General features: G+C 47.9%; 22 protein-coding genes and 4 long non-coding RNA genes across 53 annotated transcripts; 8 read left to right on the plus strand and 18 right to left on the minus strand.

Moving 5' to 3' along the window:
• Window positions 1-5892: 5892 nt before the first annotated feature.
• Window positions 5893-6861, minus strand: mc4r (melanocortin 4 receptor). The gene has a single exon (NM_001032560.1). It carries the CDS (start codon window positions 6859-6861, stop codon window positions 5893-5895), a length of 969 nt encoding a protein of 322 aa, NP_001027732.1.
• Window positions 6862-12332: 5471 nt separating this feature from the next.
• LOC115251209 (uncharacterized) lies at window positions 12333-71285 on the minus strand. 2 transcript variants are annotated; one of them, XR_003889771.1, is made up of 4 exons: window positions 70657-71285; window positions 70166-70315; window positions 69678-69843; window positions 12333-12835 (listed from the first exon to the last, which is right to left on the minus strand). It is a non-coding gene; the product is annotated as an uncharacterized lncRNA (long non-coding RNA). The 2 variants fall into 2 exon arrangements; XR_003889770.1 differs by lacking the exon at window positions 12333-12835 and adding an exon at window positions 31926-32452.
• LOC101064770 (cadherin-20) lies at window positions 44973-73797 on the plus strand. Of its 2 annotated transcripts, none has more exons than XM_003968171.3 (12): window positions 44973-45379; window positions 64891-65169; window positions 66998-67292; window positions 67527-67646; window positions 68585-68752; window positions 69683-69870; window positions 70009-70262; window positions 71301-71437; window positions 71663-71784; window positions 71863-71980; window positions 72148-72390; window positions 73144-73797. In XM_003968171.3, exons 2-12 carry the CDS (start codon window positions 64960-64962, stop codon window positions 73662-73664), a joined length of 2376 nt encoding a protein of 791 aa, XP_003968220.2. In that variant the 5' UTR covers window positions 44973-45379; window positions 64891-64959; the 3' UTR covers window positions 73665-73797. The 2 variants fall into 2 exon arrangements, with proteins under 2 accessions (XP_003968220.2, XP_029698551.1); XM_029842691.1 differs by lacking the exon at window positions 44973-45379 and adding an exon at window positions 62343-62396.
• A 4961-nt stretch (window positions 73798-78758) lies between these two features.
• Window positions 78759-93727, minus strand: rnf152 (ring finger protein 152). Of its 7 annotated transcripts, none has more exons than XM_011608130.2 (2): window positions 93588-93727; window positions 78759-80937 (listed from the first exon to the last, which is right to left on the minus strand). In XM_011608130.2, exon 2 carries the CDS (start codon window positions 80834-80836, stop codon window positions 80204-80206), a length of 633 nt encoding a protein of 210 aa, XP_011606432.1. In that variant the 5' UTR covers window positions 80837-80937; window positions 93588-93727; the 3' UTR covers window positions 78759-80203. The 7 variants fall into 7 exon arrangements, with proteins under 7 accessions (XP_011606432.1, XP_029698556.1, XP_029698554.1 ...); XM_029842696.1 differs by lacking the exon at window positions 93588-93727 and adding an exon at window positions 93255-93273; XM_029842694.1 differs by lacking the exon at window positions 93588-93727 and adding an exon at window positions 81634-81685.
• An 11152-nt stretch (window positions 93728-104879) lies between these two features.
• LOC105417017 (uncharacterized) lies at window positions 104880-108111 on the minus strand. Of its 2 annotated transcripts, none has more exons than XM_011608129.2 (4): window positions 107707-108111; window positions 105309-107180; window positions 105112-105213; window positions 104880-105036 (listed from the first exon to the last, which is right to left on the minus strand). In XM_011608129.2, the coding sequence occupies exons 1-4, from the start codon at window positions 107945-107947 to the stop codon at window positions 105008-105010; spliced, it is 2244 nt and encodes a 747-aa protein (XP_011606431.2). In that variant the 5' UTR covers window positions 107948-108111; the 3' UTR covers window positions 104880-105007. The 2 variants fall into 2 exon arrangements, with proteins under 2 accessions (XP_011606431.2, XP_011606430.2); XM_011608128.2 differs by having other exon boundaries at window positions 104880-105039.
• Window positions 108112-108829: 718 nt separating this feature from the next.
• On the minus strand, window positions 108830-111539 carry LOC101064549 (uncharacterized). Of its 2 annotated transcripts, none has more exons than XM_029842599.1 (7): window positions 111323-111539; window positions 111065-111214; window positions 109575-110882; window positions 109410-109505; window positions 109243-109332; window positions 109111-109173; window positions 108830-109042 (listed from the first exon to the last, which is right to left on the minus strand). In XM_029842599.1, exons 1-6 carry the CDS (start codon window positions 111327-111329, stop codon window positions 109142-109144), a joined length of 1683 nt encoding a protein of 560 aa, XP_029698459.1. In that variant the 5' UTR covers window positions 111330-111539; the 3' UTR covers window positions 108830-109042; window positions 109111-109141. The 2 variants fall into 2 exon arrangements, with proteins under 2 accessions (XP_029698459.1, XP_011606429.2); XM_011608127.2 differs by having other exon boundaries at window positions 109246-109332; window positions 111323-111536.
• Window positions 111540-111801: 262 nt separating this feature from the next.
• kbtbd2 (kelch repeat and BTB (POZ) domain containing 2) lies at window positions 111802-117064 on the plus strand. 2 transcript variants are annotated; one of them, XM_003968162.3, is made up of 4 exons: window positions 111802-111956; window positions 112633-113180; window positions 114160-114325; window positions 114406-117064. In XM_003968162.3, exons 2-4 carry the CDS (start codon window positions 113008-113010, stop codon window positions 115963-115965), a joined length of 1899 nt encoding a protein of 632 aa, XP_003968211.1. In that variant the 5' UTR covers window positions 111802-111956; window positions 112633-113007; the 3' UTR covers window positions 115966-117064. The 2 variants fall into 2 exon arrangements, with proteins under 2 accessions (XP_003968211.1, XP_029698458.1); XM_029842598.1 differs by lacking the exon at window positions 111802-111956 and adding an exon at window positions 112048-112276.
• Window positions 117065-117217: 153 nt separating this feature from the next.
• Window positions 117218-125338, minus strand: avl9 (AVL9 homolog (S. cerevisiase)). Its single transcript, XM_003968169.3, has 16 exons — window positions 125030-125338; window positions 123232-123352; window positions 122143-122228; window positions 121935-122006; window positions 121751-121840; window positions 121604-121670; window positions 121462-121502; window positions 121346-121384; window positions 121200-121269; window positions 120650-121119; window positions 120390-120524; window positions 120085-120304; window positions 119866-119983; window positions 119693-119746; window positions 118228-118316; window positions 117218-118155 (listed from the first exon to the last, which is right to left on the minus strand). Exons 1-16 carry the CDS (start codon window positions 125111-125113, stop codon window positions 118034-118036), a joined length of 1878 nt encoding a protein of 625 aa, XP_003968218.2. The 5' UTR covers window positions 125114-125338; the 3' UTR covers window positions 117218-118033.
• LOC115251193 (uncharacterized) lies at window positions 123719-124747 on the plus strand. The gene is made up of 3 exons (XR_003889756.1): window positions 123719-123817; window positions 123949-124057; window positions 124639-124747. It is a non-coding gene; the product is annotated as an uncharacterized lncRNA (long non-coding RNA).
• A 527-nt stretch (window positions 125339-125865) lies between the features above and the next one.
• Window positions 125866-127341, plus strand: lsm5 (LSM5 homolog, U6 small nuclear RNA and mRNA degradation associated). Its single transcript, XM_003968161.3, has 5 exons — window positions 125866-125999; window positions 126531-126626; window positions 126794-126821; window positions 126891-126963; window positions 127032-127341. Exons 1-5 carry the CDS (start codon window positions 125963-125965, stop codon window positions 127062-127064), a joined length of 267 nt encoding a protein of 88 aa, XP_003968210.1. The 5' UTR covers window positions 125866-125962; the 3' UTR covers window positions 127065-127341.
• Window positions 127232-129633, minus strand: psme2 (proteasome activator subunit 2). Its single transcript, XM_003968160.3, has 11 exons — window positions 129437-129633; window positions 129186-129218; window positions 129018-129080; window positions 128580-128666; window positions 128348-128390; window positions 128171-128268; window positions 128036-128104; window positions 127893-127960; window positions 127711-127765; window positions 127528-127614; window positions 127232-127454 (listed from the first exon to the last, which is right to left on the minus strand). Exons 1-11 carry the CDS (start codon window positions 129482-129484, stop codon window positions 127374-127376), a joined length of 732 nt encoding a protein of 243 aa, XP_003968209.1. The 5' UTR covers window positions 129485-129633; the 3' UTR covers window positions 127232-127373.
• A 319-nt stretch (window positions 129634-129952) lies between these two features.
• Window positions 129953-136989, plus strand: LOC101064102 (E3 ubiquitin-protein ligase RNF31). Of its 3 annotated transcripts, none has more exons than XM_003968168.3 (24): window positions 129953-130106; window positions 130603-130808; window positions 131074-131220; window positions 131303-131458; window positions 131537-131593; window positions 131718-131838; window positions 131931-132080; window positions 132172-132319; window positions 132424-132569; window positions 132645-132790; window positions 132863-133063; window positions 133138-133479; window positions 134241-134426; window positions 134504-134710; window positions 134796-134969; window positions 135058-135156; window positions 135313-135402; window positions 135472-135586; window positions 135713-135825; window positions 135901-136014; window positions 136104-136152; window positions 136250-136346; window positions 136432-136597; window positions 136675-136989. In XM_003968168.3, exons 2-24 carry the CDS (start codon window positions 130605-130607, stop codon window positions 136720-136722), a joined length of 3276 nt encoding a protein of 1091 aa, XP_003968217.3. In that variant the 5' UTR covers window positions 129953-130106; window positions 130603-130604; the 3' UTR covers window positions 136723-136989. The 3 variants fall into 3 exon arrangements, with proteins under 3 accessions (XP_003968217.3, XP_029698461.1, XP_011606427.2); XM_029842601.1 differs by having other exon boundaries at window positions 131094-131220; XM_011608125.2 differs by having other exon boundaries at window positions 129953-130088; window positions 130601-130808.
• Window positions 136990-137250: 261 nt separating this feature from the next.
• irf9 (interferon regulatory factor 9) lies at window positions 137251-141346 on the plus strand. The gene is made up of 10 exons (XM_029842602.1): window positions 137251-137388; window positions 137699-137759; window positions 138065-138187; window positions 138273-138453; window positions 138658-138785; window positions 138886-138982; window positions 139059-139115; window positions 139196-139567; window positions 139673-139788; window positions 140358-141346. Exons 2-10 carry the CDS (start codon window positions 137703-137705, stop codon window positions 140502-140504), a joined length of 1278 nt encoding a protein of 425 aa, XP_029698462.1. The 5' UTR covers window positions 137251-137388; window positions 137699-137702; the 3' UTR covers window positions 140505-141346.
• On the minus strand, window positions 140920-142965 carry emc9 (ER membrane protein complex subunit 9). The gene is made up of 6 exons (XM_003968159.3): window positions 142793-142965; window positions 142363-142562; window positions 142042-142118; window positions 141869-141938; window positions 141703-141797; window positions 140920-141587 (listed from the first exon to the last, which is right to left on the minus strand). Exons 2-6 carry the CDS (start codon window positions 142555-142557, stop codon window positions 141407-141409), a joined length of 618 nt encoding a protein of 205 aa, XP_003968208.2. The 5' UTR covers window positions 142558-142562; window positions 142793-142965; the 3' UTR covers window positions 140920-141406.
• Window positions 142966-143286: 321 nt separating this feature from the next.
• On the plus strand, window positions 143287-147355 carry LOC101061646 (neutral cholesterol ester hydrolase 1-like). Its single transcript, XM_003968158.3, has 5 exons — window positions 143287-144005; window positions 144773-144995; window positions 145073-145142; window positions 145256-145427; window positions 145500-147355. Exons 1-5 carry the CDS (start codon window positions 143724-143726, stop codon window positions 146118-146120), a joined length of 1368 nt encoding a protein of 455 aa, XP_003968207.2. The 5' UTR covers window positions 143287-143723; the 3' UTR covers window positions 146121-147355.
• A 111-nt stretch (window positions 147356-147466) lies between these two features.
• Window positions 147467-152745, minus strand: LOC115251195 (uncharacterized). Its single transcript, XR_003889758.1, has 3 exons — window positions 152540-152745; window positions 148150-152454; window positions 147467-147877 (listed from the first exon to the last, which is right to left on the minus strand). It is a non-coding gene; the product is annotated as an uncharacterized lncRNA (long non-coding RNA).
• A 130-nt stretch (window positions 152746-152875) lies between these two features.
• LOC101061420 (tumor necrosis factor ligand superfamily member 10-like) lies at window positions 152876-157186 on the plus strand. The gene is made up of 6 exons (XM_003968157.3): window positions 152876-153067; window positions 153709-153834; window positions 155537-155582; window positions 155655-155771; window positions 155843-156087; window positions 156182-157186. The coding sequence occupies exons 1-6, from the start codon at window positions 152960-152962 to the stop codon at window positions 156389-156391; spliced, it is 852 nt and encodes a 283-aa protein (XP_003968206.1). The 5' UTR covers window positions 152876-152959; the 3' UTR covers window positions 156392-157186.
• Window positions 157034-162825, minus strand: LOC101061190 (E3 ubiquitin-protein ligase MSL2-like). Its single transcript, XM_003968156.3, has 3 exons — window positions 161533-162825; window positions 159043-160412; window positions 157034-158959 (listed from the first exon to the last, which is right to left on the minus strand). Exons 1-3 carry the CDS (start codon window positions 161672-161674, stop codon window positions 158660-158662), a joined length of 1812 nt encoding a protein of 603 aa, XP_003968205.2. The 5' UTR covers window positions 161675-162825; the 3' UTR covers window positions 157034-158659.
• A 3213-nt stretch (window positions 162826-166038) lies between these two features.
• LOC115251313 (uncharacterized) lies at window positions 166039-172020 on the minus strand. 2 transcript variants are annotated; one of them, XR_003889882.1, is made up of 4 exons: window positions 171835-172020; window positions 170692-170832; window positions 166793-166895; window positions 166039-166696 (listed from the first exon to the last, which is right to left on the minus strand). It is a non-coding gene; the product is annotated as an uncharacterized lncRNA (long non-coding RNA). The 2 variants fall into 2 exon arrangements; XR_003889883.1 differs by lacking the exons at window positions 166039-166696; window positions 166793-166895 and adding an exon at window positions 169481-170401.
• Window positions 172021-172378: 358 nt separating this feature from the next.
• Window positions 172379-183122, minus strand: LOC101063434 (vasoactive intestinal polypeptide receptor 2). 2 transcript variants are annotated; one of them, XM_003968166.3, is made up of 13 exons: window positions 182808-183122; window positions 180753-180852; window positions 180071-180178; window positions 179871-179968; window positions 176071-176168; window positions 175550-175688; window positions 175018-175168; window positions 174419-174479; window positions 174209-174278; window positions 174019-174110; window positions 173764-173902; window positions 173637-173678; window positions 172379-173566 (listed from the first exon to the last, which is right to left on the minus strand). In XM_003968166.3, exons 1-13 carry the CDS (start codon window positions 182868-182870, stop codon window positions 173393-173395), a joined length of 1335 nt encoding a protein of 444 aa, XP_003968215.1. In that variant the 5' UTR covers window positions 182871-183122; the 3' UTR covers window positions 172379-173392. The 2 variants fall into 2 exon arrangements, with proteins under 2 accessions (XP_003968215.1, XP_029698948.1); XM_029843088.1 differs by lacking the exons at window positions 180753-180852; window positions 182808-183122 and having other exon boundaries at window positions 173393-173566; window positions 179871-179996.
• A 274-nt stretch (window positions 183123-183396) lies between these two features.
• LOC101080201 (disco-interacting protein 2 homolog C) lies at window positions 183397-205774 on the minus strand. Of its 4 annotated transcripts, none has more exons than XM_029842950.1 (38): window positions 204854-205773; window positions 199543-199614; window positions 198888-198992; window positions 198438-198563; window positions 197129-197419; window positions 196903-197025; window positions 196466-196612; window positions 195913-196032; window positions 194767-194964; window positions 194274-194365; window positions 193608-193718; window positions 193350-193473; window positions 193055-193164; window positions 192876-192978; window positions 192726-192790; window positions 192465-192558; window positions 192260-192379; window positions 191591-191705; window positions 191211-191350; window positions 190518-190654; window positions 190223-190431; window positions 189812-189926; window positions 189496-189697; window positions 189280-189380; window positions 189079-189159; window positions 188757-188880; window positions 188556-188677; window positions 188297-188408; window positions 188077-188186; window positions 187845-187975; window positions 187498-187666; window positions 186983-187153; window positions 186779-186840; window positions 186507-186564; window positions 185484-185558; window positions 185234-185408; window positions 185021-185144; window positions 183397-184854 (listed from the first exon to the last, which is right to left on the minus strand). In XM_029842950.1, exons 1-38 carry the CDS (start codon window positions 204930-204932, stop codon window positions 184602-184604), a joined length of 4866 nt encoding a protein of 1621 aa, XP_029698810.1. In that variant the 5' UTR covers window positions 204933-205773; the 3' UTR covers window positions 183397-184601. The 4 variants fall into 4 exon arrangements, with proteins under 4 accessions (XP_029698810.1, XP_029698813.1, XP_029698811.1 ...); XM_029842951.1 differs by having other exon boundaries at window positions 184602-184854; window positions 197129-197398; window positions 204854-205774; XM_029842953.1 differs by lacking the exon at window positions 195913-196032.
• A 727-nt stretch (window positions 205775-206501) lies between these two features.
• On the minus strand, window positions 206502-214908 carry LOC115251261 (histone-lysine N-methyltransferase 2A-like). 3 transcript variants are annotated; one of them, XM_029842858.1, is made up of 4 exons: window positions 214783-214908; window positions 212989-214353; window positions 206938-207001; window positions 206502-206728 (listed from the first exon to the last, which is right to left on the minus strand). In XM_029842858.1, exons 2-4 carry the CDS (start codon window positions 214341-214343, stop codon window positions 206579-206581), a joined length of 1569 nt encoding a protein of 522 aa, XP_029698718.1. In that variant the 5' UTR covers window positions 214344-214353; window positions 214783-214908; the 3' UTR covers window positions 206502-206578. The 3 variants fall into 3 exon arrangements, with proteins under 3 accessions (XP_029698718.1, XP_029698719.1, XP_029698717.1); XM_029842857.1 differs by lacking the exons at window positions 206502-206728; window positions 206938-207001 and adding exons at window positions 212239-212632; window positions 212842-212905; XM_029842859.1 differs by lacking the exons at window positions 212989-214353; window positions 214783-214908 and adding an exon at window positions 207085-207356.
• Window positions 214909-216423: 1515 nt separating this feature from the next.
• On the minus strand, window positions 216424-217646 carry LOC115251288 (uncharacterized). Its single transcript, XM_029842993.1, has 3 exons — window positions 217007-217646; window positions 216860-216923; window positions 216424-216650 (listed from the first exon to the last, which is right to left on the minus strand). Exons 1-3 carry the CDS (start codon window positions 217528-217530, stop codon window positions 216501-216503), a joined length of 738 nt encoding a protein of 245 aa, XP_029698853.1. The 5' UTR covers window positions 217531-217646; the 3' UTR covers window positions 216424-216500.
• Window positions 217647-221453: 3807 nt separating this feature from the next.
• Window positions 221454-224324, minus strand: LOC115251270 (uncharacterized). 2 transcript variants are annotated; one of them, XM_029842917.1, is made up of 4 exons: window positions 224101-224324; window positions 222214-223674; window positions 222067-222130; window positions 221454-221857 (listed from the first exon to the last, which is right to left on the minus strand). In XM_029842917.1, the coding sequence occupies exons 2-4, from the start codon at window positions 223662-223664 to the stop codon at window positions 221708-221710; spliced, it is 1665 nt and encodes a 554-aa protein (XP_029698777.1). In that variant the 5' UTR covers window positions 223665-223674; window positions 224101-224324; the 3' UTR covers window positions 221454-221707. The 2 variants fall into 2 exon arrangements, with proteins under 2 accessions (XP_029698777.1, XP_029698776.1); XM_029842916.1 differs by lacking the exon at window positions 224101-224324 and having other exon boundaries at window positions 222214-223754.
• A 1667-nt stretch (window positions 224325-225991) lies between these two features.
• On the minus strand, window positions 225992-228362 carry LOC115251263 (soluble scavenger receptor cysteine-rich domain-containing protein SSC5D-like). Its single transcript, XM_029842865.1, has 3 exons — window positions 226929-228362; window positions 226782-226845; window positions 225992-226572 (listed from the first exon to the last, which is right to left on the minus strand). The coding sequence occupies exons 1-3, from the start codon at window positions 228353-228355 to the stop codon at window positions 226423-226425; spliced, it is 1641 nt and encodes a 546-aa protein (XP_029698725.1). The 5' UTR covers window positions 228356-228362; the 3' UTR covers window positions 225992-226422.
• A 1627-nt stretch (window positions 228363-229989) lies between these two features.
• On the minus strand, window positions 229990-238640 carry LOC101063211 (gamma-aminobutyric acid receptor subunit rho-3). Of its 7 annotated transcripts, XM_029842679.1 has the most exons (13): window positions 237015-237033; window positions 235669-235781; window positions 234668-234881; window positions 232858-232925; window positions 232644-232772; window positions 232428-232540; window positions 232100-232323; window positions 231917-231999; window positions 231682-231819; window positions 231213-231365; window positions 231046-231107; window positions 230784-230915; window positions 229990-230632 (listed from the first exon to the last, which is right to left on the minus strand). In XM_029842679.1, coding segments are annotated over exons 3-13 (1407 nt in total). In that variant the 5' UTR covers window positions 234670-234881; window positions 235669-235781; window positions 237015-237033; the 3' UTR covers window positions 229990-230329. The 7 variants fall into 7 exon arrangements, with proteins under 7 accessions (XP_029698539.1, XP_029698538.1, XP_003968214.2 ...); XM_029842678.1 differs by lacking the exons at window positions 232428-232540; window positions 232644-232772; window positions 234668-234881 and adding an exon at window positions 237732-238640 and having other exon boundaries at window positions 237015-237229; XM_003968165.3 differs by lacking the exons at window positions 232428-232540; window positions 232644-232772; window positions 234668-234881 and adding an exon at window positions 237732-238640 and having other exon boundaries at window positions 237015-237251.
• Between the last annotated feature and the right edge of the window lie 37780 nt (window positions 238641-276420).

A 276420-nucleotide genomic window follows, 5' to 3' on the forward strand; every position in this document is an offset into this window, starting at 1 on the left:
AGTTCCATAACGAGAACATTAAACCACATCTCCTTCTGCTCCGCTGCTGCAGCTGCAGCCAGTTATGAAGCCTCCATTTTAAAAGTAAATGTTTACGCCATTAATATTGATTAGTTCTGTCCTGCAATGGTTTGCAGCTGTGCGTCTCAGGAAGAGACATGGATTTTCCATTAGAGATGAAACTGAGGATAATGTCCCCCCCCCATCCCCCCACCCCCCCTCGGGTGGCACCGAGAGAAACAGTTAAATCAGAGCGGAGACACTGGAGCTCATCTGTATTTCGCACCTCGCTGCAAGCCGCCGGGGAGTGTGTGGCGCCCATCTGAGGTCCTGGAGACGTGTCCCCCACCAACACCCCCCCCACCACCACCACCACCACCTGCCACCGGAGCTGCTCAGGATTCAGCAGCTACATCTCTGAGGGACAGAGCTGAGTTTTTAATGATTTAAAAAAAGGCCATTTTGTGTTGAGAGACGGGATTAAGCCTGGATTAATCTGGGAGGATGGAGGTGACGATGCTTGAATAAACTAGCTCTGATAAGATAATTATCATGATCATAATTGATAATTGATCATATGATAATTATCATCATCATATCAGAGGGCTTTTTGTGGGTTCGGTCCATTATAGATCAGCACCGGGGTGGATCCCGTGGATCTGATCGAGCTTCCAGGGACAGATGATCACTGACGGTCTCCATCATCGTCTCCTTCCACGCTATTTTAATGACCACCTAAAGGTCAAAGTTCACCTCTGTTGGAGGAAGCAAGCATGCGGGACCGAGGGGATCCATGTATGCGTGTTGCTAGCATCAGCTAACTAGCAGAGCGCTGGTGCTAGCAGCAATGGTGGGGGCGTCGCATGATTCAGAGAGGCAGAATTTCTCACAGAACAACAATCTCCTCTTTCCAAGGGCACCGTTTAAAACTTTACAATGGTGTAATGACTCATGTCATTAAAAGGCCTTTCTGCAAATATTAACTTTAACGTGCGTTGGGCTGCTGAGGAAACATGTGTCCTTGCACCTCTCCTCCCTTGAAGATGGAGCTCAAGGCAGATGCAGAACAGTCAGGAGTTAGATGGAGCACACCTGTGAGTGGAGCTCATTACAGCAGTCGTGAAATCTGGACACGCTTGGTTAAGTTTGATCAACACGAGCAGTGAAAACAGCCCGATTTCCCTCCCACGTTCTACCAAAATGGATTAATTCACCTTTTCATGCATGAACTGTGTTAACCTCTAAAGCTCGTTAATTAGACTCAGGAGTAAGGTTTGAAAACCAAAACAAACTGTTGATGTAGAAATGTGGAATGTTGGGGTGTAAACATAATAATAGTCCGGGAGCAGGAGGAGTTAAAGTCCATGCAGCCTTTTTCCTGTCGGAATGGTTTAGCAGGCATGAAAAGAGAGCCGAATGGGGGCCTAGCTTACTGAAAGAGGTGCTAGCATGGGGTCCAGGTGATCCTTCACAGGAAACCATCCGTGCGGCGTTTATGGTGATGTTGCGCTGTAATAACAAAACACAAGGTGGGAATGACGAAGGACAAATGCGGAGAGGGTTTCTCCAGGCGCTCGATGGAAGAAAGGCAAACAGGCACTTTCACCCCGTGGAGTTTCATCAGGACCCATCGATCAGCCTCCGCGAGCACGTTACAATATTCTGCCAGTGTTCTGTCGACTGTACCGGTGGGACGATGCATTAATGCAAATAAATAGGTTGTTTTCTTTGGTGGCACCTGAGATTCATGACTGTTGTTATGGCAACCGGCCCCAGCCGGCAGCCTTTAGGACGGCTGTGATGCATCTATTTAGCAATTAGAAAGGCAGGTTCTTGACACACAGCTCAGGCAACCCTTCCTTATGTTTGGTCAGTTCCAAGTGCAGCTTCAGGCCCTCGGATCGAGGTGCTGATGGGAAGTCGATCCTTTCTGCCGTCCTCTTGCAGACTGGATTTGCAGATTTTCTCCAGATTCTGTCTCATTACTGTCGGAGGTGCTGCCGAGGAGACGGAGGACGGGCGTGTTGTCATGTCAGCATCTCCAGTTCGGCCATAACCAAACAATGGTTCTTCCTTACAGCCGCAGGTCCCACATGTTGAAGGAAGAACTCTCCAAAGGTTTATTTTCTCTTTTCTGGCTTCCCAAAAACACTTGACAGAAGAGTGCCGGTGCTCTAATAGCCTCCCTCCCTCCCTCACTCGCTCACTTTCTTCCGAGTGTAAATCTACAGATAAAGCGCACGTGCCATATTTCCATATTTCCAAAAGTACCAGGAACTAAATGACAACAACGGAGGAAACTTTCCTCGTGAGTTCCCAGATGATCTTTCAGAGGCTTCACTTCCAACAGTCTTTGTGTAAGATAACTTCATTTAAAATAAATGAATATAGCGCAGCGTTTCAAGGTCCTGTTGGAATTGTTGCATTAGCCTTGAAGATTAGCATGGCTGCTAGCAGCAGATAAGATGCTAATGCAGCCTTTGTTGGCAGCATCGGCGACCTCAGAATGTGAATGTTGAAAACTATCTGCATTATTAAAAGTCCAGTTCAGTTTGTTAATTGAACCCAGAGGTGAGGACATGCCTGGAGAGTAAATTCCAACATTATTTGTCTGGCTGCAGCCGGAGAGAGCCGAGCCAACAGGCAGTAATGAGATTCAAGCAGCTCTGCGCCCAGATCCTGCAGGAGGGCAGCGCGATAAGGGCAGGCGGAGCCGAGGTAAGCCACAGAATAAACGCAGCCGCATACGGTGGCTGCAAACCAGCGATTGTAGAGCAGCTTCTGAAGCCCTTCTGATATTAGTGTGTTGGGTCTCGACCCCGCTACACACTCATTAAGACTGGGAAAGATCCCCATCGATCAGCAGTCTGCGTTACAAAATGGTGGGTTCAGTTGAATCTGGGAGGAATCGGGCCTCCAGAGAGCACGAGGGTTGGAGGTGTAGCCTGGTTCCACACGCATGCGTAGGGCTTTAGTTCTCATCTGGACCTAAATCACAGGCTGGGACCAGAACTCACCGCTAGCACTTCCTGACCGTAGCTGCATGAATCCAATAACCATTGCGTTCATGTAACATTTCCCAGCCACTTTAACCCACTTGCGCAATTCATTTTTCTGTCCAGCAGCTTCCCAGCAAAATCGATTTTCTTCGTCAGGTTACGAAATGTTGTTTTTTTCCCCCCCTCTTACGTCGTTTTCAACACCCGATTGTTTGAATAAAGCAAACGTGGCGGTTGGCGAAGCCTGGCTGCATAGAGCTGCGACGGAGGGGAGCAGATCGATGGAAAGTGACGTTGTGGAGGAAAGGCATAAATCCTGAGTGGAATGGGCTCCATTCTTCACCCTCACGCTCCTCAAACAGCAGCTGCGTTATTATCAGCACTTCTACATGTGCTGCTCTTAATTATTCAGCACAGTCGATGACCCAGGAAGCAGCTACAGGCGCCCGTCCGCTCCGCCGAGTGAGTTTTTGGAGCGTGTGGACGTGCAGAAGGGCTACAGTGACACTACAGTAGGTTACGGACACCTGTCGGGATCTTCTGAACTTCCTCTGCGGAAGTCCGATCTCGACCACGTTGGCTTTTTATAACACCGCCGCCATGACAAGTCCCGGCATTTAGGTCCAGATCGGACCCATGAGGCTTCAACACCATTCCCCCAGACAGTAACGCTTCCGGATATTCCAAGACTCCCAGTTAAGGGACCAGGTTTCAGGAGAATTGCGACGCCGGCGCCCAAAAACAGCCTCCAGTTTAAACACGGACAAAGTAAAATTGTACTTTAAACTCCTGAAATGTTGCTTTTATCTGATGGACACTTTGCTAGAGCTGCAAAGTTGCCAAAGTCAGTCTGAGCGCTAATGCACCAAAAACAATGGAGTTTGTGGCTAATTTGGGGTCGGCGAAGCTACCGGCGTGGGAGGCGGGCCCTAATCGCATCCATGGTGGGCGACGCCGACCCGACTGTCATGTCAGAAATGTTTCTAAAAGCTTTTGTGAAAATAATGTTTTTACTTTTTGCCAATCATGTGTAATTAACGAACCCTCGGCCTATTATTCATCATTGGATTGGTAATTAGATAAGACTCAGACGTAAGATAATTATATAATATTAAACAAAGCTGACAAAGGCACATCTGCAAAGAACAAAGACGATCTAACAAAGAAGATGGCTGACTCAAGCATTCCATTTGCACTTGGAAGTCGGAATTACTGACTTCGAGCTGCCAGAATTCTAAAAGGAATGACTAGTTTAGGATGCGAGACACCCGCAACTAGCACGAACTCAACAATCAGGCAGAGATGAATGTGTTTATGTGCGTATGCCTGCATATTAAATAAGTGCGATTCCCTTCTCCGCCAGAAGGGGGCGCACGCGCCGTAAGGAGGCGTCGCCCAGGAGCACGCAAACCTCCGACTGAGAACCCCAACGGGAAAAGGGTGTGAAGGTTGATGCCCAACCAGATAAGAATGACACTCAAAGATCCACCCTGGTAGTTGGAACACGTACATAACGAGAACACACACGTGCAGGTATTTACGCTTTGGGTCCTTCCTCCTCATTTTGTGGAAACCCCCTCCAAACAGACACTCGGATTTAAACTTCCTTTATTTAATGTGTTTATGTGCACGTTAGGAAGTCAGCTTAGATTGGCAGGGTTGTGATCTCATGCTACAAATGTGTGTATTATACATTCCACTCACACCATCCATCTGTGTGTGTGTGTGTGTGTGTGTGTGGTGTTTGCTAATATCCTCTCAGGCGCTGCAGCCCTCCCTGAATCTTCTTGATACTGTTTTGATATTAACACTCCGATATATTTGCTGTCGTAGCCGTTACAAAACTCTGTGCACGTGTTCATTAGGTGGCAGGAAAACCGTCATTTTTGAGCATAATAAATAGTAAAGACAAGATCAAAGCCCCCGACAGAGACCAAAGAGAGGCGACAGCGGCGTGGCTGGAGTTGCAGTGTGATTTATTGAAGTGGCTTCACATCATTGGCCAAGCGTTTACATCAGCACACGCCAGGTAAAGCTTTCAACACACAGCGGGAGATCTGTTTCAATTCAGATCATTTTTTAGGAGCTCGGAAATGCCGTTCAAGCACCATGTATGTCGGAATAAGGCAACACTGAAAACAGCACTTTTCACAGACAGACTGAAAAGATTTGATCGTGAAGTACCGTCACAGGCTTCCACAGCACAGAGCAGCATGTTTAAGGCTGGTTGATAGCGATGGCTCACACAACAATGATACATTCATACAGGTTCGTGCTGTTACGTGACGCCGCATGTGCACGTGGGAGTCTGAGCGGACCCCCGCCTGTGAGTTGTACATCTACGGTGGCCCACGAGGGCAGATGGTCTGAGATCAGCACGGAAACTGGGGTCACGTGATCCCTCTCAGCTCTGGCTGCAAACAATGATAAAAATACTGCAGCTCAGCCGTCAGAAAAAGTGCCTTCGTTGTTTAAAATCCGATATATAATATATTCTATAATTAACAAAAAAGCTGATCAAGGTACGAACGTGATGATTTCAGACTTAAAGTCCTGAGCTGGTTTTAATACGGACGCCTTCAAACTGTAGAAAATCCCCATCGAGTTAATGAGACCAGTGAATCAGGCAGAAACTCTGGAGGAAAACGTGCGCGCTCGCAGGTGTGTTTATTTACACGCATGCAAATCACATTCACCACAGGACGAAACTACGCTGGCAAACACGAGTGCAGCTCTGGTCCAACCTGCCTCCCGCGACCACGTTGGACAGATTTGGCGAAGCGGCTCGGAGGGAAACACTGGCCGACGCTAGCCCGACTTTTTGATTGTTCTAATTAGCATCAAAGCCCTTTTTGACGTCCACCTTTCAAACCTTTGCGGCTCTGTTGGGTTTTCACATGCACACCAGCATTTGGGAGCAGCAGAAGATCTCCTTGAAGGTTTTTCTCATCTCCTGGCTGCGAAAGGCGTAGATGATGGGGTCGATGACGGAGTTGCACATGATGAGGATGAGGTACATGTTGAAGTGGGACATGAAGCACGTGCAGTATGGGTTCTTGGGGCAGGTGATCATGAGGATGAGGTGAAGGAAGAAAGGCGCCCAGCAGACCACAAACACTCCCAGGAGGATGGTGAGGGTGATGGCGCCCTTCAGGTTGGCTCTCTGGTGGATGGGCGCGTTGCCCGGCATCGCCGCGATCCGCTTCATGTGCAGGCGCGCCAGCAGGAACATGTGGACGTAGAGGGAGGCCATGAGCACCAGCATGGTGAAGAACATGGTGATGAGGCAGATGAGCACGGTGGTGCTCTCCGAGTAGACGATGAAGAGCACGCCGGACACGGTGCAGCACGTCCAGATGCTGCTGATGACCAGCGAGGCTCTCCGCAGGGTGACGATGTTGTGGTAGCGCAGGGCGTAGAAGATGGTGATGTAGCGGTCGACGGCGATGGCGAGCAGGCTGCAGATGGACGCCAGCAAAGAGCTGCAGATCATGGAGTCAAACACGTTGTCCATGCTCTTGATCAGCGTGGCGGGGATGGTCAGCGTGCCGCTGTTGATGAGCGCTATGACGATCGTCTCGGAGGCGTTGGAGACGCTCACGAGCATGTCGGCCACGGCCAGGCTGCAGATGAAAAAGTACATGGGCGAGTGGAGATTCTTGTTCTTCACTATAGCGGCGACCACCAGGATGTTCTCCAGCAGGCTGATGATTCCCAGAGTCAGGAACACCTCCGTGGAGATCAGCATCTGCTCGTAGCATCCCGTAGACGATTCCTTCTCCTCGTTTGGAAAGTCCGTCTCCGGGGTTTGGCTCCCGTTGCTGAAGTCCTGCACCCTCCCAGGGGGATCGGTGGCGTTCATTCTCCCTCTTCACGCCGTCGTCCTTTTCCTTTATTTGTCCATCGTTCAAATCTCAGGGCTCAGTTGTCTAAAGAGCAGCACAGCGACCTTGGAGGGGGATGAAATCTCTTCTTTTTTTTCCCGTCATTCGTCAGCGGCGGACACAGAAACGTCCAGGTGTCCCCGCAGCATCGCCGGAGGGAAAAAACGTGACGGGAAAAAAGTTAAAAGATGCGAGAGGAAAAAGGAGGAGTGAGCCGGAGATGCTGCGAGAGCGGGCAGACCATCGTAAGCTGCTTTGTAAGCTGCTGTGGTCCTCTTCCCTTCGCCCCCCCCTCTTTCTCTCTCTCTTTCTGTGCGGTTATAACACACACACGCACGCACACACAAATACCTCCAGGCTTCACTTCCATTCACTGACTGATCAGGTTGCAGTGGAGCATGAATGAGCAACCTTGAGAACAAGTTGGTCTTCAAAAAAAAAACCACCCTGAATGAATTACAAGTGTTTTACATGCTGCGTTGAAGGGGACAATTGCAGAATTAAAAGTGAGCTAAAATCTGAAGAAGGGCAACATTAAAAATGTGGCATTAGCATTAATCATCTGGAGGGACATCAGGAGCACCTGCCTGGAGGTGTGGCGGGGTAACAGCAGACCCTTTAAATCCCTGTGAGGCAGGGCCCCCACCCAAAGGTGCTGGAGGGAACTGAGATCCGGGTCATCAGGACACGTCAACACCTCCAGTTCTGCTCCTCAAACCCTTCCTGAGGCAAACAGATGTCATCATCCTGCCAAAGGGGCCAGGGAATACAGCTGTGGGGCGGCTCGGGGAGCTGCACTGGTACCATGCTGGTCATGTGACCAGACCAGTTTACCTTCCACTGATGCTCACAGGTCCACGGAAGGGCGGTGGACAGGAGCTGCTGCAGCTTTGGTCAAGCCCAGAGCTCCGTCCTGTTCCAGAGCTGTTCCCCTCCCTTTATGTTGGTTTGCTCCTGCAGGTTTTCCTGGTCTTCCCTGTTCCCGGGCGGGCGGGGCTGACCGATCACCAGCTTCCTCTCCTGCTGCTCGTACTGGTTAATTAGATCAGCTTTAAAGAGCTTAATTAGTTAATTAGATTAGCTTTAAAGAGCGGCTCATTTCTCTGTTCTAGACAAGCTTTGGAGATTGAACCCTCACTTGCCTGCTTTTGTGCTTTCTTTTTACCCGCCTCACCTTTGTTCTACAGATTACTGCCCTTCAGATCAGCCCCTGACCGGGGCATCACAGCTTCACCTTTTTGTTCCCTTTTGAAATCAAACCATTGGACAGTCTGTTTTGCCCGTGTCTGTAGTTCCCGGCTTCAGTCTGCTCAACAAGAGCTTAATAAAGCGGTGACGTTTGGACAGGACGTCCTGATGCTGCCACTGAACGTCCTCGTTACCTGTTCTTTATTACCTGTTCATACAGATCCAGGGTCGTTGCCTTTCATCGCCCCCCAACGAACATCAGACGGTGCTTGAAATGATGGAGATCGATTGGAGCTCTTCAGGCTCCTTTTCTCTTTCTCAAAGGCACCAAATAAAAGGAGACATGGAAAGAGGGAGACGTGTAACTCTGCAGGGGACTAAAAGACCAGGATCTGGAGCCCTGAACAAGTCATCAAGTCATCTGAGGAGGGAGGAGGAAGCGAAACATGGGAATAACCCCCTCAGGCTGCACAGCGCCTGACTCCGTTCATCAGAATTTTGATTGGTCTCCGCTTCTGCAGCTCCGTCAAAAACACTTGATCCAGGGAGGCGATTAAGAGACACGCCTGTCCTGACGTCTCTGTCCAGCCCCAATGACAGACAACCCCGGGGACGCTTGTTTCTGAATCTCCTGATTCCTGCTGAGTTTTTCCTGTCGCCTCAGCTTCAGCCAGCTGGGCCGATCCCTTCAAACCTCCATCGGGGACATTTAAAACAGACCTGCAGTCTCCAGGACGTCAGGCACGTCCTTAAAGGTCAAAGTGTGAGGAGGGACGCTGAGTATGTTCACGTCAGACTCATAAAGCCGTCGGTCCGCTCGCTGTAGATCGAATCTCGCTGCGCTGGATTAAATAAATAAGCAGGCGGGTCATTTTTGGTCCTCGTCGCTTAGCAGCCAGACCGGGAGGACGTTTGTCTCCCACGGTTTCAGCAAACAAACAAGCCGTCGTTGGGGTCAGAGCGGACGCAGAATCATTGACCCGGGAGCAGCGCAGACAGAACTTCTGCGATCCGAGCCGTGTGTCAGAATCAGACCGCCGGTTCTGCCCGTCTGGGTCCACTTTTCTTTTATTTCTTCTATTAAAATAAATGACAAACTCTCCCTGTGAGGTGGAGGCTTCCGTGGCGTCCTTCATCAAAAGATGCGCTGCGTTATTTCAGGTCCAAAAAAACACAAAAACACACAAGAATGTGGAAAAAAGAGAAAGAATCTCTTCATGTAATTGAAAAGACCTGCAGACCTGCGTATTCAAGAGGGAGGAAAAAACATGTTGTGAGGGCTGTTTTTTGGGAATATTTCAGTACTTCAGAGCACTCAGTACGTCTCCGTGATGGATCAGTTCGATTTTCTTACATGTCATTAATACACAGACCTCCGCCACCGGGCTGAGAACGACTTCCTGTTTGCTCCTCTCTCCTCCAGCACTGGTCCCAGTAGGAGGTTCAGGCTGTGAACTTTCCTTTCTGGCTGCTAAAAAGTTGCATTGCGAATGTTTCTGACCCAGCAGAAGCAGGTCGGCCTCTCGGCGGACGTACGTTAGGGAAGGTGGTCAGTGCGACCTCGGAAACGCACGATTATCTCCCGCCGGTGTAAAAATAGAAAAGTGGATGTTTATGAGCAAGAGACGAGTCAGACTGGACTGGATGTTGTTCCATAACAATTTTAATTTCTGAGGACTGAATGACCGTCTGAAGCTGGAGAACTTCGGTTCTGTTGGGACGGCGGAGGTCTGGGTCATTCACAGAACCTGCTGTGTTTTGGTCCGTCCCAGAACCATCGCCACAGCCCTCTCTCTCTCTCCCCACCCAACTGGGCGGTGGAACAGCCACCTTCAGAGGTACCTGGCAGGAAGTTCAGTGGTTTTAAATCCCGTTCTCTTTTTAAAAGGGAGAAGATCCAGGAGTCCAGCACCATGCCCGGGCTGATGGGGGCGCCGTGTGGCTCCAGGACTGTCACTCTAAAGCAGCCGGGCCGGCGCTGGCTGACGCCTGAAGGAGGAACCGAGCCCGACCCCACGGACGCCTTCCCTGACCTCCAGCTGAGCCCTGGCGAGTTCAGCGGTCCTCTCCGGAACGTCTGCTCCAGGAGCAAACTGGGCCACCACGACCCTGGAGCTCTCTCTCTCTCTCTCTCTCCCTCTATATATATATATATATATATTTAAGGGTTTTAAACGTTCTAGTCTGAAATATTTACAGAAACCATCTCCGACAGACTTTCTTTTGTTTCTCGCTGCTGAGAAGGTTAAACATGTTAGTTGTAAGTCAGCTTTGTGTGGTTGCCATGGCTACACAGGCTGAGATGCAAACATGTGTTTGCGTGTGTGTCCGGAGGCTTTTCCAGCTCCCCGCCGCTCACAGACCCTTCGGAACTTTTGCTTGGTGGGGAAAATAAAGTTTGTGCGGTCGCTGAACCCCGAAAACCCATTTTGACTGTAAATTCTGCTCCAGGAACCAGATCTGGACCCAAATCATGGCGTCGGCCCCAGAACCGCCATTAATGAGTTATTTCAGATCAGAATATTAATGCGCGCAGCAGCATTACAACGACAACGCAGGGAAGGACCACACAAAGAGCAGCGGTTACCACGGTAACAGCTAATGGACCAAGGAATTATTGGAGAATGATGGAAAAGTAGCTTTATATCAGTTGAAGCTCTGGGTTTTTTAATTGTTCGCTTTAATGTCACATCAGAACCGAATGTCCTGCCGTTCTCCACGCGGTCACATGACCTGCGGCCCGCCCGGAATTTCATTCAGCACTGCTGTGGTTGACCCGACGTTGACCCGAGTTTGTGGTGAGTTTGGGTTTATCCAAAGTTCATTTTAAAGCAATGACATCATATAGAGCAGGTCGTCTTTCCCAGAAAAAGCAAGGGGAAGCACATTCCAGCTTTCCGATGACATCACTCTGAGTTGGGGTTCAGAACCCGGGAAAAAATAGGAGAAGATGAGGCAAGATAAAGGATTGGCGAGACTGGGAGATAATGTATGGTGGCGAGGAGCCGGGGAGCAACGTCGTGCATTAATGGAACAATGAGATGCAACAGACGTGCTCGGAATATTGTCCACTTAGTGGGACGTGGTCCCTGAAAGAGGAAGCAGCCTCAGCGTCGGATGCAGAGAGGGGAAAAAAACAGGACGACTCCCCCGATTTTCTCATTCATTTGCTGGAGTTTGGGTTGAAAGGATGAGGGGATTATCATGGCGGGCACGCCCGGCCCGTCCAGGACATTACTGTCACAAACACGGCGCTAATGAGAGGGCAGCGCGGACGTTAAGGAAGCGTCAGCCCAGCTCCAGCCTCATCGTCCAGGTCGCTAATTCAGGGAAGTTAATTCATCACGAAGAGCGTCGCTGTTGGTTTTACTGGTCCATTTTGCCAGATTCTTTTTCTTCCAGACCTTTTAGTCCAAACCAGTGTCCAAACGGTGGTCGCCCAGTCTGTTGGGAGCTGGTTCGAGTCCCAGTGCAAAACATGGACGGAGTCCTTGTAGTAGGGGAGGGTGCCAGAACACCTTCAGAGCACTGCCGAGGTACCCTTGGGCAAGGTCCTGAACCCAAAAATGCCCATATAGGGTCCTGTGACCCCAAAACGGATAAAGCGGTGAAGAAGACATGAGAGGGTCTCAACACAGCTGCAGCTGCACTACTGAGACACTAGGTGGCGGTGTTGTCAACAAATGTGCAGAGCTCCATTCCATTGCAAGGTTCTGGTGGTTCTGGCGGTTCTGGTGTTCAGGGCAACGAGGGAAAGATGGGGTCCTAGAGGGGAGACGTTCAGTCCAACTCATCCAGGCATTGAGGAATCGTCCACTTTGCCCAAAGTCGTCTGGATTTATCAAGGCGAGCAAGCGATTAGGTGTCCAGGAGTGACAGGATAACCTCCCTCAACCCTTCAAGAGTTGTCATGGAAACCTGGTGTGAAAACTTCATTCAAGGTCTCCTAAAAGTGTGTGTGTGTGTGTGTGTGTGTGTGTGTGTGTGTGTGTGTGTGTGTGTGTGTGCGTGTGTGTGTGTAATTAGTGCCTGTTTTACTTTGAAAGAGACACAGCTGAAGAGCTGTTTCCTGTCATGAAGCTAATGGGCGTGTTCGTGGTGATGGAACAAAGAATAGTTGCATCTTGGTCTGATTTCATGAAAGAGTAGAAAGATTTTCCTCCTCGAAGTCTTGTTAAAGGGCTCCATCTTGCGTTTAAACCGAGAACTACAGTTGATGTTGGACAAAAACGGGGGAAAATGTAATAGAAAAAGTGTTTTATTCTAACAGTAACAGTTTTTTTTAAGTGAAGGGGGAAATAAATTACATAGATTTTCAAAAAGGACATTAGCTTAGTCTTTTCTGATGTTACACAAAATTCACCATCCTTTTCACGCTACCCGAATCAAAACAATGACCGTTTCCACGACAACAACATGCCCCGTCTCTTCCCCATTATCAAAATGTGTCAGCTACCTGGGTTCATGGGCCGAACAGGCGGAACCCTGCTGGGCTGAAGGGCCCTGCCACCTCGACGCCTCATTCCATGTTTATTTTATTTTTAACACTTTAACCACAGTCCGACCTCGTCCCTGATGCAGGATTCATGTCTGGAGTGGATTCTCTTGTCCCGCCAACAACAGCACGTCCATATTTCATGGTGACAACAGGCGCAACCACCTCGAGTGGATCGAGTCCCCTAATTAGGGAGGCGACAGTTGAGCTGCAGTGACAGCGCCTGGACAGCAGGGGGCAGTGCAGCCCGCTGCGTCTCGCTGCTGGACCTGGTGGGTTGAGATTGGAAGAGTTTTCAAAGGCAAATCTTTCAGGCAACGTTTGTTGTCTGTTATTGCTGATGGAATCAAAATTTAATTCACAAGCCAGCGCATTTACATGGAAAACCGCGGCAACTCCGCCGGGTAATCCAGAATTCATGACCCACGATGCGATGCTGCGGGGAGGTGACCGCCCGCCCAGCGTTAAGGTCACACGCAACATCACCCATGTGGCAACGAGCCCACAGCAAAAACCAAAACATCACATTTGCTATTTTAATCAGTGGAATTTTGTCTAGCTCAATATGATAGAGTGCAACAAAATAACGTGCAAAAGCACCACCGTAGTCCTTCCTCAATGCTAATTTTCTCGGCTCATGCTAATTAGCACCAGTGAGCCAGCATGTGACTAAAATCTGAAAACCTTGTAATTTATCAGGGTGCGTTTACAGTTCCGTTAGCTAGCATCACCAAACACCACCGTCCACTAACATAAGCAGCGATCTTGATTCGATATTTTCACGTTCTGTCACTTATTTATTCAAACGAGTGCTGAAACGTCCCAAAAATGAGTAAAAATGAAGGTGCACAAAGTGCAGCTAACGCGAAGCCAGGCGGCTTAGTGGTGTAACCTTTAACAGAGACACACAGGGCTCCCGAGCTAGGCTAACGTAGGAGATGGAGGGATTAAAGAAATGAAAAATGAAAATCCAGGAGAGACAGGAAGGCAGACAGGGAAGACGGGCGGGGGTGAGGGGGGGGGGGGGGCGCTGGTGCCTTCAGGGATTTCCGCTGCGAAGGTGACCTGGGATTACTCCAGTCCCATCCCACAATCTCAGCCTGGTATCTGGAGCTCATCGGCCGGCAGAATGAGCACAGCCGTCCACATCCCATAATAAGTCCGCGGCTAAACTCTCAATTACGGAGCAGAAATGTAAGATGGAAAATAAATCTGCATTTACTGCTGCTGTGAAACCACCAAGAACGTCCAAACTGCAACGACTCGGAGTCCCTCAGGGATGTAGTTCGGGCCCACCCTCAGTCTGGGAGGAAACAAGCATTAGCATTGGCAAACTCTCCCGACGTGGCTATTAATCGGACGGGAAGTTGCTCCAGCGCCGCCTATGCGGAATAATGAAATGGGGTAGCGTTACAGAAGTGATCAGTTTTAGTTTTGCAGTCTTTCCTCGAATGGGAAAGAAAAATGGCCACATATCGAGTTTCCACAGACGTGAGGTTCCCTCAAACACATACATTAGCGCTCAGAAAGAAAGCTCTCAGCTAACAAGGACTTTGGCAGGAGCTCAATCATTCGCCTGATTCCAATTTCTACAGACTAAATTGCTTCTCTCTGCACTTATTACAAATTCATAAATGATTGCTTTGTGTCTGTCGCTCTCGCCTGGCTTAATTGTGTTTCCTGTAACTTTTGCCGACAATTCCGGATGCACAAAAAGCCTTTCTTTAGCCACTTTCTTCTTCGTGTGAGTGATTAAGGCCGCCCAAAAAAAAGCGGGCTAATTTCCATTATTGCTATCTTTACACGGACTCAAGGTGTTTTCAATTACGGCAGCTTTTATCTGACAGGCCAAATTAAAAACCTGTCAGGATTAAGGAACGCCGGCTGCTGGAAAACTTCTGCCTCGCTAGCTTCCCTCATGCTAAGCGGCGTGAATTAATTAGATCAATAGTCATGGAGAAAGCACAAAGACAAACTGTCTTTTACAAATGGAATTACTGAAATGGAACAGGAGTTCTTTTTCCACTTCACTCCCTTTTATTCACGACGGCTTCATTACACGGCAGTCGGAGCGGCATTATCGCCACGCAGCCCATAATGATTCCCCTGTTCCACGCTGATTCAGGAACCCAGAACTCCAGGAGAACCCTCGAGTTACGTTGTTGGATGCTTCTTTCGTTAGCCTCCAGAGCTCAGGTCAGCGGCAACCCGCCAATCCAGCGTGTCCGGTAGGATTGGGATCGGAGAACTGCGATGGGAGCGCAAAAAGTGCCGATCTGGGTCCACGAGGTGGGGGAATGTGGGGTGTGGGGTTTTTTTATTAGGTGGAAAAAAGAGAAGAAATAAACTGTTTGTTGTTCTCTGCCTGACATTAAATTAACGCTGCCGTCGGTGTTTGGAGTTGGGGTTTTTTTTCCCGCTTTTCCGCCAAAACTGTAGCAAAATGTCAGGAGGTGAGAGGCTCAACCTTTAGACATTTGCAGGGGTAATCTATCAGGGTGCCAGCCGGCAGGGGCACGGCTGCGATGCCGGGTGCTTGTAGGGTGACAACGTCAACTCCCGATGGCGATTAAGGTTACAACGTTGTTGTCACAGGGACTAATTAAGGAAAAAGGTCCCAGAGGGTGGCTAGCAATTACCGTTTCAGTGTTAGCTGGGTCATTAGGACTGCTGAGGAATGTTTTATCCATCAGTCGGCTCAAAACTTAGCAAATGTGAAGCGTCCCTCCAGTGGGGAGTGCTGGCTGCCCCTGGTGGTCGGGTATGGTACTGCGGCTCCTGGCATCCAAATGGTGCAACGCGTAAAAAAAAACAAGAGAAAAAAAGAAACTCTGAAGGAATAACTTATTATTTTAAGCTGTTTCTAGACACACGCGATCAAATCCCATTGAAACCGCACTGACATTTCCGCGCTTTTGTCTGAAGTCATTATTTTTCACTCAAAGTTAAGATGAAACGAACAAAAGCAAAGACGCCCGCAAGTCGGCGGCTGTTTGCTGTCGGGGGAGCTGAAGTTCTCATACGTGACTAATTTAAGAGTCGGGGGTGCAGAAGCCGCGCTCGTCGCCGCCACGTTCACGTGTTTTTGATTCAGGCAGGTAAAGTCCTCAGAGCTGCAAACTCATCTGACAACTACAAAAAGCAGGAAGCTTTGAAGACGTCAGCGGGAGGAAATAAGGAAACGGAGAGATGAAGGCTGAGATTTAAGTGTGTTGGCATCGTCTGAGCAGCGCCCGGACCACCTCTTCAAAACTGCTAATCTCAGTCTGATCAGATTAAATCAGAACCAGTTTAAACAGACACTCCTGGTCTGACAGGGAGTCCTTCAGTGGTTCTGACCTCTGACCTCCACCTTACATTTTTACCATTTTCATCAGACTAAATGGGTTTGAGACCCAGTCTGAGTTCCTGCTCTGCTGTCACTGACAGCGGCCTCACTCTTTTCTCTTTCGGGTCATCAGACCCGACAGACCCGGCGGGAGCTGATGGGTCGTGACGTCATCCCTAGTTTGATCTTCAGTCAGACAGGAAACGGCCAGACCAACAGGGACTTCTTCACTCTGCCCACATCGTCTCCTCTGAGCCGAACAAGCGCTTCAGGCAGATGGGATCTGGTCAACGCGCGCAAGCGCACGCGCACGTGCAGCATCTGTTTGAGCCGCTGTGGTACAAATCAAATCACGGCGGCTGCGGCTGAACAGGCGGCGCTGCTCACAGAAGACGCTGACACAGAAACGCGGCGTGATTGAGTGAGTGGCTGCCGCGAGCTGCGAACGCGGGCGGGGAGAAAGGTTAAGTGTTGCATTTAAACGATGGAAGCACATCAAAGCGCTAATGTTCTGCCAACAAACACGCTCTGACGCGATACAAACGAGCTCGTGTGGAAATCTGATTTATCGCGTCGCCGTTGGACTCTAATGTGCCGGAAGGAAGATATGATGTTCCGCTTATGGCCACTAGGGGGCAGACTAAAATGCTATAATAAGGTGATTAAAGGGTCCGCATGTCTACGGTCCTCAGAGCTTCCACTCTTGTCGGAATGGCGTCGCTAAAGTGGCGGAGAAGATTCGGATGAGGACTTTCCAGGAGCGCCGTCCCACGTGTTTCACGTCATTCAATTTCACAGCGGCGCGCGTCGGCCATATTGAGCATATGTTTGATTTTATGACAGCTGCTGCCGTCCCGCCTGAAAACATTATTGCATTCGGGTTTATGGGCTTGGGAGGCAAAACGCCGCCGCCGTCCGCGATGATGCGCTCTGATTTACGGCGTTTCTAACTCTATTCTCCTCCTGGGACGACGCCTGCCTCTCATTCCAGACCTCATCTATCTCAAGGTTCTCTCAATGACGTCTCCAGGCCAGGGCGAGTGGATGAACGAGGCGGGCGGACACGGCGAGGACGGAGCGCGGAGAGGCGGAGCGCAGAGCACATGTTAAGAGCTGTGACTACAGGTGATGGAGAGAGCCATCAAAGAGAAGAGAAGGAGATGGAGACGCGGCGAGGCTCGCTCCATCATGTTCAGCGAGCGGATGACCTTCGCCTATCTGCTCGCGATTGTGCGCCCACCATCGTTACTCCGGTGCCGGGCGACAGGCAGGCGGAGCGGTTTAAAGGAGTGGAGGCGGGGCCCAGTCCACCACCACGGGCTCCTGATCGCCCAGGACAACCTCCTGGTTCGCTCCGCCTGCTCCTGCTGAACTACAGCTCTGCCGTTTGTTCTAAGTTGAGCACAACTGTTGGGCGGCGAGCGGCCAGCGCTCAGGTGCGGCCCCTCGCCGCCGTGGACAGAACGCCAAGAACAAACCCTGGTTGTGGAGGCTTTTGCAGTGTGTCTGGAGCTCTGGACCACCATGCAGGGGTTTTCTCTGCCCACGTCCTCCTTCTGGAGCTGGGTCACATCTGGGAGGGGTTTACGTGTAGAGTTGTGGGTTTGAATCCCAGGCGGGGCCAAGTTTGGGGTCAAGAACCCACAAACGCTGCCGTCGATTCCGTCTGTTCTACGCCTATTTGCGGCAGCGTGCAGAAACGTGCGCCGGTTCCGCCGGCGTTCCTCTACAAAAGGGTCCGTCTCCGTCACCTTTTCTTCTGCCGCGGCTCTTATTTTGGGGGACTTGGCAGCAGAAACGGAACATTCCGAAGCACGTTACGTGAAGAACGTGTAAATGTTTCTGGAAAAGGTCGGATTTCTAATCTCAGCACGCAGGAGTGTCTCCCCTCCCTCGCTGGCACGTCTGTAAACCACACGGCAAAGTTTGTCCTTTTAGTCGTTGCTAATTGTTGCTTCTCGTCAAGCTGAGAGTAATTCAGCCCCCTGGGAGCCGGTTCCTGAGACCCTCCAGAAACGCCCTCGTCCCTCCCTCCTCGCAACTGTTGCAGCAGTTTCAGACGCGGTGGCTGTTAAATGTCACCTGCCGTTGCCGCTTGGCTTCAGCGGGAGAGTCGCGGAGCCTAAAATAAAACGATTAGTCTCGGCTTTCCATTTTTCCGCGGAATAAAACGCCCGTTCTCCCACCGCGGGAAGAAAATTAGCAGCGAGTACGAATGAAGGGTCTCTAATTTCCTGCGATGACTGCGTGCGTTTAAACCCGGCAGCCTTTGAGCTGCAGGGAAGCCCGAAAGCTCTCACCTCGCTCTGCTCACTCCTTAATACCCCTCTTGGGACGCCCCCCCCACCCCCAAGAACAGAATTAACAGAACTTCACCACCTCCTCTTCATTCCTTCACCTCACTGCATCCGGACAAATGAAGGTAATCTGCTGATGGTTCTGCAAGGTGAGCTGAACATTGGGAGGAAACGCGATTCATCATCGGGCTCCTCACGCCGGTGCAGACGCTCGCCTGGCACAGCTGTCGGAAACGGCCGCGCTCGCCTGCGGACGCTGGGGAGGGGGTCTTTATGAAGACGCATGAGTCGGAAAACACACCATTAAAGTTAGTGAGAGCTCATTAACCTTGTCAAAGTACATGCTGGCTGCCATAAAGAGCCATATTTCAGGGCTTTCTCTGCTCAGGTTTTACTGTAAGTGCTCTCGGAGACCAGGTTACAATTCACACGAGGCTACCCTCGATTCCGTCGGCGCCGGGGACGCTAATGACCCGGTTTCTGACCTCTCATCAAAGAGGAACTCAACCTAGATCCAGAGTCGACAATTCAGGCGAGCGGGAGGCTTCTTATTCCACTCTCTGAATTAGAAAGGCCACAAGCTGAGCTCAAATTATAAAACTGGGAAGGTAGCTGCAATCAGGAGCGCCACCGCGGCACTAACACGCCTAATCACGGCCGGTCGGGGGGGGGGGGGGGGGGGGGGGGTCCGCGGATCGTTATGCTCTGTGGTGAAAATGGAGGCAGCGAGGCGGCTTTGACTCGACGGTTGTGGTTCCTCGACCGCCTGTTTGTGTCCCCATCCAGACCGCCTATTGATTACCGAGTGTTCGGCGGACTCTTAATCCTCCCGCCTTTTCTTTTTGTGGTCTGACACGAAGACGCAGCTTCATCAGACAACCGACCCACCTTTAGGCCCACCTGTGTTCTATGAATCACAGCCTGTAACTGAGCAACAGAAGGACGTCTCGCTCTCGGCTTTGAGAGGAGGCTTCCTCTCACCGGGCTGGATCGGAGAGGGTGACCTTCCACCATGCACATACGGGCGTCATCAGCATAGATCCAACACATCGCACCCTCCAACCAAAGGTCGTTTTTCTCTTTTCACTGGCAAGAAGAAACCCAAGATGGCGGCGACTCGATTTCTTTTTTTAACCTCGAATCGTCTCCAAACAAGGCTTCAGAACCAGCAGGAACCTGAAGAGACGCACCCTTGCACAAGGTTCCCCCGCATGTTCCTCGGGCTTGAGCCCGTAAAATCGGAGCATCTCAGAGAACAACAAACCCGGTACGGCAGAATAATCCCGCTGGTGCGAACTGTCATTACAGGAGAGCGAATCAGGCGTCCTGCTGCACCGTGTTAACACGAGAGTCATCAAAGGGAACAACAACAAAGCTGTTTACGGCACGCCGCCGTCCACTCGCTTCCCTCACGCCATTTAAAGTTCCTTGTTGTTAATTGAGAGCTTCCGCTGGAGAGCCGGCTCTGTTTGTCCCCGTCCGACGGTTTTCGGCGCTCGTCTCCGCCTCCCTCGCCGGAGCTGCCAGCCAACTCGTTACGAAAATCACTGGCGCTCATTTGCGTGAAATGAGAAGATGAGAGGAATTACTTCCTGTCTCCTTTACACCAGCAGCCCTTTCATCCCATCCTTCCGCAGGAGCACAGGAGCGAGGGTCCTTTGAGGGCCCATCTGTTTGTGCCGGGCCGCCATCTGACTGGGGGCCAGAAAATTAGGCGCGTTTCCAGAGCGATCCCAGGTAAGCCTCCAACGCCATGAGCGGCCTATCAAAGACGGCCAGGAGACGGCTCTTTGACCTGGAGCCAGCAGAGGCTTCAAGTGATGATGCAGAAGGTGTACAGAGGGAGATTTAGAAGATTCCGAAGCACCAAAGACAATCAGAGCAACATTAAGGCTGCTTTTACTCTCATGTCCTTCCTTCCAGATGTAACCAGCTGGAATATTTGCCACCAAAAACATATTATTCATCATTACAAGCCTTAAATAGGCCAATGACAGCCTGTTTAGAATAACAAATGAGGGGGCCGTGCTGAGAATTACCCAGCCTGAGTAATCTGCTTCAAAAGACCCTGAAAACCTTCAAAATCAGGAGCAAAGAAATCCTATTTTTTTTTTATCTCCATTTGTGTGCTTTGGTTTTTACCCCACGCATCAGTTCCGTAAATGATCCGTAAAACAAGACTTGAGAATAAAAACTAACCATCTGCAGATATTAAAACAACGTGGCCTCGCCGTCCTGCCCCTCATCTGCTGGAGCGTCAGACCAAGACCTCCACTTGTTTCCACCCGCCCGCTCAAAAGGGGAATAAAACACCTTTCTGTCTTTTAATCTATCACCAGATCAGACCTGTCCAGGCGGCAGACACCCAATTCTGCTGGTCAGCAGGAGCCCGATTCACCGCATCTGCAGTCAGAGGTGCTTCGGCGTGCACGGTGCTGCGCACGTTCCCTGCAGTGTCCCAGGATTCGGATGCAGGGGGCCAATGGTAACACGCTAACCACGCCGAGACGTTTTCTCAGCTAGCTAGCAACAGTGCTAAGGCTCGACGCATCATCACAGCAGAAACTTGGGGATTTTTCTGTATCTTCTGATTGAATAATCAGGAGCAGATCAGGCTTTAAATGGGCACAAATGGAGGAAATTTCTAAGCATTATGTGCATTATGTGCAATTGTAGCTTGGGTTCCGTTCCCATCTTGGAGGAGGTCAATGCTATTGTCAGCAGGACTGCCTTGATGAGCATCTTCCATTCCTCTTGTAGAAGAGAGTCTTTGTTGATGTTTAAAGCCCTACTGTCAGTATCTCCTGCCTCATTCATCCAGCCATTAAAATACCTCAGTTATATTGATCTCTGTTCTTTTCCGCTCAGCATCTAAATCCTCGTTTTTCCGCCAGAAAAAACAAACCTCTCAGCTGTCTCTATTCACCATCTGTTCCCATTGTCAATTTCTAGAAATTGAACCCAAAAAAAGCATCTTCAGAGTGAATCAGTCTTGTTTTCTCTGTGGTTCTGAATCCACTTAAAACTCTCTTCGTGGTGGATGGAGATCAGTCTTCAGATAAATCCATGGCTGCGTATCTGAGGATGTGCGCTTGGCTTCCGGTGCCAGCCATCAGATATTTGGAGAAGTGACCGCCTCCCAGAATCCATCCCTGCAACCTCAGGGTATCAGGACTAGCATCCGTACACAACTCACCTAAGATGTAAATCTAAACCTACAGCAACGCCATCATCGCCTTCAACATCACAGTCACGGAACAGGAAGCAGTTTAAAAGTCCTGGTTTGGTTCAGCATCACACATGAACATGTGGAACTCTTGTCCTCCAGCCTCGTTCTCAGGAGCCGGAGCAGCATTAGCATCTCGCCATGCTAAATGTGCATTTGCAGAAGCAGCTTTGGCTACACTTAATTCATCCCTACAACTGTTGACACGAGCAGAATCCTGCTAAAAGGTTTCTGGAGGTTCTGTTTTGTTGGTTCTCGGTTCCCGGCTCTGCAAAACCTCCCAAAGCTGCTGCAAATGTTACAATTGCGTGACACAAACAGCGCTTGTTTACCTTCCAGCTGGCAGCAGCCGCTGTCGCTTTGTGATTTCAGCGGCAGAAAATACATTTGTGTCGATGCCCTGAAATGTTCTCCGCGCTCCCCTGTAGGCGAGGGTGTTAGCGGCGCGCACAAGGCCAGATTACGCACCAATCACGGGTTGCCGCCGTCATCTTCTCTAAATTTAAGAGCCTATTTACCATCAGATAATGCAAAACAATAATTCGAGGGCAAACAGCTTGTTTACAGTGATTTCTGGAGCATCTGATCCCCGCCGCTCCGAACACGGAGGGGGGGTGCGATGGGTTTTATCCCACTTCTGTCTGTTCTCGCCGCGCCCGTTGAAATCGAAGCTCATTATTCAGGAATCCGAATGAGCGTGAGGTTTCTGGCGCGTGCGACCTGATGTGGCCCCGCCCCTGTCGAGCGGGATTGGCCTCTTTCAGCGGAGGGTGGTGATTGACAGGGGCCCCTGGAGGGCCTCCTGAACCGGTGGGAGTCAGATTTGCTGCAGATGAGGGGGGAAGGAAGGCAAGGCCCCGTTCTGATGCCCTCATTGCAGAGTATAATCTGCACACGGAGAACCACCTCCCCCCTGGGGAGGCGGGTTTGGAGAAGGGGGGGGGTCAGGGAGCCTGATCAATACCAGCATTTTCACAATAAATGTGCTGAATATTCATGAGCCATGATACCTTCTTTATTTAAACGTTGAATTGGCGACTGCGCCCTGGATCCAGTAAGGCTTCCCTTTGAAGCGAGTCGGCGGAGCAAAGCCTCGACACCCACGGCTCCACGCTAGCTGCAGCATCTCGTATCGATTAACATCCCCGCACAAATGGCATCGCGGGAGAGACGCGGCCGGGATCCTTCCGCTCATGAGTAATTGTACCTCTCAGGGTCTGATTGACCTTTATTAGAAGGTTCTGAGCCAGCGGAAGCCAAGTTTATCACGGTTTTACTTTCTCACCTCCAGAGGCTCTGTTCATCCAGCCGGGGGCCACAGGGCAAAAACGTTAAGCGGGCCCCCTCAGGTCCTGTTCTATGATCCGAGATTCCAACCCTGCAACTTCGGGCTGACGGGATTAACGTCAACAATGGAATCAGATGGTGTTATTTTTGTTCTGCTGTAGCTGACGAGCGGATGTGAAAGTGTGAAATAATTACACGGTTATTTAGGTTCTCATTGGCAAAAGCAACTTACACGCCAATAACTGTCCCGGTACAGAACCTTTTAGAGCCCTCACACATTTGTTGGAGTTTTGACCTCAGGGTTTGTTGTCCAACCTTTAGAGATAACTGCAGGAAGTTCTGACCTCCCTGGGACTGCCCCCGGGACACAGCCAGAACTCAAGGCATGGACGAGATACCCCCCCCGGAAAGGCCCAGGAGCCTGGAGAACTAGCCTTTGGGGCTATGTCAGACCAGCCCAGAGTTTGGGAAGCTTAAGAATGTCCACAGCCCACAGCTTTAATGACAGTTAGCTACAACGTTGACGAGAGCTAATCACCGGCCCCCCGACAGTGTCTCTCTTGGCATTTACAAACCAATCAACCTGTGTGAAACTTTCAAAATATCACCGGATTGGAAGAGAAAACCCCCTGCAGGTGTCGCAGCGCCGTGCGCTGCACCACCCTCGCTCCGCACGTCTCTGCAATTTCCATATTCCGCGCCGCAGGCTTTTTAATAAATGAATGAATTATATTGACATTGTTGAGTCTCCTCTAACTTTAATGGGACAATAAGAGCGTCTGCTCGTCTAAAAACTGGTCTGGATTGTTCCCGTGTACACGTGTGGACCTGCGGGAGCGGCGGGAGCCTGTCGGAGGATGTGGATGCTCGCTGCGTGGGCGATATTCAGCATCTGGAGGCCTGTCTTTACACACACCAGGTCAACAAACACAGTCATTGTTCCTCCATTCTTCTAGAAACCGTCAACCGTGCACGGCAAAAGACATTAGGCAGACGACCTCGGGAGTTCTGAGTTTGGAGGTTCTGAGTGTCCAGATTTCTGCCGGAAAAGTAGATCCATCTAAACTGGGATTTGACTATGAGGAAATAATTCACTTACAACAATACAAAATGCATGAGATGAGTTAATTAGGTCTGAAACAATTCAGCCTCCGGAGGTAAAAAAAACGGGCGCATGAGATGTGCAGAGAATCTGTAACGGCCATTAAATATGCAGGACTTCATTTTGATTCACTTTTATGAGAGGACGGGTGAAGTTATGGCCGAATCCGAGAATCTGTTCACAGATGTCAGACGCTAAATTCTGCCCTGATCAAAAAGAGAATTCAGCTATAAATCACAGGAGAGCGGGGAGGGGGGTGAGGGTGGGGGGGGGGGGGGGTAAAACACCCCCTCCACACTCCCAGAGTGTAACATTGTAAGTTCACACTTTTGTTTCTGCAGCTCTCGTCATCACGTTGATGACAGACAAGATCAACAACGTCACCGCTGCCGGATGCGACCCCCTAAAATTAGCTTTGGTTGCTAGGACAGCCTGCTGCCGCCTCCTCTGACTGGGCTGCCAACAGGTTCCAGATTTTGCCAGCAGGGGGTCGCAGGTGGGGGATCCGATTAGTCACGCTCTTCCTGAACTTTGCTAAGTATGACGGACTGATCTGGTCTCTGTCACAACTTCCATATTAGCATCAGGTGCATCTGATGAGCGGGCGGGGCTCGGAATTTTCTGGATAAGAGTCACTTTCAACGGGAGATTTAACGTGATTGATGACACCTTGTTGTAAAAACGTACTAGAACGATGAAAAATCATCAAATCACATGAAACCGGGATGGATAATAAAGGTGGCCAACGAAGGAAAGTCTGAATCTGTCCCTTCAGAACCTCCTTTAAACCTCCACACCCCCTTTCTGGGTCAGAGAATCCATCTCTCTGTATTCCACAAGTAGCGGCAGGTAATAGGCATCTTGGGGGACATCAGATGGGGAATAACAGCGGTGATTATCTTCTCTACCTCCTTGAAGTAGTAGATGAAAGCTCGGCCGTCATGTAATGGGCTACTCTGAGTCCATCACGGCAGCAGAACTTTCTATACGACGTGCCTATTGGGCCGGTTCCCCTGGCTCGGGGCTCTATTGTGCTTAAGAGTCTTTGTCTGATCAAAAAAGCCTTCTTGTCCTCCGACACAATAATGAAAACGCAGGCGTGCGTTTAGCCGCCTTCAGGCTAAACCCCTGCAATCACCAGTCATTTAGGACATGAGACATCACGGCGCTAACGTGCCAACAGGCCGGAATAATCAGGAATAATCGTGCTGTGTCGTCCATACTGACATCATCAATGAGGCGAACGCACGGGACAACCCGAGGAGGAGGAAGGGCAGATAAATGGCCTTGTTTTTCCCACGAGATGATCCGCCATCGTCTTCTTCCGCGATCCTATCATTTAGCCCTCAGACCAGACCAGCGGGTGACACCTCTGGCGTCGCTGCGGCGTTGATCCGCCCGGTTGAAAGCTTCCTCTAATGGCTGCCGACACTTCACAACGTTTCATTTGCATCGGGCTCGCCGCGTATGCTAATCCTTCGGCACCTGCGACATCTTTGCATAATGCTGCGTAAAGTCCTTATCAGCCCATACGGAGAGATCCTTTCACGCTTTTGTTTGGCAAACACAACCCGAACATGTCGGAATCAACTTCCCGGAGCAGATGAAAGCGATCTAAATGCAAATAAAGAGCAGAAGTTTGCGGCTGCTACAGGACACAGTTTGAAATCGCTCAGAAGTTGGACGGACGTCGCCTGGTATCGCTTCATCGGCTCCGGTTCTGCTTTAAAGGCAGACGAGCCGAATTTGTGCGTGTTTATTCTTCACGGCGTCTGCTGGATTTGCTGTTTATGCTTGTTAGCATCACAAACAGCAGAGCTTCAGCATCTTTCAATCAGTTCCCAGTTGGTTGATGTCGGTGTTTTTCTCAATGTTCCTTTGGATCTTTCAGTTTCCACAAGTGTCTTTTATGTTGTATGCTAGGCGCTAACTGTATAATACTGCCCCCTACAGGTTTGGGGGTGTTTTTAGATCAGCCTTTTAGATCCAGCATTCAAATGGATGCTTATTCAGCTGAGATGGCGCTGACATGATGAACAGTTTCATCAGTAAAAGGGCAGCGTGAGACGCTTTTGTTTGTGTTTTTGGCTCTTCGTGTCTTGTCAGTAAAAAGCATTAAATATCCGAGACAAAGAGGCTGCTTGTTAAAAATTCACCCCTTCAGTTGACGATGTGAAGGCGTTTGTGAGCAGTTTATGTGGTCTATAAAACAGATTATTGTCTTCCAGGCGCTTGGATCTCTGCAATGATACGGCCGTGAAGAGATAACTGCGCCTCTTATTACAATAACGCTTCCCCGTTAGCCTAAATTACCTTTTAGCCACGAAACAAAGAAAACCTCCCCCGTTGTTCAGCCGAGGGGCAATTCTCTGCTGTTGCTCTTCATATTCATAACTCCTCGTGTTCACGAGATCACCGCTGAGGTTTGTAAATGCGGTTAAATGTCTTTTGTGCTCCAGCAGAAGATCCGAACAAGGTTGAAGGTCTGAATCCACGAATGGCCAGTTTTATTTTTGTCAGCTGAAGGTCGAGATCCTCAGTTCTGAGTGTCTTGTTGAAGTAAATCTCTCGTTTTAATGGGAAAAAAAGACTTTCATTAGATTATTAAAATAAAAAAATCTGAACAGCAAAGCTCGCCAACCAGTGATACAAATCAGCTCACTGTTAAATACTACAAATTAACCGACTTTTTTTTATTCATGCAGCGACACAACTCATTCAGCTCAATGGTCTTTTTTTATCTCCATTTTATCAGAAAAGCAAAATACCAAAACAGGAGATAATGACGTGTGGTTGATGCTTCTGGCGGTGCCCTCAGCGGGGGGGCGTGGACGCGGCGGCAGGAGGCCACGATGAGGACCGATTAGTCTCGTCTCCCGGTGACATGAAGGAACTCTTGCGGGATTTGTGGTTTCATGAGCAGCGTTCCAAACAAAAACAGATGTTCTGATAACGGCCTCTCGCTGTCATGGCTGACATGAAGTCTAGCTAACGATTATTACGGCTAGAAGCTAAACGAGCTCTTCTCACAGCACGCTGAACTTCATCAGCTTTACATCGAACCTCATGTCGCCTCTTCATAAACAACTGTGGCGCCGCTGTTCACACAGGTCAAAATGTTCAGCCACACCAGAACCAGCCAGCAGAGGGTCACAAGATTGGTCTGTGTAGAAAAGGTGTTTTGTTGCGTAAAGTTGGCAAATTAACTGTATAAACGTGAGCTTCCCTTGAGTCTTTTAAAGACCAGAGTTTCACTACATCATTAGCAATTAATAATCGCATTCGTTCGCACATGAAGAGCTTCTCTGGGGTTCAGAATTCCGCTCCAGGACACATCAGCTGCTGAAGGCACCGCTCAACAACCCGAGCTCCAGTCGACCCAGAAAACGTTGGAAAACATGCCGCTTGGTGCAAAGACAACGGCTGCCTGTTAGCACAGAGAGGTATAATAGCTGCAGGGGGGATGGTATCCATCCAGATGTTTGAGAGCAAAGCCTGATGATCCTGCAGGTCCGGATCAAACGTCAAGGAGCAGCTGAAGCTTTGACTCTTCCTGTATTCAAACCCTTCCGACCCAACCTTTGTCCAGTCTTTGATCGGATGAGGGATCAAAACTGAGTGAGTCAGGAAGTGGAGGAGTGTGAGTTGAAGGCTGCGCTATTAATGGATAAAAGAGACTGACAAACTGACTAATTGACAACAATTTTGGACTTCGTATGTGTTAATTAAGTGGGGAGTTGTGTGTGGGATCTCGGCCAATGGCCTATTGCCCCGGTACGATGGTATTCTGCAAAAAAAAAAAAACGATCATCCATCCTGGCAGGCAGTTAGCAGGAGCTAAAATTAGCTGGCCAACATTTCCAACAGTTTCTGCTTCTATCTCGAAATAAAATTAGCCGAGTTCAACGTAGTCAAAAACTCCAAAGGCTTCGTCAAAATCATTATGGACTCCGAAAACTCAAGAGTAGAATCGCCTGCAAGAGAGCTGCAAGAAATCAAGGCGAGTCTTTGGTACCCAGAAAGGGTTGTGCACCAAAACAACCATCACAAAACACAAGCTAGCAGCTTGCTAGCTGTCAAAGCTAAGTTGGGACACTTGCAGGGGCAGTTAGGGCCAAACAAGCTGGTCTTCGGTGTGATAGAGGAACCACGTCAAGCAGGGTAGCCTATAGGTGCCACATTAGCCTTTACAGTTTACAACAGCAACTATAAGAGAACCACCATGACCAGAAATATACCACAGAGGGATCAGGACAGAAGAGTCCTAAAAGGTAACCTCTTATCTCTTAAGATAAGCTGTTATCTTTTATGTATATGTTGAAGCAGATGTTGAGAAGGTCGAGACTGAATTCCTGCACTGGTCCGCTTAAACATTTCTGCAGAAAACCAAAGGAGATCAGCAGTGGATCACAAAAGCTTTACAAAATGCCTGCAAAAAGAAAATCACTTTACGCAGACAATTTATTCAATATAGAACCAGAGAAGCAGAACAAAAGTATGAGAAATACAAAAATTACCCAACATCATCGGAATTGGTGTGAAGGAACATAACAGCAGTTTAGTAGCTATGAATAGAAAAAATACTAAGAGACTATTAAAAAACATCATTAGAAATGGCTCACGTCGGTGCAACTATCCTAAATGTTTTATTGATTAAGATCAGGAGCAAATCACCCCCTGATCATAATGACACTGGTGAATCAAACCAGTCAGATCAACAAACCTGAAAATGTCTTTTTAGACTGTCCAAATACTGACAGCAAAAGTCCTGAGGAAATCTCAAAGACTACAGACAACAACAAATATGTGGAACAACTGTCCAAGTAAGCATCTGACACGAAAATCCATGAAATCTTAATCAAGAAACCTGTCATCCTGTCTGGGTTTTGCCTGCGGTGTTCCTCAAGGGTCACTGCTTGGTCCAAACTATTCATCCTATACATCGAAGCATGCAAGACAATACTATTAAAATTCTTCTTTGCTTTTGCCAATGACACAAATATCCTGGGGTGAGGTGAGAGTGTGCAGCATCTTTTGGACAGATCCCATTAGAAATGAGTCAAATATCGGCTCGATAACAACAAGCTAGCACTCGACCTTGACAAAACAAAAGGCACGCTAATTTAGAACAAAAGACGTGGATGCATGTTCAGGGTGTTGACCAGTACATGAAGGTAAAGTCCATTTAATCTATTATTTCTGAGACAACTTGAGCTTCAAGACGTTGTGCATGTCTATCTGTGGAAGTCTATCGTTCTGTGGTCTGTAGCTGTCGTGTGCCTCACCTTCGTTGTCAATATGGACGCTAAAGTCGTGGATATGTGGCTGAATTTAATGATGTTCTCTGTATGTGTGTGTCATCTATTACGTGCGCACGGATGGTGTGGAACTAGATGTCCATTCTTATTTATTATCTATCCCTCATATTTGTTTAATCGCCTTTGTTTAAAGTTCAAAATAAAAGAAATATCCTATCAAGCTAGCAGAAATCCCCCCCCCCCTCCTTCTTTCTTCTTCCCCAGTTTGATCTGGCTGAGTTGGGATGAAGGTTTCATTATTTTAATTCCTTTCCAGCAGCCCTGCGTCTGTGTTCAGATGAGAGGATTAGCGGATCGATGGCTAACACGATTACGTACAAGTACAGTTGTAATGAGCTCTGCTGGGATCCAGGCGGCATCACTCACGACCTCGTGTGACCTGTTGACGAGGGTCCGTCTGGTTGCTGAAACGCGTCTGTGGAAAGTTGTTTATTGGGTTTAATTGTTAAGGGCAGTTGGGATAACGACACCTCGGTAACGTCGTTACGTCACAGTGAGCTGCTTTTATTTTCCCCGAGTTTGCTTCTGTTCATCTAGACGAAATTACCGAATGTTAGCGTGTTTCTGGACGAGGGCGATGCGTTTTATTCGATGACTGTCAAGTTGAAATTCTAACGTTTTACTCTGAAAGATGATGATTAGAAAAAGATGAGTTTGTACTTTCTGAGTTTTTCTTTACGATACGTTTATTACGAAACTTATTTAGCCCCCCCGTGTCCGTCATGCTGCGAGAACTTTGGATCTCGTAAATGCTGACAAACATGAGTGGCGTCATTAAACGTTAAATAAACGCAGTTAATTCATCTTCCTGTTTCTCTTTTACAGAGTGTTGGAGTAAATAATCAGATTTTTTTTTCCTTCTTGAGATCTGAAATTACTTCGGCCCTGGACTTTTTCTGACATTTTCGGCCCCATTTGAGGGCGTGGCCACTCGCTTCACTCCGCAATCTCAAAGGTTGCGTTGCGCTATTAAATAAAATTGAGTTGCACTTTGGTGAAAATCACCGTCGGAGTGGTCCGCCTCGGGTTCAGCTTGCTAGAAAATTGACTCCATCGTCGCATCGCGGGACAGATTCTCGCCATCGGGGCTGGAGAAGATGACAGAAAGAAGCTGTGGGAATCCGCTCATCATGTCCTTCAGACCTTCAGCTGGAAGGAGAAGCAGGAAGCCCACCAGAGAGGACCGATCACATACATGTAATGTAGTGGAACTAATTAATAACAGCTGTTATTAATTATTGTTTGCTCTGCACGAACTGGAATAACTGACGTCTTCTGGAGTCGAACTAGATTTAAAACCGATTTAATTGTCCAAAAATTGAACGTCTTCTGAGTTGCGTGGACAGAAAAGGACTGAAAAACTCAGGTTATTAAGAATAGAACATGCATGTAAAATGACACGTGTGGGGGAATGAATTCCTCAGAAAGTAACAAAGAAGAAAAACTTGTGAGAAGAGCATCTTCAGGAGATTAAAGGGAAATTACCCAGAAGTACTTTCCAACGATGCCGCGGCTGCGCGTGACCCCTCTCAAGTCCAATTACATGCAGAGAGGATCACGCCCAGATCACCGCCAACGTTAAGCCTGATCTGCATTGGTTATGCGGGAGGTGTTTGCCTCCGGAGAGCCTCCGACATCTTTGCTAATTACCCCCTCGTCTTCCTTCTTACATCTGAGATTGTTTCACGCCGACGTGAGGAGGGAAAGTGTTCGTCTTGAAGAGGCCAATTACTCCTCCTCAGATTCCTCTGGTGTCAACCATAGCCAACTCTTACCAGACTTTTCCAGACTCTTTCCAGACTTTTCCAGACTCTTTCCAGAACCGTTTGATCGCCCAACACTTGTGATCATGAAAACGAGAACATAGCGGAAATATTGCCCGTTCTTAATGTTCCTTCACAGTTCGTGTCTGTTCCAATTCAGAAAGACCTTAAAACACAAACGTCTCCTGTCCACTCCTCAACCCCTCACACACACACACACACACACACACACACACACACACACACACACACTCACAGTGAGGACAGCACTTGAGTGGCAACTCGGAATCTTCTTGCCCCCCACAGACGGGGTCAGGGCCTCTTTCCCAGTCCACCTGTGCTCTCCACCATTTGAAGTGGGATTTATTAGAATGATCTATTATGAAAATGTCCTTTCATCCCTGTTTAGACAAAGGATTTGACTAACGAGCCTCTCTGTGACACACAGCTGACGGCCGTTTTCCCGCATTTGAATTCCAAAACCGTCGCCGGTGGTGTTTGTTTAAAGGCGCCACTGCATCAGGAGGAAGGAACCGGTTCTGACACCGGCTCGGCTGCGGCGCCGCCGAGACCACGGCCGCGGCAGCAGGGGGTCGTCGCGTTAGCTTAGCGTTAGCATGTTCTCGGGCTAACACGTCCCATTAGCACCACTGCTGGATCTTGGTTTTCCCTGAGGTGCGTCGGAACAGTGGGTAGAGTGGGTGGCAAAATAGGCACTTCTAGGCAAGGACACGTGCAAGGCCGATAAATCATGGAGGTGGAGCGATGGCGAAGTGTGTTTACTCCTGACGGCTCCGCGGGTGTGATGTTTTCTTCTTTTAAACCTCTCTGTCTGCAGAGGGACAATTAAAGCAGCTCCAGCCTCTCCAGTGATGAAGGAATACTGATGAGAGGTGATGCCCAGCCAATCTTAACAGGGTTTCTCTGCATTGATTTTTGTTTCCCTTCAACTTTTTTTCATTCCCCCCCCCCCCCTCCTCCTCCTCCTCCTCCTCCTCTCCCGCCTGGATGAACAAAGACTCCGGCAGCTGACAAGACTGATAAAGAAAAAGAGTGAATTTGTTTGGGTTTGATCTGGTTGTGGGTGGGAATTCTGAGGAAACGTCGGGCCGAGGAACGTTTCGCTCGAAAAGGGGGAAAATATCTATTTACATTCCACAGAACTTTTGTCCTGAAATTGCTCTTTGTGCAGAAAAGCCCGAGTTTACCAGAGAAAAGAGCTGTGTTGAATCACGTCTGCTCGCGGGACCGATGCCCACCCACTCTTTAAATTTCAGACTCCCGACTTTCAAAAACACCATAAAGATGAGCACATTTTCCAAAAAGACTTCCGTGCTACCTTGATGTCTGTTGTTTCAACAATAATCCCATAAAACCACGTGGTCACGGCGGCCGTCTGGGTCTTTAATTACACTATGTGGCAACAGCGGCCTGAATCGAGGTGAGAGTGTCCACGTCTCACGTCCGGAGTGTGTTTTGCATCTTCCAGGAACATTTGCCAGGATTTGTCTCCTTCGGAGCAGGCAGGTATCCTACAGCCCAGTTAGCCTCTCTGGAATTTCTCCCTGGAAGACGGAAATCTCCAGTTAGGAGTCAGAGTTACTCTTCCATCCTGGACTCAAGCCATTAAAAGTAGTGTGTGTTTGTGTGTACTTAGCGTTGCTGCCAGAGATACAAGAATCATTTCAGAGTAAACAGACCGTAAAGTATCGTAAAGCTCCCCGACGTGGCGATCATCTCCTTTGTCCTGTTTAATCACACGCCTCTCAGCTAATCTGCACAAACGCGTCGCGCTGATTACAGCTGACCCTAAAAATAATTGGTGGGCTTCCTGCCAGGACAGAGAATTAATCTAATGTTCCGGAGCGACCCTGAATCAAAAGCATTCAGAGGAGATGAATCGCAAGAGGCCAAACAAATAACGCGCTAAAATAATCACGGGACTTTGTTTCCTGTCGACTAAAACGGACGGTGAATCCCTCGGAGCCCGAGTCTTCGGAGTTCGGGAGTTTAAAAGACCAAAGCACACAGAAAAGCCTCCGGTCCTCATAATAATGGGGATTTATCCGCAAATAGCTGGAATAATTTTCTGTCGGCGGCCATTACAGCTCGCTGGTTCTGTCACTGCTGTATTTTTCTGCCCAAAAGGAAGATTTGTGGGATCTGAATAACCGTGAGCTTCAAGGACTGAAGCCGTTGGGATCGAAGAATGCGCCTCTGCAACGCACAATCTCGCTGAATTGACCGTCACAAGGTCGCTGCTGCCATCCCGTCGCCGTTGCTGACTGCTGCTCCAGCCAACTCGTGGAGTTTTATGGAAGAAGATGTGGTTTTTTTGCAGCATTAAGTCAGTCAGGGCCGATTTGCTGACTGACCTGGGCGGGTTTTTGAGGAAATCGCACCGCGAGGCTGGAAGGACAGGCGCTTTAATGTCCTTCCAACCCTCCAACATGGAGGTTTACTCAGAGAAATCGCCGCCTGTGATTCTTCACGGGCCTCTGAGCTGGCCCCGCCGGTGGGATTTGTTTGCTCAGACGGGAGACATTTGGACAGGAATTATCAGAGGGCCAGACCTCCGTGTCCTGGCTCCATGGGACAGGCTGCCAGAGGAGCTCCTTCCTGCCAAACTCCTGCAAGTCTGAGCAGAACCGAGGTGCAGCGTCTACAACCGACACTCCTGTTTAAACAGGCTGGTGGGTGGTTTCTTCTAAAAGCTTTGCCTAACACGAGAGGGTTGAATGGCAGCTGTATCCGTGCTAGCAGCAGTAGCGTGTTCTGATGCCATGGTTACAGCGAGGCGGGCTGGTAGCTTAACAGAAACAGCAGCATTTTCAATCACTCTTAGCAGGACGTTGCTGCTAATATCGGAAAAAAGGACTGAAAGAGCCACGTCGTCAGAGCTTAATGGAATAACTGGTGCAACCATCAGAACTGTCAACATCAACTTGTGCAGTTGCGTCTCAACCATCTGCTGGAAATGCTGATTAAAGGAAATTTGCCCTCTTTTATTCAGAGATGACAGAGGAGTTTCCAGCTCAGCTTCCATGAAAGGCACCGAAAACAGGCTCGATTCAATCAGATGTCCCTTCAAAATGATCAAACGCACCCACCACGTGGACTCTCTGCCGATGCTCGAGCAGCTTCTGGTCTGCAGGGTCCTTCTCTTCAGACTTCTGAGCTGCGCTGTTGTGGAGCCGCTGACCCGAAATGCACACAAAAAAAATAAAAACACCCAGAAACAAAAAGAGAGCCAGATCTGAAAGCACATGAGAGCGGAGAAGGAGAGTTCTCCGGAGGCGTTGGTGGCATTGAGTGTGTTTTTGTTGGGCTCAGGCGCCCTACAGACGTACAGGAGCAGACGCGGAGCGCAGACCTGGAGGAGATCATGTTTGCCTCATTAAAAACCAGCCTCTCACCGAGGTGAGCGCAAACAAACCGACAGCGGAGATAATAAGAAGGCCTCCAGTCATCCACACATTCAAACGTGTGTGTGTTCCAGCCAGATCCCGGCTTTTTTATTCAAAAACCTCGCATCCCCGTTCAGGAAAGGCGAGCCGCTCTTGGGATGGAATAAAAGCAGGGCAGAAATGAAGGCGTGCGGAGCTGCGGTGCTGCGAGGCCCATTAGCCCGTTGTCAATTAGGACGCACGTCGCCTTCAATGCGCAGCGCTGGGCAGAAGCCTGAAAGCTCAAAGCTGAATTAATCAGGTAATTATTCAGTTTTCCTCTCTGATTTACACACAAGTTTCAACAAAAGAGATGAAATAAAGATGTGAGGAGTGTCATTAGCGCCGCGCACGGGCTCCTTTTTTTTTTTCTAGATTCATTTATTTCTCTCCAGATTATAATTATGCTCTCCACAATAAATTAGCATGAGTGCACTGGGGGTGTTGGTGCCTCTGTGAGGGAGCCCGTAAACCAGTCTGGACCTCGGTGGGAGGAACATCAGAGGTTTGATGCTGCTCTGTGATGTCGTGAAAGACGCAGGTTCTGCCGTCCAGCACCACCACCGTCTGCAACTGCAGAAGAGGGTTCAGGAGGTCCGCGTCCCTCGGGAACCCGACATCCCATCAGCCGCCGTCCAAATCTCCACCTCAGATTTCCTTTTTTTTATTTTTTTTTGTCTGTTTTTATTTGGTTTTGCTGATTTGTTTCGTCGCCGTCTGACACAAACCGAATCTGGATTCAGGCGGCTTTCATCAAAAATAGATTTTCTGTGGATGCTCAGCAGAGCGGAGCAGCTTCTGAAGGCTCCTCATGCGGCGCCGACGACCCCAGATTACCTCCGGCTGTCGAGGAAATGCCACATGTGCCGCCCGTGTCTGCGGATCACATTACACATTATACTACACCTTAAGTATGAACACCCAAGTTCTACTTTTGGGCCAAAATCTGTCTGATTGTTCTAGTTTCTCATTAACAGAGCAGCTAACAATGTTGCTGTAGCTATGGCAACAAGGCAGCCTGCAGGAGGACAACTGTCCCGATGCCTGTCGCTGTTTGTTTAACCCGTTAAATGTGTTATTTTATTGAACTCATGAACTGTAGCCGATGAGGAATGTGAATGAGTCCAGTTAGCTCCTGCGGCGCCATGGCGACGCTCCGGCTGCACACGTCTGATTCCAGAACATTTATTTGCCACCGCTGAACTTGTTTGGACTCGGAGAGTAAAGTTCTTTTCAGGAATGTTTGTTCGAGCTCAGCTGTGCTATTCAGAAATCCCAAATGTGGCTCCATTGATTGAGGGAACGCCTGAACTGGATGCACGTTTGAGCCGCGTGAGCGTGCGCGCACGTGCGCGCGAGGGAAAGCCGCAACCACCAAGCGTTGCCGGCTCCAACTCTGGGCGTTACAACAGAATTTCACTCAATATGCTAATTCTTTCAGCACGTTTTTCAAGGAAACCTGGAGTACGCTCGACTATTCCCTCATCCTGAATATGGATTTTTTTTTCCTATTGAATGGAAATATGTTATTCATTTTGTAGTTTTACGGCTTCCAGGCGGAGAAAATGGGACGTATTCAAAAGGCGCGGGCATTATTGGGGTTGTAAGGAAACAGTTGTCACATTAGAAACTAAATGTGTCTCTTCATATTTCATCGCATTTCGCTTCCTCCCAGCTGAAGTTAGTTTCCACGCGAGAGGCTGCAGCTCCTGCAGGCTGACAACCAGAACAAATCAAAGACGTTAGCCTGCGCGGAGCGGCCGGATCAGTGTTTCGTGACAGAAATTCTTCACCTTTAAAGAATCGAGGCTCACATTTAATGTAAAAAATATGATAACATATCCATAAAAGCAATAAAGGAATGTGTCTCAGTTCATGAGCTGAGCTATTTCCCACACACACACACACACACACACACACAATGGTTTTACTGCTCTGACACAGCTAGCTTACGTTAGCTTGCTGTCAAAGACGTTAGCCTGTTCCAAACCTTCCTGAACAGGATCTGGTCTGGGTAAAGTGCCTTTGAAGGAGCTACCAGCAGACGCTGATGAATTGGAGGCAGCCGTTTATAAAAAAAACCTTCTATTTTGATAAGGTGTATAATTAAGGTGAGTAGGGAAACGCTCGGTTCTGCTGATACAGGCCCAGAGTACTGAGTGCTCCTATATTACACCCCCATATCTCCCTCTCTTACCGCTCTGTTCTAAATATGTATCTATGCATTCATGTCGCATAGATGCACATATTGCTACCAGAGCCTTTCTTGTTTTCTCTGGTCGTGCTGATCCTGGATGTGGTCCGTGGAGACCTGAAGGTGGAGTAGCCCAGAGCTCCATGTGAGGACATCTGAAGATGGTTCCGGGCCCAGAGAGTTTCCTATTACAATCAATCCCTTTTTCCATGGACAGATGATTCACCAACTTCTCTATTATAACGAAGTGAAGTCCAAAATGTCCGTCCTGGCGTCCTCTGTGGAGTGGCATTGGGGAGGCCTCAGGCAGTTCACCACAGACCTTCTCCATCAGAACCCCTCCATCAGAACCCCTCCATCAGAACCCCTCCATCAGCCCGTCTTCTTATCTGCCCAGGCTCCATAAGTTCCTGCCCTGGGTCAGAAAGCAATCAATGGACTTTTTCTGCTTTTTCTTCAGTCTGAAAAAGAAGCTAGAGGGAACATCCATTTCTGTGATGTCTTGGATCTGGGATCGGACCAGTGAACCCTGTACTTTGTCTAGAAGGTTGGCTAAAACCAGTGTTTTGGACCTGAGGCTATCAACACTTTCTGGATCTCCTCTGGAACCACCACCACTGCCTAAGACACGTGCACTCAGTAAAACCCCTCTAAAGCCATTAACAACAGTTAGTGTTGAATCACAATGCCAATATGTGTTCTTAAAATATTATTCTTAGTCACAATATCACATAAAAACCAAAGAATAATCTGCAAAACCAGCTGGTTTTAATTTACAACCCTCCAAGACATTGAAATAGTGTTTAAAACAATAAACCTGGTCACGTCTGGCTACTGTCCTCTGTCAGGTGGCAACATGTCCTCCTCCACACGTCCCTGAGAATAAACCAGCTGCTTCAGACCGTGTTGAGAGGCTGCATGAGGCTCTGCCTGATTACAGGCTAAAATAGACTCTGCACCGTTAAAATCCTCTGAGCCGCAGCAATTCAGCCTAGCATTCATTTTCCTCTAGAAAGCTCATCCTCTTTGTGCGGTTAGTCAGACCACAACTGTTAATAGACGGTCAATAACTGTTAATAAACTGTTAATAACTGTTAATAAAAACCAAGGGCTGGTCCTGGAAGCGTGCTTTAGCTAGCAGAAGTGTGTTTTAGCTAGCAGGGTGTAGCTTCGCGGCTCAAAGCTGCCTTCAGCGATGCGGAGCTCTTATAAAAACAACATCAATATGATTCATCCTTTGGCATTTAACGTCCCCAATCTGAAACAGCCCACGATGGCGGAAAGGAAAACAGCAAACGAAAGCAAAGGACGGGCCTCGTCATTAAATGCTGAGTGGTTCCTTCACTTAAAACATTTGTTTCTTTAATCTAGAAATCTCTTGATGGGGGGGGGGGTCTGATGTTGCTGTTTTATCACATGTCTGGCAGACTGATAAAAAGAAGCTTGTTCTGTAAAAGGCTGCTCCAGATCAAGGCCCTTCGTGCCTTCAGCCTGCTGCACGAATAATTTGTTTTCGCAAGGTACAATTTTATTCTTGACTGTCAGTGTGTGTGTGTGTGTGTGTGTGTGTGTGTGCGTGTGTGTGTGTGTGTGTGTGTGTGTGTGTGTGTGTGTGTGTGTGAGACAGCTCACTACAGTCAGAAAGAGGCTCCGTCCTTCCTTCTTTAGCTTACTATGCTGCTTTAGGAGCGCTCAGACACCTCACCTGTCCACCCTGTCCAGGAACAGCCAGCGCCGCCACCTCCTCCACACCGAGCACTTCCTGTTCAGCCCGGCCAAGCCGCCGTTGGCCGCCACGAGGGCCGAGCACACCTGGGAGTCTCACACACTCCCTCACAGGCACTCACACACTCCAAACTGACACCGCGACTAGCTAGATCCAACAACTCCAACTCAAAAAGGGATAGAAAGGATTGGGAAAACACACCTTTTTAGGGGATCACACACTCCCTCCTCTGCTCACACACCTCCTGCCAGAAGACAATGAAACACTGCTGGCTTACATTAATTCAACAGTGCTCGAAGGCTAAATAAGAGAATATTTTGACATGAACAAAGGTTTGAAAGTTGAATCCGCCACCATTTGGGCTCCGGTTTCCTTTTCTTTTGTCTCCCTAACAACAACGCCTGTGGCACCACGATCAGCTTCAAGGTCCCCACCAGCAGAGCTGAAAGCCACCAGAAATTAAAGCTCCAATTAGTTTTTTTTTTATCCTCCTCTTCTCATAATTTGTTTTCAATCAAACAAAAGAATTAGCGTCCTAGGAGGCGCCACATCTGTGACTTCCTGTAAGTGCTCTGAGCAATTTGACGCAAGTTTACGCTTTCCTCTAACTCGACGGGAATGCTAATGACAAACCCGGATGAGCGTGCAGCCGCTGAACACACACTGGATACGCCTATTAAGGAAAAAAATCAACTTTAATAATGTAAAATAATTTTGAAAAGGACTACGTGAAGCATGAACGAGACATTTGCAACAATAAATTTAGGCAATAAAACCAAAAAAAACAAACATATTTGCTCATTAATCATCTGAAAGCACCTAAAAGCTGCATCCTGGTGTCTGTTCGAGGCTAACGATGACGCCTGGCGCTACGATGGTAGCCCATAATTGTCCCGGCCCGTGTGGGCAACCGCTGCTGTAGAGACTTGAAGTTCTGGGGGACGTTGTTATCATCTCTCAGATACTCATTCTCACATCTGCACGTTCCAAATTCTTCCCGATCGCTCGTTTTCAGCGTCTCCGCGGATGCTGCTTTGACTTTAATGTCATCAGGAGAAAATGTCAAAAAAAAGAAAAAGAGCCAACGATTCCTTTCAGGCCTCCTGCGACCGTCTCCAGGACGTAACCCATTTGTAGGACTTCAGCTCTTCCCGGTCCTGTCACACGTCCATTTCAGCCCGACACGGACGGCGTTTGTCCACAGAAAACTCTGTCTCCATCGGCTCGATTGTGGCGCCTGGTTCTTTCCACAGGTGACTGCCCCCCCCCCCCCCCCCCCCCAGAAGATTGCTTTCTCATATTGGAATTCCAGCAGCTCCGGAGCGATTCTTATCTCCGGCCCGCTGGACCAGGGACGCCTCATGCTGGGCGGCGATGCGGCGCCGGGTGAAAAGCTTCAATCGTTGGTTTAATCGTTGCGACGTCTCCTGGTCTGATGAATGGAAACAAGAGATCAAGCCCCCCCCCCCCCCGCTGAGAACGCCGAACCGGTGTGAGCGCAGCACAGCAGGAATTTACACTCTCTTAATGATGCAACCCACTAAAATTACTCCCCCCCCCCCCCCACAACCTGTTTGGCTCCTTTATTCCCAGAAATAATTAAGAGACCCTTTTTCCGTTTTCAATTAGCAGCTTTTTCCAGCTCTTTCTTCCCATCCAGTCGACATTCCTCCTAATTGTGGAGGATTCCACTTGAAAATATTTGTGGGGGGAGGGGGGGTTCCACCATGTTTTTCCTGTCAATCTTCCACATTGCGCGGAAGAAGTGAGGAATGTTTACAGATAATTATTGCAGGAATAACCTATTTCCGCTCCCATTCCTCCTGAGGGGTAATTACACGACTCCAGATTGTTTTATTGCTTTAAAAAAAAACTGAAACTGAAATGAAAGCGCTGCTCTGCGACCTGATGCTCTTCTGGGCTCATCTCATATTAAAACAAGCAAAGAGGCTTAAAGACGCTTCAACCTGGTCACCAGATTCCGATAAAATGGTTAAAAGCCATTTCTGATCAACTTTTTCATTAATCCCACCTGATTAGCGCTCTAATGGACAATGATGGATAATTAGACTCAACTTGCCCCTCCTCACCCCCTCCTCTCCAGGGTTCCGGTGGGGTGAAAACAGGCTGCGTCCCTGGAGGGACAGCGGCAGATGTGCACGACATTCGCCCTCCCCAGCACGTCTGTGGCTCACATACTAAAGCAGAACGCTCTCCAGGGCTCCGTCTCAAGCCGAGCCAAGACGAGGAGCCGGGCTAATCCACCGGAGTGCTCCAATCTGCCACCGGCGCTCCTTCTCAGATCCTATTGGGTCAGAAAATCCAGAGAGCAACTGGGCCACCGCTGCGGGGAGGACGTGGGAGGCGCGGTGGAGCCGTCCCAGCGGAGAAAGACTTTCAGACCCCCAGCTGTGACCGACACACGGTGTATGTTGGCGTCCCCGGGGCTCCGGCAGCGCGCCACGCTCCCGTTACACAACCATCACAACATCGGGCACACAACAGCGCCGCTAACAGCACCAACAAAACCCTCTTCTGTCTCTCGTCGATGCGCCCTGGAAGCTCGACAGTGGATTTGGACTAATCCACCACAGCACGGCGGTCATCACACCAGGCTGTCGGCGCCGCGCCGGAAGGAGAGACACTCAGGTTCCGTTTGGTTTCCAAAATTTGTCAGTAATTTCATCTTTTAGTGATCTTTTGTGTGTCCATGTTCAGGAGGACAAAAGTCCCCGTTTAAGTATTAATTCCCTTACGCTGAAGCTGATGTGGGCGGAGCCTGGAGGGGGCGGAGCCTGGTGAACCTGCAGGTGGATCTAACGAGGAACCCTTCCTAAAAACAGTAATATGTGCACGTGTGGTCGCGTCCGAGTTCTTTCAACGGATAACTGAATGCATGTGTCCAGCTATTAATATTTTATAGAATTCCGAAGCAAAAATGCCCACTGAGTAAATAAAACATCAGCCTGGCAGGTTTGACCCTTCGGAGCACAAAAACATCCAGCAGCCAATTATGGAGGATTTGTTGGAACAGCTGGAAGCAGATGTGGTCCACCGTCACAAAATATTTGCATCTAATATCCGTTTACACTCTGCAAACTTGTGGAAAGGCTCATTACCCCCCCCCACACACACACACACACTCTCTCTCTCCCCCCCATGCAAAACAAGCCAAGTTCAACATCTGCTCACATCAGCCAGGGAAATGTCAACACTTCATTTACTGTGTGGTCGATTATTGGAAATCTTAATAAGGTCAGAATATTTGACTGTATAAGCAGCAAAAAAAAAAACAAAAAAAAAAAATAAACACGCTCCAGATGTTCAAGTTTTCAAAGTTAACTTCCTGTTTCTAGCCAGATGCCACCGAAACCTCTGTCACATTTGTGCGGCTTGACTCCTTCGTGCGACCGAATCCGTGAAACGAGCTAGCTCACGATATTTTTAAACGCTTTGACGATTAAATCACGTGACCATAAAATCCGGCGCCCTCTAGTGGACAGTCGAGGAGTAGAACTGCTTTGACCACTTATGGCCTCTTTCTCACACTTCTGAGATCGCGTGGAAACCGCAGCGCTACTTCGCCGATTGCTCGTTATCCCTGGAAACACACAGATTACACACCATAAGGTCATGTGACCTTTCTTTCTTTCATGTTCCACAAACCAGGAAGAAAAAGAATCCAGAGATTTCAAAACTCCGCAGGAGGATTTTTTCCCTTCCCCCCTCCCATATGAGCCTGGTCCTGCTCTGGGCTTCTCCCTGTTCAGAGGAAGGAACGTTCACCTTCGTGCGTTCGTTCCAGCGGACGCGAGTTACCGCCTCAGCAGTGTGTTTGCGTGGCCGTGAGGAGGCGGCGGCTCCCGCCGGGAGGGCGTCGCATAAATAAAAACACAGCGAACCGGAAACGCTCGCTCAGTCCTGCTGGGATCCGACTGACAGGAGGAAAATGAGGGAATCCAGCATGTCGGCCGCTGACTGGCAGGTTATTGAATATGTGCTTTGTGAGGGAACGCGGAACACGACCCGACTGGCTGCAGCGGCGCGTCAGGATCAAAGGCGGCCCAAGTTCGGATCGGATCGTTCCGGCTCTTCTCCCGCACGATCCATCGAGGGGGGGGGTGAAGCTGCTAACCTCCCTGGTAAATGTTTTATTTCTTCCTTGCAGCCCTGCTGCGGCTGACTGGTGAATCAGACAGCCAGGACCTGCAGCCCGCTCACACGTCCATCACGGCACAAATGAGGGTTTTGCGGAGCGCCGCCAACGACCGCTGACAATTAGGACGCCGTGGCTGTCACTCACTCCCAACCAGCCGCACGTGAAATAGAGGATGGTCCACAGTGCACGTGCGTGCGTGCGTTTTGTCTTTCACTGATGCGTCTGTCCCCGACCAGAGGGTGAACTAGTGGAAAACCGGGAGCACGCTCCGGAATATTGTTTAATAACCTGCAATAAATCAAAGGCTCAAAAAAAACCAAGTCTTTGATGTGTTTCTGATGTCACTGGCTGCAAACTTAAAACAGAAATTAAAGTATGGGAGAAAATCAGGATTAATGGCTGGATAGGGAAGTTTGACCCAACGCCGACACACACGGATACACACCCACGGATACACACACACGGATACACACCCACGGATACACACACACGGATACACACCCACGGATACACACACACACACACACAGATATTTTCTTTCACCTCATTATTTGCTCAGTCTCATGGTTGCAGCGTCCCTCTGGACATCATTACCCATCAGTGGACAGGCTGGTTAGCAGGGTAACATCATTTAAAGGGACATTTCACCCAAATGTGACGTCTGTGTAAACCAGCTGAAAAAGCTCCTGATCCAAAGCCGGTGACAACAGCGAATCCATGAAGCTGCCACAACCTAAAAGAAGATTCCTTAGTTTGGACTAAGATCCAGAAGTGAATGTGGGCAACCCGGGCCACCGGTTCACCTCACAAGCCCCATTGATCCCATTAACGAGCCTGATGATACAGAAAACACCCACCTGACGTGGTGAAAATGGGCTTTAAGTGCTAAATAATGGATTCTGCCTCAGCAGAACCGACGGCGTTGTCGCACCGGTACAGAAGGAAAAGTTGCCTTCACTTTCTGCTCTTTGAAAGTTCCTCCCGCTTTCTCCCGCTTCCATCTCGCTCTCTTGTTGCTTCGGTTCCGCGCGGCGCCGCCGCCACGCTGGCGCTCCTTTAATTGTTTTCTCGTCTCCCTCTCCGGGGACGTGTTGGCGCGGCCTTATTATCCCAGCTGATCGATGGGATTTACAGGTTGAGGGAGCGGGACACGCCGGCCCTCGGCTCCCCTGGGGTTAAACCCAACAGATCGACCGGCGCCGCTCGCGAGGTCGATCCGGCGAAGCACCTTCAGAAGCCCCTCGGAGACGCAGGAGCTGCTCAAACAGGCTTTCTCCACCCAAACAGTGCACTTAATATTCACGCCAGGATGATTCTTTTAGGGCTAAAAATATCCTGATCCTCATTGTTATTCCGTCGAAACAGAAACGCATTCATCACTTTTATCGTTCTCCACAGAAATTCCTCGTTAATGTAATCACTCCGGCGCTCGTGAGGGCGGCCAAGAAGTATATCAGAAAATCATTCTTAAACTTTATTATTAAAATTAGTGATGGATTGGGATCTGCACCTTCCAGACAGGCCAGCCACCCCCGGATACAGAGTTCCGGCTTTCGGGCTTCCCGTCTGGCATTTTTTGTGGAAAAGTTCCCAATTTTATTAACATTTCCAAACACGTTAAGCATCAGGACCCACATTTGTATGGTGCCGACTGACACGCGTGTGCTGGACGCGCACGTCGTCCATCGTCGGTCCACATCCTTCAGGGACGGATTCTATCTGATTCCAAATGACTCCATTTATTCAATTAGCATCAATTAGACAGCGACACTCATTAGAGGAGGAGGGTGGGAAATATTGACTGATTCACTTTTGTCTCACTCGTGATTATTTTATGAACCGGTTTCGTCTGAAGTGCTTCATTAAAAAGGGCGAGTGTTCCCGTTTCTTAAATGTTTGACTCTTTTATTCCCTCCGACGGCTTCATAAAACAAAGATGGGCGTTCCATTTTCTCAGAATGGAGCTAATTTTTAATGGCATTTAAATACGATGAGTCTCAAAACACGACACAAACCGTTTTTAGAGGATCAAAATTAAGGAGAGGGAGCCCTCAGTCCCTCTGTGCCACCAAGGCCACGTGAGAAATAAACCATGAATAAAGTGCGATTTTTACTACATTTGACTTCAAATTCTGAGCAGAAAATGGCCACAGTTGATGGAATTTGCATAACACAGATGGCTCCAATGTGTAGAGAACCTGCCCTGATTGGTTAATGGAGCAAAAGTCCTGTGAGGACAGACCCGAAGACCCCCCCCCCCACCCCCACCCCAAACAGTCCTTGGATAAAGTGCAGCGATGACCTGGCAGCTCAAAGTTCAGAGACTATTAATCCCCGTAAAAGAGAAGCGGGTGTACGAATGTGAAGGGTCAGAAGGTCGAGGACTGTAGAGGAAAATCAACTGCAGCTAAAGTCTGTTTGTTCCCGCAGGTTAATTCAGCCTTTCAGATACAATGGCCCGGTCTCAATGTTCCGTAGAGGGAGGAGGGAGGGAGGAGGGAGGGAGGGAGAGAGGAGGGAGGGAGGAGGGATGGTCTTAAGAGGAACGAGGGGGGCCAGACGGAGCGAGAGCGCAGCGCTCAGATATGACACAGAGTGTCAGTGAAGCAGCAGCTGCGCGAGCGCTAACGCTAACGGCTTGAACAGGTAGAGCGAGCAGCAGAAACACAAGAGAAATCAAAGGGAGAGAGAGCAAAGGGAGGAGAAGGAGCGTATCGGCCGCCACCTGAACATCACTTTGTGTCACACTTCTCTCGCCCCGACGGAGCTGGACGGAGCTGACGGCTCGGCTGACGCTCCCATTTATTCCTTCTTTCGACTGGACTTTTGTTATTTAAAAAATAATATTAAAACAAACAAAAAAAGAAGCGGACGATCATCAAAGCATCAAAGAGACGCTGAAAAAGTGCAAGATCTGGAGCGGATGGCTTCCGCAGGAAGGAAGGACTGAAGAGCTTCGCAGTACAGGTAGGATTTATTCCATCGCTGTGTGTGTGTGTGTGTGTGTGTGTGTGTGTGTGTGTGTGTGTGTGTGTGTGTGTGTGTGTCAGACTGCAGAACAACCTGTAACCAGGTAAGTCTGGACGCGCTCGTCCCTCTTCGGCGTCTCGTGCGCGTGACTCACGTGGGAGCAAAGTGATGAAAAGATGAGAAGCAGGAGGAGGTTAGGGGGGTCTTTGAGGGGGGGTCTTTGAGGGGGGAGGGGGTCTTTGAGGGGGGGGTCTTTGGCCACCACCTCCGTAACCACGGCAGCTGAGGACTCCCAGAGCCAACGGGGGACAGTGGGATTCTATTTTCACCCTGGAGCCGCGGTCCTCTGCCAAGTCCTCCTGCTGGACAAAGGCGTCCATTGTGCCGGCGGATGCATGAGTGTCCACACGAGCCCCCGTCTTTACTCTTCGCTGAGCTCCAGCTCCTCATCCTCGCCTCGCAGCCACGCCGCTCGCGTTGCCCCAGACAGACACGAGCGGTCAACAGGGCAAAAGCTGGACGCATTGATTTTGTCTCCTCCACGTCGGGGTGTCCAACCTGGGGGTGTCCTTAGATGCTCCGACAGAGCTGCTACGCTAACGGCGGCGCCATAAAGAGGAAAAACAAGCGCTCGTTCATAAATAATACGCATTCATCTTTCCCGAGTGGTCCAAATCGATGCCTGCGTAAAGTCGTGATTGGATGGCTGCAGCTGGAGCCTGGCGGTGTTTTCTAAACCACCTGACGTCCGGGACACGGGACCCTGTCAACCCCGTCACATTTGTCCACCTGTTGTGTTACTGGTGGTGTTATTGGTCTCTAACTGGTTCCGGTGTTGAAGACCAGGAGACGTTCTCGCTAGTTCTTTGCCTGCAGCGTAAACAGGAAGTGTGCTGCTGTCTTACGTTAACGTATCTGTTGGACTCTAGATGTCTCCACATTGTCCAGTGCCTGGACTGGTGATACTGGGCAGCTGGTGGATCTGCAGATGTCCCCTGGTCGCTTTTGTTTCCTGCCAAGTTTGGTTCCGTTCTTTGTGAAAGTTGTGATTTATCCGCCGTCTGTTTCCATCTTCGTCGGGTTATTGATCCGCCAGTCGTCGCCCTGCGGCCGGACGGCGTTTTTGCCACATTTTGACACTAATCCCATTTTCATTAGGCACAGGTGAAGCAACTGGGACCGTCGCTCTTCTCCAAACACACTTTTTGCCACCGCGAGGATCCGAATCCTCATGAATTCATGTTTCAGTAACCTTAATCAACATCAAAAGTGCATGTTTAGCACCACCACTGTTGCAACAGTCGGTAAAAAACGGCCCATTCCGTACGGTCAATCGGGACTTGATCTGCTCTTATTCCGGAATTTTAACACGGAAACTAAATTTGGCTAGTCCAGAGGGGACTGGGCTGGCAGGTAGAGGGTTCTTGGGTCGAGCCCCAGTTGCAGACCAAAGTTGGAAGCAGGAGAGGTGCCAGGACACCTTCAGAGCACCGCCGAGGTACCCTTGAGCAAGGAGCTGAACCCCCGACTCATCCTCCGAGTGTGAGGGAATGTTAGAAGACGGAGAGATTTACGGCTCCTATAACGTTCTAAAACTGTGGAAGTCGATAGCATTTATGCTATCACTCAGATGTTTCTAACGGACCGTGGCTAATGCTAATTGCTAAAACAACAGAAGGTCCTTCAAGAAGCTAAATAATAAATCTTAAACGCAGGACACATCCTGGCTCCCCTCCCAGGTTGGTCCCAGTGTGTGAGTCGCCTGCACACCAGCACACGCGGCTTTTTCATTTTATTAAGCTGCTTCTTAAATTCCCTGGAAGCTCAAAGAGTGAATTATTCCGTCCCCTCTTGAGTTGAAGAAAGCAATCATGTTTTTCATTTTCCGGAGGCCCGACGCCGGGGCGCCGAATCCGCCGAAAATGAGTGTTGCTCTAAGTAACAGACAGAAACACCTCAACTCTGAAATTAATTTTAATTGATTCTCTCCAGTCCTTTTCCCGGCGCTCAGACGGGCATTTTGGTAAAGAAATCTCTGAACACGGAAGCCATGCGTGGAAATCAATTTCTCCATTAGGCCGATCCGGAGAGGAGGCTTCCTCGTGCTTCTGGAGTCCAGGAGCCTGGAGAACCTGCCTGTGCAGCGGCGAGATCATTTGTTTTTGCTCAGCGATTGATTTCCCATCAACACCGCTGTCCGTCTTTACTTATTTAAGCTCCTGTGAGTCCGGCTGGGATTGAACTACTTTTACTTACATCTCCAAACTCCTGCTGCCAAAACTATCGTCAAACTGGTTCTACTGACTAACAAGCTCGTGATAGCTTAGCTCAGCAGAACCGCAGCCTCTCAGATACAGCAAATAAATACAGTGGGAGCTCTACTTATGAAATTAATTGGTTCCGGAAGTTGTTTTGTAACCTGAAAATTACGTAAGTAGAGACGTGTTTTCCATGTAAATGCCCTAATCCGTTCCAAGCCCCCAAAAATTCGGACATAATTTTTTTTATAAACCATAAAAATGCATCAAAACATGTAACAAATGCATGTTACAATTAGATTACCGCACAATAAATGTAGGAATTCAGTGCAAGGCTTCTCCAGGAACAAAATGAACTTTATTACAGGCTAATCTTACATTAGCCGTCATTACTAGCAACGAACGTTAACACTTGTGGTAACACCGCCATCTAATGGACAAACAAACGAACACCCACAATAAATCCCGAAGACGACGAAGACGATGCTGGGATACACACAAACTTGTACATATTGACGTCCCTCCTAGCCAATGGGATTACAGGAAGATGCTAGGCAATAGCCAATGGCAGAGCAGCTACAAGCATGTTTGCGTTCACTATTCGCTATTTTTGCCTTTCATATCCTGAAATTTCTTTCGTAACAAGAGGAAATATTTTCCTGTTGAGACGTTTCGTAACCTGAAAATTTCGCATGTAGAGACGTTCGTAAGTAGAGGTCCCACTGTATAAAGATGGAGAAGCCGTCTCCTGGGAGGAAGGTTTCGTTTTAGCTTCAGTCCCGGCTAAGCTAGCTGAGATGTTGCTACACGTGCAGCTGGAGGAGCTCGCCGTCCACGACAGCCACGGTCAAACGTGATTGGCCGGCAGAAAGCTAACAGACACGCGGCAAACAGAGTCGCCGAGGAGGCCGTGCAGACGTAAATGTGCTTGTTGTCAATCTGTTCAAACATGCTAACGACGCGCGCGCGGGGGGAAGTGACATATTCTTCGTATTTCCAGCAAACTTTGAGCCGAAACCAAACAACACATATTTAACTTTTTAATAATCCGGCTCTCCAGCACACGCGGAGAGTAAACAGCTGATCGACCTTCAGCGGAGGCCGGAATAATCGCAGCGGCGCAGGAAAACGCGCTTTGACCTTGGTCCTGGCAGACAGCGATTTGGTTTTATTGGCGTCAAGAACGAGCCGGATACTTACAAATGTTCTCGGGCTGAGTAGAAGATAGGAATGAGTTACGGTCTCCAGAGCCTCAGAGCTGCAGTCAAACTTTCCTCCTTCTACAGCGGCGGAGAAGAAGAAGAGCCATAAATCTGACCCAGACTTCCATTAGGTTTCCAGAGTGTCTCTGCGGTCTGCCAGCAGCATAATCTGCTCCGTTAATTAACTTTACTCCACATTTTACACAACGCCAGGCAATATTTAACCCAAAGTTCCGAGCTAATCAAAACAGACTTGTTGTAATCGACCAAAACACAGGGTTGAACAAGGATGAACCTACAGTTATTACTGCCTTGAAACCGGACGTGAAGACGAGCGCCTATTAAAGATGCAGCAGGATGTGCAGGACACGGCCACATGCTAACCATGCTAAATAATTACCGACCTTTGTTTGCTCCCAATTATACGTCAGCCTTCACTCTCGGTCAGGAGAGCCGTGAAGGACTGTAAAAAGTGGTCAGGAACAACTGTTGCCTCCTAACGAGCTGAGAAAAAAGCTAAAAAACAGACGCTAATCATCCGAAGGGAAGCAGGTCAGGGAATTATGAGTTTTGATCCATCGGCCGTCAATCATAATGAATAATCAAGTCAAACAACTGTTAATGAGGGGAGATGCTAACAATCAATACTGCAGCCAACCACCGGGGGGGCTCCCAACCCCCACCGCATAAACCTTAATGACATATCGAACATTGTAGCTAACCGATGTCCACAAATATCATGAATATTTTAGTATTTATGCCTAAAGATTTTATGCCACATAAGTGGGAACGCCGTGCCACCGGCGGTGAATACTGAGCGAGTTTGTTTTCGGCTGTTCCAGCGTTCCGGCTGATCTCTGAACCGTTCCGGACACACAGCTGCCTCTATTGTCGCGTTCGGGCTTGATGTGAAACCTGCTGCTGTTGTAGGCGAGCTGTGGCGTGCGTGGGGGGGGGGACGTCTCGGATCGCCCGTGAAACATGACCTCTGGAACAAAGTTACCCATCCATTATCTCCAGGTATCAAATTCCCTCCAACAGGTGGAGGAGGGAAAAGACGTGATGAAAGCACACGGGTTTTACAGGTGTTACGGGGACCAATCGCCGCCACGTTCACCCGCATCAGCGACAGAAGTTTCGTGGATTTTCCCCTCTTTTTTTGTTGCGCAACGTGCGACTCAAAGTTCGCTCTGCGGCTGACGGCAACGCGATCATCCCAGCGTTCCTCAAACATCGTTTTCCTTTCACGTCCTGATGCTTCCGATCAATAACAGCCGGAGTCGTGGAGATAAAGGAGGCAGAGGAAGATAAAAGAAGTCTTACATCTGTTTCTTCCCCGCTGCCTTCGGACAGTTGGCAGTTTTAGGTGTAAAAATATTCTGGTTTATTTTCTGCCCTGAAGTAGAAAGAAGAATCGGGAGCAAACGTGTCAATAATCCCTGATCACATCCTCCATCAGGCACGACAAGAGCGTGTTGACGACGGGCTGGGGGGGCTCCTCGGGCGGGTGGAGTCGATGTTACATTAATATTCCATCAGATGACGCGTGGAAACAAATGAGCGAGCTAGCTCGCGGTCGTGCTAATCACCTGCGTGGGTCGAACGCCTGTCAAAACGCGTCGACGACGAGCGTGCGAGGGGGCCGCCGCCATCCGTCGTTTAGCGATAAACCGCCGCTACGCGTTTAATTTCCTTTAGGTAAAATACAAACGTTTCAGCCAGAGGTGGAGTCGAAGCCGCGCGAACGGGATTCGGTTTCAAAGCCTTGTATTTATCTTCTCTCGCTACAACGGTCCCGTGTGCGCGCAGCTGCTTCTCAGCGACACCCGACATCGTCGAGGCCTCGCCGCAGCGGCGGGGGAGAGAATGCCCCCCCCCCCACCCCCACCCCACACCGACAGGCCGTTTGATCTCACCGTGCGGCGGTTCAAAAGAGATCTTTTCAACCGCCCTGACAACACGCTCCAGCGGCGACCCCCCCCCCCCCCCCCTTTGAAATCACGCTACCTGTGACGAGTGAGACGCACCAGATGAGTCGGAATGAAACATGGGGAGGAGGAGAAAACGGAGAGACTGACTCCGGTTCCAGATCTGACGCCGGAACTCCCTGTGCAGCCAGGTGACACGTTGTGTTTGATTTAGCTAACATGCTAGTCTGTCCCGCGGAGCTAACGAGACCGAATAGCTTAGAGAAGAGACTCAAATTCTTCACTCTTTTGGCGAGTCGTTTACGGGCGGAAAACCGTTTGATTCCCTTCTTTAACCTGAGAGATGAGCTCTGGCGGCCGCATGTTTGAGTAAGCGCCCGTCGTGTTCAACAACCCGGCCAGCGCCGCCTGACGGCGCCCCGGGAGCCGCGTTTGCGGCGTTCTACCTTTCAATATTTGAAGAGCCAGACACAAATTAGGGACGAGAGGCTGACGAGGAGTTGTGGGAATGGAGGAGCATCCGTAATGACGGCACTCCAGCTCTCTCGATTTACGTCGGGGCCAATGAGCAAAGCGCCGGGGAGGAAGCCGCTTTGATTATTTAAAGTGAAAATTGCAGGAAGGTAAATTTAAACTGGAGTTGAGAGGTCGGGCCTGTAGCGCCGGTCCTCAGTTCCGACATTAGCCAGAACGTTTCCGGAACGTCTTCCTGAAAACGTCGCCTGGCTCAGATTTGTTCGGTCCTATTTCACACACTCTGTGGAGGCTCTTATCTGTTATTTTCATTATTTTACATGAATACATGTTTCCAGTTTTACCAGATAACTCTGAGTTTGGTAAGACACCACCACTAGGTGGCAGTGTAACTGATCTGAGGCTCTGTTAAGTGTAGCCTTATGCCTATTGACATCATTTACTAGATGCTAAATGCTATCAGAGTATTTCAGCTAACCGGGGTTTGTTGTTTCTGAAACATCTCGAAGTTAATCAGCAGATAATCGTAACTGCAGACGCCCGACTGGGACGAAGCGCCTGTTTGGGCTGTTTTCACCGGAGACCTCCTCCTCGCCTGGTTCAAGTCAATTGTCAGGATGATTTATGGAGACGTGAGCCATCTCCAGACGGCCTCCTCAATCTTCCGCTGACAAATTGCTACCATCGGCGCATGTAACCGCCATTTGTTTTCTTCAGCGGCCAATTTTCATGCGGGCTAAACAAATTAAATTGTCTGCGGTTTTTTTTTGTTTTTTTTGACAGAGCTATTTTCCACCCCGCGCTTGACCCGCCTGACTATTACTGCAGACGTGAGACTGACAGCCAGCGCGGGCTTGAAGGGGCAGTTTTTCCTCCGAGGATGCCATCTTGAGTTTTTAATGGAGGAGGCGTGTCGGAACATTTAATGGCTGAGGGACCAGTTTTGAATGTTCAGCACTCACAACACTAGATGATTAATACGAGGCATTTGTGAGCAGAATAATCAGCTGCGTGTGCACGGGAGGCCAGTTAAATAACCCGGAAAACTATGTTAAAACAATGGGGGGGGGGGGCTCGTGATATGCATCAAAAGACTTGAGCTAAGCTAACTGAGGCTAACGCGTGAGGCTGCGAGTCCGTACACAGGTAGCTACACTGCACAGGAGAGAAAAGTAATCTGGATAAAAGTCTTTCTGGCTGCTTTAAAATGTCAGGAGACAGGAAATGAGACACTTCATGCCCCCCTGGATGCCCCCCCCCCCCCTCCACCCAACCCCACCCTCACACTCCCACGCCACCAGTCTCACTCCTCAGCATCAGCGCTCACACCTCCAGCTGAGCGAGACCGACTGGTTTCTGATTTAGTCCGCACAATAAGGTCGACTTGTTTCCTCTGAGGAGCCTCTCAGAGCATCATGCCCCCCCCCCCCCCACCCCCCTCTGAGCAGTAGATTGCCTCTGTTTTCCTGGCGTGATTGTTAGATAACCGCTAATGGATGAGGCTCAGGGCACATTTAAGGAAAGAGGATATGCTGCATTAAGGCTTTAATACGACTCAACTGCTGGAACACATGTCAGTTCGGTGGACATGGTCTTTCTCAAGATGGGAACATTTCCTTTTTGAGTCACGTCGAGGCTGTCGCAGCGAGGCAGCATCGATTTTATCTACTGCACGCTAAAATCGAGAGATTCCTCTCAGCCCGATATCAAGCGCGAGACATTCAAATGACATTAACTCTTGGAGTCTTGGAGGAAAAAGCTCTCGGATCTGTGGAACAACCTGCAGCCAGCAGACGGAGGTTCTCCTTGGGCTCGGAAAAGGTTCCGTCTGGAACCAAAGAGGGTTCCCCCGCAACCGAACCTGATGCCATGCGAGTTGGCACCAAAAAAATTCATACATGCAGAAACAAACACGTTGAACAAATGTGCTGTCAAAACTGCACTTTAAGGAAAGGAGGGGGCGGGAGGCGCAAAGTCCCTGGGGGGGGGGGGGGGGGGGGGGGGAGTAAACACGGCAGGCAGCAGCGACAGTCCCTGACATTTGGCTGGGTCGGTTCCTGCTAGTGGAGGAATGATGGATGCCCTGATGTGGGGGGGGGGGCTGCAGTCGAACCAGAAAGTTTTCTGGTTTGAGTTGAGCAGCCTGAGGATCCATTAGACTTCGATCCAAACAGGCAACAGCGGATGCTGCTGGGGGAGGGGGGGGGGGGGGGGGGGGGGGGGGGGGGCTGCTTAAGACGCTAAAAGCACCAGATCTCAGCTGCTATTTATAATTTAGCATGTTTTAGAAACACTCAGCTCCGGTCTGAACTGGAATCCAGCTCCTGACCATCTAACGGGGGGGTTCTAAAGGCCAGAGGCTGCTGGATCGACCGGTTCTGGTGCGTTTTCACTCGGGCTCTGTCTCCGTTGGCCCGCTCCCGTTATCAAACGCTCCCACGGTGCCAGAATTCGGTGCTCGTGCCCGTCCTCCTTTAGTGGGCAGACGGGTCAGAGCGGCGCTGGTCCAATTATTTCACCCCTTCACTGGTGGTTCCTCTCCGATCCAGGAGTGTGTGGGTGGAGAACTTTGATGTATTTTTATCTGTTTCATCCGTTACCTCCTGAAAACCGAACCAGCGTCGTCCGCCAGGCTGCGTGAAAAATCAACGATGCCAAGGCGAGCTCGCCGTCGCCGCTGACAACCGCCCCGCCTCTGCGTCGCCCCGTTTCATCAGCGAAGGGAGGGGTGTGGCGTGAAACCGAGTTCTATTGTTTGAAGGTGGGTTTGTGACACGAGGCAGCACCCTCGGGGCGACAGGAAGTAGGAGGCGGAAGATTCGGCTCCTCAATTTACCGAGGAGATCAGAGGCGGCATCGGAGCAGCACGCCAGGCATCTGGGGGAGGAGCTTGGGGTCGGCGTTCCTGTCGCCCCGCAGATGTGCCTCATCCAGGCAGACGGCTGGTGGAGCCGCACGTCGTGAGGGATGAGGAGCGGCCGCCGTCACGCTCCAAGATCAACACAAGGTCGACGGCCATCTGGACCAAGATTCCCGCCGCAGCTCCGGTTCCGTCTGGCCCAAAACACGGCAGACCAGTCACACCAGAGGAGATGGGATGGAGCACAGTCGCTGGGGTGGGAGAGTGGAGCCTCCTCTCTTGTCTATGGGCGACATTCCGAAGACTCGGAGGCCGGTTTGGGAGGCAGTCGAGGCTGCGTGGCTCCGGTCGCCCCGGACCAACAGGACCACCCATCATCCCTGCTGTAAATCACTTTAACCACGATGGAAACGCGCACGGCGGCCGGCCCGCCCTCCTGTCGGTAAATGTCACATTAACGCTCCGGAGTTGTGCGCCGTTATGACGGCGCGGCCGCGCCGAGGCTGATGGGAGCTCGGCCCCAGGGCGAGGACGGCTTTTACAACGACAGCGCCGTCATGTGACCTGCAGGGAGCGACGCCTAAACGGAGCTTTATAATCCACACAAAACACGTTCCAGCCACGTTTGTACTTGCTGAACTTCCATTTCAGCGAGTGGGAATGTTTCCCTCTTCGGCTGAATCGATGGGCCGCGCTACTTATTTCGCTCTCTGTAGCGTAAACTTGGCGCCGCCGCCACATCAGCCTGGCAGGTCTTCAGAAGTAAATAAGTTTCAGGCCTGCGCTGCGGTTAATTTGCTAATTTCCTGACACCAAAGGTCTACAGCTTTCAATTTACTTTCCTCTCGTCCCAATTAAGACAAATGAGTGCCAGTTTGGGGAGTTTGGGAGCTCGAGCGGGCTAATTTAATACATTTATTGCTACAACACGGACTGTGCTCGTCAGGCCAGATGTGGAAACGTGTTTGCATCCTCGCGGTGGACTGCAGAGGTCTTCATAAACGCGTCCCAGTGAGCAGATATAAGAAAAAGCCATTTGGTTGTGGTGTAAGCTGATGAAATATTGAATCCAGCAGGCTCGTCATGTTTCACACCGTCTACGTTAAAGTATGCATTTGTGTAAAGTGCACTCATGCAAATGAGCCGCACGCTAGAGCGGAACAATCCCCGCTTTGGATTCTGCCGCATGGAGACAAAGACCAGCGGCGGTCCTCTATATGCCAAACATTAGCATAAAGAGCAGCGGAGGAACAGTCGGGGATTCTGTTGTTCGGGATGTAGGACGTGTCATCTTGAGTTAGGGACGTGTCAGCGACGGGGGGGGGGGGGGCTTCCTGCGCTCCCTCGTCACCCTCCACAGGACCCAATGTGTCCATCCACCCTCCTTTTCCTGCTCCTCTTCTCTATTCAAGCCTAAAATTCCATGTTTTCCTTGCTCCCGGCTCAGCTCATTGACCAGACCTGCCTGTTTAGCTAATTGTTGGCAATTGGAAGTGGCATTAAATTCATTCCCAGGTGCGATCCATCAGCTGATCGATGGCGTCGGTGAGCGCGGGCCTGTGATTCCCGGTTTGTTTGTCGCGGGGGACACGGAGCGCTGCTGTAATGGAAGGATGCAACAGCCCGACTCCCATGACAACCGTGGCCTCAACCATGGACACCTCTGCTCACAAGTTGGTCCTGAGCCTCACAGCAGGGGACAGTGATGCTAAGCCTGATCCTCCTGTTCATCACGAGGCTTTCAATAACCCGAAGTGACGCAGGGATAATCGGCTCTGTCGTAGCCTCAATAGTCAATAACACCGCTATACATGCAGGGGTTGAATCAAATGCAACATCTGGCGATAGCGGGGGTGGTTAAAGTGGAAAAGAAGTGTAACGCAGCTTTAAAGGAAATCGGTATTTTTCCGTTGCGTTAAGGGACAACCTGCAATTCCGAGAGTTGAGTTGCTCTGGACGCATTGACTTCCTGTTATAAATGGATGAATTTAGGGTTTCAGCCGTTCCTGCACCGACAGCCTGCTGCATTATCGCCTAAATGTTTTATAATTCCCCCATTTCACTTGAAATCCATCTGCTAACGCTAGCAGTTATGAGAAAATCGGAGTTAATAAATGGACTCGAGAGTTCACCACAAAAAGAAAAAAAAACATGTAATTATAAGATGAAAAAAAAAAAATCTGTTTTCCTTTATTTGTGTGCCAGTCAAAGAGGAACTAAAGAGCGGGAAAAGGCGTCACAAGGCGAGGAAAAGCGGAGGAGAGCAGAGACGTTTCTGTCTCAATGTAGATAATTACTTTTTACCTTTCCCTGGCAGTTTAGCTTTAATGCTCCTAATTAATTTCATTATTTTGGGTTCTGGCTGCCGAGCGCAGATTAGTTCTCGGCGAGTTGTGGGGATAAATGCGCGGTAATTACGTCGTGAATCCGCATTAGATTTGACCAAAGCCAGACAATTAGGAGGCGACCAATCACCTACAGCTGTGACTCAACTTGCCGTCATCGCTGGTTTCTTTCATTTGTCCGGCACCTTCCGAGGGGGCGTCACATCAATGTTCCTCCTCCTGCTCCTCAGCAGGGTTTTTATTATCCTCCACCGTTTACTAAAACACACGTTTCTCTGCCCACGTGATCTCTGAACTGAAAATCCGTTTCATGCTCAGCACAAACGAGCCTCTTCTGTTGTCCCTCTGACTCAACCAGGCCTTCTGCTATTGGTTCTCTTGTAGTATTTTTAGAAAGGTCACCAGAGCTTTCCACAGTCAACAGACAACAGTCAGAGACTCTGACAGGTTTGTCAGGTTTCGGGAGGAACCTGAACACAACCCCAGACCAGACACCGGGTAATTAAAGTGCAGCTCCATCAATTATTGAATAAGTACATGAAAATATCAGCTCGGGCTGTGTTTGGTGTCTGATTCCTCCGCTTGATTCATTTTTGTGACAAATTGATAGATTTTGTGCAACATGTCACACGTAGCTAATGGGCAGTGGAGCTGAGGGGCGGGGCGGGGCGGGGCGGGGCGGGGCCAGGTCGGGGGCGGGGCCAAGCTGAGTGATATAAAAGATTGTCTAAACGAATGAGCTGGTGTCAAGCAGGACTTGTGATTTAATCACGCTGTATTACTTATTAATTCACTATTAATTCACAGTTGACCTGAACCTAAAAAGTATTTAAGGGCCCTAAAAATCTTAGAAAAAAAACAAGAATCTGACAGTGGTGGTTTTGATAAAACTATAGTGGAAATAATTTGTCAGAAGTGACAATCCTGTTGACTAAAATGAGCGCCCGACGGAATAAATTGGATGTAATTTTGTTACTGCGTCAATGTTATTTGGGTTTTCTTTAGTGTTTCTTCTGCCTGGACAAAAAGGGTCACCGGTACCAGAGAACATTTAAGGAAAACATCTGCTTATTTATAAGTAAGCTGCAGCTAACCGGTTACCATTATATCAACATCAAACCTGACAGTGATGTTTTTGATCCTCATTTAAAGTGAGTTTAAGGTCTGTAATCCATTTAGGTGGACGCACATGAGAGCTGAGGTGTGGATTACATGGAGTGAAGCTCGGACCTCAGCTGAGCCGATCACCTCAGATCCGAGTCTGTGGTTACTGGAAAACCTCTGGTTTCTCCATCTGAAAGGAGACGCGTCTCTAATCTGTGGTGTGTGTGTGTGTGTGTGTGTGTGTGTGTGTGTGTGAAACCCAGCCTGAGGAGCTGTCAGAGTGTTCTGAACAGATCATTACTGTAATCAGATCCCACACCTTCTGTTCTGGGCGGAGGGGTAACAATGGCTCTGTGTACCCAGAACATGTTGAATGTGGCCTGTTGAAAAGGCGGCGTAATGAGATCTAACAGGCTGCAGATGAAAAGCCGAGATGACAAGCTGGAAAAACAGGAAGAGAAAGGAGATCTTTCTTGATTTTACTGCATCCCTGAAGCCTTTCGCTTCCATAACGGGTGACCTCACAAAAGGTAGCGTGAGAGGAAAAGCGCTAAACACACATTAGCCTCTACAGGTATCCAGAAGCATCTGGTGACTTCATGGTTTCAGCTCAGAAAATGAGCTGCAGGGAAATCTGGAGACCTCCTGGGGCGCAACAGGGGCGGGGCTGCGACACTGAAGCTCATGAGGTCACACCTGCCTCAGGTACCTGAAGCAGCCACAACTTCAGCTGAAGGCGACTGTCGTGGAGATGGTGTTCAGTTCAGTTCAGTTCATCTCCATTAAAATATAATCTGTTATAACCCGTCCTCCGGTCCGCTACCCCGTCCTCGGGGCCGCTACCCCGTCCTCGGGTCCGCTACCCCGTCCTCCGGTCCGCTACCCCGTCCTCGGGGCCGCTACCCCGTCCTCGGGGCCGCTACCCCGTCCTCGGGTCCGCTACCCCGTCCTCGGGGCCCCACATTAGTCTCTTTGTCTTCAGTTCCCATTGTCTTTAAACTCTTTTGTCCTTTGATGTAAAACTGGAATCAGCAAATCGGCGATCAAATGTTTTGGATTTTGGGGGACAGTGGACAGCAGGACAGTGGACGTTCAACAAAGAGACATCAAAGAACTCCAATCCAAAGCCGTAGTGTGTCTTTTCTGGGTTTTAACACCTTGGGTGTTTAAACTGCAGTTTATTAGCGATTAAGCAGTATCGTTTACAAAGTGGGACACATTTTGACACTTTGTCACACAGCCTGAAAAATTAATAGCATCTGCAGCGGTGAAAACAATCCGCACTTTGGGAGCGCTGCCCTGTTTCCGCTCACTCGAGACAGTTTTGTCAGTTTCATAAAAGTCTGACTGTTTGGGTGCTAAACTCTGCAGATGAAGAAGTCAAAGAGGATCCCAGGTCGGCCCGTCTGGACCCAAACACTAAATAATAGGGTTAAAGCAGACACAAAACTCCACCTTTAGCTCCTCAAATCAAAATCCACCTGGTTTGGTGCTGGAGCAGCGGCATGATCAGCTGGTGGTGAGAGGAACCCCTCAAACTTAGATATAAAGAAAATTAATTTTGTCAAGCTTAAAGTGAAGATTGCTCATAACGCCCCCTAGTGGCGGCCTCCGCATTTAAACACTTTCTCAATTGCCAACTTGCCTATCTTCAACTATATCTTGTTTGTCATAATAGGATTATTCATTTTCACAAATGGCGGCCTCCTTCCACCATGTACTCCCACAACTGCCTAGAAAACCACATTAAAACCACACAGCAAAGCAAACCCCGACCAACACCTCGCTAAAACCCAGGTCTTCAAACTGAAGTGCTGTAAATGCACAGGCAAGAAAAACGGATTCACCTTGTGGAGTCGGAGTTTCTTTTGACCTCAGAGTCTTTGAAAGACGCAAGACGGCGGCAAAGCAAAGAGTTGGGCATCTCAGATCTTTTCAAATAAATGGATCTTTTGAAGTTTTCAGTTGAAAGGTGACGGGGGGGGAAAAAAGGGAAAAGCTGAAATGCACCATTTTGACCGAGCACGCTGCGGAAGACCTTGAGCCAGGCTCCAGGTGAAGACGGGTCCGGTTCTGCTGGCTTCGTGTTCTGGTGGCTGGAGGAGAGCGCTGACAAGAGTCTCCACTGATCACTGGACCGGCGTGAGACCACAAATACTCAGAAACCAGGTTGTTTCTGTCTGGCCGTGGTCGCCTACGCAGGCCCATACCAGCGATGTAACGGAGCGTCACCCCCAACAGCCAGGCGCACACACCAAAGCCGCCGATACGTGCGCACGTGTGAGCGGAACACGACCCCCAGCTGCTGCAGACCGATTAAAGGTTCCGAAAGCTCTCTCCCTCAGGTGATCGTATGGAAGCCGCATTGATCCAGCTTCTCAGGAATCACTTTAAAAACGCTGCTGGTGACAACGCAAGGTCGGGTCTTAACCATCAGTCAGCAGCGGGAGCCAGCAGAGGTCGCGACCCACGGGGGGGGGGGCACTGCTCCAGTACCTGCAGAAGCCCTGCAGGACATGTGTTGTCACTTAGGTTCTGCGGAGAGCTTCCCTCTTTCATTTAGGTTTCAACAGAGGATCTAAGAGTTAAGCAAAGACCGGTTATTAGGACTGACGGGGGGGTGCGGGGGGGGGGGGGGGTATCAGAGGCTGGCACGCTCTGCTCCTGAGGTTTGTGGTCCTGCTGCTCGGGGGCCCCCACGACTCCTCCACTTCTGTCACCTCATTAAGACCAAGTCCCTGTCTATCCCCGCCGGAGCGCTGCATCAAACAGCCCGGGGAAGCTTTTATCTGAACCACGCCGTCTCCGCAGAGCGGCGCCGCAAAGTTTAACGCGGCAAAGCCAAAGTCAAAGCTCGGCCGAGGTGGCATAAAGAGCGCGGGCGCCGGGGGAGCCGGGATCACGGTGAAAAGGTCGCCGGTGAAAATGAGAGCCAGATGATGCCGAGTCAGGCAGTTAATGTCACGGGCCGCTCTCTCGACCCCGTGACAAAACATCTTACAATTAAAGCCTTTTCCCCGCTCTGCCTCGTTCGCCACCAATGACTGCAAAGGTTACCATCTCAGCCGTGAAGGTGCTCCGTGTTTGCAGGTTCCCCGGCTAATTTTCCTTTTGTCTCAATTCGTGGGTAAAAAAAAATGTAAAAAAATAATCAGAGATGATTTTACACGACAACGAGCTCTTTGTGTCGAGGCAGAGCTCCTCCTCTGATCTCTGTCGTCTGCTGCTGATGAAGCCGAACCGTTTCAAGCTTCTCCCTGAAGAGAACAGCGGAATCCTGCTCAGGTTAATCCGTCTGACGGCTGTTGTGAGGGCGAACGAGGCCCGACGCCACCTCCAGCGTGCCTCTGATCGTCTTATCCAGTCACCCGGAATGTTATTTTTAATTAGCAGGCGAGTTTGCAGCAGCCTTAAAGAGGTTATTTTATCTAGAAAGGCGCAACCGGCTGAAATGGAAGTTAAATCTCACTTAAATCTCAACTTTGACAAATGTTTAATGGTTCAAAAGAGAATGCCGCGCACACTTCTTCACGTCTAAATATTCTGATGTAGATGAAATAAGTGCTTCACGTTTTAAATTCAAGCAGCGCCAGATGTAAACAGTGTCTACGTCCTTGCAGGTCGGCGTCGTGCGCTCTATCGAATCCAGGATGCTAATCGCTAACAGGTGATAATGGCTGGTTACAGCAGGGATAAATCCTCCGGGGGTCTTGAGCTCTAACACCCATGAAATTTGCTTCCCCAATAAAATCTGCTGGACAACCTAAAAGCCCGACCTCAACCCCGGCCTTTTGTAGGCCGCCATCGATGATCTAATGCGTGAAAGCACCGTGTCCCTGCAACACGCCGCGCGCCAAAGTCCAGAGATGTGCAGAGCGCGACTGTAGCAAATCTATTTCTACGGCGGATCCGAGCTATTGTGGCGGGATCCACAAGGACCTCCACACGCACTGCAGCTTCAATTTGTTCTGCCAATTATCCCCCCGCCCCGGCCACAATGATGGAAGGTGGCTCTCAAAGAGCCACAGAAGAGAAGGAGGCCCCCCAACTCTGTTTTCTGGGGGTCCAGTCAGGCCTGTGCTGACAGACTGACTGTGGCGCTAACCAGTCAGGTCTTCAAAGAGACAAAGACAGAGGGGAGGGCAGTGGGGGGGGGGGAGAAGAATGAGCTGCCAAGGGAGAAAGAAGACAGAGTGGGCGAAGGAGAAAACAGATAGTGAAGGATAGAGGAGTGCAACCTTTTGACCATCTGGCTCGGTGGGTGACAACAGCCTTCGTCTGTACGTTAGAGCTGAAAAACAGGCAAATTAATCTGTCAGGAAGATTAAGGAGAGTCGACGGGTCGTCGGGTGGCTGAAAGAGAGCAACCCCCCCCCCCCTCATCCACGGTTGGGATTTAGACCAAAACCTTGCTGGATTCTGCCGGTTCAACAGTTTGTTGAACAACCTCAACTTCACATGACTGAACCCCCCCCCGATGGAGGGAATCACACACGAGGGACATGAGAAAGGAAAACTAAGTATTCTGAGGGGAGAAAGTCAGGATTCTAACTTCTGCAGTCTCATTTGGACATTCCTCCCCCCCCCCCACCTCAGCTCCCCGCCTCCCTCCAGGGGCCCTCTGGCTGCATCAGGATTTGTGGATGGTTGGACCCGGGGAAGGAGGCTGTCCTGATGTTCAAGAGACCAACAATTGGTCCTTCAGCTCTTACGCCCCCCCCCACTCCAAAACTGAGGGGTGAAGAGTGTGGAGGCAGCGTAGGGAGAGATTTAGCCTGGAAGAGCGAGAGAGGACACAGGGACGTGTGTGGAAAAGAGAGGAAGACGAGACGGGAGGCAACAGGTAAGAAGAGATCCGGACTTTCAGGAGGCTTCTGAACTCCATCTTGAGTTTGGTCTTTGATGATCAAAGAAAAGTTGTGATTTGTTCCATTTGTGACCGGTTGATACGCAATTCCGCAAATTCTGCTGCAACTTCAAACGTGCGGAGACGTCGGACGGACATCCGGACCAGGGACGGACATCCGGACCAGGGACGAACATCTGGGGGATCGTTGGAACACGTTTGATCTGGGACGTTGACAAACTCTCCGGGGTTACGGCAACATTTCCCCCCTGCGTCCGTGTGGAATGTTAGCATCATTTTAAAATAGCAGTAAAACCTCGGGGTGAAGGTGGTGGGTTCCAACCCAGCATCCCGGGATGGAGCTCAGGCTTTCAGGAGTTTAACCGCGATGTTGAGTCACTTTCCCACCGTGTAAAATCAATTGCAGTTAACAAATTGGCCGTGACGTTTTTTTTTTTTTTGGGTGCACCGTGGTGGGGGGGCCCCGCTCTCCACGGGTCCGCCCATTTTAGTGAAAAGGTTTTTATCCCGAGCGGGAGCAGCTCAGACACGACCACTGTGAAATTAACAATCCATAATGCCGAACATCACAGTCAAACGGGCGGCGCCACAAACCGAGACCACCCGGACGACCGTGGGGGATTGGGGGGGGGGTGGGGGGGGGGGGGGGTCCAGGGGTCTGGGTCAGGTGTGCGGCATAACACAGGTGATTTTGCCGTCCTGTTGGAGCAGTTGAAGGTTCGGTATTTGGCTCAGATCCTCACACGGGGATGAAGAAAAGAAAAATATTAGTAATAATGGTTAAACCGCCGCCCACTCAGGTGCATTTCCCTTCCACGGAACAGTGGAATTCCGACTGGTGACCAGTTTGAGGCAGCGGTCTGTTGTCGGAGCGATAATAGAGCAGCAGGTGGACTCCGACTCGGATGATGCGAGAACTCGGCCGATGGTTGAGTCACGCCAGCTGCTCCCGCTGGCTTCGTTTTCAGGTTTTTAAGAGAAGAACTTCAGAAATGGGGTCCTCACGCCGGTGTGCCTGCTCTAAATTCTCCTCTCGACCTCCAGGTTCCATTTCCCTCTGCTCCTAAATCCCGATGGGAACATCCGTCTCCATCTTGAGCTTTTCCGTGCGATTGCTCCTCATCCCGTCATCATTCACATCCTTTTACAAGATGAACGGCAGCTGCTTTTTCCCCCTCTTAACCAGCCGAAACGCTGCCAGACCAGCACAAAGGAAACTAAGAGGAGGGCAGGATGTTCTGATGTGGCGCGTCAACTCGTTAGGGGCGACAAAACGCTGGGGCACAAGCTGTGACCTTTTGAGGGGGCGGGGCCAGAGAGAGGAAGCAAAGAACCGGGAGCTAATTTTACTTCATAATGGCTGAAAAAAAGGGGAGCAGAGGGGTCAAGTGTCAGCCATCCTGCCAAGAGGCTCTAAGCAGGGGTTCAGCCGACAGCAGACACCCCCCCATCCCCCCCATTTACTGCCTTTTGTGCCTCTTCAACAAAGATTAACTGATTCTGCAGCTTCAGAGGCACAATGAGCTCTTACAAAGCATAATGGAGTAAACAGTCTCTCATTCTTCTGATTTTCTTTCTTTGAGCCAAAAACTTTGCTGCCCTCTTGCCAACAGCCCCCCCCCCGCCACCACTGAGAACCCCCTCAGCACAATCACAAAGATGCTGCCACCCCCTCCCAGTGCAGACAAAAAGAATAAGTTACTCTGGCCTTGCAGATAATCAAAGAGATCAGTAGCTGATGAAGTTGTGGGTGCAGGGGATCCGTGATACTAAATATCACGCTAGGGAGGTGCAGCGTATCGGCCACCGGGGCCGATTGGATACGCAGCCACCGGGGCGATGCACTAACGACGCAGTGGAACCCCTCGTCGATACGATGCCACGCCCTTCTTATGGCGATAAAACGTGGTTTAACAGTCATTTCAAAGGGATGCGGCTTCATGACAAAGAGGTTCGGTCCTGTGTGACGTGATCCAGTTTGAGTTAGCTGTGGTCCTCATCCCACGTCAGGTTTCTTCCCTCAACAGGACAGTTTGTAACTTGTAACAAGTTTGTACGTGTTTTAAAAAAACCTGAAATATTGCCACGCGTTTGATTGGTGCATCAAATATCTCCTCGCCGCCTATTTTTTGAGCGTGCTCCCGGTTTCCCCTTCAGATCGTCTCGGAAACATCATGAGGCAGGGAAGAGATAGAAGAAGATATGCACATTTAATCGATTTAACCACGGAATTTACCGATGCCGACAAGAGATGCGCCGCAAATTCACCCCTAAATTACATCCGATGCGGCCGGATTTTACCGGTGCAGTAGCATGGGAATCGGTGAAACTCGCCATCCTTAACACACACACAGGCACCCCGACCGTGTGTGTGTGTGTGTGTGTGTGTGTGTGTGTTATGTTCTTCAGACCTTCAGATGAACCTCAAATTTTCTCCTCCACTCATTTATCCATTTTCTGTTTTAAACAGTAACCAGAGAGGAGAGAAGCAGCAGATATTCCCCCCCCACACCCCAAGTCTCCAGCTCCAGGTTCAACGATGGGACACCGGTTCCGTCTTCGGAGCCTCCTGCTCACTGTTGTCCTCAGCGTCCTGTCCCTCCTGCCCCACAGCCTTCTGGGTAGCCCTGGGGAGGAGACGGCGGCAGGAAGGTCGCCGCTCCTGCGGAGGGTGAAGCGAGGCTGGGTGTGGAACCAGTTCTTTGTCCTGGAGGAGTACACCGGACTGGAACCCCTCTATATTGGAAAGGTCAGCGCCGATCACACGCACGTGCATGTTGTGTCCTGTGGCCCTCAGAGGCGGCGGCTTTTCTGCGTGACCTTTCTGCTCTGGCTGCCTAATGTGAGAGATGCTCCACCTCCAGAGGAAAACGGCGTTTAGAGCTGCTGCGTTCAGAACCTGCGTTTCCAGCCCGACGCGCACGGCTGTGGCGCCTGCATTAAAGCAACAACGAGGGAAAACTTTCCCAAAAAAAAAACCCAACACAATTTAATCCTTGAATGCACCCCAACAGCTTCTCTTCTGTCCACTCTGAACCGGAGCCAGACAGCAGCGATCGAGTTAATTGACTCGATCCGAGCCTTCGCTCTGTCCGGCGCTCCGACAGGGAGCGAGCGAGCGAGCAACAGCATGTGGCGGAGCTTTGACTGCTGAGTCAGCAGGGCGACCCGGACGTTTGATCGATAGTTTTGCGAGGGAGGGATCATCAGCGGAGACCACACACAATAAACCCCTCAAAAGAAATACATTACTCACTTGGAACATTAAGCTAATTACAGATCTAAACGGTAAGGTACGATAAACAAGCATGTAAGCTACGACGCTAGCTAACCCAGCTAACCTTCTGCCTTCTTTCACATCCCAAATAAAGTCACACAAAGTACATTAAAAGTTGGAAATGATGTGATCCCACCTTACTCTCTGGAATGCTACAGTATCTGATATTTGGGAATTCCGAGGACTGTAATTCAGAATGAGCCGAGAGGACAGGACCCGGTCCTGGGAGCCTCAGAAGGCCCTCGGCTTATGTTCTTTACATTAATCCTTCCAGTCGCTGCTTTTTTATCAGTTCCATTTAGCATTTGCTCCTTTTTTAAGCTGCCCGCCTCTTTCAGAGGTGAGGGGAATCCGCCCCCCCCCACGCCGTGGCGAGATCAGGGGTAACAGCGTTCCTCCTTTCTCTGGCTCGGGGACAAAGCCAGGATCAGAGCAGGAGCAGGTGGATGAGGCCGAGCGGAGAGGCGCTGCGAGACAGATCGCTAGCAGACGCCAGGCTGAACCTCACAATGAGGTGTTGATTAAAAACACGGATCCCGGCCTGAGCCGCCGGCGAGGGCGGCGCGGCGCCGAGGAGAAGCTGAACGTGCGGCTGCAGCAGGGATGACGAGGATTGTGGAGATTAGCAGAATTAGGAAAGTTGCACTGCGGTGTTTTGACTGTATTAGACTGGAAACAGCAGCGGCGTCTCTCTTCCAGTCAACTGGGACTCGAACACTCTCCAACTAATTAGCGCAGGAGTCGTCGGCCCGTCACCTGTTAGCAACTTCCTCTTAATCTGAGGTTGCTTTGGAACAAAACGGAGGCAACAAAACGCCGAAGCGAAGGCCTGAAAAACAGGCTGTGTTTGATGCGGCCGAGTGATTTCTGTCGACGGGCCGTTTAATCCCGCTCTGACGGCAGCTTTCATCACGCCAGCCCATAATATACACACACAAAAGCGATTGCACGTCTACAGACCGGCGTCATTAGAAAAGGCCACGCGGGGATTGTGATTGCACCGCAGGGCAACAATCGAGCCGCGGAAGGTGATTACGAGTCTATCGGTGGTATTAAGGTGCACAAACAGCCACGGACCCCCCACGGAGAACCGCCGCTGGGTCAAATGACTTCCTGATATCGGGATGAAAAACAAAGAAACAAACAGGTCCGTTTCCACGCAGGAGTTCCTGGTAAATACAGGGGGCGCCGACTCGCTCTCGCTGTTCTAGTCCCTCCAGCTCCGCCCAGAGCACCGCCCCCTGCTGGCAGGCTGCAGCACAGCTCTTAAATACTAACGGGTCCTTGGTGTTGTCCACAGCTGCACTCGGACATGGACAAGGGGGACGGCTCCATCAAGTACATCCTGACAGGCGAGGGCGCCGGCACCACTTTCACCATCGACGACAACACGGGCGACATTCACGCCATCCAGAGGCTGGACCGAGAGATGAAGGCCCAGTACGTCCTCCGCGCTCAGGCCAGGAACCGCCTGACCGACAGGCCCCTGGAGCCCGAGTCCGAGTTCATCGTCAAGATCCAGGACATCAACGACAACGAGCCCAGGTTCCTAGATGGACCCTACTGGGCCACCGTACCAGAAATGTCCCAAATAGGTAAGAATGGAGAGAAGCGGCCCGTGAAACGTCGGACGGGTCTAATTACAGCGGAGACGTACACAACCGCCCGCAGTCACTATTGTCTGCTTCATCTCCCATTCATGAACCACTTTTTTTTGCTTCCTGTCGAGTAAATAAGCATTTCTGGACCAGGTCCAGCCACTCAGAGAATTACCTTCGGAATAACTTATTAGATTTAGAAGAGTTTTAAGAAACCCCGTCTTTGTGCAGGAACATCTGTGATCCAGCTGACCGCCACCGACGCCGACGACCCCACGTACGGCAACAGCGCCCGGGTGGTCTACAGCATCCTGGAGGGGCAGCCCTACTTCTCAGTGGACGCCAAGACCGGTACGCCATCACCGACTGGGCCGCAGTTCTCCCGCCTGCTCGTTTCCCTTTCAAGGCCCCAAAATTGAGCTAAAGACAGGACTTGAGCACCTCTGTGGCGGTGACTGACAGGCGGTCTTTGCCGGCACTCGACTCCCTTCACCAGGGTCTGATTTCAGCCGTGCACGTTTTGAGAGCCCCAGCTCTGAGTGCATGTGGCTCAGCATGATGCCTGTTGTTGCTATGAGACCGACAGAGGTTGTTGTGTTTTTTCCCCGTTTTATTACAACCTGCTTTGCTCCAAAAAGGTGGAGAAGAAGAAATAAAGCCCACAGACACCTGAGCTGCTCCTTAATGTTAGTAGTTGGGCAACAGAATGTGAAAACACCAAACTTTTCCCAAATAAATTGCAATCTTCTGCAAATTAACCTTAACACTAACACATAAATAAATAAAAGGCTAATTCTCCTCTAGCGCCAGACTCAGTAAGAGCAGCTATAACTCAGGCCACCTCCAAATCTCCATTAGTCTCCTGAAAGCAGAGTTTTTACTGCAGCTGCCTCATTTCCTTGTTTGTGAAATCTGTTGCCAATCCTCTCCGGCTGCCCAGCAGCTTCATCCATCACCGGAACATGAGAAGCTCTGCAGCTATCAATCAGCATCGCCGCCGCTTTTATCACAGGGAGCAGACTGGGAAAGTTCCTGTGTGGAAGACTGAGGACGGATCCGCGCCACGCTTGCGCTCAATTCCGATGCACCGAAACTTCTCGTTGTCATTCCTGACGATTAGCTTAGCTTAGCGCTGTAAGAGCAGCACGATCCAAATCTTAATGGCGACTGCCGACATTAAATCCTCCGAGTTCTGACCAGCTCTTTCATTTACAAGCAGTTCTCTATGATTTTAATTGTGTCTTTCATTTCGCCCCAAACGCCACGCCTGACCTTTGACCTGTCCACAGGCGTGCTCCGGGTGTCGCTGGCAGACATGGACCGGGAGACCAGAGAGAACTACTCCGTGGTCATCCAGGCCAAGGACATGGGGGGGCAGATGGGAGGTCTGGCCGGCACCACCACGGTCAACATCACGCTCACCGACATCAACGACAACCCGCCCATGTTTGACCAGAGTAAGAGAGCGAGCGCTCGTCCTCGCCGTCTTATCGCTCCCAATGTAGCGCGTTTCCTGAAGCACTTTCCTCTGCGGCCGAGCCCGAACTCAGGTCACCTTCCTCTAATCTCTGCAGGAGTAAAACGTCGTGAGAGGAAACGTCCTCCTTGTAGAACATCCATCTGTCTTTTTGATCGCTGCGGCTGAATTGTTCTTTAAGAATACCCAGATTTAAAACTGATAGCAGATTAGCTCTGGTTGATGGAGCGTCTGAGCTATTCACGGTGACACCGACACCCGTTCGCCCTCCACCTCGTCGTTCTGGTGCTCCACTCCCCTGGCATGTCTTCCATATCATCTCCTGCACCCCCACCCCCCCCCTGCTGTCACCAGCGGCCCCATGCTGCCTCTCTCATTATCCACGTTTCTGCACGCCATTACAGGCTATCGCAGGTCAGGGGTTGCCTAACGGTCCGCCGTCATCTCTCCCTGCTCGATGGGTGGTTACCCGCCCCCCCGCCTCCATTACTAGCTGTCCTACCAATTAGAGCCATCACTTTGCTGGAACCTCCATCATGAGGGGGTCTGACGAGCACAAAGTCCAGACAGGTCTCAGTGGACCGCAGGGAGCGCCACAAATTGGGCAGCCGTCACCTCTTTTTTAAGCTTAAACAGTAGATGATCAATAGACAAACAATAGATCAGGACAGTGCGTAACCCAGCTGTGAAGCACTGTTGGAACTTTTTGAGTGAAAGTGTGTCCACGTGTGTGAATGTGACAGAGCGACCGTGGAGGTTTTAGAGGGCTTATGCCTCCCTCTAGTGGTGGAAACGTGTAAAACGTGTGTGGGGTGTTATACAGTCATTTCATAATCTCGGGACACAATTTCTATCTTTCAGTCGAACATATTTCGTGTTTCCACACTGACAGTTGCTGGTTCTACCTCAGGGTTGTACCAGATGAGCATCCCGGAGGCGGCGCCCATGGGTTCGGTGGTGGGTCGCATCTGGGCAAAGGACAGGGACATCGGGATCAACGCCGAGATGAGGTACAGCATCATCGATGGAGACGGGAGGGACACCTTCGACGTCAGCACCGACCCCACCAACCTGTTTGGCATCATCACTGTAAAAAAGGTGCGAGGAACCCTAACCCGAGCCACTTTGACCTATTTAGCGCCGACGTTTTCCACGAATTCTCAGGTGGACGTAAAATTCTGGGAACAGAGTGAAACATTTGGCGGCTCAAAGCTCCTTTTTGTGTTCAATCTTCAGCCGCTGGACTTCGAGACCAAGCCCAGCTACACTCTGAAGGTGGAGGGCGCCAACACCCAGGTGGACCCCCTTTTTCACCACCACGGGCCCTTCAAGGACGTGACAATAGTGCACGTGAGCGTGGAGGACGTGGACGAGCCCCCCTTGTTTGACTCACCTGGGTACTACATCGAGTTGCCGGAGGACGCCGAGATCGGGACGGTGGTGAAGACGGTGTCGGCAAGAGACCCCGATTCAGCCAACAACACAGTGCGGTGAGGAGGGGGTTACCACGGCAACTCAGGTCTCCTCCACAGGACGTCATTAACTGTTATACAACCCAGAGGTTAAAGGTCAAGGAGCGACTCGTCACACTAACTGGTTATACTAAGGCAGAGATGGTGAATGGACTGGTTGTACTGGGCCTGGGGGGGGGGGGGTAACTGGTTCTACTGGGCTGGATAGGTAAGCAGAGGATAAATGGACCTGTTGCTATCGTAGGCCAACATTTATTTACTATGATTTAAAATGTCGGTAACGTAAATATTCTTACATTTATTTCCTTTACGCCACCAGTCACCAGCTTCAACAACATCGGTATAACGGAACACGCGAGAATTAAAAAATTTAAAATTACAATTAAAAACATGCAGACATGGAAATCCATACCTGTGTCAGCTGTGTAAATGTCACTAAACAACAGGCGCTGTCGGCCATTAAGTTATTAACTTTAACTTGATTTTAAAAGCGTCCTTTCTGGAGAAAAGAGGTCCAGCCATACCTGGGCAGCAGCGGTTACACCTGAAGCCGTTTAGGCCAATTAATGGTTGATTCACGTGCTGTTGAGAGGCTCGTTCATCTCCGGCGTGTAAGAAAATTAAAGTAAAAACTCCTACTGCTGTAATAAATACAACAACAAGCTCCGATTAACTGCCTACATTTTATTACAGCACACAGTTTCACGAAAATAACGTAATATAACACGGTGGCGCGGGTGTAGTTCCGGTTTGCCACCACACGGGGGCAGAAACTCACCGTGTTGGCGGAAGAGCACAAACGCAACAACCTTGACAACGATTTCCAGTAATTAGCCGCAGCAACGTTTTCATACACAGGCTGTCCAGATGTTGAGTTGTTCTGATTAAAACTATAAATGATTATGCATTAAGGCTTTCATTAAGGCTATCAATCATCTGGGGAGTCGGACAGCAGGCTGCAGCCAGTCTGTCAGGGTTTACCAGCTGGAACAGGGATGGAGCTGGTGGATGGGAAGCTCTTATGAATGGTTGCATGTGTTGTTTTGGTGTCTGCAGATATTCCATTGAGAGGACGAACGACCTCGACAAATACTTCTACATCGACATCACATCCGGGGCCCTCATGACGGTGCGGACCCTGGACCGAGAGGAGATGAGCTGGCACAACATCACGGTCCTCGCGATGGAGATGAGTGAGTTTCATCCGGGTACAGGACAATGCCACTCAAACTCTGTTTATTTTACACCTTGAAGGTGAAAGACCATTTTGGTGGAGCATATTTGGTTCTTAGGCCTTCGTTCCGGAGTTGAGCGCCACATCAAAGCATCAAAGAACCAGGATTAGGACCGGGAAAGTGCACTTTAGCGCCACTCTAGTGGCTCTCTGGTTATCCGTGTGTGTGTGTGTGTGTCCACAGATAACCCATCACAGATCGCCAGCGTGTCTGTGGCCATAAAGATCACGGACGTGAACGATAACCCGCCCTCGCTGACGCATTACCTGGAGGCCTACGTGTGTGAAAACGCCAAAGCCGGGCAGGTACGGACCAGTTTACGGGGCTGCGCGTGAATAACCGGCCTCTGTGGTTGATTGGACGTGTCTGCTGATGTCGCCCAGCTGATCCAGATGGTGACGGCCGTTGACGTGGACGAACCTCAGGGCGGACAACACTTCTACTACAGCCTGGCGCCGGAGGCCGCCAACAACCCCAACTTCACCCTGAGAGACAACCAAGGTACACGCTGGTGGCGCGCTGCCCCCTCAGGCCAGCTCTGGTCATTGCACCTCAACAGAATATTAGTGGATTAAAACGACAGTGTGTATTTGATGTGGGGTGAAACAGGCTGTTTATTATGAATGTCCCCCCCCCCCCCACCGCCTCCACCCCCCATGACCATCCAGACAACACGGCGTGGGTCCTGACGCGCCGCGGAGGCTGGTCCCAGCAGCAGCAGACCGTCTTCCACCTTCCCATCATCATCTCCGACAGCGAGCACACCAGCACCAGCACGCTCACCATCCGCGTGTGCAGCTGCGACCACGAGGGCAACGTCCTGTCGTGCAACGCCGAGGCCTACAGCCTCCCCGCCAGCCTCAGCAGGGGGGCGCTCATCGCCATCCTGGCCTGCATCTTCGTCCTTCTGGGTGAGTGGCGAGCTGAGTCCGAAACATCATCCGCAGCGTCACGCCGGCGTTTCAGGCGTCATCGGCTGGATCGTATCTGACGAGTTTCTTTATTTTTCCCCACTTTTTCCTCCCTTAAATCCTCCTAAACCTGGAAGTTTTTCCTCCCTTCATTTAAGCGAAAGAGAACAATTAAAAGTTTCAAACGAGCCATTGAAATCATCCTCGTTCCGGAGTGGGATTTGGCCCCGGGCTCTTTGAAATTAAAGGTCGGTGATGTCACAGGTGAAGCTGGCGGAGTTGTTTCAGCAGAATTTATTGCTGCGTCTGAGCGGAGCGGAGTGAGTCGCCCAGCGGAGGGTTTACGGGTCTGCGGGGAGCGATAACGCACGTCTCCATCGGCCTCCGAGGGGGGACACGGAGCGTGATGCTGCGGAGCAGCTGGCGCTAATGAACGCCAGACTTTTACTGGGACCAGGAAAGAAAAAGAGACGCGTGGTTAATCCAGTGGCTGTGGAATCGCAGCAGGAGGCGGCTGCTAACGCGCCTTTGTCAAACTGACAAAGTGTTTCTGAGGTTTAGACAGAAATTCGTCTCTTTATTGCTGGAAAATAGGAAAATGAAGGAAAATAAGTCTGCTTTTCCCCCTCCAGGTGATTTAAGGGTTCATTTTTTATTTAAGATGAATGCGTTTTTAAAATATTGGGGGGTTTTTTTGGCGAGTGTCCAGTATTATAAATGTCCTAACGCGTTTGTGTGTCCTCTCTGCTCCAGTGATGATCCTGCTCATGCTGTCCCTGCGCACCCACCGGAAGAAGACCTTCCTGTGCGACGAAGAGGAGAACGTCCACGAGAACATCGTGCGCTACGACGACGAGGGCGGCGGCGAGGAAGACACCGAGGCCTTCGACATCGCTGCCATGTGGAACCCGCGAGAAGCGCACCATCACCCGGGCAAGATGAGACAGGACATGCTGCCGGAGATCGAGAGCCTGTCCCGGTACGTCCCTCAGGCCTGTGTCCTCGGCGGCGGCGGCGGGGACAGCAGCGTTCACGGATACGTGCTGGCGAAACTCCTGGAGGCGGACCTGGACCTGTGCGCGCCGCCCTACGACTCGCTGCAGACCTACGCTTACGAGGGGGAGGGATCTGTGGCCGAGTCCCTCAGCTCTCTGCAGTCGGGGACGTCCAACACGGACCACGAGTACGACTACCTGAACGACTGGGGCCCGCGCTTCAGGAAGCTGGCAGAGATGTACGGCGTGCTGGAGGCCAACAGTCCGCCGCTGTGGTAGAGCGACTTCGCCGTTCAGAGCCGGGCAAAGTTTCACCACGGCAAAGCCGACCAGTGGGAAACGTGCGCGGCAGAGACACGACGGAGCGGAGACGTCCCGTTAGCGAGGAGGTGGAGACGTCCCGCAACTGTTAGCACTTGAACTTTGGCGGCCTCGACCAGGCGAAGGCCTTGAGCAGCACTGTGAGCCGGGCTTAAATCTCCCCGAGAGACGGCAGCTCCCAAAACCCCCACAAATGAACGTCTTCAAAGCACACGTTAACCCCTCCCTGCCTGATCCCCCCCCCCCCACTCCCCCCCCACCCCCATGGTTCAAAGAGTTGAGAGCGGAGACGGCTGGGGGGGTGGTTACAGCCCAGGAGTCACTGCTTCTTTGAAGGGTTTTAATTTATTCCTCTGTCTCCGGTGCTGTATTTATATTTTCTCTAAGTTATTCACACCTTCCTGCTCACATATATGTTGTGACCTATATGATGTAAAGGCCATGTTTCTTGTGTGGGTGGATCACGCGATACACGTGTGACGTGTTTATTCTTCTCGTCTCGTTTGTCTTCACACGTTTTTACGGTAATTCCGCAGTTTTCCCCCTCTCGAGTGCGTAACGGTGGCCACTTCCTGGACGCGTTCTCCGTCCTCACGTCTGGGAGAACGGGTGTGGAAAAGCACACGACACAGCTGCCTTTCATCGTTCCTTTGGATCCACCACCGTGCCGCCATCGCTCAGCAGCTGAGGAGGCCCCGCCCGTCCGGGTACTGGTGTTGTCCAACCTGGGTGGCGCCACACTCACGTGGGACGCTGCCTCCATCCCAGCGGACTTCAGAGATAATCTGACTTAAGTGCCAAATGTAAAAAGGTCATTTTGGATTAAAAAAACAACAACTCCAAAACACTTAAAAACTGTGTTTTGCCAACTGAGGGAGGAAACGTTTTTTTTTTATATATATAATTTGATTAAAGTTTACTTGAAATTTCTGTGGTGAGTCAAGCTACGGTCAGTACGTGAATGTAGATATGTTTTTGTATTCTTGGTAATAAAAAAGAAAGAACAACGAAAAGTCTCACGTCAAAGATTACTCTGCACATTATTTCAGGCCCAGACGGGAACGAAGCAAACGTGTCCTTCAAGAGATTAAGCAGCTGCTTAAATACGCAATCACGGGCTGAATTGTCCTCTAAAGCGTTATTGCGGTTCATTACTGTTCCCGGGCGGTTTTACCGCAACATTCACGTCAGAAAACGGACCGCGGAAAGGTGGAAATCAGGTAGAAACACGAAGAGTTTCCACTCTTCGTGTTTTCCTGCTTCTGGGAAACACCTTCCTGATGTTTGCAACCGGAGCTCTTCCCTCTCAGCTCTGCATGAACCAGGCCACCGTTTGGGGGAGTGTTGGGGTCCCCGCCCCCCCCCAGGCCGGTTCTTGGCTGAAGCGCTGGCATCCCAAAGTCGCTGAGGGGGTAATTTGTCTTAAGCTCCAGCGCTCTCCCTAACAGACGGAGCCCAAACGCAGAAGATAATAAGGAGCCTTCCAGCTCTAATCCCGCTGAGGATAAGGCCGGTGAATCGTCCCTAATGCCAAGTGGAAAAACACACTTCTCAGGGCTGGAAAGTCAAATTCAAGCTGGTCCCCCCAGTTCCATGTGGAGTCAGAGGATCAAACACCCGTCGGGCGTTTTTGATCCGCTCCGGTCTTCGGCTCCCGGCCTCTCTCACCACACCGACGTCCTCCCTGCTGCCCTCCGCTCGCCGTCCTCCATCGTTCCCTCCACCTCCCCCCCCATTAATCCGCAGCAGGACACGCGTGTCTCTGCCTCGGGGTCGGGCTGCCGTTCCTCATTCCGATTATTTCTTCTGCAGGAGAAAGCCATCCTCGGGATCTATGAGCTCGTCACTAGTCCCAGATCCAGACACATTGGACCATGTCTGAAGGACGGCTTAATGAGGCAACCGTCTGCTTCCTGGATCAGATCCCACGTTCACCATCCTCCTATTGTACTTCATTGCGTCCCCTTTCATCATCCTCCCCGTGACCTGGTGCCGCGTCCCGCCGTTACTGCCCGGTCCAGGAACATCAAAGAAAAGCGCTTTGATCTCCTGCAGAGGACGTCACGACTTTGAAGTCTGGAACAGAGGAAGAAACAAAGGAGACGGTTCCAACGTCCTCCCCGAACGAGCGTTTCGCTTCATTTCAAGCGTGAGGAGAAGCTTCAGCCTCGGGAAGACGTGCACACAGGTCACGCACGCACGTGCAGCTCCGGCTGCGCAGAGACATGCGCGTGCGACCTGCAACCGACCTCAGGCAGCAGCTGAACGGGATAAAAGGGAACCATGTTCGCTCCTCACGTTTTCCAGTCAGAGCTCAGAGGGAGGCGGCGCCTCCGCGGGCTTTGATCTTTATCAAGAGGTTTGGAATTGGAAACCAAGACTGATAAGGAAGCATCTGTTTCAAACATCTGCATTAGGGCTCATTTAGTCACTCAATCAAATATTCATCGCCGACTTCTGTTGGAGACTAATTTGATAAACAACCAGAATTAGAATCATCAGGGGGGGAAAAGGCAGTTTTCCTTGGAGACGCTCGTGGCGGAAGTTTGAAGGACGGACTGGAAAAGATGAGCCAGGATTCGGAGCAGAGGACAGATTGGGGCCAGAAGATGCCGCCTTCTGCTCCTAAAAGAGTACGAAAGGCACTCATCTGTGCCGGTGACGTCTGCTGATGACATCATCAGGGTGCGACGGCGTCACGTGGATGTTCTTGTCCGGCTAAAACGCCGGATCAATAGATGTAAAGCGCTGGCCGCTCCCAGATCGTTCCAGTAGACCCCCCGCAAATCCATCCCACAGGCGCACGCTCGCTCAAGCCTTTGCTCAAGGGCTCTCGGCACAAGCGCGGGTAGAGCGGCGTGCGGCGAGGAGACGCTCCTCCGCCGTGTGTGTTTGGGATTAGACGCATTTGTTTTGAGTTAAGTACGACCTTCCATTATCCGTCACGCCGGCCGCTCTCTTCGCCCCACAGCCTCCATTAAAGGCCGGCAGGCGTAAACAGATCGATGCGTCCAAACAGGTAAAAACAGCCTGACGGAGGGTCGGGGGAAACGGGAAAAACGGCGAGGTGGCGAGGGAGGAGGGCCGCGGTTTAACCTCAGGGAGAACAAACGTGTCGAAGCACGCGGAGGTCCGTTCCTGAGGGTATCGATCCAGGCAGGAGAGTAATCTGGCCCAAATCTAATCAGACAGAACCTGACGGAGGATGAAGAGTTTAACCGCTGCAGGAATACAGTTAAAGAGCCTCCGGGGAGCCCCGGGGGTCTTCATGGAGTCCGGAAGGACACGAGCAGACCCACATTCAGAGGTCACGTCCTCTCATGTTGACCTCAGAACCGCCGAGTCAGAGGCCTGGTTGAACATGAGGGAACCTTCAAATGACTCGACGTGCGGGAGCAAGAGCCCTCCGACTGGTGCACGAGGAGAAGAGCAGCTCCGGCCCCGTTAGCGCCGTTAGCTTCTATTGATCCAGATGGTCGCTAACAGGGAATGTGGGATTCAGAGCAGCGGCGCTGCCTCATGCCAAGCTGTTAAACACGCACCGACGTCCGTCACTGGTGTCTAACCGGAGCTCCGGTTGTTGTTGTCACGGCGACACCGGTGCCGGTCTCCGTCGTCTTTGATCCCGTCCCGAGGTCCAAACCAAAGGAAAACCCAACAACGCCATCACGTCCTCCTGATTTATGCCGACTCATGGCTGCGGTTTGCTGTCTTTGATGCTTTCATGTCAACATTCAGGATGGTTTATGAGGCATAAGGGAGCGATTCGCCTCCGATTACTGGCTTCGGATCAGGATCGACTTCTTTGAAGTGGCGGTGACAGATTAATAACACGAGAACATAAATTATTACAAAAAACCTCCGAAAGCGTTTGAATTTTGATGCCAGCAGTCGATTCTCACACGTGGGCCGACATCCTGGAACGCAACGGCCGTTAATTATTCTTTACCCGTTAAATTAGCATATTAATTGGCTGTTGTGGGAGTTCAGACCAACAGCCATCGGTGACCTTGGCGACGCCGTCACGCTTTCGCACGTCCGAGTCTGGCGAGCGGCTGCTGATTGATAAGCTGCACGTCGGACACGCCGAAAATGCAAACGCGGCCGTTTCCGAGCCCCGGACGCCAGCTGGCGAGCGACGCGCACGCGTGCGGCGGCTAATTAACCTGTCATCAAAGACTTCAAACGACCGATCCCAGCATTGATTTTCCGCTCCGCCGACGGCGCTCGCGAGGGTCACATTCGCTACATTTACGCTACCGCGCGCTAAGAGCTGAAATATCGAGGTTGCTTTGACTCCGTCGCCCAACGCTGCCTCCAGACAGGAAGCAGAATTAAATCAGCCCCCTGGTGGTGGGCAGCAGTAAAGGCTGTGACCTGCCCCCCCCCCGTGGACCACACCTGGTTTAATACTGTGGAGAAGGTGGCGGTTGATTTGTGTTTAGAAGCGGCGCGAACGCGCTCGAGTCCATTACCCGCGACGGCCTGTGAAGAATTGAGGCGTTCAGCCCCTGAAAATGCTCCCCGGGGAGCCTTAATTACCTCCGTTCATGCTATATCAATAAATATTGGAGAGGAAAAGAGGTTCCTGAGGGTAAACAAAGGCAGCCAAGTTCTCCCGACCATGAAATACGGCTCTTCAGTAAATAACAAGACAAGGAAATGGCTTCTTTATCTCCCACTGGAGTCAATTTCTTTGAGGAAAACAACATTTCAGGGGAGCTAATCTCTATAAATCGAGGCTCTGCTCATGCTCAAAAGCTCCATAATCACCCGTATAAAACACTTCGGACTGAGAGACTGCCGAGATCCACGCTTCCCGATTCAAAGTTTAATATTTCACAATGAAAAGGGGGGGGGGGGGGAGCATCTCCATGGCGACACAAACTGGAAGACGGAATCAAGACTTGGGAAAGAATCGCGAGGTTCCAGTCGATATTTTGGTTTCTGCTTCCTGTCTCGTCCACAGACCTTCTCAGTCTGGAATTTTTTTGGGAAAAACACGCTGACGTGACCTCAAGTCAGAGGAACGAGGGCAGAAATAGTGACGAGTTTCATGAGTTAACGTCGAAATTTATTAACACAAGCATCTGAAAAAGGGGACAGAACATCCTGCTGTGGTACACAAGTCTTTACCTCTACAGACGTGAAGAGAAGCTACAAGCGCTACACGCTGCAGCGCTACGTTAGCACACGGGATGCTCGCCACCGCCTCAAGGAAGAGAAACGCGCCTCTAATTAGTCAGAAACAGACGCCTCCGCCGGTGGTCAAAGCTGGAGATCCAAGGATGGAGGTCAGCAGGTCGAGGAGAGAAGTGAGACTAATCGATGAGAGGTCCCACACGGGGGTCCTGGGAAGGCATAAATATTGACGAACGCAGGGAAAAGTTAAATTATGAGGTGGAAATGTTGCCAGAAGCTTGGACGGATCAATGCGAGAGCAGAACGTGTGTTAGCATGACGCTGGGGGTAAATCACAGAGCAGTCCGGAGTCAGGGAATGTCGTGATGCGGTTAGCTTGAATTAGCTTAGCCTCGAGAAATGAACCGCAAGGACTCGGTTAGCCCGAGTCACTTAACATTCAAAAACCATTAACAACATTTCTGCCAGTCCGGTTCAATCATATATTTACTTTCAATGACTTAAATTTGAAAATCAGCTTTTGCATTTAGATGTTTTAAAGTGTGTAGCATTTAGCGCAAATGCTAGTCCTGCACGAAAGAGAAATAAGAGAAATAAACAAACTGTGAGAAGGGACCATTTTTCTGAGGGGTGAATAAACCCTTTAGCTTGATGTAAATATGTTTTAACTATATGTGAGATTTAATGTAGCCGTTGCCTGCGTATGCTAATGTAAACTAATCACATCCCAGCTCAACAGCTACAGCTAACAGACAGAAAACAAATGTTAAAGCAAATAAGACAAAGTTGTTTTTTTTCATTTATATCGATATTTCCCCTTCGTTCTGTACAGTTTCTGCGGCTAACATCCTGCTACATGCTTAAAGGATTCCTGCCACATTCAAAATAAGACGACATCTGTTCTACACCGCTGAGACTAGCCTGTAATAGCTTTCGTTGCTAGCCGGATGGAACCACCCTTTTACGACAGAAACTGGTTGTTGTGTTGTTTACGTCACATTTAGAGCAAATACGCAGCTCGACAACACGATCACAGACGTACGACAAACCACAGACTAAAGAAGCATTCCAAACACCGACCGAGTGTCCCGTCAGTCACATCAGCAGCCCGCAGGGAATTTCCCGAAATTCCCGCCACGGTCCAGGAAAGCCTTTGATGTCGGACATTCGTGTTTTTGTGTCTGCGGATTATAAAAGAGGATAAAACGGCAGAACATTTACGGCTCTCCTCCTTTCACCCGTGTCCATCAACGTCGCTCCACAGTTCCCGCAGGAGAGTCCGCTGCCCCCCCCCCTCAACAACGGTCCACAACGGGGGGGCGGGGCTGCTGGGGGGGGGGGGTCCGCCACGGCCCTCAGCCACAGGAGATGACGGTGAAGCGTTTGGAGATGCAGGACATGTTGTGCAGGACGATCCCGAGGAGGAAGAGGAGCACGCACGCCACCAGGATCACCGTGCACACGCCCGACCACGTGGAGCCCTTCCCGCCTCCTCCCACCGGCCCCCGCCTCTCGCCCTCGCCCGCCTCCATCCCCACGCTCTCCAGAGACATGCCCAGGCCCAGCGGCCGCTGCTCGGGTATGGTCAGCACCGTCACCCCCTTCTGCTGCCCTCCGGGCAGGAAGCGGCACCCCAGCTCCCCCGGCAGGCCCAGCGCCCGCTCCTTGGCGACGGGCAGCGGCACCATGTAGCAACCGTTGCTGGGGAGGCGTATGAAGACGGGCGTGTGCTCGGAGGCGTGCGGGATGGCGATGACGGTGATGATGTCCGGGTCGTCCGGCAACTGGGACACGGACAAGCCCGGCGGAAGTTTGGTGACGCAGCGGCACCACGGGCAGCGGATCTCCTTCTGGGTGCTGCTCATCTGCGACAGGCAGACGGAGCAGCACGTGTGCTGGCAGTCCAGGAGTTTGGGCCGCCGCCGGGGGCTGTAGTAGTTGAAGCAGATCTGGCACTCCAGGGCCGAATCCTGCGACAGCGTCTCCATGCTCTCGAAGCGGGCGTGCGGCTCCACGGCGGCTGGGGGGGAGGGGGGGGTCAACGGCTGCGGCGAGGTCGTCAGGCTGCGGCGGCGGCGCGGCTACTCATCTGCAACAGAAGACAGCGGACGTTAGCGTCCCGGGGAAAACGTGCGCGGCCACACGTGGAATCATTGAGGAGCCGCGGCCGGTTTTAGCCGACAAAGCAACAGAAGTCGATCTGGAATGATCGATGGGGCCTGCGGCTGCACGCGCGCTAACGTCTCCTGGGGGCGCTCCGGCGCGGCGCCGCCCAGAGGTCGTCAATCGCTGATGGTTAGAAAGCAGCTGTGCAGCCAGGCCTGCTGGGAACTGCTCAACATCTGGAGCGGTTGGAATGACGGTGGACATGTTGGACACGAAGGAGACGCGCGTCCTCCTTCAGGAGCCACAGACATCACCTAGGCGTTAGCCAACGGCTACAAAGCGCTAAAATGTGCGTCCGCCAGCCACCAAGTCAGGAACGGGTTGGTAGGAACGGGTTGGTTAGTCCGGCTCAGAACGACGGGTTCACGTGGGAATTAACAACAAAAGCTAATGAAGTCGACCGTGACTTCCAATAAAACACGCTAGCTAAAACTCGCTAATTTACAGAGTTACTTCTAAATCCAACAAGTAGTACCAATAACTGTAGAAGAACCAGTAACTGTAGAAGAACCAGTAACTTTAGAAGAACCAGTAACTTTAGTAGTACCAGTAACTTTAGTAGTACCAGTAACTTTAGTAGTACCAGTAACTGTAAACGAACCAGTAACTGTAGTAGTACCAGTAACTGTAGAAGAACCAGTAACTGTAATACCAGTAACCTTAGTAGTACCTGTAACTTTAGTAGTACCAGTAACTTAGTAACAACCAGTATCAGCTACTGTAGAATAAAAGGATCCTTTCAGCTTAGATCTCTACATCATCTTAAAAGCATGATGCTAATGCCGCCTTTGATGTAAAACATCAAAGGAAACTAAACAGCTAGCTAGCAACAGCATGTTTTTTTTTAAAGGTCATGACCCAACTGTTGTCACGGCAACATAGAATAATAACGAAAGATGGAGATCGTTTCCACAGAAGCAAAATGTGACGTCATGGCGGGACAGGGAAGGTCAGAATGGAGCCGTGTGACTTCACACACCCTGGAATGCACACACACACACACACACACACACACACACACACACACACAGAACTGTAAAACACACTTCCCTGCAGGGCCACCATACAATGAGCTGAGGAGAAAGTTCGCATGTCCCAGCAGAGTGAAGTTAAAAATAACCTGCACAGCCTGAAGTACACACACACACACACACACACACACACACACACACACACACACACACACACACACACACGGCTCTATATGACAAACTACCTGGAAGCAGCAGGACGAGGCGAGCTGTGAGCGCCGGGGCGAGATGTAAATCTGCAAAGCTTGCGGCGCTCCGGAGCGTCAGCCAGACGATGATGCAACCGTGGCGCCCGAGCCGAGCAGGTGCAGCACAGCGGCCCCGTGCACGCCATTATTTTTAGGCGCTCTTACGTTAAACGTGTCACGCGGAGCCCAGCTGGTATGAGACAAACTGTCGGAAACGTGAGAAAGGAGCAGTGGGCGACGCCCCCTCCTGGTCGGCCACGGTAACGGAACAAGGACCGCCTCCACGCGGTCAGCCCAAGAACGTTGGAGGTCGGGCTAGTTAGCAACAACCGCAGCCGCGACTTTTGTAGCTTAGCTTAGTCATCTACATTATTAGCGTGGCTGGTATCGGACCAGCTACCGATACGATTCCGATACTTCGCTCGTCCCTACTGGTGCCACACAGCACAAATCCCAACTCCGCCCAACAGGCGGGCGGAGGTGGATGTATTCAGCGCGCCTCTCCAGCCAATATTTGTCTCTCATCTGGACATAAAGGACAGCAGGCACGGATGTGGACGACCGTCAGAACCTCCGTCAGAACCACCAGGTCGCTGATGAAAGCTCTCGCCAGGGCACATTTCAAAGCAGATCAAAGCCTTGATTTCCATCCCGCTGGAGGCCCAAAGTCAGAGAATATCCCGGAGACGGGAGTTGGAGGAGTGCAGCGGCACCGCCCACACTTCAAACAGCATCCACGTTTTTAATTAATCTGGAACGTACAAACGAGGGCTGTTGAGACGCCGCTGGGACGTCCGCCGGCGTCCCGACGCTTCACAGGTGATGTTTCCTCTCGTGCCAGGAGCCGTTTGTGTCAGAGCTTCGCCTCATTTCCTCGGATGAGGCGAAGCTTCGCCGCCATTGGAACGCCTCAACTCCCTGATTGAATCCGAGTCTCCCGCAGAGACGGCGACACAATCGAATCCAGCGGAGAAAAAAAGAAAACCCACACGTTTATGAGGAAAAGCTGCGGCGCCGGTCCGGAGGTGTTTTGACGGTTGGACCTCGGTGGCTGAAGGGATCCGATTACGGCAATATCGGCCGGCGAAAAGGTGCAGCCGCGGCCTTACACGTGCTAGCATGGCCGCGTCAGCCAGGGCACCCAAGGGCATTCGCGCCTGGTGGCCGGCGAACCGCACAGGTGTCACTCAAAGCAGCTCCTGCTGGTTTCTTGAGGCGAACAGCAGGTAAATGTTCATCCAGGAAGAAGTGTGGGGGGGGGGGGGGGCAGCTTTGGGTGGAAAACCGCCTCATTAGAGTTCCGTCGCACGCAGCATCTCAGCTAAAGCGCCTCACTGGAGGCGACGCCGCGAGCTAACGCTTTCATGAGCCAGTCGGCTGGAGATGTAGCATGTTGCTAAGAGACGATGGCTGTGGCGTGGAGAACGAGGATCCTTCACCTCCGCGAGTCAACCTCAGAAAGATGAGGAGAACATGTGGCCACTCCTTCAAACCAGAAACAAACGGTTTAGCTGCCATTCAACATTTTTAGCAACCTGCTTTTCTTGTTTTCTCTTTATTGACCCCGAAGGGAAAAAAAAAATATTTAAGAGGTATTTTCTCCTAAAGAGAGGCGACGCCTCTTTGTGAGTGTTTCTAAAACCAACCACAATTAAAGTACAATTAAATATAGGCTTTGTACGCTAGAACTAGCTTAAACTACAGCGACCCACCACAAAAACAAGGCGGAACAAACTCGTTACAGCTCCGACTGGCGTTAACTTGAAGCTGTGTTTATCTACATTTTTGCCCGAGGCTAAACGCAAGTTTAAACCCATTTGTCCGCAAATTCCAGAACCTCAGACACGCCTTCAGCGGAGCAACTTTTCCAGGGGCTCAGTTTTATTTTCCCTTGATGTAAAAAATGCAACATTAGGAAATAACTTTGCTTTGAAGCTAATTTAATGTTGTTGCCAAATGCACAACTGCAACACAACTATTAACGTTTTTTTTTGTTTTTTTTAAATCCACCATAGCTAGTGAAAAAAAATGATCATTTTATCAAGTTATTTTAAGGTGTATAATGAACAAACTAATAAAAAAACTGATGAAAAGGAGTTATGCTAGCTACATTTTTGAAGATTAAGCTAATAACCTCACAGACCCTCTATAAAAGTTACAATAATAGCACTATTTTTTTTTAAAAAGATGCAAATGAAAATCATTTTCGGTTCCTAATTTCATCACCGTAGTACTGAAGTAAAAAACATTCCAATATAATCCGAATCCACCGAGCTCAAACCAATTAAACATTTTAATCCCTCCTTCCAAAGTTGTAAATTAAATGGTAAAAGTGAAGAAATGAGCAGCGGAACCGCAGGAAACAGGCGTTAGCGATCAAAAAAACTGAGCGTGTTGGAGGAAAAACGCGCGTCGGACCAGCTCGTCTATTGCAGCGAGACGGGAGACAAATGTTTCAGCCAGGACGGCATCACAGATGGGTCGGTACTGACCAGGAGGGTCAGAACCGCCTGAGCCGAATCCATCAGGACAAACCGCATAGCGACAGCGAGCGCGGACGCTCAGCAAATTAGCTCCAGCAGCAGAAACCAAGATGGAGACGCAGAAGCGTGTCCCGTCCGTCACAGAAATGGTCGGTTGGCGAGGACCGAAACAGGTCCAATTAGTGCAGGTTGGAGGAACCCGGTACATCAAAGGGCCGGACCGACATCAAAGACAAGGCAGCGAGATCTTGCGAATGCTAAAACGTTTGTTCCCCCTCTGGAGAACGCACCAGGCTGGTTTGGGAACAGTGAACATACGGTAGCCGCCGTTAGCTCGCTCTCCCCTCCCCTGGAGGAACGCCAGTCCGTTAATTCCTCGTTTAAAATACGCCGCTTTCAGAAAATGTCCCCTGGCGCAGCAAAACATCTAAGCTCAGTTAATCCCCCGGGCCTTATCTGGAGCGCCGCATGTGCGACAGCTGAGCGGGACCCCACCATGGCAATAACGGCGCCGCCGCCGAAAAACGCGGATACATGTTAGCGGCAGATTACAGAGGTTATTCAGCAGCCCCCACGTGAGACCGATTACACATCAGAACGGCGCCGGCTGATGGGTTCTGTTGGCCGCTCCTCCACAAAGGCGCGCCTGCTGTAGGTAACAGATTGGAGAGGGAATCTTGGCCGCTCCGACGCGCCGCCGGATGCTCGGGCGAGGCAGATCAAAGCCTCCGATAAAAGGAGAGAAGCTCCAGTTTGTCGGGATCCAACCTGGATCACAGGTAAGTGATGCACCTGTCGGTACGTCTGTGTGATCCACGTCTCTCCCGGATCCTCTGAGAGACAATTCCACGCCGACGTTAGCGGGAGGAAAACCGATCATATACTGTAGAGTTCTGTTATTGCGCTTTAAGCTAGTAATTAGTCAAACCTGTGCCAAGAAATCAAGCTGAAGATGCTAACTAAAATAGTTGCTAAATGTTCGCTTGCAAAACCTCAAATTGACAAACTGGTTTGAGCTGCCTAATCCAGCAGGGCTGTGAAGCTAGCAACGTGAAGCTAAGCTAGCAACGTGCGCTAGACTTCACCGTCATGCTGTCAGACATTAGAAAAGCTATGTCTGAGTTAGCTATTTAGCAGCTGAGGTTTAAATCTGGGAATTTTTTTTTTGAGGTGGCTAAAACAGAAACAATCTTCTGGGACAAGCTCGTTGGTAACAGACCGTGATATAAAGTTACATCGACTCCTGAGGTGACACTTTTCCCCGTTTCCTTTATCACACCCCCAACAGCAGCGCAGGTGTGGACGGACTCTGGAACGCTAACATCTGGTGCTAAGCTAAACTGCCAGGGCTCCGGCAGCTGGAGTGCTAATTGGCACGATAACGAGCTCTGATGAGGCCTGTGGAGTTAATCGACGCCGCTGACATCCGATGGGGTGTTTGTAGAGGAAACGTCAGACGCACAAGGGCGCGATCAATTCGAGAGGCTTCGATGAGAAGCACGGCGCTAGCTTAGCGACTTAGCGCGGATTAGCCGACCGTTTCACAGGAGGGGGGGCTGTGGTTCAGGAAGTGGTAAATCCAGGTGACCTCATGTATGCTAGCTTGAAACCATTACGGTCACAGACGGTAACCGAGAACAAACTTGATGATCTATTAATTGACTCCTCTGATGGGAACGCCGCTGTAGGGAACGCTGGTGATGGGAACGCTGCTGAAGGGAATGCTGCGGATGGGAACGCTGCTGCTGTCAACTGGAACAACGAGAAAACCGAGACGCCCGTTTTGATCCAACTTCAGCTCAGGCTGCCAGACTGATCTCAGACAACTTTACCGGAGGGAGGGAGGAACATCCAGAGGACGCCTGAAGGTTCGGAATTTCAGTAACGTTGCCCCAAATATACAAATTTAACCCCACTCCTCCATTCCAGACCCACCTGAACCTTTCCGGTTACCTGCGGGAGCATTCGGGAAGGCGTCACCACACGGTCTCTAGAAGTTGACCTTAATTTTCTCTGATCAAACATCTGCAGCTGAAGGTCAATTGTGATCTTCACCTCCTCTTCCTCCTCCTCTTCCTCCTCCTCGCCATCCTTCTTTTACTCCGCAGCTTCCTCCTCCTCTTCCCCTTCCCACTCCTCATTTTCCACCTTCTCCTCATCGTCCTCTGCCTTTTCTCCCTGTCATCTAAAGGAGTCGAGTGAGGTTCCTCAGCGAGTTCTCTCATCCCTTCATTGTATAAACTAAAACAAGTCTCGGCCGACTCCGACTCCGAATCCGTCTTTAACGGATCCAGACTTCCTCCGGGCGATAACCTGATAACCTGCTCCTGGAGGAGGTTAAAGGTCGCCGACAGCCCCGTGACAACGATGTAAATGGCGAAGAACGTTAACGAAGACACACACGGCGTTAGCAGGAACACGCAGGACTTCCTGCTTCCTCCAGGAAACATCCCGGCGGGGGGTAAAAATCCTGGAAAGTCACATTGTTTATCTTCAAACGGCTGCGGTGTCATTCAGGCGCTCGGCAGTTAATTACCGGGTTCCGGCATGCTGGTGAGCACCGAGGCAAACACATCCTCGGGGCTTTTTTCTCATTACCTGGTGCAAACGGTCCGGTGCCGGCGGAGCGCCACGGAATTTTAATGACGTTTAGCGTTCCGATTAAGCCGCTGCTCAGGCAGCCGTGTTTGTCCTGCAGAGGTGGATCTATTGACGATCCAATTAATGGGATTTCTCTTTGTTCCGCATTAATGTGACGAGCCCGAGACGACTCCAGCTAGCGCTGTTAGCATGGGAAGCTAGGTAATCGCGCACTAGCGGGATCTGGAGGGGGTTGGTGGACGTCTGCACTGTGAGGCCTCAACTGGATTTGCTATTTCTGAAATGCATTTGCACGGGGTGAAATGCATTGTGGGATACCGAGCTGTCCCAGAGTCCACCGTGACCGAGGTCTCACGAGGACGCCGGGACGGACGGATTCGCCTTTTGAGACAGGGCTAAACAGGAGGAGGAGGGGGAGCAGGAGGAGGAGGAGCGGGGGGAGGAAGAGCGGGGGGAGGAAGAGCGGGAGGAGGAGAAGGAGCAGGAGGAGGAGGAGGAGGAGCAGGAGGAGCGCGTGCGGCCCAGTTTTCTAACGTCTGAACTGATTCTTCAAAACAGGTGATGCAAAAAAGGCAGGAGGAGGAGGAGCGGGAGGAGCAGGAGGAGCGGGAGGAGCAGGAGGAGCGGGAGGAGGAGGAGTGGGATGAGCAGGAGGAGCAGGTGGAGCGGGAGGAGCAGGAGGAGGAGGAGCGGGAGGAGGAGGAGGAGCGGGAGGAGGACGAGGAGGATGAGCAGGAGGAGGAGGAGCAGGAGAAGCGGGAGGAGGATGAGGAGGAGCGGGAGGAGAAGGAGAAGCAGGAGGAGCGGGAGGAGGAGGAGAAGCAGGAGGAGCGGGAGGAGGAGCGGGAGGAGCAGGTGGAGGAGCAGGAGGAGTGGGGGGAGGAGGAGGACCGGGAGAAGCAGGAGGAGCGGGAGGAGCAGGAGGAGGATCCGAGTACGTTTGAGCAGAACTAGGTCAAATTAGGTTAAAAAAGGATTACGTGGGATTCGACAACCAACTGGAACGCAACCTTCCCCCGAGTTTTGCTAACAAAGAAACCTGGAAACACGGATGAAACGTCTAATCCAGGCGTCATTGATTTGATAACCGAATCCGAACACGTTCGTCTCTGTTCCCTCCGTCGTTCCGGGCCGGAGCTCATGGCCAAAGATCCATCAGGCCCCACCTGCCCTCAGGGTTTGTGTCCTTGTGCGCACGGAAAGAAAAGGTCTCAATCACAGCGCCGCTGCTACGACTCCGCTCGCCTAAAGTCACAACGCGGCGCCGCCGGGGTCGGACGCAGAGGTCACCCTGGAAATAACACCAATAGTCTCCCGGGCTTAAAAACACACGAGCAACTCTCCCCGGGGTCCGCAGCCTGCCAGAACCACTGAAGCGCAGCATGCTGGGACACGATTCACACACTTTTACACTGGAACGCCACCAATACCACCGAAGAAGCTTTCAGCCAGGAAGTAGCCAACCTGGTCGCTCACCTGAAAGCTAATTATCCACCATCAGTGGTGCACTAGCTGACAGCCGAGTATGCTAGCCGACAGCGGCTAATATCATTTATATTTAGCCAACAGTGCTTTTAGTTGCCTTGGCAACGGGAAACTCAGATTGCTGCCGCGGCGTAAAGATTTACAAGTCTGGGAATATTTGGTTGGTGAGGTCCTCTGGCGAGGCGTTCCTGAACAGCCTCGGTCCCGGATCGTATCCCGTATTCCTGATGAATTATGGAGCCGCGCGTGAGTCGGCAGGGCCGCAGATGTCGGGATTGAATCTGGGTCAGGTGTCTCGCCGATGCTTCGCACGTCACAGGCAGACGGCGGCGAGAGCCCGGAATCAAAGCGCATCCGTGGCGCTTTAATCTGCCATTTCCCAACAGACTCCATCTTTTATCCCTTTATTCCCAATAAAAGATTCATTTACGCCCGGAAAACCACTTCCTCTTGAAATACCGACCCGTATTTTCGATTCCACGTGTCCGATGTCACCTGTCCGAAATGCCAAAGACCCGCCCACCTTACCTGTGGCCCCGCCCACTTCCAAGAGTCCACCATTACAACATTTACGACGTTTATGACACGCTGTTAACATGTTGGCCTTTATTACACATGCTGAGGTTTATTACATCTGACGCGTTTCGTTTATGACTACGGCTGATTTTATGGATACAGTATTTTCTAATTCCAGGAGGGGGAAAAAAACGACGTTTTCATGAATAAACGGGGAGATTTTAGAGGACGCAGTCAAACGTGGCGAGCGTGGCGTGCGTCCGACCCCGGCCCAGACCGGAGCCTGTTCCTGCACACCTGTCTGCACACTCAGACAGGTGAGTGGCTGTTTGGAGACAGCCGCAGCAGACGGCGCTCCGAAGGCATCGACGCCACGGCGTGAGGACGTGACGGAGGCGGGAAACCACAGCTGGAACCGCCGAGGAGCTTCGAGGGAAGCGGCAGTTGGAGCCGAGTTACGACCAAAATCATCCGTCAGCATCAGACGTTAGAGAGCTAACAAAGAGCTAACAAAGAGCTATCCATCCCAGTCTAACGGGAATAACGGCATCATTCATCGGAAGAGACACAACAAAGGAAAGGCTAACGGCGTGTCGGCTGTAAACAAGTGTTATCAGATTAAAGTAATCCTATTAAAGTAATCTGATTGGAATGGGGGGGGGATGTTGTCAGATGTCCGTTACACTTGAAGTTTAAAAATGGACGTTTTTTTTTCCATTGTTAGAGTTCCTTGGTTTTCCGAAGCCTCGGAAATTGTCTGAATTTAACCTTGAAGCTCAACATTTCATCGTCTCCCTTCTGTCGCCGCTTTAAACCTCATCTTCTCATCATTTAATCCCATTTTCTTACTAAATTAAATTGTTGCCAGCGGTGCAGCCAGTATTCCGGTCTCCGGCTCATTCATTCTTTCTCACCTTGTGTGGAGGAGAATCCCCCTGCAGGCGGGTACGGAACCCTCGCCTCGTTACGGAAGGTCAAGGCCGGCGAGGCGGCAGTCTGAGAGGAAGCGTTCGGAAAGGAAGAGAGCTTAGAATTTGATTCATCACCTCCCAGATGAAGTGACAACGATGAATAAAGCAGCAGGAAGGCAGAGCGATGAGGAGGAAGTTAGCCGTTGGAAGTTAGCCGTTAGCTAAAATTGCCCATCTTCAAGTCCAAAAAGTCAGGGTCAGGTTGGTGCGGATGAATACCAAAAACAACGTTAGTGTCCTAATCAATAATCACAACAGGACCAATACGAGCGGCCAGAAGCTAGCTCCTGTACTCGCACTAGCTAGCTATATACTGTCGAGTGAGGAGAACGTTTTTACATCCAAGCTGGGAAAATCAGGGGGAAAAGAGACACATTTCCAGCTGTATAAACTATGCACCTACATCCAAAATCAGTGATCTAAAGAGGAAAAATATAGCTTATGCTAGTTAGCTTCAAACATAATGCCCGATGGTCATTTGGTTGCGAACCACCATGGGCGTTTCTGTCCCGTATTATCCCCAGTGAACAAAAATCCACACTTTAAATACCCCTCATTTTCTTACTCCGTAGCAACACAAACTTGAAGTGAGCATCAATCAAACGGTCGTTAGCACGACTAGCGCCGAGCTGGTTGCACGAGTCTGGAGTTCTTTTAAAATGACATATCCAACATCGACTGCGCACTAAATTTTATTTCTTTTTTTTTTCCCAGCTGTCCGTGACCCATCAAGAAAGGACCTGTGACCCAGCAGTTGAGAACTGCTGTGCTAAATTAATCATTATAACAGGCCATGGAATTGTAATCTGGAACTAGTTGTTCTGGGTGATGAGATAGCGAGATTCCTGAGGACGCCACAGGACCGAAGGCCCGTAAACAGACTGGCATTTCAAGCATTTCCTGTCACTTCCTCTTTCTGCTCCATTAGACCACTTCCTGCCCTCAGAGTCCTGTGAAATGAAAACCTCAAATGCACGTTATCTTTGTTTAAGCTGCAGAATCAGGAAGTGATGCATCAGCACGGCGGCGATATTTCATCTCTCCTTCACACCCGACGGAGCAGCAGAATAACTTCAGAGCATTTTCTGCTTTTTAGTCCACAAACTCATGAAAAGAGGCCAGAAACACATTTACACGAGCTCAAAGTTGCTACGCTAAAAGGGTTTGGCGTCCATGGCGGCGTGGCTAACCCAACATAAGCAACGTAGAGGGTTAAGACACAGGTATTTTGCAAGTCATCACGTTGTTTTGTTGCAACAAAAAGTTGAGCAACCAAGTGAAAAAGAGCAAAACAATGTGCACAAATTGCCAAAGATCCTTTTCAGGACAGATGGGAGCCAATTAGCCACCTGACTCCAGAAAACACTCAAGCAGCCACGTGGAGCCAAAATGCAAATGAAGCGGAGGGAAACGGCGGACGCGGAGCCGCCGACGTCTCCGGAGACGCGGAATTAATGAAGGAGCTGGCACAGGTGCACTGTGGGAAAATGGAAAGACAATAAAGAGGGAACTGATGTATGAAGCCGGACAGGTTACGGGCGGAGGACAAAAACACATCATCCACTCCGGAAGGCTGCGAATCCTCCGCCAGAGCGACGTTTTCCGTTTGAGGTCACCGCGAACGCATCGATCTTGCTAATGAACATCTTGTCATATTTATTTATCGGGTGTTCTGATTGGAAGAGCTTCCCGGAGCCGCACAACGCCGCGGCTTCAATCGCCGTGATAAAAAGTAGCCGCGCTCACTGCTGACAGAGCATTTTAAAACACGACTCCCTTATCAGACCCACTTTAGCCTCAAACTCCATTTTACAGCAGTCTGATGAGAAAATAAGTAACTTTTACCGGATGAACTGAGGAGACCGAAATGTTCCTGCCATTTCACAAACAGCAGCTTTTGAGATAACACATGTAGCAGTTAAATAGTGACCTTTTAAAAAGAATCAGAAGCTAATTTTCACAACGGCTCCAGCAGTTACTGATATCACGTGACATTAGCCGCTTCACAAATAGGCCGACGTGCTAATCCAGCCCCTCATCGCCATGTTCGTTCACGCAGGATGTCGTGCGTTAATATGCAGCAGACGTATGATTTTCCTTCCCTTTGACGGTCCCCGGATCACACGACAGGTCTCCGATGTCCTCCTCGTGACCCGATCCACAAATACAAAATCTAGGAGCGGGGAAGAGGAGATCGCCCTCAGAAAGAGGACCAACCAGGGGACCGACCACGGGACCGACCAGAGGACCGACCAGAGGACCGAGCAGAGGACCGAGAAGAGGACCGACCAGGGGACCGAGCAGAGGACCGAGCAGGGGACCGAGCAGAGGACCGAGCAGAGGACCGACCACGGGACCGACCAGGGGACCGAGCAGAGGACCGAGAAGAGGACCGACCAGGGGACCGAGCAGAGGACCGACCAGGGGACCGAGCAGAGGACCGAGCAGGACCTTTATTGTTGCTCTCGCATCTCCATCACACCTGCTGCCGCTAGTTTTAGTGTTGCTCCAGTTGTTGAAGCAACATTAGTAGCTCAGCTGAGCCCAACTTGTCCCGTTTTGTCCTTTAAATCAGAGCTTTTTCCCTGAAACACACCAACCACAGAAGAACCAACGGACAATCAGACGGTTGCAGCGTTGCTGCTTTGTCCTTGAGCGTTAAGATTGCTGTAACACAGCTGTGAGCAAACAATCAGTGGCCATAAATATCTGGACTACTAATAATGAGGGGGGGGGGGGGCTCAAAGAGCAAGGATTTACATCTGGAGGAGCAGGAAACCAGGCTGGCATAAAGTCTGGTTCCTGCACAATAATCCTCCAGAACTGAGTCCAGGGTCGATGGTGGATGAAGCTGCAGCTGATAAAATGTAATAAAACACTTCGATACAATGAGATTAAACCCGACAACCTTTGGGCGAATGTTGCTGAACGCAGAACAAGAGGAGACGCGGACGATGTTTCACACCTGAAGCTGATCTGAAGTCGGATTCAGACGTGTCCGCAACGCAACTCGACGTGAAAGTTGCGTCCGTTGCCCCAGTTGCGCAACCCTCCACATTAAAACAATCGAAAATACATTTTTAAACGCCTTCGCGGAGGGAAAAGGAGCCGCGGCTCGGACGATCCAGCCCCGCTGAAATTACGCGCACGAACAAAAGCCAAACAGGATGTTGATCTTCTCTTTGAAATCAAAGCAAACCCTCCTCGCGGAAGCAAGTTTGCGCGCCGCGACCCCTCCGGCAGCCCGCGCGCACCCCAACCTGGCGTTTGCGGGGCAGAGGAGGCGCGTGCAGCTCACCTTTTGTCGTCCTCCTCCTGCGGCTCCTCTCCGCGCTTCATCCGAGCCCACTCGGCGGTTGCGCAACTGTTGACGCGCGCCTCGCCTTGAATGGTGGGCGGCGTGTTTGCGCTGTTTTCTCGCTCCGCGTCCAAAAACAGAGGACAAGCCCCTCCCCCTCTGACCCTGCCTCCCCGTGGAGACGCCCCCCCCACCCTACCCCGCCGGAGGAGACGGGAGGGGACGTGATGTGATGTCTGGTCGGAGATGAGCAGCTGGATCCGGGGGACCGAGGCGCTGCCGCACCGCTGCCGCTGACGGAGCTGCGACAGAGGCGCGCGGAGAGGGGCCGCCCGCGGTGCCCGGTGCCCTTCTGGATCACCCTGACGTGCCTCTGGGGTCCCTGCACTCACGCGGGACTTTATGTTTGCAGAGGGTGGCGCCAGCAATAAAACCACGTTCTTTGTGCACTGGAACGCGTGGAACAACATCGCTGTGACGGGCGGTAGAGGGCTGATACAAAGGTTGTTGGTTCAAGCCTCTCTCGGTCTACATGCGCATAAGTATTTCTCCTGAAGGGCAGATTTGATCGTTAGCTGGACATTGAGAAATCTCTTTGTCACTGATGAGTAGCGCCCCCTTGTGGGGGTCTTCAGCAATAACGCACAATACACACAATTGTCAAAGGTTAGCATAAATGAACCATATAACAGGCACCTCTGGGACCACAGCAGGCTCCGCCTCAAGTTCAAGGCCCCTAAACATCAAGTCCATCAGGTTCATTACTTGTTTTATTTAGTGAAACGACTTAAACTTTCACTCACCTGTAGGTTTATTCTGAAAAGCAGTTTCAGGCCCGATCTTCAGAAACCAGAATCTAATTAAAAGCAGAAGCCATTTCATTTTGCACAGGCGGCGTCGGGGCCGCCTCACGTTTTTAGGTTAAATAATTAAAAATGGAGCCTCGAGGATGTTATATTTACACGTGTTTGCAACTCCCAGAAGACACCTGGGCTGCCGGCCTGAGCGCTGCTACCTCGCAGCCTTTCATATATATTTGCTTTAATTAAGGAGGATCATGAATTTAAATCTCGCGACGCATCCCGGCTCTTAAATGGCAGCTCACCCCAGGAGCCGTTGAACGCCTGATGGCGCTCCGGGCTCCTGGGGGATCATGGGAAATCTTACCGCTGCAACCGAGCTGCCTGTGAAATGCTAATCTTGACTTTTGGTGGCTAAATGTTGCAGCGGCACCGCGAGACGCTAACCTTTAGCTTAACTTCAGGAGAAACACTGAACTTTTTTTATTAATTCAAGTTTAAAACAAATGTTGCATCGAGGTAACGAGTTCGTGTTGCTTTTGGTGGGATGTTTCTGCTCGTTTCTTTTTAAATTTAATTATTTAACCTCCTCCGACAGACAGCAGCTTCAATCTGCATCGAGAGAAAGAAAAACCCTCCGCGGGACCTCTTCTGCTGTCTGTCCACATCCATATTTGTCGCGTCCGCCCACGTGCGGTCGAGCCGCTGGCGAGTAATTAAAGCAGCGTGTGCTCCACTCGTCCGGCCTGTCAGGCCTGTCACTCACTGGGGGGGGGGGGGGGGCACAATAATCTGACCGGCACTGGATTCATCAGCATGCAGAGGATGTGCTCCCGTCCTCGCTGTGGGCTAAACCAACACAGCAGGAACCTTCCGCACATCAGACCAGAAGAACCAACACGGGAGGATCGTGGAAGATGAAGGCGGACAGACAGCTCCTAAAGCTCCGCCCTCTTTCTCCAAATTCATGTTTCACCCACCTTCAGCTTCACAGGTGAGACACAAACCCCACGAGAAACAGGCAGGTGGTGGGAGGACACAGCAACGGATCCATTTGGTGCATTTGATGTTGACTCCGTTGCTGAATAAATGTGGCGTTTGTTTGCTCTGAAGTGGAAACTTTGAGTTTGGAGACAAGGAAAGAGTGTTAAAGAGTCCTAAAGATTCATAAAGAGTCTTGAAGAGTCCTAAAGAGTCTTAAAGATTCTTAAAGATTCTTAAAGATTCCTAAAGAGTCTTAAAGTGTCCTAAAGAGTCTTAAAGATTCTTAAAGATTCCTAAAGAGTCTTGAAGAGTCCTAAAGAGTCTTAAAGTGTCTTAAAGATTCTTAAAGATTCCTAAAGAGTCTTAAAGTGTCCTAAAGAGTCTTAAAGATTCTTAAAGATTCCTAAAGAGTCTTAAAGTGTCCTAAAGAGTCTTAAAGATTCTTAAAGAGTCCTAAAGATTCCTAAAGAGTCTTAAAGAGTCTTAAAGTGTCCTAAAGAGTCTTAAAGATTCTTAAAGATTCTTAAAGAGTCCTAAAGAGTCTTAAAGAGTGTTAAAATGATCATATCTGTATGAAGCATTTCCAGCCACTAAACCTGGCTGAATCAAAGGAAGGCCCATCCTCCCCGTCCCCCACGTCCTCCCCCGTCCCCCACGTCCTCCATCGTCCTCCAACATCCTCCAACGTCCTCCCACGTCCTCCCCCCTCAGTCCAAGCTTCCTGCAGAGCTTCTAATTGCTTGTTGTTGCTTTCTATTCGGTTGTCAGAGTGACGCGTGGCAACAAAACACATCCTCCTTTGCTCTAGAGGATCAGGATTTATCTGCGCCTCACACACACACACACACACACACACACACACACACACACACACACACACACAAGCAGTATCCTGCGTTTGTCAAGAGCCAAGCGAGCGTGCCAGTTTGGCTCCCAGGGCAAAAGCGTTGGGGGTAAAAAAAAGAAAAAAAGTTGAGCAATTTGTCAGCTGCTCTTGACGTTCGTCTGCAGAACTTCAAAATTGCTCTCAGAGTCTTTTTTCTGTCTCCGCTCAAATGACTCGGAAAGACAAAGAGCGGGAAGAACGTCTATTATCTGCAGCATGTCAGCACCCCCCCCCCCCCCCCCCCCCCCCCGAAGACTCCAGCTCTCAATCTTTAGTTTTCTTCTTCTCTTGTTAAACAGAACTTTCAAATTACCGTTATTATTTCCTCCACTTGTTTTGGTCTGTAAAAGGACTTCAATCAGTCCACTTCCTGTTTCTGCTTCCTGTTTCCTGCTTTGAGGTGCATTTTGAGAAAGGACTTCAATAACAGGATGAAAGAGAATAAAAATCCAAGTTTGGGCTCATGTTTGGCAAATGTGATTCCGGTATGAGTTTGACCTTTAACCTGGAATGTTTCCAGCTCAAACAAATAGCTGCCTGAAGGTCAGCAGACGGCGGTGGCGAGCAGTCAGCGTCCCAGATCTGAAGCCCTTCGGGCGGAAATTAAAGCTGAACCAGTGGGCCGTTCAGGCCCGGCTCCCTGCAGCGGTACCGTGGGGGCCGACGGCCCAGCTCCAATGATAAGAACATCTACATGTGTCTGTGGTCTCCAGGACGGACGCTGACCTTGTGCAGATGTGTTCAGGCTGAGGAAAGGGCAGATAAAGAAAATGACAAGATAAAAACACCCGGTTCCCCCAAAACGGCCCCGGGGCACCTGAAACTGCCGTAATCTGTCTCACTGCTCGAGGGTCGACGGCGTTCGATAAGAGGCGCGATCCATAACGTGGTCGACGTCACCGCCAGGATGCGTGCGCACGTGTAAATCTGCCCGCAAACACTCACAAGCGCAGGAAAACGGGCAGAAACGCGATAAGAAATCTGCCGACGCGTCCTTCAGCTCGCCGCCGGACCCCCGTTTCACACTTCATCAGCGCGCCCACCCCACCCACCACACGCTCTTTTTTTGCACCTAAAGCATTTCTCTCCAGAAAGATGAATAAACCCCCCCCCACACACACACACACACACACACACACACACACCAGAAAAAACACACCCTATCGCCCAATCAAAGCCTGTTCAACCCGTAGCTGATGAGGAGCAGATAGAAGCTAAGGTGACCTCTTCCTGAACGAATAATTGGCTCCACTGACATGAGATTGAATTTAGAAGGAAGAGGCTCTCTCACATGGTTCCTCTGGTGCGGGTCGGATGTTGGTGGACCGGTCCAAACACGCAGGCTGGACATTAGAGGTCAGAATCATCTTGAGGAACCTTTGGGGCAACGTAAAAACAAGCGGGTACAAAAGGGAAGGAAAAAAAGCTTCTTTTCAGAAGAAAAAGGCAGACTGAGCATTTAAAACAGCCTGAACTCCTCAGATGTTCCTGATCTTATTTTAACTTGCTGACGTAACTACTAAATAAAGATAAAATCAGCCGCATTTTAAATAAAATATCATTCTGTAGCCCAAAACTGTCAGCAGAAGCTGTTAGCTCTGAAGCTTACATGAAAACGTAACGATGTTTATGAGGTTTAACGTGCTCGTTGGAGGGTTTCTCTACCTTCTGCAGAGAGGAGCATCCTTCCTCTTTCAAAAGTTCGCTTCCCACCTAACACCTGCTTTAAAACGGCCCCTGAACATCTTGGATTACAGCGAATTCCTGATAAAACAACCGGCCCTTGTTTCATAATTTGTCGGGTTCTGAAACGATTCGGCTGCGATGTCTTTGAAGTGACGCTCGCGGCTTCTTTGTCTTTGAAGCCGACTTGAAGTGAACTTGTGGAGTCTCGCAGCAGAGGTCGGATCAAACGCGCCGGGAAAAAGTTGGCGGGAATTAGCAACCGAAGCGCTTCAGAGCACGAACACGTAGCGTCCCTCCAAAATAAAGAGGAAAAAATATATCGCAGCGTGGATCTCTCCATTTTTCTTTAAACATCATATATCACCATGCTAATGTGCTAAATTAATGGCCGCAGGCGTCATTGTCATCCTCGTTAGCATTTTAGCCGCAGCTAATCATTTCATTGTAGAATCCTGAACTTAGACGCTTGTCTGCCACTTTATAGCCACGATCAAAGATACTGACGCTGTCGCGGTTGCCCTGACGACCCTTTTAATCACATGACTGTTTGTTATTGCTGCTTCTTTGGTTTTAACGTGGCCTACAGACGTCTGGCGTGTCGTCGTCGGGAGCTTTTCTGAGCCAAATCTCTGTTTGCAGATGTGCACCTCCTCCATGCGCCACTCCTCACCCCCCCCCCCCCCACACACACACACACACACACACACACACACACACACACACCCCATCTTATCTCTTTCTTTGTGTTTCATGTTTTTTTCCCACTTTTCAATCTCTGGCCCGCTAATTAATTCTGCCATCTTTCTCTGCTCGTGTGTGATCAATGATCTCTCACTAATTTAGCTGGCAAGCAGGCGCAGCGTGACTTGGACCCTGTCTGGGGGGGAGCCGCGCGTCAGCGGGCGCCGTGCGTGGAGTCTGAAATGAAGTCTGAACATACAGACGGCTGCAGGAGCATCACCGCCACGGCCCAGAAATGCGGCAGGAATTGAGATTTGGGGGACGGTCGTTCCTAATTTCAACATCAAAATGTCTGCTATTGATGCAGAAATGGCTCCGCGGACGTGCCCCAGAGGAGGTCTGATGGCCTTCTCCCGGGAGGCTCTTCACACTTTTCCAGGCCGATCGAAGCGTGACGGTAAATGTGTGCACTTTCACACGTGGGTGGCGCCGCTGCCCATCTCCTCCTCATCTCAGATTCCAGTTCATCTCCGCTAATCCGCGGCAGCGGCGCAGCGGGCGTCTCCGGAAATCAGTGGCTGGGTCAGACATTTTCCATCTACGAGGGATTATCTCCAGCCGCGCCTCGGAGAAAGTCGGAAAGAAAACCTCCATATCGCGTGTTAACAGGCAGCGAGGCCTGATTTTAGCCCCGGAGGACCACAGAAACCACCTAAAGTAGCACCCAAAGAGAAAAAAACACCTCTTCAGGTAAATCAGGTAAAGTGGCTCTGAAGTTATCCGACAGAAAATCCTAAATTATGTAACCTCGACGGAGTCTCGGAGGAGAGTTTCTCGGAGGAGCGGCAGGCAGACGCTCCCACGCCATCTGCGAAGATCTAACAAGATTTAGCAGGACACAAGCGCAAAGGCGGAATCAGACTGTGAATAAAGCACGGACGGCTCTGCCTGCATCCGCTCGAAATCGGCCAACATGAGACGCGGTTAAATGCTCCAGCGTCGCCAAAACATCCACACGGCATCAATTGTGCAGCAGAACCAGAGCCGACAGTTACGTCTGACCCACTTATGAGCAAGGCAGCTGTCGTCCGTGAAGAAGAAAACGGGCAGAATTCTTCTCTCCACACGTCTGCAGTAGAATGTTGGAAAACCTGGACCAGCTTCCTGTTTGCTGTGGTTACAACATTCCCACATCTGCTTTCCCATAATTGGGACAGTGTGTGTGTGTGTGTGTGTGTGTGTGTGTGTGTGTGTGTTCTGTTTAAACTCTGTGGGTGATGTCACCCGTTCTTAAAGTTCATATAGGTACATAGCAACACTGGTGGCCTGACATATATGGATTAGCCTCATGCACAGACAGCTGGGAGCCCCAGTTTGGCACCGGCAGCTGGATGCGGATGACGGCTCTTCCACTGTTCTAATCCACGCTGCGTTTGTGATGTGATGATGTTTGACATCAGGGCATCTCGATCCTCTCCACGCTGCAGGAACCGGGCTCTCGAGGGAGCTCTGCAGGTGGTTACTGCCTATAAACATGTAGCTTTAGGCTAACGCGGCTAATGTGTGCACCAGAGCATATTATTAGCATGGCGCTGAACTTTACTCAGCCTCCGCTGACGTAAATCCGCATATTCTCTGCAGCGCTTCAGTTCTGGTACCACCTGATCCGCTTTCTTTGTCCTCACAAACACAGGTCATCCATCAAGTGAGTTTAACCGCCGCTGGTCTTTGTAGCGGAACCCCGGTAAACCGCCGTGGGGTCCTGGCCTTGGCCGCGTGATGGACCCTCTTTTCCAGCCTTTGCTTCCCTCTGGACACCTGTCTGCCCCGGCTAACGCAGCTAGCACAATCCTCCGTGCTGACGCCGCGCAGATGTTGTTGTCACGGCGACACACGGTCGAGCAGGTGAGTGATGTCGCCCTCTTACCTCTCTGTCTGGAGTGGCCAGCCGTGGCCGCCATCTAATTGGGCGTCTGAATGACAAAAGGGATCCTTCAAGAAAGCATCCATCACGTCCCTCAGGAGCGCCGAGAGCAGACGGCGGCGGCGTGACCTCAGCGGGTTCTGGGGGGAATTTTCTTTCTTCGTTGTTCAAACAAATATATCAGCTTTTCAACTTCAAGAGCTGTGCTGGTCAATTCTGCTGAAGTCAAAGGGGCGGGGCCAACGCTGAGAGAAGAGTTTCTATTGGTGGGTCCGGCCTGGCTCCAGCGTGTGCTGCACCTCCCAAATCCCCAGAGCTAAACTACCTGGAGATACATGAAATCCATAATCTCTTGCTCTTGGAAACTGAAAGGTATTAGACTAATCTAAGAAGGCTACAGCCTGCCATATATTCACCAGCAGAAGTAATGGACTAGCATTAGCAACATGTTCCTGGTCCTCGTAGGTGTAAAATCGCTAAAATTATGATCGCTAATTCTACCGATTCATATTCTGCGACGTTCTCTCAACTTTACAAATAAACTAGCTCTGTTGTAGCTAATAAACAGAAGTTGCTAACGGACGGTAAGTTTACAATGTAGCTGGATATAAGCACTTTCATTATTGGGGTTCCTTTGGTGAAAATGAATTCCAGATGTTATTTCTAATCTCAGACAAGATTAATTTACAATATATGCTGATGACCAGCAGGATGGGTTGAGATGGATTCCTGGATTTCTTCCTGACACCTCTGCACCACATGACCAAAACTGACCAATTGCAAGTGTCAGAAAAGGCAGATCCAGAACCAGAGTGGGACTGGGGTGGGGGGGGGGCGAGCTCTACCTGGGGTTGAGGTAAACGGCATAAACCAGGTTGTGACTGAAGTCCACAGGAGCTGCAGGTGCTTTTCCCTTTAAACCTGGTAAAGGCCTCCTCCCCCTGTCTGGCTCCTCTAGAACCAAACAGAACCTGACCAAGCATCCAGCAACCATGATGTCATAGGAGGAATTGGGCCCCCATGACAGTAGTAATTTGGCACGGGGGAGGGAGGCGTTACTGGTGATACACAAGCTGTGAGGAGGGTTTCACTCACCCAGGGGTTTTAGTGGGTATTAGCACTGACACATTACAGCGAGCAGCCACTTCATATCTCTCAGGCAAAAGTGGAATTTTCATGTCCCAAAGCTGAAGCACTTTGTTCTTGAGATGAAGGAGGGTTTTGGTCTTTCATCAGAAAATCCCTAACTAATATAACTGGCTGGAAAGCCCCTCTGAGAACGTCAACATTCTGTTGTCGTACCTGTTTCCCCAGTTTGAGGCCAGCTGAACGCCCAAACGCTGCCCGTTAACGAGCTGGGACGGAGGAAGCGGGATTAAAGCCTCCGTTAAAGCTCACGCACAGCAAGGATGCTAGCTGGAACCGAATCATCACCCCGAGAGCTGCTGTTCAGGCCTTCAGGTGCTGGGGTCCCATCCTGGGCTGGGACGCCGTAGCGGACGTTGGCCCCCAACAACAGTTTCCCTGGTAACCAGGTTGTGACGATCATACCTGGTCCCAACGCTGAGCTGCTTCAAACAGCTGATCCACCGCACGAGGGAGTTTAGCATCAGCTGGTTTAGGACAGATCACGGCTGCTGAGCGTGACTGCACGCGCGTTCAGCCCACGGATATACGGATATAAGAGCATCCTGAAGGTTCTCTGCACACATTTAATGTATTTTTGACCAATAAAACCCCTGGAAGATCAGTTTTCAAGCTGATGGAGCCAATATGTGGAGCAAGAAGGGCGGCGCCGTGGTCTGTAGCCAAAACTGGTTAGAGCCCAAAGTGCAGGTCCGGCCTGTCAGGGTCCAGGGAAATCCCCAAAGACCTTCATCCGTCCTAATGTCCTCACAGGTAAAAAGTCATAATGACTGTTGCAGTTCACTCAGTACAATAACCATCAGTGTTTATCACTGAGTGGGCTGACAAGAAGGTCAAATGAGGGCAAAACAGCTGATGACGACTAATGTTACGTTAGCAACAGCCGTTAGTTAGCTACAACAGAGCTAGCTTACCCGACTATCATTATCGGTGATAAATGCGTAGCGATTTTAACAAGACTGTTTGAATTATACCTACAAGGACCAGAAACATTTTGCCACTATTCTGTCTGGCTCTCAAATCTCTTGATTGTGAGGCTAAAATGTTCAATTGAATTAGGAAGAAATGAAATTCTCTGCATACGGGGACCAGAGGACACATTTGAGAGGATGAAACACTCATTCTGAAGAATGAAGAGAATATTTCAGTAAAATAAAGAGAATAAACTTTTTGCTTGTTTTCCCTGTATGATGTTATGCTAAAACAATAGCATAGAAGCTCAAACTAAGAACGATTAGCCGTCACATCCAAGTATTCAGTTTCAAATGGTTTTATAATCTGACAAATCTATGAAAACATTAATAATGGTTGCTAGCTAGTTAGACAATGAATAAGCTAACAGCTAAAGCTTAATCATTTCATCCCTGAAACCGATTCTACAGTTATAAGGAAAATAGCTATCGTGCTAGTTCTCCCCTCTTTGAGAAACGTGACCTCGAGCTTTGTGTGTTGATGACGAGCTGCTCGGAGCACTTAAACTTCGCGTCACGCTCCCGCCGGTCTCCAGGTAAACCCTCTAGACAGCTTGACACCATCGCTTGGCGGAATAACGGAAGCTCTCACTGTCACGCAGCTCTTAAAGGCATTTCAAGAACGGTACACTAACACTTCAAACGCAGGAAAGTTCCTTCGCTCATGTTAAAAAGCAGCAATATCCACCAGAACCGAGACCTTGGGTGGGTTAACGAGGCAGGCAAATGACTCAAAACCAGCGTTGCATCAAAGTTTAGCTGATTTAACACATAATACATACGCATAAATAATGTTACACATAAGTGATGAAGAATATAAGGAATTGAGGATGGGGGCGGGGCTTAATGTCACCCAGCTTTGGTTGTTTGCGTGCCTATATAGGGTTTGTGCTTCTATATGTCCCCCTTTAAATCCCCTGAAAAACCAATAACACTGAAGCCTTTGGAGCAGATATGAGGGAACCAGAACCTGAATCCATCCGAGGGAAAATTGTGTGTTTCTCTCCCACCTCAGCAACATTTTCTCATTCCGTCTGGACCTTCTGTTGGCTTCAAACGTGCTCTCCTCCCCGTTAGCAGGGGATCACTTGAGAGGGTCGACTCAAAATCGTCTTTTCCACCATCTTCAGACACACCAAAGAGGCCGATCTTCCCTTTGAAGGCGGCACAGCGAAGGCTCGGCGAGGATCCGTCCGTGGAGGATGAGCGGAAAGCAGCTCCTTTCCAACCAGGCTAAAATTGTATTGCGGCAGTAGAAAATTGCCAGAGAACGGCTTAAATTGTGCATGAACTTTGACTGGAATCTGGGATTTCCAGACAGGTTCCTGTTGCACTAGGCTGGACTCTTTCGGAGGATCATACTGGGAACCAGTAATGGCTCAAATGTTCTCCTGTCCTGCTGAAACACGACATCCTGCTATTTACGTCGCCTCCTTAGCTGGATTTTTCATGTTTAATTTCAAAGTGTGTCCAGATGATGGTTCTGTTACGTTCAAGGCGTGAATCCATCCATTTATTATTCCTCATTCTTCCCCCAGAGGGAATGACATTATTGGTCAGTCATCGTTTTTACAGGTTTCGACAAGAAATAAGAATATTTTTGCTTAATAATTCAGTGTAAAAGGAAACCAGTCGAGTAACACGAGTCGTACTGGGAAAATGGCCTCATCCTTACACAAATTCCTCAGGGCTTTAAATTTAGTGTCATTCTAACAAATCCCAAGTCTAAGCTAATTCCTGTTAGCCAAATCAGAAAAACACCGATACATGTGTGCGAACCACTGCTGCAGTCGCATGAGATCGCTCAGTATTCAGAGGTCAAGTGCAAACTGAGGAGCTGCGGCTTAAAGCGTCGCCGTTACCAAGGTCACCTGTGTGATCCCACACCTGCACAACACCGGTTAAACACCTCGAGGTGATGAAGCGGCCACCTGAACAGCCTAAAAGGCCTTATGCTAACACGACCAGCAGCAAAGAATCAGGCAAAAACCTGTCAGATATTTGAAATTACTTTGCAATGCGTTTGAAAATGCCATCAGATTTCAGCCATCTAAATTTGGTATGTATATTAAACATGTTTGCCCATAAATTATTCAGTTATAGTCGAGTCCCGCTTTTTAAAGCCGCAGTTTGACATTCAGGTGTGGAAATACCGCCACCTAGTGGGAGATAACCGACTTACTCAAACGGGGAAAAACAGTCAAGTACGAAAAATAATGACAAATTCTGTGTTTAATTAAGCAGCAATAAATAGTGCACAGTGTTTAAAATAGTGGCAATAATTTATATTAAGTGTATTTTAAAACGTGCTTCTTTGCTTTGAATTTGTGCTCTTGTGTAAATTAGCATCTTGTGTCTTTTCTGCAAGTTCCTGCTGAAAGAGGGAAAAAAAAGCAAAGTCGTTATAGTTTCCAACGGGATTCTTCCATCACCTGAAGGGTCAAACCTTGTGCTCGTGCTCTCTTGTGTATATTCAAGTGTTGTGACCTCGCGTCCTTCCTGGAGGAGTCGCTGTCGTGTTTGGGAACCAGCGCTCGGCACGATTTCTCTGCAAACCGACAGTTTTGTCAAAAAAATAAAAAATAACAAATAAAAAATAAAAAACAAGCCGCGGCGTCCAGGAAAGTAACGCAAATATCTGACCTGTTTGGCGGCGGTAGCACAGCGGATCCACGTGCTTCCATTTCTCCCGGAGCGGAAGCACGGAGCAGTTCTCGTCCGTCTCCTGGATCGCGTTGCCATGGGGACAGCAGCACCGCTGGCACGGCGGCTCGTTGGGGTAGGTGCCCGGCGGATGCGTCACCAGGTTCTGCTTCGGCGCCAGCGGCCTCTTGAGGCCTGCGGGCCTCCTGCCCGCGTCAGGACATTTTGACCCGGCGCGACTGGAGCTGTTCTCCGACGACTCCACCTCCGCGTCTCGCGCGCGACGCCGCCGGCCGACGTTGGGACAGCAGCCGTGCGTCGGTCGTTTTTTGGAATGCCGCATGCAGGCGTCACACGTTGGTAAGGGTGTGTCGTTCCTCTGGCGGAAAGGGACCGCTTTTCTTTTCAAGGCCCGACTGTCCGGTCCCGGGGAAGCGCAGACGGTTCGCTTTGTGAGACATCGGGTACAAAGTGGATCCCTTTTGGAACCGGGATCAAATGAGTTCTCGCAGTAGTAATTTCTTCTGAGGCAACACTCGTGATCCGACAGGCTCCTCCGGTCTTTAGGTTTGTACCTCTGCTTCAGAAGGTGACCCATCGCTGGTTCCTTGCACTCCGGGTCCAGCTTCCGTCTTCTGGACGGCAGCTCTGAACTGTTCTGGATCACCGGGAACCTGCTACGGTAGCGGACGCTTTCAAAGTCTGCTAGCCAGCTCGCCGAGGGGAGGTAGGCAGGCAGCGATTCGAAGGACGAGTCCTGATGATCCAGGATTCCGATGTCGTTCCCGTCCCGGTTCTCCTCATCTAGCTGGGGTGGATCCTCCAACATCAGCAGATAGGGCTCATCCGAGTTTGTCTCCTGTGCTGTAGCCTCCAAGGTACCAGGAGTATCCGCCAGGACAGGGTTCTCAGCCTCAGACGCCACGCGAGGAGGACCAGGCGACCCGTTTCCTTTGGAGGGAGGCTCCGCCCTGATCTGTGGACCTTCAGGTCCGGGACTCTCAGCCGGCCTCTGGTCGTAAGAGTCTGGATACTCGTTTTTAATGAGGGATTCAGAGGAAGGAATGAGAGTTTCCTCTGCCGACCAGACCATGGATTCCATCTTCCTCAGCTGGTCCAGATACTTTGGACCGAAGGGCAGTTGAATCTTGGACGTCGCGGTCACACCTTTCTCGCCACATTGACCATCTCTGGAAGACTCCTCCTCCAATGGTGGAATCTTCCCACCATTGTTGGGCGCCCCGACCAACAGGATATCAGGACACGCCCTTAGAGCCTGTTCAGACGGGTCCTCGGGGAGGCCCGGGGCGTTGTCCATGGCACGATCTTGCGGCACAGAACCACACTGGACCAAATCCCGGGAGAAGCTGTGAGCAACCCCCGTGGTCTCGTGGGAGCGGAGGAGCTGCATTCCAACCGGCGTGGTGCAGCATTCAATCCTCACCTCCTCTGTCTGGATCACAAAGCTGCCATTGGTCGGCGCTCTGGCGGCAGGAGGCGCCATCGCGTCTTTCAGCGCCGCAGACTGATCGTTCTTCTGAACGGTCGCGGCTGGTGACATCAGCTGACTGCTGGGAGGACTGGAACTGCTGGAGAAGCTGGCAGAGGCCTCCAGCTCGGTGGTCCTGGGGCTGCTTGTCCTCTTCGCACCGGACGGCGGCTCGGTTTGAACCTCGGAGTTGGTCATTTCTCGGGTCTGGCCGTTGTGCTGGTAGCGGAACCTCCGGGATTGGTAGGCCATGGTCTGGTAATACTGGGGGTTGAGCATGCGCCTGTAGTCCATCAGGTGGAGATGCGTATGTGGAACCACAAAGCTGGGTGGCTCCATGTACGGATATGACTGGTAACTGGGCATCACTGGCATTCCATAACCTATAAAGTAATAAAAACAACAGTTGGTAGAGACTCCACAGGTCTAAGACATTCATTCAATCGAGTTTTGGGGCCCAGTTCTTTGTGGTGAAGAAGCAGTTTAAAGTGGCATAAACCTAAATTTAGCTCATGGGTTTCAATTTTTCTGCAAGTGGTAAATTTGGATCAGTTGCTTCCTTCCAGGATCCACAAAGGAGAAGACAAAATGGCTGGAATGAGGGCTGCAATCACGCACGTGAACTTCTGGCCCTGAGCAGAGTTCCAATGTTCCGGGCGACCACTAGGTGGCGGTAATTCGCCTTTAATTCACCTGCCGTTCTTTACCTGCTAAACTGTGTCATTTGTGGTTAAGGCAATAGTATCATGCGTAAAGCTGATGAAAATGCTAATATTTAGCACTTATCCAATTTCTATCAGAACAAGTGATGAGAGATTTCTTGCTTTAAAGTTTGGGTGATGCCACAAAGAACACAGAGCTTTCTACAGGAGAACCTCAGTGCTGTAGCCACTCGGTTCCGACACTCACCAGGATAATTATAGTACGGGTTGTAGGGCATCGGCATTGGGACCGACCACTGCAGAGGCAAGTATGGCTGCGACGGCTGGATGTAGAAGAAAGGTTTGTGGTGCTGCTCCTCAGGCCGGGAGGCTCCCGAAGCTCCATTAGCTCCCTGCTGGGCTCCTGGGCCCTGATGAACTCCATGTGGATGGTCTGGACCTCGAGGGCCCAGACCAAAGGGCTGTTGCATGGTACACGTGGCCGCCATGAGACAAGAACTGACCTTGGAATATTTGTTGAACGTCAACCAGCTGGCTTTAAAGCGTTCCCTTCAACAGAACTCTGACTTTTCCTACTCCAGACACTTTCTTTTAGAAGGTTCCTCTCAAGGGTGGGGACGCAGATAGAGCGTCGTTTGTCAAACAATGCGCTGATTGGCTGGATTCGAGGGGATCGTTATCCAATCGGAGTCCAGAGGCTGAAGCAGGGTCGTCGTCTCAGCTGAGGAAATAGAGCAGACACAGGTGGAAGTGGATTCTTGATCCCTCTGTGTTCTTAGCTCTGATTGGCTGTTCGTCCAAGCCATTAAATCCACTCTTGTGACAGAGAAAAGCATTTGAGGGGTGACTCTGACATGTCGTCACCTCTGTTGCACTATTTTAACTCCAGTCTGAAGGTAGAAATATGAAAAATTCTGATTGTAATGTTGTCATAGCTACAAGCGGAACATTGGCTGGACGTCCAGCAGGTCAACTCACATCTGACATGTAGTTTCAGTTAGTGAACATTAACTTTTATTGACTTAACTTTATTCCAGAAAGAATGATTTAGCTTATCGGAGCATTATTTATCCAGCTTACATGCAGCCAGTTGAGCAAAAGTGTGGCTATTATTCAGTTTTTAGCAGCTTCCAGGCTAACGTTCAGTGAGACGCGACCCGACTTTAGTTTCAGAATAATCAAAAAATGGCGTTTTCCTGTTGTGGAACAAATGGATGATTTTTGGACGTCATCTGAAGATAATGGAGCTTCATTTTGAACATTTCCTTTAATTCTCTGCCCTCGTTGTCTTTTAGCGTTAAAATAGAGAAACATTAACGCAGAGTGGAACTGGACAACAATGGAAATGTGAGACAGCAAAAATAACTGACGACGGTTAAATAATGTCATTTATTGGACTGACCCCAAGGTGGCGCACCACAACCTTTCCTTCCTCTGGTGAAACTCAAATCACAATTAGTGTTTTTTTTACTTTTTTAAATTTTTTTTCCTCTCTAAACAAAAAGTGCCCTTCCATCAGTGCATTACACCTTGTGACGTAAATACGAATCCCTCGTAAACAAAAACACCATTTTAGGGGGGACCTGCGGGGAGAGAAAAGGCCGTTAAAACACATCGCCATCGACACTGAAGACTCAAACTTTTCACCTACAGTTCAAAACAAATTCAGTCTGAAGCACATCTCAACATCTGGAGTCTCCTCTTCTGATGGAGCCTGGAAAAGCACATCAAACCAGATTTAGTGTGACCCCCCCCACGTCTGAGTTAAAGGTCCTACGCACGCCACCTCGGTCCCAGTGCGGCGGGGGAGGCGGCGGCTCATCCTCCTCGTCTCTCGGCCTGTGATACATCACCTTCCTCAGGGTGCTCATCTCTATCAGAAACCATCAAGAGTCCAATCACAGATTCGAGCAAGTGTTCTTTCAGTGACAGTGAAGAAGACCTTATCACCTTGGCGTTGGGCCATGGGCCTCCTCCTGGGGATCACGCCAGCGTCCCCCCACCGGCCTGAATCGGACGGGGGAAGAGCTTCTCTGCCGAGTCTTTCTGTAAAAGAGTTCCCAACATCAGCACACGACCACCGTGTTCCCCGAGGTCTTGTCCAGGACGACCTACCCTGACATGTCCCACGCTGCAGATCGTTGCTCTCCTCTGGATTCTCTTCAGACACCTCCAGCTTCAGGGCTGGACCCTCCTCCGGATTTGCAGGATCCGCTGGATCCTCGTATTGACCTCTCTTATAGGCAGCTTTAGTCACATGCCATGGCAGCGCGGAATGGCACTTCCTGGGTACCACGTGCTTCCTGACGACCACCCTGACAGGCTGCTCGCAGCCTTGTCCATATTGGCTGTCTTCGTCAGAGTCTCCGCCTTCATCCCAGCACGTCCTGTGGCCTTTACCGCGGGACGCCACCTTTGTGAGGTTCTTCCCACAGCAGGCGCACACATACCTCTTTGAGCCCCCCAGCCACACTTCCTCGACTTCCTCTGCGGCTCGCGGAGACCTGCTCACGACTTCCACAAGCCTCCGGCCCGCGTACACACGTTTGGGGTAAAGGTCGGCATCGTCCAGGTCTGTGGAGAAGATGTCCTCTCTGGAGGACAGCTCGTCCAAGGACGGGCTGAGAACGCTCATGCGCTCGTGAGTGCTGCGCATGGACAGGTAGCCGTAGCGTTGGCCGGCGGCCTGATCCTCGGTGGCTAAAATGCTCTCAAAGGGAAGCTTGATGATCTGGTAGTCTTGATCGGCTCCCTGTCGTTCCGCTTTCGGGCCTTTGTCATCATGTTCGGCGTCTTGTCGCCCTGGCTGGCTGGAGGCCATTTTGGCTGGTCTCAGCAGCTCGTTTGGGACACTTAGAGGAGTCACCGAAGTACTTGTCTGGATATCCGAGACCTCTCCTGGCTGCTGAGAGCACTCTTCGTGAACTGAAGAGCTATCAAGTGGCAAATCTTCCTCCAGTCCTCCTGACCAGCTCAGGGGATCGTGGCTCCGATTGCTGGACTCGGCGTCATACACCGCCACTGCAGAATCGCTGCATGTCGTGCTCACGGAGCCCAAACAGCTAGCTTCAGGTACCAAAGGCAAGGCTTCAGCCTCCTCTTCACTCTTCTTCTCATCAGCAGGTGAAAAAATCCCAGAGGACTGAGAGGCCACACCCGAGTCCAGCTCCCGAATCTTACCCAGACACTCGATCAGCTTGTTCACAGCATCACTGGGATCCGTCTGAGCCTCTGAACAGGCCATCTCTCGACAGGGTTGGGAGCAATGCTGCCGAGGGGGGACGTCGCTCCAGGCAGGGGCGGGATGGCGGGGCTCAAACACTCGCCTGTGATCCACTGGGTATACTGGGCCAGGTGGGTAAACAAACCCAGGATAATGCATGTACATGTAAGGGTGAACGGCAGGACGTCCAAAGTTAAAACCTGGGAAGTGGAAAAGTAGAGACCTTCATCTTGACTTAACAGTCATATCAACTTGACACAGTTAAAGAGCGGTAACCAACGTAGCACAAGTATTAAACCTAAACCAGTCAAGAATGCACTAAAATGGCCCGTACAGCAGGTCAAACTCAAGCAAGTGAATGACAGTAAAAGTAGTTTGTTACCTCCAGGTAAACCATAGTGACTGTAGGGGTTGTTCATCTGCCAGTGCTGGTAGAGAAAATAGGGCTGAGATGGCGGCTGGACATAGAAAAATGGCCTGGAGTGATTTCTCTGCTGCCCACTGCCAAATGTGTTGGATTGTTTGCCTCCGTCTGCGGGAGGGAAAACTTTATTTTTAACCTGGATTCGCAAGCAAATATATGATCATCTACATATCAAACGTTTATGGAACGTTTTGTATAATCAAAAGGAACTTTTACCCTCCATTTTCTGTCTTTAGTGTCTTTGGTCTCAAGCAGACAGGCCTAAAACACTGCAGAGGACCGACGAGACGCGCATCTCTCAGCTCAGAACAACTTACAAGCGCGTTTTACAGTCAGAATTGTGATAAACACAAGTAAAAGAGGCTTCCCTGTCACAAGGCTGTTCTACTAACAAAGGCTGCGCCGCCTCCGCTCGTCAGTCAAATAGAAAACAGCTGCTGCAGCTGCGACCCTGCGCGTCCACAAATTAGAATCACTGGTGTCGTTCCAAACGTGTGTGGCACGTTCTCACATAAATACAAAGAATACAAAATATGTTGTTTTAATGATGGGTCCAGTTAAGCGATCAAAGATTAGATGAGAAAACATTTTTAAGGCTGTGTAGACACATTTGTCCCGCAGGGGTCGCTGTTTTCCCTTGAAACAGGCGCAGCCCCATGGAGGTACGCGCATGCGCAGTTTTCTAATTTGGCCTCATTTTCAGGCACTAATGATGCGCTGGAAGGTTGTCTGCTTCCATCGTTTCGAGACAACACTAATGTTTAATTTAGGCGCGAACAGCTTATTCGACAGGTCCTGACGAGAAAAGCCTCCGTGACGGCATCATATATGCATTTGGGCCACATTCACAGTAAGAAAGGGTTTTGGTGGATAAAATGGTTCACTTGAAATGTGGCTCATTCAGGTAGCTAACCTACGTCTAGCTACTTAGCGGTTAGCATGGTAGCCGTTCTGCTAGCAGTGTGATTGCTTTGTATTTTCAGGGACGTATATATCTGCCCTTCCTGTCTAATTTGCGACAGTTTTGCAGTGACGACTTGATGACGGTAGCTACGCGACTCTAATAGTCAGGGAGCGGACGTCAACACAAAGCTAGCGTGTTAGCTACCGGGGTTAGCCGTTACGTTACCCCGGAACTACGGAGCCCAGTGAGGCTAACGTTGCTAACTGGTATCAGGTCTTCACACATGAGCTGGTGTTATAACTATAGTTGTATCCGTTTTTTATTATCAAAGGCCCCGTTGACCGCCTCATTTGTCGCGTAGCAAAGCTAGCTGTGCTGGGTTACCGAACCTCGGTGGCATGTGTTTTGGAGCAGGCCCTTCGGGCCAATATTATCGGGCTTGTTTTGCATAATAGACGTGATAAAAAGAGGAAAAAATCAACCAACAGAATGAGAGAAAGAAACACGCGAACAGGGTTCATGCTAATGAATTGCTACCAATGGATCTAGAAGTTTATATGTGTTAATATTTCTGTGTAGTTCTGTATTTATACATATTTATATGTGTTTCTGTGCGTTTCAGAGCAGCGCTGATGTAGCAGTGACGTGAGCTCGTGGTGTTTTCTCCTCTACCTCCACCACCTTGGTGCACCAGCTCTGCCCCTCCCTCACCTGGGCCCCCTCCACTTGACCCTTGACTCTGGCGCTCGGACACTACAGCAGCTGCCAACGTCTCATCTTTCATCACCATCGGCTCGTCTTCGACGGGAAAAGACAACATTCTGTCCACGGAGATCATCAGAACACCTCCACACGTGCTGGTGGGGGTGTAGAAGAACTGCCCCCTCCTCTTCAGTTTTTCTGGAATATTTCGTTTTCGTTTCTCCTGGTTGGTTGGAGTCCGGCTCTGCCGGCGGCGTGACTTTTGAAACTGGGGCGCGATTCATGGGATGCAACCATGTCAGATCTGGGTGAACGCAGGCCGGTCAACACAGACTACGCTGTCTCCCTGCTGGAGCAGCTCAAGTTCTTCTATGAACAGAAGTTACTGACTGATGTGGTGCTGCTGGTGGAGGACACAGAGTTTCCCTGCCACAAGATGGTCCTGGCAACGTGCAGTTCTTATTTCAGGTGGGTGCGACATCTCCAGTTAGACGTGTTAGACATCAAGCGTTGTTGTTCCCCACCAGCTCCTACAGAAGTCTACAAGCCCACATTTGGCCCAAAGCTGAAGCTGCTCACATGCGTTGTTCCACCTCATTGAGCGACGGTCTATTATGGACCCAACCGTACTGGGAATGCTGGAATTGGTTCCTTAAAAACATGCAGACGTCTTTCCTGAACAGCAAACCTCTTCTGATTTATCTTGGTGTGGGATAAAGGAATCAACTTTTAACCTATATTCCTGCAGATGTATCCCATAAGTCCTCAGGGAGCCCTCGTGTGTGTGTGTGTGTGTGTGTGTGTGTGTGTGTGTGTGTGTGTGTGTGTGTGTGTGTGTGTGTGTGTGTGTGGGAGTGACGCAGCAGCTCTGTTCTGGGAACGGTCCATCTGTACATGACAGGAGCTCCTGCTGCATTTGACCGCAGCGCCCCCCCCCCCCCCATCCCACCCAGACATTCCAAGAAAAGGTCCAGACAACCAGATATCTTCCACTCTGGTTCCCACACGCTCGTTTTCCGGTGTGAGGGCTGTTCAGGGGTGTCGCACTGCTTCCTCTGAATTCTTTCTTTCTCTCTCTGCCACCTCTTCTCTTGTTCTGGCACGTCTGGCTTCGGGAGGGGGGGGGGGGGGGGGGGGGTGACTGTGCAGCTCGTTGTGTTTGGAGAGGAAAGTCTGGTCACGTAGGTCTGGATGAGAGATGGAGAGAGGAAGAGGAGGCAGCGGAGAGGAGGGGCTGCAGGGGCATGCTTGTGGGGTTACGTAATCTCCCCCCTCCCCCGAGCCCACGTACCCCCGTGCAGGGCGGTTTGGTTCCAGAATCTCCTATTCTGACTGGTGTGAATAAGAATAATTCAAGTTCTAGTTTGAAACTGGGTGTTTTTAAGGTCCAATGATGGACGAGAAGAAGAAAGTAGTGATTCCACAGTTTCTTCTCTCTGTTCTGCAGGGCGATGTTCATGAGCGGCCTTAGCGAGAGCAAACAGACCCACGTCCACCTGAAGAACGTGGACGCCACCACCCTGCAGATCATCATCACGTACGCCTACACGGGCAACCTCGCCATCAGCGACCGCACCGTGGAGCCGCTGTACGAGACGGCGTGCTTCCTACAGGTCTGCTCTCCTTTCACGCGAACGAATGACGGTGTCTGTGCACGCCGGTGCGTTGACCCGCTGACCTTCTCTGTCTCCAGGTGGAGGACGTCTTGCTGCAGTGCCGGGACTACCTGGTGAAGAAGATCAACGCCGAGAACTGCGTGCGCATGCTGAGCATCGGCGACCTCTTCAGCTGCCCCGAGCTGAAGCAGAGCGCCAAGCGCATGGTGGAGCACAAGTTCCCGGTGGTGTACCGGCAGGAGGCCTTCCTGCAGCTCTCCCACGAGCTGCTCATCGACGTGCTGAGCAGCGACAACCTCAACGTGGAGAAGGAGGAGACGGTGCGCGAGGCGGCCATGCTGTGGCTGGAGTACAACATGGAGGCGCGCTCGCAGCACCTGTCCTCCGTCCTCAGCCAGATCCGCATCGACGCGCTCTCCGAGGTGACGCAGCGCGCCTGGTTCCAGGGCCTGCCCCCCAACGACAAGTCGGTCGTGGTGCAGGGCCTCTACAAGTCCATGCCCAAGTTCTTCAAACCTCGCCTGGGCATGACCAAGGAGGAGATGCTCATCTTCATGGAGGCCTTGTCGGAGACGCACGGCGACGCGTACGTGATGTCCACCTCCCAGCCCACCACTGTTGTCTGTTACAGCCCGCAGGCGGAGAAGGTGTATAAGCTCAGCAACCCCCCGGGAGACCTACAGAAAGTGGGGACCCTTGTGACGCCAGACAACGACGTGTTCATCGCCGGCGGGCAGATACCGTTCAAAAACAGCATCACGAACCACGGCAAGAGCGGCAAGATCCAGGCGGTCTTCCACTCGGTCAGCAGCTTCTTCTGGTTCGACGCCCAGCAGAACACCTGGGTCCACAAAACCCCCATGGTCTGCGCCCGGATCAAGCCCTCGCTGGTCTACTGCGACGGCTACATTTACGCCATCGGGGGGGACAACGTGGGCGGCGAGCTGAACAAGCGCACGGTGGAGCGCTACGACTGCGAGAAGGACGAGTGGACCATGATGAGCCCGCTGCCTTTCGCCTGGAACTGGAGCACCTCGGTGGTGGCCCACAACTGCATCTGGGTGATGACACACGACTTGATGTACTGCTACTTCCCCCGCGCCGACACGTGGGTGGAGATGGCGATGCGGAAGACTAGCCGCTGCTTCGCCTCCGCGGCGGCCTTCGGTGACCTCATCTTCTACATCGGCGGCCTGCACGTGGTCAGCAACTCCGGCATCCGCCTGCCGACCAGCACCATCGACGGCTCGTCCGTCACCGTGGAGATCTACGACGTCAACAAGAACGAGTGGCGCCTGGCGGCCAACATCCCCGCCAAGCGCTACTCGGACCCGTGCGTGCGCGCGGTGGTGCTGCTGAACTCGCTGTGCATCTTCATGCGCGAGACCCACATGAACGAGCGGGCCAAGTACGCCATCTATCAGTATAACCTGGAACTGGACCGCTGGTACCTGCGCCAGCCTGTGTCGGACCGGGTGCTGTGGGACCTCGGCAAAGACTTCCGCTGTGCGGTGGGAAAGCTGTACCCCTCCTGCCTGGAGGAATCCCCCTGGAAGCCCCCCACGTACCTGTTCTCGCCAGATGGCGCCGAGGAATTCGAGGTAGACGGCGAGCTGGTGATGCTCCCGCACGTATAGCTGTATCCGACCCAAACAGGAAGCTGACTGATGCTGTCTTTGATGGGGGAGGGGCCTCAGAACTGAACATTGTAGCCCACCACAGGCCTGGGGTGACCCCTCACCCCCCTCCCCCATAAATCCCTTAATTTTTTCTCCGTTGAAGATTGACGTGTTCATCGAAATTAGTTAGAAAGTTATGACGGTGTTGATGCACTTAAATGGTTCTTGGAATTATAACTGTACCAAACACCCCCCCCCCCCCCCAACTCTGGCCTCCTTCTCTTTCATCACCTCTTTTTTTTTTTTCTCTCACCGCCATTTAAACGCCACAAAGTCGCCGACTGAGGCTGCGCCTGCAAATCTGGCAGCAGGTCAGCTGACGTGAATAAAGTTTTTTTTTTTTTTTTTTTTTAAACATTTGGAGGCAAAACAAGAGTCGTAGATAAACAAGATCAGGAAAGTCACGTTCTAGATATCAAATCAGGTATTTCGGGTCCGGCGGTGGCGGAGGGGGCGGGGTTATCGTTCAAGAACAGGGGGCCGAGTGTGCGCTGGGCGGCTGCAGGTCCGGTCTGCCCTCGCCGCTCCGGCCCTCTGCCCTGGCTCCTCCCCCTCGCCATCACGCCATCATGTTTCTCACCTCCGCTCAGAACCGGAACCCTTTCAGGCTCATGCATTTTTTATTATTATTTCCAAGCTGCTGAAATATAAATATATAGTAAAATATATATTTTTCATAGCTGTTTTAGTGTGGGGAAGAAAAGCCCCCGTCTATTTTGTATTAGTGTCATTTTTTATTTAATCTCAGACATTACTGTAGTACGAATGTGGGTAGGTTTCCATTTTCCGTATTTAGATTAAGATTTTTTTTTGTCTTTCGAGTGACTTGAGGAATCGATGCTGCTCACCGGAGGAGGAGGAGGCTGGGAGTTGCCGTGGTAACGCAGCAGCAGGCGTCAGGAGGGGGGGCATAAAAATATAAGATTTAAAACTAAACATGAGCACAGGTGCTTCATGACGAAACCTAACTAGCATGTTTGGCTGCATCATATTCCTTTGGCACTGTATTTTGAATGAACGTTAATTTATTAAAAAAGTTACCAAAACGTTCTGAAAACAGGCTGTCCGTGTTTTTGTTTGTTGGTTTGTTGGTGACAAATTGACTTTAAAATGAGATTAGAGGGGAAAATGTTTAGCTGATTTTCTTACCTGTGACCAGCCGATAGCGGAAGTGGCTATTTATTTATTTTCTACCCACAGAGTCTTTAAACAGGTTTAAATCAGTTTTAATTCAGCAACATCACTTTCTTCTCAAATACATTAAAAGCATCTTTCAGGAAAATATTCTGTTTTAATTCACAATACATTCTCTTAAATATAAAAGGAAAACTGATCGGAGGATTTTAAAAAAAATAAAGAAAGCAACTCCCCTCCCCCCCCCCCCTTCATCCCATCCGAGCAGATTTGGGAGACGACCCAACGCGTGTTGAACACCAAATATTCAAATATTGACATTTATATTGTTTTCAGACAGACGCTGTAGAACAGGAGACGGCATGCTCACCACTTCCATCCAAACGCTGTTAAATATTGGAAACAGGAGGGAAACGATCCTGCAGAGACGTCACCACGAGTCGATAAGACCTCAGACAACATTTAGCTTTGATTTTGATCAGTTTCTCCCCAAATAATCATCATGTTTTAGACAACAGTTTTAAAAAAAGGCATGGGCGATGGAGTCGAGGTTTCTTCCGTCAGCAGTAACGTGATCCTTGTAACAGCGATGGGAACCTTGGGATCAAGTGTGATTATTCAAATGTGTCACGGTGCCACCAGCATGGGCGGAAAAACACGGAGCCAAACCACCGAACGCAGCTCACGTGTTGGGCGAAACGTTTCCACATTGGTTCACAACCAGTTGGGTTTTTAGAGGTTTTCCAGGCTCCTCCCGTGTTTCCCGTGAAGGCGGCGGGGATCCGTTCGTCCAACGGGAAGAGGCTGAAATATTCTGGATTCTGATTATTGGTGCTGAGAGTTCTGTGGACCCGGGCCCGAGGCGGAGGGGAAGGAACGTCTTCCTGAGGTCTCAGGGTTTGACCTCCGCGGGGGGGTCGGCCGGCGTGGTCACACCTGAAGGCTGAGCGAGTGTGGAAAACCAGGACGACATGGCAGACTTGGCGCTGGTCAAAGCTCCGCCCACAGACTGACCTGGAACAAATCGGGGGCTATTTTTAGCACCGTTTTTAGGTTCTAGCGCGTTCTCTTTTACGTTCCTCTTACCTACGACCTTCCCCGTCTGGACCACGCTCCGGCTGGTGGTCATCATGGCGTTTCCGATCTTCTTCCCTCTCTCACTGTTCTGCACCGAGCTGCGGAGGGCAGAACAACATCGTCACATCCGCTTTTGTGATTCCAACATTTCTGGTTTTTCTGGAGACAAACGTGCTCTTCCGACAGGCCTCCTCGACCCCTCCCACTGCTCCCATTACACTTTTGCATCATTCATGAGCAGCATTGTGATCAAGAATGGACAGACTGGCCTCAAATGGACCCTTGCAAACAAATAATTCACCAACTTGTCCCAGTGTCCCCACTTTCTCCTCATCCTGCACCATCAGGAGGGGGGGGGGGGACACCGTGAAGACTCAGTCTGACCTGACTGACGTCATTCTGAGACGCTCAAGAGGAGGTTGCTGATAATCGGGTTACATTCTCCTGTGGGCTGAGTGAATATTCATGGCGTTGCTGGGTTTTTATGGCTGCTTCTGTTCCCTGTGAGAATGAGGATGAACCAGTCCGTAAAGGCTCGCCGCGGAGCCGTTTATCTGCCGCCGCCGCAGCAACGACTGGAGGAAGATCAGCCCGGCCTGGCTCGATGCCCCTCCTCTGACAAAAAAGCTGAGGCAGGAAGCGAGAGGCGCGAGGCCCACGTGGACGGGTGCCAAGCTTCCTGCCTCCAAACGCTGCCAGCCCGGATCCATCCAGGGGCTCAGGGGGCGGTGGGGGTCAGTCAGGCCCCTTTAAACCCCCCCCTCCTGAGGATTCATCAGCACACCAGCTCTACATGCATCTCCATCCATCATTATGGAGGAAAACAACATTCCTTTTAATTGAAATCTGTAAGATAAACGTATGTCCTCAACATTAAGCTACGGTGTGTGTGTGTGTGGAGCTGGATATAAATCAGCTGGGTAACCATAGCAACAGCTCCAGCTGTGGGCGGGGTCAGCTTTCAACCAAACACTGTTCTGGCATGAAACCAGAGCTGGACTTTGGGTCTGTTTTCCAGAATGGAACTCACCCATAATTAATGACCTCAGCTGATACGAGACCCTCGCTGCCTACAACAAACACCCCAAACCGGCCCCCCCACCTTCAACCTGAGCCCAGCAAGCAACTCCAAACATAACCGCCGACTCAAAATAAAGATGGATCACATGCTGTCATTTTCTCACGTTGACAGAGTAAGTCCACGCTTCCGCGCCACTGTTGGCACCTCAGAAATGATTTTTAACATTGTTATTATCCATTAACATTCATCATTTACAACTGTTTAACTGATTTACCTCGTGTAATTATGGATGCAGGAAATGTTATTTTGTTGTTTAAGTCTCTGTGACCACAAGAGGGCAGCATCACGTGGACTGTAGTGCATTCAAGGAAGGAAGGAAGGAAGGAAGGAAGGAAGGAAGGAAGGAAGGAAGGAAGGAAGGAAGGAAGGAAGGAAGGAAGGACGAATACTCACTGTGAGAGTCGTAGCTTCACATCAGCGACACTGTACTGACCCTGGAACGGGTGCCTGCAGCACAACAAACACATGACAAATGACCCCATCTCAAGCGATAGATGCTGAAGGTTTCACAAACGCATATTAAAACTGGGAACTTCCTCCCAGGAATGCTGGTAAAGCGCACATACCCGGGGGTGACGGCGACCATGGCGGGGTGCTTGTTGCTGAACCACACTCGGTAGTTGTGGGTGATCTTCCAGGCGGTCACGAAGGCGGCGCCGTAATCGGCCAGCAGCCGCTCGTTATCTGAGCGGGAAGAGTCAGAACTCGTTGAATTGGAGCTCAGCGCCACATTTAACAACCTTTCCTAGAAGTGCGGATGACAAAGCCAGGCTGAGCGTCTCTACCTTCCTGTAGGGCAGACGACAGTAGCGAGTGAAGGTAGATGACAAACTGGGACCTGATCCACTCGTCTCCGCCCTCCCAGCCCGTCCCATCGAGGAAAACATCGTCGCGGTTCTCCGTCACGTGCTTGACCAGGTAGTCGGCGAAGCGCAGATCCGCCGTGGTCAGGCTCAGCCCCTTCCGGAGCTCAGGGTCCTGGATCTGGACGCTGGCTTCGTCGACCTGTGGTGGAACTCACTGGTGAGGACTAACTTACAGCTCCCATTAAATGAATGTGCTTTTTAACCTTTAAGTCTTTAGGACTCACATCAATAATCGCATCAGTGAGGTGCCTCTGCTGCCGAAAGAGGATGTTGGTTGCCCCGGCAACGAAGCCACGCACGGTCACGTCGGACAGAAGGTGATGCTGCTGCAGCGCCATGTAGGGCAGACAGAGGTATCCCTGACGACGGAAGGTCATAAAGGTTATGTTGCGTCTCCCTCCCACACTTAACCCAAACCTTTACCCAGTACAGCTCTCGTCTGGTCGATGCCTGACATCCTGGAACCAGCGTTTCAGATATTTACCTTTGTAAAAACGGGGAGTGGCAGGCCATACTGGTCCTCCTCCAGACCAGAAACCAGCCCCTGGACGACCCCTCCCTGGCCACTGACGGCCTGCGGCTGCACGGTGATGGGGGTCTCTGGGTTGGAGTCGAAGGCAGCGTCCGTTTGCTCCTCCACAGCAGCGTCTTCAGTCCCACCTTCTTCTAAAACGCTGGGGTCCAGCGTCTCCCAGTCGCTGTCCCCCGACTCTGGTGACGTGCGTGACGCTGGTTTGAGAAGGTGGTTGTCCCCCTCCGTGCTGGGTCCAGATGACAGCTGCGTGGCGGGCTCACTGGACCCCTCCAGCTGCAGCTGCGTGTTGTCGAGGTCGGTGACGGACACGGAGACGAACTCCTCGGCTCCCGAGGCGATTTCCTCCAGACTCAAGTCCTCCGACAGGCTGCTCTTCGGCCTGTAGGAGGAGGAATCCACCAGGCCGTGCTCCATCATACCTGCTCCAATCAAAACCATCAATCTGCTGATTTCCTGTCCGTTTCCTGTTTGTTAAGAGTTAAAGAGAAGAGCTTCTGACCTGGAAACAAGGATAAGACCGTCATCAGAGCTCCAACTAGCCTGCTGACTGGAGACACGTAGAACAATACCTGCAGAGACACAAACAAGAGTCACTTCTCAAAGGTTCAGAACAGCTGAAACTGAGCCGCGCATTCGAAATCTGACCTTCTTCTCCAGCAGGATCAGCTTGAAGAGGATGAGAACCTGAAAGATACGATTAAAAAGTTACCAATAACGGTGACACAAGCAGCCTTTGACAGTTCCCGCTGCGGCTTTTCTACCTTGTGTCGAAAGTGTAATATTAAATCTCTTGGCGATAATCCTAAAGAGAGAAAACGGAGGACAAAAAAAAGACATGAAGACAAATACAGCAGGAGCTCTGCGGGGAACTGGAGGTGCCGAGTGTATTGACACGTCACCCACCGAGATAAACCTGCGAACCCTCCAGAGCAGAACCCTTCAGGGAGCCGTTCATGTGCTCGTACAGCTCCTGTGGGGCCGGACAGAGAGCTGGAGGTTAGTCAATGGAGCTGAATAACAATGGGGGGGGGGGTCAACACCGATTCTCACCTTCAAAATGGAAATCTGGGAGAAATCTTTCTCCTCAAAGTAGGCGTGCGTGATGAGCTGCAGCTTTGCCTGGAGGAGACCGTAGAGCGGCTGCAGGGGAGGAAAAGAACCAGGAAAGTGCTGAAGCGTCCTCGTTTTTTAAAAAAATGACCTGTTTAGGTCCTTAAAACCAGCTTCTACTCACCACTCTGCTGAGCACGCACACGCTCTTCTGAACCGTCTCCCTGGTGACGTCGGCCTGTCGGACCTTCAGGGCCTGCGGGTGAATTCAGAGCATGGAATCGTCGCGCTGCCGTCACAGCGCACAAACACTGATGTGGAGCTTGGAGCGCCGGTTTAATACAGGAGCCCTGACGACATTTCTGCACAGTATAAATATATTTATGACCCACCTTCGCTTCTATCTGCCGATAACAAGAAACTCCATAGACACACTTCCTGTCTCCGCCTAGTGGCGGCAGGTGGAAATACACAGTATCTGCAAAACAATATCAGTAAAATTTGAATGTGGACAAACACAGTCTTTAACTTTAACCTTCAACATCACTGATATCTCCAGTGAGACAACCTGCTGGACCAGTAAATGCAACTGGGGGGTGCTTGAGGAGCAGTTTTTTAGTGACATTAATTCCAGTGAGCTAAAATCGCAGCTTTGCTGAATCTTCTTCACCAGCGAAAACGGATTAACGGTGATGAAAGTGGCATGAGGAGAAGACAGGATCTGGCTGCTAATGAGGTTAAGATGTGGTCTGGATGGGAGCAGCAGGGTCGCAGAGGTTGGACTGGGACGGCAGAGATTAACCAGAGCAGCAGCCACCAGGCATCTGGACAGATGCTGTGGCGCAGTCTTGATGTTAATCAGAGGAGGAGCATCTCCACCCTGTCAGAGTTCTGCTTTTATCCCTTGGCTATAATATATATATAATGGCTTCTGATTGTTCTGCTCGCTTCACAGACGGCAGGGGGCGCTCTAACTCCAGCTCACACAGCCACAGAGGAGCCGTCATGACAGAACCGGGCCTGTCCTCCTGTGCCAAACATTAACAGTGACATCATCCAATAGCATCTGATTAAAGACAAGAAGAATTCTGTGGGTCTTGTGCTAGCAGGATGAAACTATCCCTCTGTGAACAGCACACGTCTGGTGATTTCCACTTTAATGGCGCGTGTCGGTCACAGACTCCTGCAAAATCCTCCACTGCTCTGCTTTTAATTGCAACACACCCTGAAGCAGCAGAAGCTAATGTGAGGAAATGAGCTGCAGGGACGGATTCGGGACTCCTCACGCTACTCTTGAGAGGTTCTGGCGGCACCAGTGCAGCAGAACAATAACATGAGAGTCACAAGAGAGTTCGTCCGCTATCGGCTCAGTTCCGCTGTCGGTTTACATCCCATTTGAGCCACACAAAACAGATTTTTAATTATTGTTTTGTTCATTTTCATTTGTCTTTGAGTCATTCCTAAATTCAGAGACTCCCTACCTTCCTGGTAGTTGTGCGCCCCATCAGGAAGAGCCAGGAACGGGAGATACTTCCACTCGTCCGGCAGGACGTTGCTGTCGTGACCTTCGTCCGGCATCAGGGGAGGGTACGAAAACTCAACCTGACGGTGGAAAGAGACCTCAGCTGATCTGGAGTTTTCTGTCTTGTGCTTGAGGTGATTTGTAGCCTAAAACTTAACATATCCATTACTCCTTTTTATTAACAAACTTAGTAATATTGAGCAATGTCAATAACGTAGCAATAACACGGCAGACAGCAGTAATCAGCCTCCAACCAGAACAACCGGCTTGTACCACACACACACACACACACACACACACACACACACAGACACGGACTATGATTCACTCTTGGAGGATAAACGTGTGTATTCCCTCAGGGCAGGGCACTACCACTGATACTCTGAACAGAAACACGCCCTCGTCTCCTCCCTGCTGCAGACACAGATGGACAACAGGTGAACAAAGGGGCCGTCCTAGGAGGTGTCCCCCGCCGAGACGGGAGCTCAATCTGATACCCAGCTGGAGACCACTGACCCCGATCAAATAACCTCCGCTGCCCTGAGGTAACGGAGGGAGGACAAAGAGCGCACGCTCTCTGCCAAGTCCCTTTTTTGCTGCAGAAATGGGCCTTTTATATCTGTGCGCTGAACAGCAGCTGCCTGTTAACGAGGCCGCGAATCCTCTGTGTGTTCAGAGCTCAGACAGATGGAGCGCAGCGACAACAAGGAGGAGCTGCCGTCAGCTCAGCCCAGGGGATTCGAGGAAATCCATTAAGGTGCACAGTCACTTCTGCTAATTAGCAGGTATGAAATGCTGCTGGGGTCTCACTGGGGATAAAAGGCCAATATTTTAAGAACAAAATAAGTGTAAAACGTGACATTTAGCTGTGAGATTGTTGGTTAGCTGAAGTGAATCCTCATCTGTTTGAAAATCCAGACATATTTGATGTGACTGGTTCGTTTAATCGGAATCAGAAGTAATCACATGCCGACACTCTGCAGCTCCAGGCGGATTTAAAAATGTCTCCAGTAATAAACATCATTTGCAAGCAGAAGAGTGGATGTTTGCTGGTTGCAGCCCTAAATTTGTAGTTGAACATGTTGCCCTCTTACAGCGCAGGGCTCCTATAACTGTATGTAAACATTAATTATGAATGATCACAAGGTATCTGAGCAACAGGACTGAAAACTAATTTCAGCAAATACAAGAAAATAGTCTCTTCATAGACTCACTACAAAGAACTTGTTACATATGTTAATTCACCTGTTTTGCCTTATCTTGTCTTATTTTGCATAGAAATATAAATTTCACTTCAGATACAGTATCATTACAAGGGCCCTCCAGCCCAGACAATTAATGCGGTCTATGAGTCTTTAAACACCAGGGCACCCGGATCTACCCACCGATGATTACTGTTCTTGACCAGAACTACATTTTCATAATTATCTGCCGACTCGTAATCAGTCTGGTCACGAGGGAAAGAGGGCAATTAAAGCAGAGCTGCAGAAGGAAGAGATGTGCATGCAGCAGAACAACGTTACATAACCATGAGAGCTCAGAGCCAAGAACTGATGTTAAATGCAACCTCTCCACACTGCATGCCAGGGTATCTTATCGTCACGTCATTGACCTGAGTGCTCACAGACAGGTAAACGGACGACCACACGGGTTCAAAAACTGTTTCAAACTACATAGATTTTATTGGTCCTATCTGTGAATTTGGAATGATCTAGCTAATTGTTGGCTGTGCTAACACAGGACAACCGTTCGCGTACCTGACAGCCCTTCTTGTGGTGAAATCCAACGACCACGATATGCAGCACCGGTCCCTTCACCTCGTCTCTGCCTTGGGACTCCATTCCTACCCCCAAGCCGATGTCCGGGCTGCGCTGCACTGCTTTAGCCTCGGAGAGGGGTCACCGCAGTGAACGAAACCAGGTTTTCTCCAGCTACTGTGAATCGATGTGTCCAAAACAGTCAGGCACGGTCATAACACGGCCACAGCTGCGATCTCTTCCGCCTCGTCCAGCAGCACCAAATGTGACCTGCGTTGAGAGCGTTCCCCGCGTACTTCCGCGTTCGTCGTTTACCTCCTCTACAACATGAGCCACTCATGGCTCAGAAAAAAAAGGGGGAGGGTTTTACTCGACTTGATCCGCCATTGAGTATCGATTGTTCGCTCAGCTTGCATTCAAGGGGGGAGATAAGTTGTAACATAAAAAGAAACGACGTTTTCATATTTCTGCAAAAACAATATCTTACCACATGAAGGACCGTGATGAGAATATATCCAAAAAAAAATTATTTTTTTTTAATGGACAAATAAATTACTACATTTTAAAAACCGAATTATAGACTTACCGACTTTGTCGCGCGTTTGACCTACACGGATAACTATCTTGACACTGCTCTTTGTAGCAGTGAAAAGGATGACGTTATCGCTTGGGTAGCGCGAACAGCGCCGCTCTGTGGAGATATTGGGGATTGTACAAATAAATCGTATTCCTTTTTATTGTTTTATTATTATTGGTTCGGCTGTTACGATAATTCTCTAAATACGTTTTTTAACCTTATATATTTCGAGATAATGTGGAAACACACAAGTCACGTCGGTCTGTGTTACGTTAGTCGTTCAGCGCTCTACTGCTTTGGGCTGGCTACTGGCGTTCATCTCTCGATTGCTTCGGGCTGAATTTATTTGATCGAATATGGCGGCGACGAATCCTTCGCAATTGCTTCCACTTGGTTCGTAAATTTCAACGAATTTTAAATAATTTGCGCAGTTGGCTAACTATGAATTCAGAATACAGTTGTAATACTGCGAATAAGATATTTTTAACATTAGCAATAGCCCATCATGTACATGTGCTTATTTGCGAGGGGGCCAATGTCGCGACATGCAGGTCAACGTATATAGTGTGTTTTTTAACATATATGGAGGGTTTTTAATTGTTGTTGCTCGGTTCTACCTCAGCATGGGGACTTGTTTTAGCCGGTCCCGTCCGAAAGAATAAATCTGGGAATTTAAATTTTTGTTTTCTCCTCTGGTTTTGAATCTGATGGTATGGTTAAAAAGAAATGGTCGCAAGCTGTATCTCTTTGAAGAACTCGCCTTTTATGATTACATATGTTTTTTAGCCGACATATGTAAAAATACTTGTCTCCGACCAAAAGCGAAATAAAATATTAGAATCATGCCATCAGAAGTCACATCTGTCGCAGATCTCCGTATTTCTGATTTAACCTTTGTTTAAATTGTCGTTTTTCTCCTTGTAGAGCTGGTGGACAAATGTATTGGTTCAAGAATTCACATTGTCATGAAAACTGACAAAGAGATTGTCGGCACCCTGCTGGGATTTGATGATTTCGTCAGTATCCTTTCAACGTTGTGTGTTTCTGTGGGTTTACCAGCCTACTTTGCTTCAGTTCTTTGCCTCCCCACTCCTGTAGATGTTCTGATCAAGTGTCATGTCAGATCTGTAACACCAACCTGCTCCTGTTTGCTCCGTTATCACCATATTCTTGACTCATTGCCTCAGATATGGTCTTGGAAGACGTGACGGAATTGTAAGTACGCATCCTCTTTTTCCCTCTAAGCTTTGAGTTTGTGTCATTCTGTAAATGTTTCTGTCTCAGTGAGGTCACACCAGAAGGGAGAAGAATAACCAAACTGGACCAGATTCTTCTCAATGGCAATAACATCACAATGGTACGTGAGGCAATATTCTGGCTTTTGCTGCCTTTACGCTCGCCAAATAAATCTTTGTTGTTTTGTAGCTCATCCCGGGAGGAGAAGGTCCTGAAGTATGAGGGTGGCTGTAACCTGCGTTCTGCTCTCTCGTGAACTTTGACTTTACTTTTCCTGACCTTTTGTTTCCTGAATATTTTTGTAACAACACATTTGTTGAAGAGATGTTGAGTGAAAACCACTTAGAACAAGAGTAGTTTTCTTTAAAATAAGCAAGAAACCTTTTGGAAAAAAAAAAAACTATTTTATTTTTTAGATTGATTTGTACCCCGATAATGCGATGAAACTGCAACTCTGGATGTTTTGGATGATTTTGAAGAATAAACTTGATTAAACAGTTACACGTGTCCCGCTTTCTCATCCTTCAAGCTTCAGTACATGGAAGGTTTCTCTTCTCCTTTGGGATTGGTCACTTTATCCAGATTCTTGTTGATGATGTCATAGAACTCAGCCTACAACCAAAGAAGAGGATTTTCTCTAGCAGAGCGATGATTAAAATAAGCCAAATCAATCCGTTTAACTCACGTAGAATCCACGAATGTCCAGAACGATCACCCTGATCTCGGAGAAGATGGCCACGTCCTTGTCATGGACCAGTGAGCGGTAGTCCATCTGGAGATAGAGGCTCGTTGGTCAGACTTACCGGCTACTTCTGGAACCTCTCGCATTTTTTCTGAACCAGCTGATGGTCTCTACACAAAGACTCACCACGTGCGTGTCTTTGGAAGCTTTGGCGACCGCGTCTCCACGTTCGGTGAAGTATCTGAACAGTTGGGACAGGAAACGCCGCCTAAATGTCTGCTCAGATTTAACGGCGAGCCCAGGGGGCGGTGGGGGCGGAGTCACGCAACAACACCTTAAAACTGATTTAAAATGTGCGTCCGGCCTACTTGTTGATGTTGGACTGGAAAGTGTCGGCTTTGGTCTTCACTGCAGCGATCCTCTCCAAGATTTTCTCCTGTTTGAGAAAACAAGCTTAAAGCTTAAAGTGTCCGGATGAAACCGAGCAGGTGTGCTGATCCGGACGGGTTACCTGGATGGCAACTCCAAAGTCATTCCCATCTTCTATTTTAGGGATGAGGTGCTGAATCCAGGAGGAAACCTGCGGTGATAGACACAGGTCAGAGGGGAACTAAACCATTAACATGTCGCCAGAGCATCCACTCACTGTGATGATGGTCTCCCGGAAGGCAGCGATCTCTGGCTTCACCTTCTCCAGAAGCATCATGATCTTCTCATTCCCCTTGATGAAGCCACACTTTGGAGCTGAAGGGAGGAGAAATCAGGCTTTTTCCTCAGCTATTGTGTGAGTTTACAGATTTAACAGTAAAACACAAGAGCTTACGTTTTTTCTTCTCTTTTTCTTCACTTTTATCGGTCTCCATTTCCTTGGAGGGGAATTTAACACAGACAAATGATAAAGTGTTAAAGAATTGTAGTAAAGTTCATCAGTTTGGCCTCAGGCTGGTTGGTTAGACTATTAGGTTTACAGTCGGTTGACAGATGTTGCTCCTGCGGCCTCTATTGACTGAGTCTTAACAATTGAAGAGCCGTTTGGGGGTCATCCCAGGACTCACCTCGTCTTCTGGAGCTGGAGGTTCTGGTATTGGGATGTCCAGAGGAGCCCTAAGTAAGTTCATATCTGTAATTCTGAAAGATTCATCCTGAAGACACGATAAAGAGAAAACAAAAGTCAGAAACAGATCTGATGCTATTTAACACAAGACTTAAACCAAGATGGCAGACTACAGGGGGTGATATAATCTGTGCATTACATTTAGGAGATGTGTATTAAAGAAACCTGCTCCCATAATTGTTCACTGCACTAATAACTTTATTTAAATGCAACTGCTTTGTTTTCTATTTACATTTCAGTTCCCAGCTCTGGATCATGACACTTTCTGCCCTTAACAAAGCCCAGATATCCTGATTGAAACGTGGGATTGTGCCTCCTTGTACAGATTCCATACACATTTGTAGCAGAATAATTACATTTAAACAAAGAACCTGCTGACCCTAAGCAGAGCATCCAGGTGTTTGATCTTCTGTGGGATGTAGTTTGAGAACAAATTTCCAGCCTGGAAATACCAGAAAAGATCAAAATTAGGTCACGCAGCTTGCTTAGAATAAGAATTGTGTTTTATTCATCAAAAAGTGAAACAAAACGACGTGGCTCTGCACACCTCAAGAAACAAAGACTGGCGGAAGTTCTCCACCTAAAAACAAGATGAACACCATTAAAGCTGCTGAATCATGTTTTCACGACATTTACTTTCGTTTTTCCACCCTCACGGGGAGCTTTCCGTCCCCGACACAAGATCAATCTACCCCAACTGATTTTTGATGCGATTCTGATCGAAGAACGGACGGGATTTAAAAGTTTTTAAAACGTTGAAAGTGTACCGCGCTGCACCTGAACGCACCACAAACTCACCTTCTCCGCGTTCTGGCTGCTGATCTTCAGGATCGACGTCTTTGACATGATTCAGTGGGATTTTCACACGTTACAATATAAATGATCCGTTTTAAGACACGTGGAGCTTCGAGAGAGGACACCGCGTCTCTTCCGTGAGATTTATTTAATTTCTTCTCTATTCAGTTTCGATTTTAGACATAACGCACCTCCCACCGAGGAGGAGGTGGAGGCAGAGTGGAGCGTGAGTGAATTAAATACTTTAAATGTGCACATAATTGTTGAAAACAAAAGTATATATATATATTAATATTAGTCCACAAGCAGCGTTCCTATTAATCTTACTGCGAGAAATTTCGATTTTAAAAGTTATTTTTTCTACATCGCTAAAGCATGCTTATTTTATGTACCCCAAAATAAAACATACCATATTTTTGTCCGGTGTTTGCTTGTTTTCAATCTGTTGAAAAAATAAGCTAAATAAATAATAAAGTAAAACTTTAAGATAAAGGGAGGATATCGCGGCATTTTACCTCACTTCCGGTTGTTAGCATTCTTAGCTTTAGCCACAGGGCTGCGTAGGTACAATATGTCACATAAGTGACAGATATTTCTAGTGATAACAACAAGATAAAGTTTTGTCAGCGACACCCAAGAGGCCTGAATGTGTAAAAACCCGTCCCTGTTTTAGGTATGTTAAAAATCTGTCTTAATTTGGCTTTCCCAGTAAAGTTCCTGATGTTGACTTGAGTTCGCATAAACTTTCGTTTGTGTTTTAATATTCAACTGAGCAGTTTTCTCCTCTTCTGTCTTCTTAAATGAGTCTAAAATACAATATCCATCATATCCATGTCTCACAGTAAGTTTTTCCATTAATGAGGAGGATCACAACCAAATGGTATATTTACATTACTCTAAACTGTATAATAATTTAAGGCATTTTACACTTTCGGTCTTTAGAAAGTTTTGCAATGTGGACATTCATAAATTACCATTAATTAAGTGTCAAGTAGCCAATCTATTTCTGCTAAGTGTATTATAGTATAAATGTGTGCTTTGTGGTGTTTCCATTTAATTTTATGTGGTGTTCTTGTTAAATACTTAGCAGAAAACTTGTTGTGTTTCCTGCAGGTAACAACTTTGATATAGAGCCTGAAATATAACTGTAATTAACTTATTTGTTGCAGTGATGTGCAGCAGCCTTTCCTCCGTGCAGATGGATGAGGTCCGGAGGAGAGCCCAGTCCATCCTGTCCATCTCAGGTTCTGCCCAGGATGTGAAGACTGAGGTCCAGACTATAGCCAACATCTCTCTGCCTCTGTCTGAGAAGTACCAGCACTTAGAGGTGGAGAATATTCTGAGAGAGAACACAGAGGGAAACAACTCTCAGGAGGTACAAGTTAACTCTGACGTCTTCTGCTGATCAAAATATATCTTTAACGGCAGTTTCAGTTCAGGCCGGTTTCAGCTGGATGTTGTATAAAAGCTGTATGTCATCTGTTGACAGGTGATCCAGTATTAAGTGGTAGAATTTTAGCAAAAGAAAACAAGTGTTCATATCTTCTAATCATATTAAATTTACCGTAACCACTAAAGGGCAGAAAACTGCAAATTCCATGTCAAGAATCACACATCACACATTAAATTCTGCCTCACAGGTTCTGGTGTCCTTGGGTAGGTTGGTCAAAGCCTTCAGTATCCTGGAAAAGTATGGCTGTAACCTGACGAGTCCTGGCAGGCCCAAATTCTGGAGGAGTGTCAAGCACAACAACCCAGTCTTCAGGACCACTGTGGATGCAGTTAAAGTGGGCACACAGTTGACAAGTCATCTGCTGAATCATGAAGCTGATTGTTGTTCTAATTCGTCCTGCACATCTCTCTGCACAGGGAGGTCGCAGAGTTCTTTATCTGTACGGTTACATCAACCAGCAGGTGGATGGCCTTAGTTTCCCCGAAGATGTCTCTGAACCAGACAAAGGAAATGTTGCTGCCGTTACGCTTGAGGTCATGGTTCTGCGTACGGAGGTGGACATGCTGATAAAGGTTCGTGTTTTTGCTCATGGATGAGCATCAGCTCATCAGCTGATTTCTAATTTTGTGTTCGTTGTGTCATTTGTTCAGGGCAGCCACCCTCACCCAGAACACTTCATGGAAATCGTCCCCTCCATCATCCTTCAGGTGTGTAGAAATCATTACAGCTTATTTCAACACAGGTCATCAGACCACGCAACAGCAAAGTCAGGCATAAAAATAAAAGAAGAATGTGTGTTGAAGAATGACTAAAGTTTTGTGGTCTTTCAAGGATAAGACCAGCGACACTGTGGTTATTCAGCCTGAAGACAAACAGCAGGAAGACAACCAGCAACCTCCACCTTCACTTCCTGCAGCAGTCCTCGCAGGACAACCCTTGCAACCATCACCAGGTGAGCACCCAGGCCCACAGCCTGCCCGTACATGTGTAATCCCACATTGTGTCTGAAAGGCTGACGTTTAAATCCTTCGGTTTTCTGTGCAGCCGCTGTCTGTAAACTGTGTGGGGGCCCTTCGTCTGTTGTTTGCCCTTCCTGTGACAGTCCTTCCTTTTGTGATGCCTGCGATGACCTCTATCACCGGCATCCATCCAGAGCCAGTCACAAAAGAGATAAGATACCAAAGTCCAAGCAGGGTTTGTTCTTCCAAAAAGAAGAAGTCTTCCAGGAAACACTGATAGAGATTTCACCTCATTTCTCATTTGTTGTCTGTGCTCACACTTGCAGAGACCTGCGGCATCTGTGGGCTGAACGTTCACGCGCAGTGTCCCACTTGTGTCCTGAAGTTGTGTTTGAAGTGCGACCTGCTCTTCCACTCCCATCCTGACCGCAAAGGTCACAAGAGGAGCGTGATCGCTGCAGCCAAAACATCCAGGTGAGGACAGATGCAAAGATGGAGATAAACAAAACACTGGTCTCTGAACCCCCTGAAACTTCAGCTTCTTCATCCTTTTATCACTGCTTATTATTGACCTCCAGTCCGTCTCTGTCACCGTGGGAGTGTTCTCACTGCACAACTGTCAATGAGATGCAGGCCGTCCTCTGCATGACCTGCGAACGTCCTCGACTTGCCACGGCCACTGTTCAGGACAGCCCGACGCAACCCTCGACGTCTCTTAACACAGGTGAGACAAAAATAATGGACGGACAGGACAGGAACATGAATTCTGCATTGAGTGACACTTTGTCTGATCTGTCAGAGTGGCAGTGTAAGAGCTGCACCGTCATGAATCAGGGCAGTAGCGTCCTCTGTGAAGTGTGTGAGCGCCCCCGCCTGGCTACCCGCCCCCCCGCGGCAGCTGAAGTTTCTCACCTCAAATCTCTGTGCGCAAACACGCACAGGCAGGTGTGTGTTACCTCGTCACCTCTTTCAGCGTAGCATCGCTTTGGTCATGACTCTTTTTGGTCTCTGCCTCAGTGGATTTGCCAGTTCTGCACTTACGTCAACACCGGGCTGACGCTGGCGTGCGAGATGTGCAACCTGTCGTGTAAAGACGCCGCCCAGCAGACGCAGATGTCCACTACAGACCCACCCCTGCAGAAGCCCAGAGTGAACATGGACCTGAAGAGACAGAAGATAATGAAGGAAAATGGCCTGAATCTCATCCACCAGATCAAAGTAGGTCCACACAGATCGGTCAGATTAGCGAAACGGATTAAATCAAAAAAGTATTAAAGAGATTTATGTCACAGGAAGCGGAAATGAGCGGCATCAGTCCCGAGGAGGTTTACGCCGCCATCGTGTGCAGCGGCAACAGCATCAAGCCTTGTGTTTGGCTGAAGTCCGAACTGCCTCACCTGTTGGATGAAATCTGCGCCATCGCCGCCTCCGTACAGCTCAGCTGCCCAGCAGGGGGCGATGAGACATGTCCCGAGAGAGGAGACAAAGAGGAGCGCCCGCAGCAGAGCGATGGCCCTGAAGCCACAGGTGCAAGCGTGAAACTTTCCAGAGCCGAAGCCAAGGTGGCGTGGTTGGCGGCGGGAGGAAACACGGACAGAGCAGTGAGACAGCTGCTGAGAGACAGACAGAGAAAAGTAAGAACAACGACCCAAGCATTTGACATCGTATTGAAAATAACAATTGCCAGGAGACAGACGAGTTTATTGAGGATCTGGTGACCTTTTAACGCGAGAGAAAACTTGTAAAACATCCAGAAAAACTGAAACTACAAGGAAAGCTCCTGCAGTTGGGCTCAGTGACCTCTGCAGGAGGTTGTGGATATGACGGCAAAAAAGAAATTCCTGTTTGGGAATGTCCCAAACATTTTATCTCAATATATTTATCTTCAGTATGATGTCACTTGATGATCATCTGGTGTTTATTGAAAGACATCAAAGAGCCGCTTCTGAATGAGAAAGAAATGTTATCAGGCCTCCTGTTTTCTGTCCTTGAAGCAGAACAAAGCGGGTATTTTGGGAGTGATGGCTCGGGGGAGTGTTTCTTAGAAACCACTGAAGTGGCAACAAAGGAGCCACATCCCTGGAAATCAATCAGCCATTCATTTTTCAGAATAAATGATCTCTGTTTTGAACTGCAATTCTCCAGGACCTGTTCCTTAACCCAGCAAATTCCCCTTTAATTCAAACATTTGATCAAATTAACAGTAGCAATCTTTGCCGACTGTTTGAACAGATAACAATGGAACTGATGTAAAGGGTTATTTTTGCGTTACAACCTTTGCAACATGATTTCTGATTTAAAAATTTAGGTTGGTGACATCAGCAGAAGGCAAGGTGGCTGCTCTTTGTCCCCGAGTCACACACATTTTTATTTCTACCATCTCTGGCGTCCTCAGATGAAGGAGCTGCACGCCCTTGGCTTCAGAGATGTTTCTCAGTGTGAGGAAGCGCTCCGACTCAGCGGCGGTCAGGTGACGGGGGCTCTGTCTCTGCTGCAGCGCCCCCTGCTGGAACCTTTCCACCAGCGAATCTGGACCGACCAACCTGAGCCACCGATCGACCCCAAACACCCGGACAAACAGGTGAGCTTCCACAGTGGAACTACATTCATCGCCCGGGGCCCTCATCAACATGCGCCCTCTGTTCTCTCTCTCTGCAGAGGATGTGCCGGCGTTTGCTCGCACTTTACGACCTGCCCAGCTGGGGGCGCTGTGAGCTCGTTCTGTCATTGCTTCAGGAGCCAGATATCAGCTACTCTCTGGAGGATGTAGTTCAAGCTGTAAAAGAGTCACATGACAAGGATTTCATCCGACGTCTGCTCAATAATGAGTGCCCCTGCTGCCTGTGCATCTTCCCTCTTAGCAAGGTGGGTCAGCCACTCACACACACACACACTCCCACACACACACACACACACAAGTTTAACTCTCGGGCTTGATTTTCTGCTTCAGATGCAGTCTCTGACTTCCTGTCAGTGCTCCGTGTGTCACGAGTGCTTCCGCATGCACTTCACCATCGCCGTGAGAGACCGACACATCAGAGACATGGTGTGTCCCGTCTGCTGCGAGCCCGACATCAACGACCAGGAACAGCTGGACAGCTACTTCTCCACGCTGGACATCCAGGTAAATGGAGCTCTGACTGGTCAGTCCAGGGGTCAAAACCTCGGGTGTGTTCAGAGTATCAATGTTGTTTCCGCGGGTTCTTTTCCAGCTTCGGGACTGCCTCGATGCCGACGTCTACGAGCTCTTCCACAAAAAGCTGACAGAGCATGCCCTGATGAAAGACCCCAAGTTCCTGTGGTGCTATCATGTAAGTTCTTCCTCCTGCTCATCCTCCCTCAGTGCTGTCACCACTTCTATTTTGTAAAAACACTTCTGCAACCGTGGTGATAATCAGATTTCCCCACTGTATTTTATAAAGGCTTGGAGAGGTCAAAGGTCAGATGATGATATGTGTCTTCCTTAGTGCACGTCCGGGTTTATCTATGATGGGGACCAGTTGAAGGTCACATGTCCCTCCTGTAGGAAGAGTTTCTGTGCCCAGTGTAAGAAGCCGGTGAGTTCCTTGACTGCCCGGAATGTTCAATGGTCACGTCAAGGTCCTCTAACATTGTTTTGCCCCCAGTGGGAGCCTCAGCACCAGGATCTGTCCTGTGAGCAGTTCCAGCTGTGGAAGCGGGAGAACGACCCGGAATACCAGAGACAGGGCCTGGCTGGATACCTGCGGGACAATGGCATCAGTGAGAACAGGAGTTTTCCTGATTTTTGAGCGCTCACGCCTCTGTTTGCCCCAGTTTTGTCACACTCTCATAATAACATTACATTTTTGAGTATGAACCAGGAGTTTCTGTGTCGTCTTGTCGCAGCCTGTCCCCACTGCAGGTTCCAGTATGCTCTGACTAAAGGTGGCTGCATGCACTTCAGCTGCTCCCAGTGCAGGTACCAGTTCTGCAGCGGCTGCAACAACCCCTACCACACGGTAAAACCCGCCGCTCCTTATGTTGATGATGAGTAATGTCTGCTATTAAAGGATCCTGGTTTTGTCTCCCTGCAGACAGCATGTAAAGCAGCCCAGTGCAGTTACACTGGCCTGCACGCTCATCATCCTCGAGACTGCCTCTTCTACCTGAGAGACTGGGAACCAGCCCGGCTGCAGGTGCTGCTGCAGGTACACGTCACAGGCGACATCAGTCGACAACTTTCTAATTGTTAATGGAGAAAAAAGAAAAAGAAAATCTCTTCCTTTTCTTTCCTCAGCGGAATGGCGTGGAGTTCAACACAGAACCTTCAACTGGACCGCAAACTGGTATTTTCTCACCTTTCTACGTCAATTCAGGAAGTGAACGAGCACAAATTGACGCCCTTGCGTGCTTCACATTTGTCTGATTCTACTTGTCTCCCAGATGCTTGTTGTGTGATGGAACAGAAAGATGAAGGAGGTCAACAAATCGATTCCCCCTGTGGTGTCCAGACTCAGCCAGGACAGGCTGGGCTCTGCGAGTGAGTCCCACAGTTTTGGAACATTTTGTTGGAGTGGAGAGGGTCGCTTTGCCCCCTGTTACACCTGACATTTGTGTCCCTGCAGGAAGCACTACAGGGAGTACCTGGTGAGTCTGATTAACGCCCACTCTCTGGATCCGGCACTGCTCTACAACATCCAGGAGCTGATTCGGGCCTGTGAAAGATACCAGGCGGACTCACAGAGAGGTGAAAATGAGGAAGACAACGCTTACCATGCCCGACTGCTGAAGGTGACACGCATCTAGATGTCTAAATAAAATGAAAAGCAAGATGAGGGAGTAATTTCATGTTTTTTTTCTTCTTGTAGAAATTGACGGGGATCCCTTTAGGAGAAAAAGTGCCTCGAAACAAATGATCAGTGTTCAACAGCCAAAGGACATCCGTCTCTAAGAAACTTAAAAGATCTATATGTTTTATGGTTTATCATTTACACTCAAAGGTGTATGATTCCATTTTCGTGATTACCGTAGGTTGCTAAAATCCTTCTGCTTGTGTCATTTTGTTTCACAAAAATATTTCAATCAACTTCTGCTTCTTATCACGGGTGCAATAATGACTCCTAATCACGGGACCTTTGTAAAAGTATCTACTTTTTTTTTTGAGGGGTTCAGTGCAGTCATCAGGAAACAGATCTGAGCGTCAAATAATTCTTTTTTATTTTATTATGTACTCATTTACAAAAGTCATGACATTGAACATCTTAATAATATTTTGATTACAGTTTAGATGTAAAAGTTTTGTAAGTAAGGAAAAAGTAAAACTGTATTCATCCAATCACTGAATAAACAATAAAGTCTCTTTTTAATTTATATTTTGAACAAGTTGCACCGTGAATCCTTTTGTCCTCTGAGGAGTTGACTGTTGCCAGTTGTTCTGCAGTACCGGCGTCTCGCCGCTGGGGGCGCGGTGGTTCTGAAAAGTCACGTGATTTCGGGGAAGCGGAGCGCCGACGGGACCCGGACCGCAGCGCAGCCCAGATCAGTGCGCCACAGCCATCGCGGAAGAAGGAAACGCGAGTGAGGTAAACGAAACCTAAAAGCAGCTTATTTCTTTAGCTTTGTGTCCATCTTAAACTACAGCTGGCTGCAATAAAATGAATTATTTCAGAACCTGCATGACTTTTTATTTTTACTGGGGGTTTTTTAATGGCTATATTGACCGATTCAACCCGAGTCTCAGTTAGCGTTTAAATTTGATTACGTTTAAACATTTCTTGAGCGATTGATTATATACATTACTTAAACGGTATTTTTTAATCATTTTACGCAGATGCATGCTGGGACATGGGTCTTAACATCGCTTGTTTGTTTACTTTTTTTTTTTTTTTTAAGAATCATGGCTGCGGGGAGAACACGCTCAACACGCAAACTACGCTCCTGGATCGTCGAACAGGTGAGTGCGTGCGTGTGCGTGTTTGTGAGTGTGTGAGGGTGTGAGGCGCAGACGATGGAGAAGATTGCGGCTGACGCCATTATAGAGTTAAAGTGTTACGTCCGTGTTTCTGCTTTAATATAGTTCTCCCCCCCCCCCCCCCCCCCCCCCAAGTATTACAGTAGTAAAAGTATTTCAACTTGAGTGCAGAGTCAATTAACTTTACAGCCTCTTAGTCCGACTCCTGTGTTTGAATGTTTTATAGTGCAAACAACAGTAAAGTGTTTGTGTATTTTTATCATTCAATTCCTAAAATGCCTTTGCAGGTCAACAGTGGTAAATATCCAGGTGTGACGTGGGACGATGACGCCAAAACGATGTTCCGTATTCCTTGGAAGCACGCAGGAAAACAGGACTTCCGTAAAGATGAGGACGCTGCCCTTTTCAAGGCCAGGACCACATGAGCTGTTTTGGCGCTTCACTCTGGGGGGTCTTTGATTTTATTTTATTTTTTAACATTTCCGTGTTCTGCAGGCGTGGGCGGAGTTCAAAGGTAAACTGCCCGATGGGGTCGAGGACAACCCGGCGTCCTGGAAGACGCGCCTTCGCTGTGCCCTCAACAAGAGTCCAGAGTTCTCGGAGGTGATGGAGCGAGCTCAGCTCGACATCTCGGATCCCTACAAGGTGTACCGCCTGGTCCCGCTCAGCGAGCAGGGTAAGACCAGCGGCGCCCCGCTAGGACCCCCTGCTGGTAACGCCAGCCAATCATTCTCTCTGTCCACATGTCTAGTGGAAACTCCCCAAACGCAATAGCGCGTGCCAACCATTCTATACCATGACGTCCCAGGGGGCCTCTTAAAATTGGTTATTTATTGATGTTCTCTTTATTGATGTTCTCTTTATTGATGTTCTCTTTCAGGTATGTCAGAACCTGAAAAGAAGAGCAGAGTTAAAGCAGCCAAGAGGTCAAAAAACAGGAGAAGCAGCCAGCTGGAAGATGACAGCGTTCAGGTCAAGATCAAGAAAAAGGAAGTGACATCACAGCAGGTGAGTCCATCAACCCTTATTGATGTGCTAATTGCTTCTCTCCGAGGGGTTGACTGCCCCCTAGTGGAGGCACGTAGAAATTGAGTTTCTTCCGCCTCAGGTGGATGAAAACATGTCAGAAGTTCAGCGGTGGCCTGAAAACCAGATCCTGGCAGTAGAAGTGGATCAGGACGACGCCGTGGACACGAAGCCTGACGGTGAGCTCACAAACCAGATCATCCTTTCAGCGTGTTTGTTGGACCAGATTTATATTTACCTCCTGCTGTGTCCCAGTTACCGAGATCATGCTGGACTTTAGGATCGAGGAGAGCCTCCCTGCCTCCCCCGAAGGTAACGTGAAGGTCCACTGAGGGCTGTTCGTACCTTTAAGGGCCCGTCAGCCGTTGACCCTTCCTTTCTCCGCCCTCCAGTCCAGGACTCCTTCGAAGTGGTGGTCTGTTATTCAGGCAAGGAGATCCTCAAGCGTCGTATCCTGGGCGCCGACCTCAAGATAATGTACCAGCCTTCCTCCCCCATCCCACCTATACCCGCCACCATCCAAGGCAGATTTCCACGCATTCTGCTCCCAGACCCGCCGTCCCAGGACGACAGGCTGCTCACATTGCTGCCCTTAATGCAGCAGGGGGTGCTGCTGACCTCCATGACTCAGGGCATCTACGGCAAACGGTCCTGCCAGGCCCAGGTGTTCTGGAGCGGGCCGCACACGACCTCCCCGGGACCGCACAAGTTGGATCAAAACACAGAACCGGTGCTGCTGTTCAGTAAAGATGTCTTCAAACAACGTGAGGAAGCATTAACAGCCAAGCTTTCTCCGAGACTTCATTTATTAACTTTTATTTTTATTACTTTATTTATTAACTTTTATTTTTCCTGTCCTGTACGACCAGAACTGGACCACTACCGCTCGAACGGCGGCGAGCCGCCTCAGAGTGGCATCACGCTGAGCTTTGGTGAAGAGCCGAGCAGCACCGACGACCCGTCTGTGAAGCACATCATTCTCAAGGTGAATGTTCATGTCATCTTTATTCTTGGCTGTTTCGTGTCACATCGCTTTATTAGCGTTTACCCTAAATTCCGCACTATAGAGCGCAACACCCAAATTTCACAGAAAGATTATTTCAAATGTTTAATTACGACACAAGCTGGTTAAAAAATAACGAGCCTACCAGCTGTTGATCCTAAGCCTTTAGCTTAAAAGCTGTGTTACCCATGATGAGCGCGTCTTCCTCGGTGCTTCATCTGTCTGTCTGGCGCTGCTCGAGCGCCCCCTGGTGGCCGCCCACTATAAATCTCAATTCAAATGAAGGAAATTTTATTTATCCCGGTGGGGCGATTGAGGAAGTCATAAAAATCCATAAATAAGCCACATTGTTCTATAAGCTGAAGGGGTCAAGGTGTTGGGAAAAAGTAGAGACTTAAAGTGCGGAATTTACAGTGATCTGATTGTGTCCCTCACTTTTGTTTTCTTCTAATGTAGCACGCTAATCTAAAGCGAGTGGGTGCTTGACTTAGCATAGTTGTTTACAATGCTTGGGAATCAGTGAATGGAGAGTTTCTGCCCGTTTTCCACAGATCAAGTTTCCGTGGGCAGAGAAGCAGCTCCAGGGTGCTGCGCCCATCATGGACCCCATCACCATCCTCCAGTCTCTGGCCAGTCAGTCTCCACTGGGAGAATTAACACTGAACCTGGTCCCCGTGACCGCCGAGGACGCCGTCTGAGCGGCCAGTGAATTTTAAAACAAAACAAAAACACTAAAATCCTGATGCACTGGAATTGTAAACGTCTGTATGAAGACACTTAATCATGTAATCATTACACTTGAGTTTTTGTTTTTTTTTAAATTCTAAATTATTAGAACAGTACCCATCAGTGTTTTTAGCCAAGTAACAGTAACACCAAGTTTACACTATATCATATACGATATAATCATCATAGTTCTGGTAAGGAAACATCAGTCTTCAAACTACTCACTTCTTTTATGGTAAATAGCATTAATAACTCATGGAAATATCATTTACATTTCCATTAAAATCTAAAATTTACCAAGTCAACATTATCACATGTAGGAGTGATCATTTCAAGAACTTTTTTTAGGTTCCATCTAAAGAAATAATGTAACCACAACCCTCTGAAGGTCATAAAGTGGAATGTATTTATTATAATTATGGTATATAAACGCCTACATAACATTATAGCCTCAGGAGAACCACAAACTACAAAGGTCAGTAAATAGAATAAAACAAGTCTGTGCTGAATTAACCTTAAGGGAGGCGCTGTGACGTGATGGTCAATGATAAGTGGTTTCCATCAGATTTGGCAAAGGAAAGTTGGCATGAATGGACATAAATGAAGTCCTGAAAGTTTTGATGCTAACACAACTTGGCACCAATACCAACATTATTCTAGGTTTTATCAAAGCTCTTTTTTAATGCTCTAAAGTGACCAAACCCTCAACTTGACCACCACCTCGCCACCCGCTCCAAGCCATACAATCCTGTTTCAGCTTTGTTGGGGACATTAGTGTAAATATTATTCCTGTACAGAATAAAATGGAAAAACCTGTCCTGGGTGTGATGTTTGGGAATAACATAAATATGTACTGTTTTTAAAAAGTCTGCATCTACAGGCTCCCATTGGCCGGTGAGGCCAGCTCCTCGATCTTGTTGTTCAGTTTCTGATTGGTCCAGTCCTTTGTGATGTCGTCCAAGTGGCTGTCGAAATCCACCAGTAGTGTGTGGTCGCCAGACTCCAGCATCTGGGTGGCGATCGCCCGGGTCTCCTCCCACTGTCTCAGCATGATGCTGGTCAGAGAAGAGATGTGGATGTGAGGATTGCTTTGACCCACGAAACGCTGATCAACGCAGCAGTCTGTTCATCTGTTCTCATTTAAACGGCGCTGATTTTTACGTCACTTACGTGTGCTTGTCTTTGAGCGTCCATTTGGAATCCTTCCGCTCGTACACAACAATGGGAGGAACGCGATAGTCAGGAGACATTTTACTACCATCGAGCTGAAAGAGCAAACGACTCTGTAAAATTTTCCTTTCATAATCAACATTTTTTTAAGATGTATAGTTCTTACCATTAACAAAACTGCATTTTCAAACTGCTCTGAAATTTTATCGGCAATCTTGAAGGCACCCAGCGTTGGGCTGTGGAGGTCAAAGCAGCATGTATATTTTAATGTGCTGTACTAATAAAGGGTTTAAATCTTTCACAAGAATAAAACGAAACCCATGAAGACAGATCACTCACCTACTATCGGATAAGCAGGCATTAGCTTGATAATATCCCACGATCCTCTGCTGAGTCTGCGAACACCAAACATCCACCTGAAACGAGAGCAAACAGTCACACCTATGATGACCAGTTGGGGAGTCCCAGGTGTAGCTCCGTATTAACTCCTTTAAATGAAATTATCAGACCATTCTCCTCCCCCCCATTCAGCCACCAAAAAACAATGAATGTGTCAAATGTCTGCTGAACAAGCCAGAAATGAGCCATTACTTTTGAGCTAAACATTTAAACATTACGGCCACTGATTCACTATCTATATTGTAAAGAGGCTGGATTTACCTGTGTGAGGGCCAACTGAGTGATGGGAGCCAGGGACAGGTGGGAGTGAAGCAGAGGGACGCAATCTGTCACGTACACAGCGCCATCTGTCGTCCTGGAGGACAGCAGCAGCCCGTTGATGCTGCAGCGAGGGAAAAGGCAGCAGTGCAGGTACATCTTGACATAAGCCCGACAGGATAGCTCCATCTCACCCATGGTGGCTGTCGAGAAGACACACAGTCGGAACGCACAAACGTATATTTATATTATATTATATAATATTATATATAAGAGCAACTCTTGGCAACAGAAAGACGACCAGTCGTGTTGTTTGACTCATTATAAAACATATGGCAAAAACATCGGCAGCAACTGGATGTGATTAGCTACAATTTAGCATCCTTTCCGTCACAAAGGCTTGCAAACGACGCAAGCCTGTACATATTCTTACCTGAACACAGCAGTAATGTGGTTTGTACGTATTGCAGGTTCGTCCAAAAATTGCGTTTCGTCCAACGTCAAATGTACTGCTTCATTTCTGTTTATGACTGCTTTTAAAAATGAAGCAAAAGCCGGACTCGCTGTCTAAATAGACTTCCGGCCCCGCCCACGAGCATCAATGTAATCACCTGATTGGCCAAAAGTCGCCATCCAATCGGTATCCAGTTTATTACTTCTTCTTCTTCTTTTTTCTCTTCTTCTTCTGTAAAATAATAGATGTATAATTCCTGAATAAGTCAGCATGTTTGCTTTAGCGGACGGGAGTAGTTAGTTCACGCCAGCAATTATTAGCGCTTAAAATGTATACTTATAAATGTTAAATAAGATAAAATAAAGCAATGTTGAAATTGTACTTACTCAATAGGTATTTACCGAGCTTTCAGACATAAACGAACGAATGTTTATGCTTATACAGTGAAAACACAACACGTGTAGGTGTGCAGGTAAGGAGGGGTTGTTTAATTAGCACAGCACAGGTCCGGGATTTTATTATTTTAAAAAAGCAAACAATTAAAACAAATTACAATTATAAGCTGTGAAACAAATGGTGTAATTTGATATGAGAAATAATAAGTTATATGTCAAAAATGATATGAATGTAACTATAACAAGAGTAGAGGTTGCAGGAATTTAAAAAGTCGAATTAAAAATTAATAAACTAAGTGGTTTTGAGTTTCTTCCACATTTTGCTTTTTTTTTTTAAACAAATTACCAACATTACTATTGCACTATTCTATCAATATCGCAAATGGGTTTTGAGCGACAAGTCAAATAAACGACTACATTTCCCATCAACACTCAGCTTATACAATGGAAACGCTGCTTCCTGAAATACATTTTCAAAATAAGATCTGTATTCGACGCTTACCGCCGTCGCCGCAATGAAAAGGACGCGAACGCAAAGCCTGGCGTCTTATTTTGAAACCGAGGTCATTCCTCTGAGTTTCGTCGCTCCTTGGCGAACACACCAACGCTCCCACCGGGTCGGGCTGAACCCACATGAGCCGTTGACAGCTCCCTCCGTTGCGATGAGGCTCCTGTTGGCCGGAGCCGTGCTGCTGTCGGCGGCCGCCTATTACGTCTACCTGCCGCTGCCGAGCGGAGTCAGCGAGCCGTGGAAGCTGATGCTGCTGGATGCGCTGTTCAGGAGCTTCATGCAGGCGGTGAGAGCGAGGATGCACCGGGGGCAGGTTGATGTGAGGCTGGAGGGGTCGGGAAATGACAGGAGCGGGACCTGAGCGTAGAATAACAGCGATGATGATTGAATCCGTGAATGTAGAATAGAATAGAAGATACTATTCATGTCAACTTACTGTGTGGCAACAATAAAGTGGGGAAAAAAGAAACTTGGAATGGTCGATTAAAGGAAGGCCAGTTTGACCAAGTATAAAATATTGGTTGGCTTCACGGGGAGATTTTCGGTGATATATCCCTGGAATCTGACATTAAATAGAAAGTTAGATACAATGCACACAGTTAATTCGACGGTTCCTGCTAAACAGGATCAGCCTCTTCAGGTGGAATGTTGGTGTTCTGACTTCTATCCATCTATATCTATCCATCTATGTCTACAGTTTTGTCATGGCCGTGCGTGTGTGCTTATAAAAATATAAGTCTGATGACCTTTGTTCGTCACTGTTTGGCCTTGCCCGTGATCACGTGCTGCGCCTATACATGTTGAACATGTTGCACGAGTGCGGCCCAGCAGGTTTTTCAGCACACTTGCTCGGCAGGACAGGTGTTTAACACAGTCAATCCTCCCCAGACGTGTACAAACAGGCCTCCAGAACGACCCCGTGACCTTGTGCTGACGAGGACCTGTTGTTCGCGCTCTGAGGAGGCTGTTTTTGTTTTTTGATCCATGGAGAAGATATTAAACTTCTGGTTCCTCCTCCCCGTGAAAACAAACGCGCCTCGTTCGTGTGTTCAGAGCGATGCTGCTCATGCGCTGGGCGTGTGCCACCGGATCCACCTGCTGAACTGGGTCGTGTCCTGGGTGGAGGAGATCGAGGCCCACTCCTGTGACGCCGTGCAGGTGGCTGACTCCACGCTTGGCGGCGTTCCCACCAGGGTCTTTCATCCGCTGGGGGGGAGCCAGCTGAAGAGAGGGATCGTGTACTTCCACGGTGGAGGATGGGCCCTCGGCAGTGCACGTGAGTCCCACTTCAGCGCCACCTACAGGCCACTCATAAAAATATCACAATGGAAACGACCCGATTTGTACCTGTAGGGATGCGCTCATATGACCTTCTGTGTCGGAAAATGGCGAAGGACCTGGACTCCGTGGTGATGTCTGTTGAGTAAGTTCTTCCGAGATTTTGTCAGAATTCCTCTCCACATCCGGACACCTCTGCGGTTTACGACCACGTTCGGAGACCGATAACCGCTTCCCTCTGGTGTTTCGTTGCCATAGTTACAGGCTGGCTCCGGACGCGGTGTTCCCAGATCAGTACTATGATGCGTTGGCGGCGTCACGGGCCTTCCTGACCCCTGAGGTTTTACACCGCTACCGGATTGATCCCAACAGAGTGTGTGTGTCCGGAGACAGTGCTGGGGGAAACCTGGCTGCTGCCGTGGCTCAGGAGGTAAAAACTGAAACACACACACACACACACACACACACACACACACAGGCTAAAACCCGACTGTGTCCACAGCTCAGCTCAGATGACAGTCTGCCTGTCAAGTTCAAGCTCCAGGCCCTGATTTATCCGGTGCTGCAGGCGCTGGACTTTCACACGGCCTCCTATCAGCAGAACCAGGCTGTTCCCATCCTCTACAGACCCTTCATGGCCCGATTCTGGCTGCAGTACCTGGGCGCCGACTCCTCTCTCGAACCCCTCCTCCTCACTAACAACCACAGCTCTCTGGACCAGCGGGTCATCAGCGCCGACACGCGCTCCAAGGTGGACTGGACCGCTCTGCTGTCGTCAGAAAAAAGGAAGCACTTTCGGCCCGTGGTCAAAGCGAGAGGGTCGCCAGAGGTGATGGACGCCGTGCCGCATCTCATGGACGTGAGGGCGGCGCCGCTGCTGGCGGATCAGGCGGTTCTGAGGCGGACGCCCACGGCGTACGTGATGACTTGCGAGTTTGACGTGTTGAGGGACGACGGGTTGATGTACGTCAGGCGGCTGCAGGACGCCGGCGTCACGGCAACAAGCGACCACTACGAGGACGGGTTCCACGGCTGCATGGTGTTCTCATTCCTGCCGATGATGTCGAGCGTCGGGCAGCGGAGCATGAACAACTACATCAGCTGGCTGGACCAGAACCTGTAAACGGCTCAGAGGTCCAATCACAGACCCGACAAAAAACACACACGGTAAAAGAGTGTGAGCAGACGGGGTCCCCACAGAACCAGGAATTCACAAACAAGTTCAGCTTTTTAGAGATTAAACTTCAGTTTAGTCAAATCTGAAGAAAGAAAATCCAAAGGGGTTTTAAAATATTTCATTTTAGGCGGGGGTTTTTTGCGAGTTACCCAACATGACCAAACGTACAAACAGCACATTTATAGTGTAATAAACAGGTTAGAAGTCAAAAAATCATGACTGACAAGGATTTAATGATGTAAATTCAGCGTAACCACAACATGTAAATCACAACTGTTGGGAGAATGTCGGGAATAATCTAATGCACTGAACCACTCAAGGTTACTGTGTGTGTGTGTGTGTGTGTGTGTGTGTGTGTGTGTGTGTGTGTGTGTGTGTGTGTGGTGAAAGTATGCCAGAGTTCACATCTGTGTACACTCACTGAACTGATTGTGCAATCACGAACATGTGAGAGGATCCTTCACCCTCTGGAAGTCCTCATGCTGATGACGGCAGCGCTGCGGCCGTTTCCATGACACTTTAGTCGAGAACTGCGAGAGACGGGACCCTCGATGGACTATCGGGTTCCCCCCCCCCCCCGCTCTGAGCCAGCGAAGGCGAGCGTCAGCAGAAACGCAGCGTGTGGTCCTCTTAAAGTCATTTGTCATCATCGACACGCGAAGACAAAGTCTGGTTTTCTGTCAGTTTTGAGTGAAATGTGGTGAAATGTGAATGTCGAACGTTAGGAATTAGCTTTAAAATCCAGCTCCGCAAAGGCAGGAATAAATAACCAGGCGTGTGTAGTTTAAAGGTTTTATTAATCTGATTTTATTAACGTGTGGAAATCGGTTCATTTGCTTTTACACCAAAAAGATTCTCAGCATTATTTCGATACAAAACATCGTCATTTATATATTATTATTATTAGTGTTAGTATCCGGTTCTGAAAATGACCGAGGGCTTAAGGTTTTTGACATTATGTCGTTTTAACCCCCCCCATACACTATTTTGTGATTTATTTATTTATTTATGGAATGAAACACAGCTGATGTCTTTATCTTTCTTCATATCTGTCAGGGATGATGTTCAGCATATGTAATCTGAACGTTTGCTGACTTTATCCCCCCCCAAAAAAAGCTTTAATTGTGACTACTGAAATGAATCCCGTCCCTTTTCTCAATAAAAATCATCCGTTCTGCCCAAACGTAAGCGTGTCCGTTGTGGTGCATCCTGGGAACGGACGTCCTCGGGAGGTGGCGCCACCGCTTCCTGCACGAGCGCGGCTCTAAATGAGCAGGAGAATTGAGACATCACTCCTCAGAGCTGCGAGTCCGACTCTCACATGAGGATCATTAAACTTGATGTTGTTGTCTGAGGATGATTTACACGTGCGTTCCTCTACATCCTCAGAGTTGGTCGTGGGGCTGAATTTACGGCCTGGATTTGTGGTCCTGTGGTATCAAACTCCATCTGTGTTGCTGAATATCAAAGAGTTCCTCCTCTTCCTCTCTTCGGCCTGGGTAGAGAAGCCGTCAGATGTTTGTCACGCCTGTCAGCGCACGATTCTCCCGACAGGCTGGTTTTCAGCGTCTGGGCCTGTCAGTACCTGCAGGGTGGGGCTGGCGTGGCCGCCTGTGAGGGCCCCCGGGGCCACGTTCTGGGGCACGCTGCCCGTCGGGACTCCATTATCAAGAGCGCGTGGGCGGAGGAGCAGTGAGGCGGCCCTCAAAAATCAAAAGGGGTACAATCAGTTTTTTATGACGGCTCAATCCCGTGTGGAGCGGAGAGCTTTTTCCCAGCATGCTCAGCGTCCAGAGATTAAAAGCAGAACTCGTTACAAGACGAGAACATGCTACAAATAAAACAGCCTGAGAAGCCCACATGTCTGAGAAAAATAGAATCTGGAAAAGCCTCTTAGAATTATTTATGGGCGTGTTTCCTTTAAAGTCAGAATTACATCAAAAGTGATGTAGAACGGAGACAGGAGAGAAATCACCTGTTAGGATAAGCCACGCCCCCTCCGGTGAGCACAGGCTCGGACTGGATTCCCTTTTATCACCACCGATCCACCTGGTTCGGATCGACTGAGTCCAGCCGATCGAGTTGGACCGCCGACAAACGAGGCTTCAAACTTTGGGTCACTTCATCAAAGACGGCGCTCGCGGATCCGAGGAGATGAAACAAAGACACGACTTTCATGTTTGTCTACATCAAAGCCAACACCGAGAAAGGTGCAGCAATCGCGCCCGTTTCCTCCCCCGAGCAGGAACAGGAACCTGCTGTGTCCGTGTGAAGACTGGACTCAACCGATAACGAGTGCGCATCAAAACAGCCGCGTTTTAGCGGTTCCGACAGCTGAGAGACAGCGAAGACCATCGCTCGCCAAAACACGGCAGCATATGGACAAAATAAAGGGGTCGTTACACAAAAGAAGCAGAAGAGCTGCTCACAGCTGCCGGACATTACAGTGCGTTGTTGATGTTGATCAGACAGAAAGAAACATGCAGGAACGCCAACAACAACACAACAACGATAAAGTGTCGGCAGAAGACTTTTTCCCCTTCAGGACAGTTTGACAGAGGTTCTGGAGAAACAGCACCAACACGCCGATGACAGAACAGACAATCGCTACTTTAATTACTCATCATCAATTGTCCATTAAACAGGCAAAAGCTGATAAACATCTGAGGAATTTAGCGGCAGCTAGCAGCAGTTAGTAGCTAGCTTAAAAATGAGAAAACTCCTAACGTTCGGTTGCTGTTGCAGCTTCATACATTGTTTTTTCATGAGATGTTAAGTCCTACTTTAGCCTTTCCAGAACTTTGTAAAAACACTAAATCACTTTGAGAAGAACCTCAAGTAGATTTTTTTTTTCTGCCTGAACCAAAAATTTCAAGTCCTGGGTTTTTTTTTTTCTCCTCCTTGCTAAAGAATGTCTGGTTCAGAGACGTGTGGCTGATGACTAAAATACATCACCACCAATCTGGACACCAACTGTAGAGCAGCGAACATGGAAGGAGGAAGAATTAGAGGGGCTACGGTGCGTGGTTGTGTGAAGGTGGTGAGCAGACGCGGCCGAGCGAACACTGGGGGGGGTAAAAAGCTCACAATGTTGCCCAGAACCCAGAGAAACTTCTGCTGGTCGCTGATTTAAGGAAAACATCAGGTGCGTCTGCAACACCAGAGGAGACAAACACAGCAATGTGACGGCGAGGGTGTATTAAACATGTGTGGCTGTGCACGACCCCGTGGAGGCCCGACTTCCTCCCCCCGACTCCAGAACGGCTCGTTAATCACCTGGTGCCGAGATGATCATTTCTAACGAAAACAGAGGAGCCGGGAGCGAAAACAAATCGGTGAGAACTTGGAAGAAAAGCCTGGGCACGGGGGAATTCATGTTACCATCGTGATTAAAGGTCATATTGTTCAGTTCTTCCTGACAGCCAGCGAGCGAGCGAGGGAGGGAGGGAGGGAGGGAGGGAGGGAGGGGACGGGGGAGAAACGAGGGAGGGCGACAGCAATTTGGAGGGAAGTGGAGAGGAGGGAGCATGGGAGGCGAGATTGCAAGATGGAGGGAGGACAGAGAAAAGATTAGTGAAGAGAGAAAAAATAACGTGGGCCTCAAATCATCAAGGACACTTCTGAATCATACACACACACACACATTCTTGCTCTTCTATCTTTAGCAGGACTTGTTTACCAGCTCTTTACGCTAACCATGACCGTTACAAATAACCCCCTAACCCTGACCCTAACCTAAACCCAATCCTAAATTTGACCTTTAAACCATGTCTTAACCCTCAAGCCACCCTTTGAGGTTGTGAGGACCACCCAAAATGTCCCCACTTTGCTAGTAGAATTAGTATTTTTGTATATGTAGCCAGTACAAGAACACACACACACACATTGATACTTTTGATATAATTTTGAGAATCGTTGATAACCTGAATCTATTTATAAAATACATAAAGATATGTATAAAAGACTTTTTAATCTTAAAAAACAGCGATTCTCTCATATTTGTAAGACTGAACCGCTTGCAGAGGGGATTTCTGGGAAACTCAAAGTTTAGTCTAACGCATGATGACGATGCAAAAACGTAGCAGATGACCTCCGACTATCAAAACCAGCAACTCCTCTCACAGCCTGAAAAGCTGAAATCTATTCATAAAATTGGTTTCTTATGGCCTCTGGGTGTCAGGACTGTGTATTTGTTATTTTGAGATGTCTATAACTTTAAAGGCACTTCAGCTAGTCGTGCATCTATTAATCCACATTTTCTCTTGTCTCACTCCAGGATTTTCCACATCATATCCCATCAACATTATATGAGCTGATCTAAAGATGCATTCCAGGACCCCTTAACCAGAAATTTATACCAGCTGAACGTGGACCATCTGGACATGTTTTCAACTTTCTTTGAGGCACCAAATTCTGCCAATGACACATCCCAGGTACTCTGGGGCATCTCGGAATTTTACGTTACCACCAAATTTTACGTTATAATCAAATTAGTTTAGGGGATCAGTGATGACGGGGGTGTACAGGGGCAGGAGAGTCAGTGGCGAGTGTTGAACTGGGCGGTCGGACACATGAGAAATGTCAAGGCCTTCATTTACCCACCTTAGCCTGGCTTTTCTTTCAAATATACGTTGGTTAAGAGTTCTGGGGGTCCCAGTTCATACTGGGAAACACAACAAAATGGAGGAGATGTTCACGAAGCATCCCAGGAATTCTAACGAACTGGGCAGCATCTGTTCACCCATCAATGCGTCGGAGATGTTTGGAGCTGAGAGGAACTGGAGAAGATCCAGATATCACATGACCACGTCCAGTTAAACCAGTGCAAGAAAACAGATCTAACAGCTTCAAAGTGCCCAAGAGATTTACCTGACAACTGGTGTTGGACCCAAAAGAAAGGTGAATCCTGACAGGTTTCCATTCAGCCTACAAGCAACTTTTCCACTGAGTGTGTGTGCGTGTGCACGCACATGCACGTGCGCACGCACACGCACGTGTACCTGCCTGGATGAGCACTCACAGAGGTTGCCTTTAATTTAGAGCGCGACTCCCCACTTTGCTCTTCCTTCCTGAGTAATGCGTAGACTAATCCACACATCTATAAGTCTTAACTGACCAACGTTTTATTGTTAATTGCGATTTATTGCTTTTTTATTTCCAGTGTTTTGACAGCGATGATAGAAAGGGGTAACTGACACCAGCTGAGTCCAGAACCTTTCCTGCTTCTTCTTCTCAACACAAACCTGACATTTATGATGATTTCGGAATTGTCAAACAACCCCCGGAACGTTAATTACTCCTGTAAAACATCTACATGTTGGATGGCGTAATCGCTGACTGATCCTGTGGTAACTTTCATTCCACGCACACACGCTTTCTCAAACTAAAAAAAAAGTGCTTTGTGGCCAGCAAAGACGAGAAAAGAGAAGGACAGATATGAAAAGAATTAGGGAGTTAAGAAACGTCAGAAATGGGAGCAGTTTGGAGGGCCACTGTGGAGCGAGGGGGGGTGGGGGGGGGGGGGCTGCGGGGGAGTCAGTCAGTTTTGGTCGTATCAAATTTAGGCCAACGTTCAGAAAAAGCCTGTAGAAACACAGCAAAAGACAAAGAAAAGCCTCAGAAAGTTAAAATAGAGCTTCTCATTAGGCTGCCGGGGGGGTGGAACCTAAGGATATTTAGGTTTGTCTGTGAGGATGCTCGTGCCCCGGACGTGCGCGTCGGCTTTGTCCCACACGGAGAGCTCCGTTACCCCCAGCAGCTCCGGTGCGCAGCGGCGCCGCGCACCGGATCCTCCCGGGGGACGCTGGGGCGTAGCAGGCAGATTGAGGCCAGATGTTGCAGATGCAAGAACAAGCGGAGGAGACGGAGGTCCGTTCATAGGCCCGGTCCAACACGCCGCCCAGCAGGGCGCGGACAGCACCGGCTGAGCGAAGGAGCGCACGGGCCCAGCGCCGATTCATCCGCCACTTTCTTAACGCCATCCAAAACAACCAACAAATGTGTCCATTTCCGACCCGTAGACGCCTCGTTATCAAAACATTAGCAATAATCTGACCTTTGGATCCTGGTAGTGACGAACCGGGCCTTCAGGGGGCCGCCTGACATCACTCCTGTTGCTCCATGAAGGTCATTCTTCCTGTGTGTGTCTACCCCGAGGTGAACTGGTGACCTGTCCCCTGGGGGGTTCCTCGCTCTGGCTCAGTGGTGGCGCGGTAATGGTTCCAGCTGCCTCCAGACTGGGAGTGAACGGTGGTTCATGGAGATGGACGCGGCTACATGCCTGCACACAGAGAAATAATAAGAAATAAAGAACCAAAGACCTTCGGGGACAAGCTGAGCGACAGTGGAAGTGTCATTTATTCCACCTGGAGTTTTTCGGATTGTGGATTTATGTCAGACTTGAGTTTATTTAAAGTCCCGAGGAGACTCTGAGAGGCACCGGGAGGGCCGTGCGTGCCAGCGCGCAGACTTGTGAGGTACAACATGTTTTCACCGTGAGGGTAGATCCGCCGCGCAGATACGGAACTTCCACAATAAACTGGGCCTATCAGTGTTTTTCCAGCGCAGGAATGAAACAATAAAGTCTCCAGGAGAAAATCAGAGGGGAGAGGTGCTCGCTCTTGTTGTCCGGGCCCGCCTCCTCCTCCTCCTCCTCCCCCCCCGCCCCCCCGGCTGCGGGGAGGGTAAAAGTCGAGGACTCCTCTCTCTCTGCCATTGTTTCAGTTCTGGAAGTCAGGGCGCGGGGACGAGACGTCGGTCGGGTGCGGGACGGCGGCGCTGTCGTCATGACGGGCTCCGGTCCGAGGCTCGGGGTCCTGCTGCTGCTGGCGGTGCTGCTGCAGACTGTGGTCGTCACCATCACCGTGCTGCACTTCAGCGCCGCGCTCAACTCGGTAAGGTCGCGATGTGGGTTCGGAACCGGAGACGCAGCGCGCGCAAGGTCCTCCAGGATCTCTGACAGATTCCTCTGTTGGACCGGGGGGGGGGGGGGGGCGACCAACCGCAGAGTAGCTTTCAAAGCCTCAAATCGACACACGCTGACTTTCGTTTCTTCTGCATCTCGGCGCGCGTTTTATTATGATGAGCTGTAATTATCAGGCAGCGATCCGTGTGCGTGCCTGTGCGCGTCCTGGGCTTTAGCTCACCTGGATCCGGTCCAGCCTGACGCGCAGGCCGTGTTTACGGGAGCCGATCTTCAAACCAAATCAGCTGAGGAGGAAATAGAATTTACTGGTAGTTGATGCGCGCCGATCACGCGCTTCATATCTAGAATTGTCATTGATGATATTGGATTTTTTTTTTTTTCCCATCCACGCAATTAAGAATCAGGGAAGAGAACTTTAACACCTGTGTGCTAACAAGCTAATATAAACAGTGGAGTCCAAAACACCTGTAGAGGAGGAAACCGAGTTAAACAAGCACTAAAAAGCCTCCTGACACTGATTTGGTGGGTGTTTAAATGCACACGCACGCGGTTTACCTCCGGAACCGTGACCCAGCGAGGCTCTCCTCCTTTTCTTCTGTCTTGGTCCAGATTACAGAGTTGTTCGCGAGGAGCAGCGTTTCTTGCCTGACGGGGGTCGAGCTGCAGGGCGTCACGGCCGAACGGGGTGGTCCCTGCTGGCAGGTCACTCAGCAGCTTCACCTGCTCATCGAGAAGGTAACGTCCCCTCAAAGTTCTGCAAAGTTCTGCAACCCAACAGTCTGGACCTGGTCTGACACGGAACCACCCATGAAGCGGTTTCAGCCTTCGTCGATCAGTATTAATGACTGATTATTTGGCCCTGAACTCTGATCTGCGCTGGATCAGAATCTCCCCACCCACTGGAGTTTAGAGAACACACGTGTGCGCGCGCACACACACACACACGCACACACACACACGCACCGCAGCCAACAGATGACAAACGGCGTTATTTCACTTTTAGAGCTGCATTTTTGTGGCCGTGGTGGAAAGTTCAAGGAAAAGGACTGAAAACAAGAATGTAGACCGACCAGGAAACAAACTCTGCTCGGATTAACCGGAGAGTTTAATCGAGAGCAACCGACCATTCACAGCTACTGACGTCCGATAAAGATGCTTTAAGAATTAATTTAACTGGCTAATTCGTCGACAGCCGCCCCAGTTAAACTTGAGCTTCGGACTTTTGACTTTCCACTTGTTGTGAGCAGAGAAATCAGACAGACTGGAACAGGCTGTAAACGGTGATCTGCTGGATCGACAGGTGCGGCAGGTTGGCTGGTGGAGCCTACATTACCCACAATGCAACCCGACATTCAAATGTCTAAAAATAACGCTGTTTTTAAAAAAAAAAAAATTATTTAAAATTGTTCTTTTCTACAGCATAAATCACAAGAAAAACTTTAAAGTTACGCTTGAAAACCTTTTGAACTTTCAATTAAATTTAATGACATTAAACGGAAAAATTTTAATGGTCAAATTTAAAATTTAAGTGAAAAAATGTGTTATTTGGGATTTCTAAAATCCAGATTATTGCTGGTCTCCTGTACGGCTGACCTCAGATCTGAACAGGAGAAAAATGCTGATCGGCTGCAAACAAAGAACTCCTTTATAGCTGAAGAAGAGATGTGATCTTGTGTGGTTTCATTAGGGCTGGAATGCCTTTACCTGCTCTCACACACACACACACACACACACGCACGCACGCACGCACGCACACACACACACGCACCAAGCTCGATCGACTTACATTTACAAATTTTTTTTTGTCAACCTCAGAATGTTCCGGGTATCGAGAGCCCAGGAAATTTTACTCTGATTTCTTCTTCCCACTCAGAAGCCCGTGTCATCATTCCTGACTGTTTTCAACCCCAAACGATTGCAGAAATAATGGGTAGAAAAGCTTTAGTTTGGCCCGAACGTTAATTCTTCTTGATCTGTGATGCAGATGTATTAAATCCACAGATAAATGTGTCAATTTGTTAGCCAAAATGACCTCCTGAAATCATCCAGATGCAACGTTTAGTCATGACTTCCAGCTGCGCTGATTGAATGCAGGTACACTAAATCCAGCCCATAAATTTGTTTACTCCTGTCGCAGATCTTTGGGTCATTACTGAAGCTGTAAAAGCAGAACTTTAAATGGGAATCGTTAATCTTTGCAGCCCATCCGGGCAACAACAGAGAACTAATCCCAGTCAAACATACGATATTTGTTATCTATCGAACGCCTTCTTTTATAATCCGCTTCCTCCCGGCTCAGAATGTCTGTTTTTTACAGCCAATTATATTTAAGTGCCTGGAAACAAAGTGAACTGACGTAAACATGGGCTTCGGCTAACGAAAGCGGTTCTCACGCGTTTGATGGCAGGATTAACATTCTCTGCTCTTGGTCCCGCAGTCTTTGTCAGAGCGGTTCCAGAGGCAGATCTCCTCTGCAGTAAGAGGTGAGATGTCAGATTTGGACTTTAGATTTGGGATTCAGTCTCCCCATTTCCGACCGGGCTTCTCGCCTCCAGATGAAGTGTCGCGGGTTTTGCCCTCCCTCGTGATGGTGGACCGAGGTTCTCCTCGCCCCAAAGTGGCGGCTCACGTCACGGGCAGCTTTGTGCCTCAGCTGGACCGAGAGGGAAGAGGTGAGTTCTAAACTCCGGGGATCTCCGCTGGGCTTTACGGGGCCCTGATGTTGGTTTTCCTCGCTCTGCAGCTCCCGCCTCCGCCGGGCGTCGCGTTCAAGGTCAGAAGATCCTGTGGTGGGAGGGGCAAAAAGGTCTGGCCTTCCTGCAGGATGTGCAGCTGGTGGACGGGGAGCTGGTGGTGCCGTGGCCCGGCCTCTACTACGTCTACGCCCAGACCTACTTCAGACACACGCACTCGCTGGAGGAGACGGAGGAGGAGGGGGAAGTGGAGGGGGACAGAGGGCGACCGCTGCTGCAGTACGTGTATAAAAAGGTGAGCATTTGTTCCATTTAACTCTTAGATCTTTACTTGTTCGTATGCTTTATTTGGTGGGAACATCCAGACTCACCTGTCTGTTTGCCACCAGGTGAACTCCTACCCAGTTCCAATCCTGCTGATGAAAACAAGCCAAACCTCCTGCTGGTCCCGGGGATCCCAGTTCTCTCTGCACTCCGCCCACCAGGGGGGGCTGTTCCCGCTCGGGAGCGGCGACCGCCTCTTTGTGACTGTGACCAACGCCACCGCTGTGGACATGGACGAGAAGAGCAGCTTCTTTGGGGCGTTTCTGGTCAGCTAGGTGTGTCGATCTGGGGCAAACGGACAGGTCAGACCATGTTTCTAACATTTAAACACAGACTGCTGTCATTCATCAATGGAATCCAGCTGTGACTCCAGGAAAAATACCTGTTCTAATCGCATCAAAGGAAGGATTGGATCTTTTTTTTTTACCAGTTTTTGAAGGTAAAGAAGATATTTGTGGCTGCATCCATTAGCTGATCTTCAATTTCTCTTCACGGCCACATCTTTCGCCTAAATATTCTGCTCCGCGCCGATGGAAAAATAATCCTGCGGTGAAAAATTTGAGTGTTTTCTGAGATCAAACCGTAATCAAATCACAGCTGAGCTGTCGAAACCCTTCAGAAAGATCCCAGGAAAGATGTTCCATGCAGATCTGGAGTCGATTATAAACGACGAGCCACCACAAGGACTCAGTGGTTTTCTCACTTTATTTTCCCATTAGTTCCACTTTCGCAGAGCGTTTTAATCCCCGTCCGGAACACTGCCCCCTAGAGGAGAAGGACGGCGCAGCGATCGAAAATCTTGTTAACTGCTTAAGTTTTTCCAGTAAACGCCGGGTTTTTATTCTGTTGTTGTTACAAAGATGTAAATATTCTGTCGAATTTTATATTTTTTCACTTTGCAAATTTTGGACCTGCAGAAGAATCACTTCATTTCCCCTCCACACAGGAAAGTCATTTGTGTCTAAATCCTCCATGAATACATGATTGAGGTTGTAAATTAAAAAAACAAAACGCCTCCAGTTGATTAACTTCATATAGAAAGTTGAAATAAAACTATTGGAACTTACTGTTTAATTTCTGGCTGCATGAGATTTGTCGTGAAAACTGGGCCAGTTGAGAGAGGATCCAGATGTTGAAAAGCAGCCCCCGCTGCCTGAACATCCACCTGCAGGCAGCATCTGCAGACCTGAGACCGGCAAAACACACAGACATGGTTCCGAGAATGGACCGGGTGATCTTTGGAGAGGTTCTGAAATTTACTGCACAGAAAAATGGAAAGATCAACATTTCGGTGGCCTCTAACCACAGGGCGAGAGCAGGCGCTGCCCTCTAGTGGTCAACCTCGGTACTGCAGGAACAACCCAGAAGGAAAATAATCACACAGCACTCGTAGATTTCTCATTTTCTTTTTTGTGGAAATATGTTACAGTTATATTACATTTCTTTAAATGCCCAGAGGGAGAACAAAAAAAACCCAACATTTAGAGACATTGAAAAACAAACACCGAGAATGAGACGGCAGCAGAACTGGGAGAGAACCGGAGCCTGGAACAGACTTGATGGGCAGCCGTGTGCAGAGCCGGAGCCCAACATGTGACCGCTGTTACAAGACGTCCAATAAATACTGCAGATGCCGTGATTCTAACATGATGAACAGAAAGAAAAACAAACGGAACAGGTGTGCTCTTCTCGAGTCAACGTCGTGTTTAGCAGCATGTACGTAGCTTCCAGATAAAAAAAACAAAAAAAAAAACGAGGCGTAGACGGCAGTCGACCAGAACATTTGAACACAGCACAGACTTTAACTAATCACCCCTGCTGATAAGGCAAATTAATCGTCTCTAAATCCTGAAAAAAGTGCCCCTAGTGTCGGGTGGGGGGTGTGTAGCTGAGCAGATACCTCGCTTGTCATGGATTCCGTGGAAAAACGTGTGGCTTTGGGCCGGTCGTGCACTCCAACAGCGGGGGTTTGGTCCCGTTTCACTGTTCTGATTGTATTCTTAATTCAACGGCAGGTGTAAAAATGTTCTGGCTGAACGCATCTGCACCAGCTTTCATTGGTCGTTAACTTATAAAACTTCTTCTTTAATGGAAAAGAGATGGCTCCATGTACAAAATGTGTTCTGTTTTATATAAATTACAACAGTCTCTGATGAAAATGACATCTCTGTTCCTGCCATTATACCATCCGCCTCCAAACGCTCCCCTCACACGCTCACACGCCCACGCACACGTGCGCCCACGCGGGCGGGTGTGTGACCGCGGCCGACCTCCCCGCGTGGGCCGCACCACACACGACCCGGGTGACAAAACTGAAAAGAAATCTCTGCACATACAGTAACGCTACATCGCCTCTCTGTTCCCGCTTCCTTTCTGCATTTGCACGCAAGACCACAAGCACGGTGCAGTTCCGGGCGGCTAGCGGACTAGCGCCCGTCACTGTAGCTGCCTTGTTCTGGCTCTGCCCCCGCGGGTCCCGGCCACGCCCCGGCTGGAGGAGCTGTCGGGGCGAGGAATGTGCGCCGCGAACCGGCTAACGGACCTCAGCAGTCGAACCGCATCTCCAGTGAGTCGTCGAAGGCCCTGCTGTCGTGTCCCGCGCCCGACAAAAAGGTGGCCGTGACCGGCGCCCCCGTCGCCGTGGTGACGTTGAGAAGGGTGCCCCCGGGGGAGCTGGTGGCTGGACCCCGGAGCGCGGCCGCCGTGATACTGGTGAGGTTGATGCCCAGCGTGAGGCGAGTCTGCTCCAGGGCTTTCTCGGGGACAGCGAAGGCCTCCAGTTTCTTCTCTCCGTTGGCCATGTAGGAGTTCTGACACCCGCGGCAGATACAGTCCAGACACGCCTGAACAAAACAGCCACGATCAGAGGACAAAACATTCTACGCTTGGTTAAACGGTCCCTTTGACTATCAGCAACTTTCCTTACCTTCCTATTTGAGTAACAGGGGCAGCGCTGCCCCCTACAGGTCAGAACGGAGGGATTCTGCGTGGCCCGTCCACACTTGCAGCCCTTTTTCTCCACGGGCTTCTTGTACTGTGGTTTCGAGGGGCTCGGCGGGTGGGTCAGCGGGTGAGTATGAGGGTGTGACGGTACTCTGTCACGAGGTTGCGCACGTGCCTTCGGAGCCCCCTGCCTCGCTTTGGTATAAGCCTTCTTGGGAGCCCCGTGATGGTCCACAGTCTTTTTCAGAGATTTGTTGGAGACAAGCACGGTCTTGCCAACCTTAGGGGGGCCACCATTTGGCACGGGGGCCAGGTGAGGTTGGGGAGTGGCTGCAGGGTATTTAGGCTCCTGTCTGCTGGTGGCTGTGGGGTTGGGGTTATGAGGGGAGCTGATGGCCCCAAGGGGGCGCCCTCGCAACAGGCTGGAGATGGGGAGCGGCTGCACCTTCTCACTGTCGCTTTCCGAGTGAGAGCGTTTTCGGTGGTAGCGGGGGGGATTGTGAGGTATCGCTGGGGAGGGTTGTGGGGGCGCATGCGATGTGGGCTGTGTGTGAGGCTGCAGGAGGTGGGGGCTGTTTCCGGTTAGGAGGGAGGGAATGAGGTGGGAAGAGTCAGTTGGGCATTGCGGCCCGTTGAGGCTGGACTGATGCATAGATGGCGGGCAGTCTGCGTGGGGGCACGGCTCGGGTTCGGCGTCCGTCTCCAGCGTCCTGAGCACCTCCTCGACACTTAACAACAACGGACCCCCGCCGTGTTTTAAGTCATCCCCAAATGCGCTGATGTCACAGAGCCCGACGTCCCCGGTGCCCGTGACACTCACGCAAACAGGAATCTCCTCAGAAAACCTCTCCTGTTTCACTATTCCCCCGCCCGTTTCTATGGTGATGTGCTGCAAAGAGTCCGAACTGACCAGGCCGTTACAGCCGTGGAGCCCATTCACGCTGATAGAGCCCGGCTCCTCCACCTTGAGCTCCTTCGTGAGAGGAACATCATCAGTCTGACACACAGTGGAGGTGGAGGCGGGCTGCAGCGGGCTCAGAGACTCGGAATCGTCCTCTGCTTCTGTCTCGCCCTCCGCCAGTGTCTGGCCCTCGCTGAGGATGGCCTGGAGGTCTGGCGAGTTGCTGGCAGCACTGGCTACATGTGGAGCAAGCGGTGACTGAGTGATGTAAAGACAGAGCTTCCTGTAACAGTGGACCAGCAAAGAAAGCTGCCTGTTTTCTTCAAAGCGGGAATAGTCCTTACACCAGCTACAGGACGGCTTTAGCTGCATCCTCTGACCTTTACAGCCCCGGCATACGTAATGTTGACATGATGAGTCGGTGGGAGCGATGGGGTCCTGCAGCAGGTTACCTGAAAAGGCAAAAAACACAGCTTTCACCGAGGCCGCGGATTAGGTACACAACACGTTAGCCCGGACGGCACGGTCTTGGTCGGTTCTGAAATCCGCTGGAGCCTCGACATTGTAAATGAGAAGGTGAAACAAAAACTAAACATTTAAAACATGCGGCTTCTACATTTATTTAAAAAAAAATCTCTCAATAAATTCTTCCAGCTAATATTGGTAAACCAAGCGGTGCCTGGCGGTGTGCCAGGCTGGGCGACAACTGCCCTTTGAAGGGGCTTCCTTAGCAACGCTGGTTGCTAGGGAGTGCAGCTGCAAAAAGGTGCATTCATGAAAAACAAAAAACCCATTCTATACCGCCTATCTGATAAATCCATCACCAGCTGCAAAATGTCTACATTTATTCTGATGTACAAAGTGCCCGTGTATTGATTCGCCTTCACTGAATATTGGTGGGGAATCGATCAATATCACAAGCCTCTCTTTGGAAACACAGCAATGTGATTTTTCTACATATAAATCCGCACAAGTATCCACTCACGGCGGCTGAGTGATGATGAATTATGCACGTGTGTTCAATAAATCAAACGTGATGTTTATTTCGAGCTCGATAACCGCAGCAAAAAGAAACAAGACACGCGTTGAAACGTTAAACACGTCTTTGCTTTCTTGGGCCACAGCTGTAGGTTTTCTGTTGTGCAATGCCGCGTATAGCAGGCTCGTTAATAAACACTAGGGATGGTGAAAGACGCCCCTGTGCTGCCAAGCAACACGCAGAGGGGGTGTGTCACGGTGGGTGGGGCTTAGAATAATGACGCATTCACTGCACATCGGAGAGGACAGCTTTAGCATGAAAACATGCCCATCGTGTCAAAATGTACACCTGAGTTGAGGCTGCCAATGTGTCTATTTAAATGCTGCATTTTTTTTAAACTATTGATAATCTATAGGTGGTCCAGTAAAAAGTTATATTGTTGAACGTCTTTGACAACGTGCCGGACAGCGACCGGGTGTCTGGAAATACCCACCGTGTTTGAAAGCACCATTTTAAGCGGTTCTGCCTCAGCTGCCAACTCCCGACAGAATAATTTATAGTCACAATAATGCACAAATCGAATCCACACTCACCGCACACCAGGCACGACAGGGACTGGCGGAAAAACGGCAGCAGCTTGCAGAGTTCTGCGAGAGCTCGGGGGTCTCTGGGGTCACACTGCAGCACCGAGCGGCTCGCAGACACATACAGGGAAGTCGCATTGACCGGGTTCATTTCAGCTGCCCTTCCCACGGCCCGGCTCCGGTAGATGAGAATATGTATGTTAAAAATCCAACGTCACGACGTAAAACAACAAGCTAAACGTCTGCGCGGCTGCCCTGCTCTGTGTCTTCAAATCACAGGTTTTCTCTAAGGAGTCTGGTGGCTTGGAAGAGAGCATAGATGGACAGACAGAATTCAGTCCGCCGTCGATAAAACACACAAAAGCAGCATTTCCAAGTCGCATTTGCGGCTGCAGATCACATCCAATCCATCCCCGACGTGCCCAGACTGCTATAATAAAGCGTATTCACAGTCATACATATGAACACGGCTTACTCAGCGTCCGCGTAGTTTGTTCTCATGAAATCCTTGAGTTTGGATCACATAAAGCATCGTGGGTCGCCCTTTCCATCGGCTTGATACTACTTGCAGCTGGTTAACTAGCGGCGGCTCCAAAATTCAAACAGGGGCTTAAGTATTCGGTTTTCCAATGGTTTCTCCGGATAAATCCACAGTCCAGAGACAGGCTCATCCCGGGATTTCACGTCCATACTAAAGTTGGCATCACACAGTGCGTTTATTATTCCCCACCGAGGCTTCCCGGGCTCCTGCCTCACCCGGGGGTGCAGCCCCGGTTGGCTCGTTATGATTGTGTTATTGTTTGCGGAGATTCAAGGTGGACCGAAAACAAAACAGGCCGCCTCGGATTCGGGAGCAGCTCTTGGACAGAACCGCGGACGGCTGTATGATTTGAAACAGTCTATTTTAGTTGCGAGGGTGCGGTGGTGGTCACCGGACTAGAACGCTTCAGCGCTGAGCTCCGCCGTTTCTATCGACGTGAAGAAAAATAAACCAGGGGAAGCACCGGCTTCGCGTGATAGTGGCGGCCGCCGCAGCTATTCCGGGAAGCCGGCTACCAAAAGCAGGCCGCTGCCCTCTTCTCGCGATCAACGGGGGTCTCGTTCTCGGCTCAGCGGGAATGAAGCGGGGAAATCCAGGGTTCGGGAGAATTAATTTCCTCCCGCGGCCCTCGGTAGACGTCTGCAGCACCAGCGAAGACAGAAATTGATTTAAATCCCAATTTGACTGCGTTGTTGTCGTTAGCCACCGAGTGTTGCTCATAACTCCCGTCGTTTTCCTACACACATGTAAGGGGGCGCTGTTGCTCAAGTCTCGCGATAACTCGTAAGGCGGGCATTTAAAAAGCAATGACGTTCACGTAAAGTACAATAAAGTAAAAATGATGAACACATGGCAATACAAAAACAACCCCTCTACATAAACTACTACATCACACGCATGAACATTGTCAGAAACAGAGGGAACATGTCACAGACATGTATTTGAGAGCTTTGTGTGAGGAGTTCAAAGATTAAAGGTCAATGTTACTGAGATGGAAAACTAATGAATCTCGAATGGAAAATGAGTGATTGAATGATCTCAGACAACTGTCATTTCCAGGAATTTGCCTCGGTCATTAAAGTTACAAAAATAAAGAAATAAAGTGATAAACTGATTAGTTGTGGTGGTAACCTAAAATGGGGAACAAAACATTGCTTCAGTTAGTCAGTAGGCGTGGGTTCTGATTACTATACAAATAGCTCATCGATAGTGAATCAGATATCTTCTTCTGGTTTCTATAATCTATTACAGCTATCTGCTGAGAGGAATAAAGTAGCATGAGTATTTCTGATACATTCCGTGTATCTGAGTAATTCCTTTTCTAGGATTTTGAGCAGTGTCTCACGTCAGTATAACGGCGGCAACCAGGAAACTATAAATAGCCGGTCTAAGAGAATCATTCATAGTTTCCCTCTGAGTAACGTTAGGTTTTGTGATTCCCCTTTATTTACTGGGGAAAAAAGGAGCATGATAAATGCTATATTTTTAAAAATGATTAATTCATGAAAAAAATAGGTGGTGACATAATATGCGCATTCCTGATCAGTTATTTTCTTTAAACTGTTATCAGCTGATTGTCCAAGGGAATGTTGAGACCATATTGAGGATGTCCTGATGAAACCTGGAAGGAATAATCAACATACAACACCTCAGCCATGTTTATAGCCAGACTGATGGAATACAAATGCACAAAATTATCAGATCTTTGTGAACAAAATGACGTTTCAGCTGTTTGACAGGACAATTAAATTCCTTATACGAGTATGCTGTCATTTAGGTGAAAAGTGAAGCAGCATCACCACGGACAGGGATGGACCCTGCACCGGATATTCCAGCAGAACATGGACATAAATGGACACGACAGACAGGCCGTCTCACCTCCTGCACGTGTTTGTCTGTCCATGTTGTGGCATGACTCTAGCATGGCTATTTCCATCGAAGCGATATTGCTCATGGCAGTCAGAGTTCCTCTTTTTTCCTCATAAAAGATCACACCTCAGGGCCTCGTTTATGCTCAGACCCTGCTGAGAAACATTTCCTGCTGAGATCCAGAGTCGCTCTGAAGATGTGGACGAACTCCTGTTCCGGTCGCCTGGTTTGTGTGATCATCCTGGCTGCAGCGGTGCTGGTTTCACCCTTAGAAGGTACCTTTAACCATCATCTGCTGGATGATTCTTGAGAGCTTTCCTTTGACATATTTGACCTTGGGTAGAGATAAAATATCACATCTGACATGTTGAAATTCAAAAGTATTGTGAAGAACCTACTTGTCCTGCCTTTTAACACCCTTCCCTCTGAACCAGGAGTGATGTAGCACTGGAGTAACGATTTTGTTGCATTCCTGTCGATCTCAGTTGTTGCTGCGAAAACCTACGTTCCTGTTGTTGGTTTATCCTGCTGTTCAAAAGTCAGCACCAGCAAGATCCCGGGTACAGTCAAACTGTGCTACGAACAGAAGCCCCGAGTGGACTGCAACCGCCATGCCTTCCGGTAACAGTGTTTTGACCCAGCCTCAAGTTTACCTTTGGCTACTTTTGGTCGTCGCTGAAATGAGCCCATTTAAACGTTTAAAGAGAATAATTTGTGTTGTTGGTCAGGATTATGACTGAGGACGACAAAGAGTGGTGCGTAGATCCAGCTGCTCGGTGGCTCAAAAGAAAGATACGGCGGGTAAGAATAAAACAAAACTAGTCATAAAAAACACCAAATGAATTTAAAATCCAGGAAGATTTTCTAACATCTCATTTTCTGTCTTCTCCACACCACAGGGACTGCAGTGTCCTCCTGAGCTATCATGAAAACACGTCCCATAAGAGAGGAAACATCTTACAACACCTATTTAACATTATAACACAGGTTATTTTTGTAGTTAAATTATGTGGAGTTATTTATTTATTTACGGGTTTCTGTTAGAATCAGAATTGTGCTAATTCAATTTAAGCCTATTTATTATTTAATTAATTCAGCAATGGCGTGAAAACAAACTTAACTTTTTTACATTTGTTCAAAATGGTGCAAAGGACCCTAATTCAGACCTTATTTAGCTGAAAAATGGAAAGGTCTGGTTCAAGAACACAGAAAGAGATGTGATTCATTTACGGCCTTTTAAGAGTTCATTCATAAATATGTATTTACAGGCAAAATAAATCTGTTTCCTCTGAAGTGCTGCAAGTTTCTCTTCCCTCACTTGATGGCAGCAGAGGTTTGATAAAAACTAAATGTATTGCGACGCGGCGGTTCAAGAAACTGGTTCAAAGTTTTAAGATGAATAATTTGCATTTAATTTGCTGATAAAATCTGTTTGCCAGAGATCGTGTCCACTGTCCTGTTGATTCTCTTTTTATATTTTCTTTCCTAAAGAGAATACAAGTCAGCAGGTTTGGCTGCCTATTATTATCCACGTTAATCAGTGAACGACAGATATCATTAAAAGTGTTTTCTGGCCTACTTCCCATTTCTACTCCGACCCAATTCAGTGAACAGAACCCGCTGAGCAGACCAGCTCTAAATATAAACACAATTAAACAGTGTTTTGTATTCTATTAGCATGTCCAAGTCTACGGAAGCCAACTCCAGATTCAGCAACGTTAAGAATCAAATTATTAACTGGAAAAGCCGGTCTCCGGCCTTTTCATGATGTATTCAAATAAATGAGTCATTCCAAACCTAAACTAAAAGCCTGAGAGTGCAATTAAAAGATCAGACACCGCACAGCTAGCTGGTACATTTGGCAGCAACGACATGTGACTTCAGAGAAACAGCCACCGTTTCATCACTTCCTCTGAGACAGAAGCGTGAAACCGCATCTCATCGCAGGTTCACGGACAAGAGTCAGACCTGCACAGAATCAGACCTGATGATTAATTTTGCACATGAGCCAGTCATACTTCAAATTCTGAGCTTCTCCAAAAAACATTTCTGCAGAGTGTCTTTTTCTGTAAATTAATGCACTTGCTGGAGGCAGCACAGGACTTTTGCTAGGCACAAACCCAAAACTGGAAACGGTGACCTCACACACTTCAGTTATCGCTTTGGTTTCCAACTCTTGAACAAGCGCTGGTGCCGATCAGAATGATCAGATTTTTGTGTTTGAGTCGTGCACAGCGGGACTTATGAGCATGAACAGACGGGGGCCAAGACCGGAATAAGTCCAGACATGCATCCTCGAAGGGAAATGAAAAAAATAAAAAAACAGATTTCGACACCACAGAGAGCTGAGAATCATCATCATCATATGAATGAAAGTCCACAATAGGGAAAGATAATCCACAAGTAAAAGAGAAGTTAACCTCTAGTGAGGGGAGCGGATGACCGAAGGCGTCTCCTCAGGCAGCTTTTAAACGGTTTCCGAGGAAACTCATCAGCTCACGGAGACCTCGAATAAAGGCGTTAAAACCAGATGGAAATTTAGCGGATTTTCTTCAGTGCATGATGAGAAGATGTCGGCTGTGTGTTTTGTAAAATCTGTAAAGTTTCTAAAACGTCGTAAAGAGAGGACTCATTAGGGCCCCCACTAATGAGGGCAAAGGAAGGGTGATGGATGACAGGTCTTACTTTTTATTTCAATTACAATTTGAGTCTCTTCTTTCACTTTTAAATAAAAGAAAGCAGACTCAACATCTGAAGTCCCCTCTGTGAATGAAAACGAGAAGTCAGAAAGCAGGAAGGATTTGTTTAATTTCCTTTCATATCATCAGAAAACTGGGCTCCTGGGGAACTTAAACTCACCAGAGTGGTCATGTTGATTTTAGCCCTGTCAACTTCCACATCTGGAGCTTTACCTCAACATCTGGGTCTGATGTGGGGTGTGGTGTTGGGTGGAACAGCACAGCTGGAAAATACAATAAGAATGGTGGCAACATTATATGAAAACCTATGAGATTAACCAAACCATTAAAGGGAATGAGGCTGCAGCTCTGGAAGTTTCGAGAGTCGTGTTGTGACTTATCTGAGTGTCAGTGGGCGGGCATGACCGCACACGGCACACCCAAAACTATTGCCAATATTCTTGTGACATCCATTTCGGAAAAAGGACCTTCCGGGCCATCGGGAGGAACCGCAAGTTAATGTGAAAATTCAGTTCATTAAACACAGAAAATGCGTCCAGTGTCGTTTGGGTTTAAATGATCGAAAATTCCAGCTACAAGTTGTGAAATTTTCTGATCATTTCTTCGTCATTTGATGTTTTAAGACGGCAAAATGCTCTTTTTTTTTTTGGCAGGAATGTTTTACAGATGGATCAGTATTCGCGCCCAAATGCTCCAGATAATATGGAAAAAACGTGATTCTCTGAAATGATGAAAGTGCTTCCTGTTCGTAAACCACTGGTCACTTGGCCCTGGAAATCCCTGTAACTCAGCATTTTTATTCATTCATTCCTCTGGTTTAGGAGTGGAGAGGAGGAAGAAAAAGAACGGGAGGTTGACTAACCGGACGAACCGCTTCTTCTTTTTGACCAACATCCGAGGTCTCGATGCAAGTCGCAGTTCTCCCTGGACGAGAGGGAACAACAGCAGACTCCATCCACTCAGAATTCATCCAAAATCACCATTTTAGAAGAATCTGCTGCTTGTCATGTCGTTGGGTCCAAAGCCTTCACATTAAAATCTTAAATATTCTCACCTTTATACATTTTTAGTGGCTCATTTTCCCAGAAAAGCCAAAGGGGTTGGTCCCCCCCCCTTCCCTCCATCATCCTCCGTTCTAATTCAGCTCTATGCAAGATTGCTGTTGATAAAACTGTTATCCCTGGAAATAGTTGATGCACTTATGACATTCAACCGATGTTTCCAGCTGAGTGTTGAAACGTCTAGAAACTTCTCTCCTTACTTATCCATCCATCTATCAGCCTCAGTCCCAATTTTTCTTTCACCTATATAAATAAAACTTTGATGAGAAGCTAAAAATCAAGATAAAAACATAAAAGTGAGGACAGGCCTCTTGGCACGGGTCCAGTGAGTGATCTGTGTGTGTCAGTTGGAAAATGATCGATTAATAACACTTAAAAAAGGCTTATTTGCTTAATTTTTGAGACTTTATGTACTTCATATGGTTGAGGTTTTTCTTGGAGTGACATAAAAGAATTTTAGGATTTCAGGGGTCCCTGAAAGTTACCCTCAAAGTTCTGAGGGAGTCAGCGTGCAAAGGAATTAAGAATTAAATGAGGCTGATTCCATACATTGTTTCCCAAGTGTCAGCATACTGTAGAATGCAACCGGTTAGACGAACGTCATCGTTTTCCTCTAAAAACCCATTTCATTCATTCAAAGAAGGAAAATGATGGAGCGTGACTCACTTCTGCTTTTCATGCCACCATAAAAATGCCGGAGGTCTCCGCTCAGAACTCAGATCTCCAGCTTCTCTGCAGAGGACCGGCACCAGAGCCAAGACGCCATTCACCTTCTCATTCCACGCCTGCAAACTCAACCTCAAGATCTTTCAAAATGGTTTACAGCCTAACCCTGATGAGGAGCGCTCTGGTGGCCGCCGTCCTGCTGGCTGTGATTCACTTTGGCTCAGCAGGTATGATCAACGTTCCCACACCGCAGGTTCAAGTTCAGACCGTCCGGAACCCAGACTGACCCGCCACGGTTTCTCCTCAACAGATAAACTGGCCAGCTGCTGCAAGAGCGTCAGCGTTTCGAGGATATCCGAGCCGATCACCGGCTACATGATCCAGAAGCCTCATCCTCCATGTGTGCCGGCTGTGATGTGAGTAGATCACCTGTGGCAGCGGGGACAAAGGTTGTGCCTCTGATTTTGGCAGTTTAAAGAACTCCGTCTCTTCCTTCCTGCAGCATTCAGACAGAAACAGGAGTTTACTGCATCCATGTCAAAGCTCACTGGCTCAAAGCCAAGATCATGGCATTCCAGTAGGTTTGAAAAACGCTGACGCAGCTCTTTCTGAAGCCCCGCGCCTCTTCTTCTCATCCCATTTCATGGTGTTCTTTCGCAGGAAAGCCAAAAGGGAAGCAACCACTATATCGGTGGCCCCCTCATCCACCGACTCCCTCCTCTCCATCATCACCTCCACTGCCTCCCCCACCACCGACTCCCTCCTCTCCATCATCACCTCCACTGCCTCCCCCACCTCATTTACCCCCACATCCCAGATTCAGCCCGATGAAACCTTTGGGGAAAACAACGCCGAGTAGACCTGCGACTTCACCTCCAGCCAACCAAGAATTAGCCAAGATGGTATTGATTATGAATTAGTACTTCTAGAATATTAACAAATTATCTTGAATTTCCTTTGTATGTGTTGAATTTTTAGGTCTATTGTTAACTTTTGAGCAAAGATATTTATGATGATTTAGAAGCAGTTCGGGTAGAAGTATTTATATTTGTATTTATTACCAAATGTATTTAAGTTTATTTCTGTTTCTCAAATTATTCTGAAAAAAGAGCTGGTGCAATAAAAGAGAAATTTCAAGATTGAAGATTGAGTTTTTTTAATTTTCGCTGCAATAAATCAGCCATGAGCTGTGAGGAGAACATCTCTGGAGTTCTGCTTCAGACAGAAATGTTTCCGAGCATTCTAGATTTGTCCTTCAGCAAGGTCAAACCACCCTTTACATATATTTTGACATCGGTTCCTGGAGTCAAAGACCACAGAACTCCTGCAAATGGAAACAATTCAGCTGCTCCAACCTCTGACAGCACGACCCCCCTGACCGCCCCTGGCTGGGTGTTTTCATCACATCACATTAAAATGATCGTCGGGTGTGAAGATTTGACGCCTCCAATCTTCACTTGCATCTCATCAGCTATCAGCAGGAAACCCACCAAACACCCTGCGATAATATTAGGTTTACTCAGAAGTGCTGACATCAGTGCGCTGAGTATAACCTGCGACCTGGGTCACATGACTAATCTAGTTCCATTACTTAGCATTTACAAGTTCACTGTTGCTAAAACTGATGAATAAATATGTCAGAGCAGAGGAACAGAGAGAGAAGGGGAACCTGCTAATTAAAGTGCTTCATGAGTCCGCGGTAAACTGAAGGACACTTTGCATGAGAGAAATAAAGATATAGGAGGCTTCAGCCGTCTGTAGATGAGCTCAGATGTTGCTCAGAAAAATGTAGTGATTGCAGAGCTGAGGGGTGGGAGGAGGTGTGATAGTTCCATGACCACAGGAGACAAGTGCACGTCACATGTTTACGCAAACAAAAACCCTCCACCTGACCGTGAAACCACCGATAAATATCGAAACACTTAATCACGCTGTCAAACTCAGCCCTCGAACCCCCAACCAGCTGCTCCCCTCGACACCATGAGAAGTCTGCCTGTCGCCGTCCTGCTGCTCCTGGCCGTCGCGCTGACGTCTGCACGCAACTGTAAGTACCCAGAGAGAAACAAATAAGAAAGGAACGCGTGCGTCTTCCATCATGGGTATCTCGTAGCGCCGCTGGCAAAAGCTTTGTTAAGGTTCTCCATCCTGCCGCGCTCGTCTGGATCGAGCCGTCCATTTGTACTTTAGTCAACACCTTGGAAAAGATTCAGTTTTGTTCTGACAAATTATTAAACATAAACCAGCGGTGTGTGAATATGCTGCACCACCAAGTTGTGCTACAATATCTAAGGCCCATTAAACTCAGGGACTTTCTGTTGTTGTTTGTTCTCACCGTTTACGTGCCCTCAGGGCGCCACAATTCCCGACGCTTCCAGCCTCCCTGCTGCGTTAAATACACCACCACCGATATGAGCAGCAACGTGATAGGGGACACGTACCGACAGCCACCTGTGAGCGCCCCGTGTGTGGACGCCTTCGTGTAAGTTTAGGGAGATGGAAATGAAGAGTTACTGACTGTGTTGGTCAGACATGAATAAAAATCTAAACTTTTTTTCAGTTTGACCACCAGTGATGGACCACTGTGTGTCGATCCCAACAGTGAATGGGTTGAGAAACGTAAGACCCCCCCCACCACACACACACACACACACACACACACACACACACACACACACACAGAATTAACATTATTTCATGTCTGATCTACAGTCACTGCAAACATGACGAAGCTGTGAAGCGTCTCCCTCCTGCCGACCACACCGGACAGTTGGCATTTAAACCCTATTTCGTCTTCCGGATGCTCAAATTCAACTTGCTGGCTTTATGTAGACTCTGATAAATTGCATTAAACTGTTAAATTAGTTAAATAAGTTAAATAAGTTAATAAAGAAAATCTATATTTATAGAACAAGCTTGGTGGTGTGCTTTCTTGGTGTCCCTTGGTGAACCACTTATTTAAATATAACTTCAATTTAAATGTCACATCATAGGGTTGTTTCTACACACAGCTGACACAGCTTTACTCATTTCTAATGTCAGAAGTTTCATCATAAGCTCATTTTTATTGACACCCTGTAAACAGCATCTATCGTTGATGCCTTTATCCTGGAAAATTCTCATCATTTTGCCTCTAATCGCTCCTAATATTCCCGACACACTCAAATATCTAATTTTGAAATAAGTAAGTGTCTAAAAAGAATTTAAGTATTAGAGGGAAGAAACAGGAAACGCACCAATGGCGCATGATGCTGTTTAACACGGGACTTGCGCCGCCTAGCGGGGACTGCGCGTATAAAACTGAACATCTGCAACATTTGCGACGTTCCACCGGATTAAATATGTCTTCATTCAGGTTAAGACGTTCTAGTTTTATATAGCATCATTCAACATTCAAAGCACTTGGGAATTAAATGATTTATAGGAGTTAAATATGACTAAAACGTGCACAAAAAGCAACAGAGAGGAAGAACCTTACCTGTCCAGTGTGACTGTTGACGGTAAAATCAGAATAAATGGGTCGTTTCATTATCTGCTAGATAAATAAAACAGCTCTTTAGTTAATCATTTTAATATAGCTTGGGAAATATCTTTGCAAACAGAAGTGAGCACTTGCTCGTCCTTATTTAAATGAGTTCAATTAATTTGACTTTTTTATCCTCTAGTTCCGGCAGGTGTGATCACATCAGCTTGTGGGCGGGGCCACACGAGACGTCACGTGGTTTTGTCTCGTTTCATACACACAAACACGCGCCTCTGTAGAAAGGCTTTATTTTCAAGAGTAAATGACCAATTCTTGGAGAAAAATAAGAGCTGTGTGACAACAAACTGACCTCCATCCTCGGTTGGTTTTGATTTATCAGGGCTGCAGCACACGTGCTTCCTCCCTGACCTCTGACCTCTGACAGCTTCATCTGCCAAATGCAGGTTTACACAAACCCAGGGTTTGGAAAGGGTGAACCCAGGGGTGAGAGACGTTCAGGTTTGTGTGAGTGCGTGTAGAGATGAAATGATGCTCAGGGTTCATGATCAAAGGCGTTTAATACATAAAAAATGTTCACCGTTACAGGAGGTAACACCCACTCACAGAAACAGCCGCCTTACAAATCCTCCGAACGTTTGAGGCTAAAAGAAAAAGACAATCCAGGCAGGTTTGGTTTCTGCAGGTAAAAAAACTAAATCTAGACGCATCTTTCTCCCTCCATCGGACCCTGAAAGGGATAAAGTGGTCAAGAAGACGAAAGCATCAAAATAGAGGCACCGAGGTCAAAAGCATTTATATTTGGAACAAAATATATATTAAATATAAACATACTGTACAGTAGGAAGACAACTACATCAATGTTTGTTTGGTGTTTATAGAATATCCTGTTTTGCTCCCAACACAGACGATAGATGTGATCATGAGATGACGAAAAGATAGAAAAACTGTACATCAGTTTCAGCATTAATTAAATTAAAATGGAAATATTTTCATTAAAAGGATTTTAGATTATTTGAAATCATCTTAAAAGCTTCATTTCAATCCACTGATTTAGGAACTAAGCTACAATGTTTTCAATGATATTTTGTTCCATCTTCTTTGTCATGATGGATCTAATTTTATTTTGAGGAATTTTAAATTCAGATTAATCAGTTATGAATTATTTTGGAGGCCATGATGCGATTTGTAGTTGAAAAAGAGCAAAAACCCACATGTCAATGATTTAAGTAATTGCTTACGTTTTGACGTAAATAATGAAGATAAAATAACACTGCAGCCGACCACCAGGGGGCGTTTGATGAGGTGCAGTTCCACATTTGTGGACCTTTAAATCTGATACAGGATCATCATGCAGTCCTTTACTGCCCCCTGCAGCACCGTAGGGGGATGTCTTCTTATTTCTTAATTTAAATCAATTAATTCTGATTGTGCCTCCTCACTAATCAGGTTGTAACATTTGTAAAAAAAAAATTAAAAAAAAATGTAAAAATTCCCAGAGTCACAGAGGACGAGCGAGACGACCGCGGAACACTTCAGGAAAACGCTGAAACTCTCAAAGCATGGAGGTCTCGGTCTGCAGGATGGACGGCGCTCTGAAGCTCCTGGGAAACTGGGCAGAGCTCTCGCCGCCGTTGGGGCTGGCCGACGCCGCGTGCAGCTTGTAGTCCCGCCCCACGTAGCGCTTTAGGGACAAGCTCCGCCCCATCCTGCGCAGCTCGCTCTGCACCTTTGGGCACACGGGTGGAGACGGTGAGAGAAGCCCAGTTACAAGGAACGTGAACGGTGGGTGGACTCACCTCGCTGTTGAGGAAACAATACAGGACGGCCACGATTAAACCCTGAAACACACGTTATCCGAGATTAGGGATCGCGCTTCCGGTTTTCCGGATGAGAGGATTCGCACAGGAAACGGGCCGCTGTTACCTGAAAGGACCCGAGTCCAAGTTCAAAGAAGATTTTGACGTAGTTCAAGTTTGTGTCTGACGGCTCCATCATGTAGACAAACACCACATAGTTGATTCCAAAGAGAGGGATGAGGAGGAGGGTGGACTTAGCCAGACGTCTGCACACACACACACACACACACACACACACACACACACACACACACACACACGAATGATGAAATATGCAGAATCACATCTGGGGGAGGACACTGCTGGACTCCAGGTGTTTCACCTGAACTGTGATTGCTCGTTTCCGCCGACGTCGGCGCATTGAAGCTTCTGCACCAGGATCCGAATGATGCTGATGAAGAAGATGAAATTGATCTTGTGGAGGGACAGAGCAGAACTTCAGTGACGGAGAAGCCTTCCCGACACAAGTAAACAAGGAACCCATCAGAAGGTTCAGAAGGTCCTAAACTCACGATGACAGAAGCCATGATGGGCCAGTTGATGAGTCTGTTGGGAACTGGGTTCTCATTCATCTCCCAACACCTGGAAACAAATATTCTTTCGTCCGTCATTCAGGCCGTAATGTCAATAACAGCCACTAGGCGGCGACCGTCTATTTTATGATACAAGAGGCGTAAAAGATCAAAGGAGTGCAGCTGCGGGGACAGGAAGTGAATTCTTACCTCGTGTCCTCCAAGTTTACCCGACATATGACCCACGCGACCATGAAAACAAAAGGGATTCCTGTGAAACAAAGAGGGAAGAAAGTGTTTAGATTCTCCACCTGACAGATAAAGAACATCTTCATCAGGTGCCAACACACACACACAAACACACACACACACACACACACACACACGCGCACACACACACGCGCATACACACACACAATTGTGTGGAAGTGTTGATAAAATGGATGTAATGGATGGTGGAGGGAGCTGTCACATGACAGCTGTTGTGCCTGAACGGAACAGCCTGAACACTGTTTACAACCAGAACATCCAGGAAACACACTTCAGCCGCTTTAAAGTGGCTGCCAGGAGTTCTCATTCAGCCTCGCGTCTCAGTTTACACCAACTTGAAGACGTAAGGATACAGGTGAAAGAAAGACCATCTAGCGCCACATTGATTTTCTGATTTAGGAACATTTACGTCCAACGTTGTTCCGATCTTTCACAGCTACACGGCTCAAAACAGACAATTACAGGCAAACGACTGACAGGCGAAGATCCTATCTAAATATTGACGTGAGAACATGCAAACGCTGGTGTCAGCGGCCTACCCCAGCCAATGAGCATGTAGACGGGGAGACGGATGGAGGCGTTGCGGATGATGAGCAGCAGCGTGTGCAGGTAGAGACCCTCCACCAGCAACCAGAAAAAGTTGGCCATGACAAAGTAGTTGAAGAACACCAGGATGGCCTTACAGCCCACCTAAAATACACACACACACACACACACACACACACACACACACACACACACACACACACACACACACACACAATGAATATAATTGTATTCCTCCCGAGGATAATCTAATCTGAAGCCCTGTATTATTGTGATAATACTTCCGACCACCAGGGGGCGATGGTGCTTGGCTCTAACTGCTTGTGTTCCTGTATTTGAATTGAATTTAAATATATTTTTATAGGCTGATAAAACCCAGGAGCAGATACGAGGTACGCTGTATACATGACAGGTCCCATACGAGTTGAAAACATCTGCGCGGCGTTTTAACGGAGCCACACAAGGTTCAGACAGTTGAATCAAACTGGACGGGCTGTGACCCCAGCGGAGAACAGGGAGGCTCACCAGGGACGGCTGCGTGCTGCAGTCTGTGGTTTCATCGTCTGAGAAGAGCAGCGTGTCTTTGGCGAGCACGGCCACAGCTCGCAGCATGAACGACACAAACAGGTTCAGGTGGATGTAGTTTCTCGTACAATGAAGCCTCCTGCAAACACACACACACACACACACACATCCTTGTACATCTTTGTGAGGACTTTCATAGACACGATACCTTTCCCAACTCTTTACCCTAACCATCATAACTAACCCACTAAACCTGACTCTGCCTTAAACCCAATTCCAACCTCAAAACCCTGTCTTGTCCTCACTTTGCTAGTAGAACACACACAGAAGAATGTGAATAAGTGTGTTTATAGAGGGTGTGACCCCAGTGAAGGATCTGGGATCTAAACATGCAGAGTGAGGAGCTGGAGCTGCTCCAGGCGACGCTGCATCAGTACTCAGACCCTCGTATGGTCAGAAACACGTGCGAGACACACGAGCACATCAAAACTGGGAGGTTTCTGAGGCGTGTGCACGTTTACCTGAAGAAACACATGATGAAGGTGCTGGTGAGCAGGGTGACGAGGGACAGGCTGTGACCCAGCGTGGACAGAATCTTCACCACCCTGTAGAAGAGCAGCTGCACACAAACACTTCATCACTTCATGTTTACTGACGGAGGAGAGGCGCGTCGACTGGGACCGCCGCAGAAGCCACGCCCACCATGTGAAAATACCGCGAACGTGTGGGAGCGTCCACGTGAGAGCGGCGTGTCGGGTCAGAGGCCTTTAAAGCCTCGGTGGACCCCGTCCACATGTGTCTACACAACCTTATCTTGGTTATGACTGGAACATCCTTTAATTCCGCTATGAATCACACACTCGCACGCACACACACACACACACACACACACGCACACACACACACACACACACACACACCGTTGGACTTTATGGATGTTACAATATTCTTCTGAAGGATTTGTGGCTGAACTCTGACGTTATTTCGCCACACCTTCACGCTCCTCCTGCGTGTTTTCTCAGCGACGGGAGGATCAGGAGGAACGTCTGCTCCATTTCAACTCTACACACTCTCACCAAGCCTTGGATGTGTGTGTGTGTGTGTGTGTGTGTGTGTGTGTGTGTGTGGGGGGGGGGGGGGGGGGGGGGGTGTCTGGCATTCATCGCTCTCGCCTTCTATAAACAACATTCTCCATGTCTGACACAACATCTGGTGATTAGTTGGACGACACAAACACACAAACCTGTAGCGTATATTTACAGATGTATACACATGTGTGAATATACAATAAGTGGGTTTGAAGGTTGGATAACGTCACATTCTCGGGCGAGCAGAAGGGGTTGACAACGGACAAGGGAAACTAGGTTAATTAAGCCCACTGCGATGGAATTTCACTAATTGGAGTTAAACTGATAAACGGACTGACACAAATGTGACGATTGTTGCTTTATTTGTCTTATAAACGTTCCCTTCGACCATGATTTCCTTGAAGGTTTTCTCAGAGATGCGAAAAGTTTTTAAGGAAAAAAAAAAAAAATCGCATCTCTGATTAAGTGTCGACTCTTGAGGAAGTTATTTTTCCATTGTATCATCAGCGCTTTAGTGAAGAGTCGGGTCTGTTCTCTGTACACACGACAAATATGAGGAAACGCAGACGGGCTGAGCTCATTCTCAGGCCTTGTGGTGGGGATCCGATGACCTGCCGGTTCTGTTCTGCTGCAGCGCCGCCTGTAACCAAACACAGCTGCAGCCGTGAACGTGGGCGCTTCCTCTCCGGTACCGCTGAATCACAGCCGTGACCTTTGGGTCGAACACCAGTACTCTAAACGGGCTGCAGACCCTACAGAACCCCGCAGAACCCGAGCTGGGGACGTTCTGGGGGACTAAAGAAAGACCTTTCTTTCACTTTTGGCCTCATCAGCGCGCAGCGGCATAAATCACAGCGGCGCTTCGTGCATTTATTGTGAAAGGATGACAGGAAATGAGGGAGTCAGACAGAACACAGATTCTTGGACGGGAACCCGGACGGTTGTGGGGGGGGGTTTATTGATGGTGGTGGTGAGTTACAGCCTGCGGCCTGAAATCTTTGACATCAGAAATTTGGGAAGCTGGAACTGGACGTCTTCCAGGACGTCTCCAGCATTTGCAACAAGAACAGATGTTTTGCTGACAAAAGTCTGTAACTCCGGCCAAACTTACACTTATTTGCTAAAATTACTCACTGGTTTCCCAGATGGATGATTTTAGCAGCCATGAGAGCTTATTTAAAGTTTGTGGCAATCTTTACCTTTTCAAACAGGAACTAAACATGTTCAGACCCAAAACCAGCTCACAGCCTCAGTCAACTGTCCCCTTTTTAAGCCGTGTCACCTGCTTTTAATAAAGTTTGTGGTTTTTTTTTTAAATAAACCAACAGCATTATTGCCGTTAGCTCCTCCCACAAGGCTTCTGAGAATATAATCAAATTTCAAGGTTGGTTGTGAGAAAATGAAATTCATTCACTGACCGAAAGACCAAACCAGAGGGCGGACACAGTAACGGTGCACGCTCACGTGGACGCTACCTGCTGCTCTTAAGCTCCTGATGAAACAGATGCTTCTGGACGTAAGCTGGGTGGTATCAGAAGGGACGCCTCGGGGGTGGGGTGGGGGGGGCAGTTCAAATATACAGTAGGAATAAGCCCTCAGCAGATAACTCATAAAAATATCATCTCCATTGTAATTATCCTCCAGGGAGAACACAAGCATCTGGGAAGAGACTAAAACCACAAACTGTGCCGGCAAATTGGCTTCAAGAGAGTAAGACGGCGTCTCGACAACAACTAGTAAATTATTCATGTGCAGAATTGAGATGTCAGGCTCCAAATGTGAATATTAAACATTCACGTGCAGACAAATTTAAATCCCAAAAGTCTCAATTCAAACATCTGAGTGATCAAATTACTTGGCTGGTTACTGGTGACCAAAAAATGGAAACAACTATTCCAACAATGTTTGAGCATGGTAATATGCTGGAATCAAATTAAATCAAATGAACTGACTTTGATCAAAGTTAATTGCAGATGTTTTTTTGTTTTCATGTCCCCAATTCCTTCCTAAAATTTGGAACCAAACTAAATCAATTAAAATATTTTAAAGTCAGATTTTATCCTTCTATAATCTCCTCTCATGCATCGCCCTCTTTCCTCCACCAGGTGTCACTGTTTCCCCCTTTCTTTTCCATTTAGCGCCAAAAATCTTTTCACGCATATATTTTTTTTATCAAGAATAAGAATTTTAGACACGGTGTAAGGTCCAATTACTTAAGTAACAATCATATTTTGTTGTATTTTGATGCTTGATCTCTCAGCTCGCTAGTTTTGGTGTGTTTTACGACCTCTTCGCGACCCTCCAGTGTGTTTGCTCGTTCCCTTCGTGTCTAAGTGATGTAGGAAGGCAGATCTGTGCAGACAGATTAGAGTCTGAGGTCAGAGAGCTGCACGCCCGAGACCTTCATATCACCTCATCATCAGCTCCAATCGCTCTGACCTTTCTGTGTTTATCTGTCAGAGGTGCCGACCACCAATGTCGATGTTTTCGCACGACTGCAGCGGCGGAGCCGAAACCAAGAGCTGAGATGATCGTTCACCTGATCGTGCAACAGCAGGACACAACTGTCCACGTGTGAGAGATTATAGCTCAGTAATCTGATGTTTGCAATTCCTGGCATCAAAGTTTAAATGTGTTTTTTTTATATTTCTCTGCATTAAACCCTCATTTCTAAATGTTTTCCCTTCTTTAATCAATACTCACATGCTGAGTCCATTAATTGATCTCTTCCTAATGGGCTTTTCCTAATGGAGCTAATGTTGAGGGGGGGGCGGGTACCCAGAGGCCAGTAGTCTGAGTTTAATGTTGGCTGTATATCATGTTTATGAGAGGAGGATCTTCTTGGGATATTTTTTCCAAACCAAACTTGACAGAACTGAGGTATCAGACACAGCAGAACCTTCTCTCCTCTGCTTTTTGAAGCCAAAAGGACCTAAATTTAGCAGGTTTAACTCCCAAATCGCATCGATAAACGCACAAAGGCGCCCTGATAACGGCCGATACGGGTGGAGTTTTGCAAGGATTGGGGGCATTTTTGTCATGTTTCGGGACAAACTCGTGTAACAGATGTTAAACTCAATGTTTAAAATCTTTACAGAACTTTTGGGTTATTTTGTCAAATCCTTAAAGATCCCACTAGTCATGGCGAACTGAGGTCATAAGCTCCGCCCCTTCAACATAAAAGATGTTGACAAATTGATGAAATTAAACTTCTCATCGGGGACAGAACTCACCTCCGAGGGTTGGTCGGTGTTGTCGGACCAGCAGGCGACGGTGATGGCGGGGACGACTTCGGACCAGCCGGCCTCTGTGCACGTCCTGCTCAGGTTACCTGCGACCAACACGGACAAACACCTCAGCTGACGGATGAGAAGACAATGATTTCAAACTTCCTAAACTCCCACCTGAAGTGGAGGAAACCCCCAAAACTCACCCTTTTTTCCAAACAGGTGCAGGAGGGGGGAGGGGCAGGGGAGGGTCGTGACCTCTCCGACCGCGGCGCTCTGCCAGCACGACACATTGTCCCACTCACCACGACAGCCTGAGCGCACACACACACACACGCACACACACACCCACACACACACACACACACACACACACACACACACACACACTTGGCTGCTGCAGTCACGTTAATCCTCTGAAGTTTTGGTGTTCAGGACGTAAACACACTTTATAACTTACATCTTTCTGTCAATATCATATAAAGAAGAGAATTTAATTTCTAAAAGATCAAAGGTGTTTATCACACATAATCGTCTTTCATAAGAGATTCTAAAGAGAAAATTAGAGATTTTTTTTAAAAAAAGGGTAAAATAAACAGGCTAAATTAGGGGAATGCGTCTTAATTAAACAATGTTTTTGTCAGTCAGTTTTTCTCCTTTTTTTTGAGCACAAAAACGAATTTAATGCTCTTAAAATCTCTGTGTGTGTGTATCTGTATGTATGTACGCGTGTGTATACTAGCATGTACCTGTGTGAATCCACATGCATGAACCTGTGTGTACCTTTAAATGTGTAGCTGTGTGCAAATGTGCGTGCGTGTGTACCACAAACACGCGTACACACAGGTACGTGTGTGTACCCACGGGCGTGTTCCAGTGTGTGTGTACCTGTGTGTGCGCTGGTCTCTCGCTGTAGTTGTATCTGACAGTCTCTCCTCGCTCGCTGCATCTCCCAGTAAAACTGACAGTGAGGAAACTTTCCATGAACCTGTTGACAGGAAATAAATATTGTGAGTTTTATCTGAGGTGTGAACAAACATCCTGCGCCGGACAAACGTCCGCGCTAACGCGCTGCGTGTCCCAGGCCCGGACCCGCTGTTTGCCTGACGTGCTTTTGCCAAAGTTCAGACTTGAGTAACTTTAATCGTAGGAGCTGAACAAGACAAAGGAGGAAATGTGCTTCTGTAAACACGTGTCATCCCGTGAAGTCGGCTCGTTTATCACTGCTAGCTGCTCCCGTGTCAAACCCGCCACTGCTGCATGTGACAAACTGACAAACTACATTTGCCACCATCAGACACAATGTGTGCGTGCCCTAGTAACCATGGATACGCACTTAAACAGAGCGTACACAAAGGGCAGCTTTAACCATCCAAACAACGAAAACACACTCGAGCAAAATAAATTATTGACTCGCGCATGTGTGTGTGTGAAACCTGTCTCCACCATTGCAGATTCAATTAACATAACAATCCTTAATAATGGAACTATAAGAATCCAGAGAAAAACTACACTACCCATAATTCACTGTCATAATAAATCCTGCAAGGTGGTTAAAACTGACGCGAATGGCTCTCGCCAGCATCGGCGGCGAGCGGTGTTTAACATCAATTAAACAGTCTTGAGTTCATGTTTCTCTTTCCATTTCTGCTTTTCTAAACAAAACCTTTAATAAGAAAAAAAGTAAAATGCAGAAGATAAACCTACAACTTTATTTTAAAACCCACCGATGTCAAACACTATCTGACCTGATGGGTTTTAATGTGTTCGGGGTAAATTTGCTGTTTACGCAAGTCAAACAACCATCTAAGACCAAATTAACAAACTTAACCAAACATGTACGCTTTAACTTAAAGACTTTAGTCACACCAAAAATGGTTAAAATCAAATGAAAAAACAATAACAGCGAATCAGGTGGACAACAAAAATGGAAATTTGCTTTGTTTTCCTAATTAGCTTGTTTTGTGTGAACTGTCTCTTTAAAAACCCAGATTTACACGCATTCTTCACACTTTGAGAGTCCAGGGTGTGGAGGGGCCTTGTTCTTATCAGCCAGGGAGTCAAATCTTGATATCAACACGCAGAAAGAAAGAAGTTAGAACTCAGACAATAAATCTGGTTTAAGTCTTCAAACGCACCAAATTTACGGAGCGAGAGGCATTTAATGACATCATTCTGTTGGATTTTCATGTTCAGCAGAGGGAAACGTAAAGAAAAGGGGATGTTGAGCAGCCCTGCCTTAATGTTTCTGGTTGGATCGTTGCAGGAAGTAAAAATAACTCACCTTTACTATCAGTCCAAGAGTACACACACCTGGGATTGTGAAACACGTCAAGCGGGAACAAATACAAAGTATTCGTTTAAAAAGATGGAACAATGTTTGGCTTCTGCAGCATTTACGCTGTTTTTAATACGACACACAAATGTACAACTTATTCTGAAATAAGATGAACATTTTAATCAAGTTTAATCTTTAATCTGTCCCTGAATGTAAAGGAATGCATTAAAAAAGCTTATAATTTTATCTTTTGACACAAAAATCACAATCAACCCAAATATTGCCAGACTTAGTAATCATAATATAGCTTGACAATGTTATAATGTATTGATTTTTTTTTTTTTTTTTTAGATATGTAGGAATATTAATGACAGCATGTCCGATCAGAGTGGGAGCCTGAATGCAGCACAATAACACACCTGTACGATGTTCATTTTAATTTAAAAAAATAAAATAACATTAGTTTATCGCACTGAACAATATGGAAATTTAGATTTTTGATTATTCTGCGACTGAAAGTAAAGATTTCCAACATTTAAAGTCAAATAAATAGGAATGTTTTTATTTTTATTTAAAAAAAAAAACTGTACATGCTAATTTATAGTTTCCATAGAAACAAACTTTAACTTTATTGAGGAATAGAACATTAAAGTGCTGGTTCTGACCGTGTGGATGAAGAAGCCCAACAGAAGCAGAGCGCGCCGCTGCGTCACCGACCTCCAGCCCATGGTCACATCCCATCCGCGTGGATCCACCTGAAGTGCGGCCGCTCCGCGCGCATCCAACACACACCTGGAGCACGTGCCCTCAAATGTCGCTGAACAGTCTGGAATCCCGCTCTTCTGCTTTTTTCACGCTTCCATTCCTCAACTCCCGAACATTCTGAGACTAAATGATGCGGTTGTGGTTCGAAACAGAGAACTGTGATGAGACCGAGACGCGGAGTGACACTAAAGTCCGCCCGTGCGCCACAACCGCAACCTGTTGGAACGCCTCAATTCATGCGCGCTCCCCGACATACGCGAGCGCGAGGCAAATATGGGGTAACAGCGACGCCGTGTGGTCAAATTGTGAACAGCACTGTCAATGACTATTCAAAAACTTCATTTCCCAAAATCCCCTGCGATGTGCCGCAATGTTAAGCATAATTAACATATTCTTCAGAAGCGATTTAATATTAAAACACTTCCCTAAATTATAAGTTTCATGTTGATACACAAAAATAATCAAATAGAAAATAAAGCAGCCCAAGCGTTAGCCAATCAAAGCACTTTATTGCACTGTATAGTGTGACGTGAGCCAATAGCAGGCTCTTATAAAAGTGTCATTTTATCTTTTTATCATGTGTACAAAACAAGTCACACACACTTGTACCGTACAAAATCAACAATATTTACATTCCACTCAAGTGCACACACATTCATACACACGCACGACTACGATGTTGCTACAAACACTCTTGATGATGACACACAAAGAGATGAACAGTGATGTAATTCCTATAATTCACAGCTGGTTTGAGGACACCCATGAAACTGTTCTGTAGAAGCAAGTTGGAGATCAAATGCCTCAAGAATATCTATTGATATTTAGAATAGCTAATAGTCAAAGAGTTTAAACAGGGGAAACAATTTGTCCTGGTGAGATTTAATCCCCTTTAATAAACAAAATAAATACATGGCTGACAGCTCATGTGTCCCTTCTGATTCCATTTAATCTCTCATTACATCACAGGTTTCCTCAAATGATGATGAAAATATTACTATTCTCTTCTTCCCATCTTCCAGGTTGGCTTTAAAAAAAAAAAATACAATGAATGGCTTTAACTAATTTTGCTCCATAAAACATTTGTTCAATAAAATCTGTTGCATGAATCACAATCTAGTCCCTGTCTTTCTCTCTCTCACACTCGCGCGCACACACACACACACGGTGCAGGTGGAGAGAGCTGCATATAGGGGCTACTTTACCTCACTGTGTTTAGGTACCGCTCCATATAGATTATTATGTTTATGTACAGTATTTATAATTTTACAATAATCTCACTGCCCCTGATCGAACTGAAATGTCACAAATCTTAAAAATGTCACCAGTAAAACGTGATGTCACACGGTCTCTCTAACCTCCTAAAACGACGCGGCGTGACGGCTGCAGCCACCGCTGTGAACACAGTGTTCCCCTAAGGCCTTCTACAGCGACGGGTGACATGGCCACGAGACTGAACGGGGGTGTAAAAAAAGGACCATGTATCAATCTGCCGATCAATCAGCCAATCGACGGGCACAACACGACTTAAAAGAAAACAGACAGCTTAAGAACACATCACACACGGGATCCAAAATACAGTACGTCTTGATTTAGAGAAATAAATGAACAACAACTGCGATATGAACGGCATACAAATGCATGCTAGCTCTCTCTCTCTCGTTCACACACACACACACACACACACACACACGCTACATGTTGTAGGCCACGTAGATGGGGTCTAGCTGGTCCTGTAAGAAGCCATCACGGAGGTGCATGCGCTGTTTCTCGCCGCGTGAGTTAATGGGGATGACGCCGATGTCTGTCACTACGACGACACCCACAATAAGGTAGTGCTCCTCCAACACTGCCTTAGTCACCATGGGAACCAGGTCCAGGGCTTCCTGCTCTGAGCCTTCCAGCTCCACCACCACCACCAGCAGGTTAGTCCAGGTGAACACCGCACTGAGGACAACAAGTGTGGTTATATTTCCTACCAGCAGGGGGAGTCAAGTCAATAATAATAAAAAAGATCAGGATGTTCAGGAACACTGTGAGTTATTTTTATGTAAAGACCTAACATGTTTTATAAACATCAGATTGAAGATTATGTGGAAAAACGGAGACGCACCACTCCATGATGCTCTTATGGGCTCGGATGACAGAGGTCTCGATGTCGATGGGATGGTACCTCATCCCCCTGAGCTCCATGGCCTCCTCCAGAGCTCCCACCACGAACAGAGCATCATGTCTCTCTGTTAAGGAGAAGCAGAAGCTGAACGGACTCTACGGCTGTACGAGAGCAGTTAGAGGAGAAAAATGGGACGAGCCAAAAACCACCCACCCCCGTTAGCGTCTGTGAGCTCAGTGCGGCGGAGGAAACCCAGGTAGCCTGTCCGCGCCCAAACGGTCTGCGTGTCTCCAAAACTGAGCCTGGAGTTGAAGTGGTCAGACTGGAGCACCTCCTCGCCATAACCACTGTAGTAACCGCTGCCGTTGTGAGCACTGTGCACCCAGATCTGCAGGAGGAGCAGCCACAGGCGTTTAGAAAATAGCAGGAGGAACAGGAAGTGAAAGAAAATGAGAAGCTTGACCTCTCCGAGGTGGGAGTCTCCCAGCGGCCCTTTGGTCTCTGGGTTGGCGATGATGATGCGAACGCCTGGTAAGATCTGGTGGGTACAAAATAAAGGTTGCTACGGTTACCGCCTCTGCATCAGCCGTTTGATTCGAGGGTCAGAGCGGCTCCGATTGTCAACCTTTCATAATCGTTCCAATTTCACATCAAAGCTTTAATAAGGGTTGTAAACACGGGTCCTTGAACACATCACAGTTCATTACTGGTTTCTCTTGTTAATTCAGCTAAAAAAATGAAGCTGGGACTGGTCACATGTTTTGTTTTTTCCCCCCCCACCGCCCACAGGAAATGAGTCAAAACAGACATCTGATCGATGACCAGCTCGGAACACGTGATGTCCTCGCTGTCTGCGTGGGGGAAGAACACGTCAACTTCTCGTCCGGCTGCAGGAGAGGAGTCATCAGCAGCCACAGATTCACTTTCTGCAGAGCTGATTTCAGATCTGCACAGGTCGCCTTGAATCTGGATGAATTTACGATGAATATTCCTGATAAACGTCGGCCTCTCCCCCACTGAATCGATGCCCACAACCATCCCTCTCCTCCTCTCATCGGCAGCGTTACAGCATTTGTGAGTCGTGTTGAACTCACTGACTTCCTCAGTTGCTAGGCAATGTGAAAAGAAACATTTTAATCATTTCAAAACTGGTTTTCAATTGAAGTTGTTGGGTTTTTTTTCCCTCTGGAGGGTCGGAAGCAGCAAGAGCATCAAGTAAAGCGCAGGTGCTCTGGAATTAAAGTCTTTTCTGGAAGCTCTGACTGATTTTGTGAAGTTGGGAGTCTGTTGCTGAAGTCTGTCTGACTCACTGACTGTGGGAGGAGGCAGAAATATCAAAATTCATCATCTTCAGCTGGTACCCAAACTTCTGTTGGGTTATGAATCATCCCTGATCAGCTTAAAGAAAATAAATCCAGGAATGAAAGCATTTAATTGGCACATTTTTGGGCTTTATCTCACACGACCTCAGTGGCCGCAGGCTCACCTTTCCCGACTCCATTAATGGCAGACTGTGAGGAGAACCTTTCTCCACCAAACGAACCCTGAGACAAAATCAGATGTGTGAGACACGTGAAGTTAATTTCAGTGCAAGTAAAATCTAATCAAAAGAAGCTAATTATCCTTTTCTGTCTGGATAGAGTCTGTTAGCGTCCTCTGCAGTTAGCATATTACATAAGGGTTTTATTCCTGCCACTTAAAAGCTTTCAAATATGTCTTTGAAGGTGAAAAGGCTGATCTGTGGCCAGACAGTCGTACCTGTCATGTCGCAGCGCTCTCATGTCCACGTACACCGTAGTGGGGTCTGGCCCTGACGTGCCCTGCAGCCAATCACAACGCAGACATCGGCATGTGAAGAGTGGCGTCCATCAAAGTTAACCTCGTGGATGTTTTGCTTGCTAATCTAACGATAGCTATCAGATGTCAGGTCGCCTTTGAACGTGTGGATCTGAGGCCTTTTACCTGCAGACAGATGGCCAGATTAACCCTGCAGCCGAACGCTGTGCTGACCGAGCGAGGGTGAAGGCCCAGGTCTTTGAAAAGCTTGGAGAAGGAGTACGTCAGTGACATCCTGGGACGCTCCTCCGCCACCACAACACAGGCCCGAACCCGGGACAGGTCCAGACCCCGAGCCTGGAACAGAATCAAACCTTCAACGTGGAGTGACTTGGAGAGTTTGCAGCTTTGAGAGTGTCAGCAGCGCTTAGACCTGGCCCGAGGCAGAGAGTGACTTCATTACCGTGGAGATGGAGGACCACTGAAGTCATTTAACGCTAGGTTCAACTATACTGACGCATTCTGGGAAAGCTGTCATGGAATAAATCTCAGTCAGATGAGGTCAGTTTATTACTGCTAATCTGTTTGAACCCATTTCCCATCAATCAAAGACAAGGTTAGATTAAAAATTCAAACATAAATTTGCAATTTCAGACAGTAAATCAGCCTTTGAAAATTCAGATTTTACGCAACTCACTAACCTTGAGTGCCTCCGTCTGCAGGCCCAGCCCTTTGGTGCAGAGCTCCATGACGCTGTAGGAACAGAAGGTGTCGCGGACCCTCAGCTGACTGACGGCCAGCAGCCACAGCGCCGGGTTGGACTCCAGCTCTACCGGTGGAATCAGGATGGACTGATGGCCTGAATACACGCTGAGAAAAACAGCACAAAACTCCTTCAGACAGCTCATAATAGCAATCATACAATTACTTTGCAAATGACTAATACGTGTGTACAGAGTCAAAACTGGCCAGTTACCACAACCAGGAGGAAATCTTAGTAACAAACTCATGGAGAAATTGATCGTTGCTCCGGGACGGACTGACTGACCTGCACAGACACCACAGGACGAAGCCAAGGCCACAGTATGGATCCAGACAGATGGCGACTTCTCGGGAGGGGTACAACTCACACTGCAGCTTCACAGACCGGCAGAAGGCTCCCACTGCATTATGGGTCATCTGGAGGCAAACAGACGGGGCGGAGGTGTAAAGATGGAGGCATAATCTTCTGACAGGGACAGAGAGAGAGAGAGAGACAGAGAGAGAGAGAGAGAACTCACCTGAACTCCGGCCAACATGCCCGTCGTGGACACACTGAAGTCCAAGTAGGCCAGGCCATCAGGGTTGGTGGGCTTGTAAAGAGCTGGCGGTTTCTTCTTTGGAAGGTCATCTACAGCACAAATTTTTAAAAAAATGTAACCAGAAATTGGAATAATTTCAGCTGAACAAATGAGAACATTTCATGAATAAAACACGCAGGACGAGGCTTGTCTGTGTTACCCGTGTCGAGGACAGGAGGCCAGTTCCGGATGTCCACCGTGGCCATGGCCTCCTTAGAGCGCAGCAGTTTACAGATGACAGCCGTGGTCATCACACAGGCCGAGTGACTGACCTGCAGAGACAGACAGGAAGTGTTCCAGAATCACGCCATCATTCAACCATGTTTTTAACTCTCCCCACTCAGAATAAACACATCAAAGAAACTCAATAGTGCATTTGTAGGAAAACAATATGTAAAAAAAAACAACAAATGTCTGACCTCGACGATCATCTTGACGGTAGGAAGGGTGGTGGAGATGTTCTGAGGGTGAGGTGGGCGAACCGTGATGGGAACGCAGCCAGCGTACAGGCTGCCGTAGAACGCTGCGATCAGGTCGATACCTGCAGCAGAGGTGTTCACGTCTCTCAATCAAACTTTAAACGCCATCGCGACACCCAAACGTGTGTTTTAACACCGGACCTGGTGGGTAAACCAGAGCAACGTGGTCTCCTTCCTGCAGTCCTCCTCGCTCCATCAGCAGAGCCGCCACTCGCTCAGCCCTCTTATGAAGCTGCAGGCAGGTGAGGGAGCTCGACACCGCCCCCTGCAGGAAGAAGAATAACCGCTCTTTCTCAATGTGGCGCGGGTGTTTAAAATGCACTTTATAAAGCTTCGACTTAAACATTCTAACTCTTAATGTGTATTTTATACAATATTCGGTTTGAGTTGAATTACTGCAGCTTCAATGACACTGACAGCCTGTCGCTGTGTGGGGAAGGAGGTCGGAAGGGTGTGACGTTACCCGGGAGCTGAGCAGGGTGTAGAGGACGTGGTCTGGTGTGGTCTGAGCTCTCCACTGCAAGACTTCTGACAGAAACAGGAACTGAAACGCAGGAAGTGACAAACAGAGATGTGTAGAACTATGTATGATATGTGGATACCTGCTGTTGATAATAGATAACGTAGAACTCTTCGAAAGAGATAAGAAGTGTGTGTATTTTACCTGGTCATTGTCGTCAGTCTGCCCCAGATCTCTGCCGCTGGCCTGAGCGATCCTCTTCCCTGACACCAGATTTCCCACCATCACAGAGGCAGGTCCAATCTCTGCAGCACACACACACACACACACACACACACACACACACACACACAGATTACAGTACAGATCATTTCCAGCCTAAACAACCTGTGAGCAGTAAACCAGCAGTCGGGGTCTCACCGGGCTGTTTCTGCCGCGGTTTGGGCAGGTTGGTGACGCAGGTGTGGGGACACATGAGGACGTTGCATGGGTGAAGCCCCCCCTCCAGGTACAACTGTTTGATCTCAGACAAGTGGATGCCACCCAGAGGAGTCTTGGGGAGAGTGTTGGCTGGGACCAGAGCCAAGCAGAACACACCAACCCCATGGATACTGTCAATGGCCTGGGAGAGAGACGGGTAGAGACAGCCAGCCAGAGAGAAAGGATTCAAGTTACGACCACCCTCATTCCTGCTACACTTCATTTGTCATATATGTTGATGTTTTTTGTCACCGACCTGCAGCACACGGCTCATCCACTGGAAGCTGTCTTCCTCTGTGGAGTCGGGTCTCTGCTCGGCCACCACCACGATCCTCTCGTCCCTCAACACTGTCACAGAGAACACGGCTATCCTGCAGGGGCGGCCACGGTGAAACGTCAGCACGCTCAGGTTTTTAAGACAGTAAAACACACCTGTTCTTGCCCTGATTCCCGATTAAGCTGGACCGTTTTGCCGCTCTGTTCAGGCCGTCAGCTCCAAGATGAATAATGTGGTTCTATTACTGATTCTGGATCATCCACTGCTGCTCCACTTTAGATTTATTACGAGCGGGTTCGCAGCTCATTTATCAGGCTGCCAGTAAACGTGCCAACCTTGGACTCAAGTGGTTCCTTTAAACTTTGGGTGACTTCTAAACATCCCACTCACCGGCCCCTGTAGACAAATTTCATGGGCTCCACCGCCAACGCCGTGGCCACTATGTCATCAGCATTGTGCCTCCGTCCGCTAACCATAATGAGGCCGTCCATTTTGCCAGTGATGAAGACGAGGCCACCGGGGCCGATGAAGCCCAGCAGGCCCGTACGCACGAAGGCGTAGTCACTGATCAGCCCGCCGCCAGAAGTCACTGGATAAACCTACAAACACAGACAATCAACGATAACGCTGCGATCCTCCCGTCACCAAAGTCTACTGTCGTACCCCTCAGACGGTGAACACGCACCTCAAAGGTGTTCTTCGTCATTCCTGTGAGGCCGTAATAAGAGGTGCCAGTGGCGATGGAGCAGACGCAGAGCTCACCGATCTCATCGGTCTGACAGAGCTGAGGAAGGCCTTCTGGTTTCACCACACACACGAGACCTGCAGAGGGAACAATAACGGCATATTATTCATCGGGAATATTAAAATAACCATTCAAATATTAAAAAAAGTGGTTAAAAAGAACCGATTATCTGACAACAAACACTTGCATTTCCGAGGCCTAATGTCTGCGATTCTTCATTAGTGTCTGAAGAGCTGATGGATCATGTCTCGGAAGCCTTTTAATGACATCTGTTACCTTGTTAAAGTACCAGAATGACTTTGATCCAGGAAAGAAACTCAGGTCGATTAGAACAGATTGAGGCAGCACTGAAGACTCACATGTTTCATCTGGAGGAGACGCGAAGGAGAGGCTGCACATTTACACGCCCCTCAAACTAATTTTATGATTTAATGGACTGAATGGGTTTTTTTGCCATTTGGTGCGTGACGACGCTGAAGGCTGAAGTTTAACTCTTCGGTGGGGCTGGATCACAACGAAATCAAAGGATTGTACATGATAGTAGAGTAGAAAATGAAAATAATACGGTAAACTACGTCATAAAAGATAACAGGAGGTAAAGCGTCTCTAATGACTGGAAAGCTTGATTTGTACCTCCTGGTGTCACAGTACCAACGTCCTGCACTGTGAGCACAGAGAGGCGTTCCTCCGTGTCCACCCTGACCACCCCGTACGTCAGACCTTGCATGGACAGGACACCTCGACCTGGAGGCTGGCTGCTGTCCTCCACTGGCCTACACACACGCACACATACAGATTATTAAGAAAACAGTAGCTCAGGTCACCAAATGATTCTGCTTAAACACATTCGTTTTAATGCCAGCAGATGGAATCAGTCTGCCACCAGGGGGCGATCAAGGTGATTTTGCTTCCCTTCCAGCTGCAGCTTGAATGTGTCCAACAATCAGTCTTACCTAATCTTTATTTTCTCAAGTCAAACATCAGTGAGCTTGTGTGTGTGTGTGTGTGCTTACCTCCTGATGGCCACAGTCAGGGCCTCTGGGGAACTGGCGCAGGGACAGATAACGTCGGCTCTCAGCCCTTTGGTCTGAAAGACGTTGAGGAAGGCGTCACAGGAGGAGATGGACCCTAACAGATGGAAACACAACTCTCAGAATTGGTTCAAATGTGGAACTACTTTTCCTCAAGTTTAAAAAAAAATGCATTTAATTAAATAATGAAGACGCTCCACAGTTTGTGCTGAGGCAGCAGATAAAGGAAGTCGTTGAAAGGTTATGAAAAATACACACTGCAAAGTTGCGCAGTGCACCTTTAAATTCATTAGATTTTCTCTAGATTTTTGCTTTATATAAATCAAGTAAGCATTGTTTTGATCAGGAGCAAAATCCAGTAATCCATGAATTATCACCTATAGCTTCATTCTTGTTCTAACTGTAGGTTTAGTTTGAGGTAAAACCCTCAACCCTTAGTTCCGAGCTAAAAAGAACAAGGCAAATAGTAAAAAATGTTAGATTTCATCCTCATTTTACTAAACTCATTTGTTCAACCAAATGTCTGTCGTTAGCCTCATCCTGCTCTATTCCTGTGAAGTGACCCAGTTTTCCCACTTCCCCAGAGAATCAATCAGTTTCTCAACAGCCGCTTCTGTTAATACTGGTGAAGGAGTCTGAGAGGGACATTACAGGGATTAGATCCATCAGCCACCAGCAGCATGCGCAGCGAGCTCAGATTGATGTCCTTCTGGTCTTTGTGGGCCACCAGAGCCCAGTGCATGTCCCTGGACTTCACACACGCCACCTTGGCTACAGTCAGGACAGAGAGACGGAGAGAAGGAGCGTTTAACCGGAGTGATGGGCAGGGTGAGGCTGCGCTGCATTGGTGTCTGACCTTTGTACTGGCACACTTTCTGGATCCATGACAGAGGGTTGACCTTCATCAGCGAGTAGGGGACGCTGATCACGTGCATCATGTTCATCACACTCTGCAAAAGACACACATGAAGCCCTTTATTTAAAAGCAATTATTGGCACAGCAAATATAAAAAAACAGATACAACTACTACTACGAATTAAAATAATAATACTAATGGAGGAGCAGGTACGGTATCAGTTGCAACCCAAAAGGTTGTGACCCCTGGAGAGAGCTCACCGTCAGGATGCCGTGCCAAAGGCCGACGTCCTTCTTGAAGTCCAGCACGTTCACAACGGTCTCCGCTACAAACGGACGGAGGGTAAAAGGGTTTAAAAGTACAAATGCTGACACGAAAACGCACAGCAGGTGTATGTGTGTGTGTTTTACCCTCAGTGTAGCTGCAGGACTGCGTCATAGCCTGGCAGTGTGTGAGCAGAGCAATTCTGGTCACCGTGACTCCCAGCACGCTCCCATCTTTACAGGTTTTATACTGAGACAGACACACAGACAGATGAGCGACTGCGTGATCGTGGAGACAACCTTGTTGCTAAGGAAACTCGGCGCACCTCGATGTAAGCGGTGTCGTTGTTGGCGTCTTTGATGTGAGGGAACCAATCCCGCGGAGGTTTGGAGAGGTGCTTTGACTCTGTTACAAACCACAGCAGTTTGGGCCAACCTGCAACAGAATGAGATCAGAAGGAAAAAGAATGAACCAGAAAAAAAAGAAAACTGGGTCAGATAACACACGGTGAAATGTAAATTACATTAAAACCGCCATCTCTTTGAACACCGCGCCCCTCCCCCACCCAGAAACGCGTCATCCATTGTTGGCATGTGCTGATAGATGACTTTCTCGCTCACCTTTGAACTGTGGGATCTCTCCTGTTGCACTCTTGGGCAGACCCTTATGGCAGGCATCACTGGTCAGAGCCACAGTAACCCCACAGCTGCCCAGCAGAAATCCAATCTGCTGACTACCAGCATCCTATTGGACATTAAAAGCACACGGGGGAGGGGGTAAAAGCATTAGCAGTAACAACTAAACTATTAAATTACCTGAGACTCACAGATAAATTAAACATGCGGAGCGATCTGAAAACTACAGTGGAGGAAAAGTACCTTGCGACTAAGAGGAACCTCTATTGGAACAGGGACCACCTCAGCCAGCAGACAACCATAGAAGGCCACCATAAAGGCCACTGGGTCATTGTTAGGGAACACCAACGCCACCTGGGGGATGGAACAGATGTTGGTTACAAAATTAGTCACGTTTGTGGGTTAATTAGAACAAAGAATGCAAGCTAAATAAAACTGGCATTGTAACCAGTTGGCTTTCACCTCAATTTTAAAGCGTTATGTGACAACTATAGTCTTTGCCATGCCGTGACCTTTCGGCATTATCCTAAGGATGTTAGTATTACAGCATGAAATGAGGTTTAATTAGTCTGTTGGGATTATGACCTTGGACAGGTTAGCTTTAGGCTTAGCATAATATCATGGCCTGAGATATGTTAGCTTGCAGGCTGTTGCTTCCTGTTTGCATGTATGCATGCAAATGATGTTTGCCTTCAGTCAAAAATGCGTAATAGCTAATGAGACTTAAAGAGCACCATTATTATTATTATTATTGCTACATAAAAATGTTCCATTTGACATCAAAACCACTGGCGATAATCTGATCAAAACTCTACGCAGTATTTGTTTAGAAGTGGGAAATGAAAACGGTGATCAGATCTGAACTCAAGGCCTGAAATCTGTGTGAGGCGGGGGAGGAGCATGACTCACCCGATCCCCCGGTCGCACCATGGGCTCCTGTTTACTGCCCAGCTTGTGGAGGATGTTGTATGCTAGCTTGATACTGCGAGACCACAGCTTCCCTGCAGGGAGCAGGACACAGGACATGAGGAAGGAGAGGGGGACAGGATGCGAGAGTGTGTTCTTAGAGTTCTATTTTAAAGATACAAAGTCGATAAGATAGTGGAGCCCTCAGAAGAGCTCACCAGAGAGTCCTTTTGTTTTTAAAAAGGATTATACTCTGCATTAAGTATTTAACAGTCTCTGGGTGAACAGGTTCAAGGGTACAGAAATACCAGATGGCCAAAGCGGCTTTATATTAAACAATAAAAATAGTTTTCTTATTAGAGCTGTGAGACTATTCTAATGTTAATTTAATGAATGTTTCAGAAGTGATTCCAACAGCAGGAAAACCCAGAATTCTGAGACCAGGGAACTGTCCAACTCTCAGTGGAGTAAATCAACATCAGGAGGGTCTGGTTACCATATGTGAGGACGTAGAGGGGCTTCCCTGCTGTATCCAGGCTGGTGAGACAGGGGGCTTTTGGGGAGATGGTTCCCCAGCGTTGGAGCGCTGCCTCCAGAGAGGGGGGCCAGTTGGTGACCACTCCCAGCGCCTCCCCTCGTACTAGCATCATCTCTGCCCCCTCTGGTCGAGGCTGGTTGGGGTCTGGCTGTTGGACTGGAGATCAGGAGGGGACAGATGTTGTCAATAGAGAGCAGCTAGCAAACATTCGCTGTTCAATCATTCAGAAAAGCTGCATGGAAACTTTAAGCTCATGAACAGAAGCTGTAATAGCGCGCGTGTAATTGGCTGCATCTTTAACTGACACAGATGCACTGTGGGAATGTGTTAAATGTACAACCAGACTGCTGTGTGACAAGCAAAATGTCTGAGAGAAGGAAGCTCAAGGGATCTCCACCTAATCACCGCGACATCTCAGAACACCACAGCAACACGTGGACGTGTCCAGATATACACTAAATTACTGACACGACAGATTAAAATTATGCTATCATCCTACTAGGAATGAGGACATAGAGATGCAAAAGCAGCCAAACACCAGCTTTCTAAGAGCATGCATCCATAAATTGAATAGTTGTGTTCTATATGAAGCTGCCTGCAGATCATCTGGTCCCAGTTATGGAATCCACACGATTCCACGTGACTCTTTAGATGGAAAACACGAGGGTGAGGCTGACGTAAAACGAAAAACCCAGCACAGTGAAGGCATTTTCTCTTGCTCTGGAACAAAGACCATTTCATGATGGACCGTCTCCACATTCCTTTAACGTTCACAGGAAGAGTCGATTATAGCTCATTCATCTCCGGATCAAAGCCCAAATAAGCTCACTTCCTCAGTATAGCTTTAAAAGCCCAACTTTTATTTGACCCGTTGCCTTATTAGCGCTGGCAGGTGTTTATCCCTCGTCAATAACAGTAAACGCGACACGAGTGCAGACGTTTGAGCGCTCGCTATCCGCCGTCCAGCACAATCTGTATTGATTGGAAAACCCTTTAGAGAAACGCTCATGACTCCCAAGAATGAAAACAGATTGGATCACAGAGTGAAACTTAAATCAGACAGACAGAACCATGAATCATGCAGAGCCAAAGACGAGTCCTAACCCTCCAGAAGTTCGTCAAAGTCATCAACAAAGAACTCTCGAAGGGGAGGTCTGCGAGGCTGCTTCAGCGTGTTGACGAGCTGCTGGATTTTAGCTGACACACGACTGCTGACCGGAACACCTGCAAAAACCCCAGACACACACACGCTGTGAGGGTGATGCTCTGGGCCCAACACTGGAACAGGAAACAGGCGCTCCTCATTATCTGATCAACAGAAAATATGCAACATGCTTCGAAAAACTAAAAGGTGCTTTGTGATCAGAAAAACTGCTGCTGGGAGGATGAAAATTAAGAAAACAACATCGTGCAAAGAAAATGTGTTTTCCAGTTTCCTCTGCATGGTTGTGAAGAGATGCCTCAAAAAGTCCAATCTGTTCATCCAGGGGAGTGACATGAACAGACAGTCTAACTGGTCATTTCTCTAAGGCAGCGGTCCAATTTGAGCTCACCTTCTCATTAAAGTTTCTATTTTAATCGGTATGTTTATTGGCGGTTTCCAGCGGCGGGCTGGAGGTGCGACGGGTCTCACACGGACGTGGGAGGCGTCTCTTACCGTCGCCCGTCTCCATGCGCTCCGCATTGCCGTACTTCTGCGTGTTCCTGGCAATGGTTCCCATGTTGGACATGTGGTGGCGCTCGGCGTGGGAATGGGACGAGTCGGACGAGTAGCCTGTCACATCCGGCGGGGCTGAGTGGTTCTCTGTAGCAGACAGACGGGGACAAACACAGGCCGGTGACTCACTGTCTCCATGATGGGCAGTTACAGAACAACTGCCCTGCTGTCCTGCCACATCCCCGCTACACACACACGTGTGGGATCAGCAACAAAGACCTCTGACTTTGACGTCAGGGTCAGGGTCTTCAACAGCAGAGTTAGATCCAGATCATAGATCCAGAATATCCAGAGTACCGGGAGCTGTCAGAGGTGCTCAGGTCATTGGAAATCAGGAGAATCTCAGCTCGGATTTGGACCTCTGACGCCGGACTCACCTTCTGACTCCAGTGGCGGCGGCCACAGCATGTCTGATCCAAACTCGCAGGACCGCCGCAGAGACCCTCCGTTTTCTGCGACGCTCAGAGCTCCTTTCCTCTTCAGAGACAGGTGTCCAATACCTGCAGGTACGCAGGAGTGAGTGTGCGTGTTTGGCTGGTCACTGATTGGTTAAGACTTGGGACAATAATGAGGCTTATGGTAAATAAAAAGTAGTTCCTTTACCGTGGTGGGACTGGGACAGGTGGCTCTGCTGGTGGTGGCCGAGGTGTGTGTGTGCCAGGTGTGTGTGTGCTAGGTGTGAGATATGTGCGTGTGCCAGGGAGTCGGCCAGGCGCCCGGCGTTGCCACTGCCGCCACTCTGCGTGGACGAGGAGGAGGAGGAGGTGGAGCCCAGGTGGGCGGGGCCTAGCTGGGAAGGCCGACTCATCCAGTGCTCCATACCAGACATGTCGTCTCCTGGCCCCGCCTCCTCCTCCGAGCCCGACGACGAGTCTGAGCACAGGGGCGACAGGCCTGGTGAGAGTCAGTAACCGCCATTATTTGTCATGGGAAACATTATTTGAAACACAGCACACAGGAAGTCAGGGTCAGCTACCTTTAAATTTTATCTTAACAAAATTCCAATTAGCTGAAGAAATGTCAGCAGTACAACAGGCAGATTCTCTCCAGATCGAGCCAAAATGTCCCATCTGTTAAATAATCCTGGCAAAGATCGAAATGACCGGCGAACAAGTGTATTACATTTCCATCATTAGAATTGAATCAATGGTCAAATAAGGTAATCAGCTGCGACTATGCTCATGCTGATACTTGACGTGAGGGACAGTTCCAGCACATTTAAGACAATAATCTGAACTTTTGCAGCTTCAGTGAGTTTGCATGAAAACAGAAACACGAGAAAAAAAAGCCAAATGTTTGATAGTGGCGGTGGGGAGGCGACGTGCTAATGCGTGATCACACTAAAGAGATGAAACAACCAGCTGTGTTCACATCTGTAGGCCTCTCTGACGGTTAATACCCGGAAATTCCATGAATCAGAGGGTGTCACAAAGAGGAGGTTGTTTGCTTCACTCTGACTTGCCGAGTGGCTTTAAAACTGTATCTTCTAACCCACCACAGAGTGATGACTGACCAGGCAGAGCGACGCACTAACAGCCCATCAGTAACGCGTTCGGTTGCGCCATTTCATCATCTCGGCAGTTTAACTTTCATTTCTCCTCTTTACAAAACACGGCGCACATTGTTGGTACTAAACCTGCAGAAGAAAAAGTTCTTCTGGGGTTTCTCTATGCTTCCGTTTTCACGCACTATTTTGTTACGCTTTCTTAAGCGTTTGTTACATGTGGCTTTCTTTATCGTGGGTGTTTTCTGGGTGTGGTCCTTATTTTAAATTGGTCATTAAAAATCTCAATAATTATCTTTATGACCGATATAAAACAGTTGTATTCTGATACGGTTTTCAGCCATATCGCCCAGCGCTATTTCTGATGACATCACTTTTTTGAGTGTGTGCACGTGTGTGGGTCGTCACCTGGAGGCGTATACGCGTCCATGGATGTCTGCACCACCAGCGAGCGTCTCTTGGAAGGCATCGGTACAGCCATCTTCCTTTCCACATGTCGGGCCAGCACAGCCTGCACTGCCTCTGTGTGCACATCTGGGCGAGAGAGAGAGAGCGACAGAGGGAGGGAGGGTGAGATTTTTCATTAAAATACCGATAAATAGAACTCAATCAGAAATGAAAACAAGGGAGAATCATTATTAAACAGTGGCAGCTGTAGCTAAATGTGGTTAGCGTGAAACTAAAATTATTCTTCTGCCATGAAGAAGTGACCATGTTCTTTATTTTGGTTTAACCTGGTTTATTAAGCTCCTCTTTAACCATTTACCTGTTGTAATAATGAATCTATTGTAGTGTAAAATGCGACTCAAAGCCAAAGTCTGTTTATTCTGGTGTGTTTGGCAGGAGGAACTTCTGTACCTGACCGGTAGCGTTCATCTCGGGTACCAGACGTCCGTCGCCGGTGGAAACGGGCAGCAGAGGGGGGGCCAAGCGGGGCCCGATGAGACATGGGTCCTTCCATACCTAAAGAAGCAAAAGTACAAGCAGGCGGACATACACACACATAAACACACAAATAAACACAAATAAACACGTACAAGCAGACATTTCACGTTTCACAAAAGCAAAAAATGCAGTGCAAGGGAAAAAAAACACAAACATGGGGATGATTTGATCGCACAGAAAAATCATATTTTTCTGATTCAAGTGAAACAAAGTATATCAAAACAAAATAATAATAATAACGTGGAATGTTTCCTCTGAGAAAGAAGACCGTGATGCCTTTGTAGTGTTAGAATAACCCCGCTTGTGTGACGGATGGATGTGCATTTTAGTTGCAATGACGTGTGTGTGTGTGTGTGTGTGTGTGTGTGTGTGGGGCTGAGAGTGACTGCAGTGTGTTTGCGTCCAGACACAGAGGAGCAGGCCCAAGCTGAGCTCTGGGGAGTCTTAGCCTACATTCGCTAATGGCGGCAGCTGATGAATCGATGACAGCCGAGTATCACCGCGACCGTATCCGCTGGTCGATACTAGAAGAACATGTGTGTGGGGAGATCAGAGGCTGCTAAATTACCTCCAGCATGTGGAATATATTCCCTGATCAGCTTGAGCCTCTTCTTCTCATAACCCTTCTGAGTGATGTCCCCTGCAAACAAAGAGATAGATGGAGTGAGAGAGCCAGTGACATCGGCTGCTTTTGTTTAATTCAGCCATAAAATAGTTTTTTAGGGCAGGTTATTTTTTTTGGTCTGAATATTTGTCTCCTCTCACTCGACCTGGTCCGTCTCTCCCAGTCTTCATAAATCTCCCAGGATGGTTAAACGTGCTTGGGCAGCATCGGATTCTTCAATTATAAAAATGATTACAGCTCCTCTTCTTGATGCTCCGTTGGTGTAAATGACACCAAGATAGGGGACGCACCCTGTTTCTCACTGGGGTCTGCGAGTAGATGCACGTTAAATGCACGTGCACGTCCTGTTAAATCAGTGTGCAACAAACCCTGACCACAGTGACTTAGCATAAAAGCTAATGTGCTGAGTAATGGTCTGCTGAAGGTCAGTCAGTCCTTTTTTTTTGAAAAATTCTATTAATCAATTAGAGCCTGAAGGTAGAAGATGGCGCCCAAGATTTACTGAAGCCAAACCTGAAGCTCCATGATATAAAGGACAGGATGAATAAAAATGAAGACGATGTCAAGTTTTTACACATCATCCAGTAATCACCATCGACTCCTGCAGTGAAACTACCAGGCCAAAAAAAGTTCAACTGTCCACCAGTCGACACTGTGAGGACTTTCATCTGAAGGACTCTGAGGGGTTATGCAGAAGCTCGTTGCTACCATGGCAACCATTGATGTCCACAACGCTCTATAAAAGCTGTCAATCACAGCACCCTGAAGTTACAGCACGGCTAATTTCACCGTCTTAAACTGACATTAAGTTCTTTATTTGAATATTGTTGAGATGTTTCGACTCAACACTCGGTGGAAGATTAAATCAGCAAAGTTCGCCTGACTGGCATCGGCCAAATAACTAACCGAATCTTCACTGGGTCAGCTTCAAAAATAAAGTCGTCCCAACTGAGAGAATCTCTGGGCTACAAACCTCATCGTGTCTCCACTGAGAATGCTGATTCAACAAGCCCGGCGTGGCGTCCGCCGACAGACGCCCCGCCGCAGGTTCGGGATTTAATGAAACAACTGTGCTGCAGGTTTGCTGCTGAGCCCTGATGTGTGTGTGTGTGGGTGTGTGTGTGGGTGTGAGATGTGAAAAAAGTGAATTAAACATGAGAGAAAATGTGATAAAAGAGCAGGATGGACAGATATTCAGGGAAAGACAGACAGAAGTTTATTTCACACGCGGAGCGAGAGGACGGCCAGAACATCTGGCTGGAATCATTTCGTGAGAGCAGAGGCCTCTTCTCAATTCCTGTTTTTTTCTCTATAACACACACACACACACACACACACGGTCGGGCCTCATGGGGAAACGCCATCTTCCACTTGCAGCGCTGCAGAGCAGGGAGAGAGTTGCATAGCAACGGTTCTCTTGGAGAAGGTGGTGAGGCTGCCATCTTGGATTTGGAGCGTCAGATGTGAGAAGTGGTTTAATAAGACCTGCCAGGGTGAGCGCATATGTGCGTGTTTTAGTCGGGTCTTTACTTTCCTCAGGTTCATCACAGTCTTCATCTTCAGGGAGTGAGCTCCCTGTTTCCCTCCATTCCCTTTTGAACTTCTGCCGCAGATGTTTGTCCCATTTTCATATCAAAGTTGACCTTTAAGCTCTTCATCTGCCAGTGAACCTGGAGGGCAGCTCTGCTGGAGTCACTGTGCGTATTTATTTAAATGGAATCTACCTAATTACATAAAAGAATTTAAAAAAATCTAAAAGTCGAAAAGTGTTATTTTCCAAACTACATTTTCTGTGTCTTGACCTTAGGTCACCCGACCTATACATCCCATAAACATACAGTCGATGGTCTGTAGCACGCTGCTGTGACGTAAACGGCAGCATCAAAGCAGCTTCCAAGGGTTCTGTCACACGTTTCTTTGATCTCTTCTTTTCTTGTCCTTATCACATCATTATAAACAGACAGTCCACCCACGGGACGTCATGGCAACCAAATCCACCTCCAGGAGGCCGCGCGCGCATACACAATAATCAGCTTACAAGCATAAGCTGAACATTTTTTTTGTTGATGTGCAGCTACTTCGATAAAATGAGGAGAGCAGCTGCAGGTTTCACCGCGATCCTCCGTCTCCTTCAGTCAGACACGAAGTTTCCAGCATCACCTGACGGACATCGATGACTGACAGCCGCTCCATCCCGATTAAACGCCTTTTTCTGCGTGACTCACTCACATCCAGCGGCGTTATTAACCGCAGCACAGTCTCATCGGGTGCCGACAGGCGGGACGGGAGAGGCAGCTGTCACTCAGGCGGAGGCGGCTTCACAAAAACGGAGGCTTCCTTTTATCTCCACAGGTCTGACAGCTGACATCGGCTCCATCACCATCGCCAAGCTGCACGCTTGGTTTGAAATCATGGGGAAATTAGGGTAAACAAGGACCTTCGGCAGTTAGGTTGCAAGAACGTCCTATTTGGCCGATGTACTCTCTCAATTATGGTTCACATGCCGGAACCTTTTCAGCACCATGATACAGAACCGAGCGCTGATAATGAATTGCTAATGTTAGCAATGATGAGTCGGCGTTTTTATTTCTCAAAAGAATGCATTATCTAGTCAGTGACCCACCTCCCTACGTGCTAATGCGCTACGGGCAAACAGGCATAACATTATCTAACTGGAGAGAACGCCTGGAAAGTCCGTGCCGGCATAAATTAGAATTAAGTTGTTCAAATGTAGCTGAATCTTAGCTGAATCTTAGCAATTAGCAACTTCTTGTCCGCTTTCAGCCGTCCCCATCTATCACCTCTATACAGAACCTTGTTTTGTTCCTGTCATCGTCTGAACAGAATCATAACGAGGCCGTTTAGGTTTAGCAGCGTCAGACCGTTGGGATCTGCAACATTTGGAGCTGCTTCTCAGTGGTAACCTGGCAACCTGGATGCTGAAACGCTGCTGGCGGAGACAGACTTAACACTAAATGGAAGCTGTCCTTTCAAAATGAGTGTATTGAGTGTTGTCAGTGATAGAAGTAGTTGAAATGAACATGCTTAATGTCACGTCAGGGCCATTTTATGATTACTTTAAATCAAGTTGTTACAAATCACCTTCAGCTGCAATCAGAGGGGTAAATTTCAGGATCCACCAACGCCACCTGTTGCAGCCAAGTCTCAGGTTTTCCAGTCCCGCAGATATAAACTGGTCATTTGCACCGTTCACAGCCGCCACTCGCTCGACTACACACAACACAGGAGGACGAATCCGATTATTCACCAACAGACCCGTAAATGCTGCCGATTTCTGCAGCAGAAGCAGAAAACAAATGAGGCTCCGCCGACCTGAGACGCACTGCTGCAGGCCACAGATGCATGTTATTCTTTAATGAACACACCAGCGCAGACTCAGGGGCCACCGCAGCGGTAACGAGGACGACACAAACACTCCAACGCGGCAGCAACAGCGGCGTGATGCCTGGAGGTCGCAGATGATGTGATTGTGCCTTCCCTGCCAGACCTCCGCAGAGTTTATCCAGCGGTTAATCTGTAAACGGGTTAAACGCCAAAGTTTTATCTCACAGCGGCAGCGAATCGGCGAGGAGGTCCGATCCTGGGGAACTGATGATCTGCATCCCTAATCCGTCAACAGGGTGAACCCGTTTCTCCCCACTGAGAATCTCTTTGAGTGAGTGTATCTGAAGCATCGCTATCTTTATTTTATCCCTGCGCAGTTTCAGCGCTTCCCGGAGTAACGGAATCCGCCAGAATTAATTACAAAGTGGCAAAATCTAGAGACACGGCAGAGCGCTGACGCCTGTAAAACTGGGATTTCGCTCCGTGATTCGACGCATCTCGGTGAATGTTCACTGGCTTTGGGGGACTTCATCTGTACTTTGTCTCATTTCCACTATAAGAGAAGAGCAACCTTAAAGCGCTGACCAATCACAGGCGTCGAAGAGTTGTACAAATGATCTCTCAATCACACAACTAGCAACCGATCCCAGCAACGCTGAGCTGGCGCCTGAGCTGCTGTCCACTGGTTACGCTTCTCTGGTGACCCATCAAAACCGGCCTCACCTGCAGCCGCGGCTCACCTGTGCTCCCACTCAAACAGGTGGAAGCTAAAAGCACAAGCAACAGTCAGCAGCAGCTTCTTCTTGATAAACAACCTCAGCTGGATAAGAAGCCCCATCAGACCTGCAGCAGCTATTTTACCTCAGCATGTGTGTGTGTGTGTGTGTGTGTGTTGTGTGCATGCAACTGCAGTGAGGGAAAAGAAGGCCTTTGATGACTGTGATGCTGCTCAGAAGGAAAATGGGCAGTTTAATGTGCCGAGCTTGGTTTGTTGTTTTTTGGGGGGGGGGGTGTGGATCTTTCAGATTCTCCTCACATTTTCCACCAGCTACTGCAGAATCCACAGCCTGAACAGAGCTGCACACACTGCAGGTGAGTCAGGTTTCACTGCAGGTGCTGCAAAAGTGACAAATCCCAGCCGCACATTCAGCCGCCCCGGCGCACGCAGCACCTCTATATCCGGAGATTTACAGGCGTGCGCGCAGCATCTGGGCCTCCTGAGCCCGGATGAATAAAATATGCCACCTCCATTATATAAGGCAGAGCTGCTGCTCCTGTCTAAGACAGAGGCGCTGCTGTGGCCCATGTGTGGGGGGCTGATCACATATTCTAAAGCATCCTTCACCTCAGCTGCTCTACAGGCCCCGCGAAACACAGAGGAGGGAGGCGAGGATCACATCTGAAGCACCGTCACTGCGTTGCATCGCAATGCTTAAACGCAGGCACGCACGCACGCACGCACGCGCGCACACGCACACACAGGCAGGCTTGAGCGGCGGTGTCAACATCTCAAGGTCAAACAACGGGTTGGTTTTTCGGACGCCAACGTTTTTAAAACTCTGCAGCCGCCGAGACAAAGAGCCGCGGCCGAGTCCCGCAGCGTGATCCCGCTCCGGCCTCAGCCTCCCCGGCTACTGAGCGACGGCCGGGCCGGGCTATGGCTGACAAACATCTGGATGGGAGGAGCGGGGGGGACGGGAGGGGGGGTGGAGGAAGGGGCCACCGGAATGAACGGCTGGATTCCGTTAGAAGGACGCCGCTGATGAGCGTTAATGAGCGGTAACGACGACGATGATGATGACGGTGGTGATGATGATGATGAAAACAACGAAAAGCGGAAAAAAAAATGGGGGGAAAAACGGAGAAGGGCAGCCTGCGCTTTCCTCCGCGGTTTTGATTCATTTCTTACCTTCTGACAGCTCCAGCTCCAGCTCCGCCAGCCGGGCTCGGATCTCCAACGGTATCGGCGACGCCTCTCGGTCCGCCATTGGATCTGTGGCGATAACCTCCGCGGATCGGCCGCTGCCGCCGCTGCTGCTCCTTCCTACTCCTGCCCCCGGAACGGGAGAGCGTCTCCTCGGCGGCCCCTCCTCAGTGGAGGCGCGTAAAGACTACCAAGCGTCGGGGGAGAACAAAGAAGATAAATCTGGCTCTCCGTTTAGCGGAGGCCCGCCATGGCGCTCGGGCCCTCGAAACGGATAAGACACCGGTGTGTCGGCGGTCCCCGTCCGCTGCCGCTGCGGCGGTTGTGGCGGTCGTTGAGCCGATGGTGATGATGGTGGTGGTGGTGGCGGCGGTGTTGAGGCTCGCGCAGTCAGCCCCGTTTGCAGCTTCTTGCCGCTTGCGTCACGTGACTCTGGAGGAGGGAAGCGGAGACCAGGCGCTGCACACCATCACCGACAGGGGGCGCAGCGAGCAGCCACACCTACAGAGTACTGGCGGATACCTGAAGTACGACGGAGTCAAACACCACCATCTTGTTTTTACCGGATTAATTTGGATAATCCTTGAAAATATAAATTTAATCATGGATGGACTTTGTTATATATTTTACAAGTGATAATTTGCACACACCTTCTAGACAACATTCACCTTCCCATTAAAGTTTATCTTTATAATTGCGGATAAACACATTTTTTAAAGTTCCCCATTTAACAGAAAAGAATAAACTGTGTGTTAATAGTAGGTGGCAGCAGATGTAGTATTTAAAATGTTTGTAAAAGTTATTGAAATATACATTCACTTCAGTTTCAGAGGCTTGGCGGAGCACCTACAGCCATAAACTTTGATCTGTATTGCATGCTGTTCCCACACCTGGATGCTGAAATTATTTGGGCAGAATAATGTAAAATTAAAGGTCAAATGGCTTTTAAACAGATCTGTTATGGCTGAACAAGACTGATGTGGCAGTGAGACCAAAGTGTGCATCAACTCTCCAGCTAACACGCATTATTTCATTAGTATTATTCATCTTATTCATTATGGCCCTCAGGAATGAAATCATCCTCATTGTAAACAAGTGCATGGCGACGAAAAAGAGCAATAAACCTTATGGATATTCTGCCCCCTGCTGGGTGGAAGACGTTATGACAAAAAGCAGAGAAAAACAAAGTGCACTACACTTTAGTACTGTTCAGTCATGTATACATCCATCAGTAACACACGGGTACCTGCACATTCTGCACACATTCATGTTTAAAATAGTTTTCAAACACTCACCAAAGTCAGTGTTTTCAGATTCTGTGATTTCACACTGGACAGAATGTGAATGAGGTACATCAACAAATCCTTTTTACACTGATAGAAAAGTTTCTACATCCAAAGCACTCCTGATTAACTTAAATAAAAGCCTAACAAACTCAGTACTAACATTAGATAAAAAAGATGCAAACAGACATATTGCTCAGTGCTTTTTAATAGAAGAAACCAGAATTATGAGCATCAATTATGCAGGTATGTTAAAAGAAAAACACTGGAACAATAAAACTAAGGGAACAGAACCTGGATTTTTTTTTTTTTTTTTAAACCTAAACAAACAAAAGAAAAAAATCCCCTAAAACAGCAATTGAAGAGTTGCAGATTTTGTTCAGCTTCTTTTGCAAAGACTAAAAACAAAATATCCATAGTGGTCTGTTCAAAACCATGCATATCTTAACTTAATTGGATAAGGAGTCTCAGCTGATTGGGGCTCTTGTTGTGGGTAGGGTGGGGTAAGGTCTGGGGGTGGGGCACGCTTACGAGGTGGCATCCTCAAGACCTGTGCATAAGTCAGTTTGGAGCCCACCTGAAAAGTCAGAGCACAAGGATTTAGTTTCAACCATGAGCATCTTTGCAACAGGTCTGCTATAACCTGAGGCATTTGTCCTGTCGGGGGTCTTTGCTGATAAATGTTGATGTGTCTATGACCAATCAGGGCATTCAATTTATGAATGAGTAACATGAATGGACACAATTAAATCAAGCATCAAAAACAACTCAACACCCAGAACTTACTTGCTGTGCTGGCGGATGAGCTGGTTGGTCGTCAGCCTTGGTTGTTGAACTCTTCTCCGCACTCCTGAAGAGGAACAAGACTCAGGTGTTACCAAGTGCTCCACAAGTGAAATAAAGTGCGAGCGAGGGTGGGAACCATAAACTTACCGATTTAACATTGGTTGAATATTCTTGGAGGGCCGGGGCTCCAACACTGGCCCTGGAAAGTCCCCACGGCTGCCTTTCTGTGGGAACTCAGCCTGGGGTGTGCGCTGGGACCACACCGTTGCCTTTGGCTTGTCCCCGCTGTCGCCCCCTTCAGCCATCACTCGCTGCTCAGGACAGACGGAATGAATCTTCGAAGATGGAGTGGAAGCATCTCCACAAGCACCAGGGGGCAAAGTTTGAGTGCCAACATGGTGACGCTCAGGTCTCGGGGTGCCGAGGTCTTCAGGTGCGTTATAAAAGCAAATTAAGACTGAAGGACCATCGTCCTCTTCTGGGCTCCGGATTTTCCATATTCGTGAATTTGCTGGTAGCCACGGACGTTTGAGCGCTGCATTGTCCTGCCAGTCAAATTCAGATTTGTTGGATCGACGGCGAGTTTCTTGATGGTACAATTTTCCCGGATTGTCGAAATTGACAGACGAAGTCGTGACATCGGTGTGATGGAAGGACATCGGTGAGGACATCGTGGTCAGACGCACATCACCCTCATCTCGGCTTGGGCTTTTCCTTACGCGTGAATTCACTGGAAGCCACGGACGTTTGAGCGCTGCATTGTCCTGCCAGTCAATCTCGTATTTGGTGGCTCCACGGCCAGTTTGTTGATCGATATGTGGTGAGGATACCGTGGCCAGACGCACATTGACCTCACTCGATACAGACAGTTCAGGAGGAGGTGGTGGCATTAAACCAGTGTCTGGTTCAGGAGGAGGTGGTGGCATTAAACCAGTGTCTGGTTCAGGAGGAGGTGGTGGCATTAAACTAGTGTCTGGTTCAGGAGGAGGTGGTGGCATTAAACCAGTGTCTGGTTCAGGAGGAGGTGGTGGCATTAAACTAGTGTCTGGTTCAGGAGGAGGTGGTGGCAATAAACCAGTGTCTGGTTCAGGGTTAGGTGTTGGTAATAAACCATTGGATGGACCAGGCTCATCTATTGCACACTGGTTCGGCGCTTTCTCGAGGTCATCAGTGTCATCCTTATCACCGCGTTGCGGTTCTGGATCTACCATCGGCCTCTGCTGGTCACCTGATGCCTCAGTCATCATGATAGCAATGGACGGTGGCCCAACAAGAGTTGAGTGGACTGGTTTGGACGGCTTTGACCCATCTATATTGTTTGCCTCTCCGCTTGTGCTCAGTCTGGGCAGCGCCACACGGGGATGTGATTCAAGAGTTTCCTCACATGTGCCACTGCCGTCTCCTTTAACCTCCTTATCCAAACAGGCATGCTGGGTTACTGTGTGCTTCCTCAGCTCCACCGTTTTCGTGCTCCGTCGAATGTAGGGTGGGAGTTCTGGCAGACTGCTGTCACTGTCGCTGTCACTCCACTCGTCAGAAGAAGTGCTACAGGAACACCCCATCTTCTGCAGCCTGAAGCAGAAACAACAAAAAACCACTGCCATGACCACACACACTCAAACAAAGTCATTGACAGATGCGTTCGCTGAATCCAGCCTCGTGGAGAAAGAGGAAAGTCCCGCCTCACCCCCTCCCCAGCCAAGACTAGCACAGGTGAGGGGCTCACGCCCCCGCCAATCATCAGAGCGTGAGCAAGGCCGACTTAGGCCACAGTTTGAAGGGCCAGCACATGGTACACAAGCCCCGCCCCCACCCGCTTCTCTGTGACTTGCATCAAACCAGCCTAACCCTCATGTGCACGAGCCCCGCTCACGAGTCTGCACTGACATGAAGAAGCGCAACCACATTAGCAGAATTCGATTTATATTGAGAACCTTTAGACTTTGGTAGAGTTACAAGCAGAGCTCAACTGATCCCAACCATTAACTACCAGTTACTTACCTTTGTACCTTTAACGCGTGTGCACGTCAGTAAGTAGATTGTCTATCTTAGAGGGTGATGCTCGGTGGAAGGTTCGAAGAATGAGGCGGCAGATCTGACGGTGGTTTCAGCTCAACCTTTAACGGTTAATGTATGTAGGTGTAGCAGCAACACTTTAATATGAAGACTTTTTACTTTGAATCAAAGCTTACAACCCAGAATGGCCTTTTATCTGCACCACACTGGAACCTGTGTTTGAACACCCACTACCTCCAGTACAGAGAAGGCTTCTACAGGCAGAACCATGGTGGCACAATGGGCTCACCAGTATCTCCCATAGTTGCCAGTTTACAGTATACTGGGAGAAGGTTGAAACCCGAGCCCGACATCCTTCACAGGAACCGCCCCAAGCCACTGGTTCGGATATGGTTACAGTTTGAGAGGGGCCGGCAAATGGTACACAAGCCCCGCCCCCACCCGCTACTCTGTGACTTGCATAAAAGCAGCCTAACCCTCATGTGCACGAGCCCTGCACACGAGTCTGCACTGACACTAAGAAGCGCAACCACATTAGCAGAATTCGATTTATATTGAGAACCTTTAGACTTTGGTAGAGTTGCAAGCAGAGCTCAACTGATCCCAACCATTAACTACCGGCTACTTACCTTTGTACCTTTAACGCGTGTGCACGTCAGTAAGTAGATTGTCTATCTTAGAGGGTGATGCTCGGTGGAAGGATCGAAGAATGAGGCGGCAGATCTGACGGTGGTTTCAGCTCAACCTTGAACGGTTAATGTCTGTAGGTGTAGCAGCAACACTTTAATATGAAGACTTTTTACTTTGAATCAAAGCTTACAACCCAAAATGGCCTTTTATCTGTTGATCTCACAAAAATAATCTCATGCGAAGTGTTTAAAGCTGCTGTGCTTTGCATTAAAGCCAAAAATGTAAATGTATCAGTGGGTTAAATTGCTGCACATATGACATACTGTAAAATTTGTTCTGAAAATAATTTAACAATGCAATTTTACCGGACCGTGTCCCAAATTATTACCCAAATATTTTGGTATGATTCTTCTACGATGGCGATGCAACCGTTAAGCATTAAATTGAATGTTAAACATCTTGACAGCTCATTATAGTCCAACATTGGAGCCCTTCTTTCATAGCAGCTTCACAATGCTTGTATCCAATAAACTTGTGTTTCTGGACAGTTTCTGATCAATTTCTTGGCATGATGTCAGAATATCCTCCCAGTTTTGAGACGAGTCTCAATCATCCAGGTCATAGTTATCCTCATATGAGCTGTGTCCACTGGACTCGTCACGTGCACCACCGAGACAATAGAGACCATCCACAAGTGCCGTCTGTTGGACAACAACCTTCCAGACAGAACACTTAACACCAGCCTAAATCTGCACCACACTGGAACCTGTGTTTGAACACCCACTACCTCCAGTACAGAGAAGGCTTCTACAGGCAGAACCATGGTGGCACAATGGGCTCACCAGTATCTCCCATAGTTGCCAGTCTACAGTATACTGGGAGAAGGTTGAAACCCGAGCCCGGCATCATCACAGGAACCGCCCCAAGCCACTGGTTCGGATATGGTTACAGTTTGAGAGGGGCCGGCACATGGTACACAAGCCCCGCCCCCACCTGTTTCTCTGTGACTTGCATCAAACCAGCCTAACCCTCATGTGCACGAGCCCTGCACACGAGTCTGCACTGACACGAAGAAGCACAACCACATTAGCAGAATTCAATTCATATTGAAAACATTTAGACTTTGGTAGAGTTGCCAGCAGAGGTCAACTTGATCCCAACCATTAACTACCGGTTACTTACCTTTGTACCTTTAACGCGTGTGCACGTCAGTAAGTAGATTGTCTATCTTAGAGGGTGATGCTCGGTGGAAGGATCGAAGAATGAGGCGGCAGATCTGACGGTGGTTTCAGCTCAACCTTGAACGGTTAATGTCTGTAGGTGTAGCAGCAACACTTTAATATGAAGACTTTTTACTTTGAATCAAAGCTTACAACCCAAAATGGCCTTTTATCTGTTGATCTCACAAAAATAATCTCATGCGAAGTGTTTAAAGCTGCTGTGCTTTGCATTAAAGCCAAAAACGTAAATGTATGAGTGGGTTAAATTGCTGGACATATGACGTACTGTAAAATTTGTTCTGAAAATAATTTAACAATGCAATTTTACCCCACCGTGTCCCAAATTATTACCCAAATATTTTGCTATGATTCTTCTACGATGGCGATGCAACCGTTAAGCATTAAATTGAATGTTAAACATCTTGACAGCTCATTACAGTCCAACATTGGAGCCCTTCTTTGAGATTAGCTTCACAATGCTTGTATCCAATAAACTTGTGTTTCTGGACAGTTTCTGATCAATTTCTTGGCAGGATGTCAGAATATTCTCCCAGTTTTGAGACGAGTCTCAATCATCCAGGTCATAGTTATCCTCATATAAGCTCTGCGTCCAATGGACTCGTCACGTGCACCACCGAGACAATAGAGACCATCCACAAGCGCCGTCTGTTGGACAACAACCTTCCAGACAGAACACTTAACACCAGCCCAAATCTGCACCACACTGGAACCTGTGTTTGAACACCCACTACCTCCAGTAAAGAGAAGGCTTCTACAGGCAGAACCATGGTGGCACAATGGGCTCACCAGTATCTCCCATAGTTGCCAGTCTACAGTATACTGGGAGAAGGTTGAAACCCGAGCCCGACATCCTTCACAGGAACCATCCCAAGCCACTGGTTCGGATATGGTGAAGACACCTGGGTCAAGATTCTAACAAAAGAATTGAAGGCGTTCTCAACCATCCAGGTGACTACATCACATTCATCTGGCCTTCCTGGACTGTGCAGTTAAGATGGAGGACACAAAGCTCAGCATCGAGGTCCACAGAAAACCCACACACAGATCAGCACCTCCCATTTGACTCTCATCCCCCACTGGAACACAAGTTGGGTGGAATCAGAACTTTATAACTGGGCTAAAGAAGTAGCCACCACAACCCAAGGCAGGAAGAAGGAACAGGGTCATCTCAAAAAATGTGGTTACCCAGACTGGGCCTCCAGAAACCTGTAAATAGCCAGACCCCAGCAAACAAGAGGATACACACACCACCATGTTTCTATTTAATAAAGGATAAAAAAGATACTGTCTGATAGCCCAAAACATATAAAATAAAACTTTTTTCAGAATTCACTCCTGATTAACTCAAATAAAAGCCTAACAAACTCAGTACTAACATTAGATAAAAAAAGATGCAAATAGACATATTGCTCAGTGCTTTTTAATAGAAGAAATCAGAATTATGAGCATCAATTATGCAGGTCTGTTAAAAGAAAAACACTGGAACATTCTGTACAGACTGGAATAATCAAACATGGGAAAAGAACCTGGATTTTTAAAAAAAACAAAAAACAAAACAAACAAAAGAAAAAAATCCCCTAAAGCAACAATTGAAGAGTTGCAGATTTTGTTCAGCTTCTTTTGTAAAGACTAAAAACAAAATATCCATAGTGGTCCGTTCAAAGCCTTGCATATCTCAATTTAGTTGGACGACGAGTCTCAGCTGATTGGGGCTCTTGTTGTGGGTAGGGTGGGGTAAGGTCTGGGAATGGGGCACGCTTACGTGGTGGCATCCTCAATACCTGTGCGTAGGTCAGTTTGGAGCCCACCTGAAAAGCCAGAGCACAAGGATTTAGTTTCAACCATGAGCATCTTTGCAACAGGTCTGCTATAACCTGAGGTATGTGTCCTGTCGGGGGTCTTTGCTGATAAATGTTGATGTGTCTATGACCAATCAGGGCATTCAATTTATGAATGAGTAACATGAATGGACACAATTAAATCAAGCATCAAAAACAACTCAACACGCAAAACTTACTTGCTGTGCTGGTGGATGAGCTGGTTGGTCGTCAACCTTGGTTGTTGAACTCTTCTCCGCACTCCTGAAGAGGAACAAGACTCAGGTGTTACCAAGTGCTCCACAAGTGAAATAAAGTGCGAGCGAGGGTGGGAACCATAAACTTACCGATTTAACATTGGCTGAATATTCTTGGGGGGCCGGGGCTCCAACACTGGCCCTGGAAAGTCCCCACGGCTGCCTTTCTGTGGGAACTCAGCCTGGGGTGTGCGCTGGGACCACACCGTTGCCTTCGGCTTGTCCCCGCTGTCGCCCCCTTCAGCCATCACTCGCTGCTCAGGACAGACGGAGTGAATCTTGCAAGATGGAATGGAAGCATCTCCACAAGCACCAGGCGGCAAAGTTTGAGTGCCAACATGGTGACGCTCAGGTCTTGGGGTGCCGAGGTCTTCAGGTGCGTTATAAAAGCAAATTAAGACTGAGGGACCATCGCCCTCTTCTCGGCTCCGGATTTTCCATATTCGTGAATTTGCTGGTAGCCACGGACGTTTGAGCGCTGCATTGTCCTGCCAGTCAAATTCAGATTTGTTGGATCGACGGCGAGTTTCTTGATGGTACAATTTTCCCGGATCGTCGAATTTGACAGACGAGGTCGTGACATCGGTGTGATGGAAGGACATCGGTGAGGACATCGTGGTCAGACGCACATCACCCTCATCTCGGCTTGGGCTTTTGCTTACGCGTGAATTCACTGGAAGCCACGGACGTTTGAGCGCTGCATTGTCCTGCCAGTCAATCTCGGATTTGGTGGCTCCACGGCCAGTTTGTTGATCGATATGTGGTGAGGATACCGTGGCCAGACGCACATTGACCTCACTCGATACAGACAGTTCAGGAGGAGGTGGTGGCATTAAACTAGTGTCTGGTTCAGGGGTAGGTGGTGGCATTAAACTAGTGTCTGGTTCAGGGGTAGGTGGTGGCATTAAACTAGTGTCTGGTTCAGGAGGAGGTGGTGGCAATAAACCAGTGTCTGGTTCAGGGTTAGGTGTTGGTAATAAACCGTTTTGACGAACAGTGGATGGACCAGGCTCATCTATTGCACACTGGTTCGGCGCTTTCTCGAGGTCATCAGTGTCATCCTTATCACCGCGTTGCGGTTCTGGATCTACCATCGGCCTCTGCTGGTCACCTGATGCCTCAGTCATCATGATAGCAATGGACGGTGGCCCATCAAGAGTTGAGTGGACTGGTTTGGACGGCTTTGACCCATCTATATTGTTTTCCTCTCCGATTGTGCCCAGTCTGGGCAGCGCCACACGGGGATGTGATTCAAGAGTTTCCTCACATGTGCCACTGCCGTCTCCTTTAACCTCCTTATCCAAACATGCATGCTGGGTTACTGTGTGCTTCCTCAGCTCCACCGTTTTCGTGCTCCGTCGAATGTAGGGTGGGAGTTCTGACAGACTGCTGTCACTGTCGCTGTCACTCCACTCGTCAGAAGAAGTGCTACAGGAACACCCCATCTTCTGCAGCCTGAAGCAGAAACAACAAAAAACCACTGCCATGACCACACACACTCAAATAAAGTCATTGACAGATCCGTTCACTGAATCCAGTCTCGTGGAGAAAGAGGAAAGTCCCTCCTCGCCCCCTCCCCAGCCAAGACTAGCACAGATGAGGGGCTCACACCCCCGCCAATCATCAGAGCGTGAGCAAGGCCAACTTAGGCCACAGTTTGAGGGGCCAGCACATGGTACACAAGCCCCGCCCCCACCCGCTTCTCTGTGACTTGCATCAAACCAGCCTAACCCTCATGTGCACGAGCCCCGCGCACGAGTATGCACTGACACGAAGAAGCGCAACCACATTAGCAGAATTCAATTTATATTGAGAACATTTTGACTTTGGCAGAGTTGCAAGCAGAGCTCAACTGATCCCAACCATTAACTACCAGTTACTTACCTTTGTACCTTTAACGCGTGTGCACGTCAGTAAGTAGATTGTCTATCTTAGAGGGTGATGCTCGGTGGAAGGATCGAAGAATGAGGCGGCAGATCTGATGGTGGTTTCAGCTCAACCTTGAACGGTTAATGTATGTAGGTGTAGCAGCAACACTTTAATATGAAGACTTTTTACTTTGAATCAAAGCTTACAACCCAAAATGGCCTTTTATCTGTTGATCTCACAAAAATAATCTCATGCGAAGTGTTTAAAGCTGCTGTGCTTTGCATTAAAGCCCAAAACGTAAATGTATGAGTGGGTTAAATTGCTGCACATATGACGTACTGTAAAATTTGTTCTGAAAATAATTTAATAATGCAATTTTACCCCACCGTGTCCCAAATTATTACCCAAATATTTTGGTATGATTCTTCTACGATGGCGATGCACCCGTTAAGCATTAAATTGAATGTTAAACATCTTGACAGGTCATAACAGTCCAACATTGGAGCCCTTCTTTCATAGCAGCTTCACAATGCTTGTATCCAATAAACTTATGTTTCTGGACAGTTTCTGATCAATTTCTTGGCATGATGTCAGAATATCCTCCCAGTTTTGAGATGAGTCTCAATCATCCAGGTCATAGTTATCCTCATATGAGCTCTGTGTCCACTGGACTCGTCACGTGCACCACCGAGACAATAGAGACCATCCACAAGCGCCGTCTGTTGGACAACAACCTTCCAGACAGAACACTTAACACCAGCCCAAATCTGCACCACACTGGAACCTGTGTTTGAACACCCACTACCTCCAGTACAGAGAAGGCTTCTACAGGCAGAACCATGGTGGCACAATGGGCTCACCAGTATCTCCCATAGTTGCCAGTCTACAGTATACTGGGAGAAGGTTGAAACCCGAGCCCGACATCCTTCACAGGAACCGTCCCAAGCCACTGGTTCGGATATGGTGAAGACACCTGGGTCAAGATTCTAACAAAAGAATTGAAGGCGTTCTCAACCATCCAGGTGACTACATCACATTCATCTGGCCTTCCTGGACTGTGCAGTTAAGATGGAGGACACAAAGCTCAGCATCGAGGTCCACAGAAAACCCACACACAGATCAGCACCTCCCATTTGACTCTCATCCCCCACTGGAACACAAGTTGGGTGGAATCAGAACTTTATAACTGGGCTAAAGAAGTAGCCACCACAACCCAAGGCAGGAAGAAGGAACAGGGTCATCTCAACAAATGTGGTTACCCAGACTGGGCCTCCAGAAACCTGTAAATAGCCAGACCCCAGCAAACAAGAGGATACACACACCACCATGTTTCTATTTAATAAAGGATAAAAAAGATACTGTCTGATAGCCCAAAACATATAAAATAAAACTTTTTTCAAAATTCACTCCTGATTAACTCAAATAAAAGCCTAACAAACTCAGTACTAACATTAGATAAAAAAAGATGCAAACAGACATATTGCTCAGTGCTTTTTAATAGAAGAAATCAGAATTATGAGCATCAATTATGCAGGTCTGTTAAAAGAAAAACACTGGAACATTCTGTACAGACTGGAATAATCAAACATGGGAAAAGAACCTGGATTTTTAAAAAAAACAAAAAACAAAACAAACAAAAGAAAAAAAATCCCCTAAAGCAACAATTGAAGAGTTGCAGATTTTGTTCAGCTTCTTTTGTAAAGACTAAAAACAAAATATCCATAGTGGTCCGTTCAAAGCCTTGCATATCTCAATTTAGTTGGACGACGAGTCTCAGCTGATTGGGGCTCTTGTTGTGGGTAGGGTGGGGTAAGGTCTGGGAATGGGGCACGCTTACGTGGTGGCATCCTCAATACCTGTGCGTAGGTCAGTTTGGAGCCCACCTGAAAAGCCAGAGCACAAGGATTTAGTTTCAACCATGAGCATCTTTGCAACAGGTCTGCTATAACCTGAGGCATGTGTCCTGTCGGGGGTCTTTGCTGATAAATGTTGATGTGTCTATGACCAATCAGGGCATTCAATTTATGAATGAGTAACATGAATGGACACAATTAAATCAAGTATCAAAAACAACTCAACACGCAAAACTTACTTGCTGTGCTGGCGGATGAGCTGGTTGGTCGTCAACCTTGGTTGTTGAACTCTTCTCCGCACTCCTGAAGAGGAACAAGACTCAGGTGTTACCAAGTGCTCCACAAGTGAAATAAAGTGCGAGCGAGGGTGGGAACCATAAACTTACCGATTTAACATTGGCTGAATATTCTTGGGGGGCCGGGGCTCCAACACTGGCCCTGGAAAGTCCCCACGGCTGCCTTTCTGTGGGAACTCAGCCTGGGGTGTGCGCTGGGACCACACCGTTGCCTTCGGCTTGTCCCCGCTGTCGCCCCCTTCAGCCATCACTCGCTGCTCAGGACAGACGGAGTGAATCTTGCAAGATGGAATGGAAGCATCTCCACAAGCACCAGGCGGCAAAGTTTGAGTGCCAACATGGTGACGCTCAGGTCTCGGGGTGCCGAGGTCTTCAGGTGCGTTATAAAAGCAAATTAAGACTGAGGGACCATCGCCCTCTTCTCGGCTCCGGATTTTCCATATTCGTGAATTTGCTGGTAGCCACGGACGTTTGAGCGCTGCATTGTCCTGCCAGTCAAATTCAGATTTGTTGGATCGACGGCGAGTTTCTTGATGGTACAATTTTCCCGGATCGTCGAATTTGACAGACGAGGTCGTGACATCGGTGTGATGGAAGGACATCGGTGAGGACATCGTGGTCAGACGCACATCACCCTCATCTCGGCTTGGGCTTTTGCTTACGCGTGAATTCACTGGAAGCCACGGACGTTTGAGCGCTGCATTGTCCTGCCAGTCAATCTCGGATTTGGTGGCTCCACGGCCAGTTTGTTGATCGATATGTGGTGAGGATACTGTGGCCAGACGCACATTGACCTCACTCGATACAGACAGTTCAGGAGGAGGTGGTGGCATTAAACCAGTGTCTGGTTCAGGAGGAGGTGGTGGCATTAAACCAGTGTCTGGTTCAGGAGGAGGTGGTGGCATTAAACTAGTGTCTGGTTCAGGAGGAGGTGGTGGCAATAAACCAGTGTCTGGTTCAGGGTTAGGTGTTGGTAATAAACCGTTTTGACGAACAGTGGATGGACCAGGCTCATCTATTGCACACTGGTTCGGCGCTTTCTCGAGGTCATCAGTGTCATCCTTATCACCGCGTTGCGGTTCTGGATCTACCATCGGCCTCTGCTGGTCACCTGATGCCTCAGTCATCATGAAAGCAATGGACGGTGGCCCAACAAGAGTTGAGTGGACTGGTTTGGACGGCTTTGACCCATCTAGATTGTTTTCCTCTCCAATTGTGCCCAGTCTGGGCAGCGCCACACGGGGATGTGATTCAAGAGTTTCCTCACATGTGCCACTGCCGTCTCCTTTAACCTCCTTATCCAAACATGCATGCTGGGTTACTGCGGAGGTGTGCTTCCTCAGCTCCACCGTTTTCGTGCTCCGTCGAATGTAGGGTGGGAGTTCTGGCAGACTGCTGTCACTGTCGCTGTCACTCCACTCGTCAGAAGAAGTGCTACAGGAACACCCCATCTTCTGCAGCCTGAAGCATAAACAACAAAAAAACCACTGCCATGACCACACACACTCAAATAAAGTAATTGACAGATCCGTTCGCTGAATCCAGCCTCGTGGAGAAAGAGGAAAGTCCCGCCTCACCCCCTCCCCAGCCAAGACTAGCACAGGTGAGGGGCTCACGCCCCCGCCAATCATCAGAGCGTGAGCAAGGCCGACTTAGGCAACAGTTTGAAGGGCCAGCACATGGTACACAAGCCCCGCCCCCACCCGCTTCTCTGTGACTTACATCAAACCAGCGTAACCCTCATGTGCACGAGCCCCACGCACGAGTCTGCACTGACACGAAGAAGCGCAACCACATTAGCAGAATTCAATTTATATTGAGAACATTTAGACTTTGGTAGAGTTACAAGCAGAGCTCAACTGATCCCAACCATTAACTCCCAGTTACTTACCTTTGTACCTTTAACGCGTGTGCACGTCAGTAAGTAGATTGTCTATCTTAGAGGGTGATGCTCGGTGGAAGGATCGAAGAATGAGGCGGCAGATCTGATGGTGGTTTCAGCTCAACCTTTAACGGTTAATGTATGTAGGTGTAGCAGCAACACTTTAATATGAAGACTTTTTACTTTGAATCAAAGCTTACAACCCAAAATGGCCTTTTATCTGTTGATCTCACAAAAATAATCTCATGCGAAGTGTTTAAAGCTGCTGTGCTTTGCATTAAAGCCAAAAATGTAAATGTATCAGTGGGTTAAATTGCTGCACATATGACATACTGTAAAATTTGTTCTGAAAATAATTTAACAATGCAATTTTACCGGACCGTGTCCCAAATTATTACCCAAATATTTTGGTATGATTCTTCTACGATGGCGATGCAACCGTTAAGCATTAAATTGAATGTTAAACATCTTGACAGCTCATTATAGTCCAACATTGGAGCCCTTCTTTCATAGCAGCTTCACAATGCTTGTATCCAATAAACTTGTGTTTCTGGACAGTTTCTGATCAATTTCTTGGCATGATGTCAGAATATCCTCCCAGTTTTGAGACGAGTCTCAATCATCCAGGTCATAGTTATCCTCATATGAGCTGTGTCCACTGGACTCGTCACGTGCACCACCGAGACAATAGAGACCATCCACAAGTGCCGTCTGTTGGACAACAACCTTCCAGACAGAACACTTAACACCAGCCTAAATCTGCACCACACTGGAACCTGTGTTTGAACACCCACTACCTCCAGTACAGAGAAGGCTTCTACAGGCAGAACCATGGTGGCACAATGGGCTCACCAGTATCTCCCATAGTTGCCAGTCTACAGTATACTGGGAGAAGGTTGAAACCCGAGCCCGGCATCATCACAGGAACCGCCCCAAGCCACTGGTTCGGATATGGTTACAGTTTGAGAGGGGCCGGCACATGGTACACAAGCCCCGCCCCCACCTGTTTCTCTGTGACTTGCATCAAACCAGCCTAACCCTCATGTGCACGAGCCCTGCACACGAGTCTGCACTGACACGAAGAAGCGCAACCACATTAGCAGAATTCAATTCATATTGAAAACATTTAGACTTTGGTAGAGTTGCCAGCAGAGGTCAACTTGATCCCAACCATTAACTACCGGTTACTTACCTTTGTACCTTTAACGCGTGTGCACGTCAGTAAGTAGATTGTCTATCTTAGAGGGTGATGCTCGGTGGAAGGATCGAAGAATGAGGCGGCAGATCTGATGGTGGTTTCAGCTCAACCTTTAACGGTTAACATATGTAGGTGTAGCAGCAACACTTTACTATAGAGACTTTTTACTTTGAATCAAAGCTTACAACCCAAAATGGCCTTTTATCTGTTGATCTCAAAAAAATAATCTCATGCGAAGTGTTTAAAGCTGCTGTGCTTTGCATTAAAGCCAAAAACGTAAATGTATGAGTGGGTTAAATTGCTGGACATATGACGTACTGTAAAATTTGTTCTGAAAATAATTTAACAATGCAATTTTACCCCACCGTGTCCCAAATTATTACCCAAATATTTTGCTATGATTCTTCTACGATGGCGATGCAACCGTTAAGCATTAAATTGAATGTTAAACATCTTGACAGCTCATTACAGTCCAACATTGGAGCCCTTCTTTGAGATTAGCTTCACAATGCTTGTATCCAATAAACTTGTGTTTCTGGACAGTTTCTGATCAATTTCTTGGCAGGATGTCAGAATATTCTCCCAGTTTTGAGACGAGTCTCAATCATCCAGGTCATAGTTATCCTCATATAAGCTCTGCGTCCAATGGACTCGTCACGTGCACCACCGAGACAATAGAGACCATCCACAAGCGCCGTCTGTTGGACAACAACCTTCCAGACAGAACACTTAACACCAGCCCAAATCTGCACCACACTGGAACCTGTGTTTGAACACCCACTACCTCCAGTAAAGAGAAGGCTTCTACAGGCAGAACCATGGTGGCACAATGGGCTCACCAGTATCTCCCATAGTTGCCAGTCTACAGTATACTGGGAGAAGGTTGAAACCCGAGCCCGACATCCTTCACAGGAACCATCCCAAGCCACTGGTTCGGATATGGTGAAGACACCTGGGTCAAGATTCTAACAAAAGAATTGAAGGCGTTCTCAACCATCCAGGTGACTACATCACATTCATCTGGCCTTCCTGGACTGTGCAGTTAAGATGGAGGACACAAAGCTAAGCATCGAGGTCCACAGAAAACCCACACACAGATCAGCACCTCCCATTTGACTCTCATCCCCCACTGGAACACAAGTTGGGTGGAATCAGAACTTTATAACTGGGCTAAAGAAGTAGCCACCACAACCCAAGGCAGGAAGAAGGAACAGGGTCATCTCAGAAAATGTGGTTACCCAGACTGGGCCTCCAGAAACCTGTAAATAGCCAGACCCCAGCAAACAAGAGGATACACACACCACCATGTTTCTATTTAATAAAGGATAAAAAAGATACTGTCTGATAGCCCAAAACATATAAAATTAAACTTTTTTCAGAATTCACTCCTGATTAACTCAAATAAAAGCCTAACAAACTCAGTACTAACATTAGATAAAAAAAGATGCAAACAGACATATTGCTCAGTGCTTTTTAATAGAAGAAATCAGAATTATGAGCATCAATTATGCAGGTCTGTTAAAAGAAAAACACTGGAACATTCTGTACAGACTGGAATAATCAAACATGGGAAAAGAACCTGGATTTTTAAAAAAAACAAAAAACAAAACAAACAAAAGAAAAAAATCCCCTAAAGCAACAATTGAAGAGTTGCAGATTTTGTTCAGCTTCTTTTGTAAAGACTAAAAACAAAATATCCATAGTGGTCCGTTCAAAGCCTTGCATATCTCAATTTAGTTGGACGACGAGTCTCAGCTGATTGGGGCTCTTGTTGTGGGTAGGGTGGGGTAAGGTCTGGGAATGGGGCACGCTTACGTGGTGGCATCCTCAATACCTGTGCGTAGGTCAGTTTGGAGCCCACCTGAAAAGCCAGAGCACAAGGATTTAGTTTCAACCATGAGCATCTTTGCAACAGGTCTGCTATAACCTGAGGCATGTGTCCTGTCGGGGGTCTTTGCTGATAAATGTTGATGTGTCTATGACCAATCAGGGCATTCAATTTATGAATGAGTAACATGAATGGACACAATTAAATCAAGCATCAAAAACAACTCAACACGCAAAACTTACTTGCTGTGCTGGTGGATGAGCTGGTTGGTCGTCAACCTTGGTTGTTGAACTCTTCTCCGCACTCCTGAAGAGGAACAAGACTCAGGTGTTACCAAGTGCTCCACAAGTGAAATAAAGTGCGAGCGAGGGTGGGAACCATAAACTTACCGATTTAACATTGGCTGAATATTCTTGGGGGGCCGGGGCTCCAACACTGGCCCTGGAAAGTCCCCACGGCTGCCTTTCTGTGGGAACTCAGCCTGGGGTGTGCGCTGGGACCACACCGTTGCCTTCGGCTTGTCCCCGCTGTCGCCCCCTTCAGCCATCACTCGCTGCTCAGGACAGACGGAGTGAATCTTGCAAGATGGAGTGGAAGCATCTCCACAAGCACCAGGCGGCAAAGTTTGAGTGCCAACATGGTGACGCTCAGGTCTCGGGGTGCCGAGGTCTTCAGGTGCGTTATAAAAGCAAATTAAGACTGAGGGACCATCGCCCTCTTCTCGGCTCCGGATTTTCCATATTCGTGAATTTGCTGGTAGCCACGGACGTTTGAGCGCTGCATTGTCCTGCCAGTCAAATTCAGATTTGTTGGATCGACGGCGAGTTTCTTGATGGTACAATTTTCCCGGATCGTCGAATTTGACAGACGAGGTCGTGACATCGGTGTGATGGAAGGACATCGGTGAGGACATCGTGGTCAGACGCACATCACCCTCATCTCGGCTTGGGCTTTTCCTTACGCGTGAATTCACTGGAAGCCACGGACGTTTGAGCGGTGCATTGTCCTGCCAGTCAATCTCGGATTTGGTGGCTCCACGGCCAGTTTGTTGATCGATATGTGGTGAGGATACCGTGGCCAGACGCACATTGACCTCACTCGATACAGACAGTTCAGGAGGAGGTGGTGGCATTAAACTAGTGTCTGGTTCAGGGGTAGGTGGTGGCATTAAACTAGTGTCTGGTTCAGGGGTAGGTGGTGGCATTAAACTAGTGTCTGGTTCAGGAGGAGGTGGTGGCAATAAACCAGTGTCTGGTTCAGGGTTAGGTGTTGGTAATAAACCATTTTGATGAACAGTGGATGGACCAGGCTCATCTATTGCACACTGGTTCTGCGCTTTCTCGAGGTCATCAGTGTCAATGGAACGTATGCTGTAGCAGCTGGGGGTTTGTGGTTTAAACACCTGATGCGGATCCGTCAGTACAACACGTACCTCCTCACCATCCTTATCACCGCGTTGCGGTTCTAGATCTACCATCGGCCTCTGCTGGTCACCTGATGCCTCAGTCATCATGATAGCAATGGACGGTGGCCCAACAAGAGTTGAGTGGACCGGTTTGGACGGCTTTGACCCATCTAGATTGTTTTCCTCTCCGCTTGTGCTCAGTCTGGGCAGCGCCACACGGGGATGTGATTCAAGAGTTTCCTCACATGTGCCACTGCCGTCTACTTTAACCTCCTTATCCAAACATGCATGCTGGGTTACTGCGGAAGTGTGCTTCCTCAGCTCCACCGTCTTCGTGGTCCGTCTAATGAAGGGTGGGAGTTCTGACAGACTGCTGTCGCTGTCGCTGTCGCTGTCACTCCACTCGTCAGAAGAAGTGCTACAGGAACACCCCATCTTCTGCAGCCTGAAGCAGAAACAACAAAAAACCACTGCCATGACCACACACACTCAAACAAAGTCATTGACAGATCCGTTCGCTGAATCCAGCCTCGTGGAGAAAGAGGAAAGTCCCGCCTCGCCCCCTCCCCAGCCAAGACTAGCACAGGTGAGTTGCTCACGCCCCCGCCAATCATCAGAGCGTGAGCAAGGCCGACTTAGGCCACAGTTTGAGGGGCCAGCACATGGTACACAAGCCCCGCCCCCACCCGCTTCTCTGTGACTTGCATCAAACCAGCCTAACCCTCATGTGCACGAGCCCCGCGCACGAGTCTGCACTGACAAGAAGCGCAACCACATTAGCAGAATTCAATTTATATTGAGAACCTTTAGACTTTGGCAGAGTTGCCAGCAGAGCTCAACTGATCCCAACCATTAACTACCAGTTACTTACCTTTGTACCTTTAACGCGTGTGCACGTCAGTAAGTAGATTGTCTATCTTAGAGGGTGATGCTTGGTGGAAGGATCGAAGAATGAGGCGGCAGATCTGATGGTGGTTTCAGCTCAACCTTTAACGGTTAATGTATGTAGGTGTAGCAGCAACACTTTAATATGAAGACTTTTTACTTTGAATCAAAGCTTACAACCCAAAATGGCCTTTTATCTGTTGATCTCACAAAAATAATCTCATGCGAAGTGTTTAAAGCTGCTGTGCTTTGCATTGAAGCCAAAAACATAAATGTATGAGTGGGTTAAATTGCTGCACATATGACGTACTGTAAAATTTGTTCTAAAAATAATTTAACAATGCAATTTTACCCCACCGTGTCCCAAATTATTACCCAAATATTTTGGTATGATTCTTCTACGATGGCGATGCAACCGTTAAGCATTAAATTGAATGTTAAACATCTTGACAGGTCATAACAGTCCAACATTGGAGCCCTTCTTTCATAGCAGCTTCAAAATGCTTGTATCCAATAAACTTGTGTTTCTGGACAGTTTCTGATCAATTTCTTGGCATGATGTCAGAATATCCTCCCAGTTTTGAGACGAGTCTCAATCATCCAGGTCATAGTTATCCTCATATGAGCTCTGTGTCCACTGGACTCGTCACGTGCACCACCAAGACAATAGAGACCATCCACAAGCGCCGTCTGTTGGACAACAACCTTCCAGACAGAACACTTAACACCAGCCTAAATCTGCACCACACTGGAACCTGTGTTTGAACACCCACTACCTCCAGTACAGAGAAGGCTTCTACAGGCAGAACCATGGTGGCACAATGGGCTCACCAGTATCTCCCATAGTTGCCAGTCTACGGTATACTGGGAGAAGGTTGAAACCCGAGCCCGGCATCCTTCACAGGAACCGCCCCAAGCCACTGGTTCGGATATGGTGACGACACCTGGGTCAAGATTCTAACAAAAGAATTGAAGGCGTTCTCAACCATCCAGGTGACTACATCACATTCATCTGGCCTTCCTGGACTGTGCAGTTAAGATGGAGGACACAAAGCTCAGCATCGAGGTCCACAGAAAACCCACACACAGATCAGCACCTCCCATTTGACACTCATCCCCCACTGGAACACAAGTTGGGTGGAATCAGAACTTTATAACTGGGCTAAAGAAGTAGCCACCACAACCCAAGGCAGGAAGAAGGAACAGGGTCATCTCAAAAAATGTGGTTACCCAGACTGGGCCTCCAGAAACTTGTAAATAGCCAGTGTTGAGAATTGTCTTTATCTTGTTGTTATGTGTTTCACCATATGTTCCTGTCTTCTCTTAGAAGTTAGGCAAGGTAGACTCATTAGCAAATGTAATAAAGAACAGAGACATTCCATTCACAGGATTGTTGTTTGTTCCACTGTAATCTCAGGAGCCAGTCAGGCAGGGGGTGTCAAACACTCATTGAAAACGCGACATCAGGGGGGTTGATGATCACATTTGCATGAAGAATGGGATCTGGCCACCTGGGAAAACAATGGAAAAGAAGAACTCTACCAACACCAAATGGGACTGGAGGAAGAGGACGAGGCCATCCCAGCAGGGGATCTGGATTGGATTGCATGAACATTGTGAATTTGCATGTGTGTTACTATAAAAGACTGGGCCAAGGGATAGTTAGGTTGTCAGACTTCATGCCCTGACAATTGACTCTGTTGTTGCTAGGGTTATGAACTGGCCCGAAGCTCTGTAATATTTGTATCTCGAATTGGTTCTATTGTCAAATACATTTTGAAATTGCCATTTTTCTTCTTGAAGTCTTCATTCAAAGAACACGCGGATTAGCAGTTACAATACGGGAGGTATTGCGATCCAACACCAGACCCCAGCAAACAAGAGGATACACACACCACCATGTTTCTATTTAATAAAGGATAAAAAAAGATACTGTCCGATAGCCCAAAACATATAAAATAAAACTTTTTTCAGAATTCACTCCTGATTAACTCAAATAAAAGCCTAACAAACTCAGTACTAACATTAGATAAAAAAAGATGCAAACAGACATATTGCTCAGTGCTTTTTAATAGAAGAAATCAGAATTATGAGCATCAATTATGCAGGTCTGTTAAAAGAAAAACACTGGAACATTCTGTACAGACTGGAATAATCAAACATGGGAAAAGAACCTGGATTTAAAAACAAAACAAAAAACAAAAGAAAAAAAAGAAAAAAAAATCCCCTAAAGCAACAATTGAAGAGTTGCAGATTTTGTTCAGCTTCTTTTGTAAAGACTAAAAACAAAATATCCATAGTGGTCCGTTCAAAGCCTTGCATATCTCAATTTAGTTGGACGACGAGTCTCAGCTGATTGGGGCTCTTGTTGTGGGTAGGGTGGGGTAAGGTCTGGGAATGGGGCACGCTTACGTGGTGGCATCCTCAATACCTGTGCGTAGGTCAGTTTGGAGCCCACCTGAAAAGCCAGAGCACAAGGATTTAGTTTCAACCATGAGCATCTTTGCAACAGGTCTGCTGTAACCTGAGGCATTTGTCCTGTCGGGGGTCTTTGCTGATAAATGTTGATGTGTCTATGACCAATCAGGGCATTCAATTTATGAATGAGTAACATGAATGGACACAATTAAATCAAGCATCAAAAACAACTGAACACGCAAAACTTACTTGCTGTGCTGGCGGATGAGCTGGTTGGTCGTCAGCCTTGGTTGTTGAACTCTTCTCCGCACTCCTGAAGAGGAACAAGACTCAGGTGTTACCAAGTGCTCCACACGTGAAATAAAGTGCGAGCGAGGGTGGGAACCATAAACTTACCGATTTAACATTGGCTGAATATTCTTGGAGGGCCGGGGCTCCAACACTGGCCCTGGAAAGTCCCCACGGCTGCCTTTCTGTGGGAACTCAGCCTGGGGTGTGCGCTGGGACCACATCGTTGCCTTCGGCTTGTCCCCGCTGTCGCCCCCTTCAGCCATCACTCGCTGCTCAGGACAGACGGAGTGAATCTTCGAAGATGGAGTGGAAGCATCTCCACAAGCACCAGGCGGCAAAGTTTGAGTGCCAACATGGTGACGCTCAGGTCTCGGGGTGCCGAGGTCTTCAGGTGCGTTATAAAAGCAAATTAAGACTGAAGGACCATCGCCCTCTTCTCGGCTCCGGATTTTCCATATTCGTGAATTTGCTGGTAGCCACGGACGTTTGAGCGCTGCATTGTCCTGCCAGTCAAATTCAGATTTGTTGGATCGACGGCGAGTTTCTTGATGGTACAATTTTCCCGGATTGTCGAAATTGACAGACGAAGTCGTGACATCGGTGTGATGGAAGGACATCGGTGAGGACATCGTGGTCAGACGCACATCACCCTCATCTCGGCTTGGGTTTTTCCTTACGCGTGAATTCACTGGAAGCCAAGGACGTTTGAGCGCCGCATTGTCCTGCCAGTGAATCTCGGATTTGGTGGCTCCACGGCCAGTTTGTTGATCGATATGTGGTGAGGATACCGCGACCACATTGACCTCACTCGCTACAGACAGTTCAGTAGGAGGTGGTGGCATTAAACCAGTGTCTGGTTCAGGAGGAGGTGGTGGCATTAAACCAGTGTCTGGTTCAGGAGGAGGTGGTGGCATTAAACCAGTGTCTGGTTCAGGAGGAGGTGGTGGCATTAAACTAGTGTCTGGTTCAGGGGTATGTGGTGGCATTAAACTAGTGTCTGGTTCAGGAGGAGGTGGTGGCAATAAACCAGTGTCTGGTTCAGGGTTAGGTGTTGGTAATAAACCGTTTTGACGAACAGTGGATGGACCAGGCTCATCTATTGCACACTGGTTCGGCGCTTTCTCGAGGTCATCAGTGTCATCCTTATCACCGCGTTGCGGTTCTGGATCTACCATCGGCCTCTGCTGGTCACCTGATGCCTCAGTCATCATGAAAGCAATGGACGGTGGCCCAACAAGAGTTGAGTGGACTGGTTTGGACGGCTTTGACCCATCTAGATTGTTTTCCTCTCCAATTGTGCTCAGTCTGGGCAGCGCCACACGGGGATGTGATTCAAGAGTTTCCTCACATGTGCCACTGCTGTCTCCTTTAACCTCCTTATCCAAACATGCATGCTGGGTTACTGCGGAGGTGTGCTTCCTCAGCTCCACCGTTTTCGTGCTCCGTCGAATGTAGGGTGGGAGTTCTGGCAGACTGCTGTCACTGTCGCTGTCACTCCACTCGTCAGAAGAAGTGCTACAGGAACACCCCATCTTCTGCAGCCTGAAGCAGAAACAACAAAAAACCACTGCCATGACCACACACACTCAAATAAAGTCATTGACAGATCCGTTCGCTGAATCCAGCCTCGTGGAGAAAGAGGAAAGTCCCGCCTCGCCCCCCCCCCCAGCCAAGACTAGCACAGGTGAAGGGCTCACGCCCCCGCCAATCATCAGAGCGTGAGCAAGGCCGACTTAGGCAACAGTTTGAAGGGCCAGCACATGGTACACAAGCCCCGCCCCCACCCGCTTCTCTGTGACCCAACCATTAACTCCCAGTTACTTACCTTTGTACCTTTAACGCGTGTGCACGTCAGTAAGTAGATTGTCTATCTTAGAGGGTGATGCTCGGTGGAAGGATCGAAGAATGAGGCGGCAGATCTGACGGTGGTTTCAGCTCAACCTTTAACGGTTAATGTATGTAGGTGTAGCAGCAACACTTTAATATGAAGACTTTTTACTTTGAATCAAAGCTTACAACCCAAAATGGCCTTTTATCTGTTGATCTCACAAAAATAATCTCATGCGAAGTGTTTAAAGCTGCTGTGCTTTGCATTGAAGCCAAAAACATAAATGTATGAGTGGGTTAAATTGCTGCACATATGACGTACTGTAAAATTTGTTCTAAAAATAATTTAATAATGCAATTTTACCCCACCGTGTCCCAAATTATTACCCAAATATTTTGCTATGATTCTTCTACGATGGCGATGCAACCGTTAAGCATGAAATTGAATGTTAAACATCTTGACAGCTCATTACAGTCCAACATTGGAGCCCTTCTTTCATAGCAGCTTCACAATGCTTGTATTCAATAAACTTGTGTTTCTGGACAGTTTCTGATCAATTTCTTGGCATGATGTCAGAATATCCTCCCAGTTTTGAGACGAGTCTCAATCATCCAGGTCATAGTTATCCTCATATGAGCTCTGTGTCCACTGGACTCGTCACGTGCACCACCAAGACAATAGAGACCATCCACAAGCGCCGTCTGTTGGACAACAACCTTCCAGACAGAACACTTAACACCAGCCCAAATCTGCACCACACTGGAACCTGTGTTTGAACACCCACTACCTCCAGTACAGAGAAGGCTTCTACAGGCAGAACCATGGTGGCACAATGGGCTCACCAGTATCTCCCGTAGTTGCCAGTCTACAGTATACTGGGAGAAGGTTGAAACCCGAGCCCGACATCCTTCACAGGAACCGCCCCAAGCCACTGGTTCGGATATGGTGAAGACACCTGGGTCAAGATTCTAACAAAAGAATTGAAGGCGTTCTCAACTATCCAGATGACTACATCACATTCATCTGGCCTTCCTGGACTGTGCAGTTAAGATGGAGGACACAAAGCTCAGAAAATTCACAGAAAACCCACACACAGATCAGCACCTCCCATTTGACTCTCACCCCCCACTGGAACACAAGTTGGGTGGAATCAGAACCTTAACTGGGCTAAAGAAGGCAGGAAGAAGGAACAGGGTCATCTCAAAACATGTGGTTACCCAGACTGGGCCTCCAGAAACCTGCAAATAGCCAGACCCCAGCAAACAAGAGGATACAAACACCACCATGTTTCTATTTAATAAAGGATAAAAAAAAGATACTGTCTGATAGCCCAAAACGTATAAAATAAAACTTTATTCAATATTTTAAACATGCAGTATTAATGCACGAAACAGAGGGTTTACAAACAACATGGCAGGTTTAGTGGTAAATATTGTGTCAGTATTTTACGCAAAAACCCACATGCATGAAACAGGACATCACTGCAGCTGACACTAACTCAGGTGTTTCACCTCATGTGAAGATAAAAAAAGATCATTGAGCAAAGGAAATAAACTCCTTAACAGTCTGGCATCAGCATCTCTTGAAGTTCCAGGTTTTACCCTGATTTCCTTGTAACAAATAAGATACCGAGTTGGTTTCCCAAAGATGGAATGCAGGTCAATGAAACCTCTGACCTTCAGGAATACAGGCTCCAGTAGATGGTGTTGAAGAGCAGGTAGGACAGAGGGAACGCCAGACGCGAGTATGAATCTATCAGGTAGCTGTTGCTCACCAGCAGATCCACGTTTTCCCGTACAGACCTTTGTCGGCGGAGTCGAGTCCCCTCTATGGGCCTCGTGTCCGACACCTGGGATGGAGTGGCGAGAGGGTCAGAAGTCAAGGTGGGTGTCATGCGAGGGAATGGAGTCAGCTCCATCTCGTTGTCATGGAAACAGCCATCAAAGGCCATTGCCTGGGTGGCATTAAAGGTGGATGGAATCTGAAACAGCACAGAAAATTATCATTATTATTATAATTGACCACCGGTTGTAGTTCACATTGTTGTCCACTAGAGGGAGACAGTGACTCATACATTTCTGTTAATCTTATTTAAGTCTGACAGAAACTCTGCTGCTATAATCGCTGCTGACCTTCCCCCTCTTCATCTTCCTCGTCTCCTCCAGGGTGGTGCAGTAGTTTACAGCAGCGTATTCGATCACAGACAGAAAGACGAACAGGAAGCTGGTCCACAGGTAGATGTCCACTGCTTTCACATACGACACCTGAGTCAAAAATAAGCACAAAGAGGAAAAACCTGGGCACTCAGGTACACATATCCTGCTCCAAAAGTATATATTTGAGGGAGTTTAATGTAAGTCCCTGAAGGCACCACGCAGCCACAGAAGCAGTTACCTGAGGCATGGAAGACGACACACCTGTGATGATGGTGGACATGGTGAGCACTGTGGTGATACCTGCAGGAGACGGACATGTTTATGAAGTTCTTTGCATGGTCGGACATCCACAACAGTTTCTTCACTATTATTAAAAACACCATTATAGACACAATTTAAAATGACCTAAAGAGACACGTGCAGGAACGGCCCTTCGGTCGATCCAGAAGGAAACCCAGGACAGGACGACCATCAGCATGGTGGGAAAGTACGTCTGCAGCATGAAGAAGAAGATGTGCCTCCGCAGGATGAAGGTGATGAACAGGCGGTTGTACCAACCTAGCAGATATACAGGGAGGTAAAACCACAGATTTATCACTTCAGCATTTCTAATTTCTAAAGCAGGATGCAGATTGTCTGGCTAATTGTCTCTGAATTGTCCAGTGGAACATTAAATCAAATATAATGTCACCCGCAACATACGGTTTGTTACTGGGTTTGCGTTATATCTATTGTGTCCACTAGATGGCGGTATAATGCCTTATTAAACTACACATTCTTTATCTGACACTCACTATCTCTATCTCGCTCGCTCGCACGCACACACACACACACACACACATACACACACACGCACACACACACACACACACACCGGTACTGCTGTAGAAAGCGAGGCCACTGGAGGCATGGAACTGCTCAATAAAGAACTGAGACAGGACGATTTCATCAGTCCTCAGAGAATCGTTCCCATTCTTCCAGTACAGCATCAGGTCATTCTCATTATACGCATCTGAGGGGAAGAAAGTGAGAACAAGAGTTCTTCTCTGCATGGGAAACCAAACTCGTGTGTGTGTGTATGTGTGTGTGTGTGTGTGTGTGTGTCTCACAGCTCTCCAGCTCCAGGGAACAGTTCTGAGTGTCCAGAGGGAAGCTGCTGAAGTCCATGGAACACAGCGCTGTCACAGTGACCCTGAGACACATGAATGCATCGTGCTGTGTTTGCTGTACAGCTCTATAATAATAAGTTATTAGGTCTGTTTCTTCTTCGTTGGTGTGATGTTTAATTGTACCTGACACTGAAAAGGATGTTCCCGTCAGGATACACGCGCAGCATGATGTTCTCCATCGTGGTGTCGTGGATGAAAGAGCGCTTGGAGTGCACGAAGAAGACGTCAGGTACCCAAATCTTCTTTACAAGCCTGGAGTCGAAGGTCCTGCTCTGGTTGTTTTGGGATGGGAAGGCCAACCGCTCGTCTTTCCAGTAGTGACGCAGGTAGAGGGTCATGGTGAAGTCCTGCAAGTGAACGCATCATGATTCCAACCACAGACAAAACAAAATCGATCCAAATACATTTTGATGTGTTCATAAATATGTTTATTTATTATAAACATATTTACACGGATCAGCTCTGTTCTGGCCAAGAATCTACACGATTTAGGATTCTGTCCAAACATCTGAGAGTTTACAGTCATCATCCTGAGGGTTCGTGTCCTTTCAGGCGGCGTCGCCGCTGTGACACCCGTGTACATTATTAACTGTTGCCATGTTAGAGATGAAAAGGTGTTTAATCTGAGCTGGGTGGAGACACACAGGGCGCCGTGGAAACCAGTCACCTCCTCTTGACCGCTGGAACTCCATGAAACAGCCAGTAAGTGGTTGGTTTACATGAAAGTGGAGATGTCGGGGGTCACACACAAGAGCAGGGAAGCTGACAGGAAGTGATGTCAGAGCCTGAAGTGCGTCTTTGAAAGTGTAGTAGGAGAACGGAAAAGGTGCTCAGAGACGTCAGTTTCAGTGGACGTAATAATAAAGGTGGGGGCCTCTCACCATGTTGACCTCTGAGATGCTGTCGATGCTCTCCACCTGCACGTCGATGCCCACGGGGATGGCCGCCCCTGAAACCACGGCAGAAACGTCACACAACCACGGCTGCAGCTCAAACAGACGGCGTGCCGGCGGCCTCTGCTCCCACGTGACTGTGCGGTCAACCTCTCCTGACACCATCGTTTGTCTTCATCACACCCACCGTCTCATTAGCAGCTTCAGTTTGTTTAAACCCGAAAGACCCAAAGAGGAAAACAGGCCCTCTGAGCACCAACCACAGTTGCCCACAACCATCAGCTGCACCAGGAAAAAAAATCAAATAAAAACACAGGATGTCACTGCGGTCAAGCAGGTTTTCATTATTTTTGGCCTCTTTTTTCCTGAAACCCACGAAGTTCAGGAAGGATTTCAGTGAGAAGTGGAAACATCTTCTATATCTGGGAGACTGGGGGGGACTTTTCCCCCGTTTAAAGATGAGAAAAGCCAACTGAAAACAGCTAAATGTCTTCTGACAACTCTCACCTCAGACACACACCCGCACACACAGACAACATTCATCGTTACCCTGGCAACCTCTGTTGCTGCTGGAAAAACCTGAAAGAGAAGGTCACTCTTACTTTTCTCTCATCCCACCGACTCAAAGAATGTTTTTGTCTTTTACTGAGGGAGTTTCAGAACCGAGTTTAAACAGTTTTTAAATCCTCTCACACATTTTCCAGCCAGTCGAGTCTCCATGTTCTTGGCTATTTGTGTTGACGACCCCGGCTTTTTTCTGCACCTGAAATCCGGGGGGACAACGGTCATTCCTGCTCAGCCTGTTTCCCCGGCAGAGAGAATGAACCCGCCCGAGGCACATTCTTCTGTTTCTGGCGTTTTAAGGCAAACGCTGGAGGATCCACCCAAAATAACCCCAAATCAATCCGCCAGTCAAAATAAAGATGAAATCCAACAGTTGTTTGCTTTCAGCTGTTCCAGTGACCAGATTTTTCCAACTCTGGAGCTTTTCTGGGTGAAACTACAGCACCTCTGTTAGTGGGCTGCCCTTTTGTTCTAATAACACAAATTGTGCTTCGAGCAGATTTACAGTTCCATCTTTTTTTGTCCCCAAATATTGTGCGCTTAGCATTTTTTTTAAATCTTTTAATCCCCGAATGCAACGCTGCAGATGGATCAATTCATGCGGACATAGGCAGCAGAACGCAGGTTTCCATCTGTTTGGTTTTCAGTCCAGTCAAAGGTAAAGGTGGAGCGGCGAGCTGGGTCAGATGAGGGAAGCATGAACACACCTGTAGACACTGACAGCCCATAAGCCAACCAGAGCGGTTTGGAGCCTGATAATCCACACCTGAGCTTTTTCATTTTAAAGTCAAGCGCGTGTTTACTTTCCTTCATCCTCCCACATTGAAAACCAAACCAAGAAGTGCCGCCTCTCCAGTGTTCCAGCCGCTTATTTAGAAGACTGCAGGGATGAAAAGTTGCTTTCATGCAGGCGTTTGGTGGAAGGAGTTTTGTTTGTGTTACTCCTGAAGGCTGAAGAAATGTTCCTCCTCTAACACGGAACGCCATACATGAAACGGCGGCGGCGGATGTGCTCGAAAAAAGAGGTTAAACTGGTTCAACTCTGGCCCTTTCTAATAAAAACCAGTGTGGAACGTGGTCCCGGGTGAAGAAGGTAAAGGGAACACACACACACACACACACACACACAGTAAACTGCAGTGGTGTGTGAAGACAATGGCAGCTGCCATCAGCAGAAGAATGACATCATTGTCTTCATTTAAACAGCTAAAAATGTGTATGATACATGTCATACATCCTTTTGTGTTCCTCAAGTGATGGCAGGAGGCCGCTGGTTCCTGTTTACACGGTTGGTCTGGGCCAACATCAACACCATTGATCCGACCCCTCCTGCTCCATCCATCACTGACGTGAACATCTGGGCCGCAGGTGAAGAGGCTCAAAGCAGGTCCAAACTCTCAGGTTCCAGCAGCAACGCACATTTAAATGGAAAGAAAGCTGCAATCCACCTGTTTTCATTGATGAAATATGTGCAAATTTCTTTTATTATGAACCCAAGAATTAATCTACTCTGCTGATGAATCAGGTTAATATTAACATATATAATAACATATTTAGATTTAATAGATTTGTATGGACTTAGATGCTGTGTGTTTGATGTAATATTGTATTAAACCCGATTATTTCTTTAACCGGCAGCAGTGTGTTATATTCTGGATGATTATCCTGTGAATGTGTCCGACAGCAGCCGTACGTTCCCGGAGGAAACGTCTTCGCGTTCAGCGTCGCGACGAAATGAAAACGAAATGACGCCATTTGGAAAAGCTGAAAATAACGATGATTTCAGTTGGAATCAAGAGATTCAGCGGCGCGGCGTAAAGACACAGATTGCACCTATTGTGATATACTGATGGCCAACCCTCCATCTGCTCCAGACATGGAAAATAATCCAGATTAATGCACATCACCCGCACGAGCACGCGCTCCTGATGCTGCCAACAGCCGCTGTATATCTACTACATCGACTTCTCACAGCCCAAGTCTTTGCCCACACACACACACACACACACACACAAACAAAACACCTCATTTCATTTGTGACGGTGGGTGATTTAATCCACTCACACATCAATCTTCATCACGCCTACGTGGGTGTGCAGCAGGTTGATGGCGCCGATGGTGCACTGGGTCACCCAGTAAGCGGACGTGCCGATCTTAATGCACTGACCCACTTTACATCATTGAGATTGAGTTCACGTGTGTGAGCGCGCGCGCGTGTGTGTGTGTGACACACACCTCCGAAGCCCGGCCTCATGGCGAAGTCGTGCTCCTCGATCCTCAGCAGCTGTTCGCTCTTTATGAGCAGCGTCTTTGTGCTGTCCAGCCTCTTCAGTTTGTGATCAATACGCCTGCGGAAACAGGACGATCAGCCGCTTTGATCAGGTCGTCACGTCCAGCAAAAAAAAACCAACAGACCTTGTCTCGCCGGCATCTTTAGAATGTACAAATAATCATGTGTGAAGGAGGGTTATGTAATAACAGCCACTTGTGTGCTGGGGCAGATTATAGCCTGGTCTGTGGTTCTGGACCATCCACGTGTGGTTGAAATGTTCTGAAAGGTGGTGGGATTAACCCGTTGTTGTGCAGGACAGCTGCACAGATGTGACGCATGAGGTCGATCCATAATCCAACCCAGAAAATCCAGGAGCAGAACCAGCAGCAGCACCGGCAGGTTGCTGGTTCGACGCTCACACGTGCAGTTTAGACGCCGCTTACACTGAAAACACCAGGACGCTGTGCTGGACGCGCTCTTGATGGCGTTTAAACAGTCGTCTTTGTCTTTTTTATGCTGATGTTTTGGTTGGAAACACACACCAAGAATCACTTTTCTCGTCGTCGGCCTTTTGAATTTGGTCCAATCGAATTCGACAAAATTGCGTAAAAATATGTCAGTCAGTGTGTGTGTGTGTGTGTGGGTGTGTGTGCTGAGTCATAGTTTTGGAACATGAACTTGATCCAGGCTCAAGAACATCAATTGTTGATCATTTCACAAATCCATCTGTTTTTCTCAATTTAACGCGTCACATAAGTTGTTTTTCTGTTGTATAAAAGTCTTTCGGAGTGTTCCGTTGGCTTTAACCGTCCTTCTAGCTTCAAACTTCTCTGACTTTCAAAAATATGGATTTGTTTTTTTTTTTATCACATCTGCTTCACATATTTTAAACCCATTTTTCCTTTTTTTTTTTCTGTGAGGTATTTGGATGCGTCTCCACCTGCTTTTCTACGTTTCTGCTGTTTAGATTCCAAAGTTTTTGCACTTTATAACTTTGAAAGCAAATATTTCACCAAATCCATTAAAGAGAATTTCCTGTGTGAAACATTAAAGCTGTATTTAGCGCAGCAAACGCCATCTCTGTATTAGTTTGCACTAATCTCTGTTATTCCTGTGATGCGTTTCACCTGTCAATCAGACAATGGGGGCGGGGCTGACCCCTAACCCAGCAGAGGAAGGTTATTTGGGTTCCTCACACGTTAGAATTTAAAAAAAAGAGCCAAATGTGGTTTTAAGAAGAAAATTCTCTGGAATCAAACTCTTTCCAACGAATTTCTAAAGAATGAGGCGAAAGTTTACGTCATCTCACCCTCCGAACTTGAACTTGCTGTTCTCCTCCAAGAAGACTTCCTTCTGCTTCCTCCGCCCAGAGTTGCGTCCGCCGGTCACCATGGCAACCACGCTGGCCGCGGCCAGTACCAGGCAGGTCACGGCTCCCAGCTTCATCTTTCACAGGCTCCCGCACCACCACGGACATGGCGTCGGCATCCCGGCCACCGCGAGCCCACCTGAAGACTCCGGCTGCTGTTGGCACATCTGTCAGCAGCTACAATCCCGGATCAGAACATAACACATCAGCCGTGCGTCCGCGGTTCTGCCGGAGTGTGTGCAGGCTTCCAGCCTCTGGAGGAACATCCCTCTGACCACTGCTCCTCCGTCCTCAGCCGTCCGCCTCTGTCTGCTTCAGCGGCGCTTCTGCGCATCCTTCTATCTCTGATTAAAATCAATATGAATCCATTCCTCGTGGCGATAGAGGAATGACACTAATTCCACCCTAATCCTCTTATCTACAGCCACCGCAATCTTTCACTAACCTACAAACAGTCACACACACAAACCCATCAGTAATCAGGATTTTGTCAGTAGGACAATGAAAAATCAGGCACCTGGTGTGATTATATAAGGTTACAGCACACCTCCGCCATGTGAGAGAAAACGAGCACAGGTTTAGAAGCAGCTTGTGTTAATATATAGAGAATATTAAAAAAAAGGTTGGTAAGTTTAAAGCCAGTCTGACCCGACTCACCTGACCTCACACCTGTCCTGAGCTCCCTGTTGGCGGGTTGCAGCGATGGTGAAGGGTCCTCCCAGATTAACTCCACGCCATGATGAGGATGATGATGATGATGATGAGGCAGACAAGTGTTGCTAATTCCTAAATCAATTCCTCTGGAGATTAATCTGGGTTTGTTGGACAACTGACTCGCTAACGTCGAACAGACAGAACAGCCAAGAACTCTTCTGTTTCCTGGCAGGTGACCTGTTTCCTGTGGTGAAAGCTGGTTCATGCTGCCATCGGTGTGTGTGTGTGTGTGTGTGTGTGTGTGTGTGTGTGTGTGTGTGTGAGCGCTCTTTGTTGTGGTGAATAAACTGATTTATTGGGTGATTAGCGCATAATAAAAAGCAAACTTAAAAAAGGTCAGACTGGTTCTGCAGGTGCCCACAGCGACCGTTAGAGTTGTTCTAATTAGACGAAGTTGAGTCATCTGATATTGTTTTACTGTTGTGCGTCTGTGTGCGTCTGTGTGCGTCTGTGTGCGTCTGTGTGCGTCTGTGTGCGTCTGTGCGGCTGTGTGTGTGTGAGCATGTGTGAGCTTTCAGAATGCAGCACATAGCTGATGGTGGGCAGCAGGCGCTAAAACAGCTCTGCTTTGAAAGTGAACCCTAGTGACATTTGATGGAGGGTCCTGTGTGTGTGTGTGTGTGTGTGTGTGTGTGTGTGTGTGTGTGTGTGTGTGTTCAAATTTTCTGATCAAAACCACACTCCACCCATCCAGAGGGTGTGTGTGAATTTGGAGTGACCTCACTGTAGCAAGTGAGTGAGTGCGTGTGTGTGTGTGTGCGTGTGTGAGTGTGCGTGTGTGTGTGTGCGTGTGTGAGTGTGTGTGTGTGTGTCCTATTCTCTAAATAACCTGCTGATCCAGTCATACTCAGTCTCAGGAGGCAGCTCCAGGCTCGACTGCTCTGACTTTCTTTGCTGGATTTCCTTAGCGGTGCAGCAGCTGAGTCTTTTCACTCTTGGTTCTTGGCTCAGAACAGAGGAAGCTGATGTCTAACCCCATTGGTTCACGCTCGCCCAAGAGTAACCACTGAACTTCTGTAAGTAAAAATAGTTTTTATCCAGTTTTTAAAGACACTTTAAGAATTAAAACTTAATTTTTTTGAAGAGTGTGTGACAGAGAGGCTAAAAAAGTTAATTTTAGATTTAATAGTGCCAAAAAACTGTCGCACATTTCTGCTTCCAAATGAAAAACAAGACTGTGACGCTGCAGCACCGAGCATCCCTGTGTGTGCACGTGCACGTGCTGCAACATGAAAGGACGCTGCACTAAAACTGGAGTCCAGCTGAGATTAAATAAAAACCTTTAGTGTTCAGTAACGAATAAAAGCTGCTTTCGAGACGCAGGCTGACGTCAGTGTTTGAAGTTTCGGTGACGTTACCCTGATGACGGTCGTCCGGGCCGGCTGTCATCGCCGCGTCAGTCGGAGTGGTGTGTTCATACCTGTCCGTGTTAGCAAACGTCAACGAAGGATCTTTCCCTCCAGCTTTAGAAGCTTTCTGGAATCTTTGCTTTATTTCAATGACAGAGAGTCCAGGAAGCTTAAAGGCCCTTTAAAACTCATATTTACCTTTACTAATAGTTGATAAAGTTTAAGTGTACAGTCTATTTTGTGTATAAAGGCTCTGTGATGTGGTGATGTAATGTGGGGCTCTGATGAAGTTTGTTTAAATAAGCATTTAACCACGATTTCTTGATTTCCTTTAGTTTATTTAAGGTGAGTTTGTGGTTTTAAAAGCTTTTTCAGGGCTGGGAAGGGTCAGATCCTCCTGACAACTCAGAAAGCTGCAAGTTCTGACAGGTTTCACTGCCTGACATTTATAGGGAAAGTACCTTTAATTAGATTTCTTCCTCTTGTGTTTCCTCTGCATGTATGTGTCTGAATTTAAATCTTTTAGGAAAACGTTCCTGCCGGGAGAAGCTGAAGAGAAGGACGGGCTGAGACAACCGTGACCAAAGGATGGACTGAGGAACGGTCTGGAGGCGTTTCTGTGGCTCGGGAGTGTGTGCGGCTAAAAGGAAATCATGTCAGCGATACACACCTGGGCCTGTTTCCTCCTCTGTATCAGCTTCAGCACGCAGGACAAAACCCCAGGTAGGACACAAGCGCTTCTTTGTCCAACAGATCTGTGAGCAGGACACATAGAAAGGTTTCCCTCTACTGAACCTCGAAGCCTCTTTCTGAACAAGAACAACCGACCTAAACCTAAATATTGGGTGCTCAATCCAAATCTTGCCTGTTATTTTGTAAAAACACAACCTGAAAATGAGCAATAATCGTAAAGAGGTCAAATTACTGCCTGACTTTAGATGCCAGCAGGCTGCAGCCAATTAAAGCGCTGCTGTTACACACGTTGCAGATGTGAGTCAGTAACCTGAGTGGTCACTCCGTAGTTTCCAGGAACAGAGGAACAAATGTGAGCCTCGCGTGCACGTCGGTGGACAAACGCACCAGTAAATGACCAGTTTCACTTCCAGTCTCGCAGCACAGAAGCTGTTAGTGATAAAATAAGAATAACAACAAATAAAGATAGCAGACGTTCATCTTTATGCTCATTTAATCATCTGTCGGTTTCTAAAGTCGTCATGACCAAACATGAGAGTCGACAAAGGGAAGAGAAACATAAAGAATCTGCTGTGACTCATCCCTTTTACACCACTTCCTCTTTCTGTGAACTGAAATTCTTCCTGGAGAGATGCCTCACGTCTCTGAATGGATACTGATTACTGCTGGTGGGAAGTTTGGGACAATAAAGGCCTGGGATTTTTGATAGTGCCCCCCTCCGACCGTCCCCTTCATGTTTCAGCCGTGACGGTGGTGTGCGCCGTGTCGGAGGACTGCGTGCTCCCCTGCAGCTTCCATCCTGGCAGCAATGAAACCATTCAGTGGTTCAGACAGGGCCTGGGGGTGTACACCTTTAAACGGGGCGATGGCAGCGAGGACGGCAGAAATAAGGGCCACGAGCAACTCGCCGGGCGTGGCTCCATTTACCCACCCCTGGTATCCCACGGCAACGCCACGCTGATCATCAGGAGAAGCGGACTCAAGGACCGAGGAACTTACAGGTGTCACGTGAGCACCTCAGAGGGTGAACAGAACGCAAAGGTCATCGTCAAGGTGGAAGGTGAGTGCACGCAAGTCAAAACAGCAACTTAACAAACTGGGTTTGAGTAACAGAGTTCTGACGTTCTCCTGCCCGTCAGGCTATTTTAGGATGTGACATTTGGAGTCCATCATCTGGTCAAGTGCTGCTGAGAAACATTTTGACAATGTGTGTGTGTGTGTGCGTGTGTGTGTGTGTAGCACCCATCCAGGGATTGTCTCTAGACCTGTCGAGGCTCAGCGGCTACGAGGAGATGAAGTGCACGGTACGCAACGTCTTCCCAGCTCCTCGTGTCACCTGGACGACCGAACCGCGCACGTTTGAGGAGCTGCGGCCGATCACGCGCATGCTGGCGGACAAACACGGGCTGTACACGGTCGACAGCCGTCTGAAGAGGCTGAACGGTCGCCCCGACCTCTTGTACATCTGCCGAGTCAGCAGTTCTTATGGCGGTCCTGCCTGGACCACCTCGCTCAGGGTCCGAGGTATGACATGACAAATGAAGGAGACGCGCTGTGACTCATCTGTACTGACTTTGTGGCTCCATTTCCTCCATTTTCTACTTTGGAAGAAATTCGAGGGACTCAGGGAAGAGACCTGACCCTCCCCTGTAAAGCCCCTGATTACCTCACCCACCCCCACCTACAGTGGAGCTTTTCCAACGGCGAGGACCCCTCCCACATCCTCACGTACGACACCAAATCCGGGCACAGCGTCCCCTCAGCCACCTGGGGCAACCACGTGGAGCTGGACAGGTTCAAGGTGGAATTTGGAGACGGTTCCCTGCGGCTGATGGACCCGCGGCACTCGCAGCACTCGGGCAGCTTCGTCTGCGTGTTCTCGGCGCCGCACAGCATGCACACGGAACGCAACGATGTCACCATCAACGAGCTAATGGGTGAGTTCACAAACATGGTCAAAGAACAAAGATGAGCCCAGAACTTAAATATTGTTGATTTAAGATGAGGAAGAGCAATAACATGAATAGAAACGTGATGAAAGACAAATTTCAAGTGTGTTTATGGAAGTGATTAGTGAGGATTTGTCACCGGTGCACAGGTGAGCGCAGTAGCTCAGAAGCATCTTACTGGTGGGTCGCTGGTCTGGTGATCGCGGTGCTGGTTCTGGTTCTGGTGGGTGTACTGGCATACCTGAAGCTGAGAGGTAAAGCTATCTAGTTACTTATTACAGACAGGAGGCAACAATTTAGGTAGATAAATGATAAATGCAAACAAAATATTTCATTCAAGTTGATGAATTAAATTAATATTTTATCTCAATATTTAACAACAGACAGGAAACAGGTTTTTCTATGTTTTCAATGATGAATGAAGTGTATTATGTAAAAATAATATCCGACTGAATATTCTGTAAAATTACGCCATCTGTGATTTAGGAAGCGCGTCCAAGCGCACAAAAGACCCCGAGGAGGCAGCAGAGCTTCATTTGGTCAAAGGTCAGTGAAATAAAGAATCTACAGTTCTGCACGAAGCCACATGGTGGCGCCAGAGAAGAGAAACCACAATCCGTCAGGATCAAAATGGGAAATGGCAACAAAAAGTTGAACAAAAATGACCATAAATCCGTAGAATTGATCAATTCTGGGAGACAGACATTCAAAATCAGATAGTTATTCGCTAAATGGCTGTGAATAAAACAGCTAAGGTCCCAAGATTAACGTGAATATGAACTCTTTCAACTTTGACTCCAACAGACTCGACGGAAGGAAGCGGCCCGCTGGCTGTGAGCAGCACCAACAGACCCTCAGGAGTCCAGAACACCTCAGAATTAACCTGAACATGATAAAAACCACCCAGAAAGCCTGAGGACCAACCACCAAACTAACATGAAAAAACAGACACAGATGGCTTTGATGGTTTTGGTCTTTTTTCCCCTCTGTTGAAGAAATAAAGGTGCTGTTTTATTACAGTTGCCAAGTGGGAATCGGAGAATTTTCTGTGGGAAACGTTTAGCAAGTTTTCAGAAACTGAACATTTGCTGTATTAGCACTGTTTAATCATTATTTTGCTATTAAAAGGACTAATCATCGTCTCTGTCACCTCTTTACCTCTGAAATGAGAAAAATCTTGTTTCTTTCTCTATTTTTGTTTACTCTGCAAATGCTATCATGGTAATTTTATGAACAATAAACAAAAATTAAAAATTCCTCACCAATGCTTAATCAAAGCTTCCTTTGTAATATTAGAAAAACATGTTCTTTTTTTTACATACATTCAAAGGAAAACTTGACTCAACTGTCAGGGTTGTTTACTGGTGTCTCACTTCCAGAACCACTGTTTACGGGTTGCTGCACAACAAGGACAAAGTCTAATGTACAAACTACAGGTGTGAGTTTCACTGTGATCTCACACACACACACCCACACACACACACCGATCAGACCAGCTGGACTCTGCTGCCAGTGAAACATTCCCGTACTGGATTTTAATGGAAATCATGTCAACGTATCAGCGTCCTCTGTTGCTGGTGGGCCTCATTTTCCTGTGGACTTTGAGGGGGGGAGGTGAGTGACCCTTGTTGAATCAGTGTTTGAAGAAAGATGAAATTCATTTTTAGCTCCTTGTTGAAATCTAAAGATAGAATCTCTCATAATTATGAAGATTTGCTCCAGTTTCTTTGATCAGTGTCAACGTTAAACTTTTTAGAAAATAAAGTGGGCTCATTCAGTGGGATCTAACTTTTGCTGAAATGAGTAAATAAGCTCCAGATCAGCGGTGGAACATCAGTAATGTCAGCAGGCGTTGAAGCTCCTGAAGCTCACACACAGCACTGCAGGAGCCTTCACACCCAGATCCTCACAATATTCACCTGAGCTGAGCCGAGTTTTAAAAGAAATACACTTTTAGGCTGAAAAGGACTAAAATGTAGCAGCAAATTAAACAGAAACCTAAACAGCTGAGCTCTGGAATCTTGTGGAACCTGCCTGCGTTCTGCTCACATTCCAACGTCCACACCTTCACACGACCGAGTCAAATATTAATCTGAAGGTTGATGGTGCTTCTTCATCTGTTGCTTCACAGAATCAACAGTCTGTGTTGTGGGACACAGATGCATCCTTCCGTGCACTTTCCTCCCTGGAGGAGATACTCTCATCCACTGGATGAAAATGCCTGACAAAAATATCACCCATTCATACTATGACAACAAAGACCAGCTGGGATCACAGACGCCATCTTTCCAGAGCCGGACTTCACTCTTCCAGGACCAGATCTCCAGAGGGAACGCCTCGCTGCTGCTGATGTGGGTGAAGGTGGAGGACCAAGGTCGATACATGTGTTACACCAGCACTGACATTGACAACTCAGAGAACTTCATAGAGCTGAAGGTGGAAGGTCAGTCTCCACCACCCAGGAAGTGATCCAGCAGTATTTCTGAAGAGTATGTGATTATGTTCTTTTGGACCAACTCACACAGAAGATGTTCCTTCTTCTTTGTCTTTGCAGCTCTGATCCGTAACGTCAACATCAAGCAGGTAAATGACACAATCATCTGCAGCTCAGAGAGGATCTACCCAGAACCTGAGCTCAGCTGGTCCACGAACCCTCCCTCCCCCATGAGGGATCCACCAAAACCTGAGGTCCAGCTGATGGAAGATGGGCTCTACAACATCAGCTCTACGATTGTCAAGAACTCGACTGCTCTGAGCTCCAGCTGCACCGTCAGCGCCGGCAGAAACAAAAGGAAAACCACTTTGTTTAAAGCACGTAGGTGTTTCTGCTGTTTACTGAAAGATCCTTCATGAGGCGTCGCTATAAACTTATTTTCCTCTTTTATCTGTCTTCATCTGAGGTCCCGTCACTGTGTCGGCCCATGAAACAACAATATTCTGCCCCAAATTAAACACGACAGTGGCAGATCTCACCTGGAGGTTCAACCAGGCAGAGATCATCCTGAATCGCACAGTCGGTGCCGATGATCTGGTGTCAGACAGCTGGAAGCATCACGTGAAGAATGTGTCCCAGTCAGGTGACCTCACGTTGCAACATGTGTCTTTATCCCAGGAGGGAACGTACACATGTGACCTCAGTAACGCCGAGGAAACATACGTCACCATCACGGCGCTGACCGTCAGCGAGAGTCCAGGTGAGACAGTCGGTGGGTCAAACCGGGAATATTCCTGCTTTGTCAGAATGTGTGTGGAATCTTTGGAAGGTTCTCCTGTGGTCTCTGCTGGCTGATCACCATCACACGGTTGAAGCCTGTTAAAGATTAAAAATGAAGGAATCTACACAAAAAATGGATTTTAACAAAACCCTGTTTGAAAATGTGTCCAGAATATTTGGCTTTTTCTTGTGGAAGGTTTTGTGTGAAACTATGAGAGACTTTTGATTAAAATTAAAGTTAAACCAGCCCAAATTTGACAGATTAAAAGTAACCTCATGAAGTAGAAAAAGGAAAATAATGAACCCAAAACCACCACAAAGGTTTGTAAAAAGCATCTTCATGTCATCAGTCAGCTGATTTAATGAAGAATCATTATTAAGATTTAAGTGTTGACCTGAATTTCTTTGTATTTCAGATGAAAAGCAAACTGACCTGGTTGGAATCATAGTTGGAGTCATAGTTGTAGTCATAGTTGTCGTCATAGTTGTTGCAGTAATTTGCTACTTCAAAAAAAAGTTGGCAAAAAAAAATTCAAATCAGACAAGAGCCAAAGATCAACCACAACAGATGGAATCAAGGTAACTATTTGTTCATTTATAATCCACATCCTCGTCTCACATTTCATTACCTAATTAATCCTTCACCCTCTGCAGACATTTTAATAAAAGTTGCAGTTTAAGATTTTAAAATTCAAAGAGAAACTGATGTGAAATAAAAGAAAAGCTTCATATTCATTTAAGAGAGAAACCCTGATCGGTTCTTTACGCTGTCATAGTTTTGCGTCTTCATTTTTCATCTGATTTTTAAAAACTATTTTCTTTTAAATTTGCCTGCAGAGAAAATGGAAAACCTGATGAATTAGAAACAAGAGACAGGAGCAGCTCTGATGAAAGAGAGCAGATGCTCAACTCAGCAACACGATCCGACACCAACACGATGTCTGGAGGCTTCAGGTCAAAGGGACACCAGGAGACGACTGTTGCTTCTCCACTGAAAAATGATGTTTAAAGGCTTAAAACGGCGCCATCAGACAATCACAGTCCATGAAAACTGACCTCAACCATCAAAAGGACCTGGAGAATCAGCACACAGGTCCAGCTTCAGAAGGTTTGAGGCTTCCCATCATGTCGTACAGGGAAGCCAGATCCAGATACTTGATGTTCAGTGACTTGGACACCTGAGGGAGGTCTCCAGAAGTTCTACTGAGGAATGAAAGAGTGGACGGGTCAGTTTTAGTCTCTTTATAAGCAGCTGGTTTATTGAGGAAGCTGCTGATGATAAAGGCTGATCAGTTACGTGAGCTAAAGAAGGTCTGTAACTTCAGATCACATTCAGGATTAACACTGTAAAAACATGAGAGTTTGTGGGAAAAGGATCCTTTTGATGTGTTTCAATGACCAATATTTTTTGTGTATTTAGTTTCATTTTACAAATGTTCAGTTACGTTCTGTGAACGCTGGTGCTGAAATCATTATTTTTCTCTCAATGAAAATATTTCATATATAGAAAATACAGACAATGATGCACCTAGAGATCAAAATAACCATAAAGGAGAAAAATACCTCAGATAATAGAAAAATATATTGAAACGATAATGATGTATATAATGAATAAAAAAATAAAGTAAATCAGGCCCTTCATCTTATTATGTGGTTACTGGAAATGTCTCTAAAATCCTTAATCTGCCCCTCTCAAAGAGAGAACGGAATAATGGCGAAAAGATTAGTTCAGAGAGAAATTGATTCAGAACGCAGGACATTTAACCTGCAGTGGACAAACAATTATTTCTTTGTTCAATGCAAAGAAAAGGCTGCCTGACTCATCTGTCAAGAGGAGGTGGCGGTATTCAAACAACACAATCTGCGGTGACACTATGAACCCCGTCACAAAGACAAGTACGATAGCTTGCAAGGCCAAATGCGAACAGACAAACTCTCAAAGCGAACAAGTGGACCGTTAGCTCAGCAGAATACATTTGTACGCCAAGCTCAGCTGAACCAGGCATCTGTTGGGGCCAGCTTTCAGGCTGCTCCACTGATAGCAAGCAGCCGTAAACCTTTCACTGATGGAGAGTTTGTCAAGAAATGCATAAACGCTGTGGCGGAGGTGGTGTGTCCCGAGAAGAAAGATGTCTTTAATGCCGTGAGTGTATCAGCGAGTACAATCACCAGACACATTGAAGAAATCGGGGGTAATGTAAACGCCCAGCTGCAGCAGAAGACGAAAGAATTTGAATTATTTTTTTTTGTGACGAACCCAGAGAGGGTTATTTGGTTGTTATTTATTTCATTAATAGTGTTATTATTTATTTCCTGACTTTTGTTCTGTGAAGAATCCAGAAAGGGTTATTTGATTGTGCTTTCTTGAAAACAATACATTTTTACGTTTAGGCACTCCTGCAATCCTCAGACTGTTTCTGTTACAAACTGACACTGGCCCCTGATCAGAGAAGGGGAAAGTTATGTGGCCCTCACAGGAAAGAGTCTGGGGACCCCTGGACTAAATGATACCAGTTTGTCCTGCAATAGTCCTGCACATCTTCAACCTGAGCCTCAGTCTGGAGAGAGTTCCACTACTGTGGAAAACATGTGTGGTTCCGGTTCCTAAGACTGCGCACGCCAGGGAGCCCAACCACTTCAGGCCAGTGGCTTTAACCTCTCACCTGATGAAGACCATGGAGAGGATCGTTCTCACCCACCTCTGACAGCTGGTGGACGGTAAGATGGACTCTCTACAGTTTGAATATCGACCGGGCATTGGTGTGGATGACGCTGTCATCTACCTGCTGCACCGGTCACTCTCACACCTCGAGAGCCCCGGGAGCACTGTGAGAGTCATGTTCTTTGACTTCTCCAGTGCCTTCAACACAATCCAGCCATCATTGCTGAGAGGGAAGATGGAGGGAGCCGGAGTCGACTGTCACCTGGCTGCCTGGACCACCGACTACCTCACCAACAGACTACAGGACGTGAGGCTCCGTGACTGTGAGTCCGATGTGATAGTCTGCAGCACGGGGGCACCGCAGGGTACAGTTCTCTCTCCCTTCCTCTTCACTCTCTGCACATCGGATTTCAGCCACAACTCGGACAGCTGCCACCTCCAGAAGTTCTCCGACGATACAGCCATCGTTGGACGTGTGTCTGAGGGGAACGAACTGGAGTACAGGGAGGTCATCACCAACTTTGTTGCCTGGTGTGAACTGAACCATCTACGCATCAACACCAGCAAGACAAAGGAGGTGGTGATCGACTTCGGTAGGAAGGCGTCTCACGCTGCACCCGTGAACATCCAGGGTCTGGACATTGAGATCGTAGAGGAGTACAAATACCTGGGTGTTCACCTCAAAAATAAACTGGACTGGACTCATAACACAGACGCCCTGTACAAGAAGGGCCAAAGCTGTCTCCATCTGCTGAGCAGACTGAGGTCCTTTGGAGTGTGCAGGTCACTGCTTTGGACTTTTTATGACTCTGTGGTGGCATCAGTGATCTTCTACGCTGTGGTCTGCTGGAGCTGTGGAAGCTCAGAGAGGGAAAGGAAGAGACTCAACAAACTGGTCATAGGGGCTGGCTCAGTCCTGGACTGTCCTTTGGACTCCATTGACGAGGTGGGTGAGAGGAGGATGTTGGCCAAGCTGACATCAATTATGGACACCCCCTCCCACACGAGACTGTGGGGGCCTTAAGCAGCTCCTTCAGCAGCAGACTGTTACACCCACGGTGTAAAAGGGAACGTTACCGCAGGTCATTCATCCCAACTGCCGTCAGATTGTTCAACATGCACAACACTTAATTGCAGCACCAATAACCATATTTGGCATATTTGCACTAACTAACCATAACTACCTTTGGAATGTCTTATTTGCACCTTAAATTTTCTTCACACTGTCCAACACTCCTGTACATAATTTTTAATTTCTGTATATACTCTACAATGTACATAGCAATGTACATAACAGAAGAGTCTTTTATTTTTTTCTTTTAGTACTTTCTGTATTGTACACCATGGGCTGCCGCTGTAATGTGCAATTTCCCCGATGTGGGATCAATAAAGTCTTTTATCCTTATTATCCTTATCCTTGTCATGTCAGTGGAAATTCACTGTTGAATGAGAGTCAGTTGGTGGAAATGATGTGTATACAGTTTAAATACACTTAAATGACATTGATGATAATAACATTTTGTAAAAAGAAAATTATATATATAATTTTTCCCCACCACTTCAGGAGGGCGGTGCCCCAGCGCCCCCTATGGGCCACCCGCCTCTGCAGCTCAAACTACGGGGCAGCAGAGCTTCATTTGGTCAAAGGTCAGTGAAATAAAGAATCTACAGTTCTGCACGAAGCCACATGGCGGCGCCAGAGATGAGAAACCACAATCCGTCAGGATCAAAATGGGAAATAGCAACAAAAAGTTGAAAAAAATGACCATAAATCTGTAGAATTGATCAATTCCGGGAGACAGACATTCAAAATCACACAGTTATTTGCTAAATGGCAGTGAATAAAACAGCTAAGGTCCCAAGATTAACGTGCATATGAACTCTTTAAACTTTGACTCCAACAGACTCGACGGAAGGAAGCGGCCCGCTGGCTGTGAGCAGCACCAACAGACCCTCAGGAGTCCAGAACACCTCAGAATTAACCTGAACATGATAAAAACCGCCCAGAAAGCCTGAGGACCAACCACCAAACTAACATGAAAAAACAGACACAGATGGCTTTGATGGTTTTGGTCTTTTTTCCCCTCTGTTGAAGAAATAAAGGTGCTGTTTTATTACAGTTGCCAAGTGGGAATCGGAGAAGTTTCTGTGGGAAACGTTTAGCAAGTTTTCAGAAACTGAACATTTGCTGTATTAGCACTGTTTAATCATTATTTTGCTATTAAAAGGACTAATCATCGTCTCTGTCACCTCTTTACCTCTGAAATGAGAGAAATCTTGTTTCTTTCTCTTTGATATTTTTGTTTACTGCAAATGCTATCATGGTAATTTTATGAACAATAACCAAAAATTAAAAAATCCTCATCAATGCTTAATCAAAGCTTCCTTTGTAATATTAGAAAAACATGTTTTTTTTTACATACATTCAAAGGGAAACTTGACACAACTGTCAGGGTTGTTTTCTGGTGTCTAACTTCCAGAACCACTGTTTACGGGTTGCTGCACAACAGTCTGAACGACAAGTTATTACACGTCTGAGTTTCGCTGTGATCACACACACACACACACACACACACACACACACACACACACACCGATCAGACCAGTTGGACTCTGCTGCCACTGAAACATTCCCGTACTGGATTTTAATGGAAATCATGTCAACGTATCAGCGTCCTCTGTTGCTGGTGGGCCTCATTTTCCTGTGGACTTTGAGGGGGGGAGGTGAGTGACCCTTGTTGAATCAGTGTTTGAACAAAGATGAAATTCATTTTTAGCTCCTTGTTGAAATCTAAAGATAGAATCTCTCATAATTATGAAGATTTGCTCCAGTTTCTTTGATCAGTGTCAACGTTAAACTTTTTAGAAAATAAAGTGGGCTCATTCAGTGGGATCTAACTTTTGCTGAAATGAGTAAATAAGCTCCAGATCAGCGGTGGAACATCAGTAATGTCAGCAGGCGTTGAAGCTCCTGAAGCTCACACACAGCACTGCAGGAGCCTTCACACCCAGATCCTCACAATATTCACCTGAGCTGAACCGAGTTTTAAAAGAAATACACTTTTAGGCTGAAAAGGACTAAAATGTAGCAGCAAATGAAACAGAAACCTAAACAGCTGAGCTCTGGAATCTTGTGGAACCTGCCTGCGGTCTGCTCACATTCCAAATTCCACACCTTCACACGACCGAGTCAAATATTAATCTGAAGGTTGATGGTGCTTCTTCCTCTGTTGCTTCACAGAATCAACAGTCTGTGTTGTGGGACAAAGATGCATCCTTCCGTGCACTTTCCTCCCTGGAGGAGATACTCTCATCCACTGGATGAAAATGCATAACAAAAATATCATCCATTCATACTATGACAACAAAGACCAGCTGGGATCACAGATACCATCTTTCCAAAGCCGGACTTCACTCTTCCAGGACCAGATCTCCAGAGGGAACGCCTCGCTGCTGCTGATGTGGGTGAAGGTGGAGGACCAAGGTCGATACATGTGTTACAGCAGCACTGACATTGACAACTCAGAGAACGTCATAGAGCTGAAGGTGGAAGGTCAGTCTCCACCACCCAGGAAGTGATCCAGCAGTATTTCTGAAGAGTATGTGATTGTGTTCTTTTGGACCAACTCACACAGAAGATGTTCCTTCTTCTTTGTCTTTGCAGCTCTGATCCGTAACGTCAACATCAAGCAGGTAAATGACACAATCATCTGCAGCTCAGAGAGGATCTACCCAGAACCTGAGCTCAGCTGGTCCACGAACCCTCCCTCCCCCATGAGGGATCCACCAAAACCTGAGGTCCAGCTGATGGAAGATGGGCTCTACAAGATCAGCTCTACGATTGTCAAGAACTCGACTGCTCTGAGCTCCAGCTGCACCGTCAGCGCCGGCAGAAACAAAAGGAAAACCACTTTGTTTAAAGCACGTAGGTGTTTCTGCCGTTTACTGAAAGATCCTTCATGAGGCGTCGCTATAAACTTATTTTCCTCTTTTATCTGTCTTCATCTGAGGTCCCGTCACTGTGTCGGCCCATGAAACAACAATATTCTGCCCCCAGTTAAACACTGCAGTGGCAGATCTCACCTGGAGGTTCAACCAGGCAGCGATCATCCTGAATCGCACAGTCGGTGCCGATGATCTGGTGTCAGACAGCTGGAAGCATCACGTGAAGAATGTGTCCCAGTCAGGTGACCTCACGTTGCAACATGTGTCTTCACCCCCGGAGGGAACGTACACATGTGACCTCAGTAACGGCGAGGAAACATACGTCACCATCACGGCGCTGACCGTCAGCGAGAGTCCAGGTGAGACAGTCGGTGGGTCAAACCGGGAATATTCCTGCTTTGTCAGAATGTGTGTGGAATCTTTGGAAAGTTCTCCTGTGGTCTCTGCTGGCTGATCACCATCACACAGTTGAAGCCTGTTAAAGATTAAAAATGAAGGAATCTACACAAAAAATGGATTTTAACAAAACCCTGTTTGAAAATGTGTCCCGAATATTTGGCTTTTTCTTGTGGAAGGTTTTGGGTGATACTATGAGAAACTTTTGATTAAAATTAAAGTTAAACCAGCCCAAATTTGACAGATTAAAAGTAACCTCATTAAGTAGAAAAAGGAAAATAATGAACACAAAACCACCACAAAAGTTTATAAAAAGCATCTTCATGTCATCAGTCAGCTGATTTAATGAAGAATCATCATTAAGGTTTGAGTGTTGACCTGAATTTCTTTGTATTTCAGCTGGAAATCAAACTGACCTGGTTGGAATCATAGTTGGAATCATAGTTGGAGTCATAGTTGGAGTCATAGTTGCTGTAGTTGCTGCAGTTGCAGTAATTTGCTACTGCAAATATAACAACATAAAGTTGTCAAAATGCTGTCATTTAAATCAGACAAGAGCCGAAGATCAACCACAACAGATGGAATTATGGTAACTATTTGTTCATTTATAATCCACATCCTCGTCTTACATTTCATTACCTAATTAATCCTTCACCCTCTGCAGACATTTTAATAAAAGTTGCAGTTTAAGATTTTAAAATTCAAAGAGAAACTGATGTGAAATTAAAAAAAAGCTTTGTATTCATTTAAGAGAGAAACCCTGATCGGTTCTTTATGCTGTCATGGTTTTGCGTCTTCATTTTTCAGCTGATTTTTAAAAACTGATTTCTTTTAAATTTGCCTGCAGGGAAAAGGAAACCCTGATGAATTTGAAATGGGAGTCAGGAGCAGCTCTGATGAAAAATGCTCAACTCAGCAACATGATCCGACACCAACACGATGTCTGGAGGCTTCAGGTCAAAGGGACACCAGGAGACGACTGTTGCTTCTCCACTGAAAAATGATGTTTAAAGGCTTAAAACGGCGCCATCAGACAATCACAGTCCATGAAAACTGACCTCAACCATCAAAAGGACCTGGAGAATCAGCACACAGGTCCAGCTTCAGAAGGTTTGAGGCTTCCCATCATGTCGTACAGGGAAGCCAGATCCAGATACTTGATGTTCAGTGACTTGGACACCTGAGGGAGGTCTCCAGAAGTTCTACTGAGGAATGAAAGAGTGGAGGGGTCAGTTTTAGTCTCTTTATCAGCAGCTGGTTTATTGGGGAAGCTGCTGATGATAAAGGCTGATCAGTTACGTGAGCTAAAGAAGGTCGGTAACTTCAGATCACATTCAGGATTAACACTGTAAAAACATGAGAGTTTGTGGGAAAAGGATCCTTTTGATGTGTTTCAATGACCAATATTGTTTGTGTATTTGGTGTCATATTTTACAAATGTTCAGTTACGTTCTGTGAACGCTGGTGCTGAAATCATTATTTTTCTCTCAATGAAAATATTTAATATGTAGAAAATACAGACAATGCTGCACCTAGAGATCAAAATAATCATAAAGGAGAAAAAGACCTCAGATAATAGAAAAATATATTGAAACGATAATGATGTATATAATGAATAAAAAAATAAAGTAAATCAGGCCCTTCATCTTATTATGTGGTTACTGGAAATGTCTCTAAAGTGTAGAAGTGTCAAGAAGTTAAAAGCAGCCATATAAAAATTCAATTCTTCCATGAAGATATTAAAGTCCTATTATAGTAGTGTGTAAAGTTCATATGCTACATATGAAGTACAGAACAAACAAAATAATCCTTAATCCGCCCCTCTCAAAGACAGAACGGAATAATGGCGAAAAGATTAGTTCAGAGAGAAATTGATTCAGAACGCAGGACATTTAACCTGCAGTGGACAAACCATTATTTCTTTGTTCAATGCAAAGAAAAGGCTGCCTGACTCATCTGTCAAGAGGAGGTGGCGGTATTCAAACAACACAATCTGCGGTGACACTATGAACCCCGTCACAAAGACAAGTACGATAGCTTGCAAGGCCAAATGTGAACAGACAAACTCTCAAAGCTAACAAGTGGACCGTTAGCTCAGCAGAATACATTTGGACGCCAAGCTCAGCTGAACCAGGCATCTGTTGGGGCCAGCTTTCAGGCTGCTCCACTGATAGCAAGCAGCCCTAAACCTTTCACTGATGGAGAGTTTGTCAAGAAATGCATAAACGCTGTGGCGGAGGTGGTGTGTCCCGAGAAGAAAGATGTCTTTAATGCCGTGAGTGTATCAGCGAGTACAATCACCAGACACATTGAAGAAATCGGGGGTAATGTAAACGCCCAGCTGCAGCAGAAGACGAAAGAATTTGAATTAATTTTTTTGTGACGAACCCAGAGAGGGTTATTTGGTTGTTATTTATTTCATTAATAGTGTTATTATTTATTTCCTGACTTTTGTTCTGTGAAGAATCCAGAAAGGGTTATTTGATTGTGCTTTCTTGAAAACAATACATTTTTACGTTTAGGCACTCCTGCAATCCTCAGACTGTTTCTGTTACAAACTGACACTGGCCCCTGATCAGAGAAGGGGAAAGTTATGTGGCCCTCACAGGAAAGAGTCTGGGGCCCCCTGGACTAAATGATACCAGTTTGTCCTGTCAGTGGAAATTCACTGTTGAATGAGAGTCAGTTGGTGGAAATGATGTGTATACAGTTTAAATACACTTAAATGACATTGATGATAATAACATTGTGTAAAAAGAAAATTATATATATAATTTTCCCCCACCACTTCAGCAGGGCGGTGCCCCAGCGCCCCCTATGGGCCACGCGCCTCTGCAGCTCAAACTACGGGGCAGCAGAGCTTCATTTGGTCAAAGGTCAGTGAAATAAAGAATCTACAGTTCTGCACGAAGCCACATGGTGACGCCAGAGAAGAGAAACCACAATCCGTCAGGATCAAAATGGGAAATGGCAACAAAAAGTTGGAAAAAATGACCATAAATCTGTAGAATTGATCAATTCTGGGAGACAGACATTCAAAATCAGATAGTTATTCGCTAAATGGCAGTGAATAAAACAGCTAAGGTCCCAAGATTAACGTGAATATGAACTCTTTCAACTTTGACTCCAACAGACTCGACGGAAGGAAGCGGCCCGCTGGCTGTGAGCAGCACCAACAGACCCTCAGGAGTCCAGAACACCTCAGAATTAACCTGAACATGATAAAAACCACCCAGAAAGCCTGAGGACCAACCACCAAACTAACATGAAAAAACAGACACAGATGGCTTTGATGGTTTTGGTCTTTTTTCCCCTCTGTTGAAGAAATAAAGGTGCTGTTTTATTACAGTTGCCAAGTGGGAATCGGAGAAGTTTCTGTGGGAAACGTTTAGCAAGTTTTCAGAAACAGAACGTTTGCTGTATTAGCACTGTTTAATCATTATTTTGCTATTAAAAGGACTAATCATCGTCTCTGTCACCTCTTTACCTCTGAAATGAGAGAAATCTTGTTTCTTTCTCTTTCATAGTTTTGTTTACTGACAATGCTATCATGGTAATTTCATGAACAATAACCAAAAACTAACCCTAACCCCAGAATCTATCTGTCATAACCCTAACCAGCCTTAATTTGATGTCCAATTGATCCCTAACCTCAACCCCCAACCCTGTTCCAAATCCTAACCCTATTATTCTAACCCTAACCGATGTCCCCATACCTAAACCCAATCAAGTGCCCGCTGCCTTGTACCTGGCAATCAAACCAAACTCAAACTAAGCCCGCATTTAACTAAGCCCGCATACGGGGGAGCCCAAATGAAGAAGGGAGAGAAATACAGGACAAGTGCAGTGCCACATGGCCTAACGAGGCTAAGGGGAAGGCAAAAGTACTGGGAGGCAAAAGAAAGGATTGGGAGAAATTGGGTTAAGGAAAGAGGAGAATTAAAGGAAAAAAAGCAGGGGAGAGGTTATGAAAAGGAAAACACAAATTTGATAAGAAATGGAGGGGAAAGAACAAATAAAAAAGGCAAGATACAAAGGAAGGGAGGGGACATTTAAATTGAAAGCAAAAAACACTAAAAGCAAAAAGCCAGGAGTATAAAAGGGGAAACAGAAATTTGACAAGAAACAGAGGGGAAGAAGGGACAGAACGAAAACAAGTGGCAAGATCCAAAAGAAGGGAAGTTGCAGTAATTTTCTACTGCAAAAAAATAAGTTGTCAAAAAGCCGTCATTTAAATCAGACAAGAGCCGAATATCAACCACAGATGGAATCAAGGTAACTATTTGTTAATTTATAATCCACTTCCTTGTCTCACATTTCATTACCTAATTAGTCCTTCACCCTCTGCAGACACATTAATAAAAAATGTAGTTCACGATTTTAAAATTCACAGAGAAACTGATGTGAAATAAAAGAAAAGCTTCATATTCATTTAAAGAGAGAAACCCTGATCGGTTCGTTATGCTGTCATAGTTTTGTATCTTCATTTTTCAGCTGATTTTTAAAAACTGTTTTCTTTTAAATTTGCCACAATTAAGAGGTGTGTGCAGCCCCCAAAAGGTCAGAACTGTCAATATCCTATAGGGGACACTTTGAACCAGAGGGGATCCTATAGATCAAAAGGTTGACCCAGTTTGATTCCGCACCCAAAAACGAACATCTGTCAGACGAACTCCAGTTGTTTCCCAGTATTTCAGTTAAAACGTGGACCAAATTGTTCTGAAGAGAGGCGCTTGTGCTGGATATGACGCGTCAAACCACAAACACGGGACGTGTAGAGGAAGAAGAAGCGAAAGTGAAAGTTCTCAACTTCGGGCTCCATCTTGAGTGACCGAGCCCTGATGGAAAACCTCTAATATTCAGGTAGCATTTGGTTCTTTCACTGCTGTCGTCTCGAATCAATGTTCCGCTGCGAGATGCGGCTTAATAAGCTGCGTGTTCGCAATGAGCGTGCGCGTGTTTCGGACGCACATTGCGGCTGGTCGACGGGAATGTTGTGACGGATGATCAAACTTTGTACCGTGTTTCCTCTAACTGCATTTTCCGCTAACCCTGAGCCAATATTTTAGAGGTTGAGGAAGCACATTTTAAGATAAAAAATGATTTAATTTGTATTTGTGTGCGTCCGTCTAATGCCACCGCACCTTTTGAAACACCCAGGAGAAACATTTTTTCCACAACTATTTTATATTTAACATGGTGTAAACTTTTAAGATGTCCCAAAACTTTTTCCCAATATATATGTGGCCTGTATGATGTACAGGGTGACATCATATAATAGATTTTGATGTGAATGAGCCGACAATACGTCATTGGACAGACCTCTGCTTGTCTTCATGCTGAGAATCATGTTCTTTAATCTTATTTTCTGTGTCAGCAGACTGTTCCTGCTTAACCGTTTAGACTCACATTTAAAAATGAGCAAATGTGTGATGGAAGAGGAAGAGAGAGCAGAGTCCACAGTGCCCAGCTGTGTGTCCCTGAAGAGTGACCGGTCCAAAGAGAAACCTTTCAACTTCGGTATTGGACCTCAAGGCTCACCTTTAAAGTAAGGTTTTCTGAACCACATAACTCTGCCTTAGAACATTTCACAACCGTACAAAACATCATTTTGTGGGTATTAGCCTCTATTATCGTGAAAAATGAAATTCATCAGCTCTTTAAAATGAAACGGTGCACAGTCCTTTCACCATGTTGGCCTGTGGAAAACCAGTGTTGTCGGGCCTGATGGACCAGCGTCCCCGTCGTTGCCGGACCACCGTTGGCCACCAGTTGGGTTTTTGGGATCAAAGTGGGGGCGTTTCCTGTATCCGGTTCTCCTCACGGATCCATGACTACAACATGTTGCTGCAAGTGCAGAGACGTTTGCTCTGGAAAGAACTTTAGAGCACATTCAGTGCTGCAGGATGAGGGGCTGGAAAAGGTGCCAGTTCTTTTCTCACTGCAGGGAACAGTTAAAAAAAGCAGCTTAAACTCTGAAAACATGAAAATTATACAGAGACATCATTGATTTATTGATTCAGTTGTTATTCAGAATGGATTAGAAATGTTCCTGTTTGATAAAAATGCAGTGAATTGGGATTATTGAACTACAACCTCTACAGATTATTTACCTTCATCACAGTCTCATCACTATTTCTGATGTTTCCTCAGGATGGACGAGGACAGAGCAGAGTCCCCAGTGCCCAGCTGTGTGTCCATGAAGAGCAAAGACGAACCTTTAAAGTTCGGTATTGGACCTCAAGGCTCACCTTTAAAGTAAGGTTTTCTGAACCACATAACTCTGCCTTAGAACATTTCACAACCATACAAAACATCATTTTGTAGGTATTAGCCTCTACTATCGTGAAAAATGAAATTCATCAGGTCCTTAAAATGAAACGGTGCACCAACATGTCAGGTGTTCGCTCCCATTAACTCCCATGTTAATTTTAGTGTGGTAAATCTTTTAAAACTGAAAATTGCAGGTCACTAGGGCCCCCTCCTGGAGCCAGGCCTGGTGGCCGGACCTCTGCCCACTGGCTCTAGGGACATGGAATGTGACCTCTCTGGTGGGAAAGGAGCCTGAGCTGGTGCGCCAGGTTGAGAAGTTCCGACTAGATATAGTCGGCCTCACTTCGACGCACAGCAAGGGCTCTGGAACCAGTCTTCTCGAGAGGGGTTGGACTCTCTACCACTCTGGAGTTGCCGATGGTGAGAGGCGACGGGCAGGGGGGGCAATTCTGGTTGCTCCCCGGCTCAGTGCCTGGATATTGGAGTTTACCCCGGTGGATGAGAGGGTAGCCTCCCTTCGCCTTCGGGTGGGGGGACGGATCCTGTGGCCCAAACAGGAGTTCAGCGTATCCACCCTTTTTGGAGTCCTTAGAGGGAGTGCTGGAGAGTGCTCCTCCTGGGGGCTCCCTCGTCCTCCTGGGTGACTTCAATGCTCACGTCGGCAGCGACAGTGAGACCTGGAGAGGTGTGATTGGGAAGAACGGCCCCCTGATCTGAAATGTTCCTGTTTGATAAAAATGCAGTGAATTGGGATTATTTAACTACAACCTCTCCAGATTATTTACCTTCATCACAGTCTCATCACTATTTCTGATGTTTCCTCAGGATGGACGAGGACAGAGCAGAGTCCACAGTGCCCAGCTGTGTGTCCCTGAAGAGTGACTGGTCCAAAAGTGGAATGATAGACTTCAGAAGTTCAGACAAAATGTAAGAAAACTAAAGCGTGATGATGTGTTTGTGTGCCAGCTGTTAGTCACGTTAACAGCAGCATGTTGTGAGTTTATTATTGGAGATGTTTAACACTTAAACCTCAGACAGTCATATAGTTACAGACTTAATGTGAATATTGTTGATTAGAAACAAGAATCATGTTTAAACTGAAAGATGAATTCAGACATAAATGCTGGAACAATATTGAGTCTTGATCAGGTTCTTTCATCCTATAAATCAAAGGACTAATAGAGATGTGTTTCATAGTGAGAGGGGGGAGCACATCCTATCAAACTGGGACCAGTCAGCTCCACCAGGAGAGTCCTCTTGTTCACAATCTGGAAGCAGATCTGGAGATGCTGAAATGAAGCCCAAACAAAGTAAAACTGTTCAATATAAAGTTGAACTTGTGATGTCATGAATTTGTAGTTGTGTTGATGATTTATTATAGATGGAAATCATTGGTTTACTTATGTTCAGGAAGTGATCTGCAGGAGGTGATAGAAGGTCATAAGATCAGTCTGAAGAGAAGATGTGAACATGTGACTGAAGGAACTAATGAAGCAGGAAGTGGAACCTTGCTGAACAAGATCTACACTGAGCTCTACATCACTGAGGGACAAAGTGAGGAGGTGGACACACAACATGAGGTGAGACAGCTTGAGATAACCTCCAAGAAGAACATCCAGGACACTCCAATCAAGTGCCAGGACATCTTCAAAGTCTTATCTGAGCAACAAAGACACATCAGAGTGGTTCTGACCAACGGTGTCGCCGGCGTTGGAAAAACCTTCTCAGTGCAGAAGTTCAGTCTGGACTGGGCAGAAGGTTTGGAGAACCAAGACATCAGCCTGGTGCTTCCGCTCTCATGGAGGGAGCTGAACTTGATCAGAGATGAGCAGCACAGTCTTCTCTCACTGCTTCATGTTTTCCATCCAACATTACAGAAGATCAGAGCAGAAGATCTGACTGTCTGGAAACTTCTGTTCATCTTTGATGGCCTGGATGAAAGCAGATTTTCACTGGGTTTCAACAACCATCAGCTCATCTCTGATGTCACACAAGTATCGTCAGTTGGCGTGCTCCTGGTGAACCTCATCCAGGGGAACCTGCTTCCCTCAGCTCTCATCTGGATCACCTCCAGACCTGCAGCAGCCTATCAGATTCCTCCCTCGTGTGTTGACAGGATCACAGAAGTACGAGGCTTCACTGACTCCCAAAAGGAGGAGTACTTCAGGAGGAGGTTCAGTGATGAAGATCTGTCCAAGAGAATCATCTCACACATCAAGGCCTCCAGGAGCCTCCACATCATGTGTCTGATCCCAGTTTTCTGCTGGATCACTGCTATAGTTCTGGAGGACATGATGACCAGAGACCAGAGAGGAGAGCTGCCCAAAACCCTGACTGACCTCTACTCACACTTCCTGAGGGTTCAGATAAAGAGGAAGAAGCAGAAGTATGGAGGAAAGCAGAGACCAGAGGAACTGACTGAGGCTGATAAAGAACTCCTTCTGAAGTTGGGTCGGATGGCGTTTGAACATCTGGAGAAAGGAAACATCATGTTCTACTCAGAAGACCTGGAGCAATGTGGACTGGACGTCTCCGAGGTGTCGGTGTACTCAGGAGTTTGTACAGAGATCTTCAAGAGAGAGAGTGTGATCTTCCAGAAATCAGTCTACTGCTTTGTTCATCTGAGCGTTCAGGAGTTTCTGGCTGCCGTCTACATGTTCCACCTTTACACCATCATTAAAAGGATCATGGATTCTTTCCCAAAATATTTGAAACCAAACGACTTTTTCCGGTTTGCTGGGTTGTTAAATAAGGATCCAGTCACATCTCTTGATGACTTCCTCATGAGAGCACTAATGAAATCTCTCAAAAGTGAAAATGGCCACCTGGACTTGTTTGTTCGCTTCCTTCATGGTCTCTCTCTGGAGTCCAATCAGAGGATCTTGGGTGGACTGTTGGATCAGACGGACAGCCACCCAGAAACCATCCAAAAGGTCCTCAACAACCTGAAGGAGGTGAACAGTGATGAAATCTCCCCAGACAGAAGCATCAACATCTTCCACTGTCTGATGGAGATGAAGGATCAGTCAGTCCATCAGGAGATCCAAGAGTTCCTGAAGTCAGGGAAGAAATCAAAGAGGAGACTGTCAGAGATCCACTGTTCAGCTCTGGCCTACCTGCTGCAGATGTCAGAGGAGGTTCTGGATGAGCTGAACCTGCAGCAGTACAACACCTCAGAGGAGGGACAACGTCGCCTGATTCCAGCTGTGAGGAACTGCAGGAAGGCCGTGTAAGTCCAGATGTGATTAAGAACACAGGCTGTCAACAGAAGACATGAGTGACTCTGTCAGGAAAAGGCTCCATTGAGTGATCTCACCAGACACTTTGTTCTTCTCGTGTTGTCCAGTGTTAGAAGCTTTTAAATTCCATGTATGAAGGTTAAAGGTCATCTGGTTCACAGCTACAGCTGGGAATTTAACTTTAAAGCCATCTCTGTTCTGTTTTATACCTCCTAAAGAACATCTCCATTTCTGACCGATTATTTTTGGGTGACTATCTGAAACACCAGATGTTCTGTCGACTGTTTTCCTGTTCAGGTTTTCAGAAACGAGTGTGGACTCAACATTTCTGACAGGTTGTATTTTGTCTTTATTCAGTTTAAGGTACTGCAGTTTATCAGAGATCAGCTGTGACTCTCTGGCCTCGGCGCTGAGGTCCAATCCCTCCCATCTGAGGGTTCTGGACCTGAACTCCAGCAGTCTAAAGGATTCAGGGGTGAAGCTGCTCTGTTCTGGACTGGAGAGTCCAAAATGTAAGCTGGAGACTCTCAGGTCAGTTCAGCTGTGTCTAAAGTCCATATTTCTTTCATCTACAAAGATTCCAAGCAGATTTATTTGTAACTAAGCAAAGAAAAATCTGAACACGTCTGACTGAAACAAATGGGATTTATTGTGGTTTTTAGATTAAAGGACTGCAATTTATCAAAGATCAGCTGTGTCTCTCTGGCCTCGGCGCTGAGGTCCAATCCCTCCCATCTGAGAGAACTGGACCTGAGTCAGAACCAGCTGCAGGATTCAGGAGTGAAGCTGCTCTGTGGTTTTCTCCGGGATCCTCTCTGTGAGCTGGAGACTCTCAGGTCAGTCAGAGATGATCCAGTACTTTCCCAGGTGTAACTAGTTAGACAATAACTGTTTACATGTTTGATCTTTGTTATAAACGTAGTGTTACAGTTCTCAGAAAAAAGACCACACAGGACAGATTTGCAGTATTAAATTGGTTGTGGAAATCTGTCCCATGTGAGGATGGTCATCAATGACTAGAAAGGAAGTATCAGTTGTAGATTTGTCTTGTTTTATTTTAGGCTGGCCACAAAACCGCCCAAACATTCAGACCAATCAAAAATGGTTCTTCCTGTCTTTTAAAGATCAGAAGGAAAACTAGAAAACCCCAAAAGAAAGCTGCTGCAGTGTGCCATGCCCCTTCTCTACTGAGAAAAGCCATCCCAAAAAAGAGAAAAGCCCAAGTGTGAAGTGAGCACCCTGTTAAACCTTGGTACCGAAAGCCTGCAGTCATTCTCATCTTAGGTGGCTTCATTCCAGCCAGAAGCCCAAACCTGCCTCCCTCTTAAAGGGGCAGCAGGTCAGTCCAACCACAGAAACCTTCATGAAGATCTGAAGCTTTCAGCATCCACAATTGTTGCACCTCACTTCCATTGGAGTCCAAATCAGAAGTCAACAAGTTGATTCTACACCGATTCTACACAATGCAACCATTTTAAAAAGGTTTCCATGCATAAGTTTTCACACATTTTTATATAAATCTGTTTGTTCATCACCTCCTTCTTTTGTAATGATCGTTAAAGAAAATGACCTTATTTGAGTTTTTCTCCTCACAAATATGACTTTCTATGAACGATGCAATAAATGCAGCTTGCAATCTAAGACAATATGGAAGTATGTGTATATAATAGTAGTGGAAGTAGCTCATAAAATAATACATTTGCTCTTCTCATCGAATCTTTCTATGTTATTAAAGAAAACCTGCTCTTAGTCAACAACATCTAAGACATCAACCAAAAATCCTAATTTTCTACAATATAATATAAAACAGTAGAGAAGACTCTTTCTGCAGAGACACTGGTGGCAGGAATGCAGAAGTATCACCTGCTCAACTTGGAAGGTGGAGCAGAAACCACCCGCTGAGAAGGTCCTCAGCGAGAGGAAGTGGTGGAGAACCATGAAACTTGCTAAGCTCCACCTCAGCTCCAGAGACGGGCTGAGCTGGAGCTGTGGCACCAGGTATCGCCCAGAAGAGCCTCCAACAAACAAGCTCTTCTCTTGGGAGGAGAGGGCTTTGAATCTCAGCTCAGTGTGCTTGTCTCTAGTAGGTGGCAGCTGCACCTTTTCCTGAGCTCCTTGTTGATGCCCTGAGGGGAATTGATGCTCCTGCAATGTTTTCTGGCAGCATTGAGCTTGCAGTGGGGCAATCAAACACACTGTGGGGTGGCTCTCTTTCCTTCTCTCATCTGGAGAACAAGTGACAGCAGCTGCCAATCATTGTTGGAGAAATGTGCAGTCAGGGGAACGATGCGTCCAGACTATAGCCACCCTTCCAGCATCCAGCAGTGTCTAAAACCTTTGATTTGGTTTCACCAGAGAGTGTAGGGATTGCAGGGTCGCTGCAGCATCGCCCACAAGCTGTCAGGAGTGGGTCGCTTTGTCCCAACTCCTGACAAGAGTTGAGTGCTATTGAGAAATGTGGTCTCACAAACTTGGAAGGTATTTTGACCTACACACACTTTACATACGGTGTAGATCTTGTCCAACCGCCCTGAAAGAACCCAAAATACGAACATACGGCAGATAAGCCGGTGCAGGACCAGAGGTCTGTTGCTTGTAAGCTGTGTTTTGCTCTGGTACATGTTGATTTTTATTTGTCTTCTCTCAAAATAATTGTTATTTTAGACTAAGGGACTGCAGTTTATTAGAGACCAGCTGTGATTCTGTGGCCTCAGCTCTGAAGTCCAACCGCTCCCATCTGAGGGTTCTGGACCTGAGCTCCAACACGTTGCAGGATTCAGGAGTGAAGTGGCTCTGTTCTGGACTGGAGAGTCCAAACTGTAAACTGGAGAGGCTCAGGTCAGTCTTCATTTTTCTACCTATATACCAGCTGCTGAGATGGTGAAGTGAGGCTGTTCTCAACACTGCTGTGATGCACCACATTAAAAAAATTCCTTGTAATATCGTGAATTCAGGTCTGACCCAACTAAGAACTAACGTAGGTTTAGTACTGACGCAGATAACATGCAGACCTGCACCGTATAACCTCATCCTGCATTTTTCAGATTGATTAACTGCAGTTTATCAGAGATCAGCTGTGGCTCTCTGGCCTCGGCGCTGAGGTCCAATCCCTCCCATCTCAGAAAACTGGACCTGAGTTGGAACCAGCTGAAGGATTCAGGACTGAAGCTGCTCTGTGGTTTTCTCCACTTTCCAAACTGCCGACTGGAAACTCTGAGGTAAACACCATTCTCAAAAATGTCCATTATTCCATCCAAGGGTCCTCACACTTTCTGAGTGTGTGTGTTGTGCCCAGTTCCTTCAGGAGGGAGGGCCACACGGGGACCACTTATTCATGATAAATTGATTTAAGGACAATGAAAAAGCCGACAGATGGGAACCAAAATTAGACAAAACTAGGTGAGGGTGCCTGGTAGACACCAGCCAACGAGGAGGGAGATGGTGAGGGAGACAGGAAGTCATCTAAGACAGGTTGGCTGTTTCTGAAACCACCCCCTGTACCCTACATAGTGCACTCAATAGTGTGGACCCCATTTTGAAATAGTGTCCGAATTGTTAGTGAGCATCGCTGTACCCTATGTAGTGCACTCAGTGTATCCCACAATGCACTGCGAAAAGTACAAGCGAGCACCCTAACTCGGAAAATGTATCCACCCTAGCCCCCAGCCGTAAAGGCTGATGGGATACATTTTTTAACGTAATTTCTACTGTGCGGTTTGATATATGAAATTTTTGGAAATAAGATTTTTTTTTCAGTAGGGGTCCAATATGATCATCTTAAAATATTACAACATAAATGTGTAAAAACAAATCAATCAATCTTCACTGATCCCCCCCCCTCACTTAAAATTGTTCTTCGGAATCGTCTGTTCCTCACCAGGCGACAGAATCTCAGTAAAAGAATATTTACAAAGATGAAAAGTAGCTTTGATCCATTTTTTGATGAAAAATTGCTTTATTAAATGTTTTCACTACAGCAGAATATGACTTGAGAATGTTCCATCACGTCTTGGCTTGAAAATGTCAAGGGACACTAATTATTTTAGGTAATAAGTAATTATTATTGTATTATTATTGACATTAATATTTCATTTTATTATATAAAGTTAATTATAGGGTAAAATATTGCATTTTCATAAAAATGACCGCTGAATGTATTTCTGATGGGTTAAAATAATTAAATGGACCTGGCCACTTTTCCCGGCGACCAGTTCGTAATTATTATGCGACACCATGACGTCTCTTTACGTGCGCCGTAAATGACGCCGTTGTCTGAATACTAACTTTAAATTGAGTGAGCTACGTAGTTCACTCAATCCATGTCCCCCATGTAGTGAGTAGTGAACAGGGAACGAGGGTGTGGAGTCGGAAACAGCCGTTGTGCCTTTAAAGATGAGCCACAGGTGAGATGGATCTCCATGATGAGATGGGAGGGAAAGAGGTGGGAGAACCTGGGAAGAGTGAGGGCCAGAACAATATATATTCTCCTCTGGAACAGTGCAAACCTGAGAGGTTGGAATTGTGGTAATTACATATTACTATCATTTTTTAACCTGTAACTAAATTAAATATTTACAGATCATGCCTTTGATTAACCTTTCAGATTAAAACTGGTTTCACTTATAACCTTATAAAAGTTTCCCTTCTTTATTTAGATTAAGGCACTGCAGGTTATCAAAGATCAGCTGTGGCTCTCTGGCCTCGGCGCTGAGGTCCAATCCCTCCCATCTCAGAGAACTGGACCTGAGTGAGAACTATCTGCAGGATTCAGGAGTGAAGCTGCTGTCTGATCTTGTAGAGAATCCACACTATGGGCTGGAGACATTGAGTCAGTAGCTGGTTGAAGCCAGTCAACTCCCGCTCATCTGCTGCATCACTCACTGACCACTGGTGAAGAGCATCTGTGGAAACATCTGCCGTCTACTCCCTCCATAGATGAAAAATTCAGTTTTTAAAAAGCGGTGGTGGACTTTCAGGAGATCAGTCGATGGTCGACAAAGCAGAAGCAGCTTCGCCTTGAAGTTAAATTAGTTCCTGGTATCACACAATGCATCTTTATAAAGTTCTAAATGGCTCCTCGACCACTCTTATAAGCATGAAAACATTCTCTTATTTGTCTCTTCAAATGTATTTATTATACGTTACTATTTATCGTTACTATTACTATTACTATTATACTATTACTGATTAGGTAGTAGTCGTTCTTGTTGCGCATGTGTTTAATGATGTAGTGGCTCCATCCACAGCCGGCTTGATCTCTGCGTACAGCTGATCGCTCGCTCCTCCCTCTTCTTGTGGTTTCACAGCTCCACACAGACACCAAAGCTCAGAACTCAAATGAAGCTACTGATGCTTCTATATCTCATGTGTTTAAATGTTTCTGGAAACGTACTGGCAGCGTGTGTGACTCGGGTCACCAGTCCGTGTCTCCCAGACTGTTTCTCAAACATCAGCTCACTGCGGGACTTCACACTGTAGTACTCCTCAGCCGAGGCAATGTAGCCCACTGAGCTGGATCGCCGCGGTAACGCTCCATCCCAGTACGGCTCTGCCTCAGCAGGGCGGGACATGCGCAAGATGCAGGGTAATCGCTGGAGGAAGAGCTGGCAGAAAAAGAAAACAGGATTTGGAACACTGATACTGATGTGTGTATGTCTGTGTGTTATAGTGGAACAATCACATGTTCATATATCCTCTTTCATATGTTATTAAGTCATATGTTCACATATTCTGTTTCATATGTTATTAAGTCACATGTTCATATATCCTCTTTCATATTTTATTAAGTCATATGTTCATATATCCTCTTTCATATGTTATTAAGTCATAGGTTCATATATCCTCTTTCATATGTTATTAAGTCACATGTTCATATATCCTCTTTCATGTTATTTGTTGTGGTTCGGTTTCTGGTCGGCACTCGGACTTCTCACCTCCTCTACCTGCAGGAACGGCATTCAGGGGGGGCCGATCTCCGAAGAGCGCTGAGCCTCCAGCGCACCTGCAGCTCGTTCCGCCTAAATCAGGAAGACAATAGTAAACAGCAAACAAAATAATTAAAATAAAAAGAATAAGCAAGGGATTGTGCAGTACACAGTCACAGATTCTCAATTTAATTTTTATGCGCTTTTTTGTGATCTTAGATTTGATATTTTCTTAATTTGAAACTTTACTGTGTTTGCTTATGTGTTCATCTGCTTTGTGTTATGTGACTGAGGATCAAAACATTTTTACATGTACATTTTGGCAAAAGTTAAAAATACATTTGTGGAATGCTAATAGTTTAATATCATACTGTCGATATATTTGCATGAGGAAGTTTATGTAATCACATTTTGGGTAGAAATAAAGTTGATGAGTCCTTATATTTTCTGTTAAGTTTAAATGTATTTTTTCATTTTACTCTTTATTTGCATATTTGAATGAAACTTGAACGCAAAGTTGTCTGTTCCTTTGTTTACTTCCGGTTCCTGTCGCTAGTTTCCGGTCTCGTGAGCTCACTCTCGCTAGCTTGTCACTGACGGTGGTTGTCAGCGCAGCATCAGCGAGTCTCCAGCCCGGACGCGGCTCCTTCGTGCGTCCACAGAGGCTCCGTCTGTCTCCTACTGACTTGTATCTCTACATTTTCTCGTCGCTGCTGGTTGTCAAACGTTTGCTGGAACTTGTGGCGCTCAGCTGCCGGCGACGGCAACTATATCTGTTTTAAAGAAGCGGAGGAGACCGCGGAGGAGGTTCCGAGGATGAACCCTCAGTGCGCCCGCTGTGGGAAGATCGTCTACCCGACAGAGAAAGTGAGCTGCCTGGACAAGGTGAGCTGGATGACCCGGAGAAGCGTCCTTTTAGTCCGTTTTAGCGAGGATGACAGAAACGGGAACCTTTGGGCAGGTCCTGTGAAGTTGGACACGTCGGTGATTGAGAAGTGGAAGGAAAACGACCCTTAAATGTTGGGGTCCAGGGTTGTGTCTGGTTTGTCCTGCAGGGGGCGTGAGGAGCTCAATTGGCGGCAGCTGGTGCTGAGGCAGGCGCACCTGTGGGCAATTAACACCTGGAGGAGGGAGCGCCTGGCGATCAGGGCCAGAGTGTTGCGGCTTTGTTGCTCTGTCTTCCCGGCACGTTTAAGGGCTTCACGCCGTCTGCTGGACCTGAGAAGTGCAGAACCTGTCTCCCGAGCTCCCTGCAGTCCAGGAGGACTGCTTCTGTCTTCTTTGAGTGTTCCCCTGTCAATAAAACTCATTTGGACCTTTTTACCACTGTGTTCTGGCCTGCTCTCGGGTTCTGTTAAAACCCAAAATCTAACAGATACTTGATTTAGTGATTTTTCCCAACAGGCGGTGTTTGATTAGAAACTCTTTCTGAACTCTGGTGCTCTGAAACATCTCTGCTTCCATTTTCAGCTGTTTTTATTCTCAATAACATCAAATCATCCATCCATCCAAGTCGTGGTCCTGTTGGACCACCAAAGGACAAACACTTTCCATTTAGCACGGACAAAAAAACCCAAATCCTGTTTAGCAATGAAGCTGTGGGGAGAGTTTGAGGAGCGTTTCTGAGGAACACGCTGCCATATTGGGTCCAAGCTGCTGGGGTTTTTGTTGTTTCCAGGTGAATCGGTGGGCAGCGGCGTTACTGCCTGTCTCTGCCCCCCCCCCCTCTCTCCCCGTGGTCGTGGTCACGCCGGGCATCTTTACTGGTCCCGTTTTAAACAGGTTCTGTTGGGAACAGCTGTTCTCCAGAACTGTATTCCAGGCTGCTGTGCTGAAGGGCTGTTTTCAGTAGCAATAGAGCCAGAGTGTGCCTGCTCCATATGAACCCCCCCAGGCCGTGCTTTCCTCCTGGCTGAGCCATAATCAGCTCTGGATGGACTGGTTCACGCTTGGACTGAGTCAAGATTTGATAGCTTGACTGATTCTTACAGTTTTTGGTCAAAGCCCCATCTGCTGATTCCAGGAGATCTTTAAAGGATCTCAGAGCTTCAGATCTATGAAGCCTGCTCAGCCCCCGGCAGCGCTGATGAAACCATTTCATTCCTTCAAAAAAGCAGAACATGAAGCTCCAGAAAAGGTTTTTGTATCAAGTTTCCAACAGAACGAGGACAAGTGGGTAAAAGCGCCACTTTAAAGCCTCCAGGCCTCAGAAAACATCCACCTTTAGGATGCCTGACTTTAGAGGATCGTCGGTTCGCTCCGAGCACAAGAACAAACATGTTTAACCTCAGTCCAAGAACATCTGACCTGAAATGATCAAAAACCTTCAGCGTAAAAAGATGGTGGAGAGAAAGCTGCTGGGAGGTTCTCAGAAGAGAAGTGGCATCAAAGCCAGCTGGAAGAGTCCAGCCTGCTTCCTGCTCCTCCAAACAGGCGTCTCCACACCAACACTGAGGAACACGGGCTTCTGTTCTTCCTTCTTCTCTTCTGACTATTGTGTGTTTGATGAATGCAGCATCCACTCACTGCCCCCCCCCCCCCCCCCCCCCCCCCATTTACACTGCTCCTGGTTTCACAATAGTCGTCAAACTGGTTTCACCAGCTTCACATCATTCGCTCAGAAAGCTCATATTTGGAGATAGTTGCCTTTTTCGGATTGTCTCGCCCCAAATTTCAGATGGGAAGAATTTTTTTTTCTTTTTCATGATAATTTTTGAAGAGATGAAAATACGACACTCGAGGTCAGAAGGTTGGGCGGAAGTTTTCTGGTCTTGTGGAAGGATGAAACCTTTGAACTCTGACAGTTCAAAGCTGAAGAATGAGATGATCCTCCCCAAAGGGATGGCGAGGTCCAGACAATAAACCTGAGTGTTGTTGTGTCCGGTTATTAACATGTTCCATGCTTTTCCTTCTGCAACAGTTCATCACACCTGCTCAGTGAAACCTCGGTGTAAAGGAGGTGAAGCCGTGCCTCAGTGACTCTACTTTGGTGTTTTAGAAACTAACAGTTATTAGATGAATATACAGTGTGCACGTACGCACAAACGTGTGTATAAACACTTAATACACGCGTGTGCGTGGATGTAGACTTTTTAGTACTTTGGGTTCAGATACTTTTTCGTATTTTGCAGATTCGTGTCTGTATATAAACCAGATCCTCCTGTAATAAAGAACTAAAGGCTGACTGTTGTCACGTGACCTGTCTCCGTCTGTGTCCGATGATGGAACCTGCCTGGAACATCTGGTCCACAGAAAAAGCAAAACAGCTCACAGAACTGGCCCAGTTTAGACCCAAAAATGACAATAAATAATGAAAATGTGTGACGCAGTAGAAAAATGGACGAACTTTCTATTGGTCATTGACAGTTTCAGTCATCTGAATTCATCAAAAATATTTAAACCAACAAACTACACACAGAAAAACAAAGTTTAGAGCTTAAAGGGAGCGACAGGTGAAGATTTAAAGCTCAACGCAGCTGGAGAAGTTCCAAAAAGGAGAAATATCAAGTGATGCTTTACCGCCACCCGGTGGACATGCGTGGAACTGCAGACACTAGTTAAACGCGCTCCGACACATTCTGACCTCTGCTGCTCCTCCTGGACTCCAGGGCTGCAGAAATATGCTGCTTTTAATCTGTGAAGCATCATAAATCTTATTTATTTATTTAACTAAGTTAGTCAGTTTTAATTTAAATGCAAAAACATATTTATGGCATTTAAATTGCAAAACAACTTTTAATCTTGAACCCTCCCAGAATGCTTTTATAGTAGTGGAATATAAATCACAGCCATAAAGTTGTTCATTAACAGCGGAAAAAGGAAAGGTAAAAGTATTCCGTTCAGACTTAGCAAGAAGATTGAAGACCGACAAGGTGAGTGTAAACGAAGAGCACTATTGAAAAGAATTGACAGTTGTGTTTGGAGATAAAATCAAGATTTGAAAACATTTTTGTGACTATTGAACAGCTGCATAGAGCTGAAGAATTCTTGGCTTAAGAAAATTCAACTAGACTTCATATTTAGTTTTAGCACAAAACATCATTATACATTATAAATAAATAGGTCTTATTTAACTTTCTTATAGTCTGGCTTTAGTTATAGTTGAATAGTCTTTCTAAGTGAAGTTTAGTTTATTTTTCTGCTCTTTGCTACTGATCCTAAAAGAACTTTGAACTTTAAACCCTCCCAGAATGCTTTTATGGTAGTAATATATACGCCATAAAGCTGTTGATTAGGTTTTAAAAGTGAAAGTGAAAGTATTCTGTTCAGACAAAGCAGGAAGAGCGACAAGGTGAGTGTAAAGTGAGTATTATGCTGTTAACGTTGTTAGAGTCTTAACTGGTATTAACAACATTTTAAAACTTTTTTGTGACAGGTGAAAAGCTCTTAGAGTTATTAGAGTTGTTCAACAGTCCAGGTTACAGCTGGATATTTTGGTATTACCTGTCAAACAACATCTAATCGTGTGCAAGTTAGCATCTCTCAGCCGAGCCAATTCAAGACAATAAACTTTAAAAATAAATAAATAAATAAATCCACACAGGATCACAGGACACCAACAGGATTTTGGGTTCATGTTGCACGTTTTCTCCCAGTGGTTTATTGTTCTATGTTGTGGAACCACTGTGAAAGAAATGCAGGAGTGGGTGTCATTTCTTTCATCTATTTTAAATAGAGCAGTGATCTTTGAGGACTTGTATTATAGAAATAATTGAAGAGGGGAACAAAGGAGGGAAGTTAAAAAGTCCTGACTAGTATGTTTATGTAGCACCAAATCATTTAGTGGCTGAGCTGAAGACAGTCCTTTCACCATGTTGGCCTGTGGAAAACCAGTGTTGTCGGCCCGATGGACCAGCGTCCCCGTCGTTGCCGGACCACCGTTGGCCACCAGTTGGGTTTTTGGGATCAAAGTGGGGGCGTTTCCTGTATCCGGTTCTCCTCACGGATCCATGACTACAACATGTTGCTGCAAGTGCAGAGACGTTTGCTCTGGAAAGAACTTTAGAGCACATTCAGTGCTGCAGGATGAGGGGCTGGAAAAGGTGCCAGTTCTTTTCTCACTGCAGGGAACAGTTTAAAAAAGCAGCTTAAACTCTGAAAACATGAAAATTATACAGATACATCATTGATTTATTGATTCAGTTGTTATCCAGAATGGATTAGAAATGTTCCTGTTTGATAAAAATGCAGTGAATTGGGATTATTTAACTACAACCTCTACAGATTATTTACCTTCATCACAGTCTCATCACTATTTCTGATGTTTCCTCAGGATGGACGAGGACAGAGCAGAGTCCACAGTGCCCAGCTGGGTGTCCCTGAAGAGTGACCAGTCCAAAGGCCAACCTTTAAACTTTGGTATTGGACCTCAAGGCTCACCTTTAAAGTAAGGTTTTCTGAACCACATAACTCTGCCTTAGAACATTTCACAACCATACAAAACATCATTTTGTAGGTATTAGCCTCTACTATCGTGAAAAATGAAATTCATCAGGTCCTTAAAATGAAACGGTGCACCAACATGTCAGGTGTTCGCTCCCATTAACTCCCATGTTAATTTTAGTGTGGTAAATCTTTAACACTGAAAATTGCTTCTGTTTTTAACTGGTCATTTCTCCTACATGGGTTAACATCATCTCACAAAAATTCCTAGGCATATATTTTAAAGTTTCCCAACAATATCCATCATTGCAGAGTGCTCCAGCTCTCCATTTAGATACAGATGGGTAAGACATGGCAGGTCTGTGCAGCTTGTTCTGCCACACTGTTCCACCACATGTCATGAAAATTCATTAAAAAGTCTATTTATAAGGCTCCTGGTTCTAATAAACCCATAGACAACAATATCAGTCATTTCTAAATGGTTGAAATAAGCTTTTGAATACGCGTGACCTCTGTGCTATTTAATGATCAGTTTCAGAGACCAGACCACTGTATTTGGAGCATAAATGTAGAACTTTTGTTCTATTCTATGAGTTTATATTCCTGATTTGATACTTTTATTTTTAACATAAATTCAAATACACTTTTCTCCAACTAAACGAGCTTGTTAGAACGTAAATAACTTTATATTTTTTGCTCAGTGTTCATTCAATCTTCAACTGTCAGAGCAAACTGAAAGTAGAAGTGAACACAGCCTTTCTTAGGCGTTGCTAACGCACAGTAGACATGTATAACCACTATTCCCATTTTTGACAGCTATCAGAAACGGTCTGCTTCCATTGGAGATTCCTCCTGTCCCAAGGGTGAAAAGAAACGGAGAACTGAACTGCAGACCGCCGACCTGAACAACAGCGTCTCACGTAAGCTCGTACATTTGTATTTATAAGATACTTTTGGGTCGGAATAAAGGAACAACTTGTGTATTTACAATGTGCAAGAGAAGATCCAGAGAGCTCTTGTTTGGTTCCACTGGAACCCCTGGACCCTCTTCAGACCTTCCTAAATGCTTAGACAGTATTTAGCAACATTTAGTCATTTAGTTCTGGAAAGTGTTAAAGAGTTGAAGGCAGGTGACCTTTACAGGACAATGGGTCTGCTGAGTATGATGTGTTTGGAGAAGGTTTGATGTGTTTTTCTAAATATCATCCAGCTTTTACCTGCTGTTTAGTCCAAGCAAACTCTTGGAAGACATGGAAATGGTTGTTATACACTAAATTAGATTGAAACCCAATGAAATAAAAGAATAGGTGTACATAAGAAGACATAACATTTCAAACTGACAGTAAGATGGGTCATTACCCGACTGTTGCTTCTATCATTCAAACATGACAGAATATTTTCCAGTTGAGGACATCTGTGTTACTGCTGTAGATGACAATTGTAAAAGGATTTAAACGATTGTTTGTTTTAGAGGGTGGTGAACTGCAGGAGGTGATAGAAGGTCATAAGATGAGTCTGAAGAGAAGATGTGAACATGTGACTGAAGGAACTAATGAAGCAGGAAGTGGAACCCTGCTGAACAAGATCTACACTGAGCTCTACATCACTGAGGGACAAAGTGAGGAGGTGGACACACAACATGAGGTGAGACAGCTTGAGAGAACCTCCAAGAAGAACATCCAGGACACTCCAATCAAGTGCCAGGACCTCTTCAAAGTCTTATCTGAGCAACAGAGACACATCAGAGTGGTTCTGACCAACGGTGTCGCCGGCGTTGGAAAAACCTTCTCAGTGCAGAAGTTCAGTCTGGACTGGGCAGAAGGTTTGGAGAACCAAGACATCAGCCTGGTGCTTCCGCTCTCATGCAGGGAGCTGAACTTGATCAGAGATGAGCAGCACAGTCTTCTCTCACTGCTTCATGTTTTCCATCCAACATTACAGAAGATCAGAGCAGAAGATCTGACTGTCTGGAAACTTCTGTTCATCTTTGATGGCCTGGATGAAAGCAGATTTTCACTGGATTTCAACAACCACCAGGTCATCTCTGATGTCACACAAGTATCGTCAGTTGACGTGCTCCTGGTGAACCTCATCCAGGGGAACCTGCTTCCCTCAGCTCTCATCTGGATCACCTCCAGACCTGCAGCAGCCCATCAGATTCCTCCCTCGTGTGTTGACAGGATCACAGAAGTACGAGGCTTCACTGACTCCCAGAAGGAGGAGTACTTCAGGAGGAGGTACAGTGATGAAGATCTGTCCAAGAGAATCATCTCACACATCAAGGCCTCCAGGAGCCTCCACATCATGTGTCGGATCCCAGTTTCCTGCTGGATCACTGCTATAGTTCTGGAGGACATGATGACCACATACCAGAGAGAAGAGCTGCCCAAAACCCTGACTGACCTCTACTCACACTTCCTGAGGGTTCAGATAAAGAGGAAGAAGCAGAAGTATGGAGGAAAGCAGAGACCAGAGGAACTGACTGAGGCTGATAAAGAACTCCTTCTGAAGTTGGGTCGACTGGCGTTTGAACATCTGGAGAAAGGAAACATCATGTTCTACTCAGAAGACCTGGAGCAATGTGGACTGGACGTCTCCGAGGTGTCGGTGTACTCAGGAGTTTGTACAGAGATCTTCAAGAGAGAGAGTGTGATCTTCCAGAAATCAGTCTACTGCTTTGTTCATCTGAGCGTTCAGGAGTTTCTGGCTGCCGTCTACATGTTCCACCTTTACACCAGGAAAGACACTTTGATTATGAATCAGTTCCTAAAATATTCTAAACCAAACCCCTCTTTCCAGTCTTTTAAGTTGTTAAATAACGATCCAGCCACATCTCTTGATGACTTCCTCATGAGAGCACTAATGAAATCTCTCAAAAGTAAAAATGGCCACCTGGACTTGTTTGTTCGCTTCCTTCATGGTCTCTCTCTGGAGTCCAATCAGAGGATCTTGGGTGGACTGTTGGATCAGATGGAGAACCACCCAGAAACCATCCAGAAGGTCCTCAACAACCTGAAGGAGGTGAACAGTGATAAAATCTCCCCAGACAGAAGCATCAACATCTTCCACTGTCTGATGGAGATGAAGGATCAGTCAGTCCATCAGGAGATCCAAGAGTTCCTGAAGTCAGAGAAGAAATCAGAGAGGAGACTGTCAGAGATCCACTGTTCAGCTCTGGCCTACCTGCTGCAGATGTCAGAGGAGGTTCTGGATGAGCTGAACCTGCAGCAGTACAACACCTCAGATGAGGGACGACGTCGCCTGATTCCAGCTGTGAGGAACTGCAGGAAGGCCGAGTAAGTCCAGATGTGATTAAGAACACAGGCTGTTAACAGCAGACATGAGTGACTCTGTCAGGAAAAGGCTCCATTGAGTGATCTCACCAGACACTTTGTTCTTCTTGTGTTGTCCAGTGTTAGAAGCTTTTAAATTCCATGTCTGAAGGTTAAAGGTCATCTTGTTCACAGCGACAGCTGGGAATTTAACTTAAAAGCCATCTCTGTTCTGTTTTATACCTCCTAAAGAACATCTCCATTTCTGACCGATTATTTTTGGGTGACTATCTGAAACACCAGATGTTCTGTCGACTGTTTTCCTGTTCAGGTT

This window comes from Takifugu rubripes, chromosome 10 (genome assembly GCF_901000725.2).
Source record: "Takifugu rubripes chromosome 10, fTakRub1.2, whole genome shotgun sequence".
Lineage (NCBI taxonomy): Eukaryota > Metazoa > Chordata > Actinopteri > Tetraodontiformes > Tetraodontidae > Takifugu > Takifugu rubripes.

Coding starts and splice junctions, on each gene's coding strand:
- mc4r (NM_001032560.1), bottom strand. CDS start 6,861: ATGAACGCCACCGATCCCCCTGGGAGGGTGCAGGACTTCAGCAACGGG.
- LOC101064770 (XM_003968171.3), top strand. CDS start 64,960: ATGGGACACCGGTTCCGTCTTCGGAGCCTCCTGCTCACTGTTGTCCTC. Junction 65,170..66,997: donor AACCCCTCTATATTGGAAAG/GTCAGCGCCGAT, acceptor TGTTGTCCACAG/CTGCACTCGGACATGGACAA. Junction 71,785..71,862: donor AAAACGCCAAAGCCGGGCAG/GTACGGACCAGT, acceptor GATGTCGCCCAG/CTGATCCAGATGGTGACGGC.
- rnf152 (XM_011608130.2), bottom strand. CDS start 80,836: ATGGAGACGCTGTCGCAGGATTCGGCCCTGGAGTGCCAGATCTGCTTC.
- LOC105417017 (XM_011608128.2), bottom strand. CDS start 107,947: ATGGCGGCCACGTGTACCATGCAACAGCCCTTTGGTCTGGGCCCTCGA. Junction 105,214..105,308: donor GTGCTACCGCCGCCAAACAG/GTCAGATATTTG, acceptor GTCGGTTTGCAG/AGAAATCGTGCCGAGCGCTG. Junction 105,040..105,111: donor CAAGAGAGCACGAGCACAAG/GTTTGACCCTTC, acceptor TCCCTCTTTCAG/CAGGAACTTGCAGAAAAGAC.
- LOC101064549 (XM_029842599.1), bottom strand. Junction 109,506..109,574: donor GCAGCGTGGGACATGTCAGG/GTAGGTCGTCCT, acceptor ACTCTTTTACAG/AAAGACTCGGCAGAGAAGCT. Junction 109,333..109,409: donor GCCCATGGCCCAACGCCAAG/GTGATAAGGTCT, acceptor GGTTTCTGATAG/AGATGAGCACCCTGAGGAAG.
- kbtbd2 (XM_003968162.3), top strand. CDS start 113,008: ATGTCAGATCTGGGTGAACGCAGGCCGGTCAACACAGACTACGCTGTC. Junction 113,181..114,159: donor ACGTGCAGTTCTTATTTCAG/GTGGGTGCGACA, acceptor TCTGTTCTGCAG/GGCGATGTTCATGAGCGGCC. Junction 114,326..114,405: donor AGACGGCGTGCTTCCTACAG/GTCTGCTCTCCT, acceptor CTCTGTCTCCAG/GTGGAGGACGTCTTGCTGCA.
- avl9 (XM_003968169.3), bottom strand. CDS start 125,113: ATGGAGTCCCAAGGCAGAGACGAGGTGAAGGGACCGGTGCTGCATATC. Junction 121,671..121,750: donor CCCAGATTTCCATTTTGAAG/GTGAGAATCGGT, acceptor CCGGCCCCACAG/GAGCTGTACGAGCACATGAA. Junction 120,305..120,389: donor TCACTGATGCGATTATTGAT/GTGAGTCCTAAA, acceptor GTTCCACCACAG/GTCGACGAAGCCAGCGTCCA.
- lsm5 (XM_003968161.3), top strand. CDS start 125,963: ATGGCGGCGACGAATCCTTCGCAATTGCTTCCACTTG. Junction 126,822..126,890: donor TTGGAAGACGTGACGGAATT/GTAAGTACGCAT, acceptor TTTCTGTCTCAG/TGAGGTCACACCAGAAGGGA. Junction 126,964..127,031: donor ATGGCAATAACATCACAATG/GTACGTGAGGCA, acceptor GTTGTTTTGTAG/CTCATCCCGGGAGGAGAAGG.
- psme2 (XM_003968160.3), bottom strand. CDS start 129,484: ATGTCAAAGACGTCGATCCTGAAGATCAGCAGCCAGAACGCGGAGAAG. Junction 127,615..127,710: donor CTTCCAAAGACACGCACGTG/GTGAGTCTTTGT, acceptor CTCTATCTCCAG/ATGGACTACCGCTCACTGGT. Junction 127,455..127,527: donor TGGACATTCGTGGATTCTAC/GTGAGTTAAACG, acceptor CTTTGGTTGTAG/GCTGAGTTCTATGACATCAT.
- LOC101064102 (XM_003968168.3), top strand. CDS start 130,605: ATGTGCAGCAGCCTTTCCTCCGTGCAGATGGATGAGGTCCGGAGGAGA. Junction 131,221..131,302: donor CCACTGTGGATGCAGTTAAA/GTGGGCACACAG, acceptor CTCTCTGCACAG/GGAGGTCGCAGAGTTCTTTA. Junction 136,015..136,103: donor GGCTGCAGGTGCTGCTGCAG/GTACACGTCACA, acceptor TTCTTTCCTCAG/CGGAATGGCGTGGAGTTCAA.
- irf9 (XM_029842602.1), top strand. CDS start 137,703: ATGGCTGCGGGGAGAACACGCTCAACACGCAAACTACGCTCCTGGATC. Junction 137,760..138,064: donor GCTCCTGGATCGTCGAACAG/GTGAGTGCGTGC, acceptor ATGCCTTTGCAG/GTCAACAGTGGTAAATATCC. Junction 139,116..139,195: donor CCTCCCTGCCTCCCCCGAAG/GTAACGTGAAGG, acceptor TCCGCCCTCCAG/TCCAGGACTCCTTCGAAGTG.
- emc9 (XM_003968159.3), bottom strand. CDS start 142,557: ATGGGTGAGATGGAGCTATCCTGTCGGGCTTATGTCAAGATGTACCTG. Junction 142,119..142,362: donor CTCAGTTGGCCCTCACACAG/GTAAATCCAGCC, acceptor CTCTCGTTTCAG/GTGGATGTTTGGTGTTCGCA. Junction 141,798..141,868: donor AAAATGCAGTTTTGTTAATG/GTAAGAACTATA, acceptor TTGCTCTTTCAG/CTCGATGGTAGTAAAATGTC.
- LOC101061646 (XM_003968158.3), top strand. CDS start 143,724: ATGAAAAGGACGCGAACGCAAAGCCTGGCGTCTTATTTTGAAACCGAG. Junction 144,996..145,072: donor ATGGGCCCTCGGCAGTGCAC/GTGAGTCCCACT, acceptor TTGTACCTGTAG/GGATGCGCTCATATGACCTT. Junction 145,428..145,499: donor CTGCTGCCGTGGCTCAGGAG/GTAAAAACTGAA, acceptor CTGTGTCCACAG/CTCAGCTCAGATGACAGTCT.
- LOC101061420 (XM_003968157.3), top strand. CDS start 152,960: ATGACGGGCTCCGGTCCGAGGCTCGGGGTCCTGCTGCTGCTGGCGGTG. Junction 155,583..155,654: donor GATCTCCTCTGCAGTAAGAG/GTGAGATGTCAG, acceptor TCTCGCCTCCAG/ATGAAGTGTCGCGGGTTTTG. Junction 156,088..156,181: donor TGCAGTACGTGTATAAAAAG/GTGAGCATTTGT, acceptor GTTTGCCACCAG/GTGAACTCCTACCCAGTTCC.
- LOC101061190 (XM_003968156.3), bottom strand. CDS start 161,674: ATGAACCCGGTCAATGCGACTTCCCTGTATGTGTCTGCGAGCCGCTCG. Junction 160,413..161,532: donor CCTGTCGTGCCTGGTGTGCG/GTGAGTGTGGAT, acceptor TTGCCTTTTCAG/GTAACCTGCTGCAGGACCCC. Junction 158,960..159,042: donor CCTGTTACTCAAATAGGAAG/GTAAGGAAAGTT, acceptor TGTTTTGTTCAG/GCGTGTCTGGACTGTATCTG.
- LOC101063434 (XM_003968166.3), bottom strand. CDS start 182,870: ATGGGCTGGAGGTCGGTGACGCAGCGGCGCGCTCTGCTTCTGTTGGGC. Junction 174,480..175,017: donor CTACATGCTCATTGGCTGGG/GTAGGCCGCTGA, acceptor TTTGTTTCACAG/GAATCCCTTTTGTTTTCATG. Junction 174,279..174,418: donor GTAAACTTGGAGGACACGAG/GTAAGAATTCAC, acceptor ATTTGTTTCCAG/GTGTTGGGAGATGAATGAGA.
- LOC101080201 (XM_029842950.1), bottom strand. CDS start 204,932: ATGGCGGACCGAGAGGCGTCGCCGATACCGTTGGAGATCCGAGCCCGG. Junction 193,165..193,349: donor AGAGATCCCACAGTTCAAAG/GTGAGCGAGAAA, acceptor ATTCTGTTGCAG/GTTGGCCCAAACTGCTGTGG. Junction 185,559..186,506: donor CATTAATGGAGTCGGGAAAG/GTGAGCCTGCGG, acceptor TGTACCCACCAG/ATCTTACCAGGCGTTCGCAT.
- LOC115251261 (XM_029842858.1), bottom strand. CDS start 214,343: ATGGGGTGTTCCTGTAGCACTTCTTCTGACGAGTGGAGTGACAGCGAC. Junction 207,002..212,988: donor ATTCAGCCAATGTTAAATCG/GTAAGTTTATGG, acceptor GTTCCTCTTCAG/GAGTGCGGAGAAGAGTTCAA. Junction 206,729..206,937: donor CTCATCCGCCAGCACAGCAA/GTAAGTTCTGGG, acceptor CTGACTTTTCAG/GTGGGCTCCAAACTGACTTA.
- LOC115251288 (XM_029842993.1), bottom strand. CDS start 217,530: ATGTCCTCACCGATGTCCTTCCATCACACCGATGTCACGACCTCGTCT. Junction 216,924..217,006: donor ATTCAGCCAATGTTAAATCG/GTAAGTTTATGG, acceptor GTTCCTCTTCAG/GAGTGCGGAGAAGAGTTCAA. Junction 216,651..216,859: donor CTCATCCGCCAGCACAGCAA/GTAAGTTTTGCG, acceptor CTGGCTTTTCAG/GTGGGCTCCAAACTGACCTA.
- LOC115251270 (XM_029842916.1), bottom strand. CDS start 223,706: ATGGCAGTGGTTTTTTGTTGTTTCTGCTTCAGGCTGCAGAAGATGGGG. Junction 222,131..222,213: donor ATTCAGCCAATGTTAAATCG/GTAAGTTTATGG, acceptor GTTCCTCTTCAG/GAGTGCGGAGAAGAGTTCAA. Junction 221,858..222,066: donor CTCATCCACCAGCACAGCAA/GTAAGTTTTGCG, acceptor CTGGCTTTTCAG/GTGGGCTCCAAACTGACCTA.
- LOC115251263 (XM_029842865.1), bottom strand. CDS start 228,355: ATGGGGTGTTCCTGTAGCACTTCTTCTGACGAGTGGAGTGACAGCGAC. Junction 226,846..226,928: donor ATTCAGCCAATGTTAAATCG/GTAAGTTTATGG, acceptor GTTCCTCTTCAG/GAGTGCGGAGAAGAGTTCAA. Junction 226,573..226,781: donor CTCATCCGCCAGCACAGCAA/GTAAGTTTTGCG, acceptor CTGGCTTTTCAG/GTGGGCTCCAAACTGACCTA.
- LOC101063211 (XM_029842678.1), bottom strand. CDS start 237,151: ATGAAGCTGGGAGCCGTGACCTGCCTGGTACTGGCCGCGGCCAGCGTG. Junction 232,926..235,668: donor CATGAGGCCGGGCTTCGGAG/GTGTGTGTCACA, acceptor CCGTGGTTTCAG/GGGCGGCCATCCCCGTGGGC. Junction 230,633..230,783: donor GGAAGATGAAGAGGGGGAAG/GTCAGCAGCGAT, acceptor GTGCTGTTTCAG/ATTCCATCCACCTTTAATGC.